This window comes from Colletotrichum godetiae, assembly GCF_030913485.1.
Source record: "Colletotrichum godetiae strain CBS 193.32 chromosome Unknown BDP55scaffold_42, whole genome shotgun sequence".
Lineage (NCBI taxonomy): Eukaryota > Fungi > Ascomycota > Sordariomycetes > Glomerellales > Glomerellaceae > Colletotrichum > Colletotrichum godetiae.
Window position 1 is genome coordinate 108677 of NW_026851290.1, and position 268122 is coordinate 376798.

Genomic DNA, 268122 nt, shown 5'->3' on the forward strand with positions numbered 1-268122 from the left:
CAAAAGAGCAATTAAATTGATAACCAAGCAATTCTGGTGGGGGCCACACCACCGGGCTGGTTTGGATTGGACTGGATCTGGGGCTGTGTGCAGAGACAGGCCGTCTGTTTCTGTCCGTTGAAGAAGAAGAAGAAGAAGAAGCTATCCTGTGCTTATGCAGTGGTTCAGTGGTTCAGTGGTTCAGCCCATGTAAGACGGCGTAATAGGGAGTTCCCGGCGATGAGTTCTTTCTTGGTGAGCCTTTTTTCAATCTTTTTTCTTCTTTCTTCTCCCCGCCGTTCTTTTAATTGCCTCTTGCGTTTCCTTGGATCTTGACCCGTCGATAAACGCAGCTTGTCCTATACGAGCAAAGTGGGAAATTTTAAAACGGATGACGGCGAACTGTGTACGGGGGTGGCGCTGGGACCCGGCGCAGACATGTCGTATAAAGCAATTGAGCGACTAATATGAGGTAAGATTGAACAAAAAAGCAGGCCGTTTCCCGCTTGTCGTCCGTCTCCTTATGTAAGACCGGCAGCCCTATGAAGGCTTGGAAGCTGAACAGTCCAGTCCGGCTCTGTGAGCCGAAAAGGTCGGGTTCGGGGAGAATAACAATGAGCAAGCAAATAATAGTTCCAAGGGGTCGGCAAAGCGGCAAGGTTTGATTCGCAAAATTTAAGCAAAAAAGGGGACCTGGCAATTTTGAGACCGAGGTGCCCATCGTCGGTCCGCGACATAGAGTTAGAAGAACTTCTTGATGCCGGGAGATAGTCGATGCAGGATATTGGACGCCGAACACAATTAATACGAGCGGGGAACAAGCTGCCAGGCTCTTTCAATCAAGGCCCATGGCCCATGGGCCCCAAAAGAGCCGGCTCCAGCCTGGTGCAGTGCACAGCCTGGAAACTGGGGAAATGGAGGAGCCAACCGGCCAGTCGGCTTTGAGTGTTTCGAGAGGAGAGGAGTAGCGGGCGGGAAGAAGGGGGGCCCATCTGTGTGAGACTATGAGTCTGTGACTGTGACAGAGTGATTGATGAATGACAAAGTGAGTTGTCCAAGGAGGAATGGGATGGATGAATGAACAGACGACTAACAAGCTTGAGACACCGCCCACGCTGAACATGAGACTCGGTCGGGAAAATGGGCTGCCGGGTGGGAATCTCGGAGGGAGGAGCGCACCGTAGATCCTCACCTGCCCAACTACCTTGCCGGGACACCGAGACTCGAGAGTACTTCGTACTTCGTACACCATCACCTACCTACCTTTCTTTTGGTGTACAGAGACAGACACCCGGCGCAGACAAGGCACAGAAACGAGAGAGACAAGAAACAAGAGACAGAAACAAGACAAGAGAAGAGGCACGCCGCACCACTGAGTCCTGACAATCACCACCACCCCTTTCTTTTCCGTTGCATCGCATCTGTGATCTGACCCTGACCTCGAGCCTAGTATCCAATACCTCCCACCCCCGGCGAACCGGCACGTCACATTAAAGCATCCCATCTTTCTGGGTTGCCGTCTTACCCTGGCGTGTCCCGACTTACACCGCACGACGTGACGGCGCATGCCCAGCACTTGACAGACAAACGGCAAGCGACTCTCTACTTCGCCTGGGAAGCCTAGCACTCCTGGTTTTTGTTCGACGGCGGACGGGGTGGAGGGGCGGAGCAAGGCCCTCTTGGTCCTTAGTAAGGTACGACGTTACCAAAGATGAACTAGGGAACCCGCGCGCCCGCTGGTCGATTCGCGCGCCCTGGGCCATGGCACCGCGGTCGTCCACCCTCTACGTAGTGCGCAGTACCTGGTACAGGTAGCCCATCCGTAGATGGAACTTTTCTAGAACGAAAATGCTAATGCTAAACAGAAATCCGGACAAGGGACGACGGTGGGTGGGAGAGAGGAAACACGGAGACCCGACGACTGGGAAGCTTTGATCTCTTTCGGACGGAGCGGAACGCGAGGAACGCACTACCTACTCCAGAAACCTACGCCTTTCCCTGTTGGCTTCTCTGTACTCCGTACGAAATAAGGTACCGGCGTCAAAAGCAAGACTTGAGGTCGGGGACCCAAAGTATCGCCAATCTATAAACTCCTCTTCATCCTCACCCGGGATGCCTGTCAACAAGCCAACCCCGTCTTGTTTCGGGGCGACTCAAGCGGCCCCTCAGCATCGCAGAAACATGACTTTCGCCGCCCCCGCCCAAGTACCCTTGCATACACAGCAAGTATCCATAGAGTCCTGGACTAGGTGCGAATATGCATCGCTCGCCGGCCGGCACTCAAAGGCCCGCGCAAATCAACTCTAAAAGGCCAATGAATGAGATCATCTTCAACCGCAGTCTCATCTGCCCACGACGCTTCTAATTATGTCAATCGCACATGGTCCATCGCATCCCCTCACCCTAAAACATCACTTCAAGTCGTTATAAAACCAAACCAAGCCAAACGTTTCCCAACTTAGCAGCCCCCATCCCTCCCATGTGGCATGAACCACTTACCGCGCTCCCCCCTCCTTCCCACGCGACGCACGTGCAGAAATTCCAGGGACGGACGACCGGCTGGGATGTAACTCGCTCCGACACTGATGGGCAAAACAACTACCTTATTTTTGGGCCTGTCAATGTTTTGGAATAAAAATTGAGCAGCAGTTGCCACTGGCCAGCGGCCAGCGGCCCCTCTCCGCTCGCTCGCTTTCGCAGATCGGTTTGGTTTCCCTTTCGTCCTTGGAGGGTGAGAAGGGGGGACCACATCTTGAATGTCACACACGCACACATCACTACGCAGTACCGGTACACAAAACTGCTTTCAAGTTGAACCGACATGGAAACGGTCCTCGCAGCCCGTCGCCTCCGAAATTCTTTCACTCTGGCATTGCTCAAATGCATCTACTTCACAGGGACTTTGCAGGGAGGCAGAGTGGTCAGGAGGGCGGACAGGCCTCGTAACCGCGGTACGTGGCCCCCATCTGCAGACGAGAACGCCGACCAAATGTCTGGAGGAGCAAGACGAATGGGATAGTAGGGACGTAATTTCACCAACCTCGGGAATTTGCCAACCAACTCTGGACTCCCCGATTCCCACTTTATGGCCCTGAACTAAAGATCTAATGTAGCGGCGTAATGATGCGTTGTTTCCCGCTCCTTTGGGGGTGCTCTGGTTGCCCATCAATATCATCGGGGGTGGCGCAGAGGGCAGTGCCAAGACATTTTGGAAATCACCAACGGAACACGCGCCAGGATTACTTCTCTTACAGGAACTTACACCACAGTATGAAGTATATCGCTCACTGAACTAACCTCCCTTCCCCCTTCCCCCCCGGTTCGATGATTCCATCTCTTTCCTGGGGTTCGTCCAAATTAGTCAAAAGGGAAGAGAAGCTGCACAGCCTGGTTCATCGGTTCGATTAGCCTTAGTATACCTACGGATACCGCTTCACAAATCATGGCCCCCATGGTGTGTCGTCACTTACACGGGCTGGAGCTAAGCCCGTAGTCGTATTTCAACGACGACGCGCGCTGCGAACGTATCAGCGCCAAGGCGTTTCGACTCGAGCGTTGCGCGTCGTTTGCTGCAAAGTCATCGGTCTTTTCGCCGATCCTAGTAAGAACCCCAAGAAAGAACGGAAATTAGATCTTCTGAAATTTTCACTGGTTCATAATGATGGTTATTGGATCTTTTTTTCTTGCGGTGTAAGTACCTCGTGGATGCGGATAGGCAGCAGTATTTTCCTCCCCGTTTACCGAAACTTAAATTTTCTCGGTAACGCGGCTACGCGCCCTTGAATCGAATGATCTATGTTTTTTCTTTGTCGTTATTCGGACTCGATGTGTCTCTTTTCGCTGCGGATGCTGAGATGACTGACATTCGACATGGTCCTCTTGGTATTGTCTTGAGACGTCGCGACGGCAAGACCAGCTTCCCGCACAAATGGTTTTCATCGGGGGTTTGATGAGTGCCGAGAAAGTATTGGTGAATGGTAGGCAAGATGCGTAGCGTGGCCATTGACGGGACGCCCCGAATCGCAAAAAAAAAAAAAGACAATTAAGAAGAATTCACGTTTCGAGGAAATAGTGACCATGCGCAACGTTGAAGCAATGTTATCGCCCAAACGACCATTTTCCAAGATACCTCAAAATTACCATTTGAGCACCATTATCAGTTGGAAACTATGTACTCGTAAGTAAAAGCACTAAATAAGTCAAGATTTCTCTGTTCTCATCCTCCGCGTCATATGCAAACTGCTATTTGCAGTTTTCCGGAGTTCTTTGCTTTGCCTTCTCTATAGATAGGAACCGCACACTACTTCAAATGTGTCCCGTCCCGTCCTCCCAGATCGAACGAAGAACCCGCGCCCCGCCAATCACGGAGCCCGGGCCTCTCAACGGCGGGGAGGGGGGAAGGATGGAAAGACGCGGGCCCGCCCCACCATGGAAGAAGCCCGGACCAAGCTCAAGCTCATTTTCCTAACCCACCACCGACGACCTCACCCTAGCCTTTCCGGCCAGTAACCCCAGCCCCAAAAAAACCCAACGATCTCGACGACGTCACCCCCGCGAACAGAAGAAACCTCGTCGAAGAAGAAGGCGAATTCCCATAGCCGACTTATTGAAGGGACATTATCGAGGTAGACGGCGCATTACTACACATCCCCTACCGATACCGGCAAGGCCTCATCACCGCGCTTATCCCTCCGAATAAACGCGCGACACGACACAACCCGGCGCGCGCAATGGCGGATAGAGGCTCACACAGAGGCGGCGGCCGAGGCGGCGGCGGCGGAGGAGGGGGAGGAAACTACCGCGGAAGGGGAGGAGGTCGCGGCGGCGGTGGTGGCGGTGGTGATCGAGGCGGTGCCCAGGGCTCGGGCGGCGACCGGGAGAGGCCCAAGAAGGAGAATATCCTCGACTTGTCAAAGTATATGGACAAGCAGATTACCGTCAAGTTCAACGGCGGGCGCGAAGGTTTGTTCTTCTTCCCCCTGTCTTGTTCTCTCAGTATCTATCCTCTGTGCTTTGCACGAGGACCTTTGTGGTAATATAATGTACCGGTTGCTAACATTGGGGAATATCTACAGTCACCGGAACGTTGAAGGGATACGATGCGCTGATGAACCTGGTGCTGGATGAGGTCCAGGAAGTCATGAGAGGTACGTGTGCCTTCTTCTTGGTGCCAAAAACAGAAGGGGCGAAACCCCGTTGATTTCGCGGCTAACAAGAAACACATGATAGACGAAGAAGAAAACGAAACAACCAGGTCCCTAGGCCTTATCGTCGCCCGCGGAACCCTGCTCGTCCTCGTCAGCCCCGTCGACGGAAGCGAGCCCATAGCAAACCCGTTTGCGCAGCCCGAGGAGGAATGATTTGGGCGTGTGGAAAGATGGTCAGGGGTTCGTTAGATTTTCTGTTTGGAAAATTCCCAACTCCATTTTTATGAGGGGAGAGGGGACCGCGCTCTTACAGAACGCTCTATCAACGAGGCATCAGAGCTGGACGGTTGATGCGCGACCTGGCGGGGATGTATGGGCAACGCGAGATCGCAGCCCCTTTCTTGCAGGCTGTGTGCGTACATCGGCAGGAGGACATGAATTGATAATGGCATATCACAAGTTCCCAGATAGAAAAACCGGAAAAAAAGAAAGGGGTGGGAAGGTATGGCGCAAATACCATGACGACAGCGGGGACGGCAGGGCTCATTGCACCCCGGATATATTCCCTGAACTCATCCTGCACGAACAAAATAAATGAAAAAGAGATTTATTTCGTTACTATTCTTGCCCGCATTTGTACCCCATCTAACTGAGTCCCCACAGTCAGCGAGACCGCTCACTCCCCTTTCTCTATTCCTTCCGCTCCCCTCGCTGTTCCGTTCACTTCGAAGGCTCCTATGCGCTCCTCTTATACCTTCGAACCTGGCAGGCAAGCGATGATCATCTCGCGTCCACTCATCGTCTCACGCGCCGTTCCAACCGTGCATCCGTAGTCCAACGTCTTAAACCATCGCGGTTCGTTCTTCACACTCCGTAGTAGTTTCTCGCGTCGTCTGAAGCGCAGCCCCTTGCATTGTAATCCAAGGACGCTGAAGCCTCGTTCCCCGTCCTTTCATGATCGTGGTTCCGATCCTTGTCGTACCCGTGGTAATCGCAACCCTCCCCGCTCTAGTGGGCGGTACCTTGGAACCCTCGGTTCGATGTCTGTTTCCCTGCCTTGAGGAGCTCCCCAAATGCGTTGCCGAGCTGTTTCTTCAGCTCCTTATAGCTGATGACAAAGCTCGTCTGCTCGTCTCGGCTCGTAAGACAGATTCGGTCGTCACTACCAGCGTCCAGTCTGTTCAGGCATCGGATAATGTGGCCCATGTCCACCACAGGATTCCCGTTCGCGTCGACCTGGTGAAAGACGTAGTCCCGGAATAGTTTGAGCATGTATCGCTCGCCATTTTCTGACCAATTCCTGTCGCCGTCGAATTCCTGCCGTTCGTTGACGGCCCCGAGCTTGGCCATCACACGCACGATGCGGCCGTTTTCTAGTTCGCGGAACAGATCCGACTTCAGGGCGTCCGCTTCCTGTAAGCTGGCATCTAGCGTGGCAACCATGTGGACTGCGATGCCCCGGACAAACTCTTCTATACCCTTCGGCGCGGCACCAGCAGGAGCGGGGGTCAGAAGCCACAAGACGGTATCAGTGATTTCTTTTGAGTAAACCCTGCTCATCTGTTCCATGGACCCTTTGAGATTTGTGAGCTGATTCGGCGGCGTGTTAATGGCCAGTGATAAAATGAGTTTCCCGAATTGAATCAAGTCCTCCTGTTGTAGCTCCTGAACCGGGCGACGATTGTCGAACTGAACAACATCCAGGATGGAGCAAGCACTAAGCCGGATGCGATTCTTGTCCGTCACGATAACCTTGCTCATATCGAGGCATCTGGCAGCCAGATTTAATGTGTGGATAGCCTTCAACGCGTTGGCTATTTGGGAAATGTAGCCCCACAGAACGCTTTCGGTTATGGGATTCTTTGCGCTGAAGCGGGTGCCGTGGGTGGAGGCTGGTTGGGAAAAGTGAAGTTCGGCAAGTGTTTTAGAGAGGGGATGGTAGTCTTGCACGAAGAACAGGGAACTGTCGCCAAAGGCTCGAGTGGTGAAGGCGTCGTGAATGCCTACCACATTGCCATTGTTGAGCCTTCGCCATTCCTTGACAGAGCGAATGGCTTGTTCGTTGGTTAGTCGGTAACCTATTATGCATTAGTAATGTCGAGGGAAGGCTTCGCTGCATAGCATACCCTCAAGCCGTCTGAGGCAGTATGTTTTGCCATTCTTCGAGGAGGTAGCCTTGTACACCCATGTGGTGAAGCCAAAGACGCTAGAGCTCTTCCTATGACTGGTGTCAAGAGGAACAAGGGAGTAGTAGTTGTCTAACGGAGGTAGTGTCGAGTCTATCGCAGTATTAGATATTTGTACACCTGTGGTTCATTTCGTAACTTACTTGGCATAACCTGTTGCAAAGCCTCGGACTTGCGTTGCATTTCCTCACGCAGTTTCTCAGGTAAGAAGAAGTCGTGAATTTGCCTTTGGAACGGCATCAAGTCATCTCTATACGGCCCAACGGGTGCGTACAAATGGTATTGCAGCTACAAAGCGTCAGTTTTGGTACGCACAACTTCTACTACGCGTTCTCTTACGGGTTGAAGGGGGGCCGTGTAAGCATTTTGATGTTGGAAGTAGGCACCTGAGCCAGCGAGTCCGGTAGGATCATCGGCATAAGGGTTGAATGGTGTGGCCGGTAATGTCTGGCCAACGTTGGGCATAGTAAAGGGGTCAAAAGAGAGCCCTGTCTCGGAGGCTGAGCCATTGGCAGTGATCTAAATCAAGGTCAGCCTTGCATCTTGTGTGAGGTACAGTCGTTCTTACACCAGTACTCAACTCAAAGTTTGATGGGGTGAATTCTCGGAACGTGGCGGGGTTAAATACTGTGGACGCAGCTTCTCCATCTGGAGCGGCGGCTGGTGTCGCAGCTGTGAAGAAATTAGATGAGACAGTCCGCGATACAACATGGCTCTAAACATACAGCCTGCCCCTCTAGGAGTAAAGACGGCTGCACTAGCAGCCTGAGAGGAAAATGTTGATTTCTTCGAAGAGTTGCCTATTGCATTTGAATTCGGGGATGCCACCGAGGGTAAACCGGCGGGTGTGAATGAAGGTGAGTCGACATTGAGGGCCTTTCTCGCGCTACAAAGTCCAAACGTTAGCTCTCTACGAATATGGCCTGCGATGTGAGTTTGATGGTTTTCCGGTATCGTCAATGCTCCTCGGGTTGGTGGTCTACGTCTCATCCTCCATGGCGCTCTCCAATTTCATGTCACATTTCTGCGACCACAGCGTCGGTCCACACCGACCCTAAGATAACTAATCCAAGTTCCACGGGAGCTTTGCTGCATATCACGATGTGAATGCGAGCCGCTCGGCGTGACTTCACCCTTGATTGGGGTTCAAATGGTCCAACTCCTCTTTCTACGCGATGCAAGCCTCAGTGTCGAGACGTTCTGTCCGCCACCAGGCTTGCTTGATACACGTGTGGCCGGAGTCTAATTGCGCTTCTGGTCCTGTGCCATGGCCTCTGCAACCATGGCGCTTTCTTTTGCCTCCAGCAGAAAAGCATCAGGCTTCGATAGGGAACATTGGCAGCTCTCGAGCACTTTGAACAGGTTGATCGACCACGGAAGTCGATCATGATAGCGGAACGGATCTGGACGGTGACCTACAAATCAGACTGGTTGCTCTGTCCCCCGGGACTGTTTTGGACCGAGTTGGATCGATTCTGGTCGTGGTTGAAGGCGCAACCGGTGTTCTCGTATCGGCAGTGTCCGTATATCATTACGTTTCGGCATAATGTCTCTTTGTTTTCTAAGCCAATTGATAAGACGTCAGCTATCCTGTCACGGCAACGTGGTTGGAAAAGCGGCATGCGCGTTGACTCGCCTCGGATTTTGGGTTTCGGCGACCCAACTTGTCGACGGAGGTCGGACTGGGGGTATCGCGAGGTGGCCATGATCAGTAGTTTCGGTGGAAGAAAGTTTCGCCCCCTTGGTCGACGTTACGACGTCTGCACAGAGTCAGCCAAATCCAAAGCCCATGATCGAGTAGTCGTCGAGGTCGTTTTCATGGTTTGGACGCGCGCGCGCTGGGTGTGGACGGGGGGGAATTCAGGACTTGGGCTGTCTGAGCGGGGTGGAGAGAAGACAAAGGCGGGCAAAGAAGAAGGACTGGAGCTCGCGTGGGGCCTGGCGCGAAGCCGGACTGGGGGGGAGGACATTTTTGGGCAGACGCACTTGATCCTTGCAGACCTTTGCCATGGCTCGAACACGTTTGGTGGGGTAGGTGTCTCGATCATGGACACGATGCCGTGCACCAGGCGAGGGTCGAGGTTCGAGTCGAGGATGGCGACAGATCAAATTGGCGGACGATGCAAGGCGACGGGATGCAGTCGGAATAAGGTACAGTTGAGATAGTACCTTAGGTAAGGCAAGGTGAGGTAGAATCCAAGTATGCGCGCGCCGTATCTGTACTTAACGGGGAGGATGCGTACGGATATGCAAGCCCAGCGCAGGAAAGGCGGGAGGGACCAGGAAGGAAAGAGGGAAGAAAAAAAACAGGGACCGGCGACAATGGCGGCGACGGGCAGCGGAGCGAAAGTGGTGTATGTAGGTGGGAAGACAGAGAGGTCAGATTTGCTACCGCGTGGCCAGGAAATGAACCTGGCAGGCTGGCACAGAACACAGGAGCGGGAGTTGGCGGTGCGAGCGGAGGTTAGGCCTGAAGCCGGAGAATCGGTGGGTGGGAATGGAACCAACCAAGTCAAACCAACTTGGGTCCAATACTGTGAGGGGGAGACGATGACACACCCTCGCGACATTCAAACCGCTAAAAGTCAATGCTCTAGCACTACTAATCAACATTCGTGGTGGATATGTAAACGCGTTGGATTTGGCCGTGGAAGTATGTCATTTCCACAATATCCGAGCGACAATAACATCAAGGTTAGGCTGGCCTTCATTAAGTGCATAAGGCATGTCACTCCATCCAGTCTAACGTTCCGTCACATTAGGTCATTACAACAAATTTCAGGCTGTCGTAAGGTTGGCATCACTCGCTCACAAGCTTATAATAATACCGGTATGCATTGCAGGAATTCTGGCCTGCTGTAGGCATCATGAAGTGCAGTACTCACGGAAGTGTATCAATATTTGATGTAGGAATGAGAGGAGACTGGTCAGCTCATTCATATTCCGCTTACCACTTTACATCAAGAGTATTTAGAAAAAAGTTCATGGAACACAATCTCGCCTATTGGAGATTTGGAAAATTTCGAGAACTCCAGCACTGCTTCATGGTGTTTGTAGCTCGGGGACGATCCTGTAGGTGTCCGAACACCACTTGCAGGCGTACTTCACATCACGGCGGGGCTATGCACCTATCCGACAGCCTCCCCTCACTGGGTAGATGCAATTGCCATGTGTCCTGATAAGCGATAAGGTATACTCTTTGTGGCGTCGCGGTCGCGATTCGTCGCGCAGACGCCGGCAGTAAGGCGCAGTACCTACCTCATGTACCTTGCCAAGCCCTTGCACATCCGACCTCCGTCCACAGACAAGTGTCGTCACCAGGCAAGACACTCGACAATCAGCTGCGACTAGCGGAGCATCTCAGACACTCGGTCACTTGCTTCTAACGCATCCAGCCTCTCGTCAATGAGCTGCATCAAAGCCCAAACCCGCGCCTTTGATTCTTGAACCTGTCCCTCCATTCCTACAGTAGATCCAACTTTTGTGTTTTCCATTCTACTGTCAAAGCATTTGACCTCTGGCTTTTTATCACGACGTTGGCAGGCTTACAACTACCACGGCAGTGTCGTTCTCCGCTACCTTGCTTAGCCACGTTGCTCTTAGCTATAACCAGCCCACCTCCGCCTCAGGTTTAACTCCTTCCACAACGTCAACCTGCTCAACCACCTACTCTATGGACTACTGAATCTGCACTTGGACTTTCCCCACACCGTCACTTCGACAAACTCGCCAATCCTGACATCGCGTGCAGCACCAACCGACAGCATGGCGGAGAGCGGAGACGTAGACTTGGGACAGCTGTCTGCAAGTCAGCAAGAGTCCCTCCAGCAATACACAAGTGTCACAAATCAAGAGCTCAAGGATGCGATACCGCTGTTGCAGCGATCGCAATGGAATGTCCAGGTAAACTTCGCATCACAGTATCAGCCGGCTTGCGAACCATACTGACTGCTCTGGCTACAGATCGCCATCGCCAAGTTCTTCGACGGCGAAGGCCCTGATCCTGTCGCGGAGGCAATGGCACAGGACATTCCTCGGACAGAAGCGCGGCACGAGAACCTTCAAGAGAGTCTGCTTACCTCTGCAGGTCGTCCACCCGCTCCTCGGAGAGATCGACCCGACCCCGCGCCGCGAATCGTTCCTCAACCGAATACAGTCCACCGTCCGCCCTTCCTCATCGGGCTGCTTTTGGCGCCTTTTAGCATCGGTTACAGCATCGCATCCAAGATGTTCCGGACCGTCTTCTACCTACTCAGCTTTCTTCCCCGACAGATCCGGCCACGAGCCATCACAAGCGGACCGGGAAATGGACTGCGGAGTACCAACGGGCGCCGAATGCTTATGCCCCGGGACACGGCTGCGCGATTCAAGCGCGAATTCGAGGAAGAGTATGGAAGCACCGAATTGCCCTGGTTCGAGGGCGGGATCGCTCAGGCACAAGACCTGGCTAAAAAGGAACTCAAATTCTTACTGGTCGTTCTCATGTCACCCGAACACGACGACACCGAATCATTCACGAGGGAAACTCTGTTGAACCCGGATGTGGTCAGCTTCATCACCGACCCGGCGAACAATGTCATTCTGTGGGGCGGTAATATCCTCGATTCGGAAGCGTACCAGGTTGCCCAGGAATACAACTGCACGAAGTACCCGTTTTCAGCGATCGTCTGCCTCACGCCAAAGGAAGGAAGCACTAGAATGAGCATCATCAAGCGGCTTGCTGGCCCGATGCCGGCTACTGCGTACCTTTCAGAAGCACAGACCGCTGTCAACAAATATGCACCGGATCTCGCAGGTGTCCGAGCAGAGAGGACTGCACAAGAGGTGGCGCGCAGTTTACGAACCGAACAAGATACTGCTTACGAACGATCGCTGGCTAAGGACAGGGAGAGAGCGCGACAGCGGCGCGAGGCGGAGAAGGCTGCGGCAGAAGCTGCACGCAAAGCCGAGGAAGAGGCCGAGGCTGCGGCAAGGCGCGAGGAGCTTGGCGATAAGTGGAAGCGTTGGCGGGCAACGACGATGGAAGACGAACCGCCAGCGAGCAACAAGGATGTGGTACGGATTGCGCTGAAGATGCCCGAGTCGTCCGGCGCCGGAAGGATTGTGCGCCGATTCCGGAACGACACCACGATGGAAACGTTATACGCTTTCGTGGAGTGTTACGATGTGTTGACGGCATCAGAAGAAACATCAGAAAAGGCTGCTATCAAGCCCGAGGGCTACGAGCACGAGTATCAGTTCCGCATTGCGTCTGTCATGCCCCGGGTTGTGTACGAGCCCAGCAAGGAAGAGACGATGGGACAGAAGATTGGACGGTCAGGAAACCTGATCGTGGAGGAAGTTTCGGCCGACGGCGAGTCAGACGACGGTGAAGAATACTCTTCGTAGATGGAGCAAGTACGACTGAGGGCATCTGATCAAGCAAGTGTAGGATGGCACAAGATAGACAAGCATTAGTAGAAAACCGCGCCATCTTGTACGCGCAGTGACCGGGCGGCCAATATCAACTATTCCAGACATGTTGCGTCTATAGAAGAACGTTGTCAGCAAGCTACAGGATATGATAGCCTCTTATCGCCGAAAGCTAGCCGCGGGAGCCGTCTGTCCATCTGGGGTATCCATCTTGGGTAAGGTAAGGTAAGGTAGCCATCAGCATGATGCCGTGAAAAGCTCAAAATGGGCAACAACGTTGGCGCGGGAGGCAACCTGATGATGTACATATCGTCGCCAGGTATCTGCAGGTTGTACACCAAAGAGGGGTCGGTTTGCGTGGCCTCCGATGTCTGGCGTCTTGGGAGTTCCCCACAAGTCGACGGGATGCCGACAGAAAAAAGGAGTGTGTACACCGCGCGCGGTGCAGTAGGTCCCGTGGCGCTGTTTGGCCATACACGTACGTGTTGAGGGTGTTGCTGCTTGCGTGGATGAGTGAGGCTGTGCAGGGACGACAGTGCAGACCAACACTTGGCTTGCCGGGCCGTGGGTTTGGCAGTTGAAGTATCTGGAGCTTGAGGTTGATTATTGTCGGTTTTCTATAATGATAATAAACAAAAAGCTCAAAGATACATAGTTTGTTTAGCTTGGTGTTTATCTTGATACGAGTTGCTTTTATTGAAGGAACGAGATGCCGTCCGATCATCTGCGGGACAAAGACCCTGAATTATGGCATGAATGTAGAAGAGGTAGACCGTCGTACCCGCCCGCATACGTCAAAATGGGGGATGTCTCTAGTTAATGCGACCCCCAATTTTTGACGTGGTCCTCTCCAAATAAAGTAGAACCCGAACCAAAGAATGGAGGTAAACACTCCAGTAACGTTCTGATGCGTACTATGAATCTGGGGCACATCGGGCAGATCTACCTTGAGCCGAGAATATTAAAGTCTCGCGAGTCATCTAGAGTAAGGCAAGGTCCGAATAACATCAGTTACAAAACCTAAGTCTGAAGCGAGAGACTCGGATGAATAGGATTTGATGAGGAGGATTACTCCCGTCTGGACGGATTCGCAAGGAAAGGCCCAAGGGAATGTTTGGTTGGCTTAGATGGTTTCAAGGTCCCCATCTCCAAGCTGCGAGATACGTACCGGGGCGGTGATCGGTGCAAGGTCTCCCCAGGCACTGCCGTCTTCTCTGGGCCTCTTGCGCATCACTTTTTGCCATCCAAGTCGTCGTCATGCCTGCTCCAGACTCGACGCCGCGACAACGTACCTGGTCTGAACAACTCGCCGCAGCAAAAGGTGCGACGAGCATACCTTCATTGGCTCAAGCCAAACCGAAAACCTTTCCACTGCCCTTCTCTTTCTTCGCTCGCATACGTTCGTCCTGATCTGACGCATCCAATACACATTGCTCGCTCCAACCAACAACGACAAGATTACAAGGGTCTCCAACACCTTGCTGGAAACACTGATATCTTCCCGTGCACCCATTGTGGTTTCTCATTAACGCCGGACACCAATAGACGACAGGACGGAACCCTTGGTCTTCCTCCTCTCACCAAACGAAGCATCTGCCCAGGCCCGAAAACAAACCGACTATCAGCCACACTCATTTGCGCCATCCTCCACGAGATAGATCCCAAGAACCGCCATCTGCTGAGTATCAAGGTTATTCAAAGCCACCGGCAACGTCCGGCATTCGCAAGACCAAAGACTACCGCCGCCGCTACGTGACCTCTACTCCGAACCGCGGTCAGTCACTCTCCTCGCACCACGCACTCGGAGAGGCGCAGACAAGCCCACTCGACCCGAACCCTTGCCAGGCGCCGCCGTCTCCCTCTTCTCACACGCCGAGACGCTCGTCACTTGCGGCGTTCCAATCACCCCGCCAAAATTTCTCCAACGGTCCAAGAGACCAGATACCGTACCACGCACTACTACAACACACGCTTAAAAAGGACCCCGTGGACGGTGGACCAACGCGGGACGCCGGGCTGAGGTTTAATTTAAAATAACCCCCCAGTTCGTCTGGCCCGTCCGACCTTGCCTTACCCTTCCCCTCCGAGCGTCACTTCCAGGCTGCAGCTCAACTAGGCCCTGCGTATCCGTACCTATTTCTTCCAAACTCCCGCCGATTGCCTACAACCCACGCCCCCAAAACATACGCGCACAGCTTCCCGCATTGCTGTCATTCCAGTCACCGAACCTTAACCCCTTCCCACAGACAATCCGCCTATCGTCCATTTACTTCAGTTGTTCACGGCCGCTTTTGCGATACCTTCCGACGGTTATATCAACGTCTCTCTCTCACATCCGACCACTCCGCTCCGACTCGGACGCTTTTCCCCTTTGTCTGCTCTAGGACCCTTGGATCCGTGCTTCCGACGCAAGTCTCCTGTTCCCTCGCGGCTCAGCGCTCCTCCACCCGCCGGTTCCGCGACCGCAAAGATGAAGGCAATGAAGGGGCTTAGTGTGAACCGGATGATGAGTACGCTCAAGAAGAGAACGACGAACAGTGAGTAGAACCCGCCGTACAACCATTTCCCTCAACCATCTTCGGGTTGATCGCGAATGAAGTGCTGATCGAGGTCTCTCTCCACCAGACTTCAGTGGATCTAGCCAAGTGTCGGCGTCGCCAGCAGACCCGCAGAACGAGACGCCTGAAGCTACAGCTGCCCGTAGCGTGGTATGCAAGATCCAGCCTTCTCTACGCCGACGATTATAGCTGACGTAGTGTTCAGAAACAATTCTGCGAATCTGGAGGCCCCAATGCTCAGGTATATATTTAGTCGCGACAAATTGTGATCGCACGGAGCTGCCTGCTAACAGAACGTCTAGGGCGATGAAGTCCTCTACCTCCCGCCCATTGTTGATGCCGCTGAGTCTTCTCCGGCCGCCGCCGCCGAGTGCGCGCGCATTATCCGGAAATACCTAGCCAAGGACAACCACGCCAAAGCCTCGTGGCAGTACAATGCCATCATGCTGATTCGCATCCTTACCGACAACCCTGGTCCCACGTTCACGCGCAATATGGACAAGAAGTTCGCCGATACCGTCAAGGAATTATACCGTACTACGCACGATCCCAGTGTCAGACAGATGCTGTCTGAGACGTTGGATACCTTTGAGGCTACCAAGTTTGACGACCAGGGCCTGGGCGAGTTGATCTCCATGTGGAAGAAGGAGAAGGAAAGAAGCTACAAGCAATATGGCGTAAGGGCTCCTGATAAAGTAGTTGTTTCCGTCCTTGCCGAACTGACAAATCTCGACAGAACCCCAGACAGTCCATGGCGGGTCCCGATCCTCGTACCATGAATGCGCCACCGTTCAACCCCCATTCGCAGAATTACTTTGCCAGGAATCACACCAACCGAAGCTTGCCCACCCCGGCGGAGCTTGCGAGCAGGTTAGAAGAGGCGAGGACATCTGCGAAACTACTCTCCCAAGTTGTCGTCAACACTCCTCCTCAGGAGGTCATCAACAATGACCTAATCAAGGAGTTTGCCGACAGATGCCAGAGTGCCTCGAGGAGTATACAACTGTACATGACTGCCGAAAACCCGTCTCCCGACAACGAGACTATGGAGCACCTGATTGATACGAACGAGCAACTTCAGTCTGCACTCAATCAGCACCAGAGAGCTGTTCTCGGCGCTCGAAAGCAGCTCGGAATTGACCCGCGGTCAGACAATGCTAGCCCCGTGAGCCCCCAAACGGCCGAGTCTCAGCAAGCAAGCCGAACCCAAGAATGGGCGCAGACACAGGCGCAGTCATCATCTTCTAGCTCAACTCCTCCTCTGCCGACAAGGCCATCCGAAGGAAGCGGGAAGGGGAAGGCATCAGAATCCTTCGCGCCGCCCCCGGGACCGCCTCCGAAAGCCCAACCGCAATACGGGGCCGAGGACCCATTCAGGGACCCCCAACCGGAGAACCACTACTCTTCATCGAGCAGACCCGGAGGATCCGGTGGTGCGGTGGAACTGCCGGGTGAAGAGCCGCGTCTGGGTCACGAGCCATTTCACCCAGGCTTCAACCCCACACCAAGCTACCTTGGAAGACAGGACAGCGCTCTTGGCAAAATCACAATGCATGGCGCCGACGATGCCGCTACGCCTGGACCTCTCAGCGGCAACCCGATTCATACAGTCGATCTGAGGAACCGGCAAGAGACGCTGCACGAGGACTCGGACGATGACCTTTACGAATCAACCCCGAAGAGTTCCAAGAAGAAGGAACCGGTGTACAGGTACTAAATTAGGTAGCGGAAGCTCGATTTAGGAAGGAGACGATGTATCCTCTGCCATGTTCTGTTGATCAGCAAAAGCTGGTTTTCTCTGCGCATATTGCTTTACAGACTCGTATGGAGGAAATTGGGTATCTTGTGGTGGTTCTCATCTCACGCAAGGCAGAAGTCTGCGCTCTTGAGGAGCGAACAAAGTTATCGATTATAGGCATCAGCAAAGCACGGCGTCTGGCTTATGAGTTTATCTCTGTGAAATCAGACTTTTCATCTTCAGGGAAGTGATACTGCTCGTCTGTCGTTGCCATCAACCAAAGAAGGTGACGATGCAAAGTCACATAAGGAACTACTTCTAGTGCTGCCGAGAAAGAGGGAAAGTGGGATCAGAAAAGGGGTGGTTCGCTACCTACCGTTTCCACCATGGAGTCTGCACCTCGCCTATTCTCTCATTTCTCTCTCTTCCAGAGCGTCACGTCATATCTCTGAATCCTTTCTATTCTTTGCTCCATTGGCACACCACCTCCATCTCCTCTGCGTTGTATACGGCCCATCTGCCTCGATGTGACGCTGACTGCTACACTGCAGTCGAGCGGCGTTGCCTTGCTCAACGAAAGATGACCCCCATCTTCCAATGGACGCTGAATCCTTCTCAGTGGCGAAGCGGTCGTGAGGCAACTAGACGTGCCGCAGAACCCCGAGGCATGCTCCACTCATGAATAGCAATCTGAGGGCTACATCACGCATTAGCTAGCAAAAGACGTCAGGAAGGGTTTGCGAAGCAGGCTACGAGGCGTTCTTGGGAGGCAGCCAAGTGTACGAGAGGCACCCAGTGTCAGTCATGATGATAGATTAACCTCCACTACTGGTTCGAATGACATTGTCCTTGTCCACTCGGATGCGCATTTCACTTTTTGTCCCCTCTCTTTCTTATCCATCAGCGGAGCTTACCTACCATTATTCGAAAGACGTTTCAGAAGACACAGTCATCTCCGACTACATCGCGAAACGGGCAACATGCAAGACGATACGGGTCATAACATATCGGCTCTCAGGCCCGAGGACCTCGAAAAGGTACAGGGGCTTTGGAAGTTTCAAGTGCACCGCGTCAAGGCACAGACGTGGGCTTACCGGGATATCAAGTTCCTGGTGTACGATGACACCGTCGACGCGGAGGATGGCGACTCGAAGGCAGGCCAAAGCAGCAAGAACACCGTGGTACCCGAGCACTCTCCCAGGCTCAAGTCGACGAGTCCTGGCCCTGGTTCATCCGCTTTACCACAAACCCTTCCGGATAGCGACGAGGATCCCATATTCAAGCAAGCAATTATCGCGTCCTTGAAGCAACCGGAATCGGAAGCTGGGCCATCTACGGCATCCGAACACCCTCCAGAAGACGACAATATGGACGATACAGAACTTCAAGAGTCCATCCGTTTGTCACTGATGAAAGACGATGAGTTCAGCAACACACCGATCACAGCGGAGCCCCTGAACTCGACTGCCGGGCCATCTTCAGCATCCAAAGGAACCCCCGTAGACGAGGAGATGGAGACCCGGAGCTTCAAGAGGCCATTCGTCTATCATTGATGGGTGACGACGAGTCTAGCGACACGCCGATGGCGGCGGGTCCTGGACCCTCTGCTGCCAAGGCAGACGACGATGACTTCTTCGAATGCAGAATATGTTCGAAACTGCCCACCTTCCCCCACGACAGGAAGACACGGGACTTCCGCCTTTTCAAACCAACAGACGAATTCCCGCATCTCGTCACAGAACGGCCCGCGAGCGTCGATGTATGTATTCACTATGTCGCGATATCGTACTGCTGGCCCGAGGAAATCAAAGACAAGGACGGAAACACGGTTCCTCCCATCATAGAGTCAAAGATCCGAGATCTTAACGGCAAGCCACGACCTGCTCGCGCACTCGACGATGTCCTCGACCGTGCCGTAGACTTTGCAAACTCCGTTGGCCTTCGCATGATTTGGATCGACCAAGAATGCCTTCCCCAACCGAAGGAAGATAGCTCAGAGAAAGACAAGGCATACCAGCGGCTCGGCGTACAGGCTATGGACATCGTTTACAACAGGGCTATCGTTACGGCTGGCCTACACGAATCGACAATCAGCATGACTGAGATGAGCGCGGTTCAGTACCTAATAAACAACGAAACCGAAAAACTGCGTTATCTAAGTCTCCCTCCGCAGTTGTTCTACTGTGCTTTGGATTTCTTGCACATGGTCCAATCGGACAGATGGTACACGCGAGCGTGGGTTGTTCAGGAAGCAGTCAGTGCCGGCGACGGCATGGTTCTAGTGTTTAGGCGAGGTCCTGGTGTTGACTACACATGCACACTCCGCGCCGATCAGAAGAGATACTCAACTCCTCGACATCCTCTGGACTCGGAGAGGCGAACACTAGAGTCAGAGATCGTATGCATCCCTGTAGGCCTCTTCAGAGACCTGGTACAAACTTGCAAGTCTCTGCTAGAACAACGTTTCCAAGTTATGGGGCAAGCTTTGATGCGAACCAGTATCGGCAAGAACGCCATCCCGATTCTCTCTGTCGCTGAATTTCTCCATCCCAAGATCACAGTGCGTCAGCACGCGTCCGGTGTCCGCATGTACAGAGGCAGAGTCTACGGCGGCCGTCAAAAGGTTAACGCGGCCACGGCTCTAACCCTGCTGAATACTCGTCACTGTCGCGACGTTCAAGATCGTCTAACAATACTCGCAAACATGTGCAGTTACGAGATTCGCTTGGACGCTGACAGGGTAGCCAAGGAATGCGGTTCGCTCCGACTCGGTATTTTGGCCATCGCGTTGCTTAACGGAGACACATCTATTCTAGTGCCCGAGGTCTATGACTTCCCCGGTGACGAAGACGGAGAGCCAGACCCTGCTATGGACCGCCGCGTAGGGAGCCTGCTGTCGCCCTTTGACACGGACTCCAAAGGGATCAACAGCTACGCAGTACAAGATGGCAAGCTCGTCAACCCGGCCGTATACAAACATAGTTTTGGGAGCAAGAGCAAAGGACTCCATCTCTGTACGTATCTCTGGACAATTGACGATATTCTCGATCTCAGCCCTCTGAAGTACCAATACGCCGAGATCTGGCATAAGATGAAGTGCTTGCGGATCATCGCCGACCGCCAAAAGGAGGAATCCCTCGATGAACTCTCTAGACGAGAGGGCCTAATTACCCAACATTTCTCAAAGAAGTACGTTATGGACCAGGCAAAATTGGAAATCTTCCACCATGGTGCCATTGCTGCCGACTCAAGTGTTTGGGGAGGCCTAGATGCGACGGGGATCCAGACCAAAGTGTACCTTGACGCCTACCGCGTAGAAGCGGAGCCCGAGATGCAGAAGATCGTGGCGGAAATCTTCTTTGCCATCTTGCGATACCTGCACGGCCTCTCTACCAATCAGTCATTAGGCGTCGCTAATAGCATTTGGCAATCGATCCGCACAGATGCCATCGACAAACACCAGCCGTATCTGCCAGATTCGGTATCTGGGCAGCTTTTTGCGCACCCGGCCGTCGTGGCGATCCCGTTTAGAACACTGCAACTGGATAAAGATCAAGGCGGCGGCTACTACCAATCCTGGATCGTGGACCGGATCATGCAGGAAGGGGTTCTTTTCGTTGGCAGATACAGCCACGCTCCTGATGCCCCGTTGGTAGGAGACAGGCCGACCCGCAATCTAGGGGCGAAGTCGAGTCAGCAGAATAGTGGCATAGTTCCAGACACCATTATCCAACGGCAACTTCATCGACGTATCATGGCAACAATCTTCAGTTCTGACCTCGGAGGAACCTTCGACGTCTTCGAGGATCACGAAACGAGACTCGCCCCATCCAGTATGGCTTGGCTTGAAGAAGCTGTCCAGCAAAACTTCTGGGCGCCAGAGACTGACCAAGCTCGGACGCAGCAGCTCGTATCGATTTTCGACGTGGATGGGCCATGCCTCGTTGTTACCGTCTTCAACTCAGGCTGGGAAGTACTGCCTCGGCCTGATATCAGAAGTATGAGTATCTGTTGGGTGGTTGAGCCAGTAGAGAAGACGATGTCGGAGGGCCCCGGGGAGCAGACTGGCGCTGTCGGCGAAGAACAGCCTACAGTCGGTGGTAAAGGAAAGGAACCTGAGCGGCGGCCTTGTGCATCTGATACTGGTGATCCTGCAGTAGGTGGCCAAGGGAAGGAACCTGAATGGTTGCCTTCTGCACCCGACACTAATGATCTGGGAATAGCCTCGGACACGGAACCTATCGCCCCAATCCCTTTATACAGAGTGCTGGACAAGGTGAAGGGTATGTGGCAGATAATGGATCTGCCCATGCAGGAATACGCTTTTATCTAGTTTCATGGTAGGCTAGGACATACGACGAATCGACGTCCGCGGGCGATGAGCCGCCGTGCGACATCACGTGTCTGAGGGAAGAAAACGGAGTAAAAACCTAGGATGGTACCCATATTCAATCTATACAGCAATGGAATAAAAATCATACAACACCAGGTATTCGCTGGTCGTCACCGACCCAACTACTAATCCGGCCCTCATTGGCTTATCTATGGGAGAGCGGACGGGATCCCGAGTTTTCCAATGGGTATGGTCGTATGTGACCTCAAAAGCCAAACAGGCAGACCAAGAATGTCTGAGACCAGAAGCATCGTTAGTCCAGCTTAAAGGTATTGGTCGGTCCAGCTCGCCATATCCAAATCTCAGAAGACTATCGAGACGTCTCGAACAGTAGGAAGACTCCCCCTAACCCTGTCAACGGCGAAAACGGAGGAAAAAACGGTCTCGGAGGGGAACACCCAAATCCTGACTCCGTTGGTTGACGGCCTGCCGGCACACACACACATATACACTTCACAGGATTTATCGGCTCTCCCTCCTCGCCCCCCGGGGGTGGATAATTGTGCCAGACCAGAGGAGCGTCCTCCAAGGATACTGGCCTTCCGCCGGACAAATCGTATGCCAACCCTCAGAACCGGGGGAAAGGGCTGCCACCTCCACCACCACCACACACACCACCATTTTCGGAACCCAAGCGGCGGTTGGCTGATGGTGGTATCCGGTTGTCTCGGCGCCTTGCCCGAAGCAAAGGCATCGGGCGAATCGGATTGTCTACATGCCAAATATCGCGAGATCTTGCATCTCCTTTGACAGTCACTGCCCCAACCAACCACATGAGCGATGTGGGAAAGGGAAGCGTAGCATTTGGGATTCTGCTTGTCTCCATCGAGGAGGTAGGCGAGAGAGGGAGAGAGGGAGAGAGGGGGCAGGGGATGAACCACACGAAGACTCTGCTCTGTTTCCCACCAGCTCTGCTGGCCCCGGGTTGGGCGGCAACAACCGAACGAGTGACCGGTACCCTTGTCGTAGGTATGGAACACGACAGAACTTTCCTCTCCCAACCCTTCAAAAGCGTCATCTTTGGACGGAATGGTCTATCAGACTGCAACGTTGACGAGGGGAACTGTCAGAATCCCCTTCCTTCTGTGGCGCTCGGTCAATCGAAGAAAGGGGGCGTATCAGATGACAGTCTCGCAATTTGAAAATAGAAAGAACATAAGTGATTCGAAAGCCCTGGATGTGTGCCACAGCATCATGCTGAGCTGAGCGTCTTACTTTGCTGGCTCGGGCTCGAGCTGTTCGAGGTCGGTCTTCTGCATGAGGAATGCCTGGTCCATCCAAGATTGAGCGACGCGGCCTGTTCTCAGAACGAAGCACGAAGTGGATGGCGAATATAGGGATTACGGCCGTTCGTACCCTCACATCCCTAATACCAAGGCCAGTTGCAAATGTGCTCGTTGGCTAGCGTGCGCCCAGAGAGGCGTTTTCCTCGAGCCGCAACCCACTAGTAGACTGCAGACAGGCTCAAGTGCTGGGAAGAATACCTCCCAATCCAATCGCAACGCTTGAAGCGCTTGAAGCCACGTCCTCCTCACCTGCAAGCCGCAAGCACTGTCTGATCTGACCAAGTATCGGCAATCGGCTCCCTTCCTGAGAACCAATGGCGGCATTTTAGGGCAAGGCTAGGCGGGAAACGCCTGGAGACGACGGGACGTGCTGCAAACATCGCCCGTCTCGGCATATGAAGCTCTTGTAAGGTCAGTGCAGACCCCTTTCCTTACCTAACGTCCCATAGCTTCGTCGCCTCACGACAACCACGTTCCCTTAAAGCGTTAGGCCATCCCAGGTCGACCTGGTCTGAACATTGGTAGTGCTACCATCTGAGGGGAAGTGCTCGGAACCCTCCCGCGCCAGCCTTGTTTCAACGACGCCCTATCAAAGAGGAGCAGCGACGACGTTCACCAGGCAAAGCAGACGACGAGCTGGCCCGATGGAGTTCAACGCCATTTGCCCGCTTGGACCAGCGGCTGCCAGGAGCCAGGTGCAGGAAGCAAGATGCAGGACGTAGGAGGAGCAGCGTACGTGTTCGATCACGACGCCGCGGGTGGTCGTCCTGAATCAAGTCCATCATGGCAATCATGACCATGCCTGGTATGTGCGTCTGCGGGAAAGCGGGTTCGTTGTTTCGATGGATAGCCGTTTGCCTGAGGAAACTAATCATTGATAACTACCTAGACGCGTCTGTATTAGCTTGTCTAAAAAAGACGTCGTGAGAGCAAGGAGTGAAGACCTAGCAAAGTCTCCATAGAGGCGGTTGATGAATGAGGGGATTGGTGAAGAAAGTCGTCAAGGGCTAGTAGGCTAGGATGCAACGTGGGAAAAACCTAGTGCGGGCTGTGCAGGGAACTGTACAAGGGTTCGACGGACCACTCGCATCTCTGGAATCTTTGGGCGGAGATCAGACGATGCGGCTGATGGAACAGAGATCGACCGCCCCTCCAGCTTGAGCTAGTGTAGTCGCCCACCGTCCACTGGCTCTACACTAGCCTATGTGCGTCGGCCATGGATGGCGTCCTGTTTGTTCTGGAAGAACGACATGTTGAGTCGCACCGAGTCTCTCGGACTGGGGGAGTCTGAGAGTGGGTGACACTGACAAGCCCACTTGATATCGTTGTAGGCGGGCCGGAATTAGAGTTCGCAACTATGTTCGGGAATTAAGGCCACCAGCCATGATTTGCCGCCGAAGAAGGGGTTTTTGAATTTGGATTCTTGGAATGACGGACGTGAATATGACTACCTGCCATCTGGTACAGTGATGTGAATGTCGAACTGTCTGTGGTTCCTTGTTGGAGGCGGGTCGTGAAGGGTGGAAAACCAATGTTACGAGACAATATGATATGACCAGCCGCGGGCCGGAACGGCATTGCTGATCAGTGCAGGTACCTAGGGCAGGCACGGGCAGTCGCAGGCAGTCGATGGTCTCACCCAAGTGCTATGACAGGCGCAGTCGACAACAGTCTCGAGTGTGATTGATTCACCGGCTCGTTGGCTACATGACAAGCGTGAGTGACTGATCATGTATTCCTTCCCTTAGATGATGAAAGAAAGAGCACTAGGTATGCAGGAAGCAATTGCTCACCTTCTGGCAGGTCTGGTTTGGTGTGTGGTTGGGCAGGTGGCGGGACTAATTCACCTAAACGGCATGGGAGCCGCTGCCCGCCATGCACGACGAATGCGGCCGGTCAACGTTTTCTTGGTACCGACGTCGCGACTCGAGCCCAATGCGGTTCGCTCGTCGACGTATGCATGCATATGTACATTTATCCGCACATGAATAGTGCGGCACGTAGCGATGCTCTGCAGTGTAGCCAGGCGCCTCTGTATCGCAGCATATTTTGACACGGCATGTTCTGACACCTGCCCTCTTGTGACGTGTATATCGGTGGTTTGCTGCTGAACGGCACACACACACACACACACACACACACACACACACAGGATGTCCCGTACTATGCGCATTTCAATTGCATCACGTTGTACGGGCGTAACGGGCCATGCTCGAAACTATTGCGGATAATGGAGGACATGTACGGGTTTCTGGTCAGCCTACTCCGTACTGTGTAGGGAGTCGTGCCGCATCGACGCATCAAATATGCAGCAACGGTGCAGAATCGGAGCGGTGACCATCAGGGCAGTTAGGCGAAAAACAAACCAGAACCAAATCGAACAAGAAAAAGAAAAATTCAAGCACAATATCTGAGCGTGCCGGATTCAGTGCAGCGCAGCAGATCCGGGGGTCCCTGTTCGACAACGGACGCGGACAGGGAGTTGGATGGAAAACCAGACGAGCAAATCGCATCCATTTGCTGGCCAGCAGCCCGGATAATGGAATATTGCCGATTACAGAGTCCCTCCTCTGGTTTATGGGTCTCCCGGTTGGTTCGTCAGAGTCGTGTGGAGCCCTGAGAGACGTTCAGTCCAAGTTCCCAACTCTCCAACCTGAAGTCTCCAATCCAATCCAGTCTCATCCCAATCCCAAACGACTTTGCGGGCCGAGAGTCGCAGGGTGCACGGAGGTTGTCGAACAGGGGCTCCTAGCTTGACGGCGGGAATCTGAGCGTCACAGTTCAAAGGGTTCACCTTCAGTTGTGAATGCAAAAGTCTGAAGAAGGCTGAGACCGTTGGCTTGACATGGGCAGTCTTGAGCCTAAAAGTCAGCTTTGTTTATCATCGTCTTTCGCTACCGATTGGATCCTGAGATTGAAGCTTGTGGTGAGTGAGCCCCTGCAGTGTGTGCATCGCCGCCAAGTCTGTCTCCCGCGCCCAGCTGCAGGTCTGTTCCGGTGCGGTTCGCGATTGGATTATGAGCTGGTTGACAGGTGCAGCAAGTGTGTGGATGAGATTGACTCGAGTAAGTATCAAGCTCTGCTCACTAGCATGACATGCCATCGATTTTCATGCCCAGGAAGCCGATAAAATATTGTTCATGAGGTCGGATATCCGTACTGATACCCGAGAACGAGTCTGACCTTGCCGGTGGGATCCCAGTTGGACGGCTAAAGGCTGCGAAAATCCGACAACGGCGGCTCATCTCGACAAAATTTGCACTTAACTCAGGCCCCGGGGGAGAGTCGCATGCGCGGTTGGATGTCTCCTGGCCTGGCTGAAAAAAATAAGACAGGGACAGGTGGTGAAAGTACCGGTAACCGGGCGTCGTCTCTGGAACCTCAACGCAGCAGCGTATCTCGGCAACTGTCAAGCTGATCTCATTTCGCGTCATCCGAAGCCATGACAGCTGGGTGGTTGGGAGTGAAGGATGAGAGAGAGAACGTTGTTCAAGTTTAGTTGGAGAAAGTTTAGGGCAACCAGCCGCGATGTGTTTCTCCATTTACCATGTGCCAGCCCGTTCCGAACGGTAAGTTCCATTGCTTGCCAGTTCTTCGGGGCCGTGGGAAATGACGATGGGATGGGTAGGCGCGGCAGGGTAACATTGTCTGAAAAAAAAAAAAAGTTGGGATTCGTTTTCCGCACGAGAGCGAGAGTCGACCAGGCTCAAGGGATGTGAGTGTGAGTGTGACTGTGTAGAGTGGTCTATAGTGTGTCCGTACTGTCTGGCTCGATCCACATCTATCAAACCACAAACCAGGTTCCATTATGCTGGGAACCTAAGTGGTGGGGGAGCGGTACTTTGCTGCATCTGGGATCGTGGTTCCATCCGGAGGGAAAAAGCGGAAGATTTCTTGTCTTGACGAGAGACGGGAGGAGACGACAGTCCCAGCGACAGGGAAGCGGTGGCTTTCGGGTTAGAGGAGCGAGTGGAGTGGGAAGACCCGTGTGTGGTCCCGCTGGATGCTGGTGCTGTGTATCCGTACGAAGAATGGTTCTCGGTAAGATATGCTCTTGTTCATAATTATGTCGATTATTATTGTGTGTCTGCCACCAGAACAGGTGGGAAATGGGCGCAATGTATGAGATATATGCAGAATTTGAGGTAGGTATGGGAAGAACTCAAGCTGAAGAGGCAGGTACACAACACAGTAAGGCACATCCTTCAGGTAGGGCAGGCACGTATTTTCCTTAATATGTAACTATCGGATAACTGTCTGTATGCATCTAGGCGGTCGCGATCTTCGGTTTACTTCAACCCCCGCATTGACCAGGGGGCCCTCTTCTAAACCCTGCTGGGATCCTCCCATGTTGCTTGAATCTGCGTTTCCCTTTTGGGACATTCTTGCGAAACGTCCCTCGACCTCCTCTTTCTCTCCCCATCCCATCCACGTCCCTTTCCTCACACTTCTCACCTCACCGTATACCTCGCTCCTTACACCTGTCCTGTCTTCAACCTTTCTCTCACAAACCAAACGAACGCCGTGACAGCTTTTCTCAGACAAGACATGCAACTTGTACCTTCTCGAGTTTCTACTAGCTCCATTCCACCAATTCAAGCCCCCCCCCCCCCCGTCCCATGATCCATCTCGGTCTTCTCCTTCTCTGGAGTATGACCTACACGGCCTCCTCCGAGTCCTTTCTTACCTGCCCCTTTCTCTGTTGTCATGTCGTTCATATCTCTCCCCTGCACTTGTACCCAAGGTACAAGGGGCCCTCGTCTCTGGGCGGATCAACTGAATTGAAACATGTTCTATTATCCACTCAGTCTTCTTTCTGCCCGGGGCCCTCAGGATTGACTATTCAATCCTTACCTGCTTCCCTTCCGCGCTGCTAGTAATTACAGCAGGTACCTTGCCCTCGCCTTCGTGGCTTGACACACGCAAGTGTCTCCAAAAGGTAGCTCTTTGAGTGTGGGTGTAAGGTGTGAGGTGTGTGCCAGGTACTCGCGCGAGTATTCTCCTTCCAGCTTGTCTCTCTGCTTTCCTCAGTCAGCTGGAGCTGTTACGGATGGTAGTTGATACAATGGCTGGCCTGTCTCAGCTTTCCTTTCCAAACCTGTCCCGTCCTGTTTTGGCGCTTCGAATGTTAGCCTTGAAAAGTCTCTTCCCTCCACCCTTCTAGTCTGTCCTTCCCCATCCCCCATCCGCTCTTCTTCCCGTGCCCTTGGCCTTATCCTGTTTAATCATCGCCTGGGCGTCTCTTGTTCTTATTTTTATTCTTGTCTGCCCATTTCCCCATCTATCATCTACTTGGCCCGGGGGGCTACTAGTATTGTCTCACTTTGCCCTTGCCTTGCCTTGCCCTGCTGTCATCATCATATCTGAGTTAACCGGTCCGCGTCGGGCCAATATTGCGACTCCATTCTCGTGGGCTTCCCCCATACTATTTCAAAACCAAGGTACATTGTACCGTACGTACAACTCGACACATCGGCCCCATACACGCACATACGGATACCCATACACATACATATACATTTACACATGCGTACATACGTACCAAGCAAGCATCCTTCTGCACCTCACCTTGTCTTCTTCTTGCAGACGGCTTCTGCGAGTTAATGTAGATGGCCCCCCGTTGACCCCATCGAATCCCCATCCAGCCCATCCCGGCCCCCGATCCGACCACTCTCCTCCACCGGTACCTCCTCATCTTCACTACGCCATCTCCTCCTCGTTGTCGGCGTCCTCTAGTCGCTTCCGTCCCGCAGTCGCCACACGGCTAGCTAGCTGCTGCTGGCTTACTTGGGTCATCTAACTGTACCCGCTCGTGACATTGTCCGCAAACAGATTAGCCCCGTCTGTCAATTGGCGGATCATGACTTCGGACCATCCTAGCTCTCTTCAACAGGACAACACCTTCGAATTTGATGGAACCGTTGATAAGACCCTTACTTCCCCCCTCTGTGCCAGCCACGAGGTCTCTTCACCTACTACCTTTCCTCGACACCTCTCCCCTCCCCTGACTCTCTCTTGCTCCTGCATGTGGAAGTGCCACATGTCGGCGAATGGCTACCGCATCCTCCCTCCGTGCAGCGCCACAAAAATGGTCTCTAAATGACCTCAGCTCCGAGCTGTTGGCTCTCATTCTTGAGCAGGTAGGTTTCTTAGGGCGGTTGCCAAAGCTTCATTGGCTGTGCCAATTCTTTCAACCGGCAATTGCTTACGAATATCTTCTAGCTCCGAGAAATAGACGAGCGCGCCCTTGCTACTGCGCGGTGCTTGTCTAGACGCTTTGAGGCTATCGCAACTCCAATTACCTATCGCACGATTTGCCTCAACGAGCGCATTGTTGCCCCAGATGCCGAATCGCGGTATCCTAATCTCTTGCGCAATGTGTCGTCTTACACCAATCACGTCGTCACACGGAGCGATCTTGACCCTGACGGCATTCGGCGGGTGCTGGACAGGGTCCAAAGGCTAAAGACAGTGCGGTATGCTACTATTGGTATTCGCAGCTATTGGAAGCAGTTTTCCTGACAATGCTTTTTTAGGTGGCACTATGTCGATGCTGAATTCCGATCAGGACGACTCTGGCTCCCGTCAGACGTGCTCAACCCCCAGCAGACACGATTTAACGGCACGAAACTGTTCGTCGAGGACTTGCCCCTACGAGAATTCGAGGGACAACTACGGGACACCTACGTCCGAGCGATTCCCACAGACCTTCTTGTCTCGCTCAAGCTTGCGAGCCCCGCCCCGCCGCTCACGACACGATTGAATTCCCTAAAACAGCTGCTCCTACTCTCCCGTCGCCTAGAGATATTCCATTACGAAGACCGTGGGCAGGGAACGAACTTCAAGTTTGTCCAAGGAGAGCGCATGCCCCCGCTCAAAGACTTGGCCCTCAAGTCTTACGACTGGAACCATTCGAGGGAGGACACCCGTGCCCATTGGGACTTTTCTCAGCTCGAGTCACTCGACCTGAAATACGTGCCCGTCTTCAACTTCCTGTCGACTGTGGATTTCAATGACTTGGCGGGCTTACGACAGCTACACTGCGAAGACTTCAGCGCCCACCTAGTTGACAAACGAGACGAAGCAACGGGCGGCTTGTACCTACTAGTGGCCAATCACATTCGGGCTTTGCAGACCTTTAATGTGACGTGCCATGTCCGTCTTTTCCCGCTAGATGGCATTTTGAGACATGGCGAATCTCTCCAGGTGCTCAAGTTCCGTGATCACATGGGCTTCGGAGAAGAGGATCGACGGTGCCCAACGCTCTGGGGCGAGGATATCGCAATTTTGGCGCATGGTCTACCGCACGTGCACACGCTGGAGCTGGATATGGACGTGGCCATGTGCGACCCGACGGAGTTCCTCCGCGCTCTTTGCAGTTTCCGCAGCCTTCAAACAGTCACACTACACGTCCAGACCGTTCTCCACGCTCTCGAGGTTGTTCATCCAGGGATGGACCGCGACTACGACGCGGCCTTACGCACATTCCAGTTTCTGCTGCGAGAGAAGCAGCTCGCAACGCCCGACGTACCCTGGAAGCAAATCACGATCAATGTGGGCGGATGGCGCAAGGTTATGGTCCGTCGCTTCAGCGCCGCCTGGCGTCGCCAGAATGAAAACGGCGTGTATGCCGAGCGGTGTTTTGTGCTAGAGAGGGCTGAAAACGGACAAATGTCATACCGAGAAGAGATGAGCATTGAAGGCCGCTCAGCAACACCGACGCCCGACCCTCCGACACCGAATATGGACACCGAATACGACTAATAAGGGCGAGAAAGGTGCTACGGACCACGTTCGCGTTGCGAGGAACGAGAGCAAAAAGAATACAGAGAACGCATGAGATACCAGGAGGGACAAAAAGATTACAGCAGGAAGGCAGAAAAACTACTGGAGGCACTAGCATATAGATGGAGGAGACTGACGACGTCAGCACTCTAATCTTAATGATACCAACGATGTTTATGACCATGCACCACTCGCAGCCACCCCCATCGCATCACAAGTGCATGTTCCTGCAGCTTCTTGCAGATGGTTTTCTGTATTCGCCATGGCTCCAAACCGTGGGATGTGCGTGCGTACCTGAATCGAATCCTGGATCGGGTATCCAGAACGCAGACGCACCGGTCAGCCGAACCACATACGGCAACAGAGTTCATCACCCGTGACGTGTCAGGACCCCTTCCCCCCATGCCCATCTCCATCCCCATCACTCACCCCCTCAGAAATGTTAGCCCATCTCCAATCGGGTATCGTTCGCGACTTGGCCCTGTGAAGCACGGGGCAGCTGGGTGAACCCGCGTGGCCAAGAGCGGGGGGTGAGTGAGTCGTTGGAAAGTGAAGTCGGGGCTTGACGGACGGTTTTGAAATGAGTTGTTGCGAGCGATTGTGGATGGGGGGCATAGAGTATCCAAACTAGTGGTATCCGGAGATGAGGGGGATTTGATGAAAGGAAGCTGAGAGGCATCATCACTTGTTGGTGTGGATGTTTCCATCTCGGTTCGTCTAGCGGGAGGATACTCGTCGGACCAAGGAACCAGAGTCCTACACTGCGGGGATGGCCTCCAGCCTCCCGCACATCTGGGGCCTCACAGAGTGGTTCAAGTGAGGTTGAGAATCCGGCGGACGTGAAATTATCACGGTGCTACTTAATGGCATCGCATCGATCCCCGTGATGCAGATTCTCAATTGAACAGACCTGTGACACACTTCTCAATCGCATCCGCTCATCCCTGCCCCGGCCTCTTGGCCCAAGGTAAACACGGGCAAACCCGAGATTTCACCCTCCTTTCGGGGTCGCCAGGGGGTTGCGGGAGGGTCAGGTAGGTCCTCCCCCACCCCGGCCCTCCCCCCGTTCCGCTCCGTTTCCCCGCAATTCCCGCGTAGCATCACACCGAATGAGCCCCAGTCCCGGTGAAGCTGTCAGGTGAACTCAATCTCACCGATGCACAGACCATGTGTCTTCACCTCGGTGAGAGACGCAAGATCGCGACCTCACCTTGCACCACACCTTGCTCACACCGAGAGGGGAGGGACAGAAGAGGAGACGTGGGCAGAAAAAACCAATGATTAAATTTGGAGATTCCAGTAGATTCCTTGGGTCTTGGAGATATGTGGTATGTGTTTCATCTTCGTCCTCCGACGCTGTAGTGGCTGTGATGTTCGTAACAATGCCTGATGTGTTGCGCGGGTAAAACACAATTTGTTAGCAGGTAAGTAGCTTTCTCAAAGAGGGGTAAGCTAGTTTGAATGTTCAGATTCCTATTGTGACTCTGATCGAGCAAATCAGTTCACGTATAGTTACTTTAAGTCTTTGGGCTGACTGAAATCAATCAACCCCACGAATGCTGTGCGAGAAGCCTGGAACCAAGGAAGTGTGAATACGCTTATGTCTCAAAGGATTTGAAGCCATGTTCCGCGGGTAAAATATCAGATCATCCCGAATTCCGCACTGGGACTCTCAAAAACACTCATGCTCAGCTCTGTCGGCGCTTCAGCTCGTGCTTTCATAACATGGTTCTCGAGATCCAACAGCCGCTATGCGCACCATTGCATCTTAGCAGAGTGGGGAAGAGATTGCTACTGGCACGAGGATTTTACAATGGTCTCATTTGAGAGGTACTATGGGCAGTCGCAGATGACTGTGGACAGGGGTAGAAACATAGGAGCAAACATCCCAAAGACCTACCTCTCTGTTGTAGTGATCGAGCCGTCGGCTAATTGATCATGAACGAAACCAGCACGCTCGATAGTGCAGGCCTGATTTGCCAAGAAGTTTTCTACCAGTACGTCGGACGCAACTTTGCACAGTTTGTCCGGCCAAATTCAGAAGAGCATCATGGTTTGACCATATCCAGCAGAGAAATCAAGGTCCCCAAAGTGGATGCTATTCTCGAGTCCGCCAAAGCTGCGTTGGAACCCCGCAAGACTCCCTGCGCTTGCACAAGCACTCGCTCGCTTGAACTCCAGTTCCTCTCTGTGTCTCTAGGCAGCCATGCCTCTTGTCCATCGATCGAGGTCCTGTACCGAAAGCATCGTCATCGAAGAGTGATCGTATCGAAAGCCTCGCAAGGCCATGGCTCCACACCGTGTGAAGCTACCAGGTCCCGTGACAGATTGATGGTCAAACATGGCTATCGCTTTCCGAAATCATATGTGGCGAGACATCGCGTGCCCTTGGGAAATCGGCAAAGGCCGGAATCTTCCTGGGCTGGCTGAAATCGTCTCCGTGTCTTACATTCCAAGGGGGGTGTTTGAGTGGAAGTACGCACGCTACCGGGCCGTCTGCGTAAAGGAACAAAACATGATTCCCAGGAATCTGGTCGAGTGGTTGACTAGCTTCCGCCAGGGGTACACCAGAATGAATAGTAAGACATGTTCCAGCCGCGCCGCCCTCGCTTAGCCCTCTGGAGTATATTCGAGCCCGGACGGTCCCGCGGATGAAACGCCTTCGTACTTTCCACTGTGCGATTTCGTGCAACGCTTGGCTGGCGGAGAACTCTGTTTTCGCCGTCAATACAAGCAACCCTAACCCTGATAGGTACGACGAAAAAGGTGGATGGAGAAGAGTGAATGACGAATCTCGAGGCTCTCCCACAGCAAAGCCTCAATCCGATTACTCTTCTTCTCTGCAGTTCCCCCACCTCTATACACACGCCCTTGTGCCGCAAATCCACGAGGCAGTAGGAACTGGATTAGCAAGCCATGGGATGCTTTGGGCTGGCTGAGCGCGGATCTGGCCCGTCCCGAATCTTCTTTCTCCTCCGCAGACTACGCGGATGGCGTGGAATGTATGCGGCCATGACAACTCGATAGGCCCCCAAGGGTTATGTAGGTCAGGTCTTGGCCAAGCGTAATTCCTCGGATTGCTAGGGCCCGGCAGGTCGGGTCGCGGAACGGCAGGAAGGTTTCGCAAGACTCGGATGGCTGACCTAGCCAGCAGGGTGCTCCGGTTCCCTCAGCTGACTTGAGACGGTTGACAGCCTGACGATAGTTGGTAGGTCTCTCTTTGGAATGTTGGCGCTGAAGTTATGGTTCCCTGGTGGCTTCCTAGGGTCACCTGCCATCATGTTTGGTCTTGGGGATGCTGTAGACGCACAGATCCAGTGGAGGCACGAGTCTACTACTCGTCGTGTTCTCGATTCGCTTTGCTTCAAGGATAGAATGAGGTTTTGTCGAATAGTGAACAAAAGGTTCACGTTTCGGTAGGAATGATAGACAATGAATGGAGGTCAATTGGGATCGGCAAACGTTCCCTAGCAACCTGACGAGAGGCATTCAAGGGAGAAGGTCAGGCCAGGCTAACGGTGACGGGGTAGATCGATGGGAAGGGAGAGACATTTTGGCTGCCTGTCTCTTCTTTCCGTCTGTTTGCAGCTGCACAAACGTCCCGTCGGTGCTGGATAGGCATCGATTTGACTCAGTTCGTATATACGTGCGGGTATGCTTCCCGGTCGATACGGATAGAAGCAGAGACATGCGTGTAGCGACATCAGACAGGTTGTCTCAAGTGTCAGCGCCGTCAGTTGTCTCTCTCTAAAACTGTTGTTTATTTGGAGACTTGTAAGCTGATTGTATGCGATCAAGGGACGAATTCAGGGACGAAGCAGGACCTTCTTGTCGGGCTCTTGTTGTACCAGGCTTGAGGAATGTTCAAACGACCATTGAAGTATGTCGGTGCCCACCAACATTCGAAGGCTTCCGCTCGAATTACGCTGACGAAGATTCGTGTAGGACAGAAGCTCGCTCTAAAAGGGGGCCTTGACGCGTTTGAATACAAACGTCATGTTGATGTCAGGGATAGGTCGAGTTGGAAACAACCTCACACTCCACTCCAGACGATACTACAAGACGAAAACAATACTGACAATAGTTGTATAATGACTTTTTCTGCTCCCAGCACAGGATGGGTGGAATTGAGAGCATGCAGTGGGCTATCTGCACACCGGAAGAAAAAAAAAGCTTGAAGATACTCCTCGTCACGAGTCGAGCACCAAGGTTTGTTTCTCGTCGCATCAACTGGTAGAAAGATGCAGTGCCACGAGCTCAGTGCAGTTGAATCTCCGTTCTCAGCCAGCACATTGACCTGCTCTTGCCTTAGAACTGTTGTATTATTACCAGCTTTCCCATTCCTCGGTAGTCCTTGCTCTCCTGCCTTCCTCCACGGCCGTTCATCTGTTTTGTCCTCAGCCCGGCGCGCCCCAAACGTTTGTACTTTCCACAACGACACGCCATTCAGCCGGTTTGGGAAGGCCTCAATGTACATCTTACCTCCGCGCAGCACGGGAAGGGCAGGCTGGGAAATCAGTCAAAGTCAGGTACGCAACACCGTCGCCGTTTTCGGTCAGCAAGCCGTGTCCTAAGTCTCCTCTCACACCCCCTTTCCACGTTCCCGCTCTACCGTCATCTTTTCTGGTACACCGCCTGACTTTCGCATTCGTATCTTGTCTTCCTCCCATTTATACTCTCGTCTCTGTCTCGGGCTCCCCAGGTTTTCCCGCAGTCGACACCTTTACAGTACTCCAGGTCAGAGGTCAAGTTTGACTGTACGAAGCCGCACAGTCCCTGGATCAGCGCAGCGCATGTCAGATCGCCGGCTTGTCCCGGGATATCAGTCTGTATACGGTCAACGGCATATGCAAAACCCATCCATGTCTGGAGGCGCTGACGGCCGCATGACTCTGAGACCATGTGACATTTTTCGAACTGCCTCACACAAGCTCTCAAACCAAACCAGAGAAATGGGAAAGATGGGCCAGGACAGCCGTTTATACCACGCACCAATATGTTTACGGCCAGGGCACACTGCATCTCGACCTTCTCAAACTCGGCGATCGAGGCAGGGCTTGAACGGACGTACCTTGATGCTTCCGGATGGACAGTTGCCCTGCAAGATTGCTGCACGTCAGGATGTAACCCAAAGGTCTATCCGAGCATCTCAAGGCCAGACGAACATCCACGCCCCCCGACCCGCCCATCGTCTCTGTTTGTGAATAGGAACATTTCCCCCTCTTTCTCCTCTTCGGTGGTCCCGGACCATTAACGCTGGCTCTTGCTTGGTATCTTCTGCCTCGAGTGAGGTATAGGTACTTGTTGGTGAAAAACGATCAGATCCACCGCTTTTCTTTCGTTTCCCCCTCCCTGCCCCTCCTCCATGTCGGTGTGCGCACCGCAATATCCCACTCCCTATGCCTCTGCATCCTACTGCTTCCATACTTTCTCCGCTTCTCTCTTTCTGCTTTCCCTGTCGTCTTGAACATTGCACACCGTCTATTTCACTCCCAACATCGCCAAGATCAGCCCCCTTTTCTCCGGATGAAGCAGAGCCACTGGACACCATGATCTATGAATACTAGTGCTGGACCGTCGCCAAATCAGGCCATCTCTCCCAGCCCGCTCCGTACCGTCAGATAGTCTGTCTCGATCGAACTCTAGCCTCTTTCTCATTTTGAACCTCGCTAGCAACCCGCTTGGCCCATCGTCACCACCGCCACCCCTCCCGAGTGTCCCAGGAGCCAGGTGGTCGGCCGACGGGCGCTCTACGATGAAGCCTTCTTTAGCTTGTTTTTTCCCTTTGTCTTGACAGCGCTCGGCAAGCCACTCCCTTCTTCTCCGTTGAAAACTGCCCATAACAACGTGTGTGGGCTGCTGAAAATTAGCATTCATCACATCACAGGTCCAACGCCATGAACGCTTGTAAAAAGCCTAGACCTTTTGAGAATCGAGCCCTCGTCCCTCTATCCAGGTATACCTTTGCAATGCTGCGCCAATAGTCCATTTGTACTTCTCAGTCCCCTAGAGCCCTCCCTCCATACCCTTCTTTACGCGCAAACGAAGGCCATATGCTAAGCTGCTAGGGGTGTCTTTATGTCGATGCAACTGTGTTTTTGCAGTATCGGTATATTCCAGGAGAGGGGTTCTCTTTTCGCAGCATGTCAAAGTGCGAAGTACAATGGTCCCGCAGGGGGGGTCGCGGGCCAGAAAGTGTATGAATTCGACGCAACAAGGAGGGACATGACACCGGCGAGCCCACCTCATCTCTCTTGCCGGCGGCTTATCTCCCTTCAGCTGGCTTGTTCACCGTGCCCCGTCTACCCCTCGGCCCCATCAGCGGCCGGTGCCTACTGTTAGACAGGCAGGCAGGCAACTCCTTTCTTCGCCAACCGGCCTACTGGCCGCCCGGCAAGGAACTTGGATCTTGAACCAAGGCACGTAGCTGGGCTACGAGGCATTCAGGGACCTCATCAGTGGTGGTGGTATGTTCCCTGTCTTGCGTTAGTACATTGGGTCGCCGCGCACTCCCTCCGCCTCCTCCGCCCAGTGTCGCGCAAGCCCGACGGCCCAAAATCCCTAGCGTTGCTGCAAAGAATCGGCATCATGTACTCTTGGGGCTCGCCGTTGAGAAGAGGCTGCAAAAGCTGCAAAGGCTCGGGCACACTTACACGCTTACCAACGGACGCAAGGACGCTGAGTCTGACATCTCACTGCTGCGCTCCGACCTCGCCTGACCTGCATCTATGAAGCACAGACTTCATGTGAGTAATTAGCTGCCAGACAAACCCCAGACAACGCCCAGTTCATGGGTACCGCTGTAAGCGGCCGTCTGCTCTTTTGACCGGATCGAATCCTGCCCTGCTCTACGTTCCTTCTCGGCGAGAGCGTACGAGGTAGGCGCGTGGGTGTACGTAAGTATGCAGGCTCGCGGCTTGCGCTTTGTTTGTCTCCTCGTCATGAGCGATTTTTCATATTCCTTCAACCTCGTCGAGTCATCTTCCAATTCTGGCCTCTTTGGTGTCGTGGTTTGATGTCTATGTCAAGGATGGCGTGTGTAGATATTGTATTGTGTGTGACTCGAGTGTACCTGGTCGGTTCCTCGGACCACAGTGCTCGACATTGGCGAACGGCTTTCTCCTTGCCCCCCCTGGCCCTATCCAAAAGACACACACATTGAAAGAGAGGCGTGTGTACACACCCCCTCTGGCTCGCTCGCGCGCAGGTTTGCGTAACCAGGATCAACCCAATCCCAGGTCCCCATGAGCGTTGATTGCGGAGAGGGGCCAACCGAAGCCCGGACACCACTCATGGGCTCATCCCTTCCCCTTCTCTCTTTCTCTCGTTCGTTTAGCCCGCCGCCGCGCGAAAAAAACAGTGCAGGCAGGCGTGTCAAGTGAGAGAAGTGATGTACGGATAGAGAAGAGAGGGGGGGAGAGCACAAGAGAGGATACCAGGACTAGCGCCAAGGGTCCCGAAAGTCTTGCCTCGACAAATTGAATGGCGGCAATGAGGCCTGTCAAAGGACTCGAAGTTTCTCTCACGTCCACTCGTCTGCGACCCCAAGATGTACCTAGCTTGACCTGGTTTCGCCTCGAGCGCGCCTGTTCTTCGCTCTCTCTCACTCTGGAGACTGCCCCCTCCCCCTCTTCGCCTCCTCCCGCACCGCAGCACACCGCACACGCCACAACAAACCATCCATACACCAGTGACCAGACACGGCAGACTTCCATGAGAGAAATCGATAAAAGGTGTGGGAACTGAACATTCGTGTCTTTCAGGTTTAGTGGATCCCTCCTCGAGTAAAATTTGAACATTGCAGATCTGAAGCCTTTGTAGCTATTATTTTCGATGAATAGTTTTTATTGAGGTACCCTATGTTTTCCTAAACACTTATTTATAAGCCATTGTTTTTTTCTATCTCACCTCGTGACTCTCCCTGATTTTCTGAGAGGGGAGTCTCGTCTGTTCATGTTCTTTGTTCTTGGGGAGGGGGCGCAGAGGAGTTCCCTTGTGTTGCTACGAGTACCGAAGACCTAAGACCAGGGCGCAAGACTGTAGAACAAAGAGAAACATGGAACCAGAAGCGGGTTAGTTTGCTTGTTTTGCTGAATTTTTCAATCTTTCTTTCTTCGTAATTTTGTTCGCTGTGACGTTTGACACTTTTTCTCTGTTTTTCTGCCGGCGCTTAAGGGATGAGGGTGAGCTTTTCAACCAACTTTGGCGGGACCATACCAACTGCCGTATTACCTCAAAAGCCACAACCGAACTAGAGACTTTGGGAACAGAATGGTAGCTCGGAGAATAGGTATTCTGGGGGGAAAAGTGAGGAGAGAAAAAGGAAAAAAAAAAGAAAGAAACTAGCAAACATGAAGAAGGGAATCAAGACTAAGATCAAATGGTCAACATACCGGCAGTTCCATCATTCCTCTCGCTCTCTCTCGCTCTCTCTCCCTTAGTAAATGCCTTCCAGGACCCAAAGTTCTAGTAGCGCCAGTGAACAACGCAAAAATCCGTTTCGTGCCGTGCCATGCCGCCGCGGCGTCCCATGAGGTGGGAACCTCTTAGCACCTGGGGTTTTCCTCTTCCGCAAAAGGAGCCTAAGAGGCGCGGACGGGCGGCCATAACGGCCCCCTTCCCCTCCCCTCGCCAGCCCCAGCCCCCAAGGCCCCAGAACCCAGGCACACGGGGAATGGCGGCATCAGCATGGAGAGAGAGGGGGGGGGGGGGGATGAGGCTTGGACAGCCGGGCGTGGTGGTTGTAAACTCGTAGAATAAAAAGAACGCAGGCTAGGTCCCGGGTTTGACAGCATCGGCGGTCCGGCCCCCAAAACTCTTTTTTTTGTACGGAGGACAGCAAAGAAAAATGTACTTTTCTTCTTTCTCTTTCTTTACTGGGAGTCCGAGTGAGGGGTTGTTTGGAAGTGGAAGAGGGGGGGGGGGGGAAAGTAAGGTCAGGTAGCTTGGGTAGGCAAACTCGGCGGCGGCACCGGCGGCGGCGGGTGCGGTTGGCTCCTCCTCTACCTTCCCCTTTTCCCCGTTACCATTCATTCATTCCCCTTACCCTTCTCCCTGCCTTTGGTAGGTACGGATAGGTTCCCGTCACCCCCCCCCCCCCCCCCCCCCCCCCCCAAAAAAAAAAAAAAAAAAAAAAAAAAAAACATCAGTGCTGAACGAAGCTTCCCCTGCGGGCCTACCTCATCCCCCGCGGGCGAACGCACGTTTATCGATATCAGAAGAAGCTTTTATCTGATATTAAAGACGGAAACTACTGGTCTCGACCTTCCTAATCTTTCTGGCTACGTCTAGATCGGAAAATCTGTCCGTGCTTTTCTTCCCCCTTCCAAAGAAGCGTTAATAGTTGCTTCTTGTTTTTCCCTTTCAACCGTCGGATCAATATGACGTGTCACATATAGATGGGGGGTGGGACGCACTTTTTTTTTTTTTTTTTTTTTGGCGGCTTCCTTTCTCGGGATTACGGACTTGGAGACAGCGAAGCAACAACAGTAAACGGCAACATGGCAAATATTCAGCGAACAACGTTGAAGCTTAGCACAAAACTTTTCTTGCTTTGTAAGAAAGAAACACCATTAGCAATGTAAGTACCATAAACAATGCCGACAATGCTACGCTTGGCTTTCAAAATGTATGTTTTGTTTCGTTACTTTCTTTCCAAACCGCACACCACCCTTGACGGGGGTATTGCTATGAGACAGGCAACATGACAATCATGAGTAGAGAGAATCGTTGGAATGAAGAAGAAACAATTAACCTCGGTATTTTTTGCAGCCCTCGCGGTGCTGCCGACTTCTGACTTTTGCAGAAATTAAGAAACAAAAACACATCGTGACGGGGGAGAGAGAAACTGCAAAACGCGCCCAATTTATGGGATGTAGATAGAATGATGAGGTTATTGTGTCATATCTTTGCCGCCCAGTTCCTTTGCATCGCTTGCGCGATTCCGCCTTCATAATACTTCTCAACGTTTGGGGTACTAGTAAAGATAAGATAGAAAAAAAAGTAAGGCAGCGGTTTTGACATGAAAATGCGACACTCCAGCATGTGTGGCGTATCGAACAATGGGTACTAAAATTGAGTAAAGGCAGGACAGAAAATCAAAAACAGACGTGTGCCGTGAGGCAGACCAATCTTAACCCTTTCCGTTCCTTTGGGAAATGACTGTGTACGAAAAGAAAAGATGTAGAACAAAGCAAATAAAAATGGAAGGACCAGTTTCCCGGATCTCGGGAAACCCGCGTACGTGGTATGCTCAAGCAAAATACCTCCCACCATTTCCCAACCCCAGCCCCCAGCAAACACCAAAAAAGCGAAAATCAAGACGATGCTGACCGTGAATTTTTTTCTGGCTGATCCTGGAAGCCGTTCCCGCCAACTCCCCCCTCCCTCATGAAAACTCGCTTGCTACAGAAGCTCATGCCTGCCCATGCCCGTCGATGACCGATATGCGTTTTCCATGAACTTTGCAACGTATGCAGCCCGAGTTAAATTGCATAATTCCCTCGCCGTCGTTGCTGCTGTCGACGACATCGTTCGCAATGATCGAGGTAAAAAGCGTTGTCTCCAAGGTTGTTGTGTCGAGAGAAGTTCCAAAGCGAAGAGAGTACCTGGCCAGCAGATCCATTCCTGTTTGCGCCGGACTGAGGCGGTCGATATCCGCGGAATAATTAGGTTCTCCCCGAGCACAAAAGACCACACTCTCCCCCCTCCATGCGTCATCTTCCTACTTCCTTACTGGTGGACGATTCAACCTTCCCAACATGTTCCGATCAATGTCATTTGGGGTCGTGTCCACCAAGTTGTTCAAGCTCATGACCGAGCTTGAGGATGCTGCCGGGGTGGAGGAGTTGCTTTGTCGCTGGGTCGCTGCCGCGGCTCGCTCGTCTCCCGTCTGCGGGTGAGGTACCGCCGCTGGCTGTCCAGGGCTATGTCTAGCCGGAGGTGCTCTTGGGTCATATCCGGGGTGGCCGCCCTGCGAATAGCCCATGTAGCCTCCCGGGCTGCTATGATTCGAGCTCGAGGCCGGTGAGCGACGTCGAGGATCGTCTGCAGAGTTTGGATCAGGTGGCGGAGGTCGGAGCTCATCAACGTCATCGTCCCTCGGTCGCCGCCTTCCACGCTGCGAATCGTATGGCGAGTAGCCGCCCGTCGGGGACGGGAGTGGTTGTTGGTAGTAGCCGCCGTTGCCAGGTTGAGGGGGGTAACCCGGGGGGCCCGGTGGCGGAGGCAGCGAGCCCGGAGGGAGAGGCTGCCCATAAGCTCCATAGAGCGGTGTTCCCGGTGGAACACCTCCCTGAATGGCCGAAACGGGCACAAATGCAGTCGAGCTAGACGAAGAAACGGGCTGGAATATGCATTCTTGGTTCATCCTACTGCAGTTTACGCATTTGCCGCCAGGCGCACTCTGGTAGCCGCTGCACCGAATCTGAAGCATTCAAAATTAGTCTCAAAGAGCTCCTCTTGTCGCATCACTTTGGGGGATAATGCACCTTTCTCTTTCTGCAGTATCTGCAGGCTATGGAGGTCCGTTGTCTTGGAGCGGCTTGCTGCATGGGAGGGCCTCCTTGACCGTAGTCGTATCTCGGTGCGCCTGGTGGGTAGTCATATCGTGGACCACCCGGGCCGGGAGGAGGGTAGTCGGCGTAGCGACCCGGAGGCGGCGGGCCTTGGCGGTTGTGATACTCCTGATAGTAGGGGTCGCCATACTGCTGCTGAGGCTGGCGATTTCTGTAGTAGTCGTCTCTTCCATCTGGCGGAGGAGGATAAGTGGGAGATCTGGGGTCTCCCGGGGGTTGCAACGGCGGCAGTTGCGGCGGATGACCACCCGGTTGCGGCGGCGGGTAACCGTTAACGGAATTCGGGGAGGCACTGTAGTTGCTGGCGCGTGGATCGGCGCGCGGGTCACCTCGTGGATCACCAGGGTAGGACCTCGGGTAGGCTGGTTGGCCGTAGGCGCCGTGAGGATCCTGAATGGAGGGAAGTGTTACTGGGGCAGCCATGTTGGGTCTGTGATGTCTGTCGTCGTGGTATCTTGGGTCTTCAGGTGCTCCCACGGGGGGAAGTTGGTGACGAGCTTCGTCTTCTCGGTGTATAGAAGGCGGCCCTCGTCCTTGCTCCTCTGCCATGCTCTGGTTGCGGCGAGTCCACCCGGATGCCGCGACTGAACCTACACTCTCGTCGCCGCGCGATGCTATCGTGTTGGCGAACAGTTGGTGTCGTGGAGTGATGTTTGTAGTGGGTGGTGTGGTTAAAATGGGCCCTTGAGGCGAAATTCGATAATGCCGTGCGCGCAAGGTAGGCTTATCCGTCAAACCCTGCTGTCAAAAATATCCGGCCAGGCACGGGAAGGGCAAGAATCATGACCGAGTGGGCTGTGGCGGAGAGAAGAAGGCGCGGCCAGCCAAGTCGGTTGACTCAAGAAGCGCAAGCGCGCACAGGATGGTGGCGGTGGTGGGGGGATTTTGGAGTTGAGTACGGATAGCGGTTGTCGTATAAGCCGTCGGAGAGCGCGGGCGCAAGAGTAAGCAGCGGCAGCTCGGCGCGCAAAACGCAGCTCGGCGAGATTCGACAACGGGATGGTACGGATGTGAGGATCGCGTGGCTGGAATGATTAATTTTAAAAGTGGCGGATTTGGCAATGATCCGACTCCCGCAATGATGACAGCCGAGCAAACGTGGGTGAATGCGTCCTTGCGTGGTGTCGCTGTTGTCGAGGAATGAAAGTGAGGTCAGGTCGGGATCATCAAACCGAGTAAGTAAGGTACGAAGTAGGAGACAGTCCCGGTGTGTCGGCGACTTGAACTTTGCCGGTGAGAGACAACAGCAGCAGCAGCAAGCAGTTGGATGTGCAGACGGGAGCTTCTAAGAAAGAAGGCGTCGATGGTGACGAGGATGATGGTGTTGCGGTCCCTGGATTCCCTCTTCTTTTTTTCTATCGGCTTCTTTCTTCCTGTCCTGTCCAGTTTCCTCCTTCCCGGTGACGGCAGAGAACGCAAAAGGAGAGGGGTTTGCGATGCTGTTCCGGTAGGAAGGAAGGATGGATGAGAATTGTGAGCGTCGTCGGTCGGCAGGTTTGGGAAAAGGAGAGCCAAGTCAGGTGGACAAGGAGCGATGCGCGCAGACAGCTCTTAGTGAAGGAAGGTTTGTAAAGGGAAAGAGAGGTAAGAGAGAAAGGTGAGGTAAGGCAAGCGAGGCAGAGCAGGCGCAAGGCGGGTAAAGTAATGTAAAAAGGGTAGGTAAGGCCCAGGTTGGCGGTGGAGTGGTAGGAGAGGGATTGTGCCAAAGATGTAAGAAACCAAGAGAAGAAAGAGGCGCTACTGCGTGAGGTAGAAGTATCCGTAGACGAGTACCCCGTACCTACCGACCGTACTCCGTACCTTGACTACCTATACCTTGGACCTTGGGAACCAGCATCCGTACTTTGGGAACTTGGGACCTTGGGACCTTGGGACTTGGATGGGCATGGAGCGGTGCGGTGCGGTCGGTACGGGGGGGTAAGGGTAAGGTAGGGAAGGGAAGGGGAAGGGAAGGGAGGGAAAAGGGAAAGGGAAGGGGAGGCACCGCAGCATGGTACCCTCTCATCCACTTTCTGGGACGAAAGTGCCAGGGAAGATGCGGTACAGGTACCCATGTCCATGTCCCAAGGATCTCATGGGTCCCACCCAAGGTCCCAACTTCCCAAGGTCTCGAGAGTCAAGCCAGGGAAGAAAGGCGTGCGCTGAACTCCGTACTTTAGGTGGGAACCGAGAGGTAAGGCAGGTACGTACTGTGTATAGAGTACATGGGGTGCCAGCCTCGAGTCTTCCCCCAGGTACGTATCTTTCTACCTTTGCGCATGAGGTGTGGCTCACCTTCCCCTTCTCCTCTCCTCTTCCACACCCCTCCTCCCGGCCTAGGGGTGCGATGGAGGAATACCTGGTGGATGGATTGAAGAGAGAGCATGGGAACAGGATGGCGGAAGGGCATCCAACAGCAGGGCCACAACAGCAACAACGGAAGCAGAAACAGCAACAGGGCAAATATGCGGACACTCACACAACATGCAAACTCACACTGTCTCTCTTTCTCTCTCACATCTCACTCACTCCATTTGTCTCTCTATTTACTCTTTTTTTTCTTTTTTTTTTTTCTTCTTTTTTTCTCTTTCGCACTTCCTCTCACATACTCTCTCACGCACATACACACCTCACACGTACTGTCAAAGATGGGAAGTACGCCAGGCAGTATGGAGAGTTACAAAAAAAGACCCGCCCGCATGCACTTCAAACGCCTACACGCCAGATACCCCAGACAGCCCTGGCGGATGCTCAAGTGTGGTGAGGCAGAGGCAGTGTAAAGCAAGGAAGCGTGCCGCACCGTAATGTCCTCGACAGTCCCGTTGCCGCTGCGCAAGGAACCGGACGGCATGGGCTTCGAATCTGGGTAACGTCGCTCAAATGGTCAATCCCTGGGGAGGGGGGCGTATTTTTGTCTTCTTTTTGTGCCCTCAATCTCTTGCCTCCAAGGTGTTGCATGGTACCTAGCCCATTGATCATCAAGGGACGGCTGCGGGCACTCGACTCGTTTTCTTTCTTGACTGATATTGCTGGTCAGAACGGGTCGCCTGGGTATCTTGAATGGTAAATAAGGTATTTAGAGACGAAGAGACCCGAACACCTTGCAGTACTGACCGCCAGGAGCCACATCAATGTCGCAGCCTTGTCGCTCGCCGCTTGTTGTCTATTCTAAATTGAGTTGCAGTGGTCCTGTTTTGTCCTGTTCTTGTGTATCGGTTCAGAGTACGGTGTGCAATAAATACGGGCGGTTGTATGCGAGATGGAGGTAAAAGGGCAGCCGTTCCTTGATAATAGTCCTGGATGCGACCTTGGCCACTCGACCTGCGGGCTTTACCTTTGCTGGAGTCAGATGGCGCACTATAGAAGATGAGATGAGATATTGGTAGGAAATAGTACAGCTGGGTGACGGCAAGAGCTGGAGAAGGAGGGATAATACTGAAGCAGCCTCCCTCCCCTCAGACAACAGGCACGCTGCCTGGGCAGGGCTCAGAACACGCAGGGGAGAAGACGTAGGTCCGGGCCCGGGTCCGGGCCCAGGTTCAGGTACGAGGCAAACAGGGTGCCAAACCTCGGGTACCTTGGAAGACGGCAGGGTGCGGTGCCGGTGCGGATAGGTGGTTTGATGATGGGATCTGGATGAAAGGGTTGGTAACGCGGCTTGGGGTGCAGTAGATGAAGTCTGAAGAATTTCCGATGACGATGACGACAGTATCCGTAGCTAAGTGTCTTCGTAGTATCCGTACGGACTGTCCTGACAATGGGGAAGATGAGGATGGCTGCGAAGAGGAAGTCTTGGCCTACCGGAGAATATATCAAAGAGTGAGTGATAGCGACTGCAATCAAACCTGACGGCGCGCGACAAATGGTCGCTATTCCTTGCCCGTTGGCACGAAGGAGGTGCAATCGACGAAACGATGAAGGCCAAACTCACGACCATCACGACATTCTCGTCTTGCCTCTACTCCTCCTGCTCCCGTATACTTTTTTTCTCATGCCTTCTTGCTGCTGGTCCTACCTTGCTACCCTACAGCACCTGCACCATCTCTACCTACACCTGCAGGCTGCACCAAATGGGAATGGGATGGGAATCTGCTGTCACTCCAGCCACACACCTACCAAGACAGTAGTAGGCCACACGCCCCTCTCCCATGGCCCTCGCTCTCTGCCTGTCTTTCTCTCTCTCATCGTCGCTCTGCCTGCGCCCTCCTTCTCCTCCCCTTTCACCCGTCGTCTCTTGCTCGCTGCGTGTGCTCCAGGTCTTCCGTACACACACACCCTGCTCCCACCACACATTCAGAGTGTGGATGTCGCAAAGTAGAGCCGAGCGGGAATGGCACAGCGGACGGATCATGTCGCACCGCCCAATGGGTGACTTTATCGTGGACGGGAGTATCCCCTCCCTTCCCCTTAGGTCCCCTTCGTCTACCTAGGGGCCGTGGCCTTGCTCCAACACCGGCGCCTCCTCCAGCTGGGAGCTGCCTGTCTTTAGCTCCCCGTTACCAGGTACGTACTAAGTAGTATTGTCGGTAAAGTGATCAACTTGGAAGCACCACCTTTTGTGTAGGTACGGATACATGCCCTGCCACCGTCCACCACCTTGGAGAGCCCACACCATGCCGTCCATTTGCAGAAATTAATATGTCAGTAGAGACAAAAGGAGAGAGAGGGGAAGAAGCAGAAGGGAAAGAAAAAATAACAATACGCAAGGACCCGACAGCTAGAGGGCAAAAGCTGAGATGCTCGACTACTACCACTACCACCACCACCACCACCCCTCCTCCCAAAGTCAAAAGGTCAAGTCACAAAAGAGTAAAAACAAGACAAGACGACAGGTACCGCCGACGGGGTGGATAGGAAACGGCCGGGCATTAGGCCCTTTTTCTCTCCCTTCTCGCCTGCCGACCGCAAGTCAACCTATCGAGGTAACGTCAGCTATGAAGTACACAACACCGGCTTGACTCGACACTAGTGCGTGCAGCTAGGTATCTAGACTTGGACCAGTCCAGCTGTGCCCCCCTCGGCGATGGCCAACCAGACCAAAACTCGAGACTCGGCTCCTGTCCTGCTCTGCGTTCTTTGCTCGCTTCACCCGTATCTGTTTCAGCAAATATTCCGTCCAAGGGCGAAAACATCACTATTCCAGACGTACGATGGCACGTTACGACGCGGAAGGCAAACAAAACGGCCCGAGAAGAGAATTTCTTGGTTCCCTCCGAACCCGGCTGCAGTGTCCCAAGGGATGGGTACTCTGCCCCAAAAACAACACTTCAGCGTCATGTCCCATGTCACCCCAGATCGACAATGCCTGTGCAAAGCCAACAAAAAAAAACCTCCAAACCCGTGCAATGGCAAGCACCGAGGCGAGTCTTGTGACGAGTGTGTATTCGATTCTCGCTCCCAATATGGGTAGCTTTGCTGTCTTTAGCCGTCTCCTTTTTGGTGGAAATGCTACCATGCCAAATCAATAGAATAGTCTTCTTCGGCTTTGCCTTGCCAATTGTCACATCTCAAGAAAAACATAGCTGGCCAAATTGCTAGCCGAACCAGGCACTGGCCGGACGACACACGAGACCACCGACGTCGATTGCATAGGTAGGAGAAATAAAGGAGGGCACGGGTTGAACAGAGAGATACGGTGAGACAAAGAGAGAATGCGAAAAGTCAAGAGGAAAGAAGGGTAAAAATAAACAAGGCGGAGTGATGCAAGCCCGCGACTGTGTGTCTTCCATCGTCATGTCAGAATAGCAAAACTTGTTGGTCTGAGTCGGCAAAGGCTAATTCTCACCCCATCTGCTCTGGACTGCTGGTGGATTGTCCACCTGAATCAATGCTTTTGCAGCTATCATGACATGTGTGATACAATGTTGCCTTCACTCGCCTCTCCAAACCCTTGGCCACTTTGTTTGCCTGCTGAGGGTAGAAAATACCTAGGGAGTATGGGTCATGGCGGTTAGTGCGGGCCCTCGCCTCCGTCGATGCTGTCACTTGAGCACCCGAGGGAACAACGGATGGCGCTCCGCCCCCCGCCCCCCTTCTTCCTCCTTCGTCATGGCATGGCTCCGGCTCGCGCCGGATCGTTAGATTTAGACGACCTCGTGACAAAGAAGGACCGCAGTCAGAAGTCCCGGCAAAAACGCACGAAGAGGAACAGAACAAAGACTCAGCTGCGTACCTGCGGCCGGCGGCTTGTACTGGCTGCAGGCCCAGGGCTTCGTGGCTTGAAATAGTCATTAGTACAAGATGGGAGGGGACCGTCGAATTGGCCGCACTAATGATGCAAATTCGTTGCCGTGAGTCGTCCTTACTGCCTTCTAAAATAATGCTCCGTCGCCCAGGCATCGAAGAAGCGAAGGGTGCCTGAAAACTTGGGTGTTGTCCGGGTTAGACCGTGTGCTCCAAAGGCTGGGCAGATGGCCAGACGGCGGTCAAAAAGGGAACACGTCTGGTATGAAATGGGAACACATTTCGAAAAGCGATTGTACAAGCATGCGTCGTTGAATCCCGGCGTGTATGCAATAGCAAACCGGTGCTAAATGTCGCGAAGTCGGGTTCTACCGTATGTCGCTGAAAGCCTTTTCCTGTCGCTAGTAGTGGTACAGCAGGCTGTGCCTCGTCTGGGCAGCCACCGTTGGTGCACGCTGCGGGATGGAAACGCCTTCCGTCATATATCGAACAAGAAACCATAGCCCTTGATGGCACTGATAGGTAGACAAGACAAACAGTGCTATGGCCGTCGAAGTATCATTTTCTCTGCCTTGAGAACAACACCTGAATGACCATTTGCGACTGTCGTGACTCCATTCGCCCATACGTCTGTCCCTTGCTTCCTTCGGCTCAACTGTGGTCCAGGTTGACTCGTACAGCCCTCCCTCGGCAGCTCGCGCCCCCAGTTCTGGTTCTGCCCTATTGGCGGCTGGCAGGACAGGGTATCTTAGGTACGGCCCTCGCCGATGTTGTCCGTGGGCGGGCGACGTGGAAGAAAGTGGTGGAAGATGTGGAGTGCCGTACCAAACAGGGAAAACGTGCGCCTTGGCTTGACTGGCCACGTCTAATCCCGTGTCTGAACCCACCAGCCCGGGCGGCGGTCGCAGATCTGGCCGCAGACAAGGCGAGCGAGCAGTGTGTGAGTATGTGTGTGTGTGTGTGTGTGTGTGCGGATGTGTATGGTGTGTGGTGTCTACCTATGTTGGCTTGTTGCTTGAAGGTCAGCCACTATTACTCGAGGTACGGATACAGCAGCACCTCGGATACCGATCCTGGCCGATGAACCTGCCACAAATGAGTTGAGCTGCTGCTGCTGTGTGCGCCATTGTCTGACACCTGCGGTGTCTCCGCCACCCCTACCATGCTTGGAACTGGGAGTCAGCATCGTCCGAGAGTGCCTCATTCAGACATCAATTTTGGCTTCAGATGAAATGCAAATGCTCTGTTTCATGTCCTCAAAGGCGAGCAGAATGCTCTATCACATACAGTGCGAAGCTGTGTTGGTTGTCTTAGTCGAAATTAACAAGGTGCGACGAAAACTTCTGTGCGACATTGGATCTAGGTTGTTGTTCTGTGGAGAGGACACGAGGCTTGAAATGCCAGTCCACGCACGCTTCCGATCTGTTGCCTTGGTAGGGTCTCTCTTCCTACTCCGTACCACGCATATCAGATCCTAGTGTCTTGTATTCCTTGGTGGTGTCTCAGCGCGGGACGCCCCTTTCGCCTCGTCTTAGTCCTTGTGATGCTCGATCTCTGTACGCCCAAGCAGTAGAAATCTCTGACGCAATATTCTCGACATGGCTGAGAGCTGTTTGTCGGCAGCTACAGTCCTGGTCGTGGACGTTAGAGAGTCTGTATCCCTAGCCTGGGCTCAATGCTGAGCCGTAGTGGCCAGCCATTCTGCTGGGCTGACAGCACAGCAAACTTAGCCGGGCCGAGCTTAAGCAATCAGGCAGCCGTACTTGGAGGCTGATATGGCTAGATCGAGCGGAAATGTCAGGCTAAGTTAGTCCGGTAACGAAGCAGAACAGCTGCCCAACTCTGATGGGATTCGCGGGAGGGCCGCAGCTCACACGCGGGCGGGCAGACCTTGGGATGCCCGCGTTTCTCCGTGTTGCGGATCTTGCCGTGGAACGCCGACGGGAGGCGAACTTCTGGGTGCCGTAGCCGGGGTCTCGTTGCCTCGAAGCCCGTGAACTCCGTGCAGTGGAGGGTACGGATAATACAGTGCGGAGGTAGAGGCACACCGCAGACCTAGGAGTAACCCAAGGTGGCCCTCATTTTCTGCAATAAAACAAGAACCTAGTTTGATGCGAACTCGACTGGGAATCCCAACTTCGGATATGATCATACGAACGCGTTGAGTCGCGTCTCAAGGCACGGCCCAGCTGATACTGGAAGACAGGATCCAGTGGGATCGCGAGGAGGACGCGGGCCGCGACGACGTAGTTAGGGGAATGGATTGCTGATGTAGGTAGGATACTCACTAAGATGTGAATATGCAGACGCGACGTCCACAATAACCATGCACTTGCACTACTCCGTAGGTATCCGTGGCTGATCGGGATCGGTACGTATCCAGAGGGGTCTCATAGCCTGCCACGCCGAGTACGAAGTACTGAGTATCCGTACGGATACCACCACAGCAGCAGCACCAGTAACAAATCCCTGCCTGGCTCCTAGCTGCGTGAGTCTGCGTCACAGCGCTCCGTGGTCCTGTGATGTCTTCTTCCTGCGCCTCGCCGCTCCACGCTTGTTTGTGGGCAGCAACGGAATAGATCAACCAACGGGTCTCGATCGGAACGAACCCCCGTCCACTCAGGTGGGCTGAGATGCTGAGGAATCCATGTGTAAGGTAGTGTGCATCCTGGACTTCCTCTGCCAAACGAGTGGCAGCTGGTGCTCTGCGACAAGTGAAATGTGAACATGTTGGAAATGCCAGGGCCCCGAAACCCCGAAACCACTCAAGCCATCCTGGTCGGCGTCATCAACTCCACAGCATCCCGGGCGGGAAATCTGCGATGATCGGGTTTCAGAAATACCAGACGGCGTATTTTGTCGAGTCCTTTACTACGGAGTAGTGATGACTGGAAATTAAACCGGCTGATATGAAGTGTTCCGATTAAGTACGACGAAGTTGGCTAGGATGACCCCTTAAGCCCAAAATTCCGAAAGCAAAGGGTTGCTGGGCCGTACTCTGGAGCAAAATCGAGTCTAGGGGCTGAATTTGCTCTGTCAATCTGTATCGTCGCACCGGCCGTTAATGGCTGAAGCCTACCTTATCTCCCAGCAGGTCGCGCGATGACCCGCGTTCGGCCGTAGGAGCCAAACAGAAACCGTTGCACTCGATCCGTTCCTCTTGTCGTGGCGTTGCTGACAACCGTACCCTTTTGTATGGCTCATGAATAGGGAAAAGAGGCATGCTTCAGTAGGCAGGCCTCGGCGTGGTGTCTGACTCAAATGTGCGAGGTGTCCAAACCAAGCCGAAAGAAGAAATTCCTGGCCACAGACCCCAGTGCTGAAAGGAGGATAGCTGGGTTTCGATGATGCCCGGAGTAAGCTATTCGTACATACCGATATCGCGCCATTGACTGCGTTGTGGTCAATTTTTCCAGAGTCAAGCGACAGAACGATAATGCAAATCTCTAATGTCCTTTAGCCTGGTCCGAGATGGCCAATTTGCGAGTGCTGTGAGATTCTCGAAAGGGTGTGGGCCCCAATTTGCGTGTACCGTACCACTGACCAGTAACCACTTAGTCCTAGGGTCACTGTGTAACCTGTATGCGTGCTTGCCAACTTGGATGATCGCGTGTCATACTGAAATTGGCATTTTGATTCCTCAAGAAGAGAAATTTTCTTTTTTCTAGTTCCATGGCTCACGGGGATAGATTGTTAGAGTACCTAGTCGACTGTCAGAACTTGCTTGCTGCTGATAAGTGCTCCAGAGACAAATCTCATGCCTCCACACCGTTGACGACGATCAGCGAGCTGTTGACCGAACTTCAACAGACCAACTCGATAAATTTCGGTGGATTGTTCTGGTAGTAGTAGACCATATCCCTGGCGGAGCTCTCTTCGATAATCGTTCTTGTTGGCCCGAGGCCGACGCTGTCATAATGATGCGCGGTTGGCGTTGACTTTGTCTTCAGCTCTCGGCTGACTCTGTTTCTTTGGTTTGGTCATATCCTTTTGGCCCACTGCTCTGCACGCTTCCGGCGAATATCATGGCAATGGATGATGATGGGCCGGTCAGCAGGCTCGCTCCTCAGTAAGCCCAGGGGTTAATCGGCCAGGGCACCCTTCCTGCACCACTGAGATGCCACCCGGGTACCCTCTCCTGAGTCTTGACCTCTTGTCTGGGCCCATGTTGCTTCCAGGCCGCGTGCGGATGGATCCATGCCCCCCCATGATGCCTGCCAGCCTCCCTGCTCCGTCTGCCCTGGCTGGGTTGCCCGCACTTGTGGTCGCTCTTCGGGCCTGGTCGTTGACCCAGAACTGGGACGGGAACTGGCGGTAATCTGACAGCGACAAGGAAAGCTACTCCGTACTCCTACCCCAAGTCCTGGTGGGGCAGTGGTAGAGTGGGTGGAACCGCGCGGCCGACGTGGAATGGCCCGAAGGATCCCAGGATAACGGGCTCTTGGAAACACTTGCGCCACTGGCATGGGAACGGCTCTGAGCTCCCCGACTGGGCTCACTGTCTTGCTCGCCCGAGATTTCCAGTTGGCTTTGCCTCACGTCGAACATGGGCCAATGAAGGGCGTTACCAGGAAGGAAGCAGGCTAATTAAATCGTTAGCATTGGCATCCTGCGGAGAGTTCAAATATGGAACTGGCGTGCACCAACTTGCATCCTCCCGCCGCGGCTCACCACTTGGTTTTTTTAAAGGTGTCGAGAAATGGCAGTCTGACCTCTGTGTCATTCCATATTGGGCTGCAATGTGCCAGTGGTCGAAATCTCTGGCATTCTGTGGGAAAGACACGGAGACTCGATAGGACAGAAACAGTATCTTGTCTGGCGGACCTGCTAGCCGAAGTTTTGCTACGAACTTTTTCTCCTTCGTCTCCTGCTCGCCTGTTCTGTTGCGCTTGGCGGCAAGTCGCGAGACGGATGGAAGCGGTGGAATACGTCGATTGCGGGCCACCATGCGCAGTAGTAGTGTACAGATGGCTAGTCGCGTCAGCTGTGGCTCGATGTTCCCAAGAGGTATATTGCCGTGCCTCGTGGTTGCGTGCAGTGGCATTGGATGTTTGGGGGCTAGCGAGCGAGTCCACCAGTGTCCCGTCCCATCACATCCGAGCCAACCCACAGGTGATCCCCTGCTGTTCCGTCACAGTTGGTGTGGTTGGAGAAGTTGAAGTCAAAGGCGGTCGGGATACCCTGTCTGTCCGTCCATGTGTTTAAACAGATGAAATCGATGCGACGCTAAAGTGTGTAAAATGTGTGACGGTGTGACCTGGTGCATGATACACAGCGGGGTTGAAGCCTTGAAGGGGTGATACGTGAAGCAGATGGGACGGGCGGGAGCTCCCACAGCGATGCCATGTGCTTGCGGTCAGCCATACACCATGTCGGCCGAGAGTGCGTCAACGGTTTTGGCACTTGGCTCTGGAATGCAAGGATTAGCCTGGTCCATCAGGCCCTGCTGACTTTTGAGGTTTTGACGATATCGTAGCTACCATACGATAGAGGGCGGGGCGGGGCATGGTGCCATTGCGCGAGCAAATTTGGCCAAGTCCACGACCACTTATACGTTTACAATCAATGAGACGAGGAACAAGTGTTCAGTAATGAGGTGAGATGAACATCCGCAGTCGAATCCCACCTTCGTAGTAGAAGAGAAAATGTGTTGAAATTAGAACTTGAATGCGAGATGTGAGTGTTCCCGTGTAGACTGAGTCGGGACGTTGCGTACGTTACCTTGAGATACCTTACCTTAGGTACCTTAGGTAAGAAAGAGAAGAATGATCTAGGAAGGTGCTTGTCTTGCTCTGGTATCGACGGACTCCATGGAAGGAACCTGGGAGTTGCCCTCCTGCCTTGCCTTACCTACCTGCTCAGGTAGGTAGGTGTCTTGCATGGCCTGCCTGCCTGCCTTTAAGGTAATCGGGATTGAATGCGCCCGGCTTTTTTGACTGCCAGATCTCGGGAAGGGAAGGGCCACGGCGGATGAGTCGGTGCATACACAGTACTCAACGTGCCGGCCTACCTTAATTACGTGCCTAACTAATGTAGAAGCGTACATTAGGAACATCGCTGCCTTCGAGTTTGGGTCATCCTGGGAAGTTTGAAGAGGATCATCACCAAATCAAGCAGGCGCGGGCGCATGGCTAGTCGGGGTGTTCCGTGGCCGGGACGGGGAATGGAAGGTTCAGTACGGATACCTTCCCTTAAGGTAGGAACGGAGACATTGCCGCGGTCCTCTCCTTCCAAATGACTTGGTAGACAGTTGCCCCAATTAAGGTAGCACGAAACAGGAGATTCTTCTCCCGCATCGTGATTTCCTTCCATTCATCGATTTCATAGCGGGAAGGGGAGGACAAGGCAAAGCCGTTGGTACCTGCCCAGATACCGGGCGCAAGCGTGACAGGTAGGGTACCTTCCCACCTTCCCACAGGACTGGATGAGGACGGGAGAGTCGCGTAGATCGGGGTTCTCTGCCCGTCTTCTTCGGAGCTGGCCCCGTCTTCTCAGCGAATAGGCGATTGGATAGTGGTGCACTTTGCCTCGGGATCCCTGTTTCCCTTTTTTTTTCGTTTTTCTTTCCAATTTGTTTTTTCTCCTCCACGCTTTGGTGAGAGATCCTTCCCTCTCCTCCTGAGGCCACCCTTCTCCCCCCTCCCCCCTCCCCCCTCCCCTCCTCCACATTAGATCACATCGCTTTAACTTTCTCAGCTTCTCCTCCATCACGGTTCACCCTCTCACTGGACCATCCTCATCGCCGCCCGTTGTGTCCAGTCCCTGTCTCAACGGTTGTTCCAGCCTTTCAGGGAATCCTTCCTCAATCTTGCCTTTCCCACCTCAAGGTCCTGCCCTGTGTCATTGCATCTGCATCATTGGGCATCGGCATTCTTTTCCCCTTTCTACAGAGTAACACCATCTCTTTGGCACTGAGCTGCGCCCATTCCTCAGATCCCCCTCCACACTCACCCACTCAGATCAACTTCAAGGCCATACTCCGGACGACGCTTCTTCATGCCCCTCAATTTCTCCCTCACTCCGCCCCTCTGCCCCTCCGACAAACGCAAAACTACCACGCGGCCGCGATGCCCCAATTCTGGACCGACCGAAGCAGCCCCGGTACCACCGTTGATTGGGTCTTGTCATGTTAAGCCGACATCCCTGATCCAACACGCTGCGACAGGGGGGGGCTCACGAGTGACAAGCTGCACCCTCAGTTCTGCTGGTCTGCGGGAGCAAATCGGCGCACGTTCTTCCAATCCTTTTTCACCGTCCCTTCCAGAGTCCTAAATCCTGACCCGTCTCCCAACCTGCCCGCAGACCAGCCGCATCACAAACGGCTTCGTGCTCCGTACCGGCGGCAACGCTCAGCCAGTACCTGCGCGCCATTCGCCAATCATTCGACACTCCCGTCTACCTACCCTGCCATGCCAGGCCAATGTCATGTCTTGCACCCATTCCGCCGCTATGATTGTGGCGCAACTGTTCAAACTATCGCCTCCGGCGTCATTCTTTTTACGCGAACCGAGCTGATGGAACGCCGACTATCCGTCCGCCAACTACCGGCTAGTAGACCCGCTAAATACGGTCTGATGTAGGGAAGCCTTCTCTCTGGCATGACGGGCGAGCGACACGATGCCATCCAGCGCAAACCTGCAGCTCGCACACCGCGGACGCCTACCGGTTCATTACCTATTCATCCCATCTGCAGGCAACCAAGCACACTACACTGCTAGAGACCAGCAGGCACTAGGCTGGGTGTCCTCTACCAACCAAGATACGGATACCAACAGATCTACGATGATCAGACGCGGACAAGTACTGCTCGGTGGGTTTAAGCATACCCTGCAGAGCGCGCGTGCGAAACAGAACACCCGCCCGTGCCGCTCTTCTTCCCCTCACCAAGAGAGTCTTTTTCCAGGGCATTGTTTTATCACACTTCACAATAACGACCTCGAAGCAGCCGCGCGATCTACACTGTCGGCGGTGCAAACATCGCTGCAGTCCATCCTCTATCACTACGCGACGTGGGAATGGTGCGACTGCATTTCCAACCCCGATTCAAGAAAGTGACGCACCACGCCAATTCGACAAATATTGGTGAAGAACTTGCCTTTGTTCTTCCGCTACCCACCCACACCTACGGGTGATCACTTGACTGATCAACTTGTCCGATGTGCGCCCTGTCGGCTGCCCCAGAGACACAAAGCGATAGCGCGACGCCCGTCCACACCCCCACTGGCAGCAGGATAGATTCGGTCCAGTCCCAGAGGCTTGTGCTGACAGCGCCGTCGTCGGGCCATGGGCGACTAGGGCAGACCCAATCGCCTGTCAGACTTTCTTTTTCCGTCCTTAGCGGTCCATTCTGGCGGGAGGGGCTACCCCCCCAGTTCCACCGGGCTCATGGATTCTTCTTGGGAGTTTGCCGGTATCCATAATTCTCATGTACCCGGTACCAACAGATACCTCGTACCGAATTCATGGGTCGGGCAGAGACAGCCCCGCCCCCCTTTGTCTTGCGCAGCTTTCGACGCAACTTAGATCAAGTAGCGTTGATGAATCGCGCCCGTCAGATCTTTCTATGCGCTGCCTCGAGCACTCCGGTTTCGAATCGCTGCATGACAAGCTGCACTGGCTCGAAAGACGGTTCCGATGATGTACCGCCAGGGGGAACCTGAAGGCAGGCGAGTGAGAGTGCGGACGAGATTGGTGTTCACTTGGTCCTACCCCTAGTCACGCTAAGGCAAAGGGAGCCGGGGGCTTGCGCAAGGACCGGGGGCAGCCGACCATGTAACGCCGCGCCGCCCGCTCCCTAAAGGATACTCCCGTTTCTGCCGTTTCGTCGTACATATCCCGCATATCCATCACCTTCGCCAATACGGATGGCCCTACGGCAATCTATCTCACCGCGAGACCAACGCCTTCATGTCTGTGCACCACTTCTGGGCAGGTTGCAAGACCACGAAGGGAGGTCTGCTTGATGCAGTAATACTTTCTCTGCTAGGATGCACTTGCATCTGCTCCTAACCCAGTTCGATGTCAGCTGCAGCGTCATGTCATTCTTAGGTGGCGCGAGACCAGGTATCTCACCAACACGTATGGTACAACCCTCAGCTTGCCTGTTCGGTCTGGAAACCCGCCTACTACCAATGGTCCAGGAGCCTATCCTATCTCGCTTGACCTACGCTCTCAGCACGGAACATCATTACGGCGATTTCGGTCTGCAGGGACTGATGACTGTCGCGAGACTAACCGTTGGATGAGATCGCAGGGGTCTTACGCCGCCACATACAGTTTGAATCCCTATACAGACGATTCAATTATCAACCCACGACGATGGTCCATCGCCTAATTAACAATGGCATGACATTAGACAGTGCCTCGGAATATTTCGCGAATGCTTGAAGCTTCCCCGAATTCTTTTTTGTTTCCCATGCGCTTACTGCTAGGGCAAGATGTAGAGTTTGCTCGAGGACAATTAGGGACAGCGCTCCCACCGCTTCTCCTGGTACGGATGTCATGGCTGGTCCAGATTCATCCACGGACGCAGACTTGGCCAGTGTCTGTCACGCCTGTACTCTCTACACTGTATCGCATCAACCTCCATCGGCCAACTCCACGCACTCGAACCTTATGATTTCCACAACATTTTCGGAAGCGTGAGGGGAAAAGCAATCCAAGAAAGAGCTGAACAGCAAATGCTTTGCTGACTTCCTTTGCCGGTAGCAAGCTGTGCTTCAAGGTCCAGGCGAAGCTTTATTACACAATTTCGCCGCATTAGTACAAACCCTCAAGGACTCGAGCCATTACCATAAACGGATCAGCACAGTGACATCGTTCATGTCACACAAACAACACCAACACTATTGAGCGGATTCAGAGTACCTGGACCTCAACAAGAAATCGATCAACCGCTCGGTACATTGCACACTGCTCCGCTCGAGTCTCTCAATCTTCTCTAAGAACGATACTTTCAACTCAAGCCACCTAATCCTACGTAGATATTCTACACAAGACGTAAAATAAGATTAGCCTCCTCCCTAGATCAGCATGCCCAGTAGTCAATTTTAACGGCGAAAACCCAAGGCTACATGGTGTTAGGTGCGTGCCGCCGGAATTCGCCAGCAACATTGACAGGCAAAGACAGAGAGCTCTATCTATACGCAGAGAGTAGAAACCAACTCACCTATCTCGAGCCTGTGGTCGCATTCAAACCTCAGAACAAGTACCATGCTAGGCTGTTTCTCTGAGATTTTCGGTTATATATCTTGCTTGCTTGTTGTGGTTGCAGCTCACCCATTCCGTATCTGAACCTCGAATTCTTACACGAAGTGCTTGAGCCTGATCCTAGCGCCAAGCATCCATTGCGCTCGTTCATCGCCCGACGATTACATGGGTGCTAGGGACGGGTTTATTGTCGCTCGTTCCGCGACTTTGCTCGGTCTCTTGGCGGGAATGAGGCCCAGCAGTGCAAGTCATCCGCCGCATTTCGAGAAAGACTTTTGAAATCTCAGCCGGCATGTTAGCAACGCTGAGTGTCTCTACTTAATCCGCAAGGAATGGCAGCATGGCAACTGGGCAACAGCTATGAAGGCGAAGGCGACATGGTGTTCCCTCAGGACGCCGCCATGTTTTACAATTAGCTTTTGCCACGCACTTGTATACAGAAGACATGGTAACGATGAGTGGTAGCCCGGGCCTGGCCGCCATGTCAGGATCGAGAGTTTTTGAATAGCTCGTTGCGGTAAGATCAGTCCGCGCCGTGGTGAAGGATCCCAAGTGGGACGAAAAGCACCATTTTGAAAGACGGGCCGAGCCTCGTGGAGCCGTATCGCCCAACTTACGGTGCCAGGGTAGATGATGGCAGCGCTCGAGGATAGCTTCCGCAGTCTGCACGCACTGAAATTCGCACGAAAGCGATAGTGTGGTAGGAGATGGTCCCATGTTGAGCCACCAGCCCGACTTGGTCGACGCTCCAGTACCAGACAAGTAAAGGGAGGCGTGCTGCTAGCTTGCCAGTCCGGTGCTCTCGACGGCCTGCTTCATTAGATTCAGACCAACCCATACGTCCTGCATGTCAGCCAGATGCACGCTTGCCGCCGGCTGGTCCGCGCTCACCGAATGAGTCTATCTATCTTTTCCCCGGGTCTGGCGTTTTGGCTACGCGGTTGGTTGGGCTGACAAGACGCCATGTTGATGGTGCGTACCTTGCCTAGGCCGGGGCCACCTTGAGGTATTGGGCGATAACGATTCGTACATATTTCGCAGTATGTACTCTGTCTCCGTCCGTTCAAAGTAAACTCAGACGAGGCCCCCATGAGGGTTTGTCACAGCCTGACTATAGCTAAGATAGGTACCTTGAAAATGACACGGCAAATCTTGCTCAGCAGGCCAACCCAACAGACCAACCAGGTCTATCAGGTAATCAACCAATCAATCGATGCGTTGACCTTGAAGGTCTCCGAGCTCAGGGTTGGCCCTTTTTTTTTCTTATTTTCTTACCCTGTCTATCTAGGCACCTACCTAGCTTCTGGTACCGGTACTTGACTGGCGAGAAGTAGCATCCAAGCGACTGGAACGCTATTAACAGGCTTTTGGTGGCGCTGGGGGTGTTCTCTGATTGTCGAAGGCCATTGGACAGATCAGGGGACATTGAGTTTAGGGACATCACGTGACGAAAAGCGTATGCATGCAGCCGTCGTTCCCGCGAGGTTCCCCATTTTTACATTCGATTCCCTCTCCACGGCCCGCCACGACAACCACCCTCCCATTCGCGCACTCCTTCTCAGAGACCTTGACCCGACCAAACCACGCAAACTTCAATTCACTTCACCTCCCACCCCTCTACTCTTACGGCGCACCCTCAACCATTTCGATACTCGTACCTCACACAACCCCCCCCCCCTTTCTCGTCACCTTAACTACGACCTTACCTACCCCTTCATTCCGTCCGAAAAGAAAACCTTGGACACACCCGCTTGGCCGATCGAGCCTTGCCACTTGATCTGGCATCTCGAACCTCCTTCGTTCAATCCAGTACATGGACACTTTTCATCCTGGTCCAATTGACATCCTTGACCTTGACAGCTTTCTTGAGTACCCGGTCCCTGCCCCAGCTTGTTCGGCTTGACTCTTGGGCACATTAACGGTGGCTAGCCGTGCAATAATGGGGGCCATTGTGACCACATTTTACCCCCTCCTTCTCTCCGTTTCTACCAGCGAATGCCGAGTCTTGGGCCCTTCACCGGGGGGGTCGGTGGCAAGTTACCGAGTTGGAGACCAAGGGTGGTATTGGAAGCAAGGGATTTCTGTCCCTGTGCTCTGTACGCCCCGAGATTAATCAGAGACATTCTCATCATGCGGTGAAAGCATATTAGACACTCATCATAGAGCCGGCGATGGACGCGGCGACGACGACGACGACGACGACGACGTGTCATTTATTTCTACCTCAGCATTCGATTGAATCTTGATGGCGCGTGGGGAACAATCCGATCAGCCCTTCTACCGAGACAAGCTGCCCGTTCTTAATCACTTCCAGTGGGGATGGGTGGCCGGGAATAATAGCACCAAGACCATGTAATGTACAGTTCTCGCTCTGCACCGGGAGACCCCAATGGGAGAAGAAGTGACTTGTTGACACAGTGCGCTTGAATATTTCTGCACATGCTACGACAATGCCGCAGCCTGCCAGCCGGGCAAACCTGGCAAAGCAGCCCGGATCGATTGAGCAGGGAAATTTGACCTAGTCGAGTCAAGCGGCAAGCCCATGGGTGGAGATTGCACAGCGCAATAGACTGAGGCTCCAATCGATGGATATCAGACGAAGAAAGAGGGCAAAACCATGGATAAGGGCTGGACGGCAGAATGCGGTGAAAGCTTCATGATCGAGACGCGTCGTCGAGAAATGAGCTCGAACAGGGCTGTTGCTAGCAATATTCCGCCTGCCAACCTACCACCATCGGAAGCTTTCCACAGCGACAGCCCTCGCCGGAGAGCTTCCCCCTAAGTGCGCCGCCAGGAAAACTAACCCAGTTAGCCGTGTTGGCGATTCGGGCAGCAGTACGTCAGACGTTCTCAGTAATACTAATCGATGGCCCAGGGCAAGTCTATGTGGGCTAGCAGGATGCCAGGAGCTACAACGTCCATGCCTATCACCGTGCAGATAGATGCATAGCTGCTGGTTCCGGGTGTGTGCCCAGCCACATCAACTGTCTCCCACGGGACCTTGGCCACATGCAGGCTGGACGGGCGGACAGTGGAGAGGAAGACACCCGCAGCAAGGACTAGGAGACAAGGCAGCCGAAAGACGAGACCATAGGCTAGGATCCATGCCGGATGGACGATTGACGGTTGCTCAACAGACTTCCCGCTGCGCATGTAGTCCGTCCCCAACCCTTCCTTGTATCGTCGTTCGGTACGTAGGCGAAGCAGACTGGGCCAGCTCCACGTCCAGCGGCGGCGATTGAGAACTACGTACGGTGCGGCACACCATGGCTGAGGTACAGAACGCGCCGCACTAAGGTCGTGCAAGCTGACCAGCCCGTCCGCGGGACGTGTAGTGTATCGAATGGACTGCAATCAGCTTCGGCCCACCAACGATCCGGATGAATACTTTCCTAGGTTTCCCTGGAGCATGACCTTTCCCTGGTTCTATGCCATACTGTCTCGTCAGAAAGACTGGTCGGCAAGAAGGCATGTATGAAAGCAGTCGAATCCCTCCAATGGTGGACTGATCATACTGATGGTAGGGCACTTATTCGAGAAACGTGGCAGCGTCTCAAGCACGCTACTACACAAGACTCACGTTGCCCACCGTGAGCGTGCTGAGTGAGCGGCGTACCTAGTACATGAATTAGTGGGGAGGGCTGTATGGGGTCCTCGAGCACGCAGGAAGGCAACGAGGATAGGCTGGCCCAGAGGAGCAGGCATGGGATGGATGGTTGGGGCAGGAAAGGCACGCTGCACCACAGCGGCAAAGCAGCGGTGAGCAGAATATCTGACCTGCTCGTCGTGGTTTTTGCACTGACCTATACTCCGTCCTGAGCGGCTCGAGTCCGTTCATCTCGTACTCGACCCGCCCGTTGTCATTAACCATCATGTCAATGTGTTGATGTTCAGCCGAGTATCGGATCGGAGAAGGAATAGCGAGTTTTCTCTTTCTTTCTTAGTCTTCTCGCTGACCTTCACTCTCGGGGGTAATTCCACTCGACTACGTGATGCAGCTCATGGACCCAGGCGACGATTCTGGCATGCGATACAACGGCTGTTGTTGGTGGACAAACGAGGCGGACATGACCTGTCAGATCTGACAGCTGTGTCGTCGCAAGCCACGCGGCGGCAGCGGCGGCGGCCGGTGGTACAATTGAACTCGGATACTATGGGAAGCAGACGGGAGCACGTATCTACCAACAATCCATACGGATACCGAGCACGACCGGGATGCACACATCATGGGCGGCTTCTTTCTAGGGGTCCCTGACTCTGACTCTTCAAGGTGTGCAATCCATCTCAGCAAGGCAGCCGAAACGGCAAAAAGCAAGCGCTCAACGAGGGGTCGTGAGGATTTCTTCTTTGGTCTGATTGTCTGACAGTCTGGCTGGAGTACCTGGGAGGGGTTGCTTCTTCGTCTTCTTTCTTTCCTTCTCAATTTGGGGTATTTTTTTCTACTCATCATTTCATCACCGCCTGGCTAACCATACCGGAAACCAGCTCTTCACCATCCACCATCTCACCTCGTCCGCCGTCTCCCCGCTTGCTCACCACCCATCGCCAAAGAAATCGACATGTCTCCCCCCCGGGCGCGCGTCCGTGGCTGCCGACACCTTGCAGCAAAGTTGCAGACCAACAAGAAAAGTATGCCCCATCCCATCTGCGGTAGCCGTCCATTGGCGACGCATCATGTACAGTACTTTGGTTCTTTTTGGCTCATCTAGGCTCTGGTCCCCCATCGGCGCCCAGCCCCCAGGCAGCCGGGCATACATGCCATCGACCACGTCGCCCACCCCTTCTTCGACTGGGACATTCACGACGGGCTCTGGGCTCCTAATCGCGCTCTTTCGGGCCAGCTGCATGACAGGTAGCACCCAAGGGGGTGGGCTCGAACCACTAAGACGGCCTCCGAAGATATTCGTGCGACCTTGAGACCTTTGGTGCTGCTGCATGGCCGCTTGGGCCCGTCACCGCCCGCATGGTGCTGCAGTCACAAGCTGCGGACCGATGCGGCCTGCAGCAGGATCGGCGTCGATCCGCTTGTTTTTTTACCACCAAGAAAACCTGTACACGGCACCTGTCTGTTCCTAACGCCCGGCGGTGGCCCCCGTCAGCCCCGGTCGGTCACACACCGTCAAGTCGAACCCGTCACGGTCACGCCCCGTGTTGTCCTCCCCCGGCATTTGTCTCTCGAGCTTCATTCAGAGTTCGTCTTTGCTTTTTCAATCCTTGTTCGGTGGCTGAATACCTTCTTCTTTTTTTTTTGCGCTGCCGTATCATGTACGGATATGTAATGTGGTATAGACGACTCGTTGGTGCAAGGGACTTACGGCCGGTTCTGGCCTGTCAACGCTGCTCTGTCTCTCCGTGTTGCTTGCAGTGCCGGTCATGTATGTACCTGTTTGGTATGACTCGACGGCGGCAGGTAACGCTGCCCGGGTTGCGAAGCGATGCATGTTGGTGTGTGTGTGTGCCCACGCGCCATGAACTCACGGAGTACGGAAGAGGCAAATGCTAGTCAAGTCAGGTCCTGCCGTCCAACCTGCCACGCTTGCAGTGGGTATTTCGGACGGGCATCCCATTCCATCCCCCCCTCTCTTTTCCTTGCCGGGTCCGCGGCTGTAACCTGATTTGGGCCCCGGGTGCGTCTTCGCATCCCGCCCGAGGTCGCTTCGGTGGGCTACGAAGGCGCGCCGCAAAAAGCGGCGGCCCTCCAGGGTTTCGGCCATGATCCATGGTGGATGCCAATGGGATGTGCCATGGCTTGCGAGCGCTGACTCCTGAGAGCCAGCCTTGGAAAAGGTAATAACGAGGCAGCCGCAGGTGCATGATGACGGGCTCCTTCATCCCTCCTCCACAAGGTAATGAATTCGTAAAGGTAGGGGGTTCTAATGTCAAGGTTCCACCAACCCAACCCCCTCCCCCCCCCGTCCGGTTCCCCGAGAGACCTGGGGCGCGGCGGCCGCGACCTTCTTGTCAGACGCGGTGCGAGGTAAGGTACCGTTCAACTTTGCTAGGAAGGCAGGGCCGGGTTCGGGGTGGGAAGGAGGAGGAGGGGGAAACGGGACAGATCTCCATTAGTTCGCCGTTCTTCCTTTTCCACACCTTCCCCCCTTCCGCCTTGGATTCAGGCACTATTACGACTGAACTCCTGCCACAACCGAACGGGGGAAGAGTCCACAATACTGAAGCTACCCCGAAATTCTCCACGCCCCCGTGCCATCCCAGCCTCACACGTATCTAGTCACGTGATGGATAGACTGCTGTTAAGCTGTTGAAGCGGGGGAAGGGGCAGACAGCTTACCTCACCTGCGGGGTTCAGCCTCAGGCGTCACTTTCCCTCGCTGCCCGCCCGTGCCAGGGCTCTCTCTACGAGAGTCTTTCTTTCTCGTAGCGGTCCGTGCCTCCACAATTATCCCATTCCCCCGCTCCGGTACTCTTTTTCGTGTGTGGTCCCCTCATCATTCCATTCGGGGACTACCTCCCGGAGCCTTTTGTGTGGACTGGAGACTTTGTTTTTTCCTCCCCATCGCCGAGTTTCTACATAGTAACGCTGGACCCCTTCCGGCCGGATCATTTCCGCGGACCTGAGCCAAACGTACACTACGAAGTGACCGAAAACTCTCCGTGCAAAAAGGAATAAAAGCAACGTCCCAATGGTTGCAGCATCCAGTGAACTAAAGGTAGATCACATTGAAGATCAAGAAACTCTGACATATCGGTCCTGTCTATTTTTGCAAGCAACTTTGTTGAAGCTGAGTAAGGCACTTGCAGACAGTAGCCCCCTGCTCCAGCGTACTTCTCTTTCTTCTTTCCTCCTCCAATCAAAAGACAGCAAACGCCAAAGAGGGGTTACAACGAAAAGAAAGACGAATTTCCGAACCGCCCCAAGATCTCGATAATCCTGGACATACCGAGTACACACCGAGACGTCAACTACGCTTGGATATCTGTTGGGGAAAACAACCGCCGACTGTCGCATTCCCCGAATATAGCCCGACGACAATCATGGCTGAGAATGATACTGCCAGCGCCAACAAGGCTTATTTCAAGTACGTACAACTTTCACATTTACACACCGTTTCCTACGTTGCCTATTGAAGGAAGGAAGAGCGCCATGACAGGATGAATGGCGAGTGACATTCAATGTTGTCCGCGTTCAACCGTCCCCGGGTTCCTGCAGATGTGCAGCGCGACAAACACACCCAAGCCTCTCGAGTCTCATCACCACTCTCAGATGTACTCACCTCAGCCCCTCTCCTTTTTTCGAGAATTACTCGATAAGACCGAAACCTCTTATTCAATGTGTCCCATCCTTCATAAACTGCATTTTTCTCATTTCAAGCAACGTAAAAAACATCGAGTGGACACGAAGTTGACTTACACGAATTTACCACGCGTAGTAAGCTAGCAGCCGAGTACGACGCGAAGTACGAAAAGACTATTCTGCAGCTTGAGAAGGAGATTCGCAAGCGCAAGGACTTTATCGGTGCCGATTGGGTCGTTGATGATGACGACGACGACGATGACGAGGACGAGGACAATGAGAGCGAGACTGCAGCGCAGGCGGCGGCGGCGAGTGGCCGGTCCGTGAGACTTCTTGATTACGCTTGTGGAACGGGTTTGATATCAAGGGTGAGTTCTTTTTTTTTTTTTTTTGTATCCCTTAGAAATCGAAGGATATTGATTCTTTCTCGTCTTCTATTGTTACTCACAACATGTTTGTGAGCGGAGCTTCACCCTCTCGAGTACTCTACGACTCACGAATCACCTCCTGTCCGTCACGCAAGTTTGTTTGCTCTTGTTTCAGCTGTCGTGCATTCCCTCTTGTGTCCACGTGTCCTTAGCCTTCTCCTTCTTCAAGTGTTTAGCATACTTGAAGTGCAGAAATGATGCCTGGGCTGTAGACTTATAGTTGGGCAACTTGCACTAACACCAAAAAACACAATAGGCCCTCGCGCAGTTCACAACGCATTGCGTCGGCATAGACATTTCGGAAAACATGGTGGCAGCGTACAACGCCCGGGCCGAGAACCAGGTACGTTGTTGACGTTGACGTTGAATGTTTGGTTCAAACAGGGCGAGAGAAGCCTCAAAATAGCTCTGTTTCCCCTTTCAACTGTCATTTCTACATACACACCACACCTTTTTCTTTTCCCGCTTACCCCCTACCTTTCTGCCCGCGACGTACAAGCCAGCATCCAAGTAGGAAAGTGACAAGAGAGCGAGGGGAGGGAGAGTTTCGAAGCAAAGGTGTGAACGCACACCAGACGCAAAAATAAAAAAGACCAGACCATGGGGCCAGCCGCTCCAGACTCGGCTCGACTCCAGACAAAAGAGACACAAGAAAGAAAAGAGACCGGATCGTTCGCCTCACACGGATACCTACCTGCTAACGGACTCGTTTCGGCAAAGAGCACAGACAATCTTCTGGGGAAGTGAGAAAAAAAAAAAAAAAAAGGCTGTCGTGGCTGTGTGTAGAGAAGGAGGGGGGGAAGGAAAGTCAGAAACCTCGTCTGAGCGTCGTCGTCCACGATGAATGACGGACGGGTCCGTCCTCGCACCTTTTCTCACACCTCATGTTGGTCTCATCTCAGCCCTGCTGACCTCTGAAGTCTGAACCCCGCCATGACATGACGTGGACAATCGCAAACCTTTGCACTCTCCTTTTGCGGTTTTCGATCCGACCCCGCCCCCCCTCTTGAGTCTTGAATCTTGGGCTCTGTCTCTCTCACCCTACCCACCCCTCCCCTGAATCTCACAAAATCGCATCTCATCCCATCTTTCCCTGCTTCGACAAAGTTGCCGTCTCGAGAGCAAACCCGCACTCTACCCCTCCCTACCTCTGAGTTGCTCGGCCGTGGACCGAACAAGCCTGTGCGGGCTCGGGTTGTGCGGGCAGCTCGGCGCACGGGGAAGATATTGCGTGATGACAAGCCCCTGCGCAAGTTGCCGCAAAAAAGTACACGAGACATGGAGACACGTACATGAAAAGAAAAGACGAAAAGGAAAAAAAAAAAAAAAAAAAAAAAAAGGCAAAAGAACAGAAGCGGAAAGACGCGGGAGTACTGCGAGAAGTGGAAAAGGCTTTTTCAGCTGACCTGATGACTGACATGACCACCTTCCTCGACCAAAACAGGGCCTCACCACCGACGAAATGCACGCCTATCAAGGCAACCTCACGGACCCGTCCGATCCATCCCCCGCGGCGTTCGCATCCGACGGCGGCAACGACGGCGGTCGCTTCCGCGACTTTGACGTCGCCGGCGTCGGTCTCGGGTTCCACCACTTTGAGGACCCGGATCTCTCGGCCCGCCGGCTGGTGGAGAGGTTGAGGCCGGGCGGGGTATTCATCATCCTCGATTTTCTGCCGCACGAGAAGATGGACCATGCGTTGCCTGCTGCGCATACCGTTATGCATCACGGGTTTTCGGAGGAGAGGATGAGGAGTATTTTTGAGCAGGCTGGTGCTGGTGGGGATTTTAGGATGGAGGAGCTTGGGAGTGGTGTTGTTTTTGGGGGGCACGGGCATGGGCATGGACATGATCATGGACATGGACATAGCCATCGGGAGGGAAAGGAACATGATCACGGCCATGGTTCGGGGCAGGGGATGAAGAGGCGGGTGTTCCTGGCGCGGGGGACCAAGGTTTAGATATCGATAGGCTCAAAATGTCATGAATCTAACTTAGCTTCGTACGCTGGCTTGAACCTGTCTATCTGCAGACGAGCGGAGCTCACTCGTAAATGTCATGCGTTGAGTCTGCCGAGACGACCGTGCCCACTACTCCTTATCAACGATATCAACAGCAAAAGCACCTCCAAGCAAGATAGCAGGCTCATCAACGCTGTGATGCTCGTAACTAAAGTAGTATCCCAGAATCAGTCCTGGCTCGTCGCCACATAGTACGCACCCCTTGGTCGAAAACTCACCTAAGAGTACCGACACCACCGGCCTCGAGCAGAAACGTTGGCCCGTCCTGCAGCGTCTTGCCGGCCCAGCGCATGGCAAAGGCACGGAGGATGTGGCCGTGAGCAACGACGAGGACATCCCCGTTGGGCGCGGCCTTATTGCCGATCACAGGGCTGTGCCACCTGTCGCGGATGTCCTTGATCAGGCGGTCCAGACGTTCTGTCACGTCTTGGGGACTCCTAAGGGGGTTATTAGCAAGGCAGTATTAGTCGTCAAATTCCCGCTGGCCAGATGGCGAGACTTAACAACACGTCAATCATATATAAATGTCTCCTCGAAGCGTCATTGACGAGTCTGAGCACGTAGATGGCTAGATCGCCGCCGACGCTGTCCTGGAAAACATGACGACCTGACGTGCGTACAGGGGAAAAGAACATCTTGGCTTAGGAATAGACTTACTCGCCGCCTGGGCAGCCATCGCGCCAAATGTCCCAGTTCTCAGAAAGGCCCTGCTCCTTGCGGATGCGACGGATCTCCGGTGACGTGATACCCTCGTAGTCACCGTAGTCCCATTCTCGAATATCCTCAGTGACCTCGACGCAGGCGTTACAGTGCGGGCCGTTGCCCTCGATCTCTCCGTGCTCCTTCCAGGGCAGATTGTCGTTGATGCCGAGGTTCAAAAGCTCAAAGGTGCGCTGGGCACGTTTGCGAGGGGAGACGTAGCTGACCTTACTTCAGTAGGAGCTCAGGGTGGAAGTATGACGTTGGAATTGGTTATAAGTGCCAAGTGACTTCACTTGAAGGAGCTAGACCGCAAAACATGTGGTGGAGAGCAAGTCTGGACCCCTGAGACGGAAGAAGTAGGTTGTGCTCCTCATCCGGTTTGATAATTACACGTAACTCACATGTGAGAAATTCGCTTGGGCACAATGAGGCGATCACTTCCCACCAGAGCGCGGCCGGTGGCTCGTACACGCTTCTCGCCGTTGGCCGTGAGCGGGACATCGGTACTGCCGGTATGCCGGCCGTCGAGAGACCACTCCGTCTCGCCGTGACGGATGACAAATGCGCGGGGAGTCGTCATGGCGGCGGATGCAGTTAAATCGTCTCGCAAAGCCGATTTGACAGCGGATGTAACCTCGGAATGGTGGTGTGTGGGAAATGTTATGCGATCTCTACCGATGTCTAAGTGTTCTTCGGGGTCTAGTGAAGGGAGGCGCAGGGACGCCCCGAGTCAGCTTTTGGTCCTGTCACACAGCAGCAGCGAGGTCTTGACGTGTGTATGTGTGCTTGTGACGTTTAACGCATGAAAAGGGGCCCGGATTCTGATGTGGAATGGCGGGTTGTGAAAATGAGAGGAAGTTGAGGCGGATGGGCTTGACGTGACTTTTCTGCCTTTTGCCGAATTTGGCTTTCCAGCCGTCCCGCTCTTCCCGTCTTTGCACTCCATCTCAGCTCTGCGCATATCCTTTAGAGATCTTGTGGAAGCATAGGTAGCGCTGGCCATGACACAGCTCATCGATGGTTCGTTTCCTGCAAGTGCCAACTTTGGCCGACGAATCCACGGTCCAGGCCAAGATCCAACGACATCTGCCAATTCGAGCCAAGGTTATGCGGGGGCAGCAGTGCTGAGTCTCTTCTCAATATTCTTTCCAATGTCGTGTGTCCGATGTTTCTTCTGATCTCCCTGACGATGACAAGCAAGAAGACAAGCCTTTTATTCCCCTCTTACTAGCCCCTGTATCGCATCTTCTCCTGACCCCAGCGTAGGCCATCGAAACGGTAGCAGTCCGTCGCTTCTCGCGTGCACTTGCCGCAGGCTGCGTCCCATCTACTCCTCCGTCATCTGGCTTTGTGACATCTGTCTGGTTTTATGCGGTCCAGGATAGGTCAGGACGGGGATGGGAAGGGAATGTGAGAAGGCTTTTGGGCTTGTAGCAGAGGAAGATCCTCAGTTATGGTGCGCCGTGGAAAAGGTTTCAGCAAGGGCTGTAACGAGCAGGGGTTCGTACCAGAACCCCACCCGGGCAAGAACTACCTGGTCGTGATCACTGCTCGAAAGTGAATGTTGCGGCGACTTTCCGTTGCTTGACGGGGAGAGAATAGGCGAGAAAGAGCCAGGGGTTTAAGAAAGAATTGTGGCGAATGTGAGATCAGAAGACTCAAGGAAAGGAGGATGGACGCTGCTTTGCAGTAGGGGTGATTGGTGAGGGGAAGGAGAAGAGGAGGGAGAATAGAAATGCTCTCACGAAGTTTGTTTCAACGCACCAGTAGAAGTGGGAATGAATAAGCCCGTTTGAGGATGCCCTGGGCAGTGGAAAAAAGGCAGTTGGGGTCCTGGTGGTTCTTACAAGACGTCTCTTATCTTTCAATCCTTCTTGCTCGCTCCGGGGTTTGTAATGGCGCAATCGACAAAAAGGTCAATGTCTCCCGCACACTTTGGTCGTTTAACTGCCTTTTTGGTCATTTTGTAACTTCCTCCTCATTCAAAAGGCGTAACGGGTTGCACGAACTCGCCTCTTATGAGTCTTTTTCTTTCCCTCCTACCCGCAACTTGATTGAAATTATCCACAACATCAGTAATGACCCGAAGCGACGACGTCACGCCAACCCCGGCTCTGACAGGACGATTACTAAGAGCGCTGGGGCTCCCTTCGTCTCCTCTTCTTCCTCGGCGCCAACGTCTGCAGCGGGGCCTCCTCCGCCACGGCGTTTCCACTCCTGGCTGGACTACTGCCACCGAAACTACCGACATAACCGGCACCGACACAACCGACGCGAACGCGCTGGAGCTCACAGCTTGGCCGTATTCTGCTGCGCCCGCCCCCGCTACAGACCCCTCAACGCCGACACCAACCTCAACAACCGATTCTTGTTCTCCTTATTGCGATTGCGAATACAATCCCTTCGAAGCAAAGACCCGGCGACGACATTCTCCATCAACGCCGCTCGAGAGACCCCAGGGCCATAGGCGAGCCAATTCTCTCGATTCTACGACCACCGACTCTTCGATTGAATCTGCCTCTTCATCCTTCTCGTCGGTCTCTGCGCGCTCCCGTTGGAACCCCTTCTCTCCCGCGACCGACGAACTGACCACCTCAAACCGACGGTCAAACGGTGTGGACGATAAGAGGAGTAAAAAATCGAGAGAAGTCTGGAGAGAGTACTGGTGAAGCACCTTTGCAAATCTAGCAGAAGGAACCAATATTTCGAAGCTGAAGAGGGGGAAAGTGTCAAAAGCAAAGACCGTGGAAACATGAGCGGCTTCACAAAATTTCGTGCTGGCCTCACAGCCGCTGGTTGCGCCGCCATCATCTTCACAGGTGCCACTTATGGCGCAGGCTTGAAGACACAAAAGGAATGGAAAGAGGTAAAGGCACATTTACAAGACGTCAACTTGCATCATCAAAACTAACGGATTCTTCCTCTTCAGGACCGACAAAGCTTCTGGGAGTCTCCTCATGACGAGCAGATCTCCCTCCTGCAGGGCCAGCGTGGCCGGCTAGTCACGGAGCGCCGGAAATGGGAAAGAAAGCTCGAGTTCCTGGATGAGAGGATAAAAGAAGGAGAGGTGAAGAAGCCAGAAAGTTGACAACAGACGCCGTACAAAGTTTGACGTGGGGACGTTCTATCATGGCCAACAAGACCTCGGCATCAAGTAGTAAGCACACCCAAGCAGGATAAAGGGTGCTGTTTCAACAAGATCTGTGTAGTTCGAGGCAGAAGATCACGATCAGCGGCAACGCAAAAGCGACCAGCCCACGCGTAGGGCCTCGATAGGCACCATGGGTAATTCTGTATAATCAGGTCAAGAGAAGACCATTCACAAGCTTTACATAAAGATAAGGAATAATTGTAGCGATCACCACTTTTGGGTAATGAAGAACATCCATTACATTCGTCAACCCGTCTATCTATGTCCTAAAGTGCTTTATCCCTTTGTGACCGGCTCGTTTTGCATGCCTCCCATAACCTCGTTATCGCTCGAAAACGCCAAGTCGATGCCCCTCAAGAGCTCTGAGCAGCTAAATTTTCCTACTCGGTCTTGCCTTCATTATCAATTGTCGGAAGAGGGATGGCCCGGTAGAGGCAGATGAGAGCAGAGTGCGACTCGCCACCACCCGCCAAGGCATCGATCTTGTCAGGGGTCACCTCCGACACCTTGTCGTCGTTGAACCACCACCAGTTGCCGTCCTCCTCGCCCTTCTTACCGGTCTTGGGGTCGACAGGGGCAGTCTTCTTGACATACGCAGTGTAGTGACCGCTATCGGCACTTGCTCCCTGGTGAGTGACGACGCCACGCAGCTCGTAGATTCCGGACTGGTTGGCACCTTCGTCCTTGGCCAGATCCTGGTTGACTAGAGCATAGAGCTCCTTCTTCGCAGCAGTAAGAGCCGCATCTTTCTCGGCTTCGACCTCGGCGTCGGTCTTGAAAGTCTCAGTCATTTCTGTGTCGCCATCAGAAGTGGTGGCCACAGGCTTTCCAGCTCTCTCGGCCTTCTTGTCATTGGCCTTCTCCAGAGCTGTCTTGCCCTCGGGGCCTCCAGAAGCTCCAGCAACATCGCCTCTGTCGACGGGGTTGATCTTGCGTCTCTTGCGGGCCCTTTCAATATCCTCTTCGTCCTTGCGAATCTCGCGAACCTTGTCGCGCACAGGAATAAGAGCCTTCTTCAGCTCATCGGTGCAGAACTCAACCACGTCAAGTTCGTGGGGGAAAGTGACCTTGCGCATGATCTTGGCCTTCTTCTGCACCTCCCGCTTCCAGAAGAATCGTACAAAGTGGACCGTAAGATACTTGGGAAGCCGTGAGATCTGCGACTTCTTTGTGTAAGTCGTGTCTCTATCCAGAACCGAAGACTTCTTCTCCAACTTCTCGGTCAAAGCAGCCAAGATACCGTCGCGAAGGTGGTTGATAGTAGCATCAATATGGCAGTTGAGCTTGAGGAAAGATTCGCTTGACTTGACAGCCTCCTCTCCACCATCTCTGGCAGCCTGTTCATCGGCCTCCAGAGTTGACTGAAGCTCTCCAGCCATGTAGCTGTCGATGAAAGAAGAACCCTCAGACTCGGAGAGCTTCTGCTTTAATTGGGAAATGATCTGGGACCAGGCTTCCTCGGCGTCCTGCTGGGCGTAACCGGCTCCAGTCTTGGACTTCTCGGCGAACTGGGGGTACACCATGCGAAGTGTACTCAGGAAAGTCAGCGGGGGAATGGCACCCTGTGTTTCCGACATGTTCTTGTAGAGATCGGTAAGCTGAGTGGCAATGTCGGTCGAAGTCAGACCAAAGCTGCTGCCAGCACCACCGCTACCCGACTTGTGCGTGGTCAAGGCTGTCTGGAGTTCGGGGATCGATCGGAGGGTCTGGAGGGTCGAGTTAAGGTAGCAGGTGTTGCCAAGGTTGGTGAGGCCGGCAGGAGTGGCCCCTTCCTGCTGGGCTGCTTCGGCTTCGGTCATGTCCTCGACAAACTTGACGGCTTCCTTGGGTCGAGCGAGATCTGCGTTCTCTCCAGACGGCTTGCCCATCATCATCAGCGTGGCGCCGGCCTTGAGGCCGAACTTGGCCATGTCATCGTCATCCTTGACTTGCTTGCCCTTGACGAGAATCTTCTGTCGCTCAGGTTCAACGCCAGTCAGACTGTAGAGCTGGTACTTGAAGGTTTCGCCATTGGAGGAGGTATCGATCTCGACTTGGTACTTGGTGCCTTGGTGGCTAACGGTGACTGTGTGACAAGTCAGACAACAGTAGACGCATTATTTGGGTAATGCTACTTACCGGGTATTGACGCCATCGTTGTTTTTGTGATTCAGTTCGGCCTTACTGCAGAGTTTGGGAGTAGCTTTTGCAGTGTGTTGGGAATAAAACCTCGTTGCGAAACGGGCTGCTGAAGGACGAGTTGGTTGAAGGCACCAGGTGGGTTGCGTCAGTACCTACCAAGCATGGAACCTTGAGGTGGGCGGGCAGTAAGGGAGGCAAGGTTGTACAAAGGACCACACGGCAACGTAGCGGGGAAGCGGTGTACCTGCAGGGTCCGTTTCAGCTGCCGATTCGCTTTTGGCAATATGCCCTTGGTCCTAACACTTCCGCATGCATTCGAAAGTCTTCCAGCATCTTCGGGGGCAAGGAGTCTCGAGAGAAACCAGTCAAGCTTATGGAATTTATATCCTGCATTTCAATGCTAAGCAATTGAATAGTCACCCACTGCTACAGTCTATCGTGGACCATATGTGAAGCTTGCCTACCTACCTTAGTCCGCTGAGATGAGATTCCAAACGTTTAAGTGTATATACCGTAATATTCATGTAAAGGGCACAGGCGGGGGATCGCCACTAAGAAAGGAGCTCGATGATCACGTGAGATAGCTTCCGGCTGAATCAGCGAAGTGCGGTGACAGCTACGCATGATGTGGAGCTAAGGTACGGCGGTGCTACCAGCCCCACTACGAAACGTCAGGCTTCCGGCTGAGCCAACCTCACGAGCCCCGCGGTCAACATCCAACTCCAACCTCTCAGCATCACCAAAGGTTGGACGCGGTCACGTCTCTCCATCATGGTTAGTGGATGCTTGCGATTGGAGGACCTGCGTCTTTGCTAACAGTTGTGGTACAGTCTCAATCACTGCGACCCTATCTCCAGGCCGTCCGGAGCAGTCTGACGTCCGCCCTGACGCTCTCCAACTTCGCTTCCCAAACCGCCGAACGTCACAATGTCCCCGAGATCGAGGCTCAAACATCGCCTGAAGTCCTCCTGACGCCCCTCACGATTGCCCGAAACGAAAACGAGCGAGTTCTGATCGAGCCGAGTATCAATTCCGTGCGGATATCCATCAAGATCAAGCAGGCCGACGAAATCGAGCACATCCTCGTCCACAAGTTCACTCGTTTCCTGACGCAGAGAGCCGAGTCGTTTTTCATATTGAGAAGGAAGCCAATCAAGGTATGAGACACAGCACGAAAGTACTTGGCGTAGCTCCTGGGAGCTGCAATGCCACGTGGCTTATCACATCCATATCAACCTGTCACGCTGACTTACTATACTAGGGATACGACATTTCATTCTTGATTACGAACTTTCATACCGAGGAGATGCTGAAGCACAAGCTAGTTGACTTTATTATTCAATTCATGGAGGAGGTTGACAAGGAGATTTCGGAAATGAAGCTCTTCGTACGTTTCTTCACTCCTGATGCTTCTGCCGTGCAGTTTCTGACAATATACAGTTGAACGCGAGGGCCAGATTCGTTGCTGAATCTTTCCTGACTCCCGTAAGTCATAGTCGCAACTACAGCGCCAAGCGGACACAACTGATGACCCCCTTAGTTCGATTAAAATACCCTACAACACGCGTCTCACACGCTAAGAGCTCATATTCAAATATCTCACGGCCAGAATCGTGTGATTTGAACGAGGACCTCGGCCACGTAGAAGTCATGGACCGGAATCATGAGTTGCAGTTGGATGTTGGCTCGAGCGCTCCCGGAATACCGGGATCCACTATGGTTCCAACCTTGATATTGGTCCGCAAATCCGGGGCCGAGTGGGCACGACGACATGGAGCCTCCATTTTGATAAACAATTACCGTTATGAACACAACTGTCTCCCGATCACATTTTGTATGTCAGTGCTGCGTGTTCTGATATAACTCCTTGCTTCACTCATGGAATCGTTGTAGAAAGTCAGAAGCCCGTGTGGGTATTGCGAGACTTAGTATCACATGGTCGGAAACGACTATGTCGACCTCATTCTGGAGCGAGGAACAGCTGGTAATTGAGCTTTAATCCTAGATGCATTCTGGCCGTCATAAAGACGACGACGCTACACAATTTCATCGAGTCGCCCCGACGATAGTCTGCTCAACGTTACCGCCCCCGTGTCATTGAGGCTATGCTGGTTGTTGAGTATAGATGGAATCGGCTTTTTCTGAGAAGCGTAAGACGCCTGATACCAATTTCATTCAACAAGCGTCTTTGCGCCTTGAGGCAACCCAATCTTGTCACTGTCGTCGTCCTGACCTGGCATGCAACCACGACCTAATACTCAACCCCACCCCACCAGGCCACGATGGAATACACCACCACCCATCCTGCTGCCGCCTCGGCGTCCCTCTATGCCATAAATCAGAAGCCACTTTTTCCTTCACATCTTCCTCTCTCCACCCACTTCCTTCCACTTCTCCTACCCATATCACAACCTCAATCAGCAAATCCCTTCCCCATCATCACGACGAACAATCTGGGTCTCAAGTGCAATCCTGTACTCAAGACTCTGATTCCACAGTCTACAGGGTCTGCTGATTCTATCGACCTTTACTCATCGACAACACAAACCGAAAATACGCTCAGTTCTCAGCTCGACCTTGTTTGGGCTACCTGCCTCACACGATACTCGTTCAGCCTCTGGTGAGCCTCCTTTTATTTTACTTCTCACCCTTCTTCTCGTCGCAGGTTCTCTTTCTGGAAGCAACGATTTGGCAGCAGAGAGCTCTTTTCACCTTGTTTTGGTTTTTTATTGTCCCACCACCCCCCCTTCCTCCCTCCTTTCGTCCCTTCAGGCTTTGCTCGACGGCGAGGTCGTGTTTTTTTTTTTTACCCCCAAGCCTCTGGCTCTTATCCCTTTCACCTTTCCACATCTTCCTTTCCAACAACTTTCCATCAACAGATACCCAAAAGTCACTGTACGGTGATTTCCAACTGCTTTCTTGGGCCAGTCTACCTTTCCAGCAGTAAGAGTAAGTTGTCTCCTTCTCTACTCATCTAGCGCATTCCATCATCCATGAAATTTTCACCGCATTGCTTCTTGGCAATGATATTTCTTCCGGTCTCTTTCGCCTGCTCCTGAGTTATCGATTGATCCCAGAGAAGCGACGAAGGCTTTCTCGGACGAAAGCTATTGCGCTATCGGGTCGATCCTTGAGACGTCGCTTTCATCGACTACAATGGAGAGTCACTCGCCTTACTTCCGCCGATTTCCATCAGCTTATCACATCTGCTAGATTTTCTCCTGCGTTCATCACCTTACGTTTAGCATCTAATCTCCTTCACCTTGTGCGCTCCCGCCTTCATTCTCTGCTTCCACCTTCTCAAGTCGCTTGCTCCCGCCTTGTCTTTCGTCCCCAGATCACACTCGCCTATTTTCATACTTTTGCCTGGCTTGATTCTCAAGCTTCTTCATATTTGTGGCTCACTCAATCACTAATCGCATACTTCCAGAGCACTTACTGTCATCACGTACATTCACCACATCTACTGCCACCAGTATCCCTTATCGACATCATTCTTGTTCTCCTTGTTCTCAACAAGGATTACGCCTGAGTGTTGCACATCATGGTATACTCTCAGGCACCTGGTATGAAGGGCAAGATGGGACAATCGCAGATGCAGCGGCGCGCGCAAAATAGTGTCCTTCAGTTTACATACAAGCCTCGCGCCTTGCCGGAGACTGTCATGGAGACGGAGACTGCTATTGACAATGGCGAGCACGACAGTGAGCCCGGCGGGGCCTGCCTGGACGCTGATCCTTTCGGTCGTAGCCAGCAGAGCCAGCATTACATCTTGGCCGGCTCCAGCCTCAACCCTTCGTCCTCGCCTTGGGTTCCCAACTCTCAGGTCCAACAGACCACTAGCAAGGTATATATACATAACATCTCGAAATTCTCTGATCAGCAAGATTCCGATCTAACACTCGCCTCAAGATTGATCAGTCTGAGATCGCTGAGCTTAACGGTACGCGTCAGTATCTTGGCACCAACGGCAAGACCGAGGGCCATTTGTCGATCCCCGCCCAGAACTTTGGATCTGGCTCGAACGGTGCAGCTTCCTCCTTGGATGGACCAGTCGAAACTGGCTATCGTCTTACACGCCCGAAGATGCCCAGCCAGGCGAACCACGGGCAGCTCACTGGCAGCTCCTCCATGGGCAACTTGGGCATCCAGACCCCTGTCCGCCAGAACAACGTTGGCTTGCTTCACAACCAGGGCGGCAAGGAAGTCAGTGATCTGACTGCTGATGATGATCATGATTTTGAAACCAGTCCCGGCAGCGATACCCCGAAGGCTAAGGGTGTCGGTAACATTGGTCTCATGACGGAGCCACGCAACTTCGCTCCACGCACGATGAGCCACCTTGGAGCGCCTCCCAAGTTCAACTTGATCAAGGTGCACAATGGTGTCAATACTCCTGCTTCGGGCACTCAGGACCCCTTCGTGTCTTCAGCTTCACACGTTGGCGCTGCTCAGCCGCCTATGTTTGGCTCGCAGATCGATACCACCCACTTGCTCGCGACTGGCCAGATCCCTTTCCCTGCAGCTACAGGAGACACTTTGCACTTCGACAATCTTCCTCGCGACGATGCTGAGCCGCCCGTCCCGAACAATACCACCGGTCAGGTTCACCAGCCCAACTCGAACAACGGAGGACATGCTGCCAACGTCCAGAACATGCCTGCTCCTGCCCAGCAGGCGGGATTGTCCCAACCGCAGCTTCACGCTATGCCTCTTGCTGGCAACAGTTCGGCAATCGTTCCGTATCATGTTCCTTACCAGGCCCCCTACCAGGGTACTTTTCAGGGTGGCTACCAGCTTGAGGAAGTTATTGCGACTTATGGCGATACGGTGCCTGACTACATCCGGGCTCAGCGATCGACGCAGCTGAACCGTCTCACCGGTGGTCCCACTGGTCGACCTACCGCGAATGAGGCCTTGCACCAAGTGAACTTTCCGTTCGTTGAGTCTCCCCCCCGCGCTTCTCACTTCGTGGTTCGCGGCGTCATCAAGATTGGAAATGTTTGTTCACCCCAAGGCCTTTCGTCGTCATTGTCATAGACACTAACACGTTACCAGATTCCTTTCGTCACCAACCGCTCCGAGATCATTGCTATCCTGGGTCGGAACTCCCGTATGCTCAATGACACGGATGAGCCTGTTCACATCATCATGGAGCGTGTCACTGGCAAGACCACTGACGCTTACGTCGAGTTCGACACCCTTGAGGATGCCTCCAAGGCCGTCGAGAAGCATCATCAGAACCTCGACCGTGGTAGAGTCACCCGCATCGGCCAGCGCCCTGTCGAGATTGAACTTTCTAGTCAGGCCGCTCTCATGAAGGACCTGTTCCCCAACGCCAGGGGTGTATTCTGGGCTGGTCTTCACCCCCACATCCTCCCCAACAACGACGAGGAGCCTTGGGACAACTTCAAGGGTTTCGTGTCTAACGAGGAGATGACTATGCTCGTCAAGCATGTCGAGGTTCCCCACCGCGTAAGTCCCCTCAGTTCGTGTGCTTATGGGCCTGTGGCTAACTATCCTACAGTCTCCCTTCTCGAAGGAGTGCCCTCAGCGTCCTTTCGAGTGCCTCATTAGCACCCTGACCAAGTTCCCTTGGCAGATGAAGAACCACGTCACTATTCAGCAGCGTCATGCCATGTACAAGGCTACGTGCGATCTTCTTCGCATCCTCGTGGGCAACATCCGCGACAAGCGTGACGAGGTCAACCTTACTCACCGTCTAGTCAAGCGAGTCGTCGCCGCGGCGATGCGCTGCGAGGGCTTCTCGATTACCCAGAAGGACGACATTGCCTTCATTGTCGACATGAGCGAGATGGAGCAGCGCTCCTTTGGTCAGCCGCGCTTTGCCGAGAGCTGGCGCCACCTCTACGTGCTGGTCCCCAAGAATGGCATTCCCCTGGATGTCATCGAGGTAAGTCATACGGTCTTTCCTCTGGATTCATGGTTCGGGAATGAAGAGTTTGAGCTAACCCGTCGTCTTTGGCAGTGGTACCTTGCCGTTATCCGCGAGGAGACTACTCGCAACCTAGAGATGCAGTCGTTCCAGGAGAAGTGCCAGACGTGCAATATCGGCGATGCCACCGACGGCTACTTTGGCTTCTTCTGGCGCGAGCTGAACCTTCGTGTCGGACCTGACTTCGACCGCATGACTCTTGCAACTCTTGCCATGCACGAGTACCAGACGCTTGAGGCGATCATCCGCCGCGCCCTGACTCCCACTCTTGGTCACTAATGTCGAGTACAACAGACCTGGGAAACAAGACGAGGCGAAAATGGGGTGCCGAGATGGCTTCGACGAATGAAGTTTGCACACTGCTTCGGGTTTCTCCTTTTAGCTCTGCTTATCTGCACTTTTGCTCTTACGGAAGGCACTTGGCTTGGCGGTTGGGCCTAGGTTTTCTCATGGTTTTGCATTCTGCTGATGTTTCTTTGGCTTCCTATCCTTTGGGGGTTTGGGCGAGTCAAGGACAGGATGGAGGACTCGGAAATCAGGATGGAGTCCTTTGGTTTGTCGCACGCTGACATCTGGAAACTATGGATGTTTCTGGGTTTCTTTCACAGATGGAGGATAGGCTTTTGAGATTACCTTACTGAGATAGCGGGTTCGAGTGGTTGAAATTCTCTATACCCGATCAATAAGACCTCTAGAGCAGTTCTCTACAAACTTCTGGTACCCGGCCGTTGGGCCCCCCTTTCCTTCCTTTGTTCTTGACGGTTTGAAATATTCCCGTCAACCCGTCGTTGGGGGGACAACGTCAGGTAGGCTGGCGTAAGTTTCGCGTGGCGTGTAGACGGCGTGATGGCGTCGAAAGGGCTGACTGGGTGATGGCAAACGTCCCCATTCGTGCAGTTGAGGTTGAAGTTGGCGAGTGGAGTGTCTTATGTCAGCCGGCACCAGACGGGGGACTCTTGGCTGATAGACCAGTCAGAATGCCGCAAAGGGGGGGGGGGGGTGGAGAAGAGTGCACTTAGAGCTGCAGGTACCGCCTAAACCTGGAGCGGCATCGCCCGGCATCGTGCGGCAGCTGGTCCATCTGTCCTGCACGCAGCAGGCGCAACCTGCCCAGGGAGCTCGATAGGGCGACCCTCAGTGGGCATCTGATGGCCTTGCTAAGGTGCCTTAGGCGCTCTACCGACCCGCTACAGTGGTCTTTCTCTAGTAGATTTGTTGACGGGAAAGCACCTACCTCAGGCACGGGCCAACGGAGCGGGGCCCTTTTACCCTTCGTGCCTTCCTCCTCAATCGTAGGTTTTGGTCTTAGACGGTACCGGAGCGTCGCTTGGGAGATCACCGGGCTCGGAGGTGATGGTAATAACTTCCAGTGGTATTCGTACTTATTTTGGCCCGACGCTTGCACTAACCTGGACGACCGACTCAATGGTCTGCGGCAGGGACAAGAAGGACAAAAAAGCCCCTGAAACATTTGACGGCGCGGACGGACGACTGGCTAGCGGCATTCGGCGGCGGCTGATTATGGCGGGGCACATTGGCACTGCATGGCCCGGAGGTTGGAAGATCGGAGGTACTTGGGGCCCTGGGAGTGGAAAGGGTTTGATGAGATATCCGTTTTGATGGAGAGGCGTCCATCACTCGTGCAGCGTGCTGCCTTCACTTCGTCGTGTGGTCCAAGTCTTCGTATCGTGCTCCCTCTGCCTACCTAATACAGCATATTGAAGCACCACAGACTTTGAGGTCACATCGGTCCATCGATCAGTGATGAGGTCGAGTGACTCGAGTAGTGGAAACTCGCGGCGTGGTACATAGTAGGGATGGCTTGTCAAGGCAGTGGTCCTTGCTCAATTTACAAGTTCCCGCCAGGGAAAATCGGTATCATATATTAAATTCAACAACAACAAGTGCCTTCCTTGGTTCATGAAGCTTCGTTGGATGGAGCAAGAACAAAAACAAAAAAGGAAGAAACAACTAGGGACAAGGAAGTTGAGGACAAGGAGTTTACATGTCAGGACTGTGACCCCATCCAAGCTCCGTCGAAACAGAAGGCGCAAATCACCTGCGAAAAAGGGGGTCCTCTCCACTCCACTCTCCCGTCTGCACAGGCCAGGACTGCAGCCCAGCCCAGCTGAGATTGTTTTTTTGAATTGGATGTGAGAGTACGAAGAGTGAGTGGCAGTGGCGGCGGCGGCATCATTGTCATCAAAAAGACATGACCCAACTGGATGGGTTGATACCTCGAGTTTCCCCGGAAGCAACGCACAGGGCACTTGAGACGGTTGAAAGGCAACGGCCTGGCGTAGAAGTATGAGGTGGCAGGTACCTTACTTTTAGGTACTTGGGCTGAAGTTGTAAGAATAGGTAAGGTAGGTACGGAAAACTCAAGGTAAGGTACCTTATACCTTACTTTACCTTACCTTAGATGGTGATGGGAGTAAGGATGGGAGTGACCCCCCTTGGTCCTTGGAACATGAAGTGGACAGGGTGATTTTGGGTTCCATTGCTCTTTCCCGTTGCCGTTGCTGCCACAACTTGACGTTGCCGCTTCTTGTGTGGTGTGTGTGGTCTGTTTGTTGCTGCCACTTTCCGTCTCCCATCAGATTCAATTACTTTTAGTACCCGAGCGCACCTCGTACCTGCCAGTTGCAATTCCTACGTACCTTCCCTTTCATACTGCCATCCTCTCGCTCATCGTACCTACCTTATCTTACCGCCTGGCCTGCCTGCCTGCCTGCCTGCCTGCCAACCTTACCTCGTTACCCAACAACACGCTCACTTTCAAAGGGAAAAATAATAATAATAGTCACCCCAACAGACCGGGACAGATAGTACACACGCGCACACACGCACGCTACCTTACCTACTTTACACACACTCTCGTACACACCTGAGGCAACTTGACGCGACTTTGCAGCAAGAGGGGCTGGGGCAGAAAAACCGACCTGAACTTTTTTTTTCCTATCATCTTATTTTTCCGAACGAAAAGACGCCAGCCAGGAGCTGTCACTCTCGGAAATTTCACCCTTCACTTCCCACACTCATTCCTTGACACCCTCTCAGTTTCACTTTCACTCTCAGACTCATCTCACTCACGGATTTTCCTGATCCCATCATGTCTGCCCAGACCACCGACACGCCCGTCGCGGCACCTGCCCCAGCTGTTGCTGCTGAGGCCCAGCCGGCCACCGCTGCACCTGCCGCGGAGCCGACTTCGGCTGACGCTCCCGCGCCCGCCGCCGTTGCTGCTGCCGTCACCCCTGAGGTCAAGCAGGAGCAGAAGACTGAGGAGCCCGCTGCCGCTGCTCAGAAGACGGAGGAGAAGGCTGATGAGAAGGCCGCCGCTCCTGCTGCCGAGAAGCCCGTCGAGAAGGTCCAGACTCCCCTGTCTTCGCTCTTTGAGAAGCTTCCCGCCATCTTGACCGAGGCCAAGCATAACGAGATGTGGGGTGTGCAGCTCTCCGACGACACCCACGTTCCCACCACCGTCGTCTTGCAAAAGTTCCTTCGCGCCAACGACGAAGATGTCTCCAAGGCTGCTGACCAGCTCCAGAAGGCTTTGATCTGGCGTCGTGACACTAACCCTGGCAAGCTTCTTGATGAGGTCACTTTCGATGGAAAGAAGTTTGGTGATCTCGGCTATGTCACCACCCACAAGGACGCCCAGGGCAAGGAGATGATCATCACTTGGAACATCTACGGAGCTGTCAAGGACAAGAAGGCCACCTTTGGCAACGTCGATGAGTGAGTAACAACCCAAGCAAATGAGAATTTCAGTATCGCATAAATAGAATTCGACTGACACATCTACATAGGTTCATCAAGTGGCGCGCTGCCCTTATGGAGCTCAGCGTCCGCAAGCTTAACCTCGACAAGGTCCAGACCGCCATCTCTGATGGCGGCGAGGACCCCTACCAGATGATCCAGGTTCACGACTACCTCAACGTCAGCTTCCTCCGCATGGATCCCGCTGTCAAGGCCGCTTCCTCAGAGACCATTAGAATCTTCGCCATGGCCTACCCTGAGCTTCTCGTCCACAAGTACTTCGTCAATATCCCCGCTCTCATGGGCTGGGTCTTCAAGGCGATGAAGGTCTTCCTCGCTCCCAAGACCATCGCCAAGTTCCACCCTCTCGGCTATGGTAACGAGTTGGGTGGAGAGCTCCCGGCCTACAAGGACTCGCTCCCCAAGGAGTACGGCGGAAACGCTGAGGGCATCAAGACCACCGGCCAGACCGTCAAGCTCACAGAGGCTGAGGCCCCTGTCGAAAAGCCCGCGGCTGATGCTATTCCTGCCCCCGCCGTCGCCGCGCCTGTTGCGACTGAGGCCCAGCCTACCGTCGAGGCTCCCTCCGCTGTCTCCGCTGAGACCAAGGCGGTTGAGACTACCCCTCCTGCGGTTGCCGTCAGCGAGCCCGCCGTCGCTTCTGAGCCCGTCAATGCTGCTCCTGCGGCTGCTGCTGCTGAGGCTGAGAAGACGGAGGTTCCAACCGTTGCCGACTTGAGCATCAATGACAAGACTCAGGCCAAGGAGGAGACCAAGACCGCAGCCGCCTAAGGAATAATTTTAGGGCTTGCATGGTTTGATTCTCTATTCGTGGCTTTTTTTCCTTTTGTTACATGCCTTTGAATCTGTGGGCTGGACCTTGGTTGGTTTCGCGGGAACATGAGAATGATGTTGTCGCAGGAGATCCATCGGGTTTACAGGCATTCAGGATTGGCTCAATCCTTTCTCAAGAGAGAAAGAGAGGGGGCAGAGTCCGGACTTTGCCCACTGCATTTTCTCTTTGCGTTCATGCCATAATACCCTTCTAGTGTGTGTTTGTGGCGTTGTCAATTCGAATCCAATTTTCTCGATCGAAGACGGAAAGGAAATAGGGTCAGAACAGAGAGGCTAGCAGGAAAGGATGGGAACGTCTCCTCTTTAATACCTAGGTTAGGAAGAAGAATAAAATCGAATTCGACATTTCAAACCCACTGGAACCTTGAGTATGTGAGAATGTGCCAAACTGACTCGAAGAGAGGAGAGCCCCATACAGAGTGAAACTGTACTGCATTTCTTTGCCCTTCTGCTGCTTCTTCCTCCCATATTTGGCGGTCTGCCGGCCGAGCGCATGGATATCCTCAGAGGGTGTTGTGCCCGCCGGGTGGTTTGCGCACCCACCTGCCTTGTTCGACCCGCATCCCGGGGGGATAAGCAGCGGTAGTAGAGTAGCGGCACCCTCACATATTTACCCGATTAAGCATCGTTATATATCGTGATTTTCTCGAGTTGTTACTCGTTAGTGTGTAGGAGTTTCACGGGCTTTGGCCACTGTGGGCTCGAGCGGGATGTTCTTCTCTCAAGTAGGCGATGAGTTGCACACAACCTGTCCCCGTAACCATAACTCCTGTATCAAAGGTGGCGCGTGTCACTTGGATGGTGTCATCTCAGTGAAATCAACCGGGGGAGGTTATTTCTATGCTAGTCACCAATTGCCGGAGTTTGGAGGAATGACTTACAACCGACTTCTCATGGATTCAATCGGCAATGATCTCTTCTCAGTGACTGCATCTTGAGCCTATACTGGAAGTTGAGTATCTGATCTCATTCCTGCTGTCAGCTTCAGCGTCAATCAAGGTCGTGAGAGGTTCATGTCATGCAAGTTCGTGCGGTTTAGATAATAACTTCACAAGTGTCCAAACATACAACTAATTCATGTTCGCAAAGCGAGGCTGCTGGCGTTCGGGATGTTCGTAGCAATTTGATGGCCACAACTCTCGGACACCTGTGGGAGCATACCTGAGGCTCTGTAGATTGAAGCCTGAGTGCCACCAAGTGACCGATCTGGACGAGCGGCTGTGGAAAGAGGCGCATGACTGATTTCGAATACAGCGCAATTTTGAAGACAATCATTAGATACCGTGTCCAGACCTTGTGCTGGTACTGTTGTAGGCATTGTTATCTCTGCTTCGTGATGTTTTCTCGTAGACAGCTAATGAGGGCATCACTACTTACACCGATTCTCAATTCGGCACGAAACAAGTAAGTGGTTTTCAAATAGCTCAATACGCCATGTTTGAACATTTGCTTTCTCGTTATCTGTGAGCGATGATGGTTTTGGTGTCTGGTCTTTCAAGTGTGCTGGACTACAGCGGATGTTTCAAACCCCGACGTTGGCCCCGACGTTGAATGGAAGAAGAACTGACTTCCTCCAGGAAGAGATTCTTAAAAATGACAATCGAGGCATTTGGTCGCTCATATAAGTTTCTTCTTGGCTGTCTGCAGTCATGATGGTTATTTTGGGCTACTTATCCAGATGGAACAGTCTCAAGTGCGACTTGATTCGGAAATCATTCCATGCCAACTTCACCATTTGAGCGTGCCACCCAGATTTCATGAAGATGAACTTAGCCGGATGCCAGTCAAAGTCGCAGCTTCATCGTTGAGAGTTGTCATAAGTGGCAGTCATCAGTAGAAATCACAGACTAGACAGATGTCGTTGTATGTTGGTCGAGTTATGTCTTGTGAGTAGAGTCGAAGTTGATCAATATCAGGAGCTGTTTGCTTGCTGCCCCCAATCGAGCCGAACCCACATGGATGACCCAATACGGCGAGTGGTCGAGACGAGGAGGAGGATGCAGGTAAGGTGTGGTGTTGCCCATCATGCCTGTATCGGGGCGAGGCTCAGCGCAGCAGCACGGCGGTGGCGCCAGCGATTGAGGCAAAACGCAGGAGGTGGTCTGAGAAGATACAAGCAACGCAACCAGATGACACTTGAACCTTTGATTCTCAATGACACGAGGGTCATCCAGAGCCTCGATTTTGCAAACCCTTTATTCAATGAACTGGTTGCTGGAGGTTGTGAGATTTCGATGAAGCTGACTTTTGGTCTTTCGGCTTATCCGGCCGTGTAGTTGACTCGAGCGTAAGTCAGCGATGAAGGATCCGATGTTCAGGGTGTATGTACAAGTGGAGGAGAGAGGCAAAGACGAGGGTGAGAGAAAGAGAATAGGACAGGATAGATGGAGAAGAGAGGACACACACAGTCCCGCGTACGCACACGCAACGCAACACGGACCAGGGTTGTGTTTACCTTTAGAGGTTCCCCAGCCCAAAACGAACGAGGCCCGAAGAGAGGCCAGGCCACGCCCATCCATATCCAGAGACTGACTGAATCTCCGTGTTCTTACTCTCCTCTCACTGTCATTTTCCCTCTCCCGTCTAAACCACTTTCCCTCCTCATAGTCTCGGTGTATGTGTGCATGTCTCACGTACACACTCTCTGATATTGCTATTTACTAAATACACACAAGACTGGCGCCAGTCGAGACCGGTCAAAGTCAGACAAGAGACGCCCAACCTAAGTAGATGTGAAGGAGCGCGGCGTCCGACCCAACACACCAAGGCAAGCCTTCCCGCCCTGGTTCTTTCACAAGGTACAAAGGTCAGCAAGGCCCCGTTCCTCCACATCATCCCGAAGCACCTCTCTCGCCTCTTGCTCCCGTCTTTCCCGACTCTATCGTTTTCCCTCTCTTTCCCAACTCCTGCGCGCGTGAGCCCTCAACCACATCTTTTCCGACTTCAAGCCTGTACTATTCGGTTCGAGATCTTTTATTCCTTTTCTGGGTTGACTTTTGCAATTCAGTCAGTCCTATCGCCCTCTATCTCCGCAAACGGTGCAGGGAAGAATAACCAAAGCCGAAACCTAACGAACCTATCCGTTGAGTACTCAGAGCTAGGCGGGCGAGGCAAGCGGCAAGTTAAGCAAAGCAAAAGCAAGCAGCCCCAGACCGATACAGCAAGCAAATCCATCAATCAACGACCACCGGTCAACCACCTCGATCCATCCATCAAATCAACCAAATTCAGTCGCGTCCCCACTCCCCGCGCTCTGTCCTCAACACGACACTGGATAACCTGACGGGACGGAAGCTCCCTCAAAAGTCGTTCTTCTCAACCCATCACATCCCGCCATCCGCACCGATTCCTCCTTTCACCTACTTCCTTACCGCAGGTACCCCCCCCTACATTACCTTAGACTCCGTGTCTTTGTCTCATCCCTCCATCTCACCCTACCTTACCTCACTTCACTCCACTCCACATCAACTCCTGTTCTCGGGCTTATCACCGCTCACTCAGCCTTCAACGCTACCACATCTCACGCGCGCTCTTACCAGAAATTGAACCGCGCTTACTTACAGCAATATCGAAAATCCATCACGGAATTTCCAGCAAACCACGATCAACCAATTGTTCAACAGAGACTTCGGACCTCGGGGACATTTTTTGACTTTACCAAATTTTATTTGGTTTCCCTTGTTCCCTCATCTTTCCCCCTTTTTACACTCCCTCCGCTTGCTACTCGGCTGAAAGCGCGCTTTGGTTTGCTACGGCACAGAGTACCTCGTCTGCCAAATACCCTCGGAAACTACCTCTACCTTATTGCCACTCAATGCCCGGCCGGTAAGGTGAGAGCTAAGAGGCAGCGAACGAGCCAATTCTGCGTGCCTGGGGAGACGGTTTCCGCACACACCCCGGTCTAATCCCTCTCCTTGGCCTTTTTCGTGTCTGGAACTTCTCTGGACCTCCCACCCCCCCAACTTTCTTCCCACCTCGCAACACACGCACACTCTATTTTGGAACGCGTCGCATCTCCCCTCTACCGACCTCCAAACACGACTTAAACCACGCAAAAGTTCAAAATCGCGTCGAGACTGGGTATTTTCGCCCAATATGTCTCTCCTACATAGCGAAAGCGCCTTGCTGTCCGCTCTCGCTACTGATTCATCGTCCAACATCGCGTCTTCAAGCTCCACGCCTCCCACCAGCATATCCGATGTTGCTAGCCAGGCCTCGGAGGGCCCCAAACTAGACGACATCCCCATCATCCTCGAAACCGAAACCATTATTGAGACCGAAATCGAGGCTCAAATCGAAATCCCCGCGGCCGCTCTTCCGACTCCCGACCCTGCACCCGAAACACCCTCGGAACCCCAGCCTGCAGCGCGCCCACGTCGGTCTTGCTCAGGAAAGGGCGTATACAACCTCTCAAAACTTAGCGGCACGGCGAACCGTGGTCATCGCCGCTCCAAGGGCGACATTGTTGCTGCTGACCGGCGCCGGACCATTTCTGGCGAGACGCTTGTCGATGGCGAAGACAATGCGGACGAAGTGGCGCGTGTCGCCGGCAATCTCGTCCGCGACGGCATTGACGCGTTGAACCTCCAATGGTCTGTTGGTGCTCTCAAGACACCGCGTGCGAAGAAGACAACTACGGAAAAGGCGGCGACGTCGCGGATCACTCGTCACACGGCGCGTCTTATCGGCACCCCTGTCGAGACTCTTGCGACCAAAGTCTCCAATCTCGGCAAACGGAGTCGCAAAACCTTTGAGAAAAACATGTCCAAGATTCCCCGCGAATTGCGCCGCCTGCAAGACACCAAGGAGTTCACCGGCATTGACGAGAAGCCTGTCATCAGAACGGTCTGGTCTAATGGAAAGCTCGTGATCTTGGACGAAAATGGCAACATCCCCGCGCCACCGGCCAAGAGGGCCAAATCTGAGCCGCTCGAGACCAAGAAAGAGGAGGTAGAGGAGAAGACTGAGAAGGCTGCCGACGCCCCGTCCAAGAAGACGAAGCGCCACAAGAAATATCTCGATCGCGGACTGTATGCCGGCCAATCGGCTCCATCTGATTTGACCAAGGGTCTGTCGATACCTGAGCAGAGAAAGCTTGCGCAAACACCGGAGCTCAAGGATTACGGCCGCCCTAACAAGGCCCTGCCGTTGCCCATGTTTAATGGACTGCGCCTGCTGCTCAGCGGTCGCGATTTCAAGCTTCCTTTTGACGTCTGCAATCCTCTGCCGCCTGGCCAGCCGAAGCCCGACGATTTCCGCAAGATGACAAAGAGTTAGATACCTAACGCCTCTGGTTGACTCCCCTCACTGACCTTGATACAGATCGTTTCGTTGGCGATTCTCTGAGCCTGTGGAAGAAGACACCACATTTCATCGACCAATCCAAGTGCGTCTGCAAACCCGAGGATGGATGCAGCGAGGACTGCCAGAACCGAATCATGCTGTACGAGTGCGACGACAAGAACTGCAACGTGGGACGGGAAAACTGTACAAACCGCGCCTTTGCCGATCTCCAAGAGAGGAAAGCAGGTGGCGGCAAGTACCGCGTTGGTGTTGAGGTCATCAAGACGTCTGACCGTGGTTACGGCATTCGTGCGAATAGATGCTTCGCGCCGAACCAGATTGTCATGGAGTACACCGGCGAGATCATCACCGACGAAGAATGCAACAACCGCATGGAAACCAAGTACAAGGACAACAAGGTGGGTAAAGACTTAGCCGAATGTACCGCTCAGTAAAGCTAACCACAACACCAGTGCTACTATCTCATGAGCTTCGACCAGAACATGATTATCGACGCCACGACCGGTAGCATCGCTCGTTTCGTTAACCACTCGTGTGCTCCCAACTGCCGCATGATCAAGTGGATCGTGTCTGGCCAACCTAGAATGGCACTGTTCGCGGGGGACAAGCCCATTATGACGGGCGAGGAACTCACTTACGACTACAACTTCAGTCCGTTTAGCGATGAGAACGTCCAGACATGTCTCTGCGGCGCGCCGAACTGTCGAGGGATCTTAGGGCCTAAGCCTCAGGAAGTCAAACAGCCCAAGCCTCCCAAATCGACTATCAAGGCAGTGGTCAAGAGCGCCGTCAAGGCGAGCAAGAGAAAGATCGAGACGATGATTGGCGACGAAGAAGATGGTGGCTCCGCAAAGAAGCGCAAGATCAAGGCCGCCAAGGGCGTGAGACGATCACTATCTTCGACCGGCCTGCTCACCAAGGCTGCCTCCAAGGGTGCGGCCACGGTTAAGAGACGTGTGTCGGCCATGGCAATTCTCGGCGGCACTAGCAAGACGAGCACCCCGGTGAAAACGGCCAAGGCCGCAAAGGCGACTCCGGCGAAGGCAGCGGCGAAGAAGGCAACTCCGAAGAAGGCAACTCCGAAGAAGTACACGGCTCCCAACCCGGCGCGCAAAGCTACCACAGTCCGTAAGTCGGGCTCCGGAAAGATGCTCAAGACGTACGGAAAGGTTTCGCCTAAGAAGCTGAGCAGTCGTGCGCCGAGCATGACGATTGTGGCCGCGGGAGCAGAGAATGAGGAGGAGCTCACCCCGGAGAAGAGCAAGGCCCAAAAGCTTCACCGAAGTCTTAGCAAGGCATCTCGCAACGCACTGGAAGAGCTCTCACGCGGCTCCACCATCCGTCTCGTAAGCCCTGAGCTTGTGAGCCCCGGGGCCACGATCACAGCCCGGCAAGACTAGGTGAGCTAGTGGCGAAGTCTGGGCCACGTTGCATGAGGCATTTTATTATGCCTATCCATCATATTGAATCTTGACGTCGACAAACGAGGGCGGCACGGATGAGTTTGGCGTTGGCAAGGTGTTTTCGGTCATTCAACAGGCGAAACGGAGGCAAGGCATTGTACATTAAGGGAATCGAAGGGAAGGATGACATCGTACATGGGGAGAGACGAACGAAGAAGTGACGAAAGGGGAGAGGCGATGAGAGACCTGGACGTCAAGGGCTTCTGGACGGATGTCGGTCTCTGCCTCCGTTGGGCATTCACCCTTCTCCCCTGCGAAATCTGGCTGCATACGTTTTTTCGGAACTGGGGGACTTCATTGCCAGTTGCAGGGAGGGTCTAATCATTTTTTTTTATCTTTCCCCCCCTCAAATGGTGGTCAGCAGCAGCAGCTCTAGGCATATTTATTTTAACTGGCATGTTACAAATTTCTTCCGTCAAGGTGGCAGGGTCCTTCTTGTCATTGCCTCTTAAGTACACAGAAAGAGGGAATGGTTGGACCGAGGTGTACTTTCAACGGCAGCCAGTGGTTTCTTCTCGAACATATTGTGACTAGCGTGAGGTTGAATTTGTTCACCGAGCCTAGACCGCGAGGCGGCACGCGCTGGACGAGGTCAGAGGGAGGTGAGTGGGAGATGAGTGAGCTTTTCATCCGGGTACGGAGGTGAAGGAAATCGAGCAATGAGGCGAGTGATGGGGGGGACTGCTGCGAATGGTTTGATGGGCCAATCAATGAGCACAACCGTGGTAGGCTCGAGTATAGGGAGCTAACGCTCGCTGCATGGACCTTTTACGCCATCCCCGAGACCCCCAATTGGCCTCCCCTCCCTCCGCACATGGCAGGTCTCTGAGACTGCGAGATTCTGACCAAGGGTTGTGGGGTCCGGGGCTGTGCCGCGAACAGTTCCAGAAGCCTGCCTTAAGTGGATGGAAAATGCAACGTCGGGCGTAAGCGGGCTAGCGGCGCAGCAAACAGCAAACAAACAGCATTGAGAGAGAAGCCATTTTTAGGACGCCAGTTGTGCTTTGTGCTCCGGTTTTCGCGACAACGATTCATCCGTATGCTCGAGGTTGCAAGTTTCTCCTTTCTTTTTTCTTGACGATGCCGGTCGCACTTTTTCTTGATTTTCTCACTTGAGGATGAGAGGGACTCAGCCTAGGCGTCTTAGGGACGAGAAGCTTGGTTAGGCACGTTTCTGCCTCGTCGGGCGGCCCCCTACGGTTTCCTAAACATGGCTTGTTCTCTTTCTCTGCTTGTGTTTCTTTGCTCTTTGAGACCTCAGCTTACCAAGGTTGCTCTCTCGCATCCCTTTTCCATGAGGTGACTTGGCACTGGGCAGGTGTGGTAGGTAGGCGTGGCAGTCAGAAGTTCATCATCGCGCGCGACAAAGAACAGAGGTGTGGCGGACCGGGTCTTACTCCGACGGTAGCAACACTTGTGGCGTGGCTGGTGTGCTGGTGGAAGATATGATTACTCCGTAGGCAGCTGTGGCTAGTGTATCCGCACAGGTATGACGGGGCCGGGCGAAGTGGGTCCCATTCTGTCAATGGACGGGACCAAGGTAGAAGCAATGTGGGGCCGGGGGGGATGGATACCTGAAAGCCGGTGAAGCACCTTCGCCGAAGACAGACTTTCGTCGGCCGGTGTGTTCTTTCTTTTCTGTGTTGACTTTCCTCCACCGAACGTCGTAGAGTCAGGTAGGCTCGTGGTATGAATCTTCCATCCCTTCCCACCTGAAGGTAACCATTCATTCGCCATAAACGTTGAAGAGCCTCATGTCTGCAAATCAACCAACCAACCAAAAGCGCAACGTAACGTGCCTATTGTGGCACAGATTTCCAAATGTGCAAGAAATTTATACCCAATCACCATGATTCGTTCCAAAAAAGTCGCGGCCATTATTAGGAATGCTCAAGGGTCTCACAGCCACGCTGGCAGCTGCAACCCTCAATCACGCCTTCATCACCAAAATCCCAAATTTCTTGAGCCGCATCCCGTGACTTGAGCCTCCAACTACCCCTCCCTGTCTCTGCCATCGCACGCATTCTCTCATCCACCTGCCGCCCACCTTTGGGGAAGCATCCCTCCTTTTCGCAACAACATCAACGAGCCCACGCTACGTGTGGCGCGCTGGACCGTTTCAACCTCGACACTTCATTTTTCTCAATTCCGCGCCTGCGCACTTTCGCATGTGTGCTGCTGCGCAATCAGTACTTTTTAGCCCCTCAAGGCAACAACAACTGGAGCTAAGGGAACCTAAGCTTCGTCCAAAGTGGGGCCGAGTCATCGTCATCCCCTGGAAGCTTCATTCTCGCCCTCACTTGACAAAATCGCAAACTTACGTCGCCAAAAGACAAGGCAGCCGCTAGAAGTCACTAGCCAGCGCCAATGCCCACTTTTTGCTCTCACCGGATCAATTGGATTACATTTCCAAGTCGATTCTTACAAAACAAACCCTGATCTATTCGCTATGCTGAGTGCTCGCTCTGAAGCTAAGTCTATCGTAATTCTATGTTGTCTCGATGCCGAGGAGGGCTCGTTTTCCCTGCCCACTTCGTGCACGGTGCCGGGTTCTGAGTGGCCGTCCATGATCCGTGGCTGTGCCCGACCAGCGGCTGCCTTTCTTCCTCTCCTGTCCATCCTCTTTTGTGTCTTCCATCCTTGTGGTCCCTATGGCGGCACCTTTTCCCTTCTGCTGTTTGAGAGGTCTTGTCTGTCGTAGTCGCGACTGGTGGCGGTGAAGTTGAAGGACGAGATGTCCGAGGCGCCACACATGGGTGGGGCCCGCCATGTCAGGTCATGGTATGGCGAATGCCATCAAGTGTTCGTTGTCTACGAGGTCCCTGGTTAGTCTCTAGTAGACCTCTTGACGCAAGACATACTGGGACTTACTTATCGGCCAACGGGGACCTTGGTCTGCGTGACCGTGCAGTAACTGCACCGCGGGTGGTAGCAGGATGCGCAGTGTGTGTTGATCTTGCAGCTATGAGGTCCTGAGGAGCAGTTGTGCTGAGGGAGTCGATTAGCAATGCACAAAATCGAGTGATGGAAGACAATTTTGTTTGAACTTACGCAGTACCACACGTTGCTGACGGTGTACTTGGTCATGATGGGCCTGGAAAAGCGAAGAGAGTATTGAAGTTGAGTTGAGGTGGTCTACCAGAAGTCTAGTATAGAGGCAGTTGGTTCTGATGTGTTTGCGTCTGGGTTGATGGGATGTTTCGTTTCGTCTTGCTTGGAGGGATCACATTAAGTTTTATAATCTTCATCATCGCACTCATTGTTCCAATATCTCCATGTGGAATTGGAAAAGCCTACGGAGAGCAGACGCGCGAGTGCGCATTTCCTCTTTCCGGGTCGTAACCTCGGTGAGTGTCAAGCATCTTTGTGGTTTGTACGCTTTTTCGCGTAGAAAAGATCAATGGAGCTGGGGCTGTGGCGTGGCCTCCCCCCGTTTCCTCGGTGTACATACACTTTCATGAACCCCCCTTCCACGCCAATGATTTTCCAAGTTGGCCTCGTCCCGAAGAAAGCCCACCTCTGTTTGACTCTTCCGGGGCTGCCTTGTTATGTAAAAAAGGCCGTTCTGTTATTACAACTAAGGTACATACAATCCTGCGCCACCCCTTGGTTTCGTCAGTACGGGAAAACTTGACCGAGATTTACCTGTTTGTCAATGTTACCCCCTCGAGCTACGCAGACTTGAACGCCCTGTCTTACAGACCGAGGACTTTCAATTCATGAATGTGCCCCTGCTGTTCCTCGAAGTCGGTCTTGACAATGTTCTACAGTACCTACCATCGAGTCACCGGATGAAGGCGCCTCGAGTCAAGATGTCATCGAACGTCCATTACTGGCTACAGAGTGCAATGCTATTAGGCAAATTCGACATATCATACTGGCGGCATCGCCCGGTCGAGCGTAGAGTGCTGCGCAAGCAATGTTTCGTTACATGACGTCAAGTTTCTACACGGAAGGGCGGCCGGTTTGGCGAATCACCACGAGCCACACTCTACAGTCACAAAAGTCTTGTTCTTTCAAGGTCTCGTTCGCAATTACAAGCCCACTGCTGGGCCGATCACTGCCTAAGCTACAATCATATCAATTCTATCTATCTGCTTGGTATCTGTCGCAACCCCCCCCCCCGCGCGCGTCTCCTAGGCTTTAGGAACAATCCTGCAGACACTCTCATCCAAGGTGAATCACACCCGCTCATTGACCGACACGCTGGCGGATGACGCTGGTCTGGCAACCGTGGCAGCGTTGATGTCTACAGTTGGGACAGAATACGTCAAGCTGAATGTTCCACGGGCCATTGGTGGTACAATGATCCTAAGGGCAAAGCATGTTAGTCGGACGATGCCATGTAAAAGGCAATATGAGCTGGGATGGGGCTATCACTCACGCAATACCAGACCATGACGTCGACGTACTGCCTCTTGCTGCTAGAACCAGAACTGCTACCGTGAGATTTTCCGTGGGAGCCGCCGTGGCTCTTGGAGCTTGAACTCTTGGGGTGACCCATTGCTGGTGTTGATGTTTGATGTGATAGGAAGAGGTGATTGAAGATTTGGAGAGCGATGAGAGTGATGAGAGCGTGCTATAGCGGTCCTTAAAGAAGTCTATGAAAGCTGTTGCTGGTGCCGATATCGAGAGACGACTTCAAGTTTCTGCCAGCGAGCGTAGACGTTTCTTTTATCTCTTTTGATTTCCGTCCTCATCCTCAGAGGCATTTTGGAATGGACCTGCGCAGGTGCGCAGTTTCCTCTGTATTTCCTCAGTCAAGAGTCATTATTGCAGCTGAGCAAAATTGGAAATCCTCGATATCCTCTTCCTCAACGGCTTCCTCCGTGAGGCTTGGCTCTTGCGCCACCTCTCCCGGTAACAATTTCATATTGGTCCTCTTCCTCACTACCAATCATGACCAAGGTGGCCTCACATGCCTCTTTTTTCCTCACGTATTTCCTCATTTTCCTCCGGTGTTTAATCAACGTATGACAACAGGCACCGATTCCTCGCAAAGACATTGGTCTCACTTTATGTTCCAAGAAGATAGCAAATGTCGTTCGTTCGGTGATGCATTTGTTGCTGCCGCAGGTCTTTTTCTTTTGCACTCGGTGTCGGGGGCGGCCCTTGTGCCTCCCATGTGGCGTCACTGCCGCCTCCGACGTCGCCCTTCCCGGTCTCCCGGTAAAAAGGGCACTTTCATCCTTCAGGGCGGTTGGACCGTTGTTTATGTTGTGCATGATGGTCGCATGGCGGACCATCACGACAGCTCCCGCGGCCGCGGGGTGGGAGACCAACGCAGGCGCGAGGCGCAACGTCCGCCACGAGGCACCCCGGCACCAATTCGAATGTAGTAACTCTTACCCCCTAACCAGGGACTTTTTTGCCTGTGGATGAGAGAGCCTAACTCGATTGCAGCACCCCCTCTATCTTTCTTCAAGTTGTCCACGCACACTCACACGAGGCGAACCACCTAGTACCGAGACGCTGCTGCAGCTTCCCACCCAACATATCCCGCCTTTCATCCAACGCCCTTCTCCGGCTCATACCCTCATTAAGCCCATAGCCCCGGAGGCCGGGAGCTAATTGAGTCTACAGGGCTTTCGTGGATCTTCCTAGACCGCATATTGGGCCACATGCAGGTCCTTCCATGTGATTTCAAGGTTGCTGCGAGGTTTGATGTGACGACGTGCCTGAACGAGGCCTCATCACGTCCCGTCATCCGAGAACGAATCATGTCGTTGGAGTTGAAGAGCTTGTCGGGCATTGGCTGCTTTACGAGAGTGCCTTGAGGTGGACCTTGAGAGTTTGTGGTGGCCCATCGCACATGCTCGAATTGGATGTTTACTGTAGGAGGTCATGAGGTATTCATACATCATAATGTCAAAGGGAGACAAAAGACTTTTGGCATTGGGTTATCATTGGTTTGCAAGATACGACTGGCGGCATTCTGGCTTTCTCTCAAGGATGCCTCGAGCGAGTGGCTGTTCATGTTCTCGGGCAAATTACATGATGCTATCCGTCCTTGTTTCTATAGAGATCACGCCAATGGATGGTGAACAATTTCAACAGTCTTACGGCTCGCTGGTTGTAGGCAACTTATGTGGCATGTGAAAATTCCATGTGAAGCTCGGAGAAGGCCGGTTGATGACGAACAGCAACGTTACTCGATGCTCAGGAAAGGCGCTGCGTGGGCTTACACCGGGTCATAGTCTAGTCTCATCCGCGAATGCGACGTATTTCTAGTGCCCAAATTACGAATTACCAAAAGCAAAAGGTGTCATGGCTACTTTGTCTCTTCATTGTCTGTAGCTTTGCGGAATTGTTTTTGTTTGCGACTTGTGACTGTGATGAGATTGTGTGGAGTCGGGCTTCGCCACACTGGGTCGACTTACACACTCCAATCGGCATTGTTCACTTCCTATTTGACACTGAATTCCGTAATTAATGATCTTACATGGCTCAAAAGAAAAAAAGATTCTAAACTTTCAAAAGGCTGGGTAACGTTGCAAAGCAAAAATGAGATGAGTCCATTGAGGATGAGTCGTGAGACTTCTAGTCTATCTAGCAAATGACTTGCGTCTTAGACCCTCTAATACATATATAATCGTCCAATGAAACGACAGTAGTGAGCAAGGAAACTATAACTCGTAACCGCTCAAGATCCTTAACAAATGAAATCAAGATAGTAAAGAAAGCTCCAATCACATAGTCGACCCCTTCTTGGCCCCTAGCGGGAGTCGCATGCATGCCATGTGACTCAGGCAAGAGACTAAAAAGAACGACGCATGGAACCGGCCAATGAGAAATAAAAGAGATCTGAGCGAGTAGGATCGAATTGTGAACTTCGAACCAACTCCATCCACCCTGAACATGCAACTCCGCGTGGGCGGAACTGGATGCCACCCCAGAAAACATCCCTGCTGCTTCCCGCATCGTGCCGGGTGCATGACCAGGAGGGGTCAAGGTACTTTCGAATGATTGTGTGCGCCGTAGTTAGTTGAGGTTGTCGAATTTGCCGCTGCTGTGATTTCGCCGGTATAGAACAACGATGAAGCGTCGGCGAAGACGGCTATCGCACTCTGGTAGTCTGAACCGGGCAACGGCTGCAACGAATGTTGTGGCATGCCGGGCAGTAGTCGATTCTCGTGGTCATTCCAGAGTCACCGCAAATGCACTGTTAAATGTTAGTTGTTGAGTTGAAGGAGTAATGGCTCAATATTGGCTTACGCATGTCCAGACCTGGACGTAAGTCTTGGATGATGGCTTAGATGAGGGCATTGTGATAGATTGAGTCTTGGTGCAAAGAGATCAGAGAGAAGAGTGGTAGATTCTTAGACGAGTATAACTAGCAGATGCTCGAAAGGAAGCTGAAGGCGCTGGTGGTGTAAATCCAAGCCATACTTGAACCTCAGGAGCCCATCTCTTATATACGCGAAACCTCAAGGCCAACCTCCATATCACTTAGTTTGTATCGTCCGCATAGTCCCATTGTCATCACAATCGAAGGCAGTGTCAAAAGAAAGCCTGGCCGAGGCGATGGAAATGTTGGCCAACTAGGTCTCAAGCCACGTAACGAGGGTCACTAGATCGTCGTTCACGGGGTGCCTTAAACGGAGGCACCGCCGGCGTGAATGAGTCCTCTTGTGGATACTCCTGTTGTCAACCGGTGCCCATCGTGGCTGTTCCAGAAGGCATCCTGCTTGCCTCGGAAGAAGTTGGAATTCCACACTCCATAACGCGACCTCAAATGCTACCACTGCGCCTTCCAGTTAAGCCGCCTCTAGGCTGATAATTGGTATGTAACCTCTGCCCTAATAGGTCCCGTACAGGCGTTTCAGTTTCCGGAGCGGTGGTTCGACCGATGTCACGGTATGTTTAGGTAGATAAGAGTACGGTAGGTGGTCTGGGACAAAATTAGCCTAGACATTTTTCGAGCAGATACCCACCAGTGACGAGGAGAAGGGGAGAATATGACTCCTTTTGTCTCGCGCCGAAAGTACGGGGAAGGGCGGCAGAGCAACGCCATGGGTTAGGAAATGGGTGGAAGCCGTCTGAATCCCCAATGTGAAGCGGATGTGCGGCTCTACTACAACGGAGGAGGCTCTGCTATGCGGCTCTGCGGCTTTTGTCGGTATCTGAAGGAGTTAGTTGACTAGGGTGGACCCGAGGACTGCTCTATGTGTGTTGCACAAAGGGCGAGGGGGAAGTTGCCCTGATACAGGCAAATTCTCACCGAATAACCAGGCACCCATCTCCCCCTACCTGAAACTCAAGGCTTTCAAAGGCTGATTCCAGAGTGAGCAGAGCCGCATGGTACGTATGCCCAAGATGGACCTTGGGCTGCGATTTGGCCTCGACGTTCGAGATGGAGTCACACTCGTTCCAGTTGTAGCTATACTCCATCGACCCAGGCATCAGACGCAGCCTTTACTCCCACAGGTGCGCGTACGTGATGCGTATGCGGTGCGTATGCGGCCAAGACGAGAGTGAAAACCGGTACTTAGAGGAACCAAGGGAGAGGTGTCTGTCGGACCACGGTCAGGCCTGATGTGAGATGCGAACCATTGATAGGCAGCAGTCCTGTCGAGAGTGAACAAAAGAGGCGTCGGATTGTGCTCTGAAGCGAGGTGCGACACGTGAGGGGAGAGTCTCCATGCAGTATTGCGTAAGCAGCCGGAGGTCTTGTCTCAATGGAGGAACTGGACCTGCATATTGATAACTGTGTCACGTGATTCTCCTAGAGATCTGCCGTTGTTCAGAGTCGTTTGGTTTGAAAACGAAGCTGCAGAGTAACCTGAAATACATTTGGGGAAAGCAGGTCGTAGAAACCTCCGTCGTGGATCTGATTCCGAGTCAGTCCTTGGTTGAGGTTTGGCTGGTGATGTTGGAAGATTAAGAAGATAGAAACGAACCTAGGAACAAACAGTAGTACAACGGCGGATTAAGTCTACTGTTGTAATGGTAGGTGTAGAACGTAGTTGTAACAATACTCCGACCTATCAGTTGAGTGTACTACACCGTCCAAAACTTACACTGCATACTCGTATTATGGATATTGTCGGTGGGAAAGATGCAGCCTTCTATTCATGCTTCTTATTCGCCGAAATCGCTCCTTCGTCCTCCGACTGGTGCGATCGAATCGTGGGGATCGAAATAGCTAAGACGTATTCAAGTCGAATCGTGCCAATGAGGGTATTCATACGTTGGGCGTATGTGCGACAGTCCATTCAGGTGTTGTTGTGTCAGCCGTCAAGAGATCCATTCCAGCGACGACGGACGGAGAACAGAGGTGAAGAACGGGGGTAGTCGAGCTTCTTATATAAAACTATGGTAATGCGGCTCTTTTGGCCGGCTGACCACACGAATGCTACATGCGGTCCTCAGGATAGCATCAGGTCCTGGTAGTGCAAGCCTAGGCAGAGTCCTACATTAATCAACTTTCCTGGACAGGTCATGCGTCGTCTGTGAGGGGCCATCGGCACATGTGCCGCACAGCCTGATAATCTGCGGACCTTGTCCTTGAAGTCGAGGAAAGAGATGCGGGATCTCCAAGGCAGGCCTCGATGTGGCTGGCTGTCGGACCAAAGCAGGGATAGCGTGGTAGATTGAGCTCGATGTGCATGTAAGGTAGGTGATGTGTGAGAGGCTGTGAACAAGAAGATCTCAAGTACATGATCCCAACACCATGTTTTGAGGCTCAATGCCGGATACCCATCAAGAAGTAATAGGGCTAGTTCTGATAGCGGCGTGATGGAGGGATGATCTCAGGATAGTCGTAAGATCTTGATGGCCTGATCCTCCAGGATGTAGATTACCTTGAGTAGGAGAGCAGTCAGCACTGGGCTGTCGTATTGAAAGTGTGAAAGCCTGCCTGCCATCGTGTTGCTTGTGAAGAGAAGTGTTTTGTAATTGTTCTCTGGAAGAAGTAGTGTCCCGCGTCGGTGTGTGTTATTGCAGTTTTGCCTGCCCCTTGGTGGTGGTGGCGGCCTTAGAGGTTGCCAACTAAACTCTCGCGGATTGTACATATAATTAATCGTCGAAAAGGTCCAACAGATATTGGAAAAAAGAGGTCACCTCCCGGCGGGGGCTACATCTCTGGTGCCCATGCTAGGATTCGAACTCGGGTACTAGCTAAGCCTGTCGTGGAGTAGGCCGGTTGGCGTTTTGGTTGTTGACCTTCAACCACTTTACCACCCAGCCAGTTTGACCTGACCCGTCGACCTAGACGGGCGCCTCCTGGCTGGTGAAAGGAATGGACTTGGAGGGGTATATAAAGGCTCTCCCGCTGGTCCTGAGCTTATTCCGTTTGGTGTCGAAAATTCTCGTTATCGGGCGTGGCAGCCTAGTATGCCGGGCGTCAGGGCGTAGCATTTTCTACTCCACCCACGCTCGACTGAAGATCTGATCGCTTTGGTACAAGTGTCTGGAAAGGCTATAACATAAAGGGAAATCACAAAGATGAATTGAACCGCGAACGGAGTCTCTCTTTGGACTGGAGGTGAAAGATGTAGTTCTTGATGATTACCAATGAGCCGTCAGCTGATGAACAAAATCGCCATAGCTGAAACATCTACAAGCCACGGTGCCGCGTAATGCCTAGCGAATCAAATAGAAAGCAGTCTCGTGTTCTGATACGCAGTGCAAATCGTTCATTGGAACTTGAAAGACATTGTTGTCGTAGGATGAATCAGCATGCCCACTCATCTGGAGGCTTCGTTGGCCTTGAGTGAACCAAGATGAAGGCGCAGCACCGATCGGAGACGGAGTATCGGACGAACCACGGACTGCAGGTTACCCATGAAGTTTCCGCGGGATGTTTTCCTCGGGAAAGAAAAGGGTTGTGTCTCGCAGCTGAGAGGCCACTTTGTCCATTGGATGATATGAAGCTTGAGTGATCGACATTTTGCAGTGAAGAAAGAACATGGTGAAGGGAAACCCGCAAGGAGTGGAGGCTGGCCGGATGCTGTAGGGCTGAAGCCGCTGTTCCCGTTATTGATCCACTTCAGCATAACAAGTCCATTGTTCCGCGCATGTTCTGCAGCGCGTCTCTCCCGCCCCTGTCTTCCCTGTACCCGCTATTCTTCGGCCCTGTGTAAATTGACGGTGGAGGTGCAATGACACCCAGCTGCATCTCTGCACGCACCTCGAAGCGCCCAGAACTTGTCCGTCGTCCCGGCACTAATTTCCGGAAAGAACGACGACCATCTCTGATCTTGCGCATCTGCGCAATCGTCGCATCGTCTGGCGAGGCTCTATAGCCCGTCGCTCGCAACTTCCACGCTCTCTTTGGCTCATTTAATTTGTCCTCATTCTTGTTTCCATGTGCCGGAAATGAATGCGCCGTTGCAATGTCGCAAGCCACCAGCACGAAATGTGCCTCGCGATGGGTGACGCGCATCATCCCCCTCATCATCACTGGCACGAGCGGCTATGCTACCTACGTGGTCGTGGCCTATCTAGGCGGTGAGTTGATCCACTTGTATGACTTCTTCACTCTGCTAACCTTGCGTCGCAGTCGACTACCTGTATAGAACCAGGGGTGAGCACGGCGCCGCAATTTCGACAATCACCCTCTACCTCTTTTTCTACCTCCTCACGATCGCCGCCTACCTACGAACGTTCCTGGAGATCAAAGCAGACCCTGGCTTGGTACCGCTCGGCCCACAAGCTCAACATGCACTTAGAGAAGCGAACAAGAAGGGTAGGCGGAGAAAGGAGGGAGACTTGGAAAGCCAGCCGTACTACACTGGTCCCGATCAGGACCCGGACAGCCCCGGCTTGGAGGGATTCTATAGCAAGGATGTCTTCGTTTGCGAAAGTGACGGACGGCCGAAATGGTGCTCCGAGTGCCGCAACTGGAAACCCGATAGAGCTCATCATTCGAGCGAGGTTGAGCGATGCGTACGAAAGATGGACCACTATTGTCCCTGGGTCGGCGGCATGGTATCGGAGACCTGTGAGTTGATACGATCTGCGGCACGGGCTTTATACTGACAGAATGTAGCCTTCAAGTTCTTTGCTCAGTTCACCTTCTATTGCGCCATATATTGCTCAGTTGCATTGGGCCAGACGGCCTACTGTCTGGCTTTGCAGGTGCGCGAAGGGTCTGTAGACGGGAGAACGATCTCAGGCGTCGCCATCGCCGGTTTCTTTGGACTCTTCACCTTTCTTATGACTGCGACTTCTTGGCGCTTTATTCTACTTAATATTACCAACATCGATGCCCTTCGCAAGTCATGGGTTCATCAACTAGCAATCAGAGTACCCAATGGCACTCGGCCAGGAAGTAGCTACGGCACGATCACATACCCACTACCAAAATATCCCCAAGGGATACCTACCTCCTCGGACGCCACTGTCGACAGCGAGGCCCCTCGCGACCGACTAGCTACGCGCACGTTTGCCATCATCAGGACCGAACCGGATGAAAATCCGTGGGATCTCGGGTACGCCAGAAACTGGACGTCCATTATGGGGTACTCTTTGATCGACTGGCTTTTGCCCATACGCAGGTCCCCGTGCGCCAATCACGATAGCATGGAGAGTGACTACGAGATGGGCCCGTTGATACAGACGCTCAGAGAACGACACGGTTTGCCTGACCCTAACCGTACATCTAGCGGAATGGAGATGCATGAGCTGAGAGACATCGATCGTTGACCGAGGTTCAATTATATCGAACGTCCTTGCACATTTCGGCGCTAATAGGGGGTTGGGCAATGCAAAGGGGGCCGGCGTTTTATTTTGGTTTATATACCAACATTCACACACCTACACGCATACGTAACTAACGTTAAGCCTTCTTATGTAGTAATTAATTCATTATACGGATAAATCGGGCAGACCAGCTCATACACATTGTCAGAATATTCCACCTACTCAGGACTTTCTGATGGGCCTAGTTGCATGGTTAGATTTAGGAGCATCCGGACGACTGGGGTTCCAGCATCCACCTCATGGGCCTAGAGTGGTATACCTTACCTAGGTTCCGGGCGAGACCATCATCTCCTCGGACCTATCGACCTTAAAGATCCACCGGACCAATGGCGCGACCACCGAACGGCGGCGGAAACGGTGGGGCTGATCCGATGTCCTGTAGCTCACCTGATCTCAGGACATCATGAACTCACTACCCGGTACACTCTGCCACATACGACCATACCCATTGGAAAACTCGGGATCCCGTCCGCTCTCCCATAGATAAGCCAATGAGGGCCGGATTAGTAGTTGGGTCGGTGACGACCAGCGAATACCTGGTGTTGTATGTTTTTTGACATTTTTGTCAAGCCATCGTGAACTGGCTATGGCTGCGATGAGTGACGATATTTTTGGCGGCCGCAGATCCATGGCGTTGTTTCAGTAAACGCTAATGGATAATGGAGCTTGTGATCAGGGGAGTGTTGCAATGAGTAAGAAGCTATTCAAAATCTCGGGCTGTTGTCATCGACGGAGAAAAATTAAATAATGAGAGAGAAATTGCTATTCTTCGTGTATCATGCCATATCCGTATCCGCGCGGCATTACGAAAACTCGTAACTCCAGACTGCCTGCCAATCTTCTGCTTTCCATGCTATTGCAGTTCTGTTATCCTGCATTAAAATGAACCCCATATCCCGATATCCATGAGCCGACAGTGGGAAGTCATAATTCAATCTGGATCTGAACAATCGTCACACTTGATGTGACTACAGAATGCCCCATTGCACTTCATTCTGTCTTCGTCATCCGTTCCGCATAGTTCGCTATTGTTGTTCTCGTTACAGTCGCAGCACTTCCAAGATCCCTCGGGCATGGACTTTGTGCCGTTGGGAGGTAGCTCCGACGTGTCGGAATCGTTGCCGTCGTCTGACCTGGGGCAGAGGTGGTGAGTTAACGAGTGGGAGAAAAGGGCAGCTGGTTGGCTGGCTTAGCTTACATATTGTATGATTTCAATGTTCTGGGAGATACGAGAGCCACAAAGGTGCTTCAAGCACGCAGAGAATCCTGAACAAGTACTTTTCAAAGCTCACAGAGTATACTGGGTGCAGCTCAAGCGGAGTATGCAAGGCCAAGCATACGTGTATCGTGGGATATAGCTTGATGTCGAGGAATGAACTAAACACTTGGAGTCAAGGAAGGTAGAAGAAGATGGATAGATGAGAGTATTGAGATGCTTCGACACACCCTGTGATCCATAGCGACAGGTCTTCAGAATCGTTTTATACAAGATTCGATTTCTACCCTATTTAGAGAAACATTGGAGGCGGACGCCTGCCTTCCGTATCTTCATTGCAAGCACTCCAGTTTCAGATCAGAGAATCGGTTTAGATCGCTTTGTGCAGGTCTACCCATGGCCGAGATCCTCGGACGTGGCTCAGAAGGGCAATGATACATCCCCCCCAAACGAAACGTACCTAGAAGAAGGGTCTTGGCCCCCGTTCGTGGCTCAGAGACCGATGGGTGTGCTGGATCTTGCGTTCGTCGTTTTCTCGACTAGCACAGCATAGGGCTCCGAGACCACCCCCACCCGCTAAACCAGGAGAGTACATCTCAGCTCCGAGGGGTTTCCAAAAAGAACTTAGCAATGAGTCGTTCCTGACTGGTTGTCTGTAGGTAAAACATTGGTGAACATTCTTGGGCTGACGCCGGCGATGAGGTTACGCCTTCTACCCGCCGTAATGTCTTGAGCCGCACGGGATGACCGAGCTCTTGGAACTAGCAACATGGGGGCCGATCCTACGGCGGCGGGATAGGAGGGGGTCGTTTAAGGTGAATTTCCGACTTCATCCTGCCGGTACTTGGTTCCTTGCAACCAGTCAGCTAACATACCGCGATACCTCGGGAAGAGGACGAGATCGGGAGCCGACCCCAAAGATGACCATAGGGCCGTTAATGTGGCTTACCCGCAAGGATAAGGCAACGCGGACAAGGCAATGCTAAAAGGGGCCAGCCTTATGGCTCACCTCAAAGTTTAGAGTTCAACAGAAGCAATCCTGATGTTCTGTTTGATCGGGTACCGAAGACACCTCGGCCAGTTTCCGTGCAGCTTACGATCTATTCCACCACATCTTTGCCGAAAGATAGTGAGGGGTTTTCATGTAGGCCACGCCGCTCGACCCGGTTGTCCGTCATGATCGAGATCCAGGGCATCCGTCTCGTATCCATAGGGCTGAGGCGGGGTTAAGATGTTGACTTCGAGATACTAATGTTTATTAGCAACGATGACTCGTTCTGAGACCCCTCCTAGTCCGAATGGACTAGCTTTGCGAGATATGGCGCCTTGTTCGAACCCCACACAAGTCACTCCGTGAATTTTGCAGTGAATAGCGACTCCAACATTCCAACCAAACGGTGAACCGTACAAGTTGAGTTTCAGGTCGACCGGGTGCCTGATGGTATTAGCAAGACTCGCCGAAAGACGCCATGTATCATTTCGACGGCTCCTGTGCAACCAAGCCTCCTACGAACAGCGGTGGTCAACGGGGTCACGGGAACCTGGGTTCACACGATGAACCCCTGATCCGAACTACCAGATGGATAGATGCCTAGCTGATTCGGCTGAAGGGTGGTAACCGTCATAGGATTACGTAGAGCGTGGGGTTGCATAGAGAAGCGAATTTGTGTCTTATCCTCCGTTAGTCGTCGTGGGATGCGGTGCCCTGTGGTCGGCGACAGCGAGGCTTTGCGGCCGGCACGGTATGATAATCAGTCCCCGGGCGGAGTCGAAATAATACGCGAGGAGATATGCAGCCTGATCTTTCTCTTCTCGTCAGATTGGCCGATTAAACGCTAGGGCAACATACGCGGCATGCAGTCTGCGAACCGGAGGTCGAGTCTGGCTTCCTGCAATCTGAGTGAGAAGATGTGACGTCTTGATGGGGGAGGTATGTCATGAAGTTTACTGCAATGAAAGATGAAGTGGGGAAAGCAGATTGGATATCCTCCAGTGACTGCAGTACCCTGGGTACTGTACCACCTGCTTCTTTGGACACGCAATGTGCGAAAGAGCAACTCGTAGCCTGCTGCTGGTAGCATTGGGTGTGGTCAGAGAGCGATGTAGACGCGGCAGGCTCGTTGAAATCTCCAACTGAGACTGATTTGGCCATGGTAGCCAGGGACAGAACATTGCCGGCTTGGGGACTGAGACAGAGAATGAAAGGTACAAGAGAACTTGATTCACTCAGTCACTCAGCTCAAGGGTACTTGAGATGCTTCGAAGCCCGGCGCGCCCTAATTATGATCTTCCTGTCTCGTGTTGCCTTGACGGCTGTTGCCTGATGGATGCCTTTCTCATAGATTTATCAGGGGCGGGAAAGGCGGGCAAAGTACGGAGTACTAAGGTTAGAAATGTCTTGAAACGTATTTCTTGGCACGGCCGAGGCTGCGTCTTCCAAGAGCTGGCATACGACACACCATCGTGGAGGTTGCAGCCGTGTGAACGTGCGGCTAAGGACCGGTTCTGACATTCAGAGAGGGCGAGGATAGTTAATGTTCGCACGTGAAGATTTGGATTGGCGTGTCCAGATTATAATCTAGATATAGGGTGCCATTGAAGAAGGCCAAGGAAGGATGCAGAGGCGATTTAGATAGGGAATTATCAAGACATAAATTCCTCTTGAGCCTGATGATACCTGATAACGGGAATGAATAAGCGGACGCATGACGCAATATCGCGGCGTAGCAATTTTCTCGATAGCGACTCGCGAGAGAAAGAAGTTGGACTGTTAAGGGCTCCCGATGAGTTCGTGCAAGATGAGCTATTGTTCTCATTAACGACGAAGAGAATAAAGCACTTGGTATTTCAATGAGTTCATGTTGTATAACAGCAGGGGATTCACTCATCGGAACATTAGATTGAGATAAATTGGAGCCTTTCCTCTCTGAATGGAAACAATATCGTTGCGAGAGCTTGCAGAACAAGCACTGCGAGGACGTCTGCTTGTCATCGTTGGCTAAAAAGTGGAACCGGAAAGAGATACTAACCACTTAGGTTCGCGGCAAATCCTTACCGGTGTACGTACCTATCTTTGATGGACACTAAATGGCAGGCGCGTTTGCAGGCGCGTTTGCCTCAACTACCTGCCAACTCCTGCGTATAAGAATCATCCGTGCAACAACACATCACATCTCCTCGATTCAAGACAAGCGGCTACTGTAAAATTCGCCCGTGGAACGACTTGGGAGGAATCGAAACTGGACAAGAAGGGAAAGTCTTTCTGTCGGCCTTGCCGTCAAAATTTTCCGGTCCATGTCGATCTGAGGAATACGCCGTTGAGATTCCGGCAAGCGAGCAGGGGACCTCACGACGCCGACCGGCACTTCGGCGCAACCCAGCCGACGTGATATCATGTCGTCCTCACAGCCCTTTCGGGAATCATCCCCTATCCCCGGTATCGACAGACGCAAATCTCAGTTCACCTTCAAACATTTGTCCCAACTAGCGACTTACAATACATCGTGCCCCTTACGAGTTGTAGCCCACATTGACCTAGATGCTTTCTATGCACAATGCGAGATGGTTCGCTTGGGCGTGCCCAAGGACCAGCCTCTGGCCGTCCAGCAATGGTACGCGGCCTTTTCGTCTCATCGTTCTATCAACTACTAACAGCCTCAAGGCAAGGATTGATTGCTGTCAATTATCCAGCACGTGATCACGGCATCGGTCGTCATTGCACTTTGACGGATGCGAAGAAGTTGTGCCCTACCCTGGTTGCCCAGCATGTAGCAACTTGGCGAGAAGGCGACGACAAATGGGCATATCGCGATGATGCCGCTGCCAACATCCAGAGCGACAAAGTCTCGCTCGACCCGTACCGCCTTCAATGCAGAAAGATTTTGGCGGTCATCAAGGAAAGCTTGCCCACGGATCAGCAAAAGGTTGAAAAGGCCAGCATAGACGAGGTTTTTCTTGACCTCTCCGCACAGGTCCATGCAGTTCTCCTGGAACGCTTCCCCGAGCTCAGAAACCCACCGCCTTACGACGATCCGACGGAGAATCTTCCCGCCCCGTCCATAGCAGCCCTGGATTGGCAAGCGGATGCCCTCATCGACCTGAATGAGGAGGAGGAGTCCGTGGATCCGGACTGGGACGACGTGGCGATCCTTATTGGGTCTGAGATTGTCCGTGATGTCCGACGACAGATCCTGGAGAAGTTACACTACACATGCTCCGGAGGTATTGCCAAAAATAAGCTGTTAAGCAAGTTGGGCTCCGGCCACAAGAAGCCCAACCAACAGACCGTCATTCGAAACCGAGCCGTAGCCCAATTCTTGTCAGGCTTCAAGTTCACCAAGATACGCAATCTCGGGGGGAAGCTTGGCGAAACGGTGGTATCAACCTTTAACACTGAGGTCGTCGAAGAGCTATTGGCCATCCCTCTGGACCAGATGAAAGCAAAGCTAGGCCAGGACACCGGAAGCTGGGTTTTCAATACTATTCGTGGCATCGACACTAGTGATGTCAACTCTCGCACACAAATCAAGTCGATGCTATCGGCAAAATCCTTCCGACCCTACATCAACACCCCGGAACAAGCCCATCGGTGGCTGAGGATCTTTGCCGCCGACATCTTCGCTCGCTGGGTTGAAGAGGGCGTTTTGGAGAATAGGCGCAGGCCGAGAACAATAAACTTGCACCACCGGCATGGCGGCCAGATGAAATCACGCCAAGGCCCAATACCTCAGGGCAAGGCACTAGACGAGCAAGCCTTATTCGAACTTGCAAAGACCCTTTTGAACCAGATCATAGGGGAAGGCAACGTTTGGCCATGCGCCAACCTCAGCTTAAGTGTGGGCGGCTTCGAGGACGGCATCACAGGCAACATGGGTATTGGCGCTTTCTTGGTGAAAGGAGAAGAAGCCCAAGCACTAAGGCAGAGCACCCGCGAAGCAAGTGACATGTCCAATCCTGAAGAGAAGCCGCTAAAGAGACGTCGGACGGAGGGAGGGGCGATCCATCGCTTCTTCACACGCAACGTTTCTACCGACGAGGAACTGCCGTCCGACGGTGCATTCGCGACGAACGATATCAAACCCCGAGAAGAGACTAAGTCAGGTGAGCCTTCCACGGCTATCCCAGGTATGAGTCTGGCGCACGAGGACGGCAACGGCGGCTTCCATCAGGTGCCAATCACGGCCTTCGTGTGCTCACGGTGCAACACGGGGTTTGAAACGCCAGAAGAGCACCAGAGCCATGAGGATTGGCATTTTGCCAAAGATCTACAAGACCAAGAACGTGGCAAGCCCACACTTGCTCAGCATCCGTCTGCCACCCGCAGCTCCGGCCCAAAGACTCCAGGTACTTCGGCCAAGCGGGGGGGCCGCGGCGGCAAGCTCGAGCAGGGACAGAGCAGACTGAAGTTTGGATGAATCCTGATGATATGCCCGTCTCTACCAGCATCACGCCAAAAGTTTGTCGAGCGGGTCCTGCCGCCTGATACGCGACGAGACTTGGAAGTTGGTAAACTTTGACGCCCTGAGACCTGGTCCAAGGGTCACCGCAGTACAGGAGATTGACGGCGAAGCCCCCGACGAACCTGAGGAATGATCACTGATGGGCGTTTTCTTTCCAAATTCAAGCTTCACCGAGCGAATTATGAGGCGAGTCTTACACAAGGGTACCCACAGGGCAGGGACGACATGACTTCGGGGCCTGGCCTGGCTGTCTGTTGTTGCCCAGTTGGGCACTCGGTATAACAACTTGGGAAGCAAGCCTGTCTCACAGTAGACACAGTCGCGGCCCTGGGCGTTGCTTCCGGCCTTGCGCCGGGTTGCAGTCTATCAGAGGACGTAGTTACATGAGACATGAGGACGGATCAACTTGGCGAACCACAACGGCCTGACGGGACAGGGACAGACATGCGGTTGAGCGTCTCCGCAGGCGCAAGCGACGAGTTTGATGGCTACATGTGGATCGAAACTACCCGCAAGTGTCGTCATTCCAATTCCCGCCTGCAGCCTTCCGCGACATAGCCGGATCCTCACGGCCCACGGGTTAAACCAATATTGGGAGCGTCAGGGGCAATGAGGCCTGCGAGTAAGGCTTCATACACATGATTCACGAACTTGAATATGGCCTCTTGAATAAGAAAATAGCAGTTATTACGCTTGTGCTCTGGATGGAAGAGACCGGTGCACACCAGATCCCTGATCGAGGCCGGTTCCGTGATACTGTTGGATCGAGGTTCACGCATCGATTTGGTTGCGTCTGGATTGACACAATCCGGATGACGTCTGCAAGTGATTGGTTGCTAATTAGGCATCTTTGGGCCAATGTGGGTTGGGCCACATTTTTGGCGCGAGGCATTGATACCCAACGTTACCAACCACCACCTGGCACCGACGCACCGTTACCAAATTCCCGACTAGTAACACTACTCTATATCCGTATCCGTACGAACCACACAAAGCAGCGTTTGCGGGAAAAAAGCACGCACTCGCCTTGTCTTGAGCCGTGGACCACCGCGGACAGAATGGAGACTGAAAGAGGAAGAGAGACGGGGCATTCCCGGCAGTCGGAAGCGATAGGCCACCGCTTCGCAGCGATGCATAGGGGCCACATCGCCGACCCCGAGTGGGTTCGTAGCAACGGCGAAGTCAATTTTGATGAGGACACCGCCAGCAACTGCCGGACGACAAAGAGACAGGGCAAGCAACGGGGAGCTACGCCGTCAAGTCGCGAAATGGCCGGCAGTGGAGGGCAAGGGTCCCAGGAAACGAACGTCCGTCTTCCACGCTCCACAGCTACGGGGGTTTGATAGAGGTCGGCCGGGGAGCGGACGTCAGGACTGTCATTGAGGACGTGCTTCGAACAACTAGTTTTTGCGCCCTCAAAAGCCCGCCGGTTGTTCGCCGTCCGAGGCTGGGATATCCCGTCCTAGTAGGGTACCAACAGCTCGGTCAGTCAGACTTGAGAAAATTGAAAGGGACTGGAAGAAAAAAGTAAAAGACCCAGGCTTGCATCATCTAACCATTTTCGCGTCTAGCGAACTGACATAGGCAACGAGGTCATCAGGGGCTGGGGTTTGGCAGATGAAGTCGGCAAGAAAATGCAACTCTCAACACTGGCTTACGCGCTTGGTTCTCAAGTGCGCAGACTATACGTGCACTTACCGACTGTGGCATGCCATTGTCACCTACGTCTCAGCAGGAGAAATTAGCTTTTGAAGTCTGTGAATGTTTCTCAGCTTGTTCAACGGGGATCGACACGGATTGCAATGTCAATGTGATCTCCCGTAGCATCCCATCCGCCTTTTCCAAAGTTACACAGACACACAGAGTACATACTTCTTTATTAGCCTCGGCAATCAGACTGCCGCTCAATCAAATGGCCTAGCGGATGTTGAAAAACGCCACAACGCCAAAGTAGTTAAATGTCTTCTCGATACATCCTTGACAAGGACGGCCCAAAACGCCATAGAACGACGGTCTAGAAGGGACTACCCACGAGCCACATCTTCTCCAAACTACTTCATCCCAAGCCGATGAATGCACTTCAGCCTCAGCTACGCCAAATTCTCAAACAAGAATACTTGGGGCGGAAGGTCTGGATCCTTTTCGAACCTCCCTATGAGGCACGCAACAGCACCGGACATGACGATATCCGGACCTGGGAGAGGCGTCGGGCTCTATCACGGGCAATGGCGCATCTCACTTAGGGCGAAGACACCCTAAAGGATGGCTACAGGCCACGAGATTTTACTTTGAGCTGTTGACGATCTTCTCGCGGTTTCGGCTCAACAGCGTCTCCCGCACACAACTCTCTCGATTGGGCCTCGAAATGCCTTGCCGCATTGGATGAGTTTCGACTTCTGGGGGGCGGAGGCAGAGACAAATAATACACGCATCATGGAGCCGAGCCCCCCGGTGCAACGAGATTCGAGCCTGCTGTGCTCCGTAACTTGAAGGACAAACCTTCGCATTGGATCTCACTACAGCTCGCTATCATGCCGTTTGTCTCATCTCTACCCTTTCGGAGCTTGACACGACAGTGAGCCATATATAACGAGCGCTTGGCTGCTGCATCTTTTTGGCTGGGTAAATCAGTCACTGGTCAGCTTGAGAACCTGTACCAAGTTGGCCCGCCTCAGTTGCCTTTCGTTCGCCTTACGTGCGCCTATTTGTACAGCAACGAGGACAAAATGCAGGCAGAGGGCAGGCCTCAATATCCCAACGAATACCAACTCTGTGTACGGATACCAATAGGTGTGCAAGTGCGTGTGCGGCAACAGCCCTCGCATGTTTGCTTCTTCCCACAGACGCACATCCTGTACCTATCCAGACGTACTCACGCACGTCACCGTGGATGTCGGCTCAATGCTATCCTAGTCATCGGGACCACCCAGGTGGTGGTCTTGCTGCGCGCTAAAACGGAGCATTGAAAGCCCCGGACGGGACGACGTTTCCTGGGGCGCCCTGGACTTCCGTGAGTAAGATATTTGTTGTTCAGAGTGCGCGCACAACGCAGGGAAGTTCCTCGGTATCCCTTTTGGGCTGCGCGACAAGTCAACCCAACCTCCCAACCTCTCATGAGCTGCAAGCCTGCACCTCATCCCGTCTCCATCCACTCAGAGCGGCCGCCACCCATTCTTCCCTGCTGCCGCCCAACCGCTCTCCGCCTCTCTGTCTATCTGTATCCGTACGGAGCATTTGTACCAGATTTCTGCTTTTTGCTTTCCGTCCTGCCAGGTGGCTTTTACCGCCTCTGCTGGCTGGTCAGGTTTTCGCTGCCTATCCATTCGTACCTAGACTGGGGCTGGGAAATATCCATACTGGAAGTACAGCTCGAGATGTACAACTGGATACCTCTCATCCTCCCGCCGTCTGGCTTCCTCTTGGGAACTAGGCGGCGCAAGCTGGGCTAAGCAGGCTCTCATCGCTTGGCCAGCAAGAGGCTAGACTTGGGCCACACCATAGACGCAACACAACCCACCCCTAGGCACCCCCTCCTCGTACACTAAGGGGATCCAGTAGCATATTGGCCAGGTTGCCAGGGTTTGGGAAGAGCGCGAGTGAAAATCCGCACGGGACTGTCAGCCAGCAACGTGGTGCCAGCACGCCCTGTGGTTTCCTTGTCTGGTCGGTCCCGAGCCTTCTCTACTGGATGGACGGAGCAGAAGGAGAAGGCCTCCCATCCTACCTCATCGTTTCACGGGGGGTGAGGAAGCGAGATAGAAGTAGAGAGAGAGAGAGAGAGGGAGAGCAAGCCATACACAGTAGAGGCAGAGGGTGTGGGTGTCGTGCGAGTGTAAGGTAGTCCGTAGGCTTAGGTCATTCGAATTGCCTACCTGAGGCTACCTTACCTCACCTCACATACGGAGTAGGTACCTTAGGTACGTACGTTCCCGGTTCAGGTCGCTACCACCAACAGCAGTGAGGTAAGGTAAGGTACAAGGGCAGTACTCGGTACCAAGTACACCTCACGCCTCAACGGCTCAGAACCACAGTATAAAAAATAAAAAATAAAAGTGAGGACGAGGGGTGTTGGTGACCAGTCACAGGCTGGCCTCACTGACCACATTTGGTCACTGGACGCAGAACCCAGCGGTTGACTGGTCCACGTCGGTGACTTCACTTACCGCTGCCCGCTAGGTCCCGGTTTTCCCTACCAGAAGCCCCCACCCCCAAGAGAAGAGCCAGACTCTGGCCTGTTCCTTTTCTGCGCCCACCACCCACTCCCTGCCCGCTTTTGCCTTCCCATGCTTCCTCTTTTTCTTCCCGCCATCTTGACAATCCCATTTCTTGCTCTCCTCCCCTTCCTCTTTCTTCTCTTTTCTTCCTCCCTCTTGTCCTCTCTCTCACCTTCACGTCGCCTCGCCTCGCTCGACCCTCCCTCTCGACCGGTTACCCTCCTCCTACTCAGACCACCCCCGCTTTCAACCGTCAACATGTCGAGATCCTCCCGTGGCCCCCCTCCGTCGGCTTCGTCTGCCGCTCAGAGCGGACGCTCTAACGAGTACTTCGTTCCGAGAGATGGAATTGACCGCGAGGTCATCACCGCCGATATTTGCCGCTATCTCGGCAACGACGCCCTCGTGCGCCCAGGTCACTACGAGAACCCTCAGACCGGACAAGTCTCCCAGGGTTACTACATCACCGCCTACCGAAACCTAACAACAGTGAGTGGCTCTGGTCCGCTGTCGTCGCGCTTCTCCGACCATCATACTGATATATCGCCTCCGTAGGCCATGATCGACGACTTGAAGGCCGATTCTGCGCGATGGGAGGCAGAGAGGCGGCAACAGGCCGCCCGGAACAGTTCAGGAGGTACATTTGCCTCAAGAGACGCGACGGCTCTTTTGTTGAGACGTTCTAACTCCCCTACAGCAGGGTACCGCCAGTCGGAGACTCACTCCGCACGCCAACACTATGGTCCCACGGATTCCACTGGCTACCCGGACGTAGGACGTGATTCCTATGAAAGCACCCCTAGATACCCCGGATCTCAAGCCCCAGGATACTCAGGGAACTCTGCCCAGGGCTACTCTGGATCTGCCCCTTCCTACCAACAGCAGCCTCCTTCTTCTTACTCAAGTGGTGGGTATCCGTACTCTGGACAGCCGGATCCAAGAGCCGACCCCAGATACGCTGGACAAGGTCAAATGGGACAAGGATACGGTGAACCCCCGTATATTGCCACGGCCGCAAACATGGCGGCGCGAAGCAACTACCCCGCCGACCCCTACGGCGCAGGACAGCCCTCTCGAACTCCTACATCGATGGCACCTCCTCAAGGAGGCCCGGCTTACCCTTCCGGATCACAGGTTCCGGCAGGATATCCCACAGGTTACTACCCGCCTTCGACATCGGCTTCGTACGGCTCCACGCCGGTGGCTTCTGATCCGTTGTACGGACGCGGTGCGTATACGACTTTGTACCCCAACCCAACCTTGTCGACCTAATCTAATTATGTAGCGTCCCCAGCAGGTGGTGTAACTCATCCGTCTCTCTCTGGCCAAGGATCACAGTATGATAAGCCCCCTGCACCCCGTGGTTCTGCTCCTCCTTCGAGTTCCAAAGCTCAGACGACAAGTAGTGGATCATCGCACTCCCGCCGCAGCGAACGGGATTCCGACAGGCATCACCAATCCGACCGCCATCGCCCCCCGCGTCGCTAATACGTTACCTTCATTGGAATTTACTGTAGCCACTCCGACTGCACAGGACGCCCGTCCTGTGAGTCGCTGTCATGAACTTGATCCTAGTGATCTCGGGTCTTGGACCCGTTTCCGGTGTCGGCTTCCTTATCATTGTTTCTCCTGGATAGACCCTTTTCCTGGACTCGAGGTGTGGTATCCATCTCATGAGTTGCAAGTATGCATCTCGCACTCTCTGTTGTCTGGCTTTGCTGGCGTTTTGGCTCTGCGCGGCCTCAGAGCTTTCCTGGCTCTACATACATTCCTGGACCATTACGTCTCGAGTTCTATTACATCCTGCCCGGATCTCACCTGGACTTGACCTGGATTTCACCAAGAATGGATTCTGCCGCGCATACCCCTGGACGTTTTACGACTGCATAAATGGATGGGCTTACGATTTTTGCTATTCGATCAACCTTTTCTTTTCAGCAAGTATGACTTGCTACCACGTGTTTATGGCCCGGAACCCAGGAACGGAAAAGGACGTACCGTACTATCTTGAACCGAGTCGACTTTGACGACTCGAACGGACCACCTTGCTGTCTGGAGCCGTCCTGGCGGTGGATGTAATGTCATTTTACTCTCTTCTCCTGGTCTGGGTCCCATTCCTCCTACATGGACTTTTGGAGTTCGGGGTCATCATGGTGTTTCCTTATAGAATGGGCGACGACGGCATCTGGACAGCACGGTGAGTTCACGGACTGCACTTTCTTGAACAACCTCGAAAGGACACTTCTGCAACTTCCCTCATAGGGATCTGGGACACTCGTGATTGAGGACTCTCATTTACCTAACGTCACAGCCATCCAACCGGACTTGTTGCAACGCAAATTATTCCCCAACTGGAAAGAAACTACTGGCCATTTGCAAACCTGGATCTGCTCTAAAGCACTCGCACCGCACCAAGGACTTCATTCCCCATTTTGGAGATGCCGAATCATAGCTATGGACCAGCTTGTGGCAGTACCACCCATCGGACAGTGGCCGTGGAGAAGAAAGGCCTTGACCCCCACAACCGAGACTCCCAAACCCTTTTGGATCTCGCGTCAGCTCATTGAGCTCAAACAAGAAATTACAGGGAGGAGATACATCTCCAACGTGGGTGAGTTCTACGTGGTCTGGCCTGCCCACCTTTGCGATACAACGGTCAAGACATTCCATCCATTATGAGAGGCCGTTGCCGGTCAATATACCTTGGCACCAGACAACATCCGTTGCCTTTTGGATGCATGTTGCGACCATCAATGCAGCCTGCCATGGGACACGAGTCTGGCGGTTCATTGTACCATTATCCACTGTGACCTGAAAATGAGGCATGGTGAGGTTCACTAGCGCCAGGCTAGGCACATGATACAATCGACTCAACCCTACTCTCTTGGACTACTTCTTCTGGATTGCGGCTGCCCAGCCTGGTGGAATACTTCCTGGATCTCGTGGAGCCTTCCTGGCAGCTCTTCCGGAATAGCTCGTTAGTCACCACTATTTCTATTCGTTGTGTTTTCTTCGCATTGTGGAACCATATCTATCCAAGCCGGGACATCGAACGCGGGAACTAATACGCTTGTCGCAGGCCAATTTACAGGGAACAAGCACATAAAGATCTGGCCAGGATGGGTAGCAGTGGCTCGATTGAGCGGACTTGATGTATTGCATATATCGGCGATTGTTTTTGTTTGGACCTTTCTGAAGAGTTTTGGAGTTGTGGTGATATTTACCGGAATTATTTCATGCGTTTTTATCGATGTATTTGGCGTTTGGGCATCGGGTAACCAGCGGTTACCGGCTATTGAATGATGACTAAGTCTCCGTAATGAATTGAACGTTTCTGGATTCCCTCTGATCTGTCATATCAACCATGGTCATTTTCTCGTCATTCGTCATCTTGTAGACGCGTCTTGATACTCGGCAGGTCGCATCGGGATAGCCTTGCCTAGCATCACCCCAGTCCTGGGTGATGTCACCCTGTCCACATTGCCTCCCTCTCCCTACCCCCTCGACGATGTAAGGTTCGTTCATCGCCACTGCTGACGAGATGTGTGTTGCTCGTGTCGTGTGCGTGATCTGAAGCTTAAGTGTCAGGCACCTACCCACCATCCATTCTCTTGGGACCGATTTGATTTTCCATGTCGGAGAAAAAAGGATTGGGTGGATGGCGCGCAAGGGGGTCCCTCTGGTGATAGAGTTTGGACTGGGATGCGGTGTATCCAGGGAGAAGGTTTGTGAGTTGATGGGGGGGTTGACGTGGTGGTAGTTGATGAGGTAGTCGTACAGACGTGGGGAGAAATCATGTTATGGTTATTGAGCGGGTTGCTTGGGGTTCTATGGTCTTCTTTGGACGAGTTTAGTGGTTCATTTGTTGTGTGTGGATGTATATCATATTGTGTGTTTGACCACAACTCTTCAACTGATGGATGTTGGGATGTACGAGGCCAGGTTCGACGCCATGGAAGAGGTATGCTGGACATTAGATAAGTTTCCTTTCGTGAGTGTTCATTCCCTTTTTGTTGGTGGGTAGCGAGGATGAAGAAAGATGAGAAGCAGATGAACTGTTGCCGTTCGTTCCCCCGGGTCTGAACTCCAGATCTGGGGAGGAGAATCCGGTTCATTGCCCTGCCAAGACCGACCGGATCGAGGCCTGGTGTTTTTCTTTGCCACCATTCTCTCTGTCTCTCCGCATGTTAATAAAGTTTACCTCTGGAGCAGCACCCCCCCCTCCTTTCAATTCTTCTCCATGATGTTTGCCATGACTTATTCATTTCCTCATCCCATTTTCCGCATGCTGTTTAGCGGAGATTTGGCACCACCTCCTTTTTGAATGTGTGTTTGAGAGAAGAGGAGTATGGGATGAAATTGAGGGATAGACTAGGGATGATGGGCATAAGAGCTGGACTCCTGAGGTACATCAAGAGAAGATATTCACGTATGTTGTCAAGGATGAGAAGGTATCATGGTGACTTTGAGAATCTGATGCTTTACCTCGAAACCATGTACCGGCAACTAGAAAATGCCGTGAGTGCGTTATCAAACGTTAAAGCTATGCGGCCGGAGAGTGACTGTCCTCTACTAACGTGGCCTTAAGAGGGACATGTGTAGGCGTAGCGATGACCTGGTGAAGTTGCTAAGCTCCCTGCTGCTGTCGAGGGAGTGTATCTCTCTGCGATCTGGCATAGAGGAGAAGGGGGGACCATCGGTGCCGATATCCGAGCGAAATCGATTCATGCTTAACTACAGTGGGATGGAGGAGGAGGCTCTCACATAGTACCTACGGGGTCTTGACGTTGAAGTTTGAAAGTTACAGCGATGAACCTTGTTCTTGGAGGCTTAGAAGGGAAAAGGGGTCGAATGGATATTGATCAGCTTTTTCTTTTCTTTCACTTTAGAGATCAACCAGAGATCTCGCCGGCAATGACCTAGGAGTTACCGGCTCTTGGAATCGTCATCCATTCAATACTGGCTTACTATATATAGTCTTGTCTGGGAAATGAACAGTATGAACGTAGCAGAGCCCAGGAGTGGGGTGAATAAAGAACTTGCATGCCAGATGCGAGGCCTCATTGACTCAAGAAGACTCTAGTAGTCGTTTAGGCCATGGGGATGGAGAATATTTCTGTTGAAGTACATGAGAACCGGAGACTCTTTTACGTCGAGGTTTTGATGGAGGCGGACTCGCACCCCGAGACTCCGATTTTTTTTTTTTTTTGGCGGGGCGGCGCGCATGCCAAAAGAGACGGGATCGTGGCCTTATCTCGAATTACAGTCTAGACGCGGTTGACGCCAATGAAACCACATCTTCTTTTTCAACAGTTCTTACTTGAGATTAAGGGAACGGTGTTTAGGGGCAAAAAGAAAAAGGAGCCAAAAAAAAAAAAGATTCGGTAGAGTTTGCGGACGAGCATAAAGGGGCTTGTTGACCTCACCTGAATACGGAAAGGACCCGAGCGATCATGAAAATGGAACGGGCGAAGGTGGAAAGGTACCGGTAGGTTTTTTGATATGGAGCCTTCTCCCGGCGATTGCGCTCCGGTGAAGTGGGAACTCGGCCCACACCGAGGACGGGGTGACCAGGCCAGTTGACACGGGGACCGACATGGAGGGGTCAAAGACGGCATCCCTGGGAAATTTTTTGGTTCATCAGGGCTGAGGACTTGGAGATTCACGGGTACAAGCGGAAGTCTGAAGATATATGTGTCATGCCAGAGAGCGTCTCAAAGTCTGCTGTTATCCACGTCTGCCATAGAGTTGAATCTGAGTTGACAGGAATGATGGTGGCAGACTGAGGTGCCCTGGGGATGGGATGGAGGGGGGGGAGGGGGGAAAACGAGGGACGACGGGGACGAGGAGGGGTCTGGAAGGCGCCGACCTACCCTTTGAGTTGACAGGCACGACAGGCACGACAGGCACCGTGGGACGGGCGGTGAAGGAGAAAAAACAGCAGGTGCAGGGGAGGGGCTTCTGTCGGTAGTGGGGTTCCTGACAATGGCCGGGGCAAAAGATGAACCAATAACAAGACTGCGTTGACGCCTCGGGCTGCCCTGATGCCATACCGCTTTCAGGGCGAGTGGAGGCGGTGGGCGGCGCACTTTTGCGTTTGCTTGCCTTTTGCTTCCTTTTCTGCCGGAAAAAAAAACATTGTTCAGAAGTGAGGTACCTTTAGCTGCCAGCTTAGGTAATGGAGTCTAAGTAGTGTCTGAGGGGCATAACGTACCTACGGAACGCACTCCTAGACTGCTACTTCTTCTGCTCTCGTGGGGACATTGTGGTACCTCACTTGGCGACATTCAGTTGCGACAATCAAGAAGGAAGCAAACATTCTCCAGCAACCCAATGCACAAATTGGTGAATGTGGGTAAAGATTGAGCTACTGTGCGAATACCTGCACACCTAATAAAGGTCCAGGACGAATAAGGTGGGTGGGAAGGAGGGCAGTGTGAGGGTAGCATCAACCAATTCCATGGATTTCGTGTTAGCAGCCGGTCCCCTGCTTGCTTGGACTTGCAAAGGACGATATTCCCACACAGACACACACCTTTTCCTGCCGCTCCCCATTTCCCTGAGACGCGGTAGCAATCCCCGTGGGATCTTGTTCCACAGGGGGAAAATGGGAAAATACCAAAACAAGCAACAGCACGGTATCGTGACACGAGGGTTTATTCGTCTTGGGATGATGGGTGAGGAGTATCGTCTCATCCAACCCCCCCGACGTCTCTTGTCGTGCGTGATGAGAGCATTGCCAGATGACATCCATCGCCTTGAACTGTTGGTTCATGTTGAGACGGCAGTATTGTGACACAGGTCGAAGTGCCCTCTGCGTCAACTATAGAGTCAGGAGAAGCGCATTGCGCGCTCTGAGGCCTGAGGTTGGGAATCCTGAATCCGTCGCAACCATGAGAATAGAGGTTCACTGTCCACCGCATTCCAGCCTAGCCGTGACTGTCATTGCCGTCTGACACCCGCCATCGTCAAGGCGAAAGGAAAATAAAGGGTCAGTATTGCTTTTTGGGAAGGAATCCAGAAAGGTGAAAGTCATCAGGCAGAAAACCTGGCAATGCCTTGACAGACTCTTTCCCCGTAGGCAGGACCAACTTGCCGCATTACAAAGTTGGAGACGCTTTCCGTGCAGGAGGCATTGTCCATTGTTGTGATCTTTCAGAGCTGGAGAAACCCGCCGGTAGCCAATCATCTCATTAGACACGTACATCAGACACGCACACAGACATTTCTTTCTTCCCAAGACAGAACAGCAGACAGAAAGCCAAAAGTCAAAGACAGACAACCAGCGACAAACTCGCCCGAGTCTTCTTTCCCTGCCCGCCTTACGTTAGTTACCTGAGTTAAGGTAGCCCGCCCCTGCCCAGAAGCCAATCCGACGCCTTCGCACCAACAACAACCCGCTACACGTCAGGCCTGAACAGGTAAGCCCATTCAATGCCTTAGCAATTACCTTATGGAACTTGAAAGCATCTAGCAGTACTTGGCTCTACCCTAATATCCCGGTGCGACACGAGGTACCCAGCCAAGCCTAAGGTAGCTGATGGAAGGTACCTCTGGACTTTGGTTCCTGTCCCCTTCTTTCCTTTCCCTTTTCCTACTAGACCCTTCATTACTCCCCCTACCACACACATTTCAGCCAACTTTCCTTACCGTCCGTCCACTCAGTCAGTTATTCAGCACCTACTCACCTCAGACCGTCGACCCTTGCGTTTTTGGCTTCCCGTGGTTCCTTGACCTGACTTACCTTGCCTTCATTCGCACGCAGCAAGCCCAGCCCAGCCCAGCCCAGCCCAGCGACCGCACACTCAACACGCAGTACCTTACGAAGTACGCAGTACTCAGCAGCCCAGTACATACCTCAACGCAGCGACGCCCACACCCGCACCGCACCGCACCGCACCGCACCGCACACACGCACGCACACTTCCACTTCCAGTACCTTACGCCCACACACGCCGTACCGTACCGCCGTCGCCGTGGCATGCCCCGCCATTTCGAGGCAACACAGTCGACCCGCCCAAAATTTTGTCTTCACCACCCGCACCGCTTTCCTTCCTCTCAACTCCTATCCCGCCTTCGCCTCGACATCACCCCGTCAATTCACCCAAGATGGACACCACGGCGATTCGAGGCCTGCTCGCGGCCAGTTTGGACCCCGATGCCGACACGAGACGGCGGGCTGAGATTCAGCTGAAGCAGGTATGAACACGAGAAACTTTTCTCTTTTTGCCTTTCCCACCCGTCCTCCTTTCCCGCTTTCGCTTCCTAATGCCCCCTTCTCGTGTCCTGAGAGATCCCACCACCCCTCCCCCACGAATGGCCCCTCCATGACTGCGCCAGGGACGATCCGCACTACATCGCACCGCACGCACATATACAGACGTATACAACATGGACGAGATGCATCCCTATCGGCAACATTTCTTTGCACCGTCGCGGGCCTGTTGCCCGCATCAGATGGCCGGCACCGGGTCTCACGGGGCATGGTCACGGAGTGACCCTTGATGTTGGATTTGCTGGCTAACCTATTTTTTCCTGCCACCTAGATCGAAGAGCACCCGGGGTTTATGGACGTTCTCCTCGAGGTCCTTCAGAACGAGCAAGACAACAGTGTGCGACTATCAAGTACGTGGACACCTCCTCTCGAATCCCGTTGCCCCTCTACTCAACCTTGCTCCCGTATGGCTTCACCCAGCCAGGCAGACATACTAAACGGTCCCTTGTCTTAGCCGTTATCTATATCAAGAACCGCGTAAATCGCGGATGGGAAAAGTCGGACCACAACCCGAATGATACACAAATCGCCGAAGATGAGAAGGCGCGCTTCCGCGACCGCCTGTTGCCCATCATGGCCGCCTCTCAGGGGCTGGTCCGGCAACAGTTGATCCCCGTCCTCCAGCGCATCCTGCATTTCGATTTTCCCGAGAAGTGGCCCAACTTCATGGACTACACCATGCAGCTCCTGAACACGAACGATGCCGCCTCTGTTTTGGCTGGTCTGCAATGTCTTCTCGCCATCTGCCGCGCCTACCGATTCAAGTCTTCGGACGGCGACAACAGAGTCCATTTCGACAAGATTATCGAGGCTAGCTTTCCCAGACTGTTGGCTATCTGCAACGAGCTCATCGCGCAAGAGAGCGATGAGGCTGGCGAGATGCTTCACTTGGCCCTCAAGGCTTACAAGCACGCGACCTGGGTAAATACAAAGACCTTTTGTTGTATCTGGCTTTGTATCATCTTGGCTGACACAGTCCTAGCTCGAGCTTTCTGCGTTCCTTCGCGCCCAGCAAACCAACTTTGGCTGGTGCACCGTTTTCCTCCAGACCGTCTCAAAGACTATTCCTGCCAGCGCCATGGCCGACGATTCATACGAGCGTGAAAAGCACCACTGGTGGAAGGCTAAGAAGTGGGCGTACTTCAACTTGAACAGACTGTTCATCAGGTAATATTTGGCTCACCATCCTTTCAACACTCCGAGGGCTGGCTAACGTTGTAATAGACACGGCAACCCCCAATCTGTCACCAATACAAAGGACGAGGACGCCGTCCGTTTTGCCAAGGAGTTCTCCGCCACGATTGCGCCCGAGATCCTCAAGCACTACTTGGCCGAGATCGAGAAATGGGTTGCGAAGACGGCCTGGCTCAGCAGACCCTGTCTGTCATACACTTTGGTTTTCCTCGACGAGTCGGTACGCCCCAAGGAGATGTGGAACCACCTGAAGCCTCACCTGCAGAACCTGGTGATGCACTTCGTATTCCCTGTCCTTTGCCTGTCAGAGGAGGATATCGAGAAGTTCGAGGACGAGCCCGATGAATACCTCCACAGGAAGCTCAACTTTTACGAGGAGGCCTCGGCCCCCGATGTTGCGGCAACCAACTTCCTCGTCGGCCTGACGAAGAATCGAAGAAAGCAGACCTTTGAGATCCTCAAGTTTGTCAACGCGGTGGTCAACGAGTACGAGCAGGCTCCGGAGGACAAGAAGAACCACATCGCCAAGGAGGGTGCTCTGAGAATGATTGGCACGTTGGCGCCGGTCATCCTGGGCAAGAAGAGCCCTATCGCCGACCAAGTCGAGTACTTCCTCGTCCGCTACGTTTTCCCCGAATTCACGAGCCAGCAGGGATATCTGCGCGCGCGGGCTTGCGACACCATCGAGAAGTTCGAGCAGCTCAACTTCCAGGACCAGAACAACCTCCTCACCATCTACCGTCACATCCTCGACTGCATGGCAGACGTCGCGCTGCCTGTACGTGTCACTGCCGCACTCGCCCTGCAGCCTCTTATTAGACATGACATCATTCGCACCAGCATGCAGCAGAGCATCCCTACCATCATGCAGCAGCTGCTCAAGCTCGCCAACGAGGCCGATATCGATGCCCTTGCCAACGTTATGGAGGATTTCGTCGAGGTCTTTGCCACCGAGCTGACGCCATTCGCTGTTGCTCTCAGCGAGCAGTTGAGAGACACCTACCTCCGCATCGTCCGTGAGGTCCTGGACAAGAACAAGGACAACGGTGAGGATGAGTTTGGCGACTACCTCGACGAGAAGAGCATCACTGCTCTCGGTGTCCTTCAAACCATCGGTACTCTCATTCTTACCCTCGAGAGCACTCCCGACGTTCTGCTTCACATTGAGGCTGTCCTTATGCCTGTTATTCAAGTCACTCTTGAGAACAAGCTGTACGACCTGTACAACGAAGTCTTCGAGATCATTGACAGCTGCACATTTGCTGCCAAGGGCATCTCCCCCACCATGTGGCAGGCTTTCGAGCTCATTCACGCCACCTTCAAGGCTGGCGCCGAGCTCTACCTTGAGGACATGCTGCCTGCTCTGGACAACTTTGTCCAGTACGGTGCTGGCCAGCTGGTGCAGAAGCCCGAGTACATTGAGGCTCTCTTCTCCATGATTCAAGATATGTTCAACGACAACAAGGTTGGAGGCGTCGACAGAATTTGTGCTTGCAAGTTGGCTGAGGCTATGATGCTGAACCTCCGTGGCAACATTGACAACTACGTCTTGCGTTTCATCGAGTTCGCCATGACCGTCCTCACTGCTCAGGATGTCAAGGTCAAGGCTTACAAGATCCACCTTATGGAGCTGGTCATCAACTCTATCCACTACAACCCCATTCTCACTCTGCACATCCTCGAGACCAAGGGCTGGACGAACCGATTCTTCAGCTTGTGGTTTGGCAGCATGTCCAACTTCACCCGGGTGCACGACAAGAAGCTTTGCATCGTCGCAATTGCGGCTTTGCTCAGCCTTAAGGCCGACCAGGTCCCTCAGAGCATTGCCGTCGGATGGCCTCGCTTGCTGCAGGGCGTAACTGAGTTGTTCAAGACGTTGCCTGCCGCTATGAAGAACCGCGAGGAGGCACTTCGGGACGACTACCACCTTGACGCAGGCACGTACGACTATGGCGAAGAGGATGAGTGGGCTGAGGATGAGGCCAACTGGAACGTCGAGGACGAGCCCGAGGAGGAGGAGACCAACGAAGGCCGCGATGAGAGCACCGCGTACCTCGAGTTCTTGAACGAGGAGGCGCAAAAGTTCAGCCGGGGCGTTGACGACATTGAGTCCGAGGACGACCTTGGAGAGGACAGCGTTCTGCTTGAGTCTCCCCTGGACAAGGTGGACCCCTACCAACTTTTCAGTGCGACTTTGATGAGTAAGTTCCAGACTTTGCCGTTTTTCTTGAACAGAGGCTAACCCCTGAGCAGAGATGGAAGAGGAGCAACCTCAATTCTACCAGTCCCTTGCGTCACATCTCACCGCTGAGGACCAGGCCGCCCTGCAGGGCGTCATGCAAAAGGCAACCGAGAATGCCCAGGCTGCCCAACTGGCTCTTGCTCAGCAGCAAGGTGCCGCCCCTGTCAACGGTGGTGCTAGCTAAGAGCCCCACCGGAGATTTCATCGATGACCGAGCCGGGCCCCTCATCCCGCTGTGAGGATCGTGTCAAGAGTATAGTGATCTCTGACCGCCCCAGCTCAGAACTTATGAGGGAGACGCGAGATGATCCGAAGAGCCACCGCCGCAATGCAAAGTCGGTGGACAAGGCTCGAAGCTGCCAACTGTCGATGTGGACGAGCGGCTGCAGGAAAGACTGACGAGGCAAAGATTTACGATTACCCCATTCCTAAAAGATTACAAGAGGTCCAAAAGGAAGAAGATCTTCAAGAGCATTAGAGCGTGCAAACGATGGCCGGAGGCCAGCTGGATATGAGAGGGAGGTGTATGGAAAGACTGAGTGGTCCCCCGCAAAAAACACAGCCTCCCCTGTCGTCGGCAGTTGTGGAGGAGGGAGTAGGAAGGGGGGAAGACGGGACTTGTTGTTGTTTCTGCTCGGATTTTCAATGGGCGTCACAGAGGATGTTCCGATTGTCGTCGTCGTGGCCGTCTTTTTATTTTGAACCGGCGGCAGGCATAGCATCGTACGGGAGGCCCGCGTGTTGTGTGGATGTATAGCTCATGATGCCCCAGGTCGTAAGTAGTTAAAAATTCCCCCAAAACCCTCCAACAATACAAAAATCATTTCAACACTTCTTGGTCCTTCGTTTCGTTGTTTGAAGGATTATTTATAACTGCTCAGAAGTTCCATGTCACATCCTGGTTTGGAATCCCTTCCTTCCAATGCCGCCCCGTTGCCTCGACGGATTGGGCCAAGCCAATGATACTAAGATGCACATGGCTTGTATGTTGGAGGGCTAGTGACACGATAGAGAAGACGGCGGCTTACCCATGTGGATCAAAATATCTTGCTCTTTTGGTAGCCAGGCTATGTCCGTGTCTGTCTAGCCTTACATCCCGTCTAGGACTGTCGCTTTCTGCTGCGAAGTAGCTAGGCTGTCATACAACTGATAGGGGCATGTGAATAACTGCCCACCGCGCAAAAGATACGTGGTTTACTTGTTTGTGTGGACATCAACCAGCTCAACCTGTTGCGTCGTCGGCTTAGGACAGCATAATCACCGACCAAGTGAGGAAAAAACGCAAAAATACATGCAACACCAGGCATTCGCCAGTCGTCACCGACCTGACTACTACTCTGGCCCTCACTGGCTTGTCTATGGGAGAGCGGACGGGATCCCGAATTCTCCAGTGGGTGTGGTCGCATGTGTTGGAGGTAATGGTTGGGGACGATCATGAAGGGAGAGTTTGGGGTGTGAGTTACTAGATGTAGGGAGACTCTTATTATCCATAACCTAAGTGATCAAAGGTTCATCTAATTATTTGGCCCTTTGAAAGTAGTAGACTTCGAGGTGACACTACCCAGGAGGAAAACGGGATGTAGGTGGTTGGTGAACAGCTCGAGTTAAGTCAGGGGGGTCGGGAAAGATGTTGGATATCACTGACGAACATGCAAAAATATGCCAAGCAAACACCGATGAATCTTGCTCCTTTTTCTCTTGGCACTGTCGTTCGACCTAACATTCTATATAATGTCAGTCATGGTGAACCTGTGTGGCCACTCTCTAGATGCATAGATATCGAATGAAGCTGAAGAGTCCTGCTCGTGTTAGTAAATGTCACCCTTTTAACAATCTCAATCCACAGTGATTCTATTAGGCGAGAGATTGGGCTGTCGACCTCGGAGTCCTCTGGTTTTCAAAGTATAAGAAACTCCTGTACTTGTCCAAGCAGTCACTCAACATTCTCCTCGCTCGCTGATCTGGTAGTAACCCTACCATATCACTATCCTCTTCGCTATACCTCTCTCTTCTCGGCGCCACTAGCTTCTTTCTATTTAATCATTGGTTCTTGCATAATCATCACTGCCTAGTGGGAATTGGCGACGATAAGATAAGACATTGTCAATCGCGACCTAGGCAGGTATTCGACGACAACTCCTTCCGAACATATCTGAAGGAAGGGAGTACGGGCGAAAAGACATATAAACACAACTTTTTTCTCATCCACTCACCAACTTATACTCCTCAGCATCAACACATTCAACACACTCGGCAAGGCCAGTGTCTTTATCTACCTAGCGATTTACAGTTATTCTTTCTCTTGAAACCTGGATATTTGCCACCTACACGAGAAGCACAATTTCTGGTGGAAAACACGATTTACGCCTTGGTTGCTCGCAACTCACGGCTTCACACGGCTACATCCTGTTTCCCTGATATCAGGAATCGAGTTTTTGCGGGCTGACTTCAGGCCGAAGAGTCCCCAGATCCTGCCCAGCTTCTTGCCGTTCTGAAGCGAGAAGCTTCCAATCGCTTTGATTCGAAATTGGTCTTACCTAAAAGCTTTTGAAAGGCAGGCTCATCCGGAAACCGCTCCTCCCTCCTCAGATTCCGCACCTCCTCCTTCTGCCTTTACTCAGCCTTCGAACTTGGCGACTTGCCAATCCCCAAACCATCTGCCGCAGCTCTACATGAACACATCAAAGCCCGCAGGAATGCCTTCCCAACAGAGCCAAGCCAAACCGGTGACGCTGCAGACGAAATTGACCGCACCTCCCCTGGCTGCGCTATCTTCGCCTTCAACTTCGTTCTTCGCAACTGCTCAATTACAGGCAATCTCACCCGGGGCAGCCGCTGGAAAAGGAACGCCGCAGCCGATTGTCCCTTCCCAATCCGCTTCTGTTGGCCAAGTGACAGCCAAACCAAGCAAGAGCGTCAACACCAACGACTCGCCTCGGGCGACTGCAGCTTTACCGCAGCACCCTCCGGCACAAGTTCCTACTCAGGAGGAAGCGAAGTCTTCCCTGAAGTCCGCCATTATGCCGGCGAAGCCATACAAGGGTGAGAGGTTCGATGGTTGGAAGAGATGGGCCAGGCGCCAGAAAGATCCCAGCTATGAACGCTACCCAGCCTCAAGTAAGGTTGTCGACACTCACATTTCCGCTGTCCTTTGGGACTCGGATATGAAGAAGCCAAAGGCACTCAGTGAGCAGAGAGCGTATGGCGACTTCATAAAGGACTGGAAGGCAACCAAGTACGAGCAACGGCCCCCTTCGGCGCCGTTGATGGAGTCGATCCGACTTATCAACAGTCTCAGCCTACCGCAGGATATCGTCACCATGCTCGAGATTGCTGGCTGGGACGCGACCAAATGCTGCAATCCGACATTGCCACACTTTGAGAAGAAGAAGAAGAAGAAGAAGAAGCAGCTTGCCAGAGTGTCGCCCAGTTTGAAGCGTTCCTCTGAGAAATTGGAATCCAAGTCGGATAACAATGCGGAGGTGGTTCTGGCTGATGACAAGCAGCAAAAAAGAGGATCTTCCTTTGACACCGCGATCTCCTTGCTCGAGGATCACGAAACTGAGGATGCTCAGCCCTCCGACCAATTTGCCTGGCAGGCTTCATCTTCTGCGGAAGTTGCGACCAGCAGTCCCGAGAAGGCTTTGCCGCTACCAGCCACTTTTCAGTCACCAAATCCATCCAGTGTCATTGCCAGTCAGAACGGAAAGTCGTCGGCCGGTTGTCATCTCCAAAGCATGCCCGATGCCGAAAGTGAACAGGCTTCAGAAATCGACGGCGTCGCCAAGCCTGCCAAACAGCTGACGAACGAGACGAAGTCAACTACATCGATCAATCAAGACGTCAGACTCTTGTCCAATAAGCCCCAGAGCCCTTCACCGTCCTCCTCTATAAGAGGGAAGCGAATTTCTGCGAAGGACCTACGACGAGGCCTTCACAAGATCAAGAAGCTGGCTGCTCTCTCGGGCAACCATACTATTGAACTTCAAGACCAAGGCGGTCAGCTCCTCGCCCAAACACAGAGACTCGACAACCTTGAGCGCACTGCTAGAGACCAGGCCAACAATATCGACAAACTCGCCATGAGACTGGAGGCACACACAGATTTCCTCAAGAAACAAAACTTAGCGATGGCCCAGCTCCGCAACGATAACCAGGCCCTCTGTACACATCTCCAGGACGTGCTCTTCCCCCTCGCCCGGGCCGTCAATGCCATGCAAAAGTCGACCAAGAAGGACAAGAGAACGCTCGAGTCGAATGCGAAGAGAGCCAATAAGGAATTGAAAGATTCGAGGCCGCGGGCAGGAACACCGAGGCTCTGAAGCGAGGTACCCGGAATCTTGGTCAGGTTCTGGGGGCTCCCCAGGGCGATAGAATGGAAGTGGATGGACAGCTTCTTTGATTCGAGATTGGACACGCTGGCGGAGATAACGTGGTGTTAAGGGAGGAGTGTTTTGGCAGCGGAATGGATGTGAAGCATGGAGCGCATTTGGAGAGTACCTACTTACATGAGAGGGCGAACTATCGCGATCATCTCTTTGGGTGATCAACAAGATCTGACTGAGGAGAGGTTCCCGGTTAACAGTGGTGGAGCTACATCCAGCGAAATAGATAGACTCGTACGCATCTCTACTTTTTCGGTACATAAATACAGCGATTCATTACATGGTTCGTATCTTCTCCTACTTCCCCTAGGATAGTAAATCAATGGAGTGACTGGTCGACGGCGTAACCAAAGCCAACAAGACCGAGGACGACGACGAGGATCGGACCGTCTCGGCAGCGAGTACCTGCTTCATAGGTTTCACTCGCAGAGAAGACGGCACATACATCACAAATAATGGACACAAGCAAGTATGATCGCGCATATCAACAAGACAGCATGAGCCTTGAGAAACATTTGAATTTGAGTAGAGGTAACTTTGAGGTAAGAACCAAGCGTGACCTCTCGCCGTATGACAGCGGTGAAAAAATAAACCCAAGACTCCATGACAATGCAAGCTGGGGGGGAAAAAATATTGAACAGTCCATGGAGACGCATGCCAATTTCGCGCGCTCTCGCAACAGGCGGACAACCTCCCCGTGATCGACCAAAATGAGCAACTTCAAGTAGACCTCTGGCGCTGGCGATGATGATTGCTGCGTTTGGGAACATGGTATCCATCCTTCCGGGGATGCATTCGTCAGAGAAAGGAAGGACTTAGATGCCAACGTTTCCTCATCCATACTTCCTTCCACCCTTCGACAAAACCATTTGGCCCGCCCCCTATTCCGTTGGTCATCGCATCAACATTCGTCCCAACTCGAATGGCAGGCCAACACTACAGCTTTCATCGCATAATTCCACCTTGGTATTTTCAAAAACAACCATAAAACTTTCGTGACTCTGACATCATTTCGTTTCATCTTTCAGACAGAACCCCTTTTCGTGAACAAGCTTCTAGCTCACTGACAGCAAAACCACCATGGAAACAAAACAATTGAATCAAAAAACAAAAAGCATTTCATTATTTTTCCATTTATCGTAGAGTTCAGTTTTCCTCGTCATCTTCCTCAATCGGTGCCGGTGTCCGTCGCTCTGTGCGTCTCTTGGGTCGTCGATGGCGTGAACTGCTAATGTTACTCGCCGAATCGTCGGGCGCCAGCTCAAAGTCGTCGCCTCCCCATTCGCTGTCGCTGTTGGCGTCATAGTCGCCTTGCGCCCAGCTGGGCCGCTCGTAGCCTGATGACTGCGAGTTACCGGAGCTCGGATTGGGCAGGACATCGATCCGCCGGCGGCTTTGAAGGCTATGCATCAATCCTGCTCCGCGGTTGCGCAACCCCGTCCGGACAACTTCGGCCCTGAGGTGAAGGGCTTCGAACGCATCCTCCAACGCCTCCATACCCTGGTAGATTTCTCGCTCTACCTCTGCCAAGACAGCCATCTCCATCTCCTCGTCTCGTGATACTGCCTGCTTGTTGGCCGCCGCGGATGATGCATTGCTCACAAAGGACGCGGGGGTAGCGCCGCGTGAGTAGGCAGAGAATGGTGTAGTGTTGCGGGATGCTGAGAAGCCCGGAGTTCCTCGCACACTGGGGCTCATGGTCCCTGGCCGAGAGGGGTAGTAACCACTTGCAGGGGTGGCACCACGGGATTCGGCCGTGGGAGTATCGTCGCCATCAGCCCCAGACCAAAGGAAGCCATCGAATCGTCCAGAAGTCAAAATCTCCCATTCTTGCGTGTTGATGTCGGACATTGTGACAAGAAGGTCGTGGGTGTGGGGGTTCTTGACGAGATACATGGCAACCTCTGCGTCTCGAGGTACTTGTTGCAGTCGATAAAGACGTTGGAGAGCCAAGCCGGCTCGGACAAGAAGATCCGGGCGGGCGCGATGCAATGGTGTAGGAGCCCTTGTTGCCGGCTTCGGGTGGTTAGAGCCAGCCAGAATCGCGTTAAAATACGGCTGATCCTCAGGGTCCATGTTCGTGAGAATGGCAAACGTGAGGGTCTCGTCGTCTACATCTTGAGGCGGCGGCGCGGTGGTCTCGCCGCAGGTGTTAAGCCACTTGTCCACGGCTCCCCTGACTTTCTTAGACTGTCTGAGATAGTGCTCACGGAACTCCTCGGCAATATCAGGATCGATCTTGACTGGCGAGTCAGGCCGCGGTGGCAGCTCTGCTGACACTTCGGCGGCATTGGATCCCAAGCTGGCCAGATCAAACGGCGGCCACTGCGGAAGATCAATGCGACCACTAACCCATTCGAGGACCTCTCCCCAGCCGAGGCCACGATGTTGAATATCGGGGCCTCTTTCACATACCACACAAGTGCATCCATGCTCAGGAAGCTCTCTGGAAAAGACGTTTTCAAGGCGGTCTAGAAGACGGCGAGCTACTGATCGATGACCAGTTGCAACTGCTACGGAGCCGTTGCGGCTGAGAACCGAGTTATACTGGTCCAGGAGGTTGAAAAAGGGTGCGAATAGAGTCTGCGGGCCAACCAGGGGCGGGTTAGATGGCCGGGCGCCATTCTGGCGAGGCAGAACAGAGAGAAACGTTTTCGGAATTGACTGGATCAGGCCGCCGTTCTGTAAGAGGTAGTCCACCCGTGGTGCTTCCTGCACATCCAACGCTGGAGGTGGTGGCGGGGGAGGGGGAGGCCCCGTTGGAGGAGGCATATCAGTCATTGGAGTGGCCGATGGAGTGATGTCGTTTTCGGGGTAGACCTGTGGAGGAGGCCCCGGGGGCTTGTCGCTCATAGCGAAAGGCGGTGGGAATGGCGGTGCTTGCGTGGGGGTTCTAGGAGATGAGTCCTGCAGACTTTCGGGAGATGAGTCGCCATCGTGATACTCTGGGCGCCGGCTTTTCTTGCTCGAAGAGCTTCGCTTCGAGGAAGACCTGGACGTGCTCGGCTTGATGTTCAAGCTTTCCTGCACACCGAGTGGAAACGCCGGCGACTTTACGTACGTTGCCTGACTGCTAGTCTTCGACTTGAAGCTCACCCGGGACTTATCGTCGGCTCTGGAGCCGGATCTCGACAGACCGCTAAGACGCGAGCTCGGCCTGTCATCCCGTTCTCTCTTGGATGTCTCACCACTCAGTCTCGAACTCGAACGCTCCTCGCGCACCTTCTTTGAGGACTCCTCGGGCGTCGCGGATCGTCTCTTGCCCGACAAGTCGGTCTCGGGCGGACTAGGCGGCCTCGACTCCTTCTTGGACGAACTTCTGCGCTGCTTCTCGGAGTGATCGACGCTCTGAGATCGCTTGAGCTCGCTGTCGCCCAGATCTGTGGCTTCGGGAGTGAACGGATCGGCCCTCCTTGTGGCGCCGACGCCTGATCCTGATACATCCTCGCGACTATTGCGGACGGCTTCCTTGCTGTGGGCCTTGCTGAAGGTCGGGTAGGGAAGGGAGATGCGGTCAGTCGACGCCGGACCAGTCAGCGAGGTCCGAGACATTTCGGGAATGAGGTCGGTCATGGAAGAGGAGCGATCGTGGGCGCGGTCTCTCTCTCGGTCGCGGTCTCGTTCTTCGCGGGTGCGGTGACGGCGGTGGGAGTGGGAATGGAGATCACTGCCGAGGCCGCTGCCGTCGGCGATTTTCGATTTTGAGGAGCGGGAGCTCACGCGGTGGGATCGGTGTTCCCTGTCTCCCTTTTCTCTGTCTGTCCTGCTGCTACGCTCTGATTTGCTTCGAGAGGCCTTCTTCTCGGTCTTTTCACTCTTCTCGGCCTCCTTGCGCGGGCGCATGTCCCCAAAGTCGGGGAGGGGGACTACTCGGCCATCAGCGTCGACATCGACCTCGACGTCACGATCTTGGGAGGACATGGCGGAGCATGGGTGCGTAGCCCGATAGAGCTAGGCGAGTTGCTGTGCTGCGGGGATTTCTTCGAGTCGTAAGGTAGTAGAGAGGTTGACGGTGACGGTGACGGTGACGGTGACGGGATCGAGGCGAAATGCCGTCGGCGCAGCGAGTAAGAAGCAAAGCACTGTAGTAGTGAGCGACAGCGAAGCTTGCCAAAGAGGGTGGGCAGGAAGGTTTCTGTTCGCCAAAAAGGCAAAGCGGACCGTCGTTCGAGGTTCAGGGTGGAATGGTTCAGTGTTTGAGTTCTTCGTTCTTGGTTGTCGAGAAAGCCTGGCGGGAAGAAGGAAGAGGGAACCGAAGCAGGCAGGACCTGGTCTGGGGTTTTGCTCACCGACCCTCGTCGTCTTGAGCAAGAGGGCGGGAGTTGTCACAAAACTGGGGAATTTCTGGAAAAATGCGCACCCCTGACTTGGACCGAACGGTAAGGTGGCGGGGGAAGAATCCGTTTGGCCCGTCGTTTGCTGCGTCTAATGTTTGGAGCGTCAGGAATGCGGTTAAACTTTTCGAGTTGTCGTCGGTGTCGTCTTCGTCGGGTCGTGGGAGAATGGAAAATGATGCAAGAAGGACGAGAGAAGTAAGTGACGAGACGGAAGATGGATGCCCCCAACCGAGGGAGTGAATGAGTGAGGTGCACTGAGGTGCACCTCACAGTCATGGGCAGGCCAAGGCCAGGCGGGAGGGATGAGTCTAAGGTAGTGTAGTGTACAGAGTAGGTACTCCGTAGTCCGTACAGGTGTGTGGGAGACGGGAGTGGAAAGACGGGCGGTTGCAAGCAGTTGACGAGCAACGCAGCCGAATGTGATTCGATCAGAGGGGAAGCACCACCCCTGTAAGGCGTTGGAAGGAACTAACTGGGCGAGTTGGTTGGCACGTTGGTACTTTGGGTACAGGTATCCGTAGGCTGGCTGGGCGGGCCCACACTTGAGAGGCAGGTACCTTTCCACCATCTTTACCTTACCTTGGGTAGGGAGTACTGCATCTATGAATATTGGATCCGTACGCTACCGCTTCTTGCGTGCCTCATAGTGTCAAAAGCAGAGGAGGGGGTGGAGAAGAATAACGGGGAAATAGATGTCAAGGGAAGGCAGGCGAAGAGTGAATTAGAGCAGGCGGTGACACATGTCCTTCTGCAACGCATTATTCAGTACGGATGTCTGGACGGAAGTGTTGAATGAGCGATTTGGTGAGAGAGGATGTAGACCTGCAGACCTGTGGCCAGAACCTGACGTGGCACCGGGCTGAGTTGCAACGAGTTGGCGCATGATACCGTGGGAAGTCCCTTGGGATCCACAACGGACACTGCCAGAAGCTCGGGCCACACCCACCACTACATATCCTGCCGTCAGACAACGTTTCTTCACACGGTGTGCAATAAGCGTGTGAAACGGCAAAAAAGCACCGTTTCAAAAGCTAACGAGAGCTCAGTATCGCACGGTGTGACATCCTCTTCAATCTTGAACCATCAGCTCCCAAGGATTTTTAAACACTGATATGATCTGCCTACCTTACCTTAGCACCTTGCGAATAGATTATAGAGTACACCAGCGCGTTCCTAAAGGATTCTGGCGTCGCGCCTGACGTGCCTGGCTCATACAAACCAGATAAACCAAAGGCGGCTGCACTGTCTCGGGCCAAGCACTGCTCGAATGTCCAACCACTCTCTCTACCTAAGTCGCCCGTCATATATAGTCTCGGATAACCTCGAGCAAGAGCGGTCAAAACGGGATTCTATCAACCGAGTTTGTCTCGAGGCACCTCGCTTTCCTTCCTTCATGATTGTCTCTCGCTTCACATCTCGGAAAGCAAACGATCAAGCCCATAGAGACACAAAACTGCCTCACATTGAAATGCACATGTCTCACGTACCTGACTAGACCTACATGTACCTATTTCCTGACCTTACATTTGGCACCAGCACTTAACGTACGCACTAGGTAGGTTCGCTACACTTCCCATCAAACAAACTCGACGATGGACCAACTTACACATTCTCAAGTACCTACCTACACAGAGTGAAATACCTTACTTCCCAAAAATAAACCCACCCTGGCCCAACCTTACCCCTCCCTCTTGAACCCTCCAATCTAATCCACCTCGACCATGTGTTGATACCCTCCCTTCCCCTTGCCCCGAATGCGCGCGCAAACCCGGCCGTCCATCGGGCACCAACAAAACGAACCGCTGCCAATCACCGCCCCGCCCAGCGCTAAGCGCCCCGGCCATGCATCTCGTGCGCACCACCATCATTATCAATCAACCCACCATCACCTGTATTGTATGCCTTTATCCGAGAGTTGTTCGAGGTCCTAGGTAAGGCAAGGTAAAGTAGGTAAGTAGCTACTTGATCTCGATTGATTGTGTTTAATGTAAACATATGTTCTTCTGTAATCGTCACGTTGGATATGTCCTCGTTTCGTTTCACCACCATAGCTATCTGGTATTCGATCCCACGGAGCAGTATCATTCAAATGTCGTTCCATTCCATTCGGCTATACTTTGGTGAACAGTGCTATCCAAAAGACACAGTTAACCCCTACACCCCCTAGCCAACTATATGATGCCATATAAACCATCTCTTGTGTAAAATAACTCGTAAAAATCATCAAACAACTTTTCTTATCCCAAGGTTGTCTTTGAAGGTCTCAACTCCGATATATATATCCATCCACCCAAATGTTTTTGCGCTTTGAGAAGAGGGGGTCTACGCGCATTTACGCTCTATGCCGTATAAATCACAACTTATATCCGCTCTGTAAAATGCCTGTAAGAAAAACATTTACAAACGGTCCAGGAGACCCTGGCTCTCGAGGAGCAGGACAATCTGGTGGACAATGGAGCGGACCGTCTGCTGCTCGAGGTTGACGACGAGGTCAGCCTTGGCGGGCGCCTCGTATGGGTCGTCGACACCGGTGAAGCCCTTGATGTCGCCGTTGCGCGCTTTGGCGTAGATGCCGCGCTTGTCCGTCTTCTCGGCGTACTCGAGGGGGGTAGCGACGTGCACGAGGAAGAAGGGGCCGGCCTTTTCGACCAGTTCGCGGGCCTTTTGGCGGGCCTCGTCGAATGGAGCGATGGGGGCGGCGATGACGGCGGCACCGGCGCGGGTGAGCTCTGAGGCGACAAAGGCGATGCGGCCGACGTTCTTGTCGCGGTCCTCGCGGCTGAAGCCGAGCTCGGAGGAGAGCTCGTGGCGGACCGTCTCGCCGAGGAGGAGCGAGACGGAGCGGCCACCACCCTGGTTGAGGGTGACCTGGAGAGCCTTTGCGATCTGGTCCTTTCCGCTGTTGAGCAGGCCGGTGAGGAAGATGGTGAAGCCCTTTTGGGCGGGGAGGGGGTTCTGCTCGCGCAGGACCTTGACGACCTCGGGGTAGGAGAACCACGCGGGGATCTCCTTGCCGGTCTTAAGGCGGTTGCGGAGCTCAGTGCCGGAGATGTTGGCGGTGTGAGTGCCGGGGGCGATCTCGTTGGCGGGCTGGTACTCGTCGCGGTCGGGGATGTAAATCATCTCCTGGAACTCGACCATGGTGATACCGAGCTCGTCAGAGTACTTCTGAACGGCGACCTGGGCGTCGTACGGGCCGTAGTGGTCCTTGCCGTTCTTGTTCTTGCCGGGGCCGGCGTGGTCGCGGCCGACAATGAAGTGCGTGGCGCCGTGGTTCTTGCGGATGATGGCGTGCCAGATGGCCTCGCGGGGACCACCCATGCGCATGGCCAGGGGCAGCAGGGCCAGGGCGGCCATGCCGTTGGGGTATCTAGGGAGGAGGGCCTTGTAGACACGGACACGGGTGAAGTGGTCAATGTCACCGGGCTTGGTCATGCCGACGACGGGGTGGATGAGGACGTTGGCTTGTTGGGAGCGGGCGGCGCGGACAGTGAGCTCTCTGTGGGCGCGGTGCATGGGGTTGCGAGTCTGGAAAGCGACGACCTTGTTCCAGCCGAGCTTCTCGAAGTGCTGTCTCAACTCGGCGGGAGTGACTATGGGTACTCGTTAGTCGCCATATTCTAGACTTGCCACCTTGGTGCGAATCAAGAGCTCGATAGACTTACATCTGAGGTCGAGGAAGTCGTAGTGGGCAAGACGCTGGATAGCCTCGAGCTTACCACCAACGTAGAAGTCGCTGGTGTTGTTGAAGAGGTGCTTCACACCGGGGTGGGTGTCGTCATCGCTGCCAAAGACCTCAATGGCCTCCTTGACTCTAGAGAAACACGTCAGTTCAGGCCACTTCCCTGTGGACATGTTGAAACCTACCTGTCGGGCTTGTAGACATCCTCAACGGTGAGGATAGCCAGGTTGCGGTCGTCTCTGAGGTCGCGGAGGGTGATGCGCGCACCGGGCTTGATAGAAAGGGTGTCGATCTGCTGCTGAGAGACATCGAGGGTGATGGGCATGGAGAAAAGGTTGCCATCAGCGAGACGGTTGTCCTTGACGACTCTGCACCAAGCATGTTAGCACCCAGTATAATATCTTCTCAGGAATATTTTGTTCGCATCTTCAACGTACCCATTGTAGTCCTTCTCGGTCATGAAACCTGTAGAGATGCCACCACAGTCAGTCCCGCTGTTCTCGGGCGAGCAACGTAATCGTGGGGAACTTTGCCCCTCCAAAAAAAATCATGGCGGGGTCACTTCCGCAACGCAACCCCACCACCGTCGTCGCGCAACGGATGCAGGAGGGGGGCCAGCCGCCGCCGCCGCCGCCGCCGCAGCAGCAGCCAGCAGGAAGCAGTAGTAGCCCGGGCAGTAAACACGACGTACCTTCGAGGGGAGAGAAGCCGCCGTTGAGAATCAGCTCGAGATCGCAGAGGTGGCGCTCGGTCAAAAGGAGGGAAGGGAGCTTGTCGGCCTCGGCAAGAAGCTCAGACTGGCGCGGCGCATCGCGCAAGAAAAGGTCCTTGAGGACACCGCCGTGGGGAGAGTTGGCCATTGTGTATGTATTTGGAGGAAGCGCGAAGCTTTGAAATAGGGAGGGTGTTGTATGGGATTGTCAAGAGACACACTCTAAACAATGTTCAGAGGGGGAGAGAGGGAACACACAACGAATTGAGCCGGGAGCTTCTCGTTGTAAAGGGAATATTGGGTATAGAGAGGTAGATGGAAGGGGATTCACGGATGAAGTAGAAGAAACAGGAGAACAAGCGGGAGAGAGAGTCTGCCGAGGAGATGGGCGAGGGCAAAGGTGTCTTTTATTTTCCTCAGACACACGGACAGAGACAAAAGTGAGAGAATTGTCGCTCGTTCCCGGCGTCAAATCGGCCTTGCGTGTGTTGCTGAGGTACGGTGCTGGTGCTGTACGGATACCCCGTTGTCCAAGGTAAAAATTGGAGGCTGTTTAGTTCAAATGACGTGATCGCTACCTTGCACATGTACCTCCCTTGGCAGCATGCCATGTACTCTTAATTACCAATGTTGGCTCTTTGTAGAGGTGTCAGCCACGACTAAGTCATGTTCGCCACGATAAGTTACCGTAAGGTCCCATCCTATCCTATCCCATTCCGTCCGAAAAGAGACTTGGTCGCGGTGCGTAGCCGCGGAAAAAGTCTGCTTTTCTCCATGCTGTTGCATGTCTGACCCGGAGACTGACCCATGGGAGATCCATGAAGCCGTGGGGTCGCTGTTTTGCAATGTCGCGGCTCGGTGTTCCGGCATCTTTTGGCGTCGGGACGGGTATTGGTAATAAGGTAGCCTGATAGAACACCTCAACCTAGCCTGAACACCGCATCTTCAAGTTGCGTCGAGGAGGAGGCAGTGGCTTCTTGAAACAGCGTAGGAGCCTGCGATATTAGAGCAACGAGTCTTTCGTCAAGGGTCCTGGTCGGCAAGGTAGTTTGGTGTGATGAAGAATGCCAATCCAAAATACCCCGCCAAATGTGGCTTGGTAACCCCCCGATATCAATCATTAGGGACCCTGCGCCACGTTCTACCCTCGTCGAAAACGCGCCATTGCGAGACAATTTTGTGCCAAAAGCTGCAGTACAAGCTGCAGAGACGTTGTCAAAGTTGCAATTTCTCCCTCGTCTGGCGTGCTGGCGCCGAGTCTCTTGGCTGTAGGCTAGACACTTGTAACCTCAACTTGGGAAGCTCGCCAACGGAAGGGCTGAAAATACCAAGCGTCGTCCGCCCTTGGTCAGTCTTGGCGCCATATCGAGTTCCAAGACTCACAAGATAAGGCAAGTCCGTATTCCGAAGGACCATGATGGCCTCTTGCGCGCCATTCAGATTATCACGATGGCGATATGTCGCACTTCGCAGGACTTCCAGCGTATGTCTTGGCACAGATCGTTCCAGAGCATGGGCCGTTGCACGTGTTACAGAACGGTGTGCTGACCAGTTCAACTTGGACCCGACCCTTTGGATAGGCTTTTGACAGCAGCTTATCTGAAATTTTATAGATCTCGTCCAAGAATCTCGTGTCTCAATTTTGGCTGTTTCGATCTCTTTGCTACGAAGTGCAATCGGTCAACTCGGTGAGGGTAGTGGGGTGGCCCCGACGTCCGCGTCGATCGGCTGCACGGTTGTCGGTAGCCGGCCCCCGGCTGCCGGCTGCGGGGTTAGCCCGATGTCGCTTGACACACCGAGATCCCTCGCTCCAGTTCTTTTCTCTATGCCGTGGACATTGATGACATTCCGTGTCAACTCCTTGGCCGCCATTCTCCACCACCAGCCAAGTTCCCGAGACTAAGTTCCTGAAGATCTATAGCTACGAAACTTCATTGGCTCTTCACTGTGGTGGGTAATCTTCTTCGCGGAATCTCGTCTCCGTGGAGTTTCGCCCACTCAATTCCACAATACTGAGCGTAGATCATCGAGAAGTGAAAATTCGGAACTGCTATGACGCCAGAGGTAAGATCAAGGCTTATTTCGTAAGGCTGCACTTTTTTAGCTTGTCCCATGATGGAAGATTCTGTTTGTGAATTCTCGCAATCTGTCTCCCCAACTTGACTTAGTTGTACGAATGCAACTGTCTGTCTGTACACAGACTTGCGCCATTTGCACTTTGAGTTTAGCCGTCGGAACCTTTCAACCTTGTTGTTGCACTTGTAAGCCTTCCAAACGGACAGAATGCTCTTGGGTGTTGCGTGAAACTCCCTTTTGACGAGTTGCAACCCACAACGCAAAGGCCTCTACACAGAGTATTTTTGCGCCCGCGCGATGATCACCACCTTCAGACACATCATCAGCACTCTTCCGGGTTCAAATGCTTCAAGTTTGGGGAGATCTTGCCTGCCGAGAATGTACTCTTCGTGCTCCAGAACCGAAACCCTAGCAAACCAGGGACGACCGAGCTTCCTCGCTTCCTTTGATGCCTTGCCACCTCTAATTTTGGGTAATCACGTCGTTGTTCAAGATCAAGCCATGCTTCACTGTGGCCTATTTAGGCTTTGCCGGAGTGTTCATACGTAGTCTGATAGCATTGCCGAAACTTCTCTAGCGGTAGCAATGTGATGTTGATGCCGGCGGCTGAGTAGGTGTCTAGACTGAGCGAACTGGTACCTAGCACAAACTTATAGCGTTGCTACTTTCTCGAAAACGAGCGGCGCAGTCTCGTCTGGAGACAGTCGGACATTGTAGTTTCAACGAAGGCCGATGGCATCTGGGCTCGTATGCTTCCGATCGTTTGGAAACGCATCCCGCCTGACGATGAGGTCCAATATCAATGTCTATCTCCGTAGGTCCAAGAGGGAAAACCCGCGGTGACCTACTTTGCAGTTAATCACACCTGGTAAGGATTTTCTCTCCCTAGTTCGTGAGAGACTTCCTGTCATTGGAACAAGGTGCAGCAGAGCAAGTAGGCACTTGACCCAATCTGCGGCTCTGCCTCATTCTACTTGAACGATATTAATATGGTCATCGGACCCAACAGGCACTAGCCGTGCTGGTAATGGATACAGTGCAGCTCTCGAACAAAACATTCTGCTCGCCAGAGTTCACAAGTCGCCTAGCGGTTACACGAGCTCGAGCTGACAATTGCGAGAACGACATACCCCAGCCTCTTCTTATGATTTGAAAAGAGACAGAGAAGGAAGCTTAGCGTGGAAGAATAACCGTTGGGTGACTTGACCGTATTTCAGATTTCATACTCATCCAAATGCTCTTCAAACAATTCGAGAGCCGGCTAAGCGAATGTCCACTTTCTTTGTATGGTATGTGTGTTGTCGCAAAGTGATCAAGTCATAGTTTCGCGCCGTCTCTTCGCGAAGTTGACATGCCTGTGTCTTAAAGCCAGCGCTAGGCAAACGGAGTGTTGCTAAACAGGGTTTCTTGGTGATGGAGAACTCAGCCGGTGCCAGCATTTGTTGACCGTAAATCTCGATGCCAACTTCTTTTCTACCAATGGAGTTCGTGGCGGAAACGGTGAATTGGCTGGACCTGCCCATTTTTTGAGCCGTATCGACGCTGCATGCCGTCTGGGTTCGAGGAGGCTCTAGGGCAAGCCGCCCCGAAAGTCTACACCTAGACGCTTCAGAATGTAGCCAGACCTCGTGGCAGAAGTGCTCCTGGCCAATGATGATGCAGCACGAGGGAGATGGAGTCAAATTGCAGACCAGTGGTCGGGAGATGGACACGCAGATCTGCGGTGAGTGTTAGCTTAAAATCGTTTGGCAGCAGGGGAATAAGGTATCCCGGCTCGTTTGGGAGAGAAAAGGCTTGGATTGGCGGGATTGGGTGCTGGGCATCGTTGGCAGTCTTCCCGGGTGGCTGGGCAAGGACGTCGAGTGGAATGGGTTTCCCGCCGTGGTGGAGCAAGATGGGGTCTTGTTTCTCGAATGGCGAAGGCAACGGTTGAGAATTAGGGAGACGCTGCTCCCGTCCAATAGTTCTCAATGTCTTGCTCTTGACGAGTACTCCGTATGGATACTCGAAACGGGTATTCGTTGGCAACGGAGCGGGTAGTACTCCATGCCCATGAATAACGGCAAAGATGGCGCGCCTGTGCACGTGTATTTGCAGTGTGCCTGGCACTCCGGAACAAGGCGGCAACGACGGGTACGGATCGTCTTGGACGCCGAGACTTTGGGACGCCGCAAGCTGTGTTTAAATCGGTAGTGTTCCGGCTCAGCGGCAATGAATAGCTCGCCATTGAAGATTCGGGTGGCTGGTTTCAGACCAGTCAAGAGGCTTGAGACCAAGTTGAACCACCTATTTATGTAAGAACACAAATATGTGGGTGACGGAATGATTCTACCCAACATGTTCAAGTCGATGATGGATGCAGTTTGTCAAAGTTGGCTTGGGGTCAAGCAGAGATTCTAAGTATGGATGAAGGATCGGTACATTCGCAACATAAAGAGAGAAGGTAAGTATGGACCAGGGCATGGGGGTAATCTGAAGAGAACTCCCTTAAACAAGCTGGAGGAGGGATACGGAGCAAAACAAGAGTCCGATGCAAATTCGGTCTTTCAATGATCGGTGGCTGGAGGATGGAAGCGAGACAAGATCGCGGTGCCGCCGAAGCATGGGCCAACGGCCAGGTTGAGCTCTTCCCTTTGCAGTAGTCTAGTACGTACCGCTCTGCCCAGAACAGCAAGCTGCTTTACCCTACCTTACCTTAGCTAAGGTTAAGATAGGTAGACTTCGCTAGGACAAAGACGGCTAGAGTACAGTAGAAACTGACAGAGATTCTACGAGGTCGATTATCTTAGCGGTCCGACCGATCCGAAGAGGCTTTTCCACAGGGAACATACATACCTTACCAACTTTCCAAGAATTGATCTCAATGTGCCTGAATGTGAGGGTTGCACCAGGTATCATCGCCTGATTATCGCGCCCAGGTACCTAATGCACCCGCTGTGTATGCCTGATTTCCGACGAAGCTGAGCTGGTGCATGGGAATTGTAGGTTTCTTAGCACTGAGTGACCTAGCCCACTGGATTTGACGTCAGTGTTATCTCCAGAGTACGTGTATCCGTACGAAGTAGTGCAGTGAAGCAGGTCGGGAACATGGTACCGCCTGGTAGGAATCGGTACATGTCTATGTTGTCGCTGTTTGTGCGGAGAGTGACATGTGTCATTGGGAATTGTGCTTTCAACCTTGTTTTCCTGCCCGAGTGCTGCAGCAACTAGGTACGGATGCTGCCGCCATCGTCTTCTCAGGTTCATTTTACTCGCACACGTTTTCTTTGCGTGCCCGACCAATACTCATGATACCTTAGCTCGAACTGAATGGCTTGGAATGCCTCACAGGTTCCAATCGTTCGCAACGCCCAATGCTAGTGGCCAGAGCTACCAGAGCAGGTTGGCATTCGTACCGCTTAAAACAGTGAGCACCGTGTGTGCTGATGCCATCCATGATCCCGGCGCCATTACCCCTGCCCCCGTATCCCGGTTTCGACCAGTTTCGGGCAGGTCGAGCTGCAAAGGAAAACGGCCAAAAAAGCACCAGTCTGCACCACCCACTCGCACTCCATTTGCCCTTGTCCGTCGACGGTTTGCCGGTTCCAGGCCAGGGCCCATGACATGGCATTCCAAACCAGACATCTCGTTCAGGTATTCCTACACTACTAGGTATCCGTTCGGAGTACACTAAATGCTAAGTAACTTAGGTGTGTGTGGTGAGGTGGATAAGGTAACCCAAGGTAAGAAGGTAAGGTACCTCTGTTACCGCCAGCCCAGGCAGGCAGGTACCGCTGTAGAATCATCATATGAATACGAGATGTCCCTTCCTCATCCTTCCTCACCATCCACTCTCGTCCATTCATTCACCCATGTCTGCGGCCTGCCTGTGCCTCTCTTCTCCAGGCTCTCCTCTCCTCTCCTCTGCTCCTACGGCTACGGATACCTACTCCTGCCTCTTCCATTCCCGTCAGCTTCTTCCCCAGACTATTATTCGTTTCCCATTCTGGACCCTGGCCTGATCCTCCTGATCCCGCCTTCGCCTTGTCCTAACCAACCCGGTTCGAGCAACCGCCGTCTGCAAGTGTCCGCTGTCGCGCCCGATTCACCACGGCGGATACAACTGCAGTCTGCAGCTTACTGGAGTTTGACTTCCCTGTTTGGCTGAATCACACCCAAAATCCAAAATCACACCAGCCGCCCTGTCGGTCCGCTCATCCTTGCCGTCGGTTCTGCGCCGATTTGGGGACAATCTTGAATATCAAAGACAAACCCCCTGCAAGTCGACTATTATCTTGTACTTGCCTCCCGCCACTACATACGGACCCTTCTCGCTCTTCTCCTGAGGCTTTTCTACGCGCGCCGTCGAAATACCTTCGATTAATCCAACAACAACAATTTCTCCAGCAATCTTCACGACGACTTGGCCCCATTACTCCGTACCCTTTGTGCCGTTGCCCCAGCAGGATATTGCTTCGACCTCACGCAGAAACGTACTAGTCGCTCAACATCCTAGCCGAACCATCCCAAACAGCTCCATCTCGTCTCGAACAGGACCCTGAGCTCTCCACCATTCATCAAGGCACTTTCCGCTGCTTCGGGAAGCCCACCTACGATCTTCCGTGTCCTCCGAGCCACCTCCAAACTTCGACCTAGCCAAGGCATGCGACACCACTGAATACCTACATGTCTTTTGCCATTGCTCCTCAGCACTTGGTTCGACTTACTCCAGATATCACCGCTCCAGCTACGACATAACTAGCCTTTGCCGTCTCTGTCTGCACACCCATTAGCATCCTTCGGGCATCCAAGCCCAGGAGTTCCCGAATCCTCCGGTCGCTCATTCGCGCGCCCACCACCCACGATGGCCCGATTCGGAGGCTCGACCTCGCTCGCCGCGACCCTGATCGTCCTGTTCATGTTCATTGCTACGGCTTCAGCAGCCACGGAGACTGTCTACATCACCGGCTCAGACAAAGATGGCAACAGCAAGCAGCTTGCGGTCAATCGCAATCCCGGCCTGTTTACTGGCGATTTTGGCGACTGTTTGGGAGGACAAAGTTTATTCAACATCACCAAATTCGATGCTGCCTACTACGCCGACAACATGACCGTACAGTTCCACCTGGACGGTACCACCAATATTAGAAACGAATCATTGATGAGTAAGTTCAACCGAATCTGAACTTCTACCTATGTACTGATCATACTGCAGTGCACATCAACGTCGAAGCTTGTAAGCTGCAATCACAACTTGGGACGAACCTGTATGCAGAGATGGGGTATGCTGACTTGTGGCAGATGGCGAGACAAGATTCGAGATGAACTTTAACCCCTGCATGACCAACATCGCTAGGTGCGTCCTAGTCTTGACGCCTCTCAAGGCGGTTTGCTAACTTCCCGCAGTCTGTGCCCTCTGAACGCCAGCAATCCCATCACTGCATTTGCAGAGTTCAGACTCACGCCTGCTCAGATCGACGGCATTCCATCAATCGCCCTCGATATCCCCGATTTTGAAGGTTCTGCGCGCATTCAGATCTTTGCAAACTCGAGTCAGACGCAGATAGGATGTTTCCAAGCCGTCATGCGGAACGGCAATAGCTTTTCCCATCCAGCCGCGATTTCGTCGATACTGGGTGTGTTTACACTCGCCGCTATACTGGCTTCTGCGGCAACCGCCATGTATGGTGTTAGCGTACCTCATATCCGGACACACTACGCCCATTCTCTGTCAGTCCTGGTCATCTTCGAGGCCTACCAGACCGTCTTTTTCTCGGGTGCCTTATCCGTCGACTGGCCTAGCGTCCTGCCCGCCTGGTGGAGCAACTTCGGATGGGCCGCCGGCATGATATACAGCGAGAAAGTAATCAATTCGATTGATGGTTTCGCCGGCGTGACTGGTAATGCCAGCCAGGTAGGCGGTGCAGGATCGACCGTGATTAACACTGGGGGTGGTCTCGTTCAGCAAATTTATGGCCGCTCGCTCGACACTTTCTCGACGTCTAGCGATGGAGTGTCCGTTCCGAATCTCGTGCAGCGAGCGACCAGGGCCTACAACACAAGCAATCCATACGAATACTATTGGGCGGGTAACCCCGTCGCTCCTGGCATGCCTACGCCAGGCAAGTGGATTGGATTCGCCGGAGACCTTTCTGCTCTCGGCATACCGGCCGCCGATGCTTTCACCCTTGGTCTCATCTGGTGGTTAGTGGCCATTGGACTAGTTGCCGTCTCCATCATTGCGTTCAAGTTCATACTCGACTTGCTCGTTCGGGTAAAGCTGATCAAGCAGGATCGCTTCTTACATTTCCGCAACCACTTGGGCGGATACCTGGCTGTCGGAGTTCTGCGCACGCTACTGGTTTCGTTCTCCTCCCTGATGACCCTGGCGCTATTCCAGTTCAACATTCGCGCGCCAGCCGGCCCAACAGCTATCGCGGCGATGATCTTCATCATTTTGCTCATTGGCGTTGGCGGGCTTGTTGCCTACGCTTGTTTCTTCCGTCTCCGACTCGGCAAGTATGAAATGGGCCCCGATACGATCATGTTTGAACAGGGAAAGCTCTTTGGCTCTATACCAGCGGTTGCAACAACGCGTGCCAGCGATATTGGAGAAAAGGAAACTACCGCCAAACGCTATGGGTCGATGCCGTTCTTCAAGATTCGATTCATTGACGACGACCCCAACCGGACAACGGTCCACCAAGACGAGGTTTACATCAAGCGTTTTGGTTGGCTGTCGGCTCGTTACCGCAGGACCAGATGGTGGTTCTTTGCCTGCTGGCTCAGCTACCAGTTCATCCGGGCTTGCTTTATTGGCGGCGGAGCGCGAAGCCCCCTGGCACAAGTTTACGGATTATTCATTTTCGAGATCATCGCTTTCATTGTCTTTGTCAAACTTAGCCCCTTCGAGGGCCAGAGAAACACCTCCGTGGCAATCTGGATGCTGGGCATTACAAAGATTGTCACTTCAGGTTTCTCTATTGCCTTCTTGCCCGCATTTGCCATTGGTCGTATCCTCTCAACTGTTTTCGGCATTATCATCATTGTCGTCCAAGGTTTCCTTATTGTTGCGGTCCTGATTCTCGTTGTACTGGGCGTCATATCATCGTGGATGTCGCTCCACCGAAATCGCGAACAGTTCCCCGAAGCGCTGGATGGAATCCGCATCAGATACTACGAACACATCCAGGCTAGAGCCACTGACCTACCGCCGCCAGCGAAACCAGAGCCGAAGGTCGAAGAACCTCAAGAGCCACCTCAGCCTTACTTTTCAGTCAACAGCGTTCGCCGGACTAGCAAGATTGAGGACGATGACGAGGAAGACAAGGTTGGAGACATCATTCGGCCTGCCAACGCTTCGGTGGTACAGTTTGCCCCGGGTACTACTACCACCGGACGAACCCGGACAGATAGTGTCAGCTCGCGCTACTCTGTTGGTAGCTTGCCGCGCCGCGCCAGAGCACATCGAACCTCATGGAGTTCGGCTGATTTTGCTGAATGGGATTCTAACAATAATGTGGACCGTCCCGCATCATCGCTTGCACACCGTAGCAGTTTCGGTCATCAGCGCAATGGCTCATTGAGACAGGTGTCATACTCTGGATCGCAACCCGACCTCGGACGCTCCGTCAACAACTCACCGGCGCCTGCAAGATCCGTATCGATGACGAACAACGAGTTACGCCGTCTCATGACTCCCACCGAAGAACTTCCAGAGGAGAGTGTAATGACGCCCGGAAGCATGGCCGAGCCTGAGATCAGCACCAAACCTAATGATACCGCCATTTCCCCCATCCACGAAAAAGACGAGCTTGAGACCAGGAAGGAGAGTGTCTCTCCTGTTGAGGAAAAGATTCAGAAGTCTTGAGCTGCTATCAGGAACATGAGAAACAAAATGGTTTCGCAACCATACCGCATCAGGACTTGACACGACAAGCGCCTCCATTTCGATAACACGTCGATATTGGTTTCCTTGCTGCGGAATTACACTGCATAGACGGTCAACACGTTTGACCTTTACGAATCTTATGAGAAACGATTACTGGGCGTTAGCGGGAATGCTCATTTGAAGGAGAAGAAAACCCCCATCTTTGTAATGGCACTAATATGTGGAGGACAGGCCGGCTGGCTGTTACTTACATTTTGCAACGTGCACATAGAGCCGCAGTACATGGATACACATTTATAAATGCAAGAAAGTGGCTGGCTCCAAGCATAGAGATTGAGTTGAAAGGTAGACCTAGAAAACAGTATACAGTCTTCCCTCATGTAAAGTCGTCTTAAACATGACGTGAGCTGTTCCCTTTCGTACACAACGACAAACACCCGGCCTTTCGCTAGTTGCCTTTATTCAAGCTCTCAGGATTGGTGGAACAAGGCGAAATACGTTATTCAACTCAAGATATCTCAAGTAATTTCTGACGACCTTGGTTTGGTGGTTTTAGATTGATGATCCGGGGGGAAAGTGGTGGCTGACAGGCTGCTATGAACCTCCAAGTTTTGGTACTGTTTATCCTTGTAAGCCGTATCTTTCTTCCCTTTTCTTTCTCTCCTCGGATTCAAGGGCCTGGAACCTTTAAATTTCAACTTGTTGACTGTCTGAGAGTTGGTGCTGAAAGGAGAGGAGAGAATGTTTTCTCAGCGTGGCTGATATTATGGTATTGCCGCTGTAGGCCTTGCTAGGAGATTAACCTATTTCTACGTCACGTTTTCTGGAGATATGCGCAGTGTCATACACTATGGGAGAGGTAAGTCGCACCGCCACTTTCTTCGTCCCAGCTTCAACGCCGCCACCGGAATGATAGTTTGCTCCAAGGTGGCAAATATACAGTGGCGGTTTGGGTGCTGTGACGGTGGGCTGTGGTCTTTTGGGGCTCATGCTCTGCGGGATTCATGCAAGAAGATGGGATGAGTGTTGCGGAGTTGGGGCAATGATGGTGAGTGGAATTTCGGGCTGATGGCAAGGTGTGGCTGGTGGTTTGGTGAGGGTAAGGTATGGGTATTCAATGGAGGATGTAGCTTCTTTCCGTTTCTAGGATGGTATTTCGAGTGATGAAGTGGGAATCGGGTTATTTGGGTTTGCCAGGAAGAGTTATTACTTCGGTTTTCTCTTGCGTTGGGGGGCGAGGTATGGTGCCTGGAGGTGGTTCGTGTAATGCAGATGGGACGGCTCCGGTGTAGGCTGGAGTCGTACAGCTTTACACGCATCTATAGAGCATTAGAGAAAAGGCAGAACGAGTATCGTATCTCAAGTGGGCGAGCTCAATCTTTGCATAACTCAACTTGACCCGTCGAAGCGGGAGGCTATTCCGGCGTCGCCTCGACGCCCCCACTTTCGTCCGTCACCAAGTGCGGAGGAACATCCCCGACTCTTACGCCCCCAACGGCAGCAAGTGCCGGGCAACCATGCCCAATCGGGACCCTATAGTCGACTACTGAATTAGGCGGAAGCGAGTGCGAGCGAGGATGGGTGTACCTGGGACGACTGGATGCCCGCCACTTACACTCTGACCGTCCACCACGTCTTATCCACCAAGCAGAAGTAGTCAAACAAGACAGATCAACTGCAAAGAGACGAAACGTTCCATAGTAGATAAGACATCTTTGATGAATTGAGAGGATTCGTCGTCATCTCGCTGTACTTGACGAATGGGGCGCGGGGTGTAAAGTCTATCCGACAACGCGTGTCGCAGAAATATCCCATAGAGCTTTCGTCAGCCACACATACTCTCGCATCAAGCCTCGACGCCATCATCTGATGTTTTGTTTCCTATCGGACCCCCGATTCTACGCTACCATGCCATGCTATGCCGGCCGTATTCGCTGGCTGCCATGTTCAGCTGTCCCATGTCTCGCACCTCTTCGGCATTGCTCATGTCATTCTGTATCGCCCCCTCAGACCCCGACCCCGATATTGAACCCCCTCTTCGGGAGACAAGTGACATTGACAGGTCTATATCAAGCTTGACTCCCAGCTTCCTTCCTTCTCACATAGCCCCTCCCAAAACAACAGTCTTCTTCATCTCAAAAGTAGTAGACTTCGAAAACTAAAACCTCTACAACACTAAGAAACACAGTCACCGCACTCTACTACAAACCACAGCCAAGTCACCAACATCTACAAGTAATCCCCCAGAATTTCACACAGAAACGACAATGTGCTGCCGAAGACGCCGCGCAGCCCGCCAAGCCTGGCTCGAACAACGTGGCCTCGGCGGTCCTCGCGGCTGCCATGGCGCCCGCCACTTCGGCCCCGGCCCCGGAGGCCCGCCATTCCGTCCGCCCTGGGCATCAGGAGGCGGCGGCGGTGGTCCCCCCTTTGGCCGCTGGCGCGACATCCCACGCGACAGCGTCCCTCAAGATCCCTTCCGCGATCCTCCCGCTGCCCCTCGCAACGACCCAGCGACCAGGGACCCGGAAAAGGGCGCCGTCGAGATGAATTTCAGGGACGTAGAGAAGAGCACACCTGCACCGACCCCGGCTCCGGCCCCAACTGCGGCTCCAGCTCCGGAGGGTGATTCGAAGAGGGTGTCATTCATGTCTGGTCCGTTTTCACGGTGGAGAGAGTCCGTTAGGAGCGGTGGGGGCGATGTGAGGAGGTCGTCTTCGAATGCGACGTTGCCTCCTAGATATACCTCTGGTGTCACCGAGGCGCCGTATTGGAGTGGTGAGCAGGCCGGAAATAGGGGTTCCATGCCGCCGAATTACGATGTGGCGATTAAAAACTGAGGCAATCACGGGAGAAACGCCGCTAGGGACATTGATGCATTGGGGGGCGGATCTGGGCTACATGTGAAGCGGTAGCGAGTGTATACAGAGTCGGAAAGGGTTCTTCTTTTTACATTATTACAGAGAATTATACGCAGCACGTTGTTTGCCTACAGTTGTTCGCACCGGGTATTTTAGGGCAAGAATCCAAATGAAAATCAAATAGTCCATCCAACGCCCTGCACCATCGCTCGAAATTTGAACAGTTAGATATACCAGGTTCCATGTGCAGTAGAACGCAAGAACGGGTTTCCGGGAATACTTTCAAGCTTGTGAGCTCGAACTCAGTCCCAATCCTCATAGCCCCCAGCTCCGTAAGGGTTCCACTCCTGGCCGGGGTAACTCGTCGCGCTCATCTGAGGCACATCCACCGGCTCCTCTTCCTTCCTATACTTCACCCCTCCGGATGACAGCTCCTCGTAAGGGTCGACCAGGATCTTCTCCTCCTGGGCCTCGCGACGCATGGTTCTCTGACGCTCATCTTCCGTATCCTCCAGCTCGGCTCTCGTGCTCTTGCCCCTCGCCAGGGTAGTCGAGGCGGCAGTACCAGCGCTGCCGTTGGCGTGGCTGGCGTTTCGGGGCGCTTCGTCGGCAGAGCTGTCGCTGACGATGCTGTGGCCCGTGTTTGCGGCGATTATAGGCTGTGCTGCCGGCGGCTGGGAAGGATTGGAGGGCAGACGCGGTGTAGATTCGTAGAGGTCGTTGTCTTTGGGTTCTTGGTTTGCTTGCTGCACGTTGACACTAAGGCGAGGTGCCGTGGGTGCTGGCGCTGGTGCTGACGCTGGTGCTGGCGGTTCAGACGATGCGATTCTCTCTGCTGGCCCTTGCATTTCGTCGGAAACGCTGCGTGAATTATTAACCATCGTACTGCCGGCATCGATCGCAAGTCCTTGCCTCTGCTGGGCGTGCTCTTGAGGATGGGGAGATGAAGGCTTGTCTTGAGCGCTGCGGAGCACGTTACTGGTGTAGAGTTGTGTCTCAGGAAAGCTGGTCTGTTGCTTCTCATGAACCTCTCTACTTTGGCTTTGCTGTATCTGGGGAGATGCTGCAGCTGGAGCCCCCGCATCGACAAGAGAGTATCGTTGCTGTTGAGGCTGCTGCGCTGGCGGCATTGTTTGCTGACTAAACTGCGGGCTTGAAGCCACAATATGGCCGTCGTCGTGGTTCACTACCCGGATTCCTCTCTGGTCTTGCTGTGGTTGATGTTGTTGATGTTGCTGACCGGAGATTGGCACATCACTATGCGGACCGGGTACCGCCTGCGTGCTGTGGCTGGCATGCGAGATGTTGGACTGGTGAGACGCCATGCTCACGCGGCGGTCACCCTCGGGCCATGCAGCTCCCTGAGGATGGCCCTGAAGCAGTTGCTGTCCTGGCGGTACAGGAGGACTTGGGTGGCTGTACATTGATATCTCGGACGGGTGTCTCTGAGCAACGGGAGGCTGGCCCCAATGTGGCACCTGCGGTGAATGGTAGGCCGGATACTGAACCGGTGGCGATGTACGTGAGAGAGCGTACGGGGATGGCGCTACGCCTCCTTCACCGTGAACGGCAGCATATCCTTGTGGAATAGGGACTTGATCGTACTGGGGTTCAACGTAGGGTTGGTTATGGGGGGCGCTTCCACTTGGCCCAGGACCGTTGGGAATCGCCCGCGTCATGACAGGTTCGAATGGTACGTCTTGTTGACTTGAGAATCTTCCGTTGTTTTGCTGCATCACTTCGGGGTTTCTGCCAGCCACGTCGTGTTGAGAGGGACGCCCTTGGTCAAAGGAACCCATGGATGGGCGCTGTTCTTGGTACATGTGATGGGGTCCTTGTTGCGGCAGATGGCTCCTCTGCGATAACGGAACAGCTGGTGGCACCCTTTGCTGGCCTTGGTTTTTGTAAGGTTGCTGCGGCTGCGGCTGCATGTTTTGAGCCTGGCTTGGATGTGGCATCTGTTGTTGTGGTCGGGGTTCTGGTTGCTTGGATGATCGCTTGAACGCACTGAAAATGGACTTGGTCGTCGACTCTTTCGGAGGACCTTGATTAGGCCGAGGCTGTGGTTGTGTAGAGGTCCTATTCTTGAACCACTTGGATACTGAGTTCTGTTGACCATCGACACTGGAGTCTTGACCGCCAAATTGCATGTCCTGGCTTTGGGGGAAAGGTAGCGAAGAACGCTGGTTTGGTGGGGGAAACGCTTGCGAGAATTGAGCTGGAGATCTCTTTCCAGTATCAAAACCCTGATTCTGGTGCTGATTCTGGTGTTGGTGCTGATGTTGGTGTTGAAGATACTGCTGAGGGTGCTGCTGAGGGTGCTGCTGAGGATGCTGCCGTTCTTCAGGACGTCCCGGAGAAGCGACACCAGGCACGGGCTGACCCATCCGATCAGGCTGCCGCACGTCGGACTGCACACTGGCAGGTCCACCAAGCTGTGGACGCCCCGGAAGCGCATCCGGCGGAGGCCCTCGACCGTCAGAGGCCACAGCTGCCCTCGTCGCCGGCATCTGAGCAACAGCCGCCGGCTTGGGAGAATTCGATATGGACGATCGTTGCGAGGTATCAGAATGGCCGACTACCCCATTAGGAGAGTGTGCCCTGAAGTTGGAGGAAGGGGACAGCAGCGACGCAGATTGCTCCGAGATCCGTCTAGCATGGCCAGACTTCTGGACGCCGAGAGCCTGGTGGTGGTTGGCACCACCTTGCCCCTGGCCCAGAGGCGGTGTCTGCGGGCCCGGCGAGTTCTCACGTCCGTAGCTATGTCTGATTGATGGCTCTGGTGTTGGTTCGGCCGAGAATCCGGGGGGAACCCAGTGCTCTTCGGTCTGGTCTTCTGACTGCTCAGGGCGCGAGAGTTGCTCCTCTGCCTGTAGGAATGATAGAGAAGGCTGCCTCTGCTCAGTGAGACGGCGGCGGCCCGGTGAGGGTTGTTCTCTCTGCGATGGGGGCGCCGGAGCATCAAAGGATTGCGAAGGAGGGTTTGGCTCCATATGCAACATCTGACTGGACTTTCTCCGTGAGACGTGTTCATCGTGTGATTCGTTATTAGGCGCAATGGGAGCTTCACGGCGTTCACTCTGCAATTCGGACACCGGTCGTGCACGCGCTTCTTCCAGCACGGGACTTCTCTGCTGATCCGTCACCGCGGTGAATTGCTGTGACGGCTGAGGAGAGGGCAAGAAAGAACCGTTGGACTTTCTCTGATGAAGTTCCGGCCCCTGATGCTGAGGCTGATGCTGAGGTTGGGGCTGGGGCTGTGGTTGATGTTGAGATTGGATACGTGCGCCAGCGCCTTGTTGCATAGAAAAGTCCTGGAACCGAGACGACTCCTGCTGCCCGAACCCCTGAGGCGGGCTTTGCATAGGTAGCTGTCCCTCATCCTCGCGCCTTGGCCCGAGGTTTGACGGCGGCATCTGTTGACCGGGTTGCTGCACTCTGAACTGAGCCGGAACACTTGCATTCTGGTCCTGTCCTTGAGGGAACCCATGCTGTGTCTCGGTCGTCTTATTGGCAGCGCGTTTGCCAAAGAGTCCAGAAAGAAACCCGCCCGCCGAGCTTCTCCTACCACGCTCGTCATCTTCAACGTTACCCAACGGCTTGTTCACCAGCGACTCCTGTGCGAAAAGTTGGCTTGTGCCAGTGGTGTTGCTCCTTTCTCTCCCCTGAGCGGCTAGGGGGCTAGGCTTGCCAGGTTGGCTTCCTTGCGTGCTTGGCGGGCGGCCGAACATGGTTGAAGTCACGGTAGAATGAGATGTGCTAGGTTTCTGTGGTACCTGTAAATCCTGCTGACTCGAGGTACGAGGGAACACCTTGCTCGTGAAGCCAGAGAAGCGCTTCTTGGGAGGGCCCATGGCTCCGCCTGCTACTTCGTATCCAGCAGTCGATGTTGACGAACGAGACAGGTTGGGCATGGGGAAATTGGCAGATTGATCGGCACCCGGACCGAAGAAGGAACGTTTTCTCTCCGTCGGCCCTCCCGAGGGTGGCTGGGCCTGAGACGGGCCGCCGGGGTTCGGGCTCGCCTTTGGCGACGGCGTAATCTCTTCGCCCGCATCGGAAGGTTTGGATCCTCGCAAGTTGAGAAAGAAGCTCGAACGTCGTCTCTGGCGGTCTTGCAGCTCTCCAATGGCAACACTCGCTTCGGACACGGCATCCCCTCGCACGTCTGGACCAGCCATATAGCTCGGCGCTCCGCTTCCAGCCTTGGACGCTGGCCGTTCCCGCGAGGTGTGACGCGAGATGCGACCTCCAATCTCTTTCAAGAAGCCAGAGCTTCGCCTGCGGCCACGCTCCTCGTCTATCGAGGGATCGACGCCGCTAACTTCCGAGTCACCCGTCTGCGTCCTGTACAGCGACGCGGAATCGCGGCTGTAGAAATGCTGGCCTAAATCCTCGGAGCCTCGTGGCCCTGTGGGAGAGCTAGGGTTTTGATATCCTGCTTGAGGAGTGAAAAGGCCAGGATAACGCTGCGCTGATGACGGAGGCACTTCAGAAAACTTCTGCCTGGGCGGCAACTGCGTTTCGGGTCGTTGCGCTGCCGTTGAAGGGACGCCAGTCTCTTTGTCGATTCCAAAGGAGGTTTGCTGGTGAGGTGACAGAGACCCGCCAGACTGACGATTTCTGCTGGTTGCCAGCGGCTCAGACAAATGCGACTCTTCAAGCTTCCAAGGGCCTTGAGGAGGAAGGTGATGGATCGGGTTGCCTCCAAAAGTTGGAGACATGATACCCTGATGAGGAGGCAAACCTGGACCATAGGGCGGACCGCTCGTTCGACCGTCATTCTGTTGCATCGCTGCTCTTGTGTCAATGGGTCCTGGTACACGGGCGGCACCCTTCATTGCCACCCCCGGTCCAAGAGGTCTCTTCTCATCGTCGATTCTCAGGTCCTGCCCAGTCATCCCACTGCTCTCGGTCGCCAGCGTAGCCGCTTGAGTTGAAGTTGCTGAGAGAACGTTGTGTGACATGTTGCTGTCTTTGCGGAAGCGCGGTGGCCCAGTGTCGATCCGAATGGGTTGCGCAGACTGCTGTGCAGACCAGCTAGATTCCCCCTGCTGATAGCGGGATGAAGAGCCACCATCGTTGCCATACTGATCAGTTGTCGTGGCGACCGGAGAGGAAACGAAGTTGTTATCATCGTCTTCATCCAAGGGAAAGCGTTTCTTCGCCCTCTTGGTCAGATTAATACCGAATGTAGAACTTCGCCTGATGGGCGGGAGGCCAACAAAGGATGATTGGCGCTGAGGAGAAGTCTGTTGTGATGGAAGATGGTTTATGGTCTGTTGTTGCTGCTGCTGGACAGCCTGCTGCTGAACCGGCTGCAAATGCTGGGACGGCTGTACAATAAAGAGACCAGTCGAACTGGAACCGTGAGTCGCATCGTGATCGTCCTCGTCAACCTCTCTGCTCGACTCGGTAGGCTCGAATGACCGCGGCGCCTGTGGCGGTGACTGAGGTGACACCACATGAATCTGACCAGAGGGAGGCGACTGCGGCGACACAACGACCCAGTCGTCGTACGGGTCATCGACCGTATTTGCCCGCGGTCTTACAGCGATGACGGTTTGTGTGGCTTGAGGAGGAGGAGCTTGACCTTGAGCTTGGCCTTGACCTACATGAGGCGCAGGAGGGCTCGGATCCGTGGACTGTCCCATCTCAAAATCTTCCTCCTCCACCAAGGGCGTGCCCGTGAAAGGGTCCCATGACGGCTGAGTCTTGCTGATGGGTCGAGGAACCTGGAGGTCTCCTCCCACGGAGAAATCGTCGCCGGGCGTGTCCTTGGTCTGGAACCGGGGCGTAGTCGATATGGAGTGCGCGTCCGAGACGGGGGACACCGGCTCCGAATCACTGTCTCCTGGAGGTCCGGCAGACTGCTGGGGCGGCGTATGGGGCCGCGGTGGAGCCCATGCCGAAGCTTGATCATCACTACCCTGAGTCAAGGTATCAAATGGGGATATACGTGAGGTCTGGGGTAGTTGAGGCGGTGGAGTCGGAGATGCCGGATGTTCCGGGATGGTCTGTGGAGTTGGGCCTGACACGGATCCCGAATGCGACCGTGAGTGGGCATGACCGTAGCTGTCGGCACGAGGCGACGAACGCGATCCGAGGCTTATGCCCCATGAAGTACGTCGCTCGGCTCTGGTCTTGGGTTGAGCCGGCGGGGGAGATGAGTCGCTCTGTCGGAGAACACGCAATTAGAGATGATTCACCATATAAGATGCCATGTGGGACTTTAGAGTGTCCGAGATCACCACAGGGGTTACATGATGGTGCAGTAGTAGAGAAAAAGTTTCGTAGCATTCCTTAATCATACAGTCCCGTCATTCTGGCCAGAAAGGGAGACACATAACTCATAAGTGATTACCAAGGGGGAAAAAGTGAGGAAGAAGAGCGAAGAAGAAAAAAAGCAATGGGAAAACGTGGTTGCTCGGGACAGATCAGACTGTCGATCCCTCCCAACAACCAGACTAGAAAGAATGCATGCCCTGTGTGATGTGATGATCCCAGTTGATAGGAATGTTAAAGAAATACCTTGTCCCCAGTGCCACGGAGTTTGTTCTTTCCCTTGCTCAATAGACCTTTACCCGCCTTGCCAGCCGCAAGCAATAGTCCCTTGCCCTTCGCCCCAACTTGACCGCTCGAATGCTTGAAATCACTTGAAGGCGAATGAGACGAACCAGTGGGAGCACTTCCCGCAGGAGGTCGACCCGAAGCTCCCGCCGCGAGGTTAGGGTTGCTTGCGTTGAGGTACTGCTGGTAGTAAGGCTGCTGAGAAGCCGGCTGAGAGGTTGTTGGCGACGACTGTGTTGGACCAGAGCCAGGAGCGCCAGCTCCAAATGATGCAGTTGCATTGGCGTGCTCAGGATGCTGGGCCTTTAAGGTTTCCAACCAGTTGTTCAGTCCCGAATCCATCGACGCGAATTGTGAGCGCGTCTCATTGTACTTTTGGATCCTGTCTTTCGAGTTTGAAAGATCCATGATCTCTTTGAATGTCGCAATCTTGACAGGCTGCGTCGACTGGCGTTGAGGAGCAGCAGGAGATGCAGGCGGCTGGCCGGCCTCGGATGACTCTGCCTCTGGCTCAGGCTCGGGTTGAACCTGGGCCAGGGCAGGATGATCGCCGGGCGGTGGGCTAGGTGAGACGGGATTTGATGAGACCCGAGCCATTGACTTTTCTTCCGCGAGCGACAGTCGGCGGGTGGGTGCAGCCGACGTAGTGTTTTTATCGGCCGTGACTGACACGGGTGACGGCGGTTCGATCACTTCGGAGTCCATGCGATCTCTCGGCGCCGAACTAACCTGCGACACTTGATGAGACATCGCGCCCGCGTCTTGCGGCACGCTAATATGCCCATCGTCCAACCCAGTAGCGAGCGGCGTACGTTCGGAGTCGCTGGCTACGTCTGACTGTGCAGCCTGCACCTCATGATCGCCTTGTTTAGGAGGCAGACTGGCTTCGCCGGCATCGCCAAGTTGGGGATGAGACTCGGCGAGGGGATCTTTAGCATCAGAGGCCTTTGGTGTAACCTGCTCCCCTCCTGCTTCCCATGAAAAGCGTCGACCAAGCGTGGAAGCCTTGTCCATGGCGTCTTTGCGAGGGCTCAAAGGAGGAACGTCAGAGATATCTTTGTTGGGGGTAAGCGCCCTCTCTTGCTCTAGCTGTTGTGACGGCAAGCTGGGTACATCGGGTTTGTCGTCGCCTGCAGTCCAATAGTCGTCGTAGACGCTGTCGAGATAGGTGCTTTCACGAGTACCGCTGACGTCGACGGCGGGGCTGAGCGACTGGTGGTTATTGAAGTTGTTCAGTTCGTGGCTTGTAGGGCGGACGGGACTGAGGCTGCGCATGATCTCTTCTCTCAACTTATCGCTCTCCTTGACAGGGGATGGGTCGGCAATGGTGCTCATGGTGGACTCGCGCTGCAGCCTCTCTGGCGCCGCAAAATCCAATGACGAGCTGCCTGATTCGCGAGGGTTCAAAGGAGCCGAAGTCTCCAGGTCGGCATCCTGGTCAACACGACCCTCCATCTGAGCGGCCCGTTCCGAAGCTTCGGGGATGGAAACAGGTATGGATACCGTATCCTTCACGGTAGCTACCCCGCTGCCGCCAAACTTGTCGTCTTCGTTATCGGTAATGGGGGAAACTTCGCCAGGATCCACGCTGAGAATGGGCTTCCGGTCGGCAGTAGCAGCGGGCGTCGCAACGGCGGAAGTGGTCTGAGAATCGGCAATGGAGCGTGTTTCGGTGACCCAGCCTCCAGGAATAGACGGCCGAGTAGTTTGCGAAGGCAGACGAGATCTGCTGGATTCCTCCAAGGCTGGTGGTGTTTGGGATGGTGAACGCGACCTTTCTCTGCTGACTGGTTGAGATGCAGGCAACGATGAGTTGGTTGGCTGCGGAGTCGTGCTGATGATGGGAAGTGGAGACGTCACATCACCGGAGGTTGCAGCAGCAGGAGGTATATCCACAGCTGGCGCTTTCTCTGCCGTGGAGGCGGGTTCGGAAGGTTGCTTCTGGATCTGGGATGGCAGAGTCGGCATCGGAGGCGCTTCGTGAGCATACTTGTCTGGGTTCGAGAAGAAGTCGTCTCCGAAAAGGGACATGCGTGCCAGGTCGGGCAGTCGAGGGCTCGTGGAGTAGCGGCGGTTCTGGTCGGATTCTTCAGCAGTTGGGCGCTGCAACTGCGGTTCCGGCACACCCAAGTTGCTCTCCAGCATGCCTCCTGGAGGACTCAGTCGGCCCCGGTCTACGCCTTGGGCCTGAGGTTGTGCCAGAAGCCCGTCGAAACCGTACTCGCTCTTCCTCTCCGCGACCGGTGCCAGAATAGGTTGTCTTGTGGCATTATCAACAACATCCAGTCCTTCGCCTTTATCCAAACTACGGCGCGTCGTCTGCTGCTCACCAGCATCGACTACCGGAATTGTCGGGTTGGTAGCCGACACTGACGATTCACTCCTAGGGCCAGTAGCACTGTCCATGCTTGGCCTTCCCGATTCCGTCAAGCCACCCTCCTTTTCCTTACTGTCGTCCATCCGGCGATAGATATCCGACGGTCGAATAAAGTGCGCTGCTGTGGTGTTGGACGGAGTGCCCGGCGATTTGACATTGGAGGGGGACGCTGATCGTTGCTCCATCCATGGACGCTGCGTGGAGCTCGACCGAGAACCGGAAGCCTGGCGATCACGGTCTTGCTGTCCCATGCTGCTCTTACGAGGAGGGAAGCGGGCGGCTTGGGTTTGCGCTGGGGCCGGTGAAGTCCGTCTGCTTCCTACAGGAGGGGATGGAGTGCCCCTGGCATATTCTGGGCGACCAGCGAACGGAGCTGCAACGGGCGCTGGAGCTGGTGCTGGGCTCATCCGTGAAGGCAGGCCAGCGCTGGCAGGTGGAGGTGATGACACGACCGGTTCTTGGGGAGCCCTTTCGGGAGCAGCGTCCACTGAGGCCCGCCCTGACACGGTCGGAGGCGGCTTCAGGTCGTCGACCACAGGTTGCTGCACCACGGGAGGTGCAGGCTTTGCCGAGTTCTGGATCTGCAGAGGCGGAAGTCCGGCAGTGGGCCGATGGCTAGAGGTCGGTCTGGCTTCATTCACTGTCGGCTGCGCCGGTCGCACTGAGGGCGCAGGCTCGGCTGGCTGGGGAGCTGGAGCCGGAGCTGGCGGCTGGTGCGACGGGAGAGCTGCATTTGTTGACTGGCCGGCTTGACGGTAGCCCGTGGGCTTCAGCGGCGGCACGGGAACGGGATCGTCGGCTTCGTCTTCAAAGTCGTTTCCCCAGTCATCGCCATCGTAGTTCTGAGTCTTGGCCTCGACCCATTTCTTGGTCTTGGTTCTCTTTACATTGGTCTTATAGGAGGCACTCGTTGGGGTATCCGGGCTTCTACAGACAGAATTGTGTGGTCAGTACCATTCTACAGAGGAGACAAAGCCTAGTTGTGGTGTGTTTGTGTGGAAGCAAGCCAAGTGAAGCTGACGGGTGGAAGAAATCGAATCACTCACAACGGCGAGTTAGAATGAGGGGCCCTGAAGCCGTAATTATACGACGAGCCGTCCATAGCGTCGTTCGTTTATGTGATGGTTTCGAAACCGTCTACTGCTTCATTGCTTGAATTCTCCGACTACGATTGAGGACGTTCCAAGCTTCACCGATAACTCGGAATTGGGTATCGCGAAGCGCGCGGGTTGCGGGTTGCGGTTGGTTTCCCGATGGGATTAGGCGGGTTGGCCAGAAACGTTGCGACGCTGGCTCCAGGTGCGGACCTTCGGATGGGATAAGGAGCACGAAAGTGAGCTCCGAGTTGATAACGACGACGAAAATTGGAAAGAAAACAGGCGCGTCCCAAAAAGGCCAAGAAATCGTCACGTTCTGGCACGGCACAGAGACAGGAACTGGGCTGATAATGATGAAGGTCGGCAGTCTGACAAGGCCAGAATCTCGCTGGAGACGAGCGACCTGATGGGCGACGGGGAACCCAAAGAAAGACGGGATGATAATTTGGGGGCTTGGGAACTTGGGAAGTCGGGGGGGACGTGGCTTGGGGCGGGCTACGCAAGGACAGAAGGTACATGTGCTATGGTGGCGAAGAAGGCGACAGCTGATGTACATCGAGTCGTACCCTTTGATGAGGTAGCAGCGCGACCCAGTCCCAGCCCGCGCGATACGGTGCCTCGCCCTCATTGTCTATGGGGGCTGTCGTGCCATCGACCAGAGAGATGACTGCCTGCCTCTGGCTTTTTTGTTTCTGCCTTCTCGGTGCGGGAACATCTCATCAGCTGGGCTGCACAGTTCATGCCGGGGCCATCCCAGCGTTGTTGCATTGGTATGTCAATCATCAGCAACGCAAAGGCGGGAAACTACTTTGACCACCAGTGCCACCCTTGAAGGACAGACCCGTTGGACGTGCTGAAAAAGAGGGGAACGAGCTGGGGGTGTTTTCCAATGGAAGCTCGAGGATGCCGCCGACTGGATCACGAAGAGCAGGGATGTTTCGTAAACGGCCGCCTGGTCGAGTCTGCTGTGGCTTGAGCCTTGGAAGTTCTTGCCTGAGTGCGTAGGTAACGGTCTCCTACGTCTTGGATGGACTCGTATGCCTTGTGAGAGAGCAGGTTGCGTATGCAAGAGACTCGGACACAAGGCAAAGTTTCGTCACTGCGGTTTTGGTGTGTAAGTGACGCGAGTGTTACAATTGGAGTTGCGCTTCGTTTGAAGCTGATTGATTCAAAAACTTGAAAACTATACATCAGAGATGCTGTGGAACACAGTCAGCCGGCCCCCATTTGCTTCGGCTGGGCTGAGTGCGTCTCAAAACGCTGCTGCGAGTTACTAAGGTGCACCCTCTTTCTGTAAGTGACAACAACCCACCGCTCGCTTCTTGGACATGAAGTTGCAAGTACAAGTCAAAGGCACATCAATAAAGTAAAACTTTGCAGTCTTCACCTCGCATATTAAGATGTCTGAGGGACCTTTGCAAAAGATGCTTCCTCTATGGCAACAGGCACATGCATCTAACTCCATCATATGCCTGGAGGCACGAGTAAGGTAAAGGCGCCTGGTATCGGCTGGAGTCTGCAGCGCGGGCTCACCCGGAGATTCCCATAGGCAGGTACAGAGAGAGGTACATCAGAATAGGTGATGGTTGGAAGTGTCAGAGGTACCTCTCAGTGTCTGAGAAAAGGTACATGTATGCAGGTAACGAGGCGTGCCATAATTAGATGTGGCGGTGCATGCACAACTCTGCACCAGGCCACGAGCCACATCTTGGAGAGCTCCCAACGCTGGCGCTTGCACAACGGCACAGTTCAGGCCCAGGGATTTGTTCCCGAAGGGATGGGCGGAGGACAGGTTGAAGTTCCAGGGCTTCCATTTGAGAGATGGATGTATCGGACACCCTGGCCCCGTCACTCCGGCAGAACCAGTCACTGCAGCGCTGCACCCTTTCCTTCACCAATGATTCTGCACTTGGACCTAGACGCCCCGGACATAGAACTCGGCCACGACGCTCGTTTGCCTCAACTAACAACTATACATCTCGACTTTTTCGATTTCTCGATAATTCTGTCGCCCTATCGACGACTTTAGAATCCGGACGCAGTATTCGACTCATCTTTCTGTCTATACCCAACGCTCGCGCGCATTGTACAATAGCCTTTCTTTGCCAGCCGCAGCCACTGCCACGCTCCCAAACGTGCCTGTCCGTCAATTTGACACAGCTCATTTCCCATCCCTGACCATCCACCTCAATCGCCAAACCCAGCTCGACGACAACTTTCCCGCATTTCAAGGAACCCCTCAACGATCCCGAACGCGCTGGCCGCCACGCCCCCAGAAAATCATAGTCTACAGTTCAAAGTCGCCCCCGTCTTATACGCTATTTCCACCATGGCGGTCGCATCGATACAGGACCGAACCGCCGAGTTCAAATCGGTTCTCGCTCAAGCGCAACGTCGACAGGCTTCCAGCAAGGTCGGCGCTCAACGACGATCACTCCTCACCGACTCCCAGAAAGCCGCCAGCGATGGCGACTCACGACCCCGGCGTTCCGAGTTTGCGCGCCAGGCGGCGCAAATCGGGAGAGGAATCTCGGGCACAATGGCAAAGTTGGAGAAGCTGGCAACATGTATGCGTTTGGACCCCAAGGGATGTTCCGCAATGATGACGGCCTGGCGCTGACAAGATCATTTACACAGTGGCGCGGCGCAGGACCTTGTTTGACGACCGGCCAGTCGAGATCAACGAGCTCACATACATCATCAAGCAAGATCTGAGCGCTCTGAACCAGCAGATTGGAGGCCTGCAGGTCCTAACGAAGCAGCAACATCCAAAGGCCGATCAAGAGGGAGAACACAACAAGAATGTCGTCTTTATGCTGCAAGGCAAGCTGACGGACGTGTCGGCCAACTTCAAGGATGTCCTAGAGGAGAGAACCAAGAACATCCAGGCCTCGAGATCTAGGACAGACAACGTGCGCTCCAATCCTGGTGTCCGACGAGATGTACTTGTGCTAATGTGGATATGCGTTTGTAGTTCATCTCGAGCGTCTCACAACACACGCAACCACCCCTTCAACAATCAGCATCGCCGCTGTATGGAACGCCCCAACGAGGGACGCCCTCGCCAGGCGCAGATCTGCTGTCGCTGAATCCGCCAGGAGACCAGCAGCTTCTCATGATGGAAGAGGCGCAACCGCAAAACACGTATATCCAGGAGAGAGGTGCTGCTATTGAAAGCATCGAATCCACCATTGCGGAGCTCGGATCTGTAAGTTTTGCGATTTGACACGATTCTGGGATGTCGTGGGCTGACGGGAGGACACAGATTTTTGGTCAGCTGGCGACAATGGTTTCGGAGCAGAGCGAGATGATCCAGCGCATCGACGCAAACACGGAAGACGTTGTCGACAACGTGCAAGGAGCGCAAAGAGGTAAGTTCCGCAGGCTCCGTGCTACAGTGACACAGTGAGACAGGCGTCCGCATGGTATCTAACTCTTTGATTGTAGAACTTCTCAAGTACTGGGGCCGTGTTTCCAGCAACAGATGGCTCATTGCTGTATGTCTGCCCCCTCGTCGTCGTCGTTTATGGGCAGTCCGATGCGACGAATATTGTTCACGCTAACTGACAAAATTGGGTAGAAAATGTTTGGCGTACTCATGATTTTCTTCCTGTATGTTCCCATATTAGCCTCGCCAAAGATCGGGAATTCGTTACTGACCAACCTTACAGACTTTGGGTCCTCATTGCCGGTTAGCAGTGTGCGACGGCCACGAGGGCGACGAACGGCGGTTCGAAGGGTTAGGGCGGAATTCAAACTCTTCATTCAACAGGAGATGGATGGCGTTGAGTTGTGTAATATCAGTACCCTTCAGTTGTACCATGACATTGACGCTGGGACGGTGGACGCGGACTACGGGGGACGCGGACGCGGACGCAGCGCAGCTATAGAGCTTTCTTCCTTGCATACATCTAGATCTATTAATCACAAAAGAGGTTAACTTCGGCGAAGCATTTGGCGGGCGGCTGTGTCCCCACGAAATAAGTACCTTGGCTCGTGTTACCTTTGGGCCATTGAGCCGGGACGTCAGCGCCAGCATGTGTGGATGAACGTGGGGGCGGAGGAGCATGGCGAACAGAAGTACAGGATACCTGCGAATCGGTAGAGTTGGGGAACTTGCCAACTAACGTCAGGAACCCCGGTTTGAAGTGCCTCAGACTCTTAGTACGGTAAGGTAATTGGGAGGAGAGGGAGGGACGGACGGGGCCAGAGTAATGCGGCCAAGCGCCCGGACCTCGGGCTTGGTTCCGGGAACTTTGCCCGCACTTGAACCCGTCCAGCCCCCCCCGCCGGAAACCGGCCGCTATGGGAACAAGACCAAAAAAAAGAAAGAAAAAAAAAAGGCTCCCCACGCTTTTGTTACTAACACGACACCAAGCAAAACCCAGTGCCAAGTTTGGCATTTCCCATGACTCGGCCCAACAGAACCCGAGAGCTGCTCCGACGACCCAGAGAATTAATCCATAAATGGTAACACTGAGCCCACCAATTAGAGAGGGACTCCGTATAAGCTGTTGTAGTTTTTTACTGTTGTACTGTGCACTATTACCCCGTACGGTTTACGGGGTTTCTAGCAGTGACTTGACAAACCGGGGAAATCCACACGAAAGAGGGACAGCCCGGGCAGCTCTTGTCCTTCCCCGCCGGCGAGCTTTGCTCGGGAAAAGCTGAGGAGTGAGGACCAGAGAGGAGGGAGCGTCACAGGTGACAAGCAAATCGAGATCTGCGCAGCCTAGGAACTATGTAATAATGTATCTTTTCTGGCCGGTGAAAGAGGGAGTGTGGAGGAAAAGTTGGAAAGGGATGCAAAGGCGGCATGGATTCGCGACGCATCGTCGAGCATTTACCCGGCCATTTCTGATCGCGACACATCACCCTGATAGTCTCTCCTTGGCCTTTTTCGTTGCTCTCTTCGTCGATATATATACCGAGATCACACACCCACCTCCTCCCGTCCCTTTCTTATCCCGTGTGACGTTTCCCCCCTCTTCCCATTGAACTTTTTTTCTTTTCCCTCTCTTACTCCCGAGTAAAAGAGTTGTATGCTTGTTTTACTCTCCAGAACACTCTCCCACATCAAATTACCCCGCCCCCGCATTCACATCCAGGAGTTGTCGCAACAACAATATCGCCAACCCCTCACTAGACATCACATCCACTCTTCAACAATCAAGATGGCTTCCCAGACTTTCAAGTTGAACTCGGGATACGAGATCCCCGCCGTCGCCCTCGGTATGTGAACCGCCCTCACTCAAACTCCTACTTCTCAGTGAGAAACCCACAACTAACGTTATCGTCCACCCAAAAAAGGCACCTGGCAATCCGCCCCCGGCGAAGTCACAAAGGCCGTCTCCTACTCCCTCTCAGTAGGCTACAAGGCCATTGACGGCGCCTACTGCTACGCCAACGAAGATGAAGTCGGCGCCGGCCTCAAGGAGGCCTTTGCCAACGGCGTCAAGCGTGAGGACATCTTTGTCATCACCAAGCTGTGGGCCACCTACACCATTGGCGACGACAAGGTCAAGGAGGGCCTGGAGAAGAGCTTGAAGAGCCTGGGTCTCGACTACGTCGACCTCTTCCTCGTCGTATGTTTCTCTCTGCCTTGTCCTACCATGTCCAGCAAGTACTTATAAAACAACAGCACTGGCCCGTCGCAATGAACCCCAACGGCAACCACGACAGATTCCCCACCAAGCCCGACGGCTCCCGCGACATCATCCACAGCCACTCCCACGTCGAGACCTGGAAATCCGTCGAGAAGCTCCTCGACACGGGCAAAGTCCGCTCCATCGGCGTCTGCAACTACAGCGTCAAATACCTCGACGAGCTCCTCCCGGAAGCCAAGGTCGTCCCCGCCGTCAACCAGATCGAGAACCACCCCTCCCTGCCCCAGCAGGAGATCGTCGACTACTGCCAGGCCAAGGGCATCCACATCATGGCCTACAGCCCCCTCGGCTCCACGGGCGGTCCCTTGTTGACGGCGGCGCCCGTCGTCAAGATTGCCGAGAAGCGCGGCGTCAGCGCCGGTACCGTCTTGTTGAGCTACCACGTTGCGCGCGGCAGCACCGTGATTGCCAAGTCTGTGACGGAGAGCCGGATCAAGTCCAACTTGGAGATTGTCAAGCTGGACGAGGAAGATTTGAAAGAGCTGAAGGCGTATTCTGATGATTTGACGGCCAAGAAGGAGTTGAAGCGGTACGTGTACCCGCCGTTTGGTATCGACTTTGGGTTCCCCGATAAGTCGTAGATTTTGTCCATTCTGCCGTATAAATAGAGCGAAAGAAATAGAAATGATTTGAAGCGTACTTGTGTTCACAGCGAAAGTGTCGGTGCTTGTTGTGGAGGAATTTGTCCAAATAATGGGTGATGTGAGGCACTTCTTTGCGTTGGGTGTTCGTCGTCCTCTCATTATCCATGATATTCTCCACATCCCAACTGTCTTAATGGGATGCTCCAAAACTTCACATCATTCATCACATCACCAGTCCCCTCAAAAACAACCTTTCCCAAATTTCAACTTAATAATCACTTTTTATTGAAATTCCGCTAAAACGACTTCATCTAATTCGACGTATCCACCAAAACCTTGAGCACCAGATTCCCGCTCTCATCCTTCACCTTGGCCGCCATATCGAACGCGTCCTTGATGGTGCTCAGCCCCTTGTACCGGTGCGTAAACAGCTTCTCGAGCGCGGGCAGGCCCTTTGGTTTCGTGGCGATGAGGTCAATCGCCTTGGGGTACGTGTTGGCGTACCGGAACACGCCGACAAAGTCGACCTCGCGCAGCGCCGCCGCCGAGATGGGCAGCGTCTGGATCGGGGTGCCCATGCCGATGATGAGGATCTTGCCGCCTGGGCGGGTGGACTGAAGGAGTTGAAGTCAGCACATGCTGTGTGTAAGAAGAAAAAGGATGGAACGGTTCAGAAAACAAGAAGGAGAAAAAAAAACCCCACAAAGATGGCAGTCTGCATGCACGTCTCGACACCAGTACACTCATACGTCGCATTCACCTCGCCCACCGCCGCGCCCCCAACCTCGGCCTTCTTCACCAGCTCCGCGACGCTCTGCGCGTACGCGAGCTTGTCCTCGATCGTCTGCGGGCGCTCGGCGGGGACCACGACGCCCGCGTCCGCGAAGCCGTTGTCGAGCGCGAACTGTACGCGGTCCGCCTGGATGTCGGCGATGACGACGCGCTGCTGGTCGGCCTTGCTGACGGCGGCGCAGAGGAGGCCTACGGCGCCGGCGCCGAAGACGAGGACGGTGGAGTTGCTGGGGAGGTTGCCGCGGTCGCGGGCGTGCATTGCGACGGAGAGGGGTTCGGCGAGGGCGCCGAATTCGAGGGAGACTTCTGAGGGGAGTCTAAGGTTTTTGAGGTCAGTCTACTTTTTGATTTGCGCTTGAGAGCTACGAGAGGGTTTTGCGCCGGGAATTTCTTACTTGTGACACCACTTGGCCGGGTGGTTCACCAGCTCCTGGAGGGTACCCTGAGCATGCGGGAACGCCTTTGCCGAGCTGCGGAACTTCATGCCCTTGCAGATGTTGTAGCGGCCCGCGGCGCAGAGCTCGCAGGCCTCACACGGCTGGCCGACCTCGAGGGCGACGTGGTCGCCGACGGCGAGGTTGGAGACGTCTGAAGCGACGGCGGTGACGACGCCGCTGGACTCGTGGCCGAGGGTCAAGGGTTCCCGCACGAGGATGTCGCCGTTGCGGAAGTGGTTGTAGTAGTGCAGGTCGGAGCCGCAGAGGCCGGTGGCCTTTACGGCGACTTGGACTTCGCCTGGCGCGAGGGCGGGGAGTTGTCTTTGTTCCTGTCGCTCTTCGTCAGATCTTGCCATGGTGCGTCTGGGGCTCCCAGCGCTAAAGAATAATATTAACTTACGATCTTGAGGTCTCTCGCGCCGTGGAGGACGGAGGTCTGGACTTGGACACTTGACATGGTGGGCTATGTACTCTTACTGCTGTGCGAGGTGTAGTGGGGATTCAGAGAGAGGAAAGAAGAGCTACGATGGTATTGTGAAAGGGGTGGTATGTAAGTTGCGAAAGTGATTCCAAGTGTCCGGAAGCTGCGAGAAAGCGGGCAGGCCAGGCAGTTATGAGTATGCTTTACTTTTTGGTCAAGAGCAGAGCAGAGCCAAAGGTACGTATGGCTAAACACAAGTCCGATATCGACGGATCGGAAAACGCGACTTAAGTCAAGCTACTGGGGTTGGACGCGAATCGGCGGAGGCGTGTGATGCAAAACGGAAATGCGGGTTACGAGAGAGACTTGGTCGGTGGGGGGAAAGCTACCAAGTCAACCGACGAAGCTGCTAGTTAACACGATCTATAGCCGAGTAAGGAATTTCCAACTCGGCTCGAGTACAAGTACGCCGAAATGTCCATCTCAATGGACTCAGCCCCCAGCCTCCAAAGCTACTGGAACCTAGAGAGTCGTGCGCGAGCTTCAAGATTACTGCCGGTGCTGGCCAGTGTATCCAGTACCTTGTACGACATGGTGACACTTGCGACACTTGGACAGTGCTGGAAAGAGGGGGAAGACTAATCATACGGATACCCTCGAGGGAGAGAGCATTGTTGGACGCGGTTCGTGTGGAGTTGTGGAGAGGCAACCGGTCGACATGACTAGGTAACTTGGACAGTTCAAGTTTGAGCTTGCCGGAAAGAATGCCGCGTCCGCCTCAAAAGACGAGGCGCATCGTGGATTGGTTCAATGGTGGATGTTGCGGGATGGGAAATCTTGATGGCAACGACGGGAGTGGAGGGGGGCGGGTGTGGAAAGAGGGGGAGGGGCAATCCCAATTGCCCAATTGCCCAGTTCCAGTCTCTCAGTCTCTTCCTTTGATACCCGCGGGTTATGGATACTTTTGTTACTCAACTCATACAAAGTGGAAGTTCAAGTTGACCCCCATCCAATATGGGCAATACACGCCGAAAAGTCAGAGGGGATCCGTCGCGGGGGCTGGAGAAAACGGCCGCGGAGGCCAAACACGGCAATTCTGTCCTAAGGCGAGGAAGGACCTGGACCTGGGCTTCCTTTGTACTGTACGTATCTTTCCCCTACAGTTGTATAAGGTACACCAGGAAAAGCTAAGAAAAGGAACAGTTACAGCTAGGCCATCCCTTCGAGTAAGGTTCGATTGGTAAGACAGCCCGAGAGCAATCGAGAATTGACAATTACAGCGTCGGTGATTCGCAGAAGACTCGGGTTCTGTCCTATTCTCATGCTCTAGTCTGGGCCAAAGCCATCATTCTCCTCTTCGTCTCTCTTTCCCGTTGTCTTCTTCTCCTCTTCCCCACCCATCGTGACTATTTTTCGTGTCTTCTCCGACGTGCGGGGAGAAGGCCATCGACTAATCCCACTTTACCGTCACCTAGCGTTTTCTTACGTGGGGGTACCAGCTCGAGTCTGCTGGTCCCTTTGCTTTCGCCCCCAAGTCACTTTCGACGCTTCAATGTCAATCAGTCTTGGTCAATTCCATGTTACAGTAGAGATCGCATGCTATACTCGGATTCTTCAGGCATTAACGGCACTTGATTGTATACAAAGGGTTGATTGAAGAAGAAGAAAAAAAAAGATGCTTGAGACCCAAAGTCACGAAAAACGACGTCAGAGAGTCACGGTTGGAGATGTCCCCTGAACCCTTGCAATGGAGGGGTAAAAAAAAAAAGAGTATCGAGTACATCAGGTACCACGGTACAACACACACGAAAATGCCCCGCACCTCACTCCAGCTTGAATCGTGAGACTCCCGCCGCGAATTGCCCCGCGTCGATGACTTTCCATGCCGTGGTGTCAGGTGTACATCTCCTATTTTTACTCACTTTTTTTTTTTTTTTTTTTTTTTTTTGCGTGAGCATGAATGACTTTGGTAACCACCGTCATGGCAGTTTGTCCAAGATCAGGCTCAAGTACGTAGCATAAGAAAGTTATTGGCTTGGGGGAGAATCGGACGCGGTCTTCGTACCGGGGATCGTTCGGTGACTCGAGGTTAGCTTTGCCCAGTCTCAAAAGCTTGTCCGTTTCGCCGGGGGAAAAGAGCACAATACCGTTAACAAGCTTGATGATCTTTTATCCGTGAATTCCCTTAATACCTAGGTAGGTACTGAATTACGAATCGACATGTTGCTCCGACCTCGCCCAATCAATGTCCACTCACCTCAAACACCTCTCCATTCATATAGCTATCCCATCCAGACGCATCTTCCCAAGCTTTTCTTCTCCCACTGCTTCCCCGTTACGATCGTGATACCCTCCCTCACCACACAACCTCACACAGAGTCTTCCTCCACCTCTCTGTCCATCTGTCTGTCCACCGTCCATTGACATCCCCTCCCCCAAAATGGCATCCTCCTTCTTCTCCCTCGAAGGCCAAACAGCCCTTGTAACAGGCTGCACCCGCGGCATCGGCGCCGCCGTAGCCCTAGGCCTCGCCGAGGCCGGCGCAGACGTCCTCCTCGTCCAGCGCGACGAGTCCTCCCAAACCACAAAGCAAGCCATCGAGGAGCTCGGCCGCAAAGCGACAATCTACACCGCCGACCTGTCCTCGCAGGAGAGCGTCGCCGCGCTGGTGCCGAAAGTCCTGAAAGATGGCCACGAGATTCGCATCCTCGTCAACTGTGCGGGCATCCAGAAGAGGCACCCGTGTGAAAAGTTCCCCGATGAGGATTTCAATGCCGTGAGTTTTTTACCTAATATACAGACCGTCTGGACAGCACAGGAAAGAGGACAGCTGCTAACACACCGCAACACAGGTCATGCAAGTCAACCTCACCTCCGTCTTCACCATAACCCGCGACGTAGGAGCCCACATGCTCACCCTGACCCCTCACCCGACCACCGGCCGCAAAGGCAGCGTCATCAACTACGCCTCCCTCCTCACCTTCCAAGGAGGCTTCACCGTCCCCGCCTACGCCGCCTCCAAGGGCGCCGTCGGCCAGCTGACAAAGTCCTTTGCCAACGAGTGGACGTCCAAGGGCATCACGGTGAATGCCATCGCGCCGGGGTACATTGAGACGGAGATGAACACGGCGTTGTTGAACGATAAGGAGCGCCTGGCGAGTATCAGTGCGAGAATCCCGGCTGGGCGGTGGGGTACGCCTGAGGATTTCAAGGGCACATCGGTGTATCTTGCGAGTCGGGCGAGTGGGTATGTGAGTGGGCATGTTTTGGTTGTTGATGGCGGGTGGATGGGACGGTGAAGAGGTTCTGGGAGACGGAAGATACCTAGGTATGGTGAGGGCTGTCAACTGTCTAGATGAGAATAATGAAGAACAAATGACCATTCAAGGATGGGTTGAAAGCCCATTGCCGCGAAACGAATAGTCCAAGTGTCGTGAACCATGCAACATTACTACAGCTTACACGACGGTTCTAATTACATCCACTAGGCCTAGATCTTGCTAGACATGACGCTCTCCATCCAAGGATACACCGACCCGTTGGCCATGGGATATCCCATGTGCAGCGCCCCGGAGAAGAACCTGGCCTCCTTGGGCGTGCCGTACTCGAACAGCATCATGGAGTCCTCTATGGGCATCAGTCCGTCCAAAGTACCCTACATCGGTGTCAGTCACTTACCCCCAACGACGGATTGAATGAGTTCATAAACTTACGTTGATGAGCAGCAGACGCGTCGAGGGCTGCTCAATGATACCAGTCTCCAGCAGTGAAAACTTCTTCTGCACACCCGACTTGTATTCCTCCACGGACTTGTAACCATGCTTCATGGCCATGGCGGGCGTCAACCTGTAGTGAACTCGTCAGCAACTCAGTCCCCACAAGAACTCTGAGAATCTTTTACTCACTGGAACGGATATTCGTGGCCGTCAGCCTTCTCCAGCCACTCGGGGTCAAAGAAATAATGACACCCAGCACCCTGCGCAATCGACCCGATCAGACGGTCGCGGTGCGTATGCGCAATACGAATGGCATAGTATCCTCCCGAACTGAGACCCCAGACCATAACCCGGCTGGTGTCGAACCGGCCATCCGCGGCAATCCAGTCAAGCACGCTGCTCCACAGACGGTCGGGGCTCTCGGGGTCGGCCGAATCGGCGGGGCAGTCGGCCGTGCCGGGGATCTCGACAATGACACTACCCCATCCGCGGGCAAGGAACTCGTCGGAGCGGACAGTGTTGTCAGGACGGTACCCATCGAGACCCGTCATGAGGATTACCACGGGGCTGGGTTTGCTCTCGGATGCGCCCTGAGGCACTCTCACGTACGCCGGGATGGATTTCCAGTCTCCACCCTTGGCGTGGGCGTGTGGGATATCAATCTCGTCAATGGGACAATCCCACGACTGCGCCGCCTTCATGTACGCGCGCTTCTGGGCCTCCCACGCCTTCCACTTGACCTGACAGCTGATTTCCGGGTATGCCGTAATGTAAGGGAACCGCGCGATGCGGTAGACCGTGCAGGCTCTGAGGTATAAGTCGCTTGCTTCCTTCTTGTTGCCGGCCATGATGGCCTCGTCACCCCTGAAGGTCAAAGACTCGGCGATGGGGAAGAAGGCTTCCGTGTAAGCGGTGGAGTTTCCATCATTGATGTTGTTCTTGCCTACTGTTAGACCCTTTTCCCACAATCCATTTCTTCAGAAGCAGCTTACCTTGATCAAGTGTTCGAAAATGGGCTCAAAGTCCTCATACTGCCCATCGTGGAAAGGATAAACGCTCTTGGTGCACTATAGTGAGCCAGTCAGCATGCGTGTCCCCGTCACTGATACTTGTGTCGTGCATACCGGAAACTTCCACTTGGTCTCCCAGAGAGCCTTGATACCCTGGTGATGAGGCATGGTCCTCTCAAAGGCCTCAGTGCCCATCGCCCACTGCCGCTTGCCATCCTGCTCCGGAAGCTTATGCGGCGACATGATTTTATTTTTCTAAGAAACAACCCGAACGGTTCTTTGCTTCGTGAACAGTGGCAATCGACCCTTGGCAACGTGAATCGACTTGACTTTGCTGCTGCTTCGGCGGCGAACAACTTCTCGGCTGGAGGTTTTGCTTAGGACTCTGGTGGTGAGATCAGCATATTGTCGCCCGGCAGACTAATTCTTTGTAGTATAGAACAACAGGTGCTTTCACGCAATTTCAAGCGCATCAATAATAGGGAAGTAACATAGCAATGGTGACTTACTCTGACTGAAGTGAAGCAATTCGCACGCGAACAATGGCAGAATGCAGGTCCTCAATCATGGTGGGAGACAGAGTGCAACGGTGCAGAAGCTAATTTATATAATAATAATGAAATGTACCTTGGATCTGCAGACGCCAGATGGATCCAATGACGACGCGCGCTCGGAGTTCTAAGGGATGGACTTGCAGACTTATGATATAGTTCGGTGGTGCTTTCTTCGGACTTTGGTAGTTGGGGATATCCGTTGTCCGATCGTGAGACGCTTGCGACTGCACCTCAGGAGGGAAAAAAAAGGGGACATGGTGGCCGGCTGTCTTATACGACAGCGCCATGGTCAGCTCCCGTCAGCCATTTGCGACGAAGAGGCGCTTTGGCCACACATGTGAAGGATCCGTGAGGCGTACGAAGCACCCAAAATTGAAAAGCCCTGACTCTGACGTTTTGCCCGAGCTGCCTCACATTGCGGTGCGCCTGGGTGTTTGGAGGGGGAAGCTCCGATGAAGTGCGGAAGAAGCGAGGCGGGTCTCCGTGTGTGCGGTTTCGCCGCAACGATGACGGAGATGGCCGGAGGTTGTACGGCTTGACCACTACCTGGATCCGGTCTCACTCTACTCAATTGCCATAATCCTTTGTCAACTCCCGCGCCACTGCAGACTTACCTAACAAAGCATCCATTGCAGGAGCAACGGGAACAGCATCAACTGCTACGGATACACACTGTTCGAAATGAAGAATGCGAGGGACTAGACGTCAGAGAAACCAAACCGATTTCAGTCAAAGCATGTGAAACGCGGGGGCAGCTTCTCGACGATCCACGATTCAATGGCGGACGATCCGACCGGCCTGCCACGGGCAAGACGGCTAGACCCTTTCCATGCCGTAAGCTTCTGGCGCCGCAGACAGGCTCCCCCTGGATGGCGCTTTGAGAAAGGCCAAAGTATGTCACGAGTGCCAGCCACTCGGGTGCGCACACAGGTTAGCAGTGATCTGAAGGTGACCATAGTAAACGCAGTGGTGCAGTGCAGCCCTTTCTGCGGCCGGACGAGAAATCGTTGGCCTGACGACAGGACACCAAGGAAACAGACATAAGCCACATAGGCGACTGCGGCGTGTGTCAGTGTGTCAGTAGCAAGCTAAAGGCCGGCCAAGTTGGAGACAAGTATGTGATATGCCTGAACATGTCAAGTTTCGAGGTTGATCAAATGATACTAGACGAATCTGAAATGGGGCGGAAGGTCTCAAGTAAGAGGTCTAGTAAAGAATAAGGATGCAGGTGGTTGATGGGTCTATATTCTTCATTATGTCGTTCTTCTGGTCTCCTCGAAAGCGAGCTTGGCGCTCGTCTGATCTAGCATCTGGTATCTCTAGCAACTAGAGCTTCAGTCCTAGTACTCAACATCAGCAGCTCACCGATGCTATTCGAGCCTGTAATGCGAAAGCGAACGGAGTCGAATCCGGGTCCGGACAGCCGAGGCGGTCTGATATGGGACGGGACGACCGTTGTGGGAGAGTCTTGAGGCGATAAACAAAAGGCTACTGGGCCTTACTCTTGTCTCCCTCGTAGTAGTGGGCCATCTCGAGGCCGGCTCTCCTGAAGCCGCACTTGACGTAGAAGCCCTCGTTGGCCTCACTACAGTCAAGGATGCTCTTGTAGCAACCGACCTTGGCTGCGATGAAGTCCAGGGCCTGGATGATGCGCAAGCCAAGCTTCTTGCCCTGCTGGTCCTTTGCAACGGCAATATCTTCGATGTGGCCGACGAGACCAAGGTTGTGGATGCTGTACGGGGGAGCAAAGGTCAGTAGGACTCTTGGAGTACGCGATTGTGGGTGGTTGAAACTGACAACTTGCGCTCGACGATCAAGGCACCCGTTCCAACAACGGTCTTGGTACTTGTGTCTTCAATGACGAGAATGTAGTATCCGTCACTCTTGGACAGCCATTGGTAGCGTTCCGCGAATTGGGCCTCGCCAATGTCACCGACGGTAGTCAAAACACGCAGGCAGTCGAGGAAACCGGTGTTGTAGTCGGATTGACGAAGAGCACGCACGATATAGCCCTCGGGCAGAGCAGCGGCGACGGTAGGGGAGACGAGGTCATCGGTGAAGAGTCCGACTTCGGCCATTGCGACTGCGACTGCGACGACGATACGATTGCGACTACGATACAGGAATTGTTCGGCCGGGATGGATCTATCGGAGCTTCTTCGCCGAGGAAGCGTTGGATGAAGATTGGATTGACTGGCTGGGGAAGGATCGAATTGAGCTGTCGCTAAGGTGCGTTACGCTACGATGGAACGAAAGACAGAGGTGCTCTAGTCGATTGGCTGGCGAAGCTTTCGTTGGGGGAAGCTGCAGAGAACGCGATGCGTTGAGGTGTCAAACTGGAAGGCGAAGCGGTGAAGATGTCGGAGGGAGGGTGCGATGGAGAAAAGAGAGACAGCGTCAGCGTCAGCGTCAGTAGCAGAGCGAGAGAGCAAGAGAAACTGAAGAAGCAGTACCGCGGTGTGGACTGCGTAGTGATGTAGGCGCGATGTTTGCAGAATTACCCTTCCTTATCCGTCGGTCGGAGTGGGCAACCGGCTGCAAGTCAACACCCTACCTTACTGCGTACGAATACCTGGGTGCTGTCTACGTTGCCTACGGATACAGAGCAAGGTACTACGCACCTCAGTGAGGCGACACGACTGCGTCAACCAGGGCAGGGTGCCGGGATGCCAGGGCAGCAACGTAGCAGCAGCAAGCAAGGCATCGCAGATCTGCATCCAGATGGTTAGGTTATTTACATCGTACCTCAGGGGGACCCCTCGTTAAGCCTGTACCTGTAGCTCCTGCGTCCGTAGGTACAGAGTACTACATCTCGCTGCTGGGTAGATATGCAATTAAACCTTTTCTCTTAGCCTCTTCCCGTCAACAACACGGCCTCTCGTCCATCCTTTCCTGAATCCCCAATCCTGTGGTTAAGATGCATTTGAACCGAGATCTATCAGTTGTTCCATCCAATACTTTGTATCTAGGGTATCGAGTTCAGGTCCCAGGAAGGAGTCGAGGCGTGGACCTTGAGCTGTTGCTCCGCCTCTGCATTCCATCAAAATGTGCCATCCCATTGGTCGCTGGTAGAGAGCTGGCCCTAACTGAGGTAAGCTGACGTGCGGTTCCCAGGCCCGTATCCGCCTGCACGGGACGATCTCGAGGCTTTTCTGCGTGTGGCTATTCATAGCATACGGGACAGCCACTTTTAGAGAAAGAGAGAGAGAGAGAGAGAGAGAGAGAGAGTGTGTGTGTGTGTGTCTATGTGTGTGAGTAGAAAACATTACCTCCCACCCTGCGGATGCCTACAGCTTAGGTCCAACCCGCGACCATGGGCAGTGGGAGAGGTAGATGCTGAGAGTGCCGCTGTCCTTACATATCGACCTGCAACCTCGGAATCTCGAGACAATCTTGGCCACACTCGTCCGGGAATTGGGATACCTACTACATCACCTCACATCTTCCCGCCCTTGGGCCTGTCGATCGTCGAAGCAGCAAGGTACTGGGCGCATGTCCGTCCCAACCATCAGGGCCAGCCGCCGGCCGAGGCACAGGGTGAAGCTGCAGTCTGCGGCTCTGCATATTCCGTGGATAGCGGATGTAGATTGTAATGAAGCCACCAAGAGATTATAAACTCAATCGTGCCGCACAGATGTAGGAAAGAAGCAAGGGTCAAGCCACCGAGATACAAATCTACAACAGAATAGTTATGTTTATATCTTCAGGGAAAGGAAAGGTAAAAAGGGGGAAAACACCGTTCCTGCGTGCGATAATTGGAAGGATGCGCCTCAACCGCCTAAACCGCCGCCCACGACGATGGAGGCAACTTTGACCCTCTTCCATAAGCTTATGTAAGGCAAGAAACATGTCTTCGAGACCTTGGCATTCCTCCCATCTGGAATGCCATAATCTTAGTTGGTATTCAACGTCTCCAGTGCATGTGCAAACATGGCAGTGCCCCTCCAGTCCCAGAGACACTTCAGTGACTTTGGACCACTCACGTCACGTCAGAGTTGGATGACGGGCAACCACCCTCATAAGGTACATTGGCTACAAGCTTATCGGTCGGATGGCAAGCGAGAATGAGACGCTAGAATGGAGACGTGCACCTGCTGATAACGAACCTCTGCTCGTGGTCGCAGCCACCAGCTACTACGGAAACTTACTGCCCGTGCTACCTTAACTCGAACTAGTAGACAAGTCGGGAACTGATTAATCGTGTATTCAACATGAACAGCACCGAATACAAGACGAACTGCTTTTGCTGTTGAGTGGAATCTCCCGTGTACCTGTTGTAGAGTTGCGGAGGAGGATGGTGAAAGACGAGCAGCAGGATCCAATTCACTTGTATACGTAAGGTACTTGGCGGCTAGGAACATCTTCGGGTTTACCTGGGCCGTGAAGAAACGCTTTGATACGTACTTATACAGCAACTCACTCTTGCCGTGATATCATTTCCAAAAGGCAAGATGTGAGGGATTGTTTCCAACCATCACAAGCCTCATGCACACATCCACGCAGTCTGAAGCACCCATCGGTATGCTAGGTCGGTAGGCATGACCGATTCGAATCACCACCCACGCTACCATCTTAGCTGTGTGTGTAGCCCCTAACACTAGTCTCGACTTCTCATCGGCTCGGGCAAATCCCCCATCTTCATCCCCCATCATCTCATCTCATCCCGTCTCATCCCATCCCACCCCAGACGCTATCGAGTAGCGCCATACCAGTCAGCCAGACAAGATGGCATGTTATTCCTCCATACAGACACACACACACACCTACACAGACAGACGTACTTTGCCTCCTCTATTGCCCCGAGACTTGAGAGAGGCACACGCACATTCTACTCCGTCCACAGAGACAGAGTCACAGACTACACTACCCCGGGCTGGAGAAACACACCCACACCCACAGAAACCAGGGCCTCGCCATGCCATCCCGTCCCATCCTACCTCACGCCGTCGCCGTCGCCGTCGCGCGCATGAACATCCCCCACAAATTATACCAGAATCACATGCTGCCCATGCTGCCACACTTACTTGCTACCCATCCGTACGGAAACAACCCACAGGCTACTCATGCTCAACGTCCCACTTACTCCTATTGGAGCCCTGGCACAGCGGCTCAACACGTCAACCCGGTCACCTTTGCCTGAGCTCACATTGGGCTAGAGCACCCCAACTGATTTCATTCCACCGCGCATCCACGGCACCCTAAAAACCACCTTACGCGGCGGTACCACTCGCTCACTCACTCACTCACTCACTGTACCGTACCAAACAAAGTGCTCCTCGAAACGCGGGTTCTCGCCTCTCTTTACACAGTACTGTTCCCTTATCACGACCTGGTTCCAGAATTTCGTCATCAGTACAACACAAGAAAACACGGCACCGTCACGCCCGTTGCACTCGGGACGGGACTGTCGGTATAGATGTTGACAGAGCAGGCCGAGGTAGTACACTGAGGCTAGTCTTTTGCCAGATCTACTCTATTCCGGTCGTTCCACAACCTCCTATACGCCTCTGTGTACTTCTGCGCTGCTCTGATCTTCCTACGCGTAGCTGAAGGTGCTTGAATGTTGCCACCACTGGTAGCACGCCTATGTTCCCCCCTTTCAAAACCACCTCGTCTCCTTCATCTCCCTTACCTTTACTACAATTAGTTGTGCTCCGTCCCTCTCCTTATTCTTTACACAAGCCTGTAACTTCTCTGTGTCTCTGAACGCTTCATTACCTGCTTCCGTTTCGCTTCACCATTCCCCTGACTGTACGCTCGACATCCCCTGTTGGAACCGAGCTCAGTCGAGGTCTCGAGTATAACATTGGTGACTGCACATCCCTCATCACTTCAAGTCTAACGTCCGGAACCTTATCCCAACCCCACGTTGTCTGTCACTTGATGACCCGTGCCTCCTGCGCATGCGAGCGCCCACTTCCCGACCTTCACTGGCCTCTGCCCCGGCACACCCATCAGACACCATGGATACGGACGACGACTGGGACGGGGACGGGGACGATCACTCTCACAGTCTGATCCACGTCCCTCTCGACTCTCACCAGGAAGGACGAACTGTGCTACCGAGTCCCATAGCAAAGGCCGTTAGTCTCGCCACTCGCTCAACTTGTTTAGCAATCCGTGTTGGCACCCTCATCAGCTCGTACGGCTTCGATGCTGCCAAATTCACCACTCTATCCAGTCTGGAGCTCAGCAGGGGCATACTCGAGGGAATTCTGAGCAGATCTGGGAGAGATATGCTTGTACGCTCCAACAGCGACCTGGGCAGAGAAGATGCAGAAACTGTCCTGGAGAGGAGCTTGGAGCATTTGCATAGTGCCATGTCTCAAATTGTTTTCTGGACAACGACCGGCTTTCAGATGACGAGTACTACCATCTCCGTCGCTTCAGAGATATCTCAGCTTCTTCTTTCGTCTCTCGATCAGTTCTTTGGCTCAACCGACTCTTCACGTGCCATTGCAAGCATCATTACTCTGATTCGCCGCGAATTTCAGAACCCTGCGACTGGTGTGGAGGGTGAGCGTGTGGGTGTTGTAGATCTGGTCATGGGCTTGTGCGCGTTGGCCTACCTACAGCGCAAGTGTCGACGTTTCCTCGATGAAGAGACCAGACGACTTGGCCATGATGAAATCGTTTGGGATGTCGTCGTACTCAACGACGGGGAGCGGGTCGACATCCACGAAAACAGCCTGTACGGGGTGCACAAAGGCCGCTACAAAAGCAAGGGTCCCGATATCTTGGTTTCTATGCCAGGCGACCAACCAAGTCCTGGTATACTAGCGACCATCGAACGACATGGCGAGAGGGAAACTAGCGAGGACGAAGACGACTACGACCTACCGGAAATCCGTTTGAAGAATCAGATCATGCGGTCCATGCCTGCAGACACGAGCGTCTCTATCTCAACAACGACCTTGACGAGAAAGATGATAACGGTGGACTTTACCGGACCCGAGCCCCCAACTTTGACGCCGCCTCCGGGCGTCGAGGTCGTTGAACGAGAAGTACTACCATCTTCAGAGAGTCCAAAGGAGCAATTGGTGAGGCATCAAGCCTCTGCTGATGTCCCAACCTATCGAGTTGTCTACAGAGTTGACAAGAGCAAACATCGAAACACAACGATCCAAGGCTTCGAGGAGGCGGAAGACAATTCTCGAAAGGTGGAATCACTGGACGACACCGAGGAGTCGGACGGATACGGTCGAAACGACGGAAAGGACGAACCGCCAGCCGTACCACCCAAGAAGGCGCTGACCTCGGCCCCATCCAGTATCTCGAGGCCGGATGTGACATCCAACCCGACCCCTCGCCGAGCAAAGGTTGGCCCTAGTTTCCCCTCGACATCGCCCGGCAGTCGAGTCTCTCAAATCCCGACGCCCAAGCAGAGTCCCGAGAATGCGCCAAACCAAAAGCGACAGCGCGCGCCCCTCGGCCCCTTACCAGTGCGAGCACGTCAGGAGAGTGCCGTCTCCTCTCATGCTGAAGCCACCAAGCCCAAGAGGACGAAAGGAGAGCCCTTGTCAAGCAGCAAACCATCAGAGAAGCCCACGACCGAGAAAAAGGGAGGCATCAGGCAAGCTTTGAAAAGGGGTACCAGCTCAAACATTTCCAACCTTTTTCATCGAGAAGGAACCGGCACTGGCAGTTCGCAGCCCGCGGGGAAACCTAAGCAACCGGCCAAGACTTCTGCAAGAAATGGTACAACACGCACCTCCACCCAGCCCAGCCGTCCGTCCCAGACTCGGGCCATGGGCCCAACTGCTGCCTCCAGCTCACGAGGCCGGGAATACGACAACCCCTCGCCTGTACCTCGCAGCTCCTCGCGAGCCAGTTACATTTCCGTACACGAGCGGCGTCGGGACTCGATTGTGTCCCAAACGGACACCTACTCCTTCCACGCCTTTGACGGATATCGGCCCCAATCTCCGGTATATGGCCGACGTGACGGTGTAGGTGGGCCTAGCATCCCCAAGTCGCGGTCAGAGAAGGACATGAACGATCAAAAGCCGCCATCGCCGATGAAGTCCAGGAGGGCCCGTTCCCACGTCAACACGCCGAGTCTCTACAGCATCGCCAATACCGGCTCTCAGACGTCTCTGGTTCTGTCATCGTACTATCAGAAAAGTGCATACACCGACTCCGAGGCCATTGACACCTTGAGGCGGGCTGGCACAGTGGATGGTGTCTTCCCGGCTTTCCATCTGCTCCGAAACATCACGCGATACATGCGATTCTCCTCGGCGTCATACGGCTCCAACTTTCTTAAGTTCATGGGTATTTCAAAAGACATGCCCCTAATCAAAGCGCTGGACGACACACACCACGAGATCCGCTCCTTTGCGCACCACACAGAGTCCGAATCCACCAGCATCCTCCTCGCCTCCTTCGTCGACGCCCAGGGCGGATCCGACACCACCGGCTCGACCGGCACCGGCGTCCCCTTGGTCCACTACATCTCCCTCGACCACGAATCCAAAGCCGTCGTCCTCGCGTGCCGCGGTACCCTCGGCTTCGAGGACGTCCTGGCCGACATGGCCTGCGACTACGACAACCTCTACTGGCGCGGCAAGTCCTATAAGGTGCACAAGGGCATCCACGCCTCCGCCCGCCGCCTCCTCTACGGCGGCGACGGACGCGTCCTCTACACCCTCAAGGAGGCCCTCGATGAGTTTAGCGACTACGGCCTCGTCCTGTGCGGCCACTCCCTCGGCGGCGGCGTCACGGCGCTACTCGGCACCATGCTCGCCGAGCCCTCATCCTCAGGCACGGGCTTCGTCACGACCTCGGACCCGCACCGCCGCCTCCTTGGCGACGGACGCCTCCTCGACGCAGACACCACGCACGTCTGCCTCCCCTCGGGCCGCCCAATCCACGTCTACGCCTACGGCCCGCCGGGCACAATGTCCCCCGCCCTCCGCAAAGCCACCCGCGGTCTTGTCACCAGCGTCGTCCACGGCTGCGACCTCGTCCCATTCCTCTCCCTCGGCGTCCTGCACGACTTCCAGGCCGTCGCCCTCGCTTTCAAGTCTGACAACCACGAGGCCAAAGTTGAGGTTCGCCAGCGGATATGGCAGGCTTTCCAGTCCGGGCTGGCGGAGAAGTGGTACACCAACAGCAGCTCGCGCTCCTCCTCCATGGCCGCCGCAGACGAGGATAAATGGAGCATCTCGGCGCTGACGACGCTGCGCTCTAGCATGATGAGCCTAAAGCTGCTGCCGCCGGGTGAGGTGTTTATCGTGGAGAGTCAGCGGGTGCTGAGGCGCGATGCCTTTCTTGTTTCGGACGAGGAGTCTATTGGTCGGCCTGCGCAGCGGATAGTGCTCAAGTACGTGCGGGACGTTGAGTCGCGCTTCAGGGAGGTGCGGTTCGGTACGAGTATGTTGATTGATCACAGCCCGGCCAAGTATGAAGAGGCGTTGAATAAGTTGCGTTTTGGAGTTGTTGAAAGTTGAGAAGCAAGCAGTATGGGGCGTATTTTCTTTCCTCTGGATAAGAGGAGAACACACAAACATGATGAGCACAACACCCCCTTTTAATTTCCTTTGTCACGGACACAACGTTCCAATCTAACACAATATACCCCCCAAATCCCCGAATGTGAGATAATTATATGCTCTATCCAAATCTTGAGTTGCTGTTTTAGCCCGGTTCATGGAGGAGGAAGATCTTACAAAGTTTGGGACAGAAGTGAAAGCAAGAGCCTAGGTTGCGAAGAAATGATGAGGATGTAAATGAAAATTAACCCAAAATATCCGTGAACACATAAAGTGTCTCTCAAGATTTGTTATTGGTACAAGTGTCGCAAGATATATTTACTTTCTTCTAACTTCTTTGACTAAATCATTAACTCGCCCACTATGGCTTCTCCGTCACAATCTTCCCGTCCTTGTCATAAAAGATCTCCTTGACCTTTACAGACCGCAAGTGATCCACGCCCTTGCTCAACTCGCAGTCATGATGGAAAAGCCACCACTGGCCCTTGAACTCGACAATGGAATGATGCGTCGTCCACCCCAGCACCGGCTCGAGGATCCGTCCCCCGTACGTGAAAGGACCCAATGGGCTCTCGCTGGTGGCGTAGCAGAGGTAGTGCGTATCACCAGTCGAGTACGAAAAGTAGTACAACCCATCCCTCTTGTGCAGCCACGCCGCCTCGAAGAACCGGCGGTCATGGTCGTCGGCGAGGATAGGCTTGCCCGTCGCCGGATCAAGGATCTGGATCTCCTGAACCTCGCCGTCGAACTGGTGCATGTCGCCCGTTAACTTGGCCACGCGGGGGCCCAACGCGTAGACGCCCTCGCCGCTAGGCTCCTGCGCGCCGAGCCACTGCTTCTCGAATACCTCGTTACCCTTCTGGTAGCACTGCAGCTGGCCACCCCAAAGACCCCCGAAATATAGATATCCCTGGCCGTCGTCGTCAACGAAGCTAGCCGGATCGATACTGTAGCTGCCCCGGATGGGTTCCGGGTCCGGCGTGAAGGGCCCCTCTGGCTTATCCGAGACGGCGACGCCGATGCGAAAGATGTCCTGCTTATCGCGGGCGGGGAAGTAGAGGTAGTACTTCCCGTCCTTGTAAGCGGCGTCGGGGGCCCAGAGCTGCTTCGAGACCCAGGGCACGTCTTCGGTTTTGAGGACGACGCCGTGGTCGACGACGGGTTCCAGGGGGTCTAGGGAGGATGTGCTGAAGACGTGGTAGTCTGCCATGTCGTATTGGTCGCCATTGTCGTTGAACTTGATGTCGGTCTCGCGGTCGTGGGACGGGTAGATGTAGACTTTGCCGTTGAAGACGTGGGCTGAAGGGTCGGCTGTGTAGAGGTGGTTGATGAGGGGCGCCATCGTGAGAATGTGTGGGATGGATGGGGGGAGGGGAGAAAGTGGGAGTGCGGGGGAGGGAATGCGGGGTGTTGAAAGTGTTCGGTGGAATTGGGGTCAAATGGGGAAATCAAGCATGCCACTTTGGGTATCTTGGGGGGATAGGATGTTGTTGCAGATGCCGATTTGCAACGAGAAGAGACGGTTAAAGAGATTATGCAAAGATCGATGGGCGCGAAGAAAGCCTTGGGAGGCATCCGTTTATATGCCAAAAAGTTGATCTCCAGGATTCTCCACCATCAAAGGGGTTCAGGCGCGTGGATGAATGTGAAAGTGATGATGTTGGCCCGGTAGAGTGGAACACGGGACGACTAGCCAGCGGCCTTTGAATTTACCCAGCGCATTTTCCCGGTTTACCCCATCCTGGGCACATCCACCCGCACCACAAGTTGGAGGACAGAACCTAGTCGTTGTTGTACAGGTGCAGGATGCTGGTGTGGGTTAACCGTAGACCTCTGAGGAGATGTAAAGGTCTCTTGTGCTATCTTGTCTTGAGTGAAGCCATATTGACGGCATGAGGCAGTGCTTCCTCTTGAACTCATCATACCACCACCAAAAGTTACCTAAATCGATGCCAAAAACTGCAGAAAAATAATGTTCGACGCTCAATCTCGCCCCTTTCAGTACGAGACCCCGCGCTACCCGAGCTTTACCGCCGTAATCACAAGGCAGCATAGGACTCGAACCCCGTCGGTGGGTTATTGGTAGTATTTGTGATCCTATGACTACGCAACGCCGACGCTTTTACCATTGAGCCAGAGGTGACTCGCTGAACTTGTGATTGGGAAGTTTTGCGGTCCGTTCGGCTATAGACTTTCCAACGGCGTCAGCAAGGTATGTGGAAGAGTCGACTGGGTTGGTTGGCATCGTGGGATGGAAAGGTATGGAAGCCCAAGGTGAGGCCGTCAAGGTGCGTCCTCTCCAGGCCCAAGGCTTGGTAATTGATGCTGTCCTCTCTCTTGCTCCCGACTGCTGCTGAAATAGGGTTCAGTTGCACTCAAGCATTTGTATCAAGGCATGGCAAGATCAGCCTAACTGCCAGAAGTACAGTAGCAGTGGTGCGGCTCCTGGAAAGGATGCTCAGATGCTGCACTGCTAATGACGAGCGCGCAATAGCTCGCCATCAAGGATTCGGATTCTCCCAGGGCCCCTTTCTTGATGCGCAGGCAAGTGGCAGTCCTGGTCCGGACTTGCCCTCCATACTGTAGTCGTTCAAAAATCCTGAATACCGGTCTGGCCCTGTGTGGTTTCGACTCCCTCGTCTGCGTCACTGGCCCATTCGGGATCTTCTTCATCGAACCAGGCTTCCTCGGCATCACGTCTCTCCATGACGTCGTAATCTTCGTTATCGTCGATCAGACTGTAATCGAAATCCTCGTCATGGCCGCGGACAAAACGTTCTGTGAGAAACTCATGCCATCTCTGAAGGCCTTCTTCCTTTGTCTTTGTCTTGGAAAAATCGGCCTCGGTTGTGAAGCCTCTCGCGGGCTCCGCCGTCGAAGTGTCATCAGTTGATGACTTGAGGTCAGCTAGGCGAGCCTCGCCTCTGAGCAGGGAGCTTTCTAAAACCCCGGAGTAGCCCTTGGCCTTGCCTTCGACCTCACGCTCGGCTGGCGTCTGGAACTTGCGAACCAAGCTGTCATATAATAGGGGGTCTGGGAGGAATGTTAGTATCTGAGCTGATGATGAAGCAAACACGATCCCGCAATGTGCGATAGCACTAAGACCGCTCAGGAGAAAGAGAGGGAGAAAGGGGATGCGAAGAGACGGACCAGCCAGCTCGTGCTCAGCATCGGAGAAGTACTTTGGATTTCTCTCGAGATATTCTCGACGACGGTTCCGAGACCGAATGTTGTTGGCTACTGTTGGCGACCTGGGTGGACGTGGTGTCGGTTTCTCAAAGGGTAGAGTTTGCGGCTGGTGCTCGGATTCTGTGAAGGAGGGCATCTTTAAGTTAAGCCAAGTGCTTCCGGGAGCAAATATCGGTGCTGTGCAATAGTATGACAGCTGTGGTCTGAGGCAACCTTGACGCTAGACGAGGTCCATTGACAATGGCATCAGAGAATGAGGTGGGTTGGATGAAATTGTATCCGTAGATGTTTGTGTCTGATTACGGCTACCTTCAGCAATGAAAGATGTCACTATTTAAAATGTGGGTCGCGACATAGGTACCTCAGCACTGGAGGAAGGTCCCTCCTGTGTCAGACGCGAATCTTCAGTACATCTTTCGGTGACATGGCTGCAGGACAACATGCACTCGCACGACTTGATAACTTGCAGAACCCCACGAAGTCATTCACGACGTGCAGGATACCTTGCCGAAGATCGACTTTTGCCTACCGGCCGATTTATCCTTGATTTCGGGCGAGGCGGCGGGTGCAAGATCTCGATGGAAGGGCACGTACTAAAGAAACCTGGTCTGTGGCTGATGAATGAGGGTATCCTCAGGCGCTCATCCTTGCACAAGTAGTTAATAGGGCGTTTTATGGAATTGTCCGGTCTTTCAGATTTCCATATCCAATTCTTTAGCGTCAAGTGGGAGACTCAATGGATTGCCGCCCAACACGAAGTACTTAGCTCTATTTCGATTCTCATCATTTTTTAAGGTCTTGTATATTCTTTATAGAGTATATCTAAGAGAGTGTAATTAGATATAGTAAGAACAATGATAATAGTAGTAGTAGTAATAGGAACAGTAGAAAAAGAGATAGGGAGGGTATTGAGCGATATCCCATTTTGTCACCCACTTGAATGTCAGTACTAAGATACGAAGTACTTAGTAAGGTACATTGCACGGGACAGTCGGGCTGCTCAAAACAGGCCAATTGGCTGGTTATTAGTGAAGTGGAGCTGTGAGGCGCATCGACCGTCGACGTGGCCAGGCGCGGAGGGCAACACGGCCAATTAATAGGGGGAAGGCGAGCAAAAACGTTGGATGTCAACGGGAAATGAGATACAGAGGAGGGAAAAAAAGCAGGATTTGGACCGGACATTGAAGCCGGTTAGGTAGCTTTTTACGGATGGTCTACGGATCCATGGACCATTCATGTGGGCTGGCACTTTGCAAGGCATGGCAACCGCATGGGTATCCCATCCCACGCGTCGTTTGCTCTCTTTCTCTCTCTCTACGAATGAATATTATTGGTATTAGGCTGTCAAGGCATCTCTGGATGTTCTGCTGTCTGTAATCCTGTGTCTGTCTCTCAAGTCTCCCTCCACAATTTACAACCACAGCGCAACCCCGGGATATGACAGCCAGCCCATCGGCGCTTGACTGGACTTGACCTGGTGGTTCACATCCATTCGCATTGACACTTAGTGGACGGGAAAGCCAGGCATCTTGCACCATTTCTACTTGGTCTCTGTTGCATCGTCTTGCTTTTTCCCGTTTAGTCTCTGCCTCTTGTCTCTGAGTAGGGTATCTCAAGTTTCCAACTCCATTACCCTCTCATTCCTCTCTGTCTTTCTCTCCGACGCCTTATTCATTCGTCTCTTGTTTTTCCCAAGGCCCATCTCACTCATTCATCACATCTTGTTTCTTGTCTTGTCTTTCATCTCAATTCCCCAGGTGCCCGTCACCCCCCTTTAATACTCTGTACTCACCACACTTACATTCCACTTTTGTCAACTCGCCGCACCGTATCATACCGTATTTCACCGTGTCCCATCTACGTTGGAAGAATCGACCTTTCCCCTCCTCATCCTCTTCCTCCTCTTCGCCGCAGTTGGGGAGGCAGCTGATACCACTTATTCACTCACCTTTCATGCCACCCGTCCCATCCGTTCCTCCTCCTCTCGGCGTGTCTCAACCTCAGTCCACTTGATCCATCATCGAAGGAGACAACCCGCCAGAACAAAAGTCCATCAGCAAAAGGGCTACCATCACGTCCACAGCAACGGCGGCGGCCACGCGACAAGACGCGCAAGACACGATAACCTTAGCATCCCGAATTTCAGCAACGTACCGTCGTACCCCGTCCCGCTCAAAAAAAAAAAAATCCAAAGTTCGCCCCCATTCGCACACTGAATGTGACCCTCCCATCCCCATGGGTACTGCTGGGGATATCAGAGCTCGTCTTCGGGCAAAGTTCTCGCGGAGGAATTCGGCTGCACCGTCTCTAGCCTCCAACAAAAGCACCGGCGATGCTCACAACTCCCAGACAACTGATGGGACCTGGACGAGTCTCACACGGCAATCCTCGGCCGCTGCATCCGCTTCGGCTCCCAGGTCCAGAGCAAGCTCTCAGCACCCGCCTCACACGCCAATCTCGCCCTTGCCCTCGCGCTCGCCGACTCCACACCAGCCACACCATCACCTGCAGGCACAGCCACAGTCCACCACACCACAACCCCCCGGCAGCAGCCCAGGCGACCACTTGCTGCAGCCGAAATTGAAGGCAATTACGGCTGGGGGTGCCGCTGCTGGGGCTGCAGAGGGAGAAGCCGACAGTGAGGAAGGTCAGCTCCCGCCACAGTCGTCGTCCTCGTCCAAGTCCCATCTATTGGACCACCAACAAAAACAAAGCCACGGGCACGAAATTAACCACGACAGTCATGTTGATGATGAAAATAACAGTCATGATGCACCTCTCAGCAGCGACGAGGTTTTGGTAAAGGAAGAGAATCCCATCGCCACAACTACTACTACGGATAGCGACAACGAGCAAAGACCCGCAAGCAGCGCCAGCGCCAGCGCCAGCAACAAGGTCAGAGACACTTCGGCTGGGACTGGGGACGATCAGGACGCTCACAAGCCACACCCCGACCTCGACCTCAGCCTTGACTCGCTGGCAATGCCGCCCGCCGCGTCTCATGGACGCTTGGCTAGCGAACTGACTGCCAGCAACGACCTACACCTAGCCGCAATAACCACTGCTTCTGCTGCAGCTCCCACTGCCATCAACAACCTCCCAAGCATCCACGAAGACCAAACTCCACCGGGATTTGACGATAACAAGCAGAGACTTCATCTGTCGCAGTCGCATCACTCACACCAGCCACTACCGCCAAAATTTGGCGCGGCTCCCACTGTTACCCTCCAGGCGGTCTCTGCCGAGGACCTCAACGACGATCAACACGATCCCCTCAGCCATGCCCTCGGCACCCCGACGCCTCTTGCAACAGCCATCCTACCGAGTTCGCCGTTGTCATCCCGCCCAGAAGCGCCTCCCCGACGACAAAGTCTAATACCCAATCGTCAAACCACTCTAATTCGAAACCTACTCGAAGGACGTGTCGAAAACGAAGCTAGGCCAGCCAGCGCCGATTCTTTGCTCCCCAACATCGCAAACATGGTCACCCGCAAGGTCTGGGTTAGGCGCCCCGGCGCTTCTGCCACAATCATCACCGTCAACGAGGACGACCTGGTCGATGATGTGCGCGACATGATTCTACGAAAGTATGCCAACTCGTTGGGTAGGCATTTTGATTCTCCCGACCTCACACTACGGATATGCCCACGGGAGCAGAGACAGGATCGTATGCTAGGTCCCGAAGAGCCCGTGGGCCGTACACTCGATGCCTACTTCCCCGGTGGCCAAAATGTTGAAGAGGCTCTGGTTATCGATATCCCAGCCCGGCGCACACCGAGACCATCACCACGTGCTCCGACGCATGCTACAACAATCTACTACAATGACGAAGGCCGGCCCTCTGAGGCTGGCGAAGGATACTTCCCTCCTGTTGCAAACGCTGCTGCTCTGCCATCACCAAACCTACCAGTGCCGGTCGTCGCTCCTGTTACCGTCCCTGCAATACATCCCTCGCATCCTGCCCACCCAGTTCACCCAGCGCACGCTCTTACAGCGCACACCCAACACTCGATTGCAATCCTTGGAACCGGCCAAGTACCGCCAATACCCTCCCCGGGAGGCACGAGGTCTCGTGCATACAGGGAACGACCAGAACGCCCTCGCCTTGGAAGAACCCATACCTCCTCACCTACGATACTAAATCAAGTCAACACACAGTCCATGGCGGCCGCAGCAGTCGCTGCTGCGCATCCTACCCACTCATTCCACCCACGCCTACCGCCCTCTAGGACGCAGTCGAACACTTCAGAGCAATCCAACGCCCAACCGGCTGCTCCGCCACTTCCAACACCACCCGCTCCGGAAGTACAACCTGCAAGAGTTGCTACTCCCCCGCCCAGGATTGCTTCTCCTAGGCCAGCAAGTTCTCGGCCTAAGAAGAAGAAAACAGTAGATCATCCAACTCTGCCGGCTGGCATATTGAATGGCGGCGTGCCACCCATCAACGTGTTGATCGTAGAGGACAACCCGATCAACCTCAAGCTGCTTGAGGCTTTTGTCAAGCGTCTGAAGGTTAGGTGGAAAACGGCCGTCAACGGCCGAGATGCCGTCACCATGTGGAGGACCGGCGGTTTCCATCTTGTTCTGATGGATATTCAACTGCCCATCATGAGCGGACTGGAAGCCACCCGGGAGATCCGCAGATTGGAGAGAGTCAACTCAATTGGTGTCTTCTCTTCGTCAGCAGGGAGCGCACCTGAAGCCCCGAATGGCGAGCCAGAGGAGAAGGACAAGTTGACCAATATGGAGCTCTTCAAAAGTCCGGTCATTATCGTGGCCCTCACTGCCAGCTCCCTCCAGAGTGACAGACATGAGGCCTTGGCGGCTGGCTGCAACGATTTCCTTACCAAGGTCAGTGTTTCTACTCTTCCATACCTACTTGCCCATTGTGCTTACATGATTATCACAGCCTGTAAACTTTGTTTGGTTAGAGAGGAAAGTCATGGAATGGGGCTGCATGCAAGCACTCATTGACTTTGATGGCTGGAGAAGATGGAAAGACTTCTCTCAGCAGAATGACGAGGCCGAAGCCAAGAAATCGGCCGCGTTGAAGACAAAGGCAAAGAAGAATCGCTTGTCGATGACTTCGGCGGTGCCGGCGTAAGAGTACAGCAACGCCAGCATGCTTTAGCAGGGAATGGTAGCTAGGTGACATTGGCTTTCGCTACACCTACCTAGGCATAAGGCCACAGTAATGATGGTACCGCGAGCTTTTGACGAGGCGGAGTCTTTTCTTCCAATAGTCTCTCATGGGACTTGGCTTAATGAACATATGATAGCAACATACGGACTCCCCTCTGAGGCATGGTTTCAGCAGGCTCGGTGCTCATCTGTGTTGCAGGGGATCTGCACCTTGTTTATGGCTACTGGTCTTTGATTGCATTGGCAGAATGGTTCGGTTTAAGAGATGCCCCACAAGGAATATACGAAGAGGGACGCGCAGAATGATACCATAGAGCGCGTATGCATGAGAGAATAATCATAATGGATTAACTAATGCATACAAAAGAGACCTTGCTGAGACAAGACACGTATTGATCACGACTGCATGCATAGCAACGTACTATATTAGGGATATGAGTGGTTATGCCTTGATTATGAGATCGGGAGAGGATTGCCCGGTAGAGAAAGTGACGGGAGGCACCCGTTTTGATCTAGGTACCTACTTCCGTCTACTGAACGAGACGGGACGGGATAACCTGGAACCTGGATACCGGAAGACGGAGGCTGAATACCGGTAGGTGGAGACCGGAGCATGGGAAACGGCTCTATATTCCGTCCTAAGGCACCAGGCCAATTGACCAAGGCAAATTATCCGCAATATGGTCCGTGCACATTGTCCTAAGAAAACGAAGGAAAAATCAGTCGTAGCTTTAAAAAGTCTCCCTTCTTCACAAAACAACCACACTTCGTTATACCCAAGCTTCCTCAATGGTTGCTTCGCCGTAATAAGGTGCAATCCAGGCGCGCCTTTTGCGTCCAGAACAACACTCTTTGCTTCACACACACAATGGCGTCGCGAGCGGGCTCGTCATTGTCGCCATTGGTCCTCGGGACCAAATGGTGCGATGCTGCGTACGCTGCACCAGCATTGCGGTGCGCCTTTTCCACAACGCCGATTCAGTCGAGAAGGAGCAAGGCGCAACATAGGATGTTTGACTTCCTCAAGAAAAGAGGTAGCAGGTTTCAGGATGCCGAGGGCCAGGGCCCCAATTACTTGGGCGGCTTCGACCAGCCCTTCCCGATGAACCCGTTCTTCAAGAGTGAACCCGTGCTGAGCGAGGCTCTGAGGGAAGAGGTCTTCAGGAGGGTCAAGACGGCCAAGGAGTCGTTGAAGCTTGTTTCGGCTGAGTTGGGTATCGATGTTCGCCGCGTCGCTGCCGTAGTGCGGATGATGGAGATCGAGAAGCAGTGGATAACAGAGGTAAGCCTACATTTTTCTGTTTTGCAACCCCCAAATCCCTCGATGGGATTGAACCTCCTCCCCAGCATCATGATGATCAACTTTCCAAAATTCGATTAGTCTTGAAGACGCACAATATGGTTACACCTTGGCACTGCGAGCCTCTCTGATTTGCTACTTTACATTTCTCTACATTACAATCGCACAATCATTCTAGACTGCAGTCTTTGCTGACTTGAGAATGAACTTCTTCGCAGCGCAAACCACTGGCCAGACCTTATGCACAGGCCGTCATGGGCATGCTGCCCCAAACTCCTTTCGCAGAGCAGGAGACCGGAGGACAACAGATTCCTCACGAGCCCGTGAATGAGATCCACGTCCACAAGCTCACGATGCAACAACTCTTCGTGCCCGTGTCGGAGTCGCGCCAATTCAATAGAGAAGACGCCGCAAAGGCCTTCCATAGAAACATGCTATCGATTGACGATCGCTCACCCCACAAGGAGCTCATTGACATGAGGAGGGCGGCTCACAACGGCGGCGACCGAAAAGAGCTGACGCGCAAGTTCCGCGCCGATACCAGGGCGCAGGAGGATAGGTTGATTGAGAGAGAGCGCAAGCGTTCCGAAAAGGCTGAAGAGGAGACGACGCGTGTTGATACCGGTCGTTTCGAGTTCCGCTTCAAGGAGATGAATGTTGAGACCGTCGGCAAGAACGGCCGCAGCAGGGGAGGCGTTGGCTGGAGATACGGTGTCCCCTTCTATGACCGCAGGAAGGGCGAGGTGAAGATTCCCACGTCGGTGCCTTGAACATGTACAGCCCATACCTTACTGCCTGTTGCCGACTACATCACAAACGGCGACGGCATTCTGGAGACGAAGGAGGAGGGGGCTCACGACAGCCATCCAAACCAATCAGAAGACGAACTGGGGTCATGTTGGCTCAGTTCTTGTGTTGGGCGCTTTAGGATAAAAGCGTCCTGTGTCTATCAACTGTAATTATATACATGTAACCCTATATGACGACGGACTCAAGCGGGAAGGGCACGCGCTTCAAAAGATGAAGCCTCAGCAAGCCTAGCAAGAAATTTTATGTTATTTTTTTCCAATGAGCCCTTTTTTCTCAAAGCAAATACTTTGTGTGTGAGACCCAGTCAACCACTTTACGCCCGTCGTCAGCATCCACTACTAGGTTTGACCTAATACGGCTGATGTCCTCTGGCGAGAGACGACATCTGTTCTGGACGTAGGCCTCGACTGAACCGTACTCCTCGCGGAGGGCAGCCAGCGTCGCAAGCATGTTTTCTTTCCTGGGCGGGGTTTTAGCATAGGTATAAGTATAAGCAAATAAGTGGGTGGATGGGTGAGTGAAGGAAAAAGCACATACCGAGATCCAATCATGCGCCTAGCCCCCTCGGGGTTCCCTTTCATGGCTTCGGTGGCGAGGAGGTGCTGGATAATTTCCTCCCTGCGGTCCTGGAGACCGATGTCTGTCAGGCTGTACTCGTGGGCGACGACCTCGTCCGAGACGCCGCACAGGCTGAGGATGAGGGCGCAGATGATGCCCGTCCGGTCCTTGCCGGCGGTGCAGTGGATGAGCAGCGGGGTCGGGGGTTCGGGGGAGGCGAGGTGGGAGAGGATTGTGTGGAAGGGGTCGTTGGGGTGATCTGCTTCTGAGGCGGCGCGGAGGATGTCGGTATAGGCCTTTGTGAAGCCCTACAGAGACATTGTTTTAGAATTACATCACATACTTGTACAAGGTGATGAGGCGTTCCCTCAAATCGGTCACCGGGGCGGGTAGGAGGAAAGGTGAAGGAGGGGCTGTTGAAGAAAACTCACCTCGGGCCCGTTACTAGAGTAATTCCGGTACCGTAAGGCAATAGCTTCGGGGCCGTAGTCCATGTCCCGAAAGACGGGGACAAACATGCGCGTGGCGCCGGGCCACTCGCGGACGTCGCAGCTCGTTCCGGCCTGGGCGAGGCGCTCGAGCTCAATGGTGGAGCGGAGGTCGTAGACGTGGGTGATGTTGAGGTCCTGGAGGCGGGCAACGCCGTCGTCAGTGAGGCGGGAGGGTTCGGCGGAGCGGAAGAGGATTCCCGGTTTGACGATGCGGCCGGCCGGGAGGGCGTCGACGGGGTAGCCGCCGGCGTCGCGGAAGTTGGGGAGGCCTGGGATGGGGTGGAAGGGGGGTTTGGGGAGGATGACTTTGGGGCGTGGTTCCGTCATTGTGTGTATCTTGTTGTCTTGTTTTGTCACCTTGTCCCATGTGGTTTGTGGATTCTGATACGAGCTGGAGAAAGGATTCTTCTGACGCGCGAGGAATCAATGTACAAGCTGTGAGACGGACGAGATGATCAACAACGGCGTGGACGGGATTTGGTCTATGGCGGTGTGTATCCGCAGTCTGTAGATGCGCGCACCGCGGTAGGCGGGCATCGTCGGATGTGGCCTCTGCGGGGGAGGATTGCGGCATCCGAGGCATGTCGTTGGGTAAGGCTCGGACCTGCCCACCTTTGGGCCAACATGCGTCGCGCCTTTGGGCGTGGGTGGAAAAGCAGCAGCAGCATCAAGTCAAGGTCAACTAATCTAGGTTGCCCTCTCTCACCGAGAACTGACTAACAATTCTTTCCGTATCCTGCATGAGGGAGTGGATATGTGGTGTACAGGGGCAAGATGAACACATGTTAACCACTGGAAAATCGCTTCTAGTTGTAGTAAACACCAGAGTTGCTTCTACATCACCCGTCCGAGGTAAACAATATGACGGCCACCCAGATGTATGTCAATCTGTCTAGGAACCCAGTGCTCCGGTTCAACCAGTCTCACACGCAGTGTCGACCGGCATATCAGAAACATGACCAGTCAGCATCCTGAGTTAACGTGAGAGATCGATCATACATGTCATCATTAGACGCAGGTGCCGTCCGAGGTTTGTTTCCGACACTGCCAGGTTCGGGCCGTCCACGAGCATTTGAGAAGGACGACAGCGGGAAAAGGGTAGGTAGCGCAAGGACGTGCTCGAAACCTCATAGCGTCTAGGTCGAATTTGGGTCCTGTCACATCGACCATGGGCCCAGTCGACCAGTCCATGTCATGAAAGCAATCTGCCACTAGCCTACTTGGATCAACTGACTGACTGGCTGGCTCGAGCCGGGACAGCTGAAGTGAGACCTGGTGATTTGCTCAGGTGTTACCGATGATGTTGTGTGCGTACCTATTCTCTTCCCCCAAGTCATGATTAGCGCAATATGTATCCGTACGTAGCTGTATGATTGATTCTCTTGAGGCGACTGGGCCCTGGAACAAGATGTTCCTCCTTGGTATCTCATCTCATCCCGTACCTGACCGACCTGGACCTGACGTCCTCGATGGGCCTTCCTCTGACGCATGCCAGCAACAACGTGCAGATTTTCCCAAAGCTGCAGCAGCTCTGACTGGCGTGACTGGCACCTGCCCGTCGATAGCTCCCTGAGCCAGCCAGTGAGCCCTCAAGCCCTCAACCACGAGGAGCGGACCTCCCAGGGCTATGTAACCAAGGCACTTACCTACCTAGAGAGGGACGGACATCCAATGACAGCACCTCCTGCACCCCCTGCACCAAACTACGCGAACCCGCCTAATGGTGGTAGTCGCGTCTCTAACTGGCTCGTCGTCCGCGCTAAAGACATCACGCTGCGTCATAGGGGACCAACTCCCATCTTCCCAGATTTTTTTTTGCAGCTTTCTTTTCCCAACCAAGGACGCACTGGCACTCTGGCACTCTGGGTGAATCGACCGGTTTGAGACAATCAAGATGGCGATCAACCTGTTTGTCTTCTTTCCACACCCTAGCGCCTCCCTTCCCACTCGTGGACGTGGTGTGATTAAACTAAGGGTATTGGCGCTGCTACCCTTCTATCTGACCTTGCCTTGACCTTGGTTGGTGTCATCACTACCTTACCTTCCAAGGTTACCTTCACCACCACCGCCTGTTCCCGTAGAAAAACAACCTCGTTCGCTGCTTAAGTTGAATAAGACCCCCTCCAACACCCTCTTCCCCAGAGAACCCAATTGTCGTCCTTCCCAACCTCTACTCACCGTCGTCGAAACGCCAGCTGAATCCACCAAAAACTTATTCACCCATTCCTGAGCGGTTAACCGATAAACATAGCCAAGATGGGCCTCTTCGGCATGGCAGCGAGCTACCTCGCCTTCTCCGTCCTCCACTTCTTCCAGTTCGTCCTGGCCGTCACCGTATGCGGCCTCTACGCCGTCGACCTCAACCGCGCTAGAAGCGAGGGGAGCTACACCGACGGGAAATGGGTGAGTCTGGTGTTTGTTTTATTCTATGCGACGATACCGAGGGGGAAAAGCCGTCAATGTTGTCACGGGTGAAGCACGGTTCAGACGAAGAACGAGTAGCTAACAACAAAATAAAAATAGGTCTTTGCTGTTGTGGTCGGCGCCCTCTCCGCCGTTACGGCTCTGCTCTACTTCATCCCCTTCATCCTGCGCTTCGCCATCGTCTGGATCTGGGATGCCATCCTCTTCATCCTCTGGATCGCCTTGTTCGGTCTCTTTGGTAATGTACGTGCCATCCCCAAGCTTCCCTACTGAAACCTACTCTATCTGTTGAAGCAGCCTTGCTGACTTGTGACCTGCCAGATGTACATCAAGGAGAACGCAGAGGGCGACAGCGGCATCCAGCGCATGAAGAACGCCGTATGGGTCGACTTGGCCAACGCCCTCCTCTGGCTCGTCAGCGCCCTGGCGACCGCCGCCTACTGGTGGAGACACCGCGAGCGCCGCACCCGATTCACCGGCCGTGGAAAGGTCTAAACGAGATGTTGCAAAGCGAACAATGGACCAACACACCCAGAGGCGGATAGAGCTCGTCTACCGAGTTAATTCAGAATGGGATAGTATGGGGGGGGGGGGGGTTGCTTTACAAAGAGCGCATACGGAAGACTTCCCCGTATACCTCGAGGTGACCGTTCCGGGTCCGGTCATGATGTTGTTGTTACGAGGCCGGTGTTTTTGGAGTATTTTATTCTGCCGCAAATACGATACCAGAACCCTGGCGAGGTTTATCTTGTATTCTTGCTTTCTTTTCAAAGTTCAAACCCCTACAAGAGATCCTAGAGTCGGTCGTCGTCTTCGGATACCATGTTGTCCGAATGGGCCGTGATTAATTTAGAAACAATGTTGTGGTTGCCTCTTGACTTACTTGCTCTGCAAAGGCAGTATGAGACTTGTCACCATACACCTTGCAACTAGGTTCCAGACATATCCACGTGAGATGCGATGGAGAGTATATCGGTGACTAGACACACGTTTAGAAATTCAAGTTGCGAATAGATTAGTCAAAAACAAATAATCCTCGATCCTACGCACCGTCCGTTTAGCCGGGGCCGGTCCTGGCACGGGTGACCGTGTGTTCCCCCCTGAAGACCCTGGCGACTGAGTCGTACACGCCGCGCCGTTGTCGGCGCCGGCGCAGCCGTCCCTGCCGGAGGTGAGCGGCCCCGCGTTTCTGCCTTCCTTAGAGTTTCGGGCCTCCCTACAGGATCGTCCGTCTTCAGGGGCACTCTACAAGAATGCTGCGCCCTCCAGTCCCTTTCATCCATCCCATCGCGGACGGCCCCAGAAACTCTCAAGGAACCCTTGAGCCGAGTGCTGTACCGTGCGGTGGGTGCATGAAAACGCTCTCCCCATCCAGCATGCACAGCCCGGAGGAGTTCCTCCTGAAATCTAGCGTACTAGAGCCGTTCTGCCGCTCTTTCAACCAAATCGATACAGTGGACTGCATGACTGACTGCCAGGTACCGCCAGGCCTGGCGCCTCAAAAGTCCTACATTAGTACATAGGAAAAAAGCAAGGGGTCCAGGGTTCATGTTTTCCAACCCCGCAGACACTACCTAAGCAACGTCGCGCATCCACTGCGCTGTGACGTCGTGTCTGTGGCGACCCTGACAGTCCGCTCGTCGCTGGCTATCTCTACGAGATATTGGCGAGGGGTGGCGCGCTTCAGAAAACTTTTCGGCCAAACAATCTTGAGCAGGCCCATCGCCCCGGAGAGGTCCTCGCGTATTGACGCTTCGGAAACTGGAAATTTGGGCCGCAAATACCAGCGGAATGAGGTCTCTGTCTTTGTCAGATTAAGAACGAGCAGAGCACTTGTTGGCGGACATCATTGAGGCTTGATCTTCATCCCACCTTTGGAGAGCCGCAAACGGGATGTAAACTACAGGAGACCCGGGGAAGTCAGTGCGCTTTGACGCTCCCTGTTGTAGAGTCAGAGCGACCGACGACAGCGAAGGCGGCAGTCGGCAAAGTGAGACTTCAGTATCGACCAAGGCCGGGAGACCCAGGGCATGAGAGTGAGCCGGCAGGACTCGCCGTTTCGTGACATCCGCTGTATCCTTTCACACGCCTCCAACCTTGGGCAACAGTCGACCCATTAAAAAGCACATGGGGCCCTGCGGCTGTTGAAACTTGAGAAGATAGTAGCGATCGGCGGCAAGATCAGCACTGTTTTTGCTGCTTCCGATTCAAAGCCTCAGAGATCAAGCCCCGGACATGCATTGGGTGATTGGATCATGGATGAATCCAGTGGGCATCCCAAGACCCTCCGCCTCTGGTCCTCCTCTAGCGTTATGTACACTAACAAGACAGCCTCCGCTCCCTGCCTCTCCCAACGTGGGCCCCGCCTGTGGTAACAGCGGGACAGAGTCAAGAGTCATAAACGCCCGACGATGCGGAGGTTTCATCGGCTAGGACCGAAAGCCTGTAGGCGGAGGGGGGTCGTAAACGGTAAGGGAGAAAGCTACTCGCACACGACTCTTTCCGTACTGCGGCAAGTGGAGGAGAGAGCATGAGGGGTAAAAGAGACAACTGCTGAATGCCGTCTCTGGACGTCGGTCGGTTCCTGTCCCGCGTACTCCGGCTAGCCAGTGCGGGAGCGTTGAACCGATTCAACCGAACGTCAACTGTCTCTTAGTCCGGCGTGGGTCGTCTCCAGTGGTGCCTCAAGTGGCACGGTGGTACAGTCGAATCCTTTCTGATGGCATTGCTCGGCTGGAGAAGTACTTTGATCGCTTTTCAGATACCGCAAGTAGCTAGGGACGGATGGCAGACGGAAACCGTCTGAATCAGCGGCCACCGTTACAGCCCAATAGGAGAATACTCTCACCTTTATGGACATACGTGATATTGCCACTCGCCTGCTCACGCAGCCACAGGCTCTAAGCCATGGGTATCGGGATTGCTAAGAACGATCTTCTCCTCTGTATCATCCGGGGTCCGGCGTAACTGGTTAGCACACCATGGTTGTGTCGTTACTCTGACGGCACTCACACACCAACATAGGAGCCTCAAGGTGCACCTGAGCAATGATGTGCGAGATTGTCCGGATCGAGCATTGCGGGCCACGAGATGGGATAGGACAGATCAAGGGGTCCAAGCTGCTCGTATGTTGTCTGAGGGCTTGGTCGACTGGACGTGCCCGCGGCCTTGATGTGGTTCTCGTCAGGCTTAGAAAACCGGCGTCGATCGACGGGAGAGATCGACGGCAGCAGTTCCATGCTAGCTGGATGATTTGGCTCTTGATGTAAGTCAAGATAGTGTAGGTTATGTGATGACTATGGCCAACCTCAGTAAGACAGCTTAGCTGAATCCACCTTTTGGAGTGTGGATAGAAGGTCAGAGGATTACGGTAACTCGCACTTGCTCAATTAGAAACCTCAAATCGCAGTGTCCGTAGATGTTTGACAATCGAAGGAGCCACCACGTGAAATCTTATCACGGCAAGGCCCTCTGGTCCTCTCTGCCTTAGCATTCGCATCGTAACTGTCAAACAGATGCGCAATTTCGCACGGATATCTACCTACCGTGACGGGTCTGGTTCAATGGATACGTACATACTTCAATTCAAGGCAGGTGAGAGGTAGCTTTACCAAGCAAGACATCTTGCGGGAAAGACGGTGCCTGCCCGATCTTGGGCACAAGAAGAAGGGAGAGACAACTATGAAGGATGTGGAACGTACGGATGCTCAAATTGACAATACACTTAGATGGCATGGTCAAACAACAGAACGACTGTAAGAAAAAAAAATGAGATCATTAATTACGATATCCAGTTAACGGAAGACTGACAATCAAAAGATGTTACTCATTCCATAATACCCAAGCACCCAAGGCACCCGAATACGTTCCCTTCCACCTTCCAGGTTCCAAAGCTTTATCGAAGTACGTACTTGTTTTACGGCACTCGGGTCGGACGGTGTTGGACCCCTCCAATACGGTCAACGGCCAAGGCAAGATAAGGTACCTGGATCAACGGCCAACAGTCAACAGGCCCTCAATAAGCTAGCAACGGAAGACCCTCGAAACCGTTCCCCCCTTGCCTCTCTCATTCCGTTTGGTCGGCCTCCGCATCTCGCACCATCCCACCAAAACCCACCCACCATTACGGATACCCTTATGAGATGTGAGATACGGAGTCCTACACCCAGACACCAACACCCTTCCACGCGCCTTCTTCGTTGATCCTTCGATGCAATCCATTTCTCTTGACCCTTTGCAGAAAGATCATCTCTTCTGTCCTCAAACGCAGAGGACCCTGCAGTCTGCCCAACACGAGTCCCAGCCGGTTTCTGAACCAAAGCCGAGCCCTGAATGAACGCCTTCAAGGAGCGAAGCATTACACTCTAATAATAGCGGATGCCTTTAAATCCGTTACTGTCCTTCCTTCATCAACTACACCATCGCAACGGCTGCGCCGACTGACTTTGGCCATTTCTACACGAAACAACTCAAAGCCAGCAACAGCGACTGCCACTTACCACGGTCGTGGGCAAAAGATACGCCAGAGGCACAAGTCCAAGCACATCGCAGCCATTCATTCCACAATTGCAAGAGGGCCCCTGTCAGGCCGCAATCCATCACCTGCAACACGGAGGGAGGGGACGAAAAAGCGACTACTGTCTCCCTCACCGCACACACGCATGCCCTTGCTCCTACATGATATCCACCTCCACACAGGCCTCACATATCCACCAAATTACCCGCTTTCTCTGGTCTGATCCTGCGCCCGGCTGGCGACGTGCAGTTAAAGAGAGAGCCTTGGAAGCCCAAACGCCCGCCAGCAAAAGAATTCAAACCGAGGGAGGCTGGCCAAGAAAACGACCACACGTACACCTCATTCGAGACGAAAGACGAAGACGCAGACATCGGCACCAACAAGAGCCTCAAACTCATCTACTCAAGCTCGGTCGAGCTTCCATTTTCCTCCCACCCTTGGTTGTGAGCAGTATCTGCGCCAAGTACCTTATACGACAAGGGACACGGCACGGCACATGGCATGAACAATATTTGTCACAGGCATTAGAAACCATCGACATCGTAAAGGAGGAATCAACCATGGCGAGTTTGGGTCGATCATTCAAACCGCCAGCGTACTTGCGGGCGCGGTCCCGACCTGCAATGACTGGAAGAACCTTGTCCAACTCTTCAGATATATCGGTGGTCTCGACAGGATCTCGCTCCGACGCCGACGACCTGCTCATGTCCGGGCTCAATACGCCAGCGCACGAAATTTCAAAGTCAGGAGAGGATGGGTTCAAAATGCCAACGGCCCCCGACTTGTACTCTCCCAAAGGTATGTTTCAACTGTTTGTTATATGTCAGGTCGCTGTTCTATGCCATCTACTTGTTTCCCACTTTTGATTTATCTCCAACCTCAGCTCTGGAGACCCTTTCCCCGCCTACTCCATGCGTTTTCAGTTCACAATTGCAGGCTTGCCCCAGGTGTCTGCTATTTTCTGCCCTTTATATGTCTCATCTGGGGCTGTGAGTTGTTCTGTTCCTCTGTTGTTAATTTCGGTTGAGCCATCGGCCTCTGTTTTCTGTCATGCACTCCGGTACCTGCACCCGGCCGTCAATGCCACCGCAACGTCGGCGCCGACAAGGACGGACGTTGGCGCCAATTGCCCAGTGCTTCAGCGAGTCGATCCAGCACTGAGGTCCCCAGACTTGTGACGAGTCAGGAAAGCTAGTTGGCTAGGGTCAAATGACGACGGCGCAACGCCCCCATCAGTTACCTCAACTCAACGCATTACCGAGTCACCGACTTCTTAAAGTCCACCATTATGTTACGCTCCTGATGGTTGCGTGTGCGAGTGTTTGCGTGTGTTGTGAGGGTGAGGTGCTGGTAGTGCTTACCTCGCGTTCGTCCGCTCGCTCGCTCGCTGCAGCATGACCAGAGACCAAAGCCCTGAGAACTATGGCATTGTGTGCAAAAAGGCCCAAGGCCTTCCATGCCTGACGTTTCCAAACCTTTGGGCTGTGCCGCTGGAATCAGGTGGTGTCTTTGGGGCATTGGGGAGTGGGGATGGCGCGCCACCGCGTTGTCTTCTGGACGCACCAAACGCTCCGTCGGTGTCAGCATGAGGTCCCTTCACTGCGTTCGGTCTGGTCCGCCCCCCTCGGAGGATGAGGAGCGGAACTGACGCGGTGAAGTAATGGGATTGCGATGCTTCCAGGCTGAGGTGGTGGGGAGGGGCCGGACGGGCTGGGAACGCTGAGTTACTGTTTGTCTGCTAAGCGGCGGCCTTGGTTCACTCGGCCGGGACGGACCCTGCCCGCTAAATGGCAGAACATCGTCATCATTCACTCTCATTTCTGTTATCGACGGGGTCACCCCCGGCCCTAAGCCCTTTTTTCATCCTCTCCCAGAAAGTTCGTTCCCGTCTCGCATGGCCACAAGGGACCCTTACCGTTGCGTCATGCCCATAGTGTATTTTCCTTCCCCTTACGCATTTCATTTTTTCTTTTTGGCCCAAGACGCTTGATCGGAATTTTACATATCCATGTTCCTTGCTTAGGTTCTCAAGAGGATACCTCGAGACTAATCTGCCTTTGGGGCTCTTCTTAATAGGCGAATCATCCGCACCATGCCTTCTCGACCTATCTTCTCTTCAATCTGCACGATATAATCGAACTCGCTCAATTCCCCTTGACCTATCTCCCACGACTAGTACTCTTCGAAAGATAAACTCGGCTCCTGCCTGCACGCCCACACCTCCCGATCCTTTGTCAGCCCGTGGCGACGTCCCTGGGTAAGCGATAATTTCCCATCCCGCCGCCACCTCACCGTCCTTCCCGAACAAGCCAAACTAAACTCTCTATTCTTTGCACTTTCTGTCCATCCACTTTAGCTTCCACCTAGCTATTTCTCGTAATCACTTCGTTTTGACACTGAAACATCAAGTATTATGTGCTAACACTGCCTCACAGTGGTTACTTCTCGTTCCACGAAGATCTCAAGGGTTCTACCTCACGCCCTCAATCCACCAGAACCGAAGGTCGACTGCCTCAGCATAAGGCCTCTTCTCTCACTGTCGATTCCTCCTTTCAAGCCGACCTCCGTGGCGCTTCCCGATCTGCAGCCATGGCGCCATCAATCCACCTCTCCCCCATGAGCGCTGTCGACGTTTCAGGACCATCCAGCGTCAACACACCTGTCACTTCGTACCTCCCCAGCGGCGTTCACGATACATCCTTGCCAATGGGCAAGTACTACCCTTCGAACTACGAGCAGAGCAGTAGCCAAGACGGTCGCATAGGGGCTTCCGGGCCTCCGAGCCGTGTATCGTCAACAAGATCAGAGGGTCACATTCCCACGCGCGAGGCCTTCAGGTCATCTTCACGGCAAGACTCGGAAGTCCGCCGTAAACTTCAACAATACCAACGAGACATGATTGCCCAGGCGAGAATCGCGGCGAGCGAAGTGCTTGGAGGTTCGCCCAGTCAAGGCACCGCGGCGGTTCCCAGCTCCACTATTACCTTGAATGGGGTACCCTTGACGAGCCTACACCATATCGGAAGCACCGGCGTGCACAAGCCCATCTCACCGAGACTTTTGCCACTGGGAAGCCCGGGACCCGTGACGCCGATGGATCTGGAAGGAGGGGTGGGGCAGGGCGGATACCTCGATCGGGGTCGCAATGATGAGATTGCCCGAGTATTGCGGGCCGAGGAAGACCGTATTCGCCGGGAGGGAGCCACTTCGCCGGCGGTGGAAGCGGGTCCGCAAGTTTTCTGAGAAAAAAAAAAGTGGCAAAAAGTGATGCCAATGCTTGTGGCGTTGGAGACGGGTGGCGTGGTCCAACCCGGGACCACATCATCTCAGTACGACGACAGCAGATGGTAAGGGGAGGAAGATAAGACACAAAAAAGGAAACGAAATGGAGTCGGCAAGGTCAAGACGATCGTTTATGGTTATGATACCCTCTGGTTATTACAGCAAAGCTTGATTTTTCTTATTTAGGATTGGGGGAAAAAGAATGGTTTGGTGTTTCCCGGTGGATGATTCATCTGAAGCCGAGGCAGCTATCTGTCATTGCATAGATTGCGGCGTTTATCACACTCGTTACGAGATTAGATTCGGGCGGGCTTATCTTCGCATCGGCGTTATTTTCTTCACTCCACTCCTGCTTTGTCCCCTTCGCTCAAGACTAGACATAGAGTATGGCGGATATAGACTAGAATGGGAGGAGGGACAAAATGATCAAGACATTACTTGTACCTTGCTGTTGTTCAATGATTACTTTTGATGAAATGCGTTATGACCGTTTTTGCTCAATGTCTGAATAATTATATTCACCCAGCATTATTCGCCCAAGATTCGTGGCAAGTACAAACTTGCCCTCGCGTATCAAGCAGCCTTGCAATAATTGGCAGGAAAACTGCCCCGTACGCCGCCTATTTCTCCTACCCACCAATCCTGATCCGTGTCCGTCTTTTTTACGATTTTGATCATGTCTCCCTCGTTGAAGCTCAGATCCCCATTCCCCCCAGCAAAGTCATACTGCGCAACGACAAACTCTTCGGGCGCTTTGAAGCGCTTGGCTGGCGGCGGCGGCGGCGGTTTCTTCTTCGCTGCCAGACTCCCCTGCCCCGGGATGAGCCCCGATTGGTGCCCAAAGTATTCAGACTGGGAACGTGAGTAGGACGGCGACACATTGGGGGAGCCCTGGGTCTGCCCAAGAGACGTGGCTGTTGTGAAATCGGTCGGTAGTCCGAGCTGAGACCGGGAGACATTCGTACTACTCGACTGCGGGCTGGGCTGAGGAGAAGGATCCCGAGCCATAGTTGGACGGCTTCCCCCGTTGTTTGAGGGTATTCGCATCGTTCTAGGGGTCGGTATCGTGCCTTCGTTCATGCCAGAAGGCGTCCGTGTAAAGCCGTTGCGTGATGACGCTGACGATGTCGATGACTTTCTGCCCTGCCCATCGTCCCCTACCCTTACTGGTTGCCTCCAATTCTTGCCATGCGCTATGCAACTGATAGCCTCGACCTCCTTTTGAATGGGGACAAAAGATGCTGCCCAGGTTGATATTACGCTCTCCATTGGGGGTGGAGGAGAAGGGAAGTCGTGATCTTCGCAATAGTTGTGAAGCACAGTGTAGTACAGCCCGAGAAGTCTGTTTTGGATCGTCACATGAGAGGCCAGAATATGAGGAATCAGTGTGAAGATAGCCTCAATGATCGGAGGTAGAGCTTCCCTGATGTGACTATCGGCAACTTCAAACTCCTGCGACCAACATTTGTCAAATGCAAAGACTCAGACCTGGTCGATAAAGTGCTTACCTCGGATGCGCAAGTCATTTCGAACTCGGCCTTTGACAGGGCAGCGTCTTCCTTGGGCGTCTTGCCAGGCTTCTTCTGGAGCTTCTTGACCTTCTCCTGGGCCTTCTCATAGTCTAATCTCTTGTTCTCCCGCTGCTTGATTGTCTTGCGAAGGGGCTGAATGTATTCATGGGCCTCGGTGGCAGGGCCAATAACCTGCTTGTCTATGGCTACCACTTCTTCGATCAGTTCGTCCTTGAGATCGGAGTAGGCGCCGCTAAGCTTGAAGGTGCGATCGAGCTGCAGTTGGGGAGTCGTGACGCTGGGGCGGCCATGTCCCTCCGAAGCACCAACAATTGGGTCGTACAAGCCCTCGTACTCCTTCACCATAGCCCACTGGCTAGTGGCCATGGTGACCCATGCTTCGCGGAGGGTCTTGGTGTTCTCGATAATCTAGCACCGTGGGGCCCATGAGTCAAAATTCTCACAAATACACACGAAGACCTCGTCAGGCTAAGGTCTGTGGGAGTTGGGTACCTTGACCAGCAGTTTGTCTGCATCTTCGTAGTCGTGTAAGACGGCAGCAATTTTGGCATTGTCCCCGGGGCCCTTGTTCATGAGCTTGCCGAATTGTCTCTGCATGGACTGCATATTAAGGATGAGCAGCTCGCTTGCAGGTGGCGACTATTCCGATCTCGGGGACAAGTGATAGTGCGGTGCTACACTCGGCGAGGCGCAGATGGAGCGACGGATGGGCGAATGTTTACACTTTTCCACTGTAGACCAAGCGACGAAGTATGGCAAGGAGGGGTTGGCCGGGGCCTGATGGCAGCGTTTGGCGAGGTTGTGTCGCAGCGCTGGTCGAGGAATAGAGGAGGGGTTGGATTCTTGAGAGGAGTAAAGAAGGAGAGCGGCGGTGCGCAGACGAGTAGCAACGGCTCAAGCTTGCCGACGAGCCGTGTTGTCGGGATGCTCCTGCCTACCTATGTGAGGTAGGTAGCACTGATAGGTAAAGCAGGTAGATACTTGGGTGAAGAGCAGCGAATAAGGCTGTGTCTGGCTACCTAGTGAGGTTAGCTAAAGTAGCGGTTGCGTGAAGACGGGATGTGGAGGGTTACCTTTGGACTGATGACTGGCTAGACCCGACGCTGGACAGGAGGGCATAGAAGCGGAGAAAATTACGAACGAATACTCTGTACGGGGAATGAATAGTTTTTGGCACTTCAAGGAGGGGAGCAGAGCAATTTGGGGGCCGGGATTAATTACGCCGCCAATATTTTTTGGCACAAACGGGCAGCCCAGCCAACCGGGTCAGCATATGGAAGAGCCCAGCATGCGCAAGACGAGGCTCGGCCATTGTGGAGTGGACATATATCATGCTGTTGTTATTCGTGTCGATGGATTCTTTACCTTAGCTATGTGTCATTGCCGGGTACTCTGTACAGCACTCACTGCTACCTCACTTGAGGGTAGTTAGGTGTCTTTAGAACCGGCCTCGTGTCGCTGTCCGGGTGTCGCTGTCCGGGACTGAAACAAGGAACAAGATCGAAGACATGGCAGAGCAGCCCCAAGTCGAATAACATCGAGTCACTGCCAACCGGTTGGGGTTGGCTGAGGTTGGTTGTGGCGTGCCGTGCCGCGATTGCCTTGGACAAGACCAGGGGATTCCATCTTTCTGGTCAATTGAACGAACCATAGGCACAGATGGTCTGGCCTATGCCCCGTGGAACACAAACCTGGGCGGTCATGATGAATCCTTGGTGCGAACCAGCAGGCAACCAAGCCCCCCAGGCGGTGAGACTTGAGTCCTTCGAAGTCGGTCACTTGGTCGTGACCCTGTGGTAGCTAAAGTACACCGAGGTACTGAAGCTATGATCGGCTGCCGGCACTGGTTCAGCCCACTCGGCTTCCACCACAAGAAGACAGCCAAGGCCCATTCCCAGTCACCCAGCCCGCTTGGCGTTCAGACGGGACCTGACGGTACCTGATCTGCCCCGCCATGAGATGGTCGATACCTCAGCAGATACCTAGGGGCGAAAGGTAAGGTAGGTATCCGTCGGGCAAGGTAAGAATACTTCGCAGGAAGAGGGGCCATTGGCAACCCATGTTGAGGGGAATAACACATGTGAATTCTCGTTCGTCCCTTGACTTTCCCATGTTGCAGGCTTGCAAGAGTCGTTCAGGTTAACTTCTCACACCACATAGCTGGCCACGACATCGAGAACTGTATCATGTTGGTTGAATTGCCTGGGCCCTCGATTCAATGTTTACACGTGCTGAACGCGTCGCTAGATATTTCATAAATAATATACGTAGCGAACCAGGAAGATCCTATCAAACCCTGGAAACTGGGAGGGAAGCCGCGGGCACCGTCCGAACCTACCACACCCACCCCACGTACCGGGTACCTGACAGACGATATCACGTCAATTTTACCCAGGCGCTCTCTGCTCAATAGATTACTTCCATTTGAAATCGCCAACTTTTCCACAGCTTCACTGCGGTGTGAACGGGGTGCATCAAGCACTTCTTGTTTAGGACCATTCCTTCATCCAAGCTGCAGCCTAGTGCTCGCTTCACCTTACCTCAGCAGCTCCAGGAACTTGTAGATGAGGAGGCACCTACCTAAAGAGCAAGGAAGGGGCTGGCCGGACTAACTGCACCGGAAGTGCCCATCATGTGACTTGGCGTCTCACTTGGTCCTGAACACGCGCCAAACTTAGTCGCGTCCACCAGGCTTCACCTCTATCTTCGTCATTGGGTAGGCACGACATGCATATCGCCGTCTAAAATTTCACACTTCCGACAGGCAGCATGCTGCTCATTGCTTTTGGCCGCGGCTATCGTCTTGATCACAATGCCTCTCGCCAGCCGTAATGGCAACCAGAACAGCCAGATGGGCTCTGGACTCCCGATTGTCGCCCCCGTGTTGGAACATTTATGCCTCTTCACTCACGATCTGAAAAGAAAACAAAAAAGATGGCAGGATGGTCGCCTCAAGTTTCATACGTTCAACAAGCGTATTATGGTCTACGATGAAAGAGGAAATTTCATTGGCGATATGCACTGGCGGGAAGACTTCGACTTCGGGGAAGGCGAAGAATTCAACTTGGAGCGCGGAGCCGTCATAGTCCAAGTCGCCGAGTGTATCGGTAGCAAGGACCAAGATTTGACTGAGCTCCTCGACAAGAGAGCCAAGGAGGTTGAACAGCGACATGCTCGCTCTGCTGCCAACACTGCAAACCAGCCCCATCCACCCATACCGCCTTCAGTCCAGCATCCCCAAGCCCAATATCGGCAACGCCATCTGTCTGACGTCTTCACCACTCCTCGTGGGCCACATGGAAGGGCTGTGATCCCAAAAACATCGCCATATGAAGATCTGAAAGCAGCTCAGCAATCTTCGAGTCCTCAGGAAGACGCTCAAAGGCCCACCAAGAGGAGGAAGAGAGAGGCATCGCCGCCCAGCAAGTCAGGCTACGCCCAAAATCTGTTTGGAGCAACCCTCAATCTATCATCTTGGTCAGCCAGCGCCCCAGTACGGAGTCAGCCAGCACCGACACCAAGAAGCGTTGTTCCCTCTGAGGCACCACCTCGCCCAGTTGTTCCAAGCAAAAGCGTCAGACCCTCTAGGCCAGAGCCTTCTGCAGTCTTTGATTTGACCGTCGATGCCGCAGTACCAGCGAGAAATGCCACAGCCTCGATCACAGACGTGTCGGAGATTCCGGCCACAAGCAACACCAGTGCGCCAGCAAAAGAAGCCTCGCTAGCCCAAAGTCCCTTCAAGAGACCAAGTGCGCATGTCCATAGAGACATGTCAGTGGAAAAGGACGTGGAAATCATCGAAGAACCTAGAGAAGTGCCGGGCCCTGTCAGTCATCAACCTGAGAAACACGTCGATGCCCCAAAGCAAATAGACCGAAGAAAGGGCACTGGGAAGTCGCAAGATAGCATACAAAAAGCTGCTACTCTCGCGACCGATGCTCAGCCTGACAAGGACGCTGTTTCCGAACCTGCGCGACCTCGTGCTCCAGCAACGGCAAAGAGGAAGGCGCCCGGAATTCGCGAACATCTCCCGGAGAATGAAAGCACCTCTTCGATACTAGCAGTGCCGGCGCCAGAAAGGCCTTCGGTGCGAAACAATGAGGCTACAGATCCAGAAGAACCAAAAACCAAACTCCGCATCAAGACGAGAGAAAAGCGCGGTCTGATGATGGTCTCTAGGAAGGCCACCGCAAAGAACAAAGGAAGACGACTGGGCTCACCCACAACTGGGCCAAGCCCGTCAAACGGACAGACCACGACAGACGTCGATCCCTCGGAACCTACTAGTCTTCCAGCACCGTCTGTTTTGCCTGTCGAAAGTTCACCAGGGCATCCGACGGACGGCAGCTACGCAGAACCTGCTCCGGAGGCAGATGTCAGGGTTGATAGGGTGGAGGGCCACAAACAATCCGACGAGATGGCTAAGGCTAAGAGTCTTGCTCAGCCCGAAATCTCCGACGAGGAAGATCTTCGATCATCCAGAGACTCCTTGCCGCCAGCGCGGACACTAAGGAAACGAAACACTCGACGAAGCCCGGACCGGCAAAACGACATAGAAGAGATAAACATCAATCCAGGCCCGCGTTTAGCATCTCTCGGCCGAAGGACTGTGAAAAGTAAGGAAATCATTGGCTCGTTCAACAGAAGACCACCTCGCGTACCCCTCGAAAGTTCGGCCGCGGTTGCAACCCCTCAGAGAGAGGCCCCGGTTACTGTTGGTATTCATTCTGATGCCGGCTCCTCGTTGTCCAAGACGTCCGACGGCGTTCAACAAGCAGCAGTCACAAGGTCTACCAAAGCGACCCGGTTAGAAAACCCAGCAACGAGGGGCCGGAAAGCGGCACAGAAGTCAGATGCTATGGGCACTGTCCCAGAGCCAGTCTTGCCGGCCAACCTTGAAATATCTACTAGTAGGAACCTCAGCAGAGGTATCAATAGACTAGAGGCAAGAGCTGGCACTGAGATTGACGTGATGGCTGGCGAGTCCAAAAAGCCTCTTCCAGGATTTCAAAGGGCAAATGGAGGTCCATGGAGCAAGGAGGCTCACGATTTGATGGGATGCACAAGACCCGGGTGACGAGGCCAGCAACACAACATGATGAGGCATCCCGACAAGTATACGGGCGGACAGGTGACATCACGGAGCTCGCTCGATCCAGGCCCTTTAAACGCGGTTTCAATATCGCGTTTCTGATAGGCAGGTCTGAAGCATCTCGCACACGCCGCACGCTTGATCTACGAAAGTGAGGATATCTTTGGGAATTTTTCGCTGCCAGCATTGTAGCCCAGTACCCAGTGTGAAGCTACGCGGATGCAGTACGGTTGAAAGTCGAATAATTTGGATTGATTCGAGGGATTGCAACACTATACTAGCTAGGCTGGATAGGCCTTTAATTCTCGAGACCGACCTCGACGAGCTTCGCGAACCGTCAGTCCAGAGTCGATTCTTCTCATGATGGTAACAATGTAGTGAGTTTGCATCAGAGGCACCTTGGATGCGGGAATTGAACGTATCGGAGCCAGTTAGGAGACTCCTCCCAGCATTTCCGATGAACGGCTGCGGGTATAGTCCAACAAGCTGTAGATGGGACAGACCCCTTGAAATAACAGATAAGAACTTCATCGTCCGCCATTGATGGTTAACTCACTTGCCCATTGTCCCAGTGCAAACGCTCGCCTCTGCTGATGATTGAACTTGCGCCGCGCGTCTTCTCGTGAACAGCATCAGTCATATCGACTCTCCAGGGCCACTAAGTCTACCCACATTACCTAGGCCTTGCATGTAGTCTGTGGTCAGTCACATGAACTAGACTTGCGTATCAATAAGTTTACCGTATATTGGCGCTAGCTCAGACAAAATCTTTCAGTGAGACTCGGTCTTATTCAATACGTCTACAAGGTAGCGAATCTTCGTTGAATCTGTCCGAGTGGTGCAAGACACCTACGACCTCGTCTCTTCTATGACCACAAATCAAGCATCGAAGTATGTCATAGCTAGAGAGCGATGATATGCCGAAACTTGGGACGCAGGGGCGAATATCGTCCGAAAATACGGTCGGTGGAGAGGAACTGGCCGCGGTAAGTGTGGAATAGAGGTCACGTGGTGAACGGTGAGGCCTCTGGAAAAATGATACCATCACTATATGTTCATACCTCCTCCCATACCACAGCTCCGACCGCAGACTGCGCATGTATGCACTTAAATCTGATGAATGTAAGAATAATGCAAAAGCTCAGCCTCCCTCACGGGGGGCTTTCGAAAATCACTGCGAAGGTGTTACAGCTTATTACTCAAGTGTAACGATGCTAGTGATTTCTCACGAGACTCGAACTCTCGACCCGTGCAAGCGGGGCCATTCACTCAGGAATTTTCCCGCTACGTCACAGGCCTTGGTAATATTTTGTCGTCGTTTTATTCATTATAGAGGTATTCAGAGCGGTGTCTATCAGGTCGACTTACATGCCTGAGACCGGTGGCCAAGCAAGCATTTAGGAAGCTCGGCATCAAGCCGTTACTTATTAACAAATGATTGGGCTCGGCAGGTTCTTCGTGAAGACACCCTTCCTCGCTTTTAAATTATAGGGCTGTGATTCTAAGGACACTCAAATTTCCAGAGCTTTTCAGATAGACAAAGGTTTGCAAGGTCGTAAACTCACGTGTAAACGACCACGCACTTCCTCTTACACCACTTCTGACTTCAGGGCAAACCTTACTGCCGCGGCCCCCTCGAGAAATAATCAAAGACTTACATGTAATTTTCAAAGAGATCAATGGAAAGGAACTGCCTCATGGCGTAGATACGTCTGACATACACCTGGTTTTGTGCCTTCCCTCTCCACCTCCATCTAGTGCGAGTATTATTGCAACGACCCCGGACATATCTCATGCTATAGCAACACTGCAAGGCTTTTAGTTCCATAACATGACACGAAGACATCGCGTAGAGCATCTTAAAAGCGTGTAGGCGAATTGTGCCGTTACGTCTCCTAGCTATTGACTGCCGCTGCTTAGTCTCAGATCGAGGACGGTTTGGCCGATGACCAGTGACAATGACTTGCTGTGCAGAGTTCCCTGATTCTGCGAGCCAGGCAAACTTGCCATTCAAGTTTAAATATGCCCAGTTGCTAAGGTGTGTTGTGATTCCGGTTCGGCAGGTTCTCGACTCAGGCCGTCGGTATGCTAGACGGATTCACGGCATTGGCAAAATAATACACGAGAAACAAACGTTGCAGTTGAGAGCAGAAGCGAAAGGAAGCTAACTCCTATGGGACGCAATGATCTCATACTGAAGGGAGTCTTCATTGACAGGGTCTCAAAGTCCGGGAATTCGAATTTCGACAGGCAAAATATCTTCAGCAACGCAACATGGCCACGAGATATGAGAAGACAGCAGGGTGTCTAAGAATTGACAGGGGAGAATCTGGTGGATGTGGTCGTATCGACAACTGCTCCTATCCTGACTGACCAGCAAGCGGACAAGCTGGGAACTTTGTTTCGTCATTTCATCAGACGAGTGCTCTTCATTGACGGTAGAAACAGAAAGCAGGGACGAGTGAGGAGCCGTGGGTATATGAATTCAGTTTTCTCTTGCTAACTGTGCCTCGTTCATTCGAACTATATGAAACTTGGGCTAGGTAGTGAACGACATTACTGACTGTCGACTGAGCTGAACGGAGCGGAAAGGATTTCCTCAAGTCCGAAGGACCAAACTAGCGTCACAACGGCACGCCCATAACACAGCAAAAGTACCGTGCTTGGCCCATTTGCAGATTACGGACAGCCTGTACGGATATTCGTATTGTACTAACTGGTATGACACCCTGGTTGCCTTGGACCAATTAGGTGAGGTCAGCCACACACTTGTCAGCAACCGGACAGATTCCGCCCCAATGTGGTGGCATTGGCAACCCAGAGAGGTTCAAAGCCAGGAAGCCTCGAGAGGTGCCTTGGAAGCTTAACCCAGAGAGGTTCCGGCACGGAACGGAAGGCAAGATAAAGCTTGTACGGAGTACAGATTGGTACCTTGATCTCCTCCAGTCTGGCTGTCCTAAGCCTCATGTACCCGGCGTAACTTGGCACTCTTGAATCTTGGCTCTTTCCAGCTAGGGAATTCGTGATATGTGGGGTTCACCGCGCACCACCCCGCTTACGAGATCACGACAGGATCCATTGATATCCTGCCAGCCTCCCAAGTGAAGAGAGCATCCGTACTCCATACATATGTTGTGCTGCGTCTGGGGAACCTTTGGTATCATCTGTATCCGTACGTCTTCCTCCCGGGGTCACCATGCATGAGACAGGTACGGGGTATGTATGGGATACCTTTTGGTACGTCGTTGCTTGTGGCAGGGGCTTGTGAACGAAGGTCAGTAAGACCTCAGACAGATTATGACTGATTGTCTAAAGCCTCAGGCGGCCGCCATTGGCTATGGGTTGAGTCACCCAGACCACGTGACCTCAGACTGGACGTCATTGACCAATGAGAGACGAGTATACTCGCCGAAAACCCAGCGCCCGGCTCACAAAATGTGGGACATATGGGCCAATGAAACGCTTACAAGTGGATCTCAAAGCCCATGTATGCAACTCTGATTGGCCTAGTCCCCAGACATCGTCCGCATTACGCTAAACCGCTTTCATCTCGCCGACGAGCTCAATCAAAACCACGGGCTGCGCCTTGCTGGGGTACCGATGGACAACCAGTTGTGGCCTCAGCAGTGAAATACCATCCATGACTCCGGCCTGGCTCACCCGCTTCCCTCTCGAACTTCTCTTTTCAATTCTTCAATACTGAAAAGCCAAATACGTCGATTAGCAGACTCGAGTGAAGCTACTCCGAAGCTGGAGAAGTTCCCTTGACCCGTCTCTTGTCCCGCAACTTTTCCCTCCAACAATACTCCATCAGCCAACTTTGGAATCCAAGTTGCTGACAAAATACCTGCTTCTTGCAAGCTTCGTCTCCAAAGACAATTTCCCATCAAAGCTCATCATCCGGCTTACACCAATTTCGTATCGGAAATCGCCTCGAAAGAGAGCTTCCTATCAAGGTGAGCTTTTATCTCTATCCGAGAATAGTGTCCCGCCGCGATTCCCAAGGCAGCATGTAGTTCCTCAGTAGGGATCTGGGGATTCAGACACCTTACCAGCACGATGTATCTTGTACTACTCTCACGTAAACGCGAACAACCTCCCTCTCCTCATCCCACCTCAATTCGGTGTACGCAAAGTCTAGGCAGTTTGATATAGAATATGAGGCCGTTCAAACAGTTACTTACTTACTCTCATTAGCAAACATTCAACAGACCTGGGAAACAATTCGGTCCTAGTTGCTACAGGGATCCGACCCCCCGTCACCATATCTTTCACATTTCGCTGCATACCTTCCGTAGCCAAGACCATCAACGCAATGTCCGGCGTGATACGAAACCAGTCTACCGCCACCTTCCAAGGCTTCTCCATCTCTCAGCCTTTCCTCGGCGCGTCTTTGCAGTTCTACCCTGAGATGGGTACCCAAGAACTCGACAACCTTGTCAACGCCTACCTTCCCGGCTCTGCTTCCATCCAGGAGAAGCGCGCCACCGTCTCCATGGACTTCTTTGCATTCTCCCAGCTCACCGGAGAGACCTTCAAGTACTACCCCGTTGTCAGCAAATCCAGCAGCTCCGCGACCTCCTCCGCCGGATCTAGCCCCATGCAAAACTCGAGCAGCAGCTCCAACTTCGTCTCCCCTGTCATCTCCGACTGGTCCTGGTCTCAGTCTACCCCTAGCTCGGCCTCTGCATCTACTCCCATGTCCAGCAGCCAGGAATCCGTGTGCTCTAAGTCGTCCAAGAGAGCTGCATCTTCTGCGACAAAGCCCGTGGCTAACGACTTCTCCCACCTCCCCGGGATGAAGATCATGACGAAGGATGGTCGCGATGTTACAAACTCTGCTTCCCGCGGGTGCAAAACCAAGGAGCAGCGTGACCATGCGCATCTGATGCGCATCATCAAGGCATGCGACGCCTGCAAGAAGAAGAAGGTCAAGTGCGATCCCAGCCATAAGAAGCGTGCCGCCACACAAGCTCAGGGTGCCACTACCGCGCCAGCGCGGTTGGCGAAGAAGGCCAAGACATCGAAGAGGGATTCGCCCGTGGCCACAGAAAGTCCACCACAAGCAAGCACATCGTTCTCAACACCAGGGTTATTTACAGAATCCTCATTCGCGGACCTCGATTTGCTCAACATGGCAGATTCTTGGGAGTCCTTCGTCCAGTTCGACGACGAGCCCGCCAACGTCACTCCTTTCGAGTACGACTTCTTCTTCGACCCCGCGGGACATCTCACTCCCGAGTCAAGCCAGTCTCCCATTACTCCCTCGATGGTATCTAGCCAGTCCCGGGATGGCTCCGATGGCATTCAAAATGTTGCCAGCAAGCCATTCCCCGACGAGCTCGATGTCCGGCCACCGGCGCTCCCTTACCTGGACTCCTCCCCACGTATCAGCAACTACGTCGACTTCAATCTCTACTCGCCCGAGCCAAGCTTCCTGGATGACGATGTTGCGCTGCTCAGTGACATTGGCACTGCTACCAGGGCTCAGAGCACACACTCTCAGCGCTGTGGCTCGCCTCAAAGCAGCCAGGCGTCAGTTCACCAACAAGTGTACCTCGATCGCTCACCGGCGCCAGATGATTACTTGGCAGGCGAGAGCGGAGTATCGGTGAGCGGAACTGCACTGGGAGGACCCAGAATCGGAGATCGCCGTCACCGTCACCGTCAACGTCCATCGTCTGTGACAGAACGTGCTGGAGTACCGAGCGTTTCAATGGTTTCACTGGTTCGTATCATCCCTTGCACGGCACAACCCAAACTTATTCTAACGTTTAAACAGATCGAGTCTGAGTCTCAATCGAGCCTATCCGACGTCAATGCAACAGCACGCTGTGTACGCTCACAGCGGCTTGCGACCTCAGCCCTGCAACCAAGCTCACCACAATTACTACCACTGCCACATGTCACGTCCCGCTCTGCTATCGATCTCTCGGGAGTACATGCTGCTCCACTTTTCAGCATACTACCCGGAGTAATCGGCCGTTTGCCAACGTCTGCTGTCGTCGCGTCTTCGCGCTCCTCGACCGTCGTCGAGGAGGCGTCTTGTTACGCGCGTACCACGAGGACAGGCAATGGCGCTAATGGTAATGGAGCAGTTGCCAGCGGAGTGTCCAGCAGTATTTCTTCGGATGCTCAGCTCCAGCTTGCCACGCCAAGGTCATCAGAAAGTTGTCACACCACCACGCAAAGCGTCACCCAATCCTCTGCTGGCGTCTTTGTACTAGGCGGAGTACACGCTCTGACGGAGGCGGTTGTGGGTGGTAGCTTGACATGCAAGCGCCGCTCTCTCGTCGACTGGCTGTCCAAGTCGCAGTGCCTAGTATACGCGGCACTCCTTGTGACTGTATTCGGTTTGGTTGCGCAAGTACTCGAGGCACAGGCGTTTGCCAGCCGACTCATTCAACTCGCTGTTGGCCTAGCGATATACAAGGTCTACCACTCTTACTCAAGTCTCCATGACTCGAGACCGGAACAGAGCCATCTTGGGACCGCCACGCCAAAGCCGCAGGGCTTGAGCGACGGCGCGAGGCTTCTCTCCTGTGTCAGCACGAGACTACGACGTACCTGTCGACAGAACCAATCCGCACAAGCCCCGGCTAACGGGGTGCGGATACGGGTTCTGGGCCTCGCGCAAGGTTTCTTATGAGATCTTGTGTCGACCTGCGGCTTGGGCTCATGGCCCTAGCTTGTATGGATAGGATAGCTGTCGTGGTGTTTTCGTTGCTGTCTATTGGGAGCGTTGTTTTTCCGAGATACCCCTCTGTTTTTTGATGAGGCGTGCATTCTTCAAGAATGGGATGCATGTCAGCTATATCATCGGGCAAGGTCGTGTTCTGTTGTACAGGCTGGAACCAGTATGCTGGACACTGAGCAGTTGTGTATGAACTGCTGTATAGTCTAGTTGAACTTGGTGGTAGCATAGTGCGATATAATATAACTGCCTTGCTCACACCTCTGTGTCTTTACTCTCAATTAATGTGCAGTCGTATGTGGACATGGCTATTCTGGTCGTCTAGATGGTCTCACCCAAGATCTCGAACGTAAACTTCATCTTCAATCTCTGCATAGAGAAGGTACCCTAGAAAGGGTACACTCAAGTATTTCAAAGGAGCCAAGTGGCCAGTGCCACCGTTTGACAGCAGTGTCACGTGATACCATGTGTTCCCACCTAATGCAAACTTCATCCATGACATTAGGGTAGATTGGTGCAAAGACTGATTCAACCTCGGCTTCTTAGAAGTTAGCTGAGGATACGTGACTAACAAGCTATACCTTTGCCATAGTGAGTAGCAAACCAGCCAAACAGGTTTACTTGTTTTAATTTCCTGGAACGACGTATGCTGACCACGGCCAGACTGAGTCATCCTTGTTTGTTACTCTGCCACTTACTCAGGGTTCCAGTCAGGGCAACCTTTAAAAAAAAAACAAGCACCCATTATCGTAAATTGTGTCATTTCAGGCGCTCATCAAGGCTTTACTTCACGCCTGACTTCAACAGGACAAGTATCGTTAGACGGTCTTGCCCTGGACTGCTGCAACAGAGCCAGACAAGGAAACAGACAACTTCAGAACTCCTGTGACACTCGTTGAAAACTCGGTTTTTTGCTGTCTTCAAACTTTCCCAGTCAATTGTCAAACAAAGGGCCTTGACAAACCGGATTCTTGTTCGAGCAGAGAGAACAGCGACAAAGAAATATCTCGCGAGAGACGATATCTCTTCACATCTTACCTTACCCTACATTGCTTCGGGTGTATGTCTACCTGACCCGGTAGGCTGCAGTCTGGAACGACCTACCTGGGCCAGTATCGAAATACGCCATATCCTGCGTCGTCCTAGAACCTCTCGATATCTTGCCACTTGCCGAGAGTACCGTAGTTCAGCCCGTTACTACGGACTTGGTTGGACCCAGGCTATACACAGAGCAAATAGCCTCCATTCTCACCTCTTCGGGCAGGCAACGATTGTCAGCATTTTTAGGTCATCAGGTGCTGTCTGCACCTTAGTGCCAGTCGCGCTGAGTGGATTGAATTTGTGAAAGTACTGTGGTGTGGCAAGGTAGAAAGGCAGGCACCGAGTTGGTCCCTTCCTCAACAGTTCACCATGGACGCTCCTGCCTCTTCAGATGTCCCTTCGGGAGGACCTGGGCCTGAGTCTGGGCCTGGAACTGGAACGCAGGACAAAGATAGAGGAAAGCGGGCTTCGACAAGCAAGTTCCTGCAAAACATATTCTGCCGCCTCAAAACCTCATTCATCCCCATCTCCAAGCCACCGTCATCCTCCTCACCCACCTCAGACCCCTCCTCCCAACTACCATCAACAACAACCGCCCAAACACAGCCAAGCCAGGCAGGACAAACATCAGTGGGAGAAGCCCCAGAAATGGCTGGCGTCTTTACTCAACACAGTCAGTCGACTGTACCAGTGCTGCCTCTACAATCCTCCAGCAAAGCTTCCATTCCCGCTCTGGAAGATGACAAGGAGAACCAGCCCAGTGCCCCTGTGGTCCCCGTACCAGCTGCGGCTTTGAGCCGTATGAGCCTTGAGTCTGTCGGTCGGCCGCGATCATCAGCTTCCATTTCTCAGACCACGCTCACGCCTCTCAGCGAGAGACCTATGCACCAGGCGCTCATGGACCAGGCATTGGATATGGTAAGCAGCTAGAATGACTAGGACGTACCTTCATTGCAATGGAATATCTCTGACCTCGTATCCAGGCTCGACTAGCACTGCGAACCAACGAGACGCCCGTTGGTTGTGTCCTTGCCCACAACGGATCGGTCATTGCGAGAGGCATGAATGCCACGAACGTGACTCGAAACGGTACCCGCCATGCTGAATTCATGGCATTGTCTGCACTGCTGTCCTACCGACCCAACAATAGTGAGGAGGCCGTCGATGCTCAGCTTCGCCAACAGGCCAGCGAACGTTCCAAAGTAGACGTTCCTGACGATGAATCGGACTTGTTCCCCGACGACGACGAGTATGTTAGGAAAGGTCACCTCTACCCTTACGGCCAGAAGCTTCATCTCGATCCTCGGGTCGACCGCTCTATCGTCCGGGAGTGCACTCTTTACGTCACAGTCGAGCCCTGCGTCATGTGCGCTGGTCTGCTTAGACAACTTGGTATCAAGAAGGTCTACTTCGGCGCTGTCAACGACAAGTTTGGCGGAACTGGTGGCGTGTTCAGCATCCACAAGAACTCTACAGACACCCGCCAAGACCCCAACCCAGTCACTGTTCTCAGGCCGCTCCAGATCAATGCCTCCAACGTTCCAAGGCCGGTCAGCTCTGCATCTGCGAAGAGTTCCTTCAACAGTAATCGTCCCGCGAGCCGAGGTGGCGATGGTGGAAACGTTGAGCCAGGCTTCGAAGCAGAAGGCGGTTGGGGCCGCGACGAAGCTGTCGGTTTACTGCGGAGATTCTACGTGCAGGAGAATGGAAGAGGTAAGTCACTGCTAAGAAATGAACATCGGGAACCTGTAAGCTGATACCTTCTCTAGCACCAGTACCGCGCAAGAAGGAAGGCCGCGCTGCTAGGCTGGCAGCCATGGAGCAGGCTGGAGGCGAAGGCGGAACACCTGTACCCTACGAGGCTTTCGATGTCGCTGGCAACGGTCCTTCAACTGTCTCCAACCGCAGTGATGACACGGACGAGGCTTGAGTGTGCAGCCAAGCATTTTTCAGCGAGCCGGACGTATTACATACCACGGGAACTGATCATTAGATGGGGTTATCAACACTGATGGGATGATCCACCATTTATCTTAGATTGGTTCTATCGTACTTTCAACGAAAGGCAATTAATAATAGACGAAACTGCATCATCATTCGGGTATCCTATCCAATTCCCCAATGTGGTACTTAAATGACTGATATCCCACAAAACTCCTCGAAAACGACTTCTTTTACTCCGACTATGATGAGGACCTGTCACCGTGGGGGGTGATGGTCTCTCCAATCTCCTTGTCCTTTCCGGTAACAGAGCCACCCTGCTCGGAGCTGATGGTCTTCTCCAGGGGTTGGGGCTCGGAAGCGGCAGTCTGGCGGTGCTCGTCAGAGCGCCAGAAGTCCTTCTTTCCCTTGGCAAGGCGGCGGACCCAGGGAGGCAGGATGCCGCCAGGAATGCGCCAGGTCCAGGGGTCCTTCTCGCTCTTGTTGTGGGGAACGATGCGACCGCCAGAGGCCTTCTCAATGACCCAGACAAGGCCGTTGATGAGGATGTAACTGCAGACACCGCCGATGAGACCGTCGGCAATGGAGTAGGTGAAGGGCATGAGTGCGAGGGTGATGAAGGCGGGAACGGCATCGCCCATATACCTCCAGTTGATCTCGGTGACGGCGCGGACCATCATGGATCCCACAAGAACCAACACACAGCCGGTGGCCCACGAGGGGATGGAAGCGAAGATGGGAGCGAAGAAGATGGAGATGAAGAAGCAGATACCGGTGACCATGGCAGTCAGACCAGTCTTGCCTCCCTCAGAAATACCGGCACCGGACTCGACAAAGGCGGTAACGGGGGGAGTACCGAAGACGGCACCGACGGAGATGCTGAGGGCATCAACCATGTAGGCGACGGATGAGCCCTCGAAATCCTGGGTCTCCTCGTCGATGAGGTTGGCGAAGCGGGCCATGGAATAGAGGGTACCGGTGCAGTCGAGAATGTCGACGTACAGGAAGGTGATGAGGGCCAGGCCGAAAGCACCGCTGTATCCTCCGACATTCCACTCCTGGACGTTGAGGGTCCTCTGGATCGGGTGGAAGTCGACGACCTTCTTGAAGAAGTCAAAGTTGGAGTCGCCGATGGGGGTGTCAGGGAAGTAGGTGACGGAGGTGCCGCGGGGCCAGGAGATGATGCTGACGAGGATGATACCAGCTAGGATGGCGCCCTTGAAGCGGTACATCATGAGCATGACGGTGAAGATACCACCGCAGAAGATACCGATCCACATAGTGGGGTTGCGCATCTTGGTCGAGGACGGGCAGAGGCCGTCGACTTGCTCGCTCGCAATGCAGCCGGCCAACTCGAGGGGGGTGGAGGTGGCGCCGACAATCAGACCGATACCCTCGCTGTAGGTGAGACCGATGAGGGTGAGGAACAGACCGATACCGACACCGGTGGCGAGCTTGATGGAGCGCGGGATGGCGCGGGCAAGCCACTGGCGCAGACCGAGCAGAGCGAGGCCGAAAAAGATGAAGCCCTCGATGAAGATGGCGGTAAGGGCGACCTGGTAGGGGACGGCACCGGTTCCGTGATAACCGACGACGGAGTAGGCAAAGTAGGCGTTCAAGCCCATACCGGGAGCGCAACCGACGGGCATGTTGGCGAGGAGGCCCATGAAGAAGGTGGCCAGGGACGAGATGGCGGCGGTGGCGGTGACGATGTCGCGCTTGACCTCTGCCACGCAGAGCAAGTAGTCCTGGTCCTTGTCGCAGGTGAAGTCGTCGGCGGTGCGCGGGCAGACGCAAGTACCGCCGGAGTCGGCAACGATGGAGGAGTTGACGGCGATAATGTAGGCCATGGCGAAGAAGGCGACGAGACCGGCGCGCATTTCAGTGAAGAAGAGTGATCCGATGCGCTCACAGGGCTTTTCACGCATGTCATGTTAGCATTCCGTCACTCATCGCTGTAGGACCTGCTGCCCTGCGCATTTTGCGCAGGACGGGCGTGTGAGGCCATCTCAGAGGAATGGGAGACGGGTCGTTGGGAATTGGTGACTTACATGACCGGAGCCCTCGAGCTGGAACCACCGACCAACCGGGCCGGCGGCGATCTTGGCGTTCCATTTCTGGACGAACCCCATTTTTGCACGAAATTTTTCGTCCTTTCTGTATTTTTCCAGTTCCCTAATGTTTCGAACAGTCGATATTGAATTTGGGAATGAGGTAGCCTTTGCCAGAGATAAGGAATATAATCGGCAAGAGAAAATAAATAAAAGAAATGTTGTCTCCGAGATCTGATCGATGTCTTGTCTGACAAGGCCCGAAGTGAGATTGCGGCGCGGCAACGATGTCGAAAGATCGAGCTTGCGAAGGAAAAGCAAGTAAAAGCAAGACAAGCCGAAGCCGGGCTTCTTAACTAGTTTTCTTGACAACTGCGAGGGAGGAGAGGGGGGGGGGGGGAGCCCAATGGGGGATGAGATGAGATTGGAATCGGGAGAGGCCTGTGAGGCACCGATTAGAGGAAGCTGGCGGGAGGATGGGAGGCGAGCCTAGAGAGACAACATCGACAAACCCAAGAGGGCGGAACGGTGGATGGTTTTTATCAATGGCCAGGACTGGCACGGGCAAGAGTTCATAAACAGGATAGAGGCAACGGACCGCGCCCCCCTCCTCCTTGTGAACGGACGACAACGGCCAGTCGCGTTATCAAAGAAAATCTCGAGCCATTATTTATTAGTGTGATGGATTATCATTTGCTGGATCGTCGGAGGGGTGGGTGGGAAGCATGGCAAGGGCCCAGGCGTGGTGGATCAAAAAATAGTTGTGTCCATTGCATTTTGTCCGGATAGCTGAGGTTGCCAAGACCAAGATGGCAACTGGGAGCTGGGATGGGCATGGGAGAGCAAGAGAGTGAGATGGGAGATGAACCGGGGGGTGAATTTCTGGAGAGTTACCTTACTGTGAGTGTGTGGTATTGGTATCCATACGGAGGATAGAGTGAGTGAGGTGTGCTTCGATGGACGAAGGCGAGGCCAAGCCAAGGGTCGCGGCACCCCCTTCTAGGGCCCAACATCCGAGCCTCCCCAAGGACTAGCGCGACGCCCTTATCCTGGTCCCGATTTTTATTTCTCGCATGCAGTCGTAACAACTTCACCGAGTTCTTGTCTCAGTCGGTGCATACACGGACGGCGGGCATGGCGTGGCATGGCATGGCATGGCGGTACCGGCCTCGAAGCGCGCGAAGCCATGTGCCGAGACTTGAAAGAAGCTCAACTCGACTACCTAGACTGAGCCCTTTTTGGGCACAGCCTTCTTGCTGGGACCTGCTCGTGTGCTTTAGAATTGGTCAATGGGGAACCAAATACCTTACTTGTACTGTGAGCTTCTCCATGTGGGTGTGGAACGTGGAACTGTGGATGCGCCGAGATACATGCGTGTGTAGGTGGCATGGCGGCGTCGGCGGCGCGGCATGTCATCCAATGGCACAGGCAAAGAGCAAGATATCGGACCCGAGCGATGAAAGAAGTGACAGGCCGGAAGCAGCGTCCCAGCTATCTGGATTGTGAACGGGCTCGCCCCATTCCGAAGCCAACACGGTATTCAAAGAATAGGTACTCCGTACCGTAAAGTAGAATTGGCCCAAAAAGCTCAGACACAAACGGTGACCATGTGGTAAGATGCGAGTTTCTAACCAGAGACGGCATCAGTTGTGAGAAACAGGCTACAGCAGAGGAGAAAAGCTTTGGACCGTCGGCGTGGTGGCTTCTCTGGCCGCGCTGCTCTTTGCCAGGTCACATCAATAATGCGCTGTGTCAGACGCCATTGAAGACGCCATGCAAGGACAGCAGCATTGGATATTGTAGTGACTGTGAGATGGCGAAGCACAAAGAGATGGCGCTTAAGCAGGATGTATGTAGGCCGGGGGGCCGACGGCAGCGCAAGGTACTTGCTATTGGTAGCTGAAGGCGAGGCCAGGCAAGCCAGCCAGTTCCAGGCTGCAGAGACTCCGTATTGCATGGGGAAATGGAAGTCGGTTTCGAAGGTCTGACGGGTTCGATTTCGCAATAGGGTAGTATTCATCGTGTGTTCGAAGTTGTATCCGTAGTGGTTGTCCAGAGCGATATGCTGGGCCAACATGGTCCTTGATGCGCCAGTGACAAGCAGATGTGGAAAATCTTAGCACATATCAATCGAAGGCGGGGCCGAAAATGAGCGTCGCAACAAAAGTGCGTGCGTCTTGCCAGCTTAGGGTGTGGGAAGAGGAACGGGTCCCCCTGCTGGGCGGCGGGCCTGTCTGCCCTAACTTTTTTTCTTAAAGTGACCAGATCAATCCCCAGAGAAGAGAGTTGCGCAACGCGACCGGTCCAATCAACTGGCAAGAAAGGTCGGACAGGAACTGCGGTAAAAGAGCATAAAGAGACGGCAGTGGCGCGCTACATCAGAAGAGGCTAAGGCAGTGTAAGTGTAAATGAATTGCGGATACGTTCCGCCTGCTTCAACAGGTGGAAACTGCGGAGCTAAGGCAAGGAACTGGGCATGTTGCACACATATCGTTGTCATTGTGTGAGCCTGGGCTTTTTGGGTCGGTGAGCCGCCCATCCTCACAGTACCTAACTCCAGGATCAGTTGAGATACTCGTATCTACCTACGGGGCAGGATACCTTGATACAGCACTCAAGGTACATGTTCAGGTGTTGTGCGTGTACACCACAGCATGGAAGTCGTGGCAAGTTGCAACATGGACATCATGTCGCCGGGCACGTCGCCATGGCAGGATCAAACTCAATGGAACATGCTGCTGATTTGCGCCTTCCCGATCCCTGCGAACTTGCCTCAGCTAGCTGGCTTAGGTCCCGACTGCATATCCGGGCAAGTGTGTTCCGGTGCTACTGCACCCAGGCAAGGGCGGAAGTCGCTCAACGTTACAGGTTCCTTTCTTATTCCATCTCAGCTGCCTGCCTTAGCACTTACACACATAAGGTACCTACTTACCTCAAGTTGCGAATACTCCGTGTTGCACACGTTGGCGGTTGCCCGAGAGGTATGTGTCTATGTATAGGTCTTTCCTGGGGTGTGCTCTCTTTCCCGCTGTCAATGCTGTCGTCCCTTCCCTTCCCGCTGTTCATTTCTTCTTCTCCTTCCTCTGTCCGGGTATTCTGTCTTGTCAATGTGTGTAAGGAAATAGTGGGGCAGGGCGACTCGATCACGCACGACGTCCAGGTTCTTTCCTATTGTTTCCCCGGCAAGTACCGAGTGTTGAGAATCGAATATTTATACATGTTCTGTTCTGTTCTGTTCCTGCTCTAGCTCTGCCGCACAAGCTTGCCTTGAAGTCCCTCCTCCCCATGACCACAGAGACACACCTGCGCCGTATTACTGCAGCATGGCATAGCTAAAGATCTAGGTAGAAAGACGGAAAAGCTAAATAAGGTACGTCCTCCCACTCGATTCGACCAAACTGCCTAAACCGGCCCCCCGACTGTCAGCTTCGGAAGCGGGGCTCTTGCTGAATCCGAAGCCATTGGCCGTGGCGGTGCTCCACCTCCGAAGCTAGGCCCTTCTCGGGGCGAGCGGCCGTGGCCGAGCGGGGCCGCATCTGCCATCTGCGATAAGGAAGCTGACCCTCCTTGGTTGAGGGTTCTGGCCTTTGTCAACTGCCTTCCAAGTTCCGTCAACCTTATCAGCCACTCATCAAGAAGCTAATTACCATCTCCAGACTCCATCTCGTTTGCAAGCACCCAAGTCCTCGTTTCCATTGCCTCGGTCGTAAGGTCTCATGGACCGCCATTGTCGATGATGCCTGCTGCTGCTGCTGCGCATTGAAGGCACGTCTGGCACATACACAGTACTCAACTTTACAGCCTCCATCCGCATCTATGCTCAACTTCAATCACGGTTGACGAGATACCCATGTCACGATCGAAATCTGCCAAGCCAACTAACCCGCGTCCACCACATTGTCTCGAATGTCTCGCTTTTTGGCGCTTCCATTCCTTAGCCTCATGCCGAACCAAAGTTGCCTCGCGCAAGCTCAGCTTCAACTTTCAAGCCGTCTGTTGATCCTCGATCGGCCGCGACGCTCTTCATGGTAGTCAACTGCGCAACCGGCCGCCGCCCAGCTCGGACAGCGGCGCATTTGCCCACCACCACGAGGTTTATCAAGCCTGAGCTTCTAGCACCGTCGACCTAACGAATCTAGTTCGTACGGAGTAACTTACAATTCCACGGTCACCGGTCTGCTCCATCCATCGGTCAGATACGTTCGCTTGGTCTGAGCAGACAGCCAATCTGGTGGCTCCTATTCGTCTGGGCGATAGGAATCCCCCGACTCTCTCCTGTCTGAGGTCTCCCCCGAGTCCCCCAGACCCCCGAGCTTTCCACCGATTACGACTCCCGTTGATATTGCCTTCCCCCAATCCGCTTTGGCCCACCCCCACGGATTCCAGACAGGGGAACAACGGGACTAGCGCACCACCGCCATCTGACAGACTCGACGAGAACCGCCCGGCCGGCATCCCCGCAAAAACGCCAAAGACTCCAAAGTCTCAAAGAGGACATTGTGGGATTTGTGGCTCGCATTTCTTCATCGTCAGTGCAGACCATCTCGGGATGGTTGAACTTAATGCCAAACTGTCTTACTTCATCGATGCTTTCTTTTTGCCTGTAGAAAGACTAGCAACAGGGACTCATTGGCTACCAGCTATTCTTTGTCTTTACGTGGCTGGCTGCCAGGCATGAGGCTTTGGAAGCCGTGGCGGTAACCTTCAACCCAGCAAAGCCAACTACAACATGTTACAGCTCTTGCTCGACAACGACTACCTGCACTAGATCTGACCATAACTAATCATATAGATCGCGCGTCGACTAGACTATTTGCGCCGTGTCGTACGAGTTCCTCTATCACAGCAATGATCAAGCTCCGAGGTCTTTCGTTCGTCTGATCTGGGGATCTTGGCTGAGCACAGATGCGGTGCCGTCTCGAGCTTGTGGTAACAAGACTCGAATGAGGAGTTCATCTCAGCCCACTCAGGTGGGAGATGGTATCTCAAAGCACAACTCAAGGGCAGCCTACTCCGCGGTGTGCCATCGCAGCACGGCTCTTGAACACGCCAAAAATAATTATCGTCGATAATATTAACCAGAGAAATTGACCATGCGAAGACGTTGTCCACGCCTACAACCTCTTTTCTCTGAGTCGGTTCGCATGTTAGTCGGGCGATAACTGCGATCCACAATTCGGCATCAGCATAAGCCAAGCAGATGAGCGGATCGAAAAATAGACGCGTTGGTGTATCCGTTTACGGAGTACATAAGGACACCATGTAATTTACCTGGAACACGTCGCAAGTCGCAACCGGAAAAGTTGGGCAGGGCAAAGCACGATGGGGCAAAATGAATGGGCAAGCCGCCAGAGGCACACGACCCATGTCCCAAACGGGCCTCGCTACTTCTTCTTATCTGCCGGGCCCATTTTTCCCATGTAACGGAAATTGCTGAAGATACGGAGGGTCGGATGCCAACGCGCCAACGCAACTTCCCGCAATGGCTGCTAGGCTTGCACGTGGAGTGGGTTTCTTCTTCTCAATCTCTAATTTCCATCTGCGCCTACGATCTCCGTACGGCTGCCGGATACATTTCAACTACCATTGTCGAGCATCTTGCGCTGGCCACATTTCGTGGTCGTAACGACACGGGCAATCGAGAATGGAAGAACGAAGTTGCTACGAATACCATGGTAATACAGACCACCATCTCGGATCCGGGCGCACAGAAATTCCCAAATTCGGGCTGTACCTTGTCTCCCTGACACACACAGGTTATTCATAGGTTGTTAGTAGCCTTAAACACCCGTCTTCCTACCACCACCACCACCACCACCGGCAATTCGCACCACCACCATCCACTTCGTCCGACGCCTGTAATCCACTCAATAAGCTGTGGCGACTCACTCGGTTCCATGGCTCCGGGACGACGGCGGCAGTCACGGCAGCGGGGTTCCCAAGGCAATCCCGGAACGACGGCACAGCGGTACCCGTACTACCATACTACGGGACGAATACAAGTTACCGATCACGGGAGAGGCCGAGTTCCTCTCTGCCCCTCCAGCATCCTCGAACCCGGGCGGGGCCGCACCGGCAATAGGGCATCCTCGCGACTCACCGGGCGGGCGGGCGGACCTCATCGAGTTATCTATCCGCCGATCTGGGACTGATGGTGAATAACGGCATGCCAAGTGGCACTCAAGCCCTCACTGGGTGATGCTTTCGAAGAAAACCGTCTTGTCACCCAGGCTTGCAATTAGTGCCGCTTGTTGAGGCAACCCATCGATTCGCCCACTTGTCAGAGAACCAAGTGCGCGTGACCCCGGCCGCTTGGTATTCCGCCGCGTCGAGCAGATGCCAGCAGACCCATGCGAGGCCTCGCCAGGAACGCCAGCAATGTGCCGATTGCTTCCTCCTGGTTGGATAATTAAAGCATCGATGTTTGCGATTGACACGAGGCAACATCGCACCCACCCTTTTGTCGGACGGCATCCGACCTCCGCAGTCCCCGGTAACAGCACCAGGACCGGTGCGGGGAAACGACAGAACTCAATCTTGTCCCTGACGCCCATCGACTACGAGCGAGATCATCGTGATTCTGAGAAGACAGGGTAACCGAGGTCGCGACTCATCAGTCGTTGGCCCTCCTTTCGCATGACACGAACGGTATGTAGTCCTCTCACAGAGGAGCACTCACGAGCGGTCATTAGAGGCGGTCAAGCCGGTGATCTTCCGGGGAGTGAGCGTTATTGATGCCGTGCGCTCGATGGGTCACATCCAATTCGCATCGCGACGTCACCGATCCCTCGGTACCTGGGGGGAACCCAATCCCCCATCGACACGGAGACAGCAACAAGGACAGGGAGTGTATCACGCACAGCAGACTCCTTTCTCCTTTTCATGGACTAGACCTCACCGCTGAACAGTACAGACGCCCACCTGTGGTTTGCGAGCGTATGAGCGACGGCGAGCAAGTCATGCACTGCAGCGCTAGCGCGTGGGCAACGAAGTGAACCACTCAGCCTTCAACCGCCCTGCCGTGAGTCGATGTGACGATAGCTTAATCCAACAATGTGACGGCGAGAGTGCCTACGAAGTACAGACTGTACAGTACAGCCTACCTGCCGGAGAATATTGACGCCCTGCAGCGGCTCCTCGACGATCTCTGGGGATGCCGTGTCATGAGACGGATCATCTCGTCAATCTGCAGTCTGCTTCACCCCGAGTCGTCGGCTGTGTGCGCTAATTATTTACAGAAAAGTATTTTTTTGATAGCCAAGGTGCAAGTAGAGTGTTTGAAAAGATGGCGAGGCGAGCAGTAGCACCATGACGACAATATCCGTGCAAACCCGACGTCAGCCGGCAGGGTAATTGGTGGTAACGGCCGCTGGGACTGTCCTGGTCCCGGATCCCGCCCGGAAGGTAGTAATCAAGCTGGTTCAGGGGATGGATCCGCCATACAGCGCGGGTTACTAGTTCCATCAGCTTGTTCAGAGGTCTTTGGCAAGTTTGACTTTCACAGTAGTAGAGTTGTGAATCGGCTGCTGGTAAGGTATGTGAAGGCTTTCTTGAAGTGAAGACCAAAGTATCGCAAGAGACCGCCTTCAGCAGCACAACGCGTGTTGAGAAGCCACTCTCGCCTGATGATGCGGGCGACGTGGGTGCATCATCGGGGCAAGCAGGTGTTGGTGACACCAGTTTCAGTGCCGGAGTGGTAAGCAGCTGGGGTTGGGCATGCCGGCCAATTGGGATTGATTGGCGGTGCAAGTGAGGGAGGAATAGCATGGAAGATTCAAGGCGTTCCGGATGATTGCGGACAGCGACGAGTTGGCCAGCGGTATGGCAATGTCATACTGCGCACCTGCGGTAGAAGCAATGGGGTCATGTCGTGAGGGTATGATGCACCTCATGCAACGTGGATTGCGAATCAGCTCCCGCGATGCAGCACTGCCGGCTGCGCTGCTGGTGATGCTGGTGATGATGGTGATGATGGTTCTACAGACAGATGCAGTGTAACATAGAGCCCAGTCCAGTCCTGGCAGGATAAGTCATAGGGAAGGATAGGATGGAAGAAAGGAATCGGGAGAGTAAGGTGAGGCGAGGGTAACGAAGGCTGGGGATTCGTTAGCAAGAGGTGGAATCGGTGGGAAACGATGCGGGTTGTTGGAGTCGAAGCTGCAGGTTTACCTCATCTGACGTCACTGGGGGAAGCAGCGGGCTGGACCCTGCATATCGCCTCAAGTTGTGAAGCGAGAAGAACATGGTGTGTTCATTGGCTGTTTGGATTGAATCTCCACTACCTTACAAGTACAACGCTTCCTTGGATCTTTTTTTTTTTTTGGACCTTTGGGGGACTAGCACCGCCGGCAGCGCTCTTTCCCTCCGAGGTGCGCTGTACGCAGTAGACTGCAGTTGCCCCCCCCTCCCGACCTCGCCTGGGGGTTTATGTGCCTGCCCGGTGCGGTCTGCTTCGCATTCCGGGCCGGGTGAATTCTTCAACACAAGACAAGGTCCCCTTCTCTTGCTTAGCACCATTTTTCCCATGCCTCACAACCCTCAGCTACGGTACCTTACCTTCCATATATTCTGCCCGTACTAAAGGGAAGTTACCTTAATCTATTTCATCGTATTACTCCGTACCCGTACACTATAATACCAAGACAATGGATAATTCCCGCGACGTTGTGCCAGGCGGCGCAGGCCCGTTCAACGGTCGACTAACAAACATAGCGATGGCACCCTGTCCTGTTCAGCCCAGGGCAGGGTTTCACTGCATCGTACCGGAGTATTCATTGTCATTTCCTGCAACAAGGGCAATGTTGGTTCGCCGTTTGGCTTGTTGGTCATGAACCGCCGCCAAACCGCCATTCCCATGCTTCCAACGTTCTTTCTCCTCATGCGCTGCGCTCTTTTCCCCACGTTGACTTACTCGGGCAGTTCGTGCCACGTACCTTAGCTACCTTACCTCATCTCAACTGTCCACTCTTTCGAGTCTCGCGTGCTCCTGACCTTCTCTTTCCCTAGTGGCCAGGACGGACGCTGGCAAACTGGCAAGCTGGCACCTCCCAGTGAGGCGAAAGAGGCCCCCCTCCCGCATCCCGTTCCAACTTCCAATTCTCTTCCTGCCTCCCCAGTGGACGATGCACGCGACTGGACCGGACCCAACTTCAGCGCCAGCAATAGGCCCCCCCGCAAAACACCAGCGGTCAGCCGATCCTCTCTGGCGTGTGACGCTATTCCAATCCCCCCCCCGTCGTCCTCCAGACACAGACACGGACTCCCTCCCACCTGTCTGTCTCCCTCGAGTCTCGTCTCATCTCGGGCCTGTCTGTGGCCTGCAGCTTGCCCCTTTCGTTGTCGTTCGTTCCTTTCGTCTATCGTCCTTCATCACGCTTGCTTTGCTTGTCTCTGCTTCTAGTACTCCTATACTAACGTAGGTATGCTAGGTACATAGCCTGCCCACCCACTTTGACACCCACATCATCCTCCCACCCCGCCCTGTGCCTCGACCCATCATGGCCACCTTTGTGACTATACCATTATATACACCATCCGACCTCCCCCTTCCTCTTCCCTCCCCCTCGACACTGCTTTCACACTTACTCTTGACATATGGCTCATTGCCGCCGGCTTTGATATCTACCCACCTCGCCACCTTCTCCTAGTATATTCCGTATTAGCACACATCTCCCGCCACACCTCTACATCCTCCCAAATCCTCGCACATCTTCTGCCCTTTCCGGCCTCCTACGCGACGATCTCGAACAATAATGGGACGCTCTCATCGAAGAGGCCCTGACTACGACCTGGACCCTTACGAGTCTTATGGTCGCCCTTACGACACTGCTGCCGACCCCTACGCCCAATATCCATCTCGTGGACGCAGTCCTGGTCCTCGCCGCCGCAACAAATCAGAACCTGCCGCCCCTCCAGCTGCCTACGACAACTATCAACGCGAACCAGAGCCTAGGGAACAACCGCGGGAACACCGTGAGAGCCGCAAGTCCCGCAGGGACGCCGTCCCGGAATCCTACGCTCCTCGGCCAGAGCAGAGGGAAGATCGCAAGAGTCGCAAGAGCCGCTACTACGACGAAGACGCCTATCAACCCACGGCACGGGCACGGAGTCACGGCCGCTCTGCCCGGGAAGCCCCCGCCACCGCTCACCACCGTGCCGACGACGACGCCTTCGACGCATATGCACCCGCTTCTCGCCGCGGCCGGGAGCGTCAACATGCCTATCACCCGCCCCGGACGAGCGACACGAGGCGCTCTAAGTATGCTGACTTTGACGCCGAGCCTCGTTACCCTGACAGACGCTCCCGTTATGCCGATTACGACGATGTCGATTCCTATAATACCGAATCGCGCCGTTCCAAGAATGATGCACCACGCGAGAGTGACAGGCGGCGTTCGCGCTACGCTGACTACGAGGGCGTCCCCCGTGGCGGTAGCGAATCAAATCGCGGTCGGCATGTAGATTACGAGGCTGATCCCCGTTCCAATCCGAGGGGATATGCAAGCCAGAGCCAGGGTGGCCGCGGTCGCTACATGAATGACTCGCCCGAGCGGTACGGCCAACCGGGCGGCGGTCAGCAGCAACGCTCTGCCAGAGGACGGTCCATGCCCAGAAAAGGTGCAGCAGGTGGTGCCTCTGGTGCAGCTCGGCCTCGAGCCAAATCAGCCGTTGGCTACGCTGCACTGGGTGAAGCTGCTCAGACAGCTTTTAGAGTTGGAAGTCAGGCAGCTCTCCAGATGAAGAGTGAGCCCGGCCCGTGGATAGGCGAGAAAGGTACGCGGGTAGCCACGGCTGCTCTGGGCGCCGCCCTCGTTGACACATTTGTCGGTCACAAGGCCACTGGCATGAAGGGCGGCATGCGCCATCAAGCTTTGCGTCAAGCATGTGAGATGGGTATTCGCAACTTTGTCGTCCAACCTACTGTGAACACGGCAACCCGACGCAGCGGCAGTTGGGGCGGCCATGGCACTGGTGGCGGAGGAGGCCAGAGCAGCAGTGGGAGAAGACGACACTGATCCAGTTGCCTTTGCGACGTGTTGTCCATCCTACATGAGACGCTACTACGTGGTTGGGGATACACAACGTCTACATCTCCCCTCTGCATCTCTTCCTCGACATATCAAATCCTCCTCTTCTCTCTTTTCTATGGCTACAAACTGGGTTTTTGGGGGGCGTTATTAGATAAAGTGCCACCGAGACGGCAGGAAACCTTTTGAAAATTTAGAAGCAGCATAGCATCGTGTTATCGATAGACGAGTAACGAGTCACAATGAATCAAATGACAAGGAAAACCAAGTTACCTCTCTTGGTACATATGCTGATAATTAAGTCTCGATGGTGGCAGGTTTATTCCTATTTGAACAACACCATGGATGCTGCGAAACGCTCACTCCTTATGGATATCTCTTCCCTGCCCTCAATGTATACTAGCATATACATATCCTTTCGGTTTTTATCCTGTAAGCAGATCCTATGATCGTGCTAAAATCCTATGGTAGGATAGAATACTTCACTTAATAAGATTTAAAGCGATGTAGTGTGACAGCTTCGGCGCTCAAAACGACTAATCGCAAAGAAGGCAAAATGCGAAGTGACGAGATGACGTTGCATTCCCGTATGGCGGCCTGCCTCTCTCTTACCTGGACGCAACCACTAGGATATCGGAATAGAGCAAGTGGTGAGATGTGCATTGGTTTTGTGATATTTTGCCACCACGCAGGATTATCATTCCTTAAGTTCAGATTGATAAGATAGATGGTATTAAGTCAAGAACTAGAATACTACATTTCGACTAGTTACTTGAAGCTTTGGCTTGAACAACAAGCAGATCTGCCTTTACGCCAGCTGTAATCAAAACACCTGCAGCCAGACCCAGGCAGTCCTTGATATCTTCAGATACCTTGACAGACGCCTTGCCTTGACTCGCCTTCACAGCGCTCCTGCGACCAAGAACGACCAGGTTGTGCCATGTGACTTCTCGCGTATCTGTCCTGACGCCTGATTCGGCATAGCTCGAAGCGGCCTCCAAGGTATTGGCAGAAGAGGAAGTCTCAAACTTGATGCGTGAGGCCACATTGGCAGGCACGTGTGTTGACACGAAGCCGAAGTAGTCACCCTCCTGAGACTGGGAGTCTCCTTCGGCCGTCCCAGTGAAATGCACCACGGTCGCTTGTGCGTTGTGCCTCTCGCACAGCTGAAGCACAAGCTTGAGGGCAAGCTTGTCATCATTGCCGCCAAAGTATGGCATGAAGATCTGGTGAGACTTGTTGGTGACAGGAATAGTTGGGATATCGTGATGGATGTCGCTGAACGAGTATGCTCGCGAAAGCCTCTTACGATCGCTGCTACCGTCCGAGCTAGGTTGGGTGACACTGCCCTTGGGGAAGAAAATGCCAATGTTGTGTTCCGGGGATTCGAGGATTGACTTGGCGAAACCGGTATATGTTGATCCAAGCTTGTTGGAGCCGTCTGCCGACAGGACTTGTGTGTCGACTAGGCTACCACTTTCGCTCCAGGGAACGAGAAGAAGGTCGGAGGAGATATCGGAAGACTTGGAAAGCAGAGCCTCGGCAAAGCGAGTCTCTGGCATAATAGACACCTCCCCAGAAACAGCAACTCTGATCAATTGTCCCACAGTACGGAAGATGTTCACAACAGGGTCATTGCGACTGAAATCGTCGACCTGAGACACAGTCATGACGGAAGAATCACGATCCGTAAGATGAAGTAGGCGGAAGCCGTGAGCCCGCACAGCTCTGATACCGTTGGAAGAACTCAGAGCCACGGTATCAGACTTGATGCCGTCCTTCTCATCGCTCTCGACAAACTGGTCTCCTGAGCCATACTGCTTTCCAAATAGGGAGACCAAGTTGAGTAGCGCAGGCATGTTATCCAGTCGAAGATATACCAGTAGGCGCTGGACACGATCGTTGGTGGGCTTGGTGAATTCATGGTCGTCGGTCGATCCGCCGTGACTCGAGATGGGTTCACCAGTGTCCCAGTCAATCTCACCACGCTTCCAAGCCTCGAGCTTCTTCTGGTACCAGCGAGGATACAGGAAGGAGGTCAGAGGAGTAGTTGCGAATGTGGTCAGAAGAGCCATGACAACGAAAATGGTGAATGTCCTGGTGCTTAAGATCCTAGCCTGAAGACCAATGTTCTGTGTTTCAATCAGCTTCCGTCTCCATTTCCATGTCGTCTTTGAGCCGTGCTCGAACAAGAGCCACTTACGAGGACGATCAGCTCGACGAGACCTTTGCAACTCATCAGAGCTCCGATAGAGAAAGACTCTCTCCAGACCAATCCGTTCAGCCGAGCAGCGAGACTGGCGCCAATGACCTTGGTCAAAAACGCGGTAAACGTAACGGCGATGACGTATCCCCAGGCGATACCACTGTCAAGGAGACCCAGGTTGGTGTTCAGTCCAGAGAGCGTGAAATACAAGGGCAAGAACAGAGCACCGATCAAATCTTCCAGCTTTTCAGTGACCTTGATAGCAAAGCCGTTCTCGCGGGGCAGGATAAGGCCAACCATGAAGCCTCCGAAGATCGCGTGGACGCCAATGATACCAGTGAAGAAAGCCGAGGTCAGGGCGATCAAAAGGATGAGCGCAATCATACTTTGCGAAGGCCCGTTCTCGATGTTGCCAGTTCGGCGTAACAGCCAGACCAATGCTGGCCTCACAAGGTAGAAGAGGAACAACATGTAACCGACACACGCGAGAAGAATCCAAAGGGCCGAAAGACCCGTTCCGGCGTTGGCGAGAGCAACACATAGGGCAAGGAGGATCCAACCTGTGGCGTATTAGTAAAATCCGCCTTAACGCGTTAACATGCAATGAAGCACTACTCACCAACAACGTCGTTCGCAACACCAGCTGAAAGCACAATAACACCGACAGAGGTATCAAGGAGTTTCAATTCGGTCAGGATACGGCAAAGGACTGGGAAAGCCTGGAAGCAACATGTTAGTTGACTGGTGATCAAACCACGACCGAGTAGGCCATTTCTGCAGGGTATCTTACTGTAATTGCAATAGCAACACCAATGAACAGCATGTAGATTGGGAAATCAATGTGCATGACACCCTCGTCACTAGAGAATTGGTTGTACAGACCCCATGCGAGGGCGCAACCGAACGCAAAGGGTAGAGCCAAGCCGGCGAACGCAACTGAAGTAGCAACCCGCCAATTACTGACGAGGAAGCGAACGTCTGTCTCAAGACCGATGAGGAAGAGATAGAGAACAAGGCCGAGGTTGGCTACCAGCGTCAAGTTGGGGATCGACTCCGTGGGGAAGATGGCAGCGCGAAAGCCGGGAATTCGACCCAGTACCGAGGGTCCCAGGACAATGCCGCCAATAACTTCGGCTATCACTCGAGGTTGCCGGATCTTGGACAAGGGCCAATGGAGGAGGTGACAGACTATGATGATGAGTCCAGCCTAAGTTGTACGAATGGCACTAATTAGCATTTGTTGGCAAGCGCCGAAGGTGGAATTCGAAACAAAGGTAACGAACTTGGATGATGAACATGGTGATGGGGTCCTTCGGGTTGTAATGCGATGGGTTTGCGCCCTCGATAACACCACCCTGCGAGGGAGCTCTGTTTCCACCGGTGCTGGTGGGCGCAGCCGACGATGTGGCTGTCGCCGACAGCATTGATGTGATAGACGACATGTTGGCGGATGGGCTCGATTTCCTGTCCTTTCCGGTAAATATGCTACTCTCCTAGGCACAGGTTAACTATGCGTGTGGAAGCGCTCGACTGCGCTCCCCAAATCGAATCAACTTGACCGTTTATGATAAGACGGGACGGCAGATGATACGGGAGGAGCGCTTCTTATATGGAGGTGCCAAGAAGAGGGACACCGTCCAGGCTGCGAGTACTAGCAATGGATGGAGGCGGAGCAGGCTATTGTGGCCAAGGCAATCGCAATCAGTCCCGTGATATTGGTAGGCTTTGCATGTACTAATCTGACATGGTGAGCCGATTGTTTTGCCTATGTTGTTTTCTCCCTGGCCGCAGCTGCCACGGATATTAGAGGTGTTGGTAGTCGACCACTTTGGTTGGTTGCACGAGAGGGTAGCAGGTGGTGGTGGTGGTGTTGGAGCAAGTTAAGGGTTTTTTGGTCACTTGCCTTCCCGGCGGATTTAGTTCGCGACACGTGAAGATGTTTTGGAGGGGGAGAATGTGGAGGGCGGGGAGGGCGAGTGAGCAACGGTTTGTGGAGGTGGGCAGGGAGAAGTGAGAGACTAAGGGTGCCTCACTGCGTGACTGTGGTAGCTAAGCAGAGTTGTGGTGGAACCTACGGGGTACAAGCATGGCAATTGGGTTGGTTGGTTTACCTTAATATGAAAGGAATGCGAACAAGAACCAGATTGAAGCTAGGCCCAAGGATGTGGGCTGTCACCGTCAGTCGATGAATGATTGCGATGCTGAGGTCAAACACATGGGGTACGACTAGGCAGGGTGCATGCCTGGTTGCAACATTTTCCCCAAAAAAAAAAAATACATTTCGTTCCTACTCCGTTACTTTCTTGGAAGTCGCTCATCACTCCCCACTTCGCAAGAGGGAAGGTTTGCAACAATGAAAGGATGAAAAAGGAACAACATTTGCGTGATACGCTAGCCAGGGGGCTTACGAGTCATCCATCCCACCGTCTCCCGTCCCATACCTTACCGCACTTCATCAAGATAAAGAAAAAAAAGCACAGACATAGACACCAGCACAGCATCACCTCATTAATATGGTATTCGAACGGCCACCTCTTGCAATTCAAGGATCATCTAAGCTGCACACTTGCGACTGGCAGTTCCATGGCACCTGACTTGATGTTGCCCGGACCGTGGACAGTGCGTTGTGGATTGTGCAGGGCCCAATGGATCCGAACTCCAACCAGGGTCCAGGCCTGGCCTTATCTCTCTACCTCCTTAGAGGCTGGTCTGCAGGCTGCCTCGACGAATACCGCTGCATGCTGACCGCCAGTCTAGGTATGTATGTATGTATATGGAGTACCTACCGGTTTTCGGCAAAAAGACCTGGAAATTGGCGTTCGTATTGTATTCTGCCATCCAGGAATGAGGGGAAACACCCTAGATAATAGCAGGTCGTCGCGGAGTATTCATAGGTACTCGTAAAGATAACATCTCCATAACTGGGAGTTGGAGAAGGTGGAGAGACGCGGGGAACGAGATATCATCGGCTGATTGGGCCACCAATTTCCGTACTGAGCTGCATACATACCCAGCCCCCCGGGCTGAGTTGGGCCACCACCGCATCAAGGTTTAGAGCGGGTAATAGCGGTAACCACAATTAATCCACCGACTTGGGTCCCACCGGATAGGCACCTCGACATTGTCCCGAGTATCGACTACCAAGCAACAGCTGCCACTGGAGCTTCGGGACGAGAATCTTCATCTGCAATGTTCCGGGGCAAACGTGGAACAGACTAATCTAGTAGGTCTCACTGGCTTGCTCCAGCCCCAGTCGCCCTCTCCATCTCCACGAGTTCCATATCGAATGTGCCACAATCATGGTCATGCGTACGCCATCGGCCTCGAACCTACTACAAGTAGAGCCGCAGGCAAGGGTGGTGCTTTACGTTGCAGTACCTTGTGATCGGCCGGTGTGACTATGGTGGCTTGGCTGCCTTGGCTGTCTTGGCTTTGACGCTCATAGGCGCACATACAGAGAGACGAAAGCATCCCGCTCACCGCAGCTTTAAAAGCTTCCATTATAAGGGTGCCCAATATACGGGCACCTAACCAGGCCTGACTCAGCTTTGTCCAGGCCTAACTCAGCTATAAGGCTATATAACTAAGGTTCAGTAAATCTTTAATAAAACCTAGCCCGAAAAAAAAACTAGTTTTTATAATAGCTATATAAAAATATTAAACTTAAATTTATTTAATATATTGGACCTATGTTTTATATATTTTTAATTATAGTATTTAACTATATTTTTTTATAATTTTTAAACTTTTGTAAACTAATATAATCCCCTCGGCGGAGGTATCCGCCAGGGTACCAATATATATAATATATTATATAACGGGAAAACTAGATATATTATACTATATTCTTAATTATTAATAGCTAACTAAACTCTAATTATTACCCCCCTTTATTAATAACTTCCGCCTAACCTTCCGCCGCCCCTATGCCTAAACGGCCAATTTTACTTATTTTAATATATATAAAACCTCTTAATATTAGCCTATATAAATAGCTAGATTTAATATAATAACTTTTTTTTATATAGGTTAATAAACTTTTTAATAATATTTTTTAATTTATAATAAGGTACTTTTTTATATTAAAAGCTTTTTTAATTATAATTTTAAGCCTAGTATTAATTTACTAGATTTTTTAATCTATATCGGCCTAATTATAATAAATTAGAATATATAGCCTAAGATTATAAATAGCCTAAAAGGCTTTAAAAGAAAGCTAAAACTATTAGTATAGCTATTCGAGGTACCCTTAAAATAAATACTAAAGTACCTTATAAATAACTCTTATAAACCGGATATTTCGACGATGCCTACCTTATTTATTAAAATAATAAAGAATTAACTAACTAATACCTAAAAAAACCTAAAATACTTACTATAATAAGAATCCAAAATATTAAAAAAAATTAAAAATTTAGCTATAATATAATAAGCCCTTAATATTAAACTCCTTTATAAAATCAATAAATACTTAAAAGATACTATTAAAAACGGTAATATCGTTTTATTATTATTAAATATTTAACTATTTATAAGGAATAATAAAATAAACTTTAAATAACTTAATAAAATTATAATAATATTTAAAAAAACAAAATCGTCCTATAATTCGGACTAACTTTATAATATTATATAATAATATATTTAAATAGAAGTTATTAATAAAAATACCTTTAGGAAAAATAATTTTAATTTTAAAAAAACCAAATTTATAAAACGACCTGAGTAGAAAAAAATCTATTTACTATAAAATAATTAATTTATCCTCTTTAAAAGAACGAATAACTATATTAAAAGTATAAAGATATTATTAATAATTTAGGATAACCCTAAATTAACTTTAACTTATATATAATATGACGATATTTTTTTAAGTAAAATACTTAATTAATAACTATTATTACTATTTTAATTAGAAAAACGATAATTAATATTACCTATAACGGTTTATTAATAAACTAATTCTTAAAACCTATTAAAAAATAGACCTACCCTCTTAAATTACGGATATAAAAAATAATAATATTATTATCTTTTCCCTAAACCTATCTTACTTTATAAAGTACCTTAATAATATTAAAAAAGATTAGAATATATATTAATATAATAGATATAAAATCTATTTTATACCTAAGTTGTAAAAATAGTAACTTTTATAAAAAAGAATTTAGGAAGAATAATTAAGAACTAGCTCGTTCTAAAGAAACCTAGATAACCTTATTATTAATTTATAGGACTACTTATATAACTAATATATTTTAAATACCTAAATTAATATTAAGGTATTTAAGGATTATTAATTGTTTTTTTAAAAAAAGAAACCTTATTTAAATAAAAAAACGATTTTAAAATATTATTAATGCCCTATACTTTATTATAAAAAGATAAAGATAAAAGGACTTAAAAAAAACTATAAATAACTTATTTAAAAAGGACGAGCGCCGGCTCTTAAATAATTAAAAAATTAAAAATGCTAATTAGATAAGAATAATAAAAAAATAAAATAAAAAATTAAGTCCCTTATAATAGTTAATATAAAAAATTCCGACTATTATATACTAAATATTTATATTTAAGGATATAAAATATATATTATAATTGATAGCGGTGCCTAAATAAATTATATATTAATCTAAATAATAAAAAGATTCAGGATTAAATAAAAAATAAAGAAATTACTATACCTTCTTTATATATTTAAAAATATATTAATTTAGAATAATAACGGATATATATTTTAAGAAACTATACCCCTGTAAACGAATATTAATAACTAAATAGAATAGATTATTTATAACGTTATAGAAATAAGAATAAACCAAGATATAATTTTAAAAATTATATAATTAAAAAAATATAATTTATAAATAGATTAGAATATAGGCTACCTTTAATAAATAAACCTAGTTATTAAACGATTTAAAAAAATAAATTTAAATAAGTTTTATATAATACCTAATAAATAAAAACGACCTAAATACCTTACCTAAATTAAAAAAATAAAGCTAACTAGGATAATTATACCTAGTACGAATAATTAAGGATTAAATTTATTTTAAACTATACTTAAAGAATACCGGAAATATATAAAACTATTTATTTTAAAAAGAAAATCTATAAGATTTTTAAAATATAGTAACTAGGATATAGAAATCGAACTTAAAGAAGGGATATAGCCTAAATTTTATCTATTATATTTAATAAACGAACTAAAACAAAAAGAACTTAATAAATATATTAATAAAAAACTAAGAAAAAAAGGCTATATTAAACCTTTTTTATTTCCTACTAGTATATTATTTTTTTTATTTTTAAAGGGAAAAAGGAAAATTAAGACTTATAATTAATTATAAAGGACTTAATTTGATTATTAAAAGAAACTACTACCCTTTATTTTTTATTATTAAATTTAGAGATTTATTATATAGAGTTTAATCGTTTATTAAAATAGATCTTAAAGAAGCTTTTAATTAAGTATAAATTAAAAAAATTAATAAATAAAAAATAGCGTTTTAAATATATAAAGGACTTTTTAAAAACTTAGTTATACCTTTTAAACTTATTAATATATCTGGTATATTTTGAATAATAATAAACTACGTCCTTAAAAAATATATAAATATCTTTGTTATTATTTATATTAATAACATATTTATTTTCTTTTTAAACCTTAAAATATATAAAAAATACGTTTATAAAATATTTTAAAGACTTTAGGATATTAAGCTCTATACCTAACCTAAGAAATATAAATTCTATATCTAAAAGGTTAAATTTTTTAACACGATATTATATTAGAATAAATATATATATAATTATTAAAAATAAAAAGAGTTAAGGACTAGCCTATACTCTGAAACGTTAAGGATATATAAAGCTTTCTAAGATTCATTAATTTCTATTAACGATTCCTTAAAAATTATACTAATATAATTAAACCCTTTAATAACCTAACTAGAAAAAATATACTATTTATTTAAAATTTAGATTATAAAAAGTATTTATTAAAATTAAAAATATAGTTATTTCCGAACTAATAATTATAATCCCTAATTTAAAACGACCTTTTAAAGTCGAGACCGACGCTTTAGACTTCGCTATAAGAATAGTTTTAAATTAATAAAATAAATAAAGAAAACTTTACCTTTATATATTCTACTTCAAGGTATTTTATGAATTAAAATTAAATTAATAAATCCATAATAAAGAACTAATAATTACAATCGAAACATTTTAAAAATAGAAACTATAGTTATTAAAAACTAAATATAAAATTACGGTTTATATAAATTATAAAAACCTTATTAACTTTATAATAAATAAGAATCTAAATAAACGGTAAGTTAAATAGACTAAATTCCTTTTAAAGTTTAATTTCTAGATTATTTACTAGAAAAGATTAGAGAATAATAAAGTAAATATTCTTAATAAAAGATTAAACTATAAAGTTACGGTCCCTAAAGAAATATAGATTATCTTTAAATTTAATAATAAAGGCGACCTTATGCCTACTACTAAACTCCTTATAATAACTAAAAAGATTAATATTAATACGATTAGAAAAATAACCCCTAAGCTTATTATAGAAATCTATAATATCAGGGCATACGGCTATTAAAATATTATAAAGATATAAAAATATATTAAACAATATTATAATAAATCTATAATATAAATAGAAGTTATTAATATAATTAAAGATTATAAAACCTATAGAAAAAATAAAAATAGCCTTTATAAGCCCTATAAAGAGCTATAATTATTATTAATACTAATAAAACTATAATAATTAATCTCCTAGGACTTTATTATTAAACTCCCTAAATCTAAAAAACCACTTATAAATATATACTATAATAATATCTTAATTATCATTAACTAGCTTATTAAATATATCTATTTTATACCCTATAAAAAAGCAAATAATACTAAAGAACTAATATATACGTTCTTTAAAATAATAATCACGAACTATAGACTACTAAATAAAATCGTTTTTAATAAAAATAAACTATTTACCGCTAAGTTTTAAAGATCCTTAATTTTATAACTCGGTACGGACTATAAATTATTAACGTTATTTTATTTATAAACCGATAAATAAGTAAAAAAGATTAATTAAATTCTCGAAATATACTTTTACTATTATATAAACTATTAATAAAATAATTAGGTAGAACTTTTATTAATAGCCTAATTTATATATAATATAGTAATAAGTAAAAATATAAAGGAATCCTTATTTTAGCTTAATATTAGTTATTAACTAACTACCTATAAAAAACTATATAAAGGACCACTTACTATAAAAATAGTGATAAATATAAAAAAACTTAAAAAGATCTAAGTTAAGGCTATAGAAAACCTTGAATTTATATAAAAATATATAAAGAAATACGTTAATAAATTAAAGATCAAAGGACTAACTTTTTTTTTAAAAAAAAAATAGCGCCTATCTCCTCTATTAAAACATTAAAATAAGGCGACTAAATAATAAGTTAAACTATAAAAAACTTAAACTTTTCAAAATCATTTAAAAAATCTTAAATGTTAACTATAAATTAAAACTCCCTAATATTATAAAATATTACTTAATATTCTATATTTTATTCCTAAAGTTAATACCTTAAAGTTTATATATAAACGACCGTATTATTATAAAATCAAACTAACTAAAATATAAAATTGAATAGATTATCGACTATAAAATTAAGAACGAAATACGAAAATTCTTAATTAAATAGAAAAACTATAAATATAAAAAAAAATTAAAGGTATTTTAATTTATATAGAGACTTATTTAACTTAATTTAAGTTTTTTAATAAATCTTAGCTTTTTTTTCATAACTCCGTAGCCCTCTCTTAAAAACGTAACTCCTCTGCTTATTCTTTATAATTAAAATAATCGGACTCTATTATTAAGTAATTTACTATATTATTAACTATAACTAACCAGAACTAAACATAAACAAAGACTTATAAATATAAATAATATTAATAAAAATATTATAGAAAATACCTAAACGATAATATATTCTATAAATCTCGGAATTAAAAAAGACTGAATATTAAATACTTTATAAGTAATAATTTAAATAAAACATTATTTCTATACCTTTATTAAAAAATAATAATATATAATAATTTATAATAAAATACGGCTATTTAAGATTTTAACTTTTTAATTTAACCTAATATTATATTAGTATATTTTAATAAATATATTTAATGATTCCCTAACTTAGGAATAAACGACCTATTTATAGGCCTAAAGACTAGACCTTTAAAAAGAGAAGCTAATATTATAACCTAATATATATAATAAAACTAAGGTCCTATTTTATAAGACCATAATAGCTATTATACTATATATATATATAAATACGGATTTTGAAAACCTCCTTTTAAAATAAAAAAATATAAATAAGTTATATAATTATAATTGTATAATAAAATAAAGAACGAACGTTTATAAATAAATAAGACGGACGTTTATAAATAAATAAAACGGATATTTATAAATAAATAGGACGAATAACTATTTAATAAATAATTAAATAATTATATGATAATATAAAATAAAAAATTTCTTTAAAATTAAGATTGATATATAATATAGATTTAAGCCGGGTTTAAAGATAGATTTTCTATAACTTCTTTAATTATTAACTTTATATTAGATCTTATAATTACTTTTAACTATTTTTATTAAGAATCCTTTAATAAGATTATTATTAATTATTAAAGTTTTACCTTACGGCTTATAAAATATAAGTTCCCTTAAAGTTATTTAATAACCTACTACTGTTATTTAGTCCTTATGGCCTGAACTTTTACGAACTTACATTATTATAACTAACTGGCTATAATAAATACCTATTAATTATTTAATTAGTATTTAATTTATTTATTAAATATTACTATTATCGATCTTCATAAGTAAATAAAGGCCGCTTTAGTTTATAAGTTTGTTAACGTATAATGATAGCTTTATATTTATTATATTAACTTTAATATTATATTTAAGGCTAAATAGAAATAAGTAGAGGGAAAACGGGTAAAAAATACTGGTAATAATTCGGACCATAAAAACAATAATAAGCCTTCGAGAATATTAAAAACGGAATTAAATAATAAAAACTAGGCGTGTATTTATTTACTCATTAATAATTTAAGCTTATTCTTTTAATAATTTAAGTTATTTATACCGATTTATTAATATTATATGGAATATAATTTAAGATTAAAAGTTACGGTTTATATAGTCCTATATAGAGGATAAGGTATTAATTATTTATTAACATATTAAAGCTAGTTTAGAATATCTAGGTAAACTTTAAAAAAAAAATTCTAAAATATTTAAAGTTAATTATAAAATAATACTAGATAATAAGGATAATATTATTAATTAATAATTATTTATAGCCCCTTTTTATTAAAGATTATATAAACGATTATTTTATTTTAATAAAATTAGGTATTTTTTACTATTATATAATCTATATAAAGTTTATAATTAAAACGTTTTTTACGAAATAGGACGTTTATTTTTATTAAAGATTAAAGGAAATATTTTTTAAAGATTTATACTGTTAAATCCTAAACTTTAAGATTATTTTTTTTTATAATAGGCCGAAAAATATAATATAGCCTATCCTTATTTGATTTACTATATAAGAGGATAATAGTCTAAAGGACTAGTATAAAAAACCGCTATTAATAACTTTAAAAATAATTTAGTAAGGCCGTTTATTAAAAAGTTATAATAAGGCAATTATTATTAAGTTTATATAAGAGGGAGGGTAATAAAAAAGGAACTAATTTAAAATCTTATTATACTTATATATTAAAAGTTAATTTAATAAACTCGGTATAGAGAGATTTATAAGAATATAAATTAATTAACGGGTAACGTACATAATAAGCAAGTGAACCAGACAAGCGAGTAGGCCACCCAACCGCTATAATACTACCTATATCATTATAATACACATTTCTCTATTAAAAACGATAATAATATATATCAAAAATATTTAATTAAACTTAACGGTTTAGGCTATCTAAAAAAAACCAAAATTTTGATATTTAGGCCGTAATAAAGATCTATAATATTAGTTATATTATTTTAGGCCGTAAATTAAAAGGAACGTTATTACGATATAATAATATACCTAACTTACGGAATTTAATATTATTAAAAGAGAAAAAGCCAATTAAATATATTTTCGACCTAGATACTAGATTTTTTTTCCCCGTTTTTATAATATTAAAGAAATAATAAATTGATTATTTATTAATTATAATATGCCCTATATTAAAAAGTAATAAGCTTTAAACTTTATAAAATAATAATTATAACTATAAACATATTATTTTCGTAAATACGATTATAAAAGGGCCTAATATAAGGATCTAGTTACGATAAATATATAGTTCTTATTTATAATAAATATAATTATAAAGTACGGTATTATAAATTTAAATATTTATAACTTTAATAAAATTAGCTTTATAATAAGCTAGATCTTAACCGGTATAATTATAATTAATACCGAAAAGTATTTAAATATAAAATTAATATAATTTAGTAATTATAAATAAATTATAATTATTTAGGCTATTAGCTCGTCGAGTTATAACGTCCTATTATATATTATTATTACGGGTTAATATTATCTTTCTATTTAATATATAGAATCTAGTCTCTTATATAATTAAGTTATTATAACGTCTAAAAATAGATAAATAATAAATAAAAAAGGCCTAAATTAGGCTCGGTATTTGAAACGGTATATAAGACCGCGTAAAAAGGGTTAATATCGCTTTTTTATTATTAATAGATATAAAAATTATTATTTTATAGATTTTAAGCTTTTTTATTATTAATAAATATAAAAATTATTATTTTATAGATTTTAAGCTTTTTTATAAAGAGAATAATATTATTACCCTATATATGTTAGCTTATTTATTTTATTTATTTTAGCCTTTAGACATTAAATATTTTAGGCCTTTAAAAACGGTATATAGTCAAGAAGTTAAAGATAAAATATATCGGGGTAATATATATTATTAAAGAGGACTTTTTCCAGGCGTTTTATAGGGCTTTTATATAAGCGATTATAGAGAAAAATATTTAAAGAGGATTTAAAGGGGTAGGATTTATGCCTTTAAATATAAAGAGTATACTCTTAAAGTTTAATATAAAGTTACGTATTTTAATGTTTTTAAGATCCTTTTTAATAATACCCCCGGTATAGACTTTTTAAATATTAAATAACCTAACCAAGGCGTCTTCGTAATTATAATTTATTAAAAATAAAATTGCCTATTACTAAAATAGCTCCCTAATTTCAATTATTAAAATTATAGAATATTTATTTAAAGGGGCTTATAGGTTTATATATTAAATTACTTTATTAAAATCCGAGAACTAGATCTTTCGAGAGGAGAATGACTTATTTAATCGATATTAAAGAGCTAAAAAAAACCGTCTTTAATAAAGAAGAAGTTTTATTATAGTTAAAAAAAAGGACTTTTAATTATAAAAAGAGGCTATAGCTTAAGTAGAGGAGGAAATATACCGGAAAAATAGTTACTAATTAAGGATTAAGACGGGTTAATAACGATATAATATTTATAAAAATATTAATTATAATGTACGAATATATTAATTTAATAAGGAAATATTTAAAAAAGAGGACTCTAAATAGTTTAGATTGAATAAATAAGGCGGTTAGTAATATTTATACCTTTATGTTATATAGTCGTAGTTAGGTGGCCTACTCGCTTGTCTAGCCCACTCGCTTATTATATACGTTAACGTTATTAATTAATTACGAGTATTTATTTAAAGAAAGCTTTATTAACCTTACTAGAGGCGCTCTTTATTTAAGTTATTTTATTTAAACTTCTTATAATATTACTAAATCTATTTATTATATAGGCGAATATATTAATATTTATATTACCTACTAGATTTCTTTTGAAAAAAAGTATATTATCATAAGTTCTATAATACTTTTTTAAATTATCATTTATTAATTTCTATTTATAAATTCTTATTTAGTTTTGTAATATTATTTAAACATATTAAAGTACCTCTATTAGATTTAATTAAACCGTTATTTATCGAGATTATTAATACTATAATAAATCGGTAGCGGTGGGTCTTAATGTTATTTAGGTAAGGGGTCTTTTACGGCCTTTTATAGTTTATTTAAGTAAAAGACCGGGTAAGCCTTACTCTTTATAAATAATTTTATAATTTATATATTACTTAAGTTAGTACCGATAATAGGCTACGGGCTAGCCTAGGGTTATTATAGCTTATTAATATTTTAGGTTTTTTAATAGGAGATGTTTATAAATACCTTATTATTAATCTTTAAGTCGTTAGGCTATTAATAGTAGTTAGTATATTTCCGGTATTCTACTTAGGTAATCTTTATATTATTTTTAATAATCTTTTAGGCTTTATAGATACCTCAGGCTATTTACTAAGCCTTAATACGGTTAAGTCTTTTTTTAATTAAATTAAAGTATCGGGTTCTAGTGGATTAATTAAAAAATAGTCGAGATTAGTAGCCGAATTTGATTTTATAAGGTAATAACCCTGTGGTTTTATTAGGTTAGGTTATATAAGCAAAATCTATTATAAATAATATATTATTTTAGCTATTTTAATAATAATTAATTAAAGGCCGTAGTTATTAAAAGATATACTAATTTTAAATCTCGGTTTAATTATCTATTTATAGGTAGTCTATTATTAATAATTATAGCTTGACGCTATAGAGTATATAAAGCTCTCTTTAGAAGTCTAATATAAATTAAGGATTATAGTTAAAGGTAATAGTTTTAAATAACCTAAAGATTAATAATACTTATTTATAAATATCTTATTTATATCCTATACGGTAATAATTTTATAGTAAGGTATTAAGATAGTTTTTCTGCTTAATCTATTAATTATAATATATATTATATTATAGCCTTTTTAATCGAGGGATATTATTATAAAGTTTATTAAAATGTATTATTATAGGTGGTTAGATATAGGTAGAAGCCTTAGCTTTTTTAGGGGCCTATTACGGGGTTTCTAAGAGCGACGGCATATATAGTAGTTTTTAATGTACTAGTATATATCCGTCGTAAGGCCCGGCTAGTGGTACTATTATTTAATTATTTTAATTATTTTATTATACCCTAGGTATATAAGGAGCTTTTATTTATGGATTTTATAGATAATTATAGGATATAAATTATTCTCTTTAGGTATAACGAGCTTATTATTTATTATAAATAATTTATTATTCTAAATGTTTTAGCGTTTATAGCCCTTAGCTATTAGTATTTATATTAAAGTAAGTGATATTATTACCGGGTTAAATTTAAGCTTTAGTATCTTTTTAATTAATAAGTACTCTTAAAGCTTGTCTTCCGGTATAAGGGACTTAATAGCGAGTTTAGGCTATTACGCTATATTTTTTAATAATGCTTGTAGTTTAATAGCAATATCTAGTAATAATAGCTCTAATAATAATAGGATTTAGGTTCGGTTAGCCTTTTTTAATACTTATTAGGTCCTAATATCCTTATTTTTTTAATAATACGTCGGTAAATATATTTTCTTGCCCTAGGCGATATTAAATTTAAAAGTTAAAGTTAGTTAAGGTGCTAACCTAGCGGGCTTATTATAGGTTAAAGAGGCGTTTTATTATAAAAAATAAAAGTAGTTAGTAGTCCGTAATAATATCGAACTTTTAGTAGTAATTAATTAGTTTAACGCGCTATTTTTTTAGATAGATAACTATTATTAATATTTTTTTAATTATATATAGCGTAGTCAAGCTTTGCGCCGTTTATAGTTTTTAAATAAAATGTTATAAGGTGCTATAGGTTATTATTTATTTATTATTAGATTAGGGCTCTAATATATACCGAATTTAATATATTAGTCTTTAAATATATAGGTAATTTAGGTTTAAAATAATAAAGTATAGGTACTATTATAAGGGCTAGTTTTAGTACTTTAAATATAGTATTATAGTTAATATCGAATCGGAAGGGTATACCCTTGCCGGTCAGCTTTATCAGTGGTTTGGTTAGGTATTTATAGTCCTTTATAAACCTCCTATAGAAATTATAAAAGCTAAAGAACGATTAGATACCCTTAAGTAATATAGGTAGCTTTTAGTTCCGTATAATAGAGATTTTATCTTTATTAAGTTATATATTATTAATATTAATTATAAAACCTAGGTATTTTATAATAGTAACATTAAATTTATATTTCTTAATATTAACCTATAATCTAGTTTTTTATAGGCAATTTGATACTTTTATAACGTACTCGTAATACTATAAAAGGTTATCCAAAAAGATTAGGATATTATTTATATATATAATATAAAAATCGTTTAGATATTCTATTAATATATTATTTATATATTATTAGTATATAGCTAGCTTATTATAAAGGCCAAAGAGTAATTTTTTATATTTATATACTTTATAGCGAGTATAGAATATCGTAAGGTCCTTTAAAATAGGGTCGAGGCGGATATAGTAAAAGGCTTATTTAATATTAAATTTAGTAAATACTTTAGTTCGGCTTAATTACGTTAACGTTTTATTAATTAAAGGTAGAGAGTACTAATCTTTTTTTATAATCTTATTTAGTTTTTTAAAGTTAATATAAAATTATAGATTATTATTATACTTTTTAATAAATAATATTAATAATATAAAGGGTATATTATTAGGCTTAATAAATCCCTTATAAAGGTACTTTAAAAGGTAGGCTCTAGTTACCTTTAGTTTAGGTATTAATTATTTATAAAAGGGATAGTAAATAAACTTTTTTTAGCCTCCTTTTATAAGCTTTATTTTATAATTATAACTACGGTATAATATTAGTATATTGCTTATTATTTTATTAAATATATCTATTTAAGGCTTTAATACTTCTAGAAGCTTTATAGTAATAAGGTCTCGGGTTTTTTAATTATTACCTTTTAGGGGGTCTTTTTTTTACTTATCCTTAATTATATAGTCTAGCTTATATAGTAATATAAAGTCTAGCTCTATATTTTTATATTTTAAGTTAATTTTAAATATAAGGGCGCTAATAAAGGCGATATTTAGGATATCGTTTATTTTTTTATACTAGGTAAAGGCTTATATAGGTTTAGTTTTTATTAAGGGCATTAATAATATACTTTGAAGCATATAGTCAATTTTTTAGGCATCCTTAGCATTATTAGACCGTTATATACGTCGTTCTTTTATACCTAGAGGTTAATTAAGTATCTTAATAGGCTTAGGTAATACCCGCTTTCTCTATAATTACTCATCTTATTATACTATATTTATTTTAAATATCTCTTATTACCGCTCAGTATTAATTTAGTATTATATATCGATAATTTTAAGGGTATATAGGTTTTTTATATCTTTCATAATAATAAAGAGGGTATTTTATAACGGTAATTCTTTAGGCTATATTAGGTACTTATAATATATATTTAGGTTTACCTTATAGTATTTAAAAAAAATTTTTAATGATTAGGTTATAGCGCTCTATATTAAGTTAGAATAAGAGTGTCTTTAAGAGGACCTAATAGTTAATATATAGGTTAGTAATCTATATTATACTAGTATCCTTTAATCGTTTATTATTAAATCCGGTAATAAAGATAGAGTATAATGATTTACTAAATAGGGCTATATAGAAATCTCGTAATAATAAGGTTATACGGTTATTTATAAATCCGTATTTATTAGCTCTCGCATTAAATACGGTTTTTAAGTAAATTCTATATTTATTTAATATTATTATAAATTTGATTTTTAAAGACTAACCCTTTATAAGATTTTATAGGTTTACTAAATAAATTACTAATTTTCTATTTTTATAATTTTTCCCTAGTTAAGAAGTTACTTATATTAAGGGGCCTAGTTTTCTAAATTTAAGATATATAGCTTATTAATAATAGTATTTATAGTAGTTATAGTAGTAATAGGCTTTTAGGGTAATCCTAAAAGATATAACTAGATTTATTATAACCGAAGTAAGTACCGCTATTCTTAAATTTTTAATATAGGGTTTTAAAGATAGTTTTACGGTTAGTAATTTAGCTATAAGTATTCTATTTAGCAGTACTACTTTTTTTATTTTAATAAGAGTAATATAGGTAGGTATAGTGTTTTTTTAGACCCTATTACTAACTACCGGGGGCTATATAATATTAGCGAGCTAAGTAACGTACTTAGTATATTTTTAAAAAGTAGCGTCCTTATTTAGGTATTTAGAGATAATTTAGTTCTAGAGGTATACAAAGAGCTTATTATAAAAGCAGTATTTTTATTAGGATTTAGGAAGTTTATAAATATAGGTAAGCTTAGCGAATATAGAGCGTTTTTAATAGATATTTTTAAAAATAATAAACAGGGTATTTAGCTTTCGGCTAGTATTATTTATAATAATCGGGCTAATATAGGCCGATTTAAGCTCGTATAGTAATTAATTGGTGGTAATAATTTTATCAATAGCTAATATAAGATAGATAAACTCGGCCATAAAGCCGTCGATCTTATTAATAATATATTTTAAATAGTAGTTATTAATATTAAAGTTTGTATTTTTAAGATACTTTATAATATACTAAAGTTAATAAGGGAACTTTAGGCCTTTATTTTCGTTATTATTTGTAAAGGTAAAGACGTTGGGTATTTTATTTAATTTAATAGAGGGCTAATAGGCCGAGGCTAGGGTACCCTTATAGCTTCCTTATACCTTAAGTTAAATAAGATATTACTTAAGCGTATAATAGGCTTTGCCGTTATTATTATATTTATTATTATTAGTATTAGATATAGAGCCGTTCTTTAATTACTGAACGTATTTATTAAGCATAGTATTAATATAGAGGGTTTTATTTAACTATTTTTTAATATTTTAAAGTTTTATAATAGCTTTATTAAAGATTTTAATATTTTTTTTAATTATTTTATAAAATCATTTAGTATTATTATTTAGTTAACTGATTATAGAGATTAGTATCTATTTAAGTTAGTACTAAGTAATATATATTTTTAATTAGTTCTTAACCTAAATATAAAGAGCAGTACTATTATTTTTTTAATATAGTTTTTAAATAAATTTAAAGTTGATAAGGTATTATTTAATATAATTAAAAAGTCCCTTATTATAAATTTAAATAGGGGATACGTATTTATTAGTAATATAATATAAAAAGTTAAGTTAATTATTTTATATAATAAAGGATAGAAGCTACTCGATAGGCTAATCGGTAAAGTCGAACTTAAGGTCGAATATAAGAAGCTCGGTATTCTCGTTAATACCTATAATACTCTAATATTATTTATATAAATAACGGCCTTATGAAAAGTTATTAATATAAAGGGATATTTATCCTTTTTAGCTCTTATGTTAAATTATAGTATTTAATAAAGGGGGTATATATATATTTAGGGGGTATTAATTACTTTATATATTTAATTAGTTAATTATTACTTAGTATTACGTTTTTCTTCGATAAGGGTAGCTACTCGTTATAGTAAGTTTAATAAATTAAGATATTATTATTCTATTTTTAAAAAAGGAATTATAATAAATATTAAATAGTATTATAAAAGGGAACTTAAGGTAGGTCGAAATGCTGCTATATTAGTTTAATAGATATAATTTAACGTAAAGAGGGAAAAGTAGATTAGTAGGTAGAATCTAGGGCGCTGGGCTTTTAGGCTTAGCGGTCCAATGGTCACGTGACCCGTAAGGGGTCCCCTGCTCGGTGCCTGAGGCCCGAGCGTATAGGGGCCTAGCGCCTAGTGCCGTGACAGTTTTATATTAATTGAATAATCGGTTTTATTATCGACCCTTAAAGACTTTATTATTATATAATTAATTATTTTACTTAAAATTAAGAATAATAACATTATTAATTCTAAAGATGTTAATAATATGAGTAAGTGCTTTATAAAGTATTACTGTTTTATCTTTCTTATTTAAATCTTTTTTATTAATTTAAATATAACGAGCTTTATATTATTTATCCCTAGGTTTTCAAGAACTAGCCCCTCATAAGTACTTTTTAATAATAAAATTATTAATTAGGTATTTATTATCTTAAAGTATATTTATAATCTATTTGTTTATAATTAATTATTTACTAATTATTCTTTCAAATCTTTCATTTTTTATAATTTTTTAATTATGCCTAATATAAGTTTGGGTACTTATAATTCTTAAAGTAAATTAAAATATAAGTCATAATTTATCCATTAAATTCTTAATAATAGTTCTCTTAATCTACTAAACGGCTTTACTATCGAGTTATTAAATATTCTCCTTATTGATACTTCTAACATATTTACTATTTGTTTTATTATGTCTTTTATCCTTCTTTTTAATAATAGTTTATTAATTAATTATTAATTATTTATTTTAGCTTTTAATCTTTTTCTTTAAAAGAAAAGATATAAGAATAAAAGTAAAAAAATAAATCTAATAAGAGTAGCTTATAAGAATATCGTCATTATTATAAAAATGAATTATAACTTAAAGCTGATAATAAAGGTATATAGTGTTATAACTCAATATATATAGCGAAGCTAGGGTCTTACCCTATAGGACCGCGGCGGCTACTATACTATATATATATAAGTACGGATTTAAGAGGACTCCCTTTCAAATAGAAGAATTATAAATAAACTATATAATTAAAGTTATATAATAAGATAAGGAACGGATACTTATAAATTAATAGGATAGACGACTATCTAATAAACGATTAAATAATTATAAATAATATAGGATAAAGGATATATTTAGGATTAAGATTTATATATAATATAGATTTAAGTTAGGCTTAAGGATAGATTTTCTATAACTTTTTTAATTATTAACTTTATATTAGATTTTATAATTACTTTTAGCTATCTTTATTAAATACCCTTTAATAAGATTATCATTGATTATTAAAACTTATAATTTATAAAATACAATTTCGAAATTATTTGATAAACCTTTATTATTAGTATTTAATCCTTACGGCCTAAATTTTTACAAACTTATTTTCTTATAACTAGTTAATTATAATACTTTAATAGCTCTTATTTAGTAAATTTACTTTTTGAAAACTAATTAATAATAAAGAACAATATCTTCTTTTAATAATATACCCCCTATTATTTCTTTTTTTAAAAGAAAGTAGCTAGAGAACCTAGTTTAATAATTAATTATTATTGAGGATAATAAAATGCCCGACGTTACCTATAATTCGAATAAAGATATAATACTTAATAAGGACATTTATTCCTAAATAAAGCATACCGTTGATAAAAATATTAAACATAATAAGGAACTAGTTAAATTCTTCAATAATAATATTACTTATTTAATTATTATTTTAAAAAAAGTAATAAAATATTATATATACGAACTTTATTAAATAAAATAATAATTACTTTTAAATTTAAAACTAATAAATCGAGTAACTTAATTTAAAAGGTTCGAACCTTTAAAGCTATTATTAATATTATTTAAACCCCTATAAATAATTAAGAAAAACTTAAATTTAATATTTTAACTACTTTTAATAAAATTACGGGAAAACTTAAGGGATTCTTAATCTAAATTAGAACTTATTAAACCTTCTATATTATAAATTTTTAAAATAAAGCTAAGTATATTATATATATAACTATCTTTTTATAAGGATGAGCTTTTAAATAGTTCGAACCTTATTAAAAAGACTTCTTTAATAATAACGGCTACTTTAAAAATTATAAAACCGAGACTATTATTATTTTTAATAGTATAATAGGCTTTTAAATTACTTTGAAATTATTATTTTGAGACTTAAGTAAAGAATAATAAATAAACTGCGACTTAATTAACTTTTAATAAACTAAGTCCGCCTCTTACTATATAGTTAAAATTAGAAAACTTTTAATATATTTCAATTTAATTAAAAAACTTATATTTTTATTTTTTATTCCGGACTAAAGGATAAAGTTAAGGATAAGTTAATTAAAATAGATTAACCTATTAAATTTCTATTTTACATAAAATAAGCTATTTAAATTAATACCCGACTTTATAAATAATATAAAGAGGAAGAAAACGGTTAATAATCTTAAACTAATTTAAGAAAATATTATTAAATAAACTTCTTAAGATAAAAAGAATATCTTAAAAAAAACTATTAATAAGAATAATAGTTAATATTTTATAAATAATATAGTAGTTTTATAGACCTTAATATTATTATTAAAGGACCCCCTATAAAGGACTTTAAATATTATAATTCTAATAAACTAGGATATATAGTTTAAAATTATGAATAGCCTAAAAGGCTTTAAGAAAAGAATAAAACTGTTAGTATAGCTATTAAAGATATTTTTAAAATATATATTAAAGCACTTTATAAATAACTCTTATAGACCGGATATTTTAATAATGACTACCTTATTTATCAAAATAATAAGGAATTAATTAATTAATACCTAAAATAACCTAAAATATTTATTATAATAAGAATTTAAAATAATAAGAAAAATATTAAAACTTTAATTATAACTTTATAAGTTTTTAATATTAAACTTTTTTAAAAAGAATTAATAAATAATCAAAAAACGATATAAAAAATAATAACATTACTCCGTTACCCTCGAATACTTAATTAGCTATAAAGATTAATAAGATAGATTTTAAATAATTTAATAAAGTTATAATAATATTTAAAAATAAAGAAATAGAATCGTCCTATAATTCGGACTAACTTTATAATATTATATTATAATATACTTAAATAGAAATTATTTATGAAGATACCTTTAAAGTAAATAATTCTAATCTTAAAAAGGATTAAATTATAAAATAACCTAAGTAAAAGCAAATTGATTTATTATAAAATAATCAATTTATCCTTTTTAAAAGAATGAATAACTATATTAAAGATATAAAAATATTATTAATAATTTAAGATAACTCTAAGTTAACTCTAACCTATATATAATATAACAATATCTTTTAAATAAAATACCTGATTAATAATAATTTTTATTATTTTTATTAAAAGAACGATAATTGATATTATTTATGACCGTTTATTAATAAATTAATTATTAAAATTTATTTAGAAATAAACCTATGTTTTTAGATTCCGGATATAGAGAATAATAATATTATTATTTTCTTTTTAGACCTATATTACCTTATAAAGTACTTTAATAATATTAAAAAGAATTAAAATATATACCGATATAATAAATATAGAATTTGTTTTATACCTTGATTTGAAAATAGCAACTCCTATAAGAAAGAATTTAAAAAGAATAATTAAGAACTATCTCGTTCTAAAGAAATCTAAATAACCTTACTATTAACTTATAGGACTAACTATCTATATAACCGATATATTTTAAATACCTGAATTAGTATTAAAGTATTTAAAGATTATAAATTATTTTTTTAAAAAAAACCCCTATTTAAAAAAAAAGAAACGATATTTAAAATATTATTAATACTTTATACCTTATTATAGAGGGACAAAGGTAAAGGGACTTAAAAAAAACTATAAATAACTTATTTAAAAACAATTACCGGTTTTTAAATAGCTAAACACTGAAAACGCTAATTAAATAGAGATAATAAAAGGTAAAATAGAGAATTAAGTTCTTTCTAATAATTAATATAAATAATTCCGATTACTATATATTGAATATCTATGTTTAAAGATATAAATATATATATTATAATCAATAATAGCGCCTAAATAAACTATATATTAACTTAAATAATAAGGATATTTAAATTAAATTAAAAATAAAGAGATTATTATACCCTCTCTATATATTTAAAGGTAAACTGATTTCGGATAATAATAAATATATATTTTAAAAGACTACGCCCCTCTAAATCAATACTAATAATTAAATAAAATATATTATTTATAATATTATAAAATAAAAACGAACTAAAATATAATTTTAAAAATTATATAATTTAAAAAAAATATAATTTATAAATAAATTAAAATATAGGCTATTTTTCATAAATAAACATAATTACTAAACGATTTAAAAAAAAAGATTTAAATAAATTTTATATAATATTTAATGAATAAGAACGACCTAAATATTTCATTTATATTAAGAAAATAAAGCCAATTAAGATAATCGCGCCTAGTATAAATAATTAAAGATTAAACTTACTTTAAATTATACTTAAAAAATACCGGAAATATGTAAAACTATTTATCTTAAAAAAATTTATAGGATTCTTAAGATATAATAACTAGGATATAGAAATCGAATTTAAAAAAGGGATATAGCCTAAATTCTATCTATTACACCTAATAAATAAACTAAAATAAGAAAACCTTAATAAATATATTAATAAGAAATTAAAGAAAGGTTATATTAGACTTTCCTTATTTCTCATTAATATATTACTTTTTTTTATCTTTAAAGGGGAAAAGGGAAAATTAAGATCTATAATTAATTATAAGGACTTAATTTAATTATTTAAAAAAGTATTATTCTTTACCTTTTATTACTAAATTTAAAATCTATTATATAGAGCTTAATAGTTTATCAAGATAAATTTTAAAAAAACCTTTAATTAAATTTAAATTAAAAAAAGCAATAAGTAGAAAATAGTATTCTAAATATATAGAGGACTTTTTAAATATTTAATTATATTTTTTAAATTTATTAACGTACTTATTATATTTTAAATAATAGTAAATTACGTTCTTAAAAAATATATAAATATTTTTATTATTATTTATATTAACGACGACTTTATTTTTTCCCCGGACTTCAAAATATAAATAGAATACATCTATAAAGTATTTCAAAAGCTTTAAGATACTGAACTTTATATTAAACCCGAAAAATACGAGTTTTACTAAATGAAATCGTTTCCGATAAAGATAAACTATTGATTATTAAATTTTAAAGATCCTTAATTTCGTAATTCGGTACGGACTATAAACTATTAACGTTATTTTACCTATAAACCGATAAATAAATAGAAAAAATTAATTAGATTTTTAAAATATACTTCTATCATTATATAAATTATGAATAAAATAATTAAGTAGAGTCCTTATTAATGGCCTAGTTAATATATAATATAATAATAAGTAAAAATACAAAGGAATCTTTATTTCAGTTTAATATTAGTTATTAATTAACCGCTTATAAAGAATTATATAAAAGACTATTTATTATAAAGGTAATAATAGATATAAAAAAACTTGAAGAAATCTAGGCTAAGGATATAAAGGACTTCGAGTTTATATAAAATTATATAAAGAAATATATTAATAAATTAAGGATTAAAGGACTAACCTATAAAGAGGGAAATTGTATTTTTTTATTAAAATATCAAAATAAAGCGATTAAATAAGTTAAATTATGAAAAACTTAGATTTTTCAAACTTATTTAGAAAATCTTAAACGTTAATTATAAATTAAAACTCCCCGATATTATAAAATATTATTCGGTATTTTATATTTTATTTTTAAAGTTAGTATCCCGAGATTTATATATAAATAACTATTATAAAATTAAATTAATTAAAATATAAAATTAAATAGATTATCGATTATAAAGTTAAGAATAAAATACGAGAATTCCTAATTAAATAAAAAAACTATAAATATAAAAAAAATATATAGGAACTTATTACGAACTTTTAAAATTCTTAATAACTTTTTAAGGAGTATCGAAATTAAAATCGAATTTAGAACTCCTAATTATTATAATGTCTTAATTAATAATTTTGAAAATACCGTTAGCTTATATTTCCTAAATTATTAAAGAAATATTTTTAATATTTTTAAAGAGTTCTTTAAATATAATATTACTTTTTATAAATATTAACGTATATAAGAAGTAAGTAAAATAGACAAGCAAGTAAAATATAGAACCGCGACTATATTATATAAATTAATAAATCTTAACGCCTACCTTATTAATTTAATAAAATTGTTTAGAGTCCTCTTCTTTAAATATTTCTTTATTAAATTAATATATTTACGTATTATAACTAGTATTTTTGTAAATATTATATCGTCGTTAGCCCGTCTTACTCCTCGGTTAATAACTATTACTTTAACGTATTTCTTTTTTTACTTAAGCTATAGCCTCTTTTTATAATTAAAGGTTTTCTCCCTTAGCTATAATAAAACTTCTTTTTTATTAAAAACGGGGTTTTTTAACTCTTTAATATTAATTAAATAAAATATTTTCCTTTTAAAGGATCTAGTTCTCGGATTTTAATAAAACGATCTAATATATAAACCTATAAGCCCTTTTAAATAAATACTTTATAGTTTTAATAATTAAAATTAAGGAGCTATTTTAATAACGGGCAATTTTATTTTTGAAAGTTATAATTATAAAGATACCTCAGTTAGGTTATTTAATATTTAAAAAAGTCTATACTAGGGATATTATTAAGAAGGATCTTAAAAGTATCGGAGTATATAACTTTATATTAAACTCTAAAAGTATACTTTCTATATTTAAAAATATAAGTTTTACCCCTCTAAATCCTCTTTAGATATTCTTTTTTATAATCGCTTATATAAAAGCCCTATAAAAACTAGGAAAAAGTCCTTTTTAATAATATATATATTACTCTAACGTATTTTATGCTCAATTTATCGACTATACGCTTTTTTTAAAAGCCTAAAATATTTAATATTTAAGGGCTAAAATAAATAAAATAAATAAGCCGGTATATATAAGGTAATAATATTATTCTCTCTATAAAAAAGCTTAAAATCTATAAAATAATAACTTTTATATCCGTTAACGATAAAGAGGCGATATTAACTTTTTTTTATATAGTCTTATATACCGTTTAAAATACCGAGCCTAATTTAGGCCTCTTTTATTTATTATTTATCTATTTTTAAATATTATAATAACCTAATTATATAAAAAACTAGATTTTATATATTAAGTAAAAAGGTAATATTAACCCGTAACGATAATATATAGTAGGATGCTATAACCTAACGAATTAATAGCCTAAATAATTATAACCTATTTATAATTATTAAGCTATGTTAATTTTATATTTAAACGCCTTTTAGTATTAATTATAACTATACCGGTTAAAATCTAGGTTTATAAAGTTAATCTCGTTAAAATTATAAATATCTAAATCTATAATATCGTACTTTATAATTATATTTACTATAAGTAAAAACTATACGTTTATCGTAACTAGATCTTTATATTAAGCCCTCTTATAATTATATTTATAAAAATAACGTATTATAATTATAATTATCGTTTAATAAAATTTAAAGCCTATTGTTTCCTAATAGAGAGCGTATCGTAGTTAGTAAATAATCGACTTATTATTTCTTTAATAATATAAAGCTAAAAAGGAAATAATCGGGAATTTAGGTCGAAGATATATTTAATTAACTTCTTTTTTTTAAAAACCGTTGAATTATGTAAGTTTAGTATAATATTATATTATAATAGTATTCTTTTTAATCGCTAGGTTAGTATAATATAGCTAACTAAATAGATCTTAGCTATAGCCCGAGCGTTCAGTTTTGGGTAACTTAAAATAGCTTAGAGGGTAAGCTAAGTATTAGATTTATAGTTTAGTATATTATAGTAAGTTATAGAAGAAAAGCGCCTAATTATATTGAAATAATATAGTCGTAGTTCTATATTTTACTCGCTTATCTGTTTTATTCCCATGTTATATACGTTATTTACTTTTAAGAATAAAGGCGTTTTAATTTAAATAAGGACTTATTAAATTTAATCTAAACCTTTTAATAAACCTTAGCTTTCGTTTATAATTCTATAGTTTTTTTTAAAAAACGTAACTCCTTTATTTACTTTTTATAATTAAAGCGATCGGACTTTATTATTAAATAATTTACTATATAATTAATTATAAATAATTAAAACTAAATATAAATACCTATAAATATAAATAATATTAATAAAAAATATTATAAGAAACGCTTAACAATAGTACGTTTTATAGATCTCGGAATCAAAAAAGACTACATATTAAATACTTTATAACTAATAATTTAAATAAAGTATTATTTTTATACCTTTATTAGAAAAACGAATAATGTATAATAATTTATAACGAAATATAATTATTTAAGATTTAGTTTTTTAATTTAACCTAATATTATATTAGTATATTTTAATAAATATATTTAATAACTCCCTAACTTAGAAATAAATAACCTATTTAGAGGCCTAGGGACTAGACCTATAAGAGGAGGAGTTAATATTATAACTTAATATGTATATTAAAGCTAGGGTCCTACTTTATAAGACTATAATAGCTATTATATTATATATATATATAAGTACGGACTTAAAAGGACTCCCCTTAAAATAAAAGAATTATAAATGAACTATATAATTATAATTATATAGTAAATTAGAGAACGGATACTTATAAATAAATAGGACGGACATTTATAAATAAATAGGATAGATAATTATTTAATAAACGATTGGATAATTATAAATAATATAAGATAAAGGATATATTCAAAATTAAGACTTATATATAATATAAACTTAAGCCGGGCTTAAGGATAAATTTTTTATAGCTTCTTTAAACCTTTTAATAAGATGATTATTAATTATTAAAGCTTATGATTTATAAGATATAACTTTGAAATTACTTAACGACCCCCTATTATTATTATTATTTAGTCCTCGCGGCCTGAACTTCTGCGAACTTACTTTATTATAACTAGCTAGCCGTAATACATAGGAGGCCTTTATAGTTTTTAACTTTATTATTAACGTCTTAATAATCTTTTATTTTATTAATCGGACTCCTGTTATTTATTAAATAATACCCGTTTATTAAACTAAACCTATCAAAAATGTTTTTAATAGAGCTTATATTTAAGTTATTCATAATAATACTTATTAAACAGTTATCTTTATTCCTTATAACGCTATATTTATATTTCCCATTTATTTTATTTTTAGTTATATTATTAAGTACTTTTATAACCTTCCCAGATATATATATATATATTTTATATATTATTGTATTTATAATGAAGTTAATAACCGTTTTTTTATAAAAAGTTAGGATAGTAAATATATTTTATCTTAATTAAATCTTTTATTACTAAGCTCTTACTCACCGATACTTATCTAGCCGCTTTTTACTTTTTAATATTAAATAACGTATTAATTTAGGCCTCTTAAAAGGATCTTAAATTCCCTAAAGGTTATAGGTTATTGAAATAAAGTATTTATATAAATGAAATCATTTTTTATTTCTATTTTTACCCCATAATAACCGGTCTTTTATTAATTTATTATTCATTTCTTATAGGATGTTTTTTATTATATTTTAAACTTTTTAATTTTAGTTTATATATCTTATAAGTACTTTATTGACTCTTATATATTATGTTTTACTAATTACCTTATTTATTTTATTAAATAATATAGCTACTTGTTATCTTTTTATTATATAACAATCCTTTTTTTCTTATTTATTTAGTTTGTTTTTTAAGTTAAATAATAAAGCTACTTTTTATCATTATCGTCTTATGGGTTTTAAAATTTAATTAGTATTATTGAATAATTATGATGTATTTTATAATGTTATTTTAATAGATATATCTAATATGGTTAGGACCTAATTCTATCTATAATAGCTATTATAATAAACTAAAATATTGATTTTTTATTTTTAAATTTAAAGCCCTTTATAAATGAGTTAATAATCTATCACTAATAGAACTCTTTTATTTAGTATTTTTTATTACATCTTTTAGCTTAGGTTTTAATAGCTTTCTATTACTATTTTAACCCCTTTTTTCCAAGGCGGTAATATAATTTATAGGCTCTTGTATCCTTAAACTAAAATCCTTAACGCTATAAATATATATTTAATATATATAAGGTAATATCTATATATTGTTCTTATTAATGATATATTTGTTGTAAAATATTTATTATTATTATATATAAACTTTGCCTTTATAAGCTATAAAATTCATTAATTTACTGAGCTTTTAATATATATTGAAAAATATTTCTTGAAAGTCTGATATCTTTTTTATGTATTTAGTTATTTATTTATAAGTAATATATAGTAAGTATTTTAACTAACTATACCACTATAAAGTCCTTTTTTATTACTTGAAATAAAATAAACTTTATTACTTTATAAATAACAATTAAGATATTATTATACTTTATTTTATTATTTTAAACATTTAGTAGTAATTTAGTCACGAAGTTTAAGCAAGGTTTTTAAGATAGGTATATAAGTAACGGCAATAATTATAGTTATTTATAAAGTTTATATAATGGTTTTTTCCTAGCTTTATAGGTATAAAATATCAACCTTGATAAGATCAGC

At 50.4% G+C, this 268122-nt stretch overlaps 64 protein-coding genes across 64 annotated transcripts; 40 read left to right on the plus strand and 24 right to left on the minus strand.

Moving 5' to 3' along the window:
* Positions 1-1057: 1057 nt before the first annotated feature.
* Positions 1058-1877, plus strand: BDP55DRAFT_280418 (uncharacterized protein). The gene is made up of 3 exons (XM_060566471.1): positions 1058-1338; positions 1430-1784; positions 1845-1877. Exons 1-2 carry the CDS (start codon positions 1120-1122, stop codon positions 1601-1603), a joined length of 393 nt encoding a protein of 130 aa, XP_060425933.1. The 5' UTR covers positions 1058-1119; the 3' UTR covers positions 1604-1784; positions 1845-1877.
* Positions 1878-4769: 2892 nt separating this feature from the next.
* BDP55DRAFT_674550 (U6 snRNA-associated Sm-like protein LSm7) lies at positions 4770-5735 on the plus strand. Its single transcript, XM_060575672.1, has 3 exons — positions 4770-4941; positions 5055-5126; positions 5209-5735. The coding sequence occupies exons 1-3, from the start codon at positions 4899-4901 to the stop codon at positions 5337-5339; spliced, it is 246 nt and encodes an 81-aa protein (XP_060425934.1). The 5' UTR covers positions 4770-4898; the 3' UTR covers positions 5340-5735.
* A 399-nt stretch (positions 5736-6134) lies between these two features.
* BDP55DRAFT_559374 (uncharacterized protein) lies at positions 6135-7777 on the minus strand (the record flags this gene model as incomplete). The annotated part of the gene is made up of 4 exons (XM_060569897.1): positions 6135-7204; positions 7253-7405; positions 7456-7600; positions 7652-7777. The coding sequence occupies 4 exons, from the start codon at positions 7775-7777 to the stop codon at positions 6135-6137; spliced, it is 1494 nt and encodes a 497-aa protein (XP_060425935.1).
* A 3522-nt stretch (positions 7778-11299) lies between these two features.
* Positions 11300-12831, plus strand: BDP55DRAFT_674559 (uncharacterized protein). Its single transcript, XM_060575673.1, has one exon. It carries the CDS (start codon positions 11330-11332, stop codon positions 12698-12700), a length of 1371 nt encoding a protein of 456 aa, XP_060425936.1. The 5' UTR covers positions 11300-11329; the 3' UTR covers positions 12701-12831.
* A 2006-nt stretch (positions 12832-14837) lies between these two features.
* Positions 14838-17428, plus strand: BDP55DRAFT_280449 (GAT domain-containing protein). Its single transcript, XM_060566472.1, has 5 exons — positions 14838-15261; positions 15350-15432; positions 15488-15523; positions 15585-15959; positions 16019-17428. Exons 1-5 carry the CDS (start codon positions 15195-15197, stop codon positions 16997-16999), a joined length of 1542 nt encoding a protein of 513 aa, XP_060425937.1. The 5' UTR covers positions 14838-15194; the 3' UTR covers positions 17000-17428.
* A 572-nt stretch (positions 17429-18000) lies between these two features.
* Positions 18001-18573, plus strand: BDP55DRAFT_731828 (uncharacterized protein; the record flags this gene model as incomplete). The annotated part of the gene is made up of 1 exon (XM_060579867.1): positions 18001-18573. The coding sequence occupies one exon, from the start codon at positions 18001-18003 to the stop codon at positions 18571-18573; it is 573 nt and encodes a 190-aa protein (XP_060425938.1).
* On the plus strand, positions 18449-21667 carry BDP55DRAFT_280573 (uncharacterized protein). The gene has a single exon (XM_060566473.1). It carries the CDS (start codon positions 18573-18575, stop codon positions 21351-21353), a length of 2781 nt encoding a protein of 926 aa, XP_060425939.1. The 5' UTR covers positions 18449-18572; the 3' UTR covers positions 21354-21667.
* Positions 21668-24542: 2875 nt separating this feature from the next.
* Positions 24543-24872, minus strand: BDP55DRAFT_635360 (uncharacterized protein; the record flags this gene model as incomplete). The annotated part of the gene is made up of 1 exon (XM_060572765.1): positions 24543-24872. One exon carries the CDS (start codon positions 24870-24872, stop codon positions 24543-24545), a length of 330 nt encoding a protein of 109 aa, XP_060425940.1.
* A 3700-nt stretch (positions 24873-28572) lies between these two features.
* Positions 28573-30704, plus strand: BDP55DRAFT_280611 (F-box domain-containing protein). The gene is made up of 3 exons (XM_060566474.1): positions 28573-28839; positions 28922-29175; positions 29236-30704. The coding sequence occupies exons 1-3, from the start codon at positions 28750-28752 to the stop codon at positions 30461-30463; spliced, it is 1572 nt and encodes a 523-aa protein (XP_060425941.1). The 5' UTR covers positions 28573-28749; the 3' UTR covers positions 30464-30704.
* Positions 30705-32422: 1718 nt separating this feature from the next.
* On the plus strand, positions 32423-32914 carry BDP55DRAFT_635362 (uncharacterized protein; the record flags this gene model as incomplete). The annotated part of the gene is made up of 1 exon (XM_060572766.1): positions 32423-32914. One exon carries the CDS (start codon positions 32423-32425, stop codon positions 32912-32914), a length of 492 nt encoding a protein of 163 aa, XP_060425942.1.
* A 3949-nt stretch (positions 32915-36863) lies between these two features.
* BDP55DRAFT_635363 (uncharacterized protein) lies at positions 36864-37778 on the minus strand (the record flags this gene model as incomplete). The annotated part of the gene is made up of 4 exons (XM_060572767.1): positions 36864-36960; positions 37138-37204; positions 37256-37481; positions 37668-37778. The coding sequence occupies 4 exons, from the start codon at positions 37776-37778 to the stop codon at positions 36864-36866; spliced, it is 501 nt and encodes a 166-aa protein (XP_060425943.1).
* Positions 37779-41207: 3429 nt separating this feature from the next.
* BDP55DRAFT_731832 (uncharacterized protein) lies at positions 41208-42483 on the minus strand (the record flags this gene model as incomplete). The annotated part of the gene is made up of 2 exons (XM_060579868.1): positions 41208-41909; positions 41974-42483. 2 exons carry the CDS (start codon positions 42481-42483, stop codon positions 41208-41210), a joined length of 1212 nt encoding a protein of 403 aa, XP_060425944.1.
* A 5091-nt stretch (positions 42484-47574) lies between these two features.
* On the minus strand, positions 47575-48500 carry BDP55DRAFT_280796 (uncharacterized protein). The gene is made up of 2 exons (XM_060566475.1): positions 47825-48500; positions 47575-47761 (listed from the first exon to the last, which is right to left on the minus strand). Exons 1-2 carry the CDS (start codon positions 48376-48378, stop codon positions 47701-47703), a joined length of 615 nt encoding a protein of 204 aa, XP_060425945.1. The 5' UTR covers positions 48379-48500; the 3' UTR covers positions 47575-47700.
* A 16924-nt stretch (positions 48501-65424) lies between these two features.
* BDP55DRAFT_559501 (S-adenosyl-L-methionine-dependent methyltransferase) lies at positions 65425-68071 on the plus strand (the record flags this gene model as incomplete). Its single annotated transcript, XM_060569905.1, has 4 exons — positions 65425-65468; positions 65820-66051; positions 66368-66454; positions 67556-68071. The coding sequence occupies 4 exons, from the start codon at positions 65425-65427 to the stop codon at positions 68069-68071; spliced, it is 879 nt and encodes a 292-aa protein (XP_060425946.1).
* A 129-nt stretch (positions 68072-68200) lies between these two features.
* On the minus strand, positions 68201-69413 carry BDP55DRAFT_731835 (phosphoglycerate mutase; the record flags this gene model as incomplete). Its single annotated transcript, XM_060579869.1, has 4 exons — positions 68201-68279; positions 68350-68568; positions 68789-69052; positions 69235-69413. 4 exons carry the CDS (start codon positions 69411-69413, stop codon positions 68201-68203), a joined length of 741 nt encoding a protein of 246 aa, XP_060425947.1.
* A 2172-nt stretch (positions 69414-71585) lies between these two features.
* BDP55DRAFT_731836 (uncharacterized protein) lies at positions 71586-71921 on the plus strand (the record flags this gene model as incomplete). Its single annotated transcript, XM_060579870.1, has 2 exons — positions 71586-71699; positions 71763-71921. 2 exons carry the CDS (start codon positions 71586-71588, stop codon positions 71919-71921), a joined length of 273 nt encoding a protein of 90 aa, XP_060425948.1.
* Positions 71922-72364: 443 nt separating this feature from the next.
* BDP55DRAFT_635368 (ubiquitin carboxyl-terminal hydrolase) lies at positions 72365-74118 on the minus strand (the record flags this gene model as incomplete). The annotated part of the gene is made up of 2 exons (XM_060572768.1): positions 72365-74049; positions 74103-74118. 2 exons carry the CDS (start codon positions 74116-74118, stop codon positions 72365-72367), a joined length of 1701 nt encoding a protein of 566 aa, XP_060425949.1.
* A 769-nt stretch (positions 74119-74887) lies between these two features.
* On the plus strand, positions 74888-75654 carry BDP55DRAFT_731838 (ARP2/3 complex 20 kDa subunit; the record flags this gene model as incomplete). Its single annotated transcript, XM_060579871.1, has 4 exons — positions 74888-75262; positions 75367-75492; positions 75546-75590; positions 75646-75654. The coding sequence occupies 4 exons, from the start codon at positions 74888-74890 to the stop codon at positions 75652-75654; spliced, it is 555 nt and encodes a 184-aa protein (XP_060425950.1).
* A 1995-nt stretch (positions 75655-77649) lies between these two features.
* Positions 77650-80340, plus strand: BDP55DRAFT_635370 (uncharacterized protein; the record flags this gene model as incomplete). Its single annotated transcript, XM_060572769.1, has 5 exons — positions 77650-77952; positions 78018-79106; positions 79164-79580; positions 79633-80019; positions 80095-80340. The coding sequence occupies 5 exons, from the start codon at positions 77650-77652 to the stop codon at positions 80338-80340; spliced, it is 2442 nt and encodes an 813-aa protein (XP_060425951.1).
* Positions 80341-83173: 2833 nt separating this feature from the next.
* BDP55DRAFT_521909 (CRAL-TRIO domain-containing protein) lies at positions 83174-84609 on the plus strand (the record flags this gene model as incomplete). The annotated part of the gene is made up of 2 exons (XM_060567779.1): positions 83174-83802; positions 83874-84609. Coding segments are annotated over 2 exons (1365 nt in total), but the record flags the coding sequence as incomplete, so codon positions are not given.
* A 3704-nt stretch (positions 84610-88313) lies between these two features.
* BDP55DRAFT_281437 (uncharacterized protein) lies at positions 88314-91475 on the plus strand. The gene is made up of 3 exons (XM_060566476.1): positions 88314-89950; positions 90001-90380; positions 90435-91475. Exons 1-3 carry the CDS (start codon positions 88774-88776, stop codon positions 91380-91382), a joined length of 2505 nt encoding a protein of 834 aa, XP_060425953.1. The 5' UTR covers positions 88314-88773; the 3' UTR covers positions 91383-91475.
* Positions 91476-94233: 2758 nt separating this feature from the next.
* On the minus strand, positions 94234-94637 carry BDP55DRAFT_674655 (uncharacterized protein). Its single transcript, XM_060575674.1, has 2 exons — positions 94317-94637; positions 94234-94256 (listed from the first exon to the last, which is right to left on the minus strand). The coding sequence occupies exon 1, from the start codon at positions 94530-94532 to the stop codon at positions 94317-94319; it is 216 nt and encodes a 71-aa protein (XP_060425954.1). The 5' UTR covers positions 94533-94637; the 3' UTR covers positions 94234-94256.
* Positions 94638-96056: 1419 nt separating this feature from the next.
* Positions 96057-97143, plus strand: BDP55DRAFT_281487 (uncharacterized protein). The gene is made up of 2 exons (XM_060566477.1): positions 96057-96780; positions 96849-97143. Exons 1-2 carry the CDS (start codon positions 96164-96166, stop codon positions 96994-96996), a joined length of 765 nt encoding a protein of 254 aa, XP_060425955.1. The 5' UTR covers positions 96057-96163; the 3' UTR covers positions 96997-97143.
* A 1359-nt stretch (positions 97144-98502) lies between these two features.
* Positions 98503-98711, minus strand: BDP55DRAFT_731843 (uncharacterized protein; the record flags this gene model as incomplete). Its single annotated transcript, XM_060579872.1, has 2 exons — positions 98503-98607; positions 98661-98711. The coding sequence occupies 2 exons, from the start codon at positions 98709-98711 to the stop codon at positions 98503-98505; spliced, it is 156 nt and encodes a 51-aa protein (XP_060425956.1).
* A 4070-nt stretch (positions 98712-102781) lies between these two features.
* Positions 102782-104093, plus strand: BDP55DRAFT_696480 (DHHC zinc finger protein; the record flags this gene model as incomplete). Its single annotated transcript, XM_060577579.1, has 3 exons — positions 102782-102896; positions 102949-103389; positions 103438-104093. The coding sequence occupies 3 exons, from the start codon at positions 102782-102784 to the stop codon at positions 104091-104093; spliced, it is 1212 nt and encodes a 403-aa protein (XP_060425957.1).
* Positions 104094-108759: 4666 nt separating this feature from the next.
* On the plus strand, positions 108760-110780 carry BDP55DRAFT_635375 (impB/mucB/samB family protein; the record flags this gene model as incomplete). The annotated part of the gene is made up of 2 exons (XM_060572770.1): positions 108760-108977; positions 109028-110780. The coding sequence occupies 2 exons, from the start codon at positions 108760-108762 to the stop codon at positions 110778-110780; spliced, it is 1971 nt and encodes a 656-aa protein (XP_060425958.1).
* Positions 110781-111463: 683 nt separating this feature from the next.
* Positions 111464-112168, plus strand: BDP55DRAFT_635376 (uncharacterized protein; the record flags this gene model as incomplete). The annotated part of the gene is made up of 1 exon (XM_060572771.1): positions 111464-112168. The coding sequence occupies one exon, from the start codon at positions 111464-111466 to the stop codon at positions 112166-112168; it is 705 nt and encodes a 234-aa protein (XP_060425959.1).
* A 3129-nt stretch (positions 112169-115297) lies between these two features.
* BDP55DRAFT_731846 (uncharacterized protein) lies at positions 115298-116311 on the plus strand (the record flags this gene model as incomplete). The annotated part of the gene is made up of 3 exons (XM_060579873.1): positions 115298-115528; positions 115595-115676; positions 115737-116311. The coding sequence occupies 3 exons, from the start codon at positions 115298-115300 to the stop codon at positions 116309-116311; spliced, it is 888 nt and encodes a 295-aa protein (XP_060425960.1).
* An 852-nt stretch (positions 116312-117163) lies between these two features.
* On the plus strand, positions 117164-117718 carry BDP55DRAFT_635378 (uncharacterized protein; the record flags this gene model as incomplete). Its single annotated transcript, XM_060572772.1, has 2 exons — positions 117164-117236; positions 117351-117718. The coding sequence occupies 2 exons, from the start codon at positions 117164-117166 to the stop codon at positions 117716-117718; spliced, it is 441 nt and encodes a 146-aa protein (XP_060425961.1).
* An 84-nt stretch (positions 117719-117802) lies between these two features.
* Positions 117803-118483, plus strand: BDP55DRAFT_281908 (uncharacterized protein). The gene is made up of 2 exons (XM_060566478.1): positions 117803-118016; positions 118119-118483. The coding sequence occupies exons 1-2, from the start codon at positions 117896-117898 to the stop codon at positions 118340-118342; spliced, it is 345 nt and encodes a 114-aa protein (XP_060425962.1). The 5' UTR covers positions 117803-117895; the 3' UTR covers positions 118343-118483.
* Positions 118484-123461: 4978 nt separating this feature from the next.
* BDP55DRAFT_282085 (importin-beta domain-containing protein) lies at positions 123462-127056 on the plus strand. The gene is made up of 5 exons (XM_060566479.1): positions 123462-123664; positions 123769-124235; positions 124297-124481; positions 124539-126709; positions 126762-127056. Exons 1-5 carry the CDS (start codon positions 123607-123609, stop codon positions 126932-126934), a joined length of 3054 nt encoding a protein of 1017 aa, XP_060425963.1. The 5' UTR covers positions 123462-123606; the 3' UTR covers positions 126935-127056.
* Positions 127057-130200: 3144 nt separating this feature from the next.
* BDP55DRAFT_674697 (uncharacterized protein) lies at positions 130201-131405 on the plus strand. The gene has a single exon (XM_060575675.1). It carries the CDS (start codon positions 130488-130490, stop codon positions 131070-131072), a length of 585 nt encoding a protein of 194 aa, XP_060425964.1. The 5' UTR covers positions 130201-130487; the 3' UTR covers positions 131073-131405.
* An 876-nt stretch (positions 131406-132281) lies between these two features.
* On the minus strand, positions 132282-134978 carry BDP55DRAFT_559373 (uncharacterized protein; the record flags this gene model as incomplete). Its single annotated transcript, XM_060569896.1, has 2 exons — positions 132282-134305; positions 134345-134978. 2 exons carry the CDS (start codon positions 134976-134978, stop codon positions 132282-132284), a joined length of 2658 nt encoding a protein of 885 aa, XP_060425965.1.
* A 2735-nt stretch (positions 134979-137713) lies between these two features.
* Positions 137714-139816, minus strand: BDP55DRAFT_282129 (sulfate adenylyltransferase). The gene is made up of 4 exons (XM_060566480.1): positions 139592-139816; positions 139340-139522; positions 139138-139286; positions 137714-139065 (listed from the first exon to the last, which is right to left on the minus strand). The coding sequence occupies exons 1-4, from the start codon at positions 139612-139614 to the stop codon at positions 137870-137872; spliced, it is 1551 nt and encodes a 516-aa protein (XP_060425966.1). The 5' UTR covers positions 139615-139816; the 3' UTR covers positions 137714-137869.
* A 6969-nt stretch (positions 139817-146785) lies between these two features.
* On the plus strand, positions 146786-149791 carry BDP55DRAFT_559483 (uncharacterized protein; the record flags this gene model as incomplete). The annotated part of the gene is made up of 4 exons (XM_060569903.1): positions 146786-147086; positions 147137-147157; positions 147223-147277; positions 147328-149791. The coding sequence occupies 4 exons, from the start codon at positions 146786-146788 to the stop codon at positions 149789-149791; spliced, it is 2841 nt and encodes a 946-aa protein (XP_060425967.1).
* An 839-nt stretch (positions 149792-150630) lies between these two features.
* BDP55DRAFT_674717 (uncharacterized protein) lies at positions 150631-151291 on the minus strand. The gene has a single exon (XM_060575676.1). The coding sequence runs from the start codon at positions 151129-151131 to the stop codon at positions 150799-150801; it is 333 nt and encodes a 110-aa protein (XP_060425968.1). The 5' UTR covers positions 151132-151291; the 3' UTR covers positions 150631-150798.
* Positions 151292-151985: 694 nt separating this feature from the next.
* BDP55DRAFT_282237 (uncharacterized protein) lies at positions 151986-152814 on the plus strand. Its single transcript, XM_060566481.1, has one exon. It carries the CDS (start codon positions 152080-152082, stop codon positions 152650-152652), a length of 573 nt encoding a protein of 190 aa, XP_060425969.1. The 5' UTR covers positions 151986-152079; the 3' UTR covers positions 152653-152814.
* A 161-nt stretch (positions 152815-152975) lies between these two features.
* Positions 152976-158740, minus strand: BDP55DRAFT_696487 (uncharacterized protein; the record flags this gene model as incomplete). Its single annotated transcript, XM_060577580.1, has 7 exons — positions 152976-153432; positions 153472-153793; positions 153815-154317; positions 154434-154680; positions 155105-155688; positions 156382-158543; positions 158633-158740. The coding sequence occupies 7 exons, from the start codon at positions 158738-158740 to the stop codon at positions 152976-152978; spliced, it is 4383 nt and encodes a 1460-aa protein (XP_060425970.1).
* A 136-nt stretch (positions 158741-158876) lies between these two features.
* Positions 158877-163177, minus strand: BDP55DRAFT_674721 (uncharacterized protein). The gene is made up of 2 exons (XM_060575677.1): positions 162667-163177; positions 158877-162547 (listed from the first exon to the last, which is right to left on the minus strand). The coding sequence occupies exons 1-2, from the start codon at positions 162720-162722 to the stop codon at positions 159193-159195; spliced, it is 3411 nt and encodes a 1136-aa protein (XP_060425971.1). The 5' UTR covers positions 162723-163177; the 3' UTR covers positions 158877-159192.
* A 1719-nt stretch (positions 163178-164896) lies between these two features.
* Positions 164897-166685, plus strand: BDP55DRAFT_282261 (SNARE domain-containing protein). Its single transcript, XM_060566482.1, has 7 exons — positions 164897-165284; positions 165355-165629; positions 165692-165925; positions 165983-166088; positions 166165-166214; positions 166298-166329; positions 166389-166685. The coding sequence occupies exons 1-7, from the start codon at positions 165047-165049 to the stop codon at positions 166411-166413; spliced, it is 960 nt and encodes a 319-aa protein (XP_060425972.1). The 5' UTR covers positions 164897-165046; the 3' UTR covers positions 166414-166685.
* Positions 166686-167891: 1206 nt separating this feature from the next.
* Positions 167892-168964, plus strand: BDP55DRAFT_559398 (aldo/keto reductase; the record flags this gene model as incomplete). Its single annotated transcript, XM_060569898.1, has 3 exons — positions 167892-167949; positions 168028-168302; positions 168359-168964. The coding sequence occupies 3 exons, from the start codon at positions 167892-167894 to the stop codon at positions 168962-168964; spliced, it is 939 nt and encodes a 312-aa protein (XP_060425973.1).
* A 303-nt stretch (positions 168965-169267) lies between these two features.
* BDP55DRAFT_282353 (alcohol dehydrogenase GroES-like domain-containing protein) lies at positions 169268-170839 on the minus strand. The gene is made up of 4 exons (XM_060566483.1): positions 170597-170839; positions 170155-170525; positions 169671-170076; positions 169268-169581 (listed from the first exon to the last, which is right to left on the minus strand). Exons 1-4 carry the CDS (start codon positions 170651-170653, stop codon positions 169279-169281), a joined length of 1137 nt encoding a protein of 378 aa, XP_060425974.1. The 5' UTR covers positions 170654-170839; the 3' UTR covers positions 169268-169278.
* Positions 170840-173057: 2218 nt separating this feature from the next.
* Positions 173058-173916, plus strand: BDP55DRAFT_731857 (2-deoxy-D-gluconate 3-dehydrogenase; the record flags this gene model as incomplete). Its single annotated transcript, XM_060579874.1, has 2 exons — positions 173058-173393; positions 173470-173916. 2 exons carry the CDS (start codon positions 173058-173060, stop codon positions 173914-173916), a joined length of 783 nt encoding a protein of 260 aa, XP_060425975.1.
* A 2-nt stretch (positions 173917-173918) lies between these two features.
* On the minus strand, positions 173919-175948 carry BDP55DRAFT_282434 (Alpha/Beta hydrolase protein). The gene is made up of 6 exons (XM_060566484.1): positions 175853-175948; positions 175458-175728; positions 175326-175400; positions 174523-175271; positions 174331-174463; positions 173919-174272 (listed from the first exon to the last, which is right to left on the minus strand). Exons 2-6 carry the CDS (start codon positions 175584-175586, stop codon positions 174108-174110), a joined length of 1251 nt encoding a protein of 416 aa, XP_060425976.1. The 5' UTR covers positions 175587-175728; positions 175853-175948; the 3' UTR covers positions 173919-174107.
* Positions 175949-177385: 1437 nt separating this feature from the next.
* BDP55DRAFT_559518 (acetyltransferase) lies at positions 177386-177975 on the minus strand (the record flags this gene model as incomplete). Its single annotated transcript, XM_060569906.1, has 2 exons — positions 177386-177629; positions 177695-177975. The coding sequence occupies 2 exons, from the start codon at positions 177973-177975 to the stop codon at positions 177386-177388; spliced, it is 525 nt and encodes a 174-aa protein (XP_060425977.1).
* Positions 177976-178814: 839 nt separating this feature from the next.
* Positions 178815-181037, plus strand: BDP55DRAFT_635392 (uncharacterized protein; the record flags this gene model as incomplete). Its single annotated transcript, XM_060572773.1, has 7 exons — positions 178815-178988; positions 179191-179479; positions 179532-179730; positions 179815-179920; positions 180117-180232; positions 180401-180416; positions 180741-181037. 7 exons carry the CDS (start codon positions 178815-178817, stop codon positions 181035-181037), a joined length of 1197 nt encoding a protein of 398 aa, XP_060425978.1.
* An 823-nt stretch (positions 181038-181860) lies between these two features.
* On the plus strand, positions 181861-185349 carry BDP55DRAFT_731860 (lipase; the record flags this gene model as incomplete). The annotated part of the gene is made up of 1 exon (XM_060579875.1): positions 181861-185349. The coding sequence occupies one exon, from the start codon at positions 181861-181863 to the stop codon at positions 185347-185349; it is 3489 nt and encodes a 1162-aa protein (XP_060425979.1).
* Positions 185350-185752: 403 nt separating this feature from the next.
* On the minus strand, positions 185753-186733 carry BDP55DRAFT_731861 (family 43 glycosyl hydrolase; the record flags this gene model as incomplete). The annotated part of the gene is made up of 1 exon (XM_060579876.1): positions 185753-186733. One exon carries the CDS (start codon positions 186731-186733, stop codon positions 185753-185755), a length of 981 nt encoding a protein of 326 aa, XP_060425980.1.
* Positions 186734-187981: 1248 nt separating this feature from the next.
* Positions 187982-188716, minus strand: BDP55DRAFT_731862 (coiled-coil domain-containing protein; the record flags this gene model as incomplete). The annotated part of the gene is made up of 2 exons (XM_060579877.1): positions 187982-188424; positions 188542-188716. 2 exons carry the CDS (start codon positions 188714-188716, stop codon positions 187982-187984), a joined length of 618 nt encoding a protein of 205 aa, XP_060425981.1.
* Positions 188717-191787: 3071 nt separating this feature from the next.
* BDP55DRAFT_536421 (uncharacterized protein) lies at positions 191788-193672 on the plus strand (the record flags this gene model as incomplete). The annotated part of the gene is made up of 2 exons (XM_060567887.1): positions 191788-193431; positions 193490-193672. Coding segments are annotated over 2 exons (1827 nt in total), but the record flags the coding sequence as incomplete, so codon positions are not given.
* Positions 193673-194590: 918 nt separating this feature from the next.
* BDP55DRAFT_731864 (eukaryotic mitochondrial regulator protein-domain-containing protein) lies at positions 194591-195792 on the plus strand (the record flags this gene model as incomplete). Its single annotated transcript, XM_060579878.1, has 2 exons — positions 194591-195004; positions 195241-195792. The coding sequence occupies 2 exons, from the start codon at positions 194591-194593 to the stop codon at positions 195790-195792; spliced, it is 966 nt and encodes a 321-aa protein (XP_060425983.1).
* Positions 195793-195948: 156 nt separating this feature from the next.
* BDP55DRAFT_282527 (tyrosine phosphatase) lies at positions 195949-197316 on the minus strand. Its single transcript, XM_060566486.1, has 3 exons — positions 196822-197316; positions 196370-196698; positions 195949-196292 (listed from the first exon to the last, which is right to left on the minus strand). The coding sequence occupies exons 1-3, from the start codon at positions 197206-197208 to the stop codon at positions 196106-196108; spliced, it is 903 nt and encodes a 300-aa protein (XP_060425984.1). The 5' UTR covers positions 197209-197316; the 3' UTR covers positions 195949-196105.
* A 1393-nt stretch (positions 197317-198709) lies between these two features.
* BDP55DRAFT_674751 (uncharacterized protein) lies at positions 198710-199901 on the plus strand. Its single transcript, XM_060575678.1, has 3 exons — positions 198710-199284; positions 199405-199548; positions 199627-199901. Exons 1-3 carry the CDS (start codon positions 199138-199140, stop codon positions 199798-199800), a joined length of 465 nt encoding a protein of 154 aa, XP_060425985.1. The 5' UTR covers positions 198710-199137; the 3' UTR covers positions 199801-199901.
* A 1937-nt stretch (positions 199902-201838) lies between these two features.
* On the minus strand, positions 201839-202224 carry BDP55DRAFT_282604 (uncharacterized protein). The gene has a single exon (XM_060566487.1). It carries the CDS (start codon positions 202163-202165, stop codon positions 201947-201949), a length of 219 nt encoding a protein of 72 aa, XP_060425986.1. The 5' UTR covers positions 202166-202224; the 3' UTR covers positions 201839-201946.
* Positions 202225-203823: 1599 nt separating this feature from the next.
* BDP55DRAFT_282749 (uncharacterized protein) lies at positions 203824-206621 on the plus strand. Its single transcript, XM_060566489.1, has 2 exons — positions 203824-204619; positions 206257-206621. Exons 1-2 carry the CDS (start codon positions 203983-203985, stop codon positions 206439-206441), a joined length of 822 nt encoding a protein of 273 aa, XP_060425987.1. The 5' UTR covers positions 203824-203982; the 3' UTR covers positions 206442-206621.
* Positions 206056-207550, plus strand: BDP55DRAFT_674764 (uncharacterized protein). Its single transcript, XM_060575679.1, has one exon. The coding sequence runs from the start codon at positions 206411-206413 to the stop codon at positions 207062-207064; it is 654 nt and encodes a 217-aa protein (XP_060425988.1). The 5' UTR covers positions 206056-206410; the 3' UTR covers positions 207065-207550.
* Positions 207551-207625: 75 nt separating this feature from the next.
* BDP55DRAFT_282738 (SH3 domain-containing protein) lies at positions 207626-209486 on the minus strand. Its single transcript, XM_060566488.1, has 3 exons — positions 209128-209486; positions 208612-209043; positions 207626-208555 (listed from the first exon to the last, which is right to left on the minus strand). The coding sequence occupies exons 1-3, from the start codon at positions 209239-209241 to the stop codon at positions 207677-207679; spliced, it is 1425 nt and encodes a 474-aa protein (XP_060425989.1). The 5' UTR covers positions 209242-209486; the 3' UTR covers positions 207626-207676.
* Positions 209487-211447: 1961 nt separating this feature from the next.
* BDP55DRAFT_522188 (uncharacterized protein) lies at positions 211448-212128 on the plus strand (the record flags this gene model as incomplete). Its single annotated transcript, XM_060567781.1, has 1 exon — positions 211448-212128. A coding segment is annotated over one exon (681 nt), but the record flags the coding sequence as incomplete, so codon positions are not given.
* A 5914-nt stretch (positions 212129-218042) lies between these two features.
* BDP55DRAFT_731870 (uncharacterized protein) lies at positions 218043-220376 on the plus strand (the record flags this gene model as incomplete). The annotated part of the gene is made up of 2 exons (XM_060579879.1): positions 218043-219455; positions 219510-220376. The coding sequence occupies 2 exons, from the start codon at positions 218043-218045 to the stop codon at positions 220374-220376; spliced, it is 2280 nt and encodes a 759-aa protein (XP_060425991.1).
* Positions 220377-222110: 1734 nt separating this feature from the next.
* On the plus strand, positions 222111-223392 carry BDP55DRAFT_559477 (cytidine deaminase-like protein; the record flags this gene model as incomplete). The annotated part of the gene is made up of 3 exons (XM_060569902.1): positions 222111-222380; positions 222446-223175; positions 223232-223392. The coding sequence occupies 3 exons, from the start codon at positions 222111-222113 to the stop codon at positions 223390-223392; spliced, it is 1161 nt and encodes a 386-aa protein (XP_060425992.1).
* Positions 223393-223456: 64 nt separating this feature from the next.
* Positions 223457-225878, minus strand: BDP55DRAFT_674787 (permease). Its single transcript, XM_060575680.1, has 2 exons — positions 225455-225878; positions 223457-225319 (listed from the first exon to the last, which is right to left on the minus strand). Exons 1-2 carry the CDS (start codon positions 225533-225535, stop codon positions 223646-223648), a joined length of 1755 nt encoding a protein of 584 aa, XP_060425993.1. The 5' UTR covers positions 225536-225878; the 3' UTR covers positions 223457-223645.
* A 9328-nt stretch (positions 225879-235206) lies between these two features.
* BDP55DRAFT_635409 (uncharacterized protein) lies at positions 235207-236469 on the plus strand (the record flags this gene model as incomplete). Its single annotated transcript, XM_060572774.1, has 1 exon — positions 235207-236469. One exon carries the CDS (start codon positions 235207-235209, stop codon positions 236467-236469), a length of 1263 nt encoding a protein of 420 aa, XP_060425994.1.
* Positions 236470-236901: 432 nt separating this feature from the next.
* Positions 236902-240588, minus strand: BDP55DRAFT_283042 (sodium/hydrogen exchanger family protein). The gene is made up of 5 exons (XM_060566490.1): positions 239971-240588; positions 239478-239894; positions 239307-239406; positions 238685-239247; positions 236902-238613 (listed from the first exon to the last, which is right to left on the minus strand). Exons 1-5 carry the CDS (start codon positions 240127-240129, stop codon positions 237246-237248), a joined length of 2607 nt encoding a protein of 868 aa, XP_060425995.1. The 5' UTR covers positions 240130-240588; the 3' UTR covers positions 236902-237245.
* Positions 240589-241112: 524 nt separating this feature from the next.
* On the plus strand, positions 241113-241559 carry BDP55DRAFT_674798 (uncharacterized protein). The gene has a single exon (XM_060575681.1). The coding sequence runs from the start codon at positions 241333-241335 to the stop codon at positions 241552-241554; it is 222 nt and encodes a 73-aa protein (XP_060425996.1). The 5' UTR covers positions 241113-241332; the 3' UTR covers positions 241555-241559.
* The last annotated feature ends 26563 nt before the right edge of the window (positions 241560-268122 follow it).

Coding starts and splice junctions, on each gene's coding strand:
- BDP55DRAFT_280418 (XM_060566471.1), top strand. CDS start 1,120: ATGGGCTGCCGGGTGGGAATCTCGGAGGGAGGAGCGCACCGTAGATCC. Junction 1,339..1,429: donor GAAACAAGACAAGAGAAGAG/GCACGCCGCACC, acceptor CCTCGAGCCTAG/TATCCAATACCTCCCACCCC.
- BDP55DRAFT_674550 (XM_060575672.1), top strand. CDS start 4,899: ATGGACAAGCAGATTACCGTCAAGTTCAACGGCGGGCGCGAAG. Junction 4,942..5,054: donor GTTCAACGGCGGGCGCGAAG/GTTTGTTCTTCT, acceptor GAATATCTACAG/TCACCGGAACGTTGAAGGGA. Junction 5,127..5,208: donor GGTCCAGGAAGTCATGAGAG/GTACGTGTGCCT, acceptor AACACATGATAG/ACGAAGAAGAAAACGAAACA.
- BDP55DRAFT_674559 (XM_060575673.1), top strand. CDS start 11,330: ATGGCACAGGACATTCCTCGGACAGAAGCGCGGCACGAGAACCTTCAA.
- BDP55DRAFT_280449 (XM_060566472.1), top strand. CDS start 15,195: ATGAAGGCAATGAAGGGGCTTAGTGTGAACCGGATGATGAGTACGCTC. Junction 15,262..15,349: donor CAAGAAGAGAACGACGAACA/GTGAGTAGAACC, acceptor TCTCTCCACCAG/ACTTCAGTGGATCTAGCCAA. Junction 15,433..15,487: donor CTACAGCTGCCCGTAGCGTG/GTATGCAAGATC, acceptor CGTAGTGTTCAG/AAACAATTCTGCGAATCTGG.
- BDP55DRAFT_280573 (XM_060566473.1), top strand. CDS start 18,573: ATGGGTGACGACGAGTCTAGCGACACGCCGATGGCGGCGGGTCCTGGA.
- BDP55DRAFT_280611 (XM_060566474.1), top strand. CDS start 28,750: ATGGCTACCGCATCCTCCCTCCGTGCAGCGCCACAAAAATGGTCTCTA. Junction 28,840..28,921: donor TGGCTCTCATTCTTGAGCAG/GTAGGTTTCTTA, acceptor AATATCTTCTAG/CTCCGAGAAATAGACGAGCG. Junction 29,176..29,235: donor CAAAGGCTAAAGACAGTGCG/GTATGCTACTAT, acceptor ATGCTTTTTTAG/GTGGCACTATGTCGATGCTG.
- BDP55DRAFT_280796 (XM_060566475.1), bottom strand. CDS start 48,378: ATGCCTGGGCGACGGAGCATTATTTTAGAAGGCAGTAAGGACGACTCA. Junction 47,762..47,824: donor AGCAGTCCAGAGCAGATGGG/GTGAGAATTAGC, acceptor TGACGATGGAAG/ACACACAGTCGCGGGCTTGC.
- BDP55DRAFT_281437 (XM_060566476.1), top strand. CDS start 88,774: ATGTCTCTCCTACATAGCGAAAGCGCCTTGCTGTCCGCTCTCGCTACT. Junction 89,951..90,000: donor TTTCCGCAAGATGACAAAGA/GTTAGATACCTA, acceptor ACCTTGATACAG/ATCGTTTCGTTGGCGATTCT. Junction 90,381..90,434: donor CCAAGTACAAGGACAACAAG/GTGGGTAAAGAC, acceptor CCACAACACCAG/TGCTACTATCTCATGAGCTT.
- BDP55DRAFT_674655 (XM_060575674.1), bottom strand. CDS start 94,532: ATGACCAAGTACACCGTCAGCAACGTGTGGTACTGCGTAAGTTCAAAC.
- BDP55DRAFT_281487 (XM_060566477.1), top strand. CDS start 96,164: ATGGACCTGCGCAGGTGCGCAGTTTCCTCTGTATTTCCTCAGTCAAGA. Junction 96,781..96,848: donor ACCCCGGCACCAATTCGAAT/GTAGTAACTCTT, acceptor ACTCGATTGCAG/CACCCCCTCTATCTTTCTTC.
- BDP55DRAFT_281908 (XM_060566478.1), top strand. CDS start 117,896: ATGATACAATCGACTCAACCCTACTCTCTTGGACTACTTCTTCTGGAT. Junction 118,017..118,118: donor CAGCTCTTCCGGAATAGCTC/GTTAGTCACCAC, acceptor CGCTTGTCGCAG/GCCAATTTACAGGGAACAAG.
- BDP55DRAFT_282085 (XM_060566479.1), top strand. CDS start 123,607: ATGGACGTTCTCCTCGAGGTCCTTCAGAACGAGCAAGACAACAGTGTG. Junction 123,665..123,768: donor CAACAGTGTGCGACTATCAA/GTACGTGGACAC, acceptor CCCTTGTCTTAG/CCGTTATCTATATCAAGAAC. Junction 126,710..126,761: donor TTTCAGTGCGACTTTGATGA/GTAAGTTCCAGA, acceptor ACCCCTGAGCAG/AGATGGAAGAGGAGCAACCT.
- BDP55DRAFT_674697 (XM_060575675.1), top strand. CDS start 130,488: ATGCCCGATGCCGAAAGTGAACAGGCTTCAGAAATCGACGGCGTCGCC.
- BDP55DRAFT_282129 (XM_060566480.1), bottom strand. CDS start 139,614: ATGACCGAGAAGGACTACAATGG. Junction 139,523..139,591: donor ACCGAGAAGGACTACAATGG/GTACGTTGAAGA, acceptor TGCTTGGTGCAG/AGTCGTCAAGGACAACCGTC. Junction 139,287..139,339: donor GATGTCTACAAGCCCGACAG/GTAGGTTTCAAC, acceptor GTGTTTCTCTAG/AGTCAAGGAGGCCATTGAGG.
- BDP55DRAFT_674717 (XM_060575676.1), bottom strand. CDS start 151,131: ATGCGTGTAAAGCTGTACGACTCCAGCCTACACCGGAGCCGTCCCATC.
- BDP55DRAFT_282237 (XM_060566481.1), top strand. CDS start 152,080: ATGTGCTGCCGAAGACGCCGCGCAGCCCGCCAAGCCTGGCTCGAACAA.
- BDP55DRAFT_674721 (XM_060575677.1), bottom strand. CDS start 162,722: ATGGACGGCTCGTCGTATAATTACGGCTTCAGGGCCCCTCATTCTAAC. Junction 162,548..162,666: donor CCTCATTCTAACTCGCCGTT/GTGAGTGATTCG, acceptor TTCTGTCTGTAG/AAGCCCGGATACCCCAACGA.
- BDP55DRAFT_282261 (XM_060566482.1), top strand. CDS start 165,047: ATGGCGGTCGCATCGATACAGGACCGAACCGCCGAGTTCAAATCGGTT. Junction 166,089..166,164: donor CGTGCAAGGAGCGCAAAGAG/GTAAGTTCCGCA, acceptor CTTTGATTGTAG/AACTTCTCAAGTACTGGGGC. Junction 166,330..166,388: donor GTACTCATGATTTTCTTCCT/GTATGTTCCCAT, acceptor CCAACCTTACAG/ACTTTGGGTCCTCATTGCCG.
- BDP55DRAFT_282353 (XM_060566483.1), bottom strand. CDS start 170,653: ATGTCAAGTGTCCAAGTCCAGACCTCCGTCCTCCACGGCGCGAGAGAC. Junction 170,077..170,154: donor CCGGCCAAGTGGTGTCACAA/GTAAGAAATTCC, acceptor CAAAAACCTTAG/ACTCCCCTCAGAAGTCTCCC. Junction 169,582..169,670: donor GCATGCAGACTGCCATCTTT/GTGGGGTTTTTT, acceptor CAACTCCTTCAG/TCCACCCGCCCAGGCGGCAA.
- BDP55DRAFT_282434 (XM_060566484.1), bottom strand. CDS start 175,586: ATGTCGCCGCATAAGCTTCCGGAGCAGGATGGCAAGCGGCAGTGGGCG. Junction 174,464..174,522: donor GGCCACGAATATCCGTTCCA/GTGAGTAAAAGA, acceptor AGTTCACTACAG/GTTGACGCCCGCCATGGCCA. Junction 174,273..174,330: donor CGCGTCTGCTGCTCATCAAC/GTAAGTTTATGA, acceptor ACACCGATGTAG/GGTACTTTGGACGGACTGAT.
- BDP55DRAFT_282527 (XM_060566486.1), bottom strand. CDS start 197,208: ATGACGGAACCACGCCCCAAAGTCATCCTCCCCAAACCCCCCTTCCAC. Junction 196,699..196,821: donor ACTCTAGTAACGGGCCCGAG/GTGAGTTTTCTT, acceptor ATGTCTCTGTAG/GGCTTCACAAAGGCCTATAC. Junction 196,293..196,369: donor AGGCGCATGATTGGATCTCG/GTATGTGCTTTT, acceptor AACCCCGCCCAG/GAAAGAAAACATGCTTGCGA.
- BDP55DRAFT_674751 (XM_060575678.1), top strand. CDS start 199,138: ATGGGCCTCTTCGGCATGGCAGCGAGCTACCTCGCCTTCTCCGTCCTC. Junction 199,285..199,404: donor GCTACACCGACGGGAAATGG/GTGAGTCTGGTG, acceptor AAATAAAAATAG/GTCTTTGCTGTTGTGGTCGG. Junction 199,549..199,626: donor TGTTCGGTCTCTTTGGTAAT/GTACGTGCCATC, acceptor GTGACCTGCCAG/ATGTACATCAAGGAGAACGC.
- BDP55DRAFT_282604 (XM_060566487.1), bottom strand. CDS start 202,165: ATGTCCATAAAGGTGAGAGTATTCTCCTATTGGGCTGTAACGGTGGCC.
- BDP55DRAFT_282749 (XM_060566489.1), top strand. CDS start 203,983: ATGATATCCACCTCCACACAGGCCTCACATATCCACCAAATTACCCGC. Junction 204,620..206,256: donor CGACTTGTACTCTCCCAAAG/GTATGTTTCAAC, acceptor ACTGCCTCACAG/TGGTTACTTCTCGTTCCACG.
- BDP55DRAFT_674764 (XM_060575679.1), top strand. CDS start 206,411: ATGGCGCCATCAATCCACCTCTCCCCCATGAGCGCTGTCGACGTTTCA.
- BDP55DRAFT_282738 (XM_060566488.1), bottom strand. CDS start 209,241: ATGCAGTCCATGCAGAGACAATTCGGCAAGCTCATGAACAAGGGCCCC. Junction 209,044..209,127: donor CAGACAAACTGCTGGTCAAG/GTACCCAACTCC, acceptor CCACGGTGCTAG/ATTATCGAGAACACCAAGAC. Junction 208,556..208,611: donor AAATGACTTGCGCATCCGAG/GTAAGCACTTTA, acceptor TGTTGGTCGCAG/GAGTTTGAAGTTGCCGATAG.
- BDP55DRAFT_674787 (XM_060575680.1), bottom strand. CDS start 225,535: ATGGGGTTCGTCCAGAAATGGAACGCCAAGATCGCCGCCGGCCCGGTT. Junction 225,320..225,454: donor AGCTCGAGGGCTCCGGTCAT/GTAAGTCACCAA, acceptor ATGCGTGAAAAG/CCCTGTGAGCGCATCGGATC.
- BDP55DRAFT_283042 (XM_060566490.1), bottom strand. CDS start 240,129: ATGTCGTCTATCACATCAATGCTGTCGGCGACAGCCACATCGTCGGCT. Junction 239,895..239,970: donor TCACCATGTTCATCATCCAA/GTTCGTTACCTT, acceptor CGTACAACTTAG/GCTGGACTCATCATCATAGT. Junction 239,248..239,306: donor TGTTGCGAACGACGTTGTTG/GTGAGTAGTGCT, acceptor AATACGCCACAG/GTTGGATCCTCCTTGCCCTA.
- BDP55DRAFT_674798 (XM_060575681.1), top strand. CDS start 241,333: ATGGATCCGAACTCCAACCAGGGTCCAGGCCTGGCCTTATCTCTCTAC.